This window comes from Bubalus kerabau, chromosome X (assembly GCF_029407905.1).
Source record: "Bubalus kerabau isolate K-KA32 ecotype Philippines breed swamp buffalo chromosome X, PCC_UOA_SB_1v2, whole genome shotgun sequence".
Classification (NCBI taxonomy): Eukaryota; Metazoa; Chordata; class Mammalia; order Artiodactyla; family Bovidae; genus Bubalus; species Bubalus kerabau.
In genome coordinates, this window is record NC_073647.1 from 140,631,285 (window position 1) to 140,837,726 (window position 206,442).

General features: G+C 41.1%; 1 protein-coding gene and 1 long non-coding RNA gene across 9 annotated transcripts; one reads left to right on the plus strand and one right to left on the minus strand.

Moving 5' to 3' along the window:
- Positions 1–4,907: 4,907 nt before the first annotated feature.
- LOC129638967 (uncharacterized) lies at positions 4,908–203,596 on the minus strand. 8 transcript variants are annotated; one of them, XR_008708118.1, is made up of 9 exons: positions 203,449–203,596; positions 202,098–202,165; positions 197,347–197,492; positions 196,859–197,010; positions 86,517–86,555; positions 85,724–85,891; positions 80,042–80,081; positions 78,408–78,527; positions 73,990–74,353 (listed from the first exon to the last, which is right to left on the minus strand). It is a non-coding gene; the product is annotated as an uncharacterized LOC129638967 (long non-coding RNA). The 8 variants fall into 8 exon arrangements; XR_008708120.1 differs by lacking the exon at positions 73,990–74,353 and adding an exon at positions 153,180–153,251 and having other exon boundaries at positions 74,916–78,527; XR_008708123.1 differs by lacking the exons at positions 73,990–74,353; positions 78,408–78,527; positions 80,042–80,081; positions 85,724–85,891 and adding exons at positions 4,908–5,685; positions 13,142–13,220; positions 153,180–153,251 and having other exon boundaries at positions 203,449–203,595.
- LOC129638966 (protein S100-A14-like) lies at positions 78,841–79,155 on the plus strand. The gene has a single exon (XM_055563747.1). The coding sequence runs from the start codon at positions 78,841–78,843 to the stop codon at positions 79,153–79,155; it is 315 nt and encodes a 104-aa protein (XP_055419722.1).
- Positions 203,597–206,442: the final 2,846 nt, after the last annotated feature.

Below are 206,442 nucleotides of genomic sequence, written 5' to 3' on the forward strand. Positions count from 1 at the left end.
GGGTTATAGACTTAAACATAAGGCACGACACCTTAGAACTCCTAGAAGAGGTCATGGGCCAAATATTCTGACAGAAATCATACCAGTGTTTTCCTAGGTCAGTTTCCTAAGGCAATCAAAATAAACAAATGAGACCTATTCAAATTTATAAGCTTCTGCACAACAAAGGAAAGCATAAAATGAAAAGACAACCTACAGAGTAGGAGAAAATATTTTCAAATGATGAGACCAACAAGGGCTTACTTTCCAAAATATGCAAATAGCTAATACAACCTCAGTAACAACAAAAAAATCCAAAAATGGGAAGAAGACTTAAATAGACATTTCTCCATAAAGGACATACAGATGGTCAAGAGGCAATCACTAATTATTAGAGAAATGCAAATCAAAACTACAATAAGGTAGCACTTCCCACCAGTCAGAATGGCCATCATTAAAAAGTCTACAAATAACAAACACTGAAGTAGGTGTGAAGAAAAAGGAACCCTCTTACACTGTTGCTGGGAATTTAAGTTGGTGCAGCCACTGTGGAAAACAGTTTGGAGTTTCCTCAGAAAACTAAGACTTACCATATATGGTCATGCAATCCCACTCCTGGGCATATATCCAGACAAAACTGTAATTCAAAAAGATAGATGCACCCCCATGTTCCTAGCAGTGCTATTCACAATCGCCAAGTCATGACAACAACCTAAATGTCCATCAAAATAAGAGTAGATAAAGAAGGCATGGTATATATGTGTGTACACACACACACACACACACACACACACACACACACAATAAAATACTACTCAGCCATAAACAAAATAAAATAATACCATTTTCAGCAACATGGATGGACTTAACACTTATCATACTAAGTGAAGTCAGAAAGACAAATACCATATGATATACTTATATGTGGAATCTAAAATATGACACAAATGAAGCTATCCATGAAATAGAATCACAGAGAGAGAGAATAGATTGGTGATTTCCAAGGGAGGAGGGGGTTGGGGGAGGGATAGAGTGGGAGGTTGGGGTTAGCTGATGTAAGCTTTTAGGCATAAAATGGATAAACATGTTCTACTGTATATAGCACAGAGAACAATACTCCATATCCTAAGATAACCATAATGGAAAAGAGTATTAAAAAAATGTGTGTATGTCTATATTATACATATATATATATATATATATATATTACTTTGCTATACTACAGAAATTAACACAACATTGTAAATTAACTACACATCAATTTTTTTTAAATAAAGTCTTCCATAGAACCCTCTTTATTAATTCTGCTCATAATACTGGTTATTTACTCCGGAAGTACACACACAATAGAAATACCAGTGGAGTACAAGGTGGTTTCCAGAATTTTCTTTTCTCTTTATGTAATTTTCACTCAGAATTCTATATAGAATTTAGGCAAGCAATCCTGTCTGCATTTTCTGTCTCAGTTTTAAGATTCAGATCATGGCCTCAGTCCCCTAAGACTTTTATGCCTTATCCCAGCACATATATATCACGGAAAAAACAGGGGCAAATCAGGGCATGAGTACAAAGTCTCACCTCTTCTTTCTCTGTTCCAACCAATGAAACAGGAGTTCCTGACAATAAAAAGTGATCCAGGCAGCTACATTTTTTCTGCATCCTCCTCCTCTAGTCCATCCAAGAGGCTCTGGCATTGTTTTATAACACAAGATCCATGATGCCACTGACCCACTTCACCCTTACCCCCAAGCTATGCATCCTCCAACTGGGAGATTGGGCTATGAAAACAACCTTTGCAGTAATAGACATTCAGTGACTACCAAATGGCTTCAAACAAGAAATAGAGAACAGAGTTGGTTTTGAGCACTCCTGGGTGCCATATAGAAAGGAAAAGCAGAAACTAAATAAAGAAGTGCATAGACTTGAAGTCATTTGGGCTAATGCCCAAAGTGGAGATCACATATTGGACTGATAAAGGACACCCTTGAGTAGTTCCTTGGAAAGGAGGATAAACTGAAAACACCCATTATTGTAGGAAGAAATGAAATAATTACATACCCATGCTCCATCAGGCCCAAACAGTTCTAGAAGTTACCAATGAATTCCCTCAATTTCTCTTCCCACTTCTGAATTAGATCATGACTCTTTTCTTCCACTCTGCTAACAAATTCCTTTGATCTTTCTTCCATGTTTTTGACCTTTTCCTTCATCTTGTCTACCTGGTTTTGGAAGCGGTACTTCTTCTCCTGGTCAAAAATTAAAGGAGAAAGAAAGAGATTTACCCAAAAGTGCTTGGGAGAGATTAGTCACTCACAGATGGTCAGATTTTATTTCAACTTGTGCATGTTCTTAACCTGAAGAGTCAGGATGCTAGTTTCCAAGGGCTGGATTGATGGGAAGGCCCATCTCTTGTAAGAAAAGTCACTTCTGATTAGTCTATTTGAATGGGTATAGTGAAGTACAAGTGGTTGTAATGTTCTCTTCCTTATAAATAAAGTTGAATTCACTTATACAAGAGAAGAACCAAAAGTATCCATTTGCTGTTTATTTTGGATAGATACTAGGTGAATGCATCCCCTCAGTTCTCCTGACACTTAGACAAAAATATGAACTGTACACAGAATGGCCACTCAGAAGCAGCCCGAGTTCTCTATTTTACTGAGACATTGTTAAAACCAATATTGGTTGAAATAAGTGAGCCACTGGCTGGGCCTTAGCACCCATGTATTACACTGAAATTGTCACTGTCATGATATTTCCCATTAAGCTAATGGAAGCACATCAGTTTCCTTGGTAATGAAGAAAATTTTGTTCTGAGCGCTTCTCTGGACTGGGACTTTGTTCATAGCCTTGATGCCGCACTGCTATACCTATGTGCCTAGAAGGCATCAGATGCTGGGCAACTCACCTGCCATCTCTAAACCTCAGTTTTCTCATCTGTAAAATAGGGATAATTACTGTCCCTACCCTACAGGGTTGCTGTAACAGTTAGATCAGATAATGCATGTAAGTACTTGGCACAATGCCTGGCATTTAGTAGAAGTTCAGTGTGTGTTGGCTGTTTGATTACTCATAAGCAACAGAAGCATTTAATCATGTTACCTGGTGAAAGTGGAATCAAAACCATGGAGATACCATGAAACAAAGGCTCTTTTCCTCCATGAAAGCATAATACATTTCCTCCTGAAGGGGTAATAAGATTTCTCACCTTTCTTCACTATATGGAATTGAAGTCCATTTCATATTTCAGGATTTTTGGAGCCACATACAGTATTGCAAACCTGGCCGGAGTCCCTGATGGAGACTTCACAAACGTCACTGCAGCCTCAGGGCGAGGTGTGCGCCATGTGCTGCAGCCAGCTGTATATAATACAGGCGACTCTCCACTGCTCTCAGGAGCTGCTCGGAACACCAGACTGGGCTCTGGACCAGGGCGCACAAGGCTGGGAGGCTGCTATTGCTTCTGCCTCTACTTTGCTTGAGGGACTTGAGCCAGGTCCCTCCGAACTCAACTTTCCTCATTTTTCTATTGACAAATTCAGGGACTCGGGCTGGTGACTGACCCTTGTCAGGTTCCTGCCACTCGAGGTTCTGTGATTCATCTACACACTCACCCAACACGTGATGCACTCTCTGTGCCACAGCGCAGCTTGTGGTCACAGAAAGGCAATGGGCACATCCACATGGACTACATGGTTCCCTGAGCTAAGTGGCTTATCACAGGCCGTTGAAAGAGCGCGAGCAATAACTTTCAGAAATGGCTCAGCATGCCTGGATGGGTGACTGAATTCAATTTAAAAGAACAGGCAGTTTAATTTATTGAAATAACCAGGGCTTTATGCTCTGTAAGATACCAACTAATCACTTTGACTGAATTCTTTTCAGCCACTTGTTCTGTTTGCCACTTGAACCTGACATTTTCCATTTTGTTGCCCAGTCTGTACAAAGCCACAGAGCCCGGACTCCCAACACTCCCTACATCCTGAGGACAACTGATAATCACTAACTTACGATCACTGAAAGAGCCCTGCCTCATTCGGAAGCCAATGACCAGTTTGTATAAACTTCTGGATAACTGTGGCTTCATATAATTAAAAACATCTAGTTTTGTAGAAAAATCACCGTATCTATTTGGGGGGGGGGTGTGGTTTAGTCACTACTCTGTGTACGTGTACAAGGTGCTGAAGCAAGTTCATCCGGACACCGGCATCTGGTCCAAGGCCATGGGAATCATAAACTCCTTCATCAACGACATTTTCAAGCGCATCACTGGCGAGGCATCGCGCCTGGCGCATTAAAGCACTCTACTATCACATCCAGGGAGATCCAGACCACCGTGCACTTGCTGCTACCTGGGGAGCTGGCCAAGCACGCCGTGTCCAACGGCACTAAGGCTGTCACCAAGTATACCAGCTCCAAGTAAATATAATATGCCTAGCCGCTGTTAACGGAGAAGGCAATGGCACCCCACTCCAGTACTCTTGCCTGGAAAATCCCATGGACGGAGGGCCTGGTGAGCTGTAGTCCATGGGGTCGCTAACAGTCAGACACGACTGAGCAACTTCACTTTCACTTTCACTTTAGTCGCTAAGTCGTGTCCAACTCTTGCGACCCCATGGACTGTAGCCTGCCAGGCTCCTCTGTCCACGGGATTCTCCAGACAAGAATACTGGGGTGGGTTGCCATTTCTTTCTCCAGAGGATCTTCCCACCCCAGGGATCAAACCCTGGTCTCCTACATTGCAGGCAGATTCTTTACTGACTTAGCTACGGGGGAAGCCGGGTGGTGGAAATTCTGTATGAGTGGAGAGCTCTTATTTTGTTCACCTCGATCAGTTCCTTGGAGTTCAGGCAAACATAGTCATCCAGACTCACCAACATCACCTCTAGCAACTGGGCTGCCCTCTTTGCTTTTTAACAGCTTGTTTTTAAAGATTGTTTTAATGGGTGCTCTATTATTAAACTAACAGCGGCTCTGTGGGAACAATACAGCAGAAATACAAAAGGAAGCCAAAGACTTTGGGCTTTTTTTAAGTGGCTGTAATTTCTCGGGACAAAAAAAAAAAAAGGAAAAAAAGCAATGTTAAAGTTTCTAATGAGCATCTGTAAGGCCTTAATAAAAGGAAAATTATAAACCGTTAAAATAAGAACACACTTTCTCTGAGTTTAGCTTTGTAGAGCCTCTGTGCTTCTTTCTTCCCTTGGAGCAGAAGACAACTCTTGCCTTTCATGAGAGCAGATCTCTCAGAAACCCTTCACCCAAGTCTGAGAACTCTAAATGGGGAGGTTGGGGTGTGCAAAGGGAGGTGAGGCAGCTCCCTTAAAAAATGTGATGTTCACTCACTACCTGTATGCCTTGGTCAAATTACGTTACCCATTTGGACATTGATTTCTCCATCTATAAAATGGGGATAATAATACATTGTTGGGCTGTTATGTGGACTAAATGAGACAATAAATGTAAAACATCAAGAATATCGATTGGTGTAAAGTAAGTGATTTGTAAACAGTGCCCGCAGTAGCGTGACGCGCTGGTCCTCAGAGGTGTGGGGTGGCGCTTTTACATTGATAAAGCTGACATTCAGTTCCTTGGCTGTGTACCCTCTCTGGAGGTTGCGACTGGCATAAACATCATAGTCACAGACAATCCTGGTGATGATGTCTGATGTTGAGATGCCTTCTGTTCTCTGTGTCGGAACAAACATCCCTGTTCGAATAGAAAAGACAGGATGAAGAAAAAACAACTAAGATGATCTCAGGTGACCCATTTTCTTGAATGACTCTCCTGTCCAGGACAAAGTGGCAGCTCCTAGGTCACGGTGGCTTTCACATCTGGCCCCAGCCGACTCTGCCAGGCTCAATTCCAGGCACTCCCTACCTGCCACAGACACTGCATGTTTGTCATACTGGACCTGTTCCCTGGATGCACCAGGCACTCACCTGGCTCTCGGCATTTGCTCATTTCAAGCCCTTCTTTCCTGCCCCAGAAACCCCTTCCCTGCCCACAGCAGCTGCAGAGTAGCTCCTCATCATACAGGGTCCAGTCTTAAGGCTATGCCTCTGGGAAGTCTTTCCTGATGTCACCAGGCAGAATCCACAGCCATTAAAATATAAACTTGACTGCTATTAACAAAAGCATTTTCAGTATCCATTTCCTTGTGGAAAGGGAGCACTCTGAAAGCACAGGCTGTGTCTTGATCATCTTTATGTGTCCAGCACCCAGTTCAGTGCCCCAGTGTCTAGCACATGGAACGTTCTCAATACATGCAAATTACATGAGTAAGTGAATGGAGCATAGCAGTCGAGTCAAAGAATTTGTGAGATCACAGCAACTCCCCTTCTTCCCCAGGGAGTTCTGCACCATGTTATAGCAAAGGAAAAGAAGAAGGATGCAGTATTTTTATTGTCTCTGATCTAAAGACATGCCCAGGGGGTGCTCGATGAGAGCACCTTCTAAGAGCAATCTACTCTCAATGGTGGTTTCACCACACGAAGGCCTTTTCATCTGTACTCTACTGGGACTGAGAAGAAACAAACAAGCACAGAGGGTGCCAAGTTCTCATAGAACTTCCTTAAAGTCCTCAAAGATATATTTGAGTGTACCAATACAAGGCTGTAAAGAAGTCACAAGTGTTATCAAAGACAAGAATCTGGTGAAATTGAAGATGACATAAACAGATGAAAGATATACCTGTTTTTTAATAGGAAGAACCAATACTGTCAAAATGCTTATACTACCCAATGCACTCTACAGATTCAATACAATCCCTATCAAAGTACAAATGGCATTTTTACTAGAACTACAACAGAAATTTTAAATTTGGATGGAGACACAAAAGACTCCAAATTCTCAAAGCAATCTTGAAAAAGAAAAATGGAGCTGGAGGAATCAAGCTTCCTGACTTCAGACTATACTAGAAAGCTACAGTCATCAAAGCAGGATAGTACTGTCACAAAAGCAGATATATAGATCAATGGAACAGGATAGAAAACTCAGAAATAAACCCACACACCTGTGGTCAATTACTCTATCACAAAGGGGGCAGACTGTACAATGGAGAAAAGACATCCTTGTCAATAAATGGTGCTGGGAAAACTGGACACCTACATGTAAAAAAAATGAAATTCAAACATTCTTTAACACCATGTAAAAATATAAACTCGAAATGGATTAAAATTCCACATCCTGCAGAGTAACTAAGCCCTCCAGGAAGAAAAAAAGTTCCTCCTGGGATTGAGGGAAATGCTGAGAGGGATCAGGAGGTAAGGAGCAGGAGCAAGAGACTATGAGCAGGGCCTGTGTCTCGCCCTGATGTGGGTTCAACCCCCAGGGGCAGAGGCAAGGAAGAGACCCCTGTAGAAAGCCCAGAGTAGAGGGGCTAGTGCCTTGTTCACCTCGAGGCACTCTGGGAGGAAATGGCCCTACAGAGACCCCATGCCAACATGCGGGGCCTGGGGAGAGCGTTCCTTAGGGCCTAATGCAACTCCCCCCAAGGCCCTCCAGTAAACGGCAGAGGGCAATTCTGATGTGGCCAGAGACCCTCTCAAGGAACACTGAAGGGAGCCGGGACCTAAGACCAGCCTGACTGCAGTATGGGGAAGTGAATCCCATGGCTGAGGCTGTGGCAAGGACAAGCCAAAGTGGGAGGTGGCTGCAAACAGATGGAGCGGGAGGCTGAGTGTCAGAGGGCAGTGCTGGGGATCTGCTAGCCAGGGATGATGGCTGAGCAGGTCTCAAAATACCATGACCAAAGGTCAGCAGAGCCAGACCCTCACCCCACTCAAGTCAACACTCAAATCACAGCAGGAGGAGAAGGCCAAAAGTTGAGTCCACGTAGTCTGAGTGCAAATCTTGAGGTGTCTGAATTACTTAAGAGTCAAGAGTGGCTTTTCTGTCATCTGTGGAGATAGGAGATCCTAAGTTTGGTTACCAACAAAGGTTCGTATAGTCAAAGCTATGGTTTTTCCAGTAGTCATGTATGGATGTGAGAGTTGGACCATAAAGAAAGCTAAGCTCTGAAGAATTGATGCTTTTGAACTGTGGTGTTGGAGAAGACTCTTGAGAGTCCCTTGGACTGCAAGTAGATCAAGCCAGTCAATCCTAAAGGAAATCAACCCTGACTATTCACTGGAAGGACTGATGCTGAAGCTCCAATACTGTGGCCACCTGATGCAAAAAGTTGACTCATTTGGAAAAGTTTCATCATTCCCTGATGCTGGGAAACATTTAAGGCAGGAGAAGGGGATGGCAAAGGACAAGGTGGTTGGATGGCATCACTGACTCAATGGACGTGAATTTGAGTAAACTCTGGGAGTTGGTGAAAGACAGGGAAGCCTGGTGTGCTGCAGTCCATGGGGTCACAAAGAGTCAGACACAACTAAGCAAATGAACAACAACAAAGTTTGGTTACAGAAATTACTCTCCCCCTCCCCAGCTGGTCCTTTGCCACACCTGCTCCTGGCACTCCCTGCCTCAGAGGGGCATCTGGCTCCACATGACACACAGAGTTAAGCCTAAGCCACCCGTCCCACCACCTGCCAGTCTCTCTCTGCTGTCACCTCCACACACCCTTCACCACATGAACATCGTTGATTTTCTCCAAATACACTACACTTCTTCATATACTCCCACCTTTGGACACGCCTCACCCACAGGCTTCTAATACTTTGGTGTAATTATTTATATCTGGCTGTGTTCTCTTTCGAAGGTGAGGGCCCTGTATTATTCATATTCATATCCCATTTCCCCACCAACAGTTCCAGCCTTGTGGATCCACTCAGCAGTTCATGCATTAACCCACAAGAATCAAAAGCTTCCAAAGATGGAATGGGCTGCCTCAGGAGAGAGGGCACTCCCCCTCATGGGAGATGTGCAAGCGTCAGTTGTACCCAGGGCTGACAGTGATGCCAGAGAGGGGGCAGAAGACTGGGCAACTGACCCTCAGGAGCCTGTGCTATGCTCAGAGTCTGAAGGTCCCTGAGTATTGGGAAAAGGCAGCAGCGGCCGCAGGCTGAGGGGGAGGATGCTGGACCAACATGGGTGGAGTTCCGGTGGCCCCCAGGGAGCAGGGAAGAGGGCTTTGGTGGCAGACACCAGCAACAGGGGCAGCTCAAACATAATGAAGTGTGTATTCGGCTTCCTGAAGTCCCTATGGAAAGCATGGTAACTCACTCTACTACAGTGTCTGTGCCATGCGCCATGCCAAATGATGCTTTAATGCATGGAGGGAGGCAGGCACGGGTTCAGTGCAGTCCCTATAGATGAGATGTATGGTACACAGTGTGTGTTGTGTTAGTCTGTGTGTTAGTCACTCAGTCGTGTCTGACTCTTTGCGACCCCATGGACTATAGCCTGCCAGGCTCCTCTGTCCATGGGATTCTTCAGGCAAGAATACTGCAGTGGGTTGCCATTTCCTTCTCCAATGGTAGACAGTAAAATAGCAGAAAATAAACTATGCCATTAAAAAATCTATTGGGTTGGTCAAAAAGTTCATTGGAGTTTCTCTGTTGCATTGTACGGAAAACCCTGAACAAACTTTTTGGCCAACCCACTACTTCTGCACCTACCTTTAGCTACAATACCAGTTCCAGCCCATGCCTTCCTCAAACACTTCTTCACTCCAAGATTCTCAGGCAGCAATAGGCTTACGGAAGTTTATGGAAGGCAGTCAGATGGAGGGAGATGGGTGGAAAAGCTAAGGAATCAAGGTAATGTACTGTACCACCCCCTCCACCATGGACAGCTCCACATTTAGAGTCAGGAAAACCACCTGACCCTCTAAGAGGATAGAAGTAATTACCTTTGCCCCAGTTGTCTTTTTTATGTAATCCAAATGGATATAATCTGGGCGGGCTGAGTATTTTAAAAATCCCAGCAATGACTATTTTGATTCCTGGTTTGATTTGAAATCCTGTGACACTGATGGAAAACCTCAGCTAGGGAAAATGACCAGCACTGGGGATAGCCAAGACTCCTTTCCATTATACATTCACCAAAAGAGCAGTTAAAAATTTTGAGTTCTTGCCTGTTATAAAGTACAGCGAGAAAAATGCAAATTTTAGATATAATTTCAAAGATCTTTCATTCAGATCATAGTCATTTGGGTTTTTGTTTTTGTTTTTTAGCCATGCCCCATGGCATGTGGAATCTTAGTTCGCTGACCAGGGATTGAACCCATGTCCCCTGCAGTGGAAGCACAGAGTCCCAACCCCTGGATCACCAGGGAAGTCCTTGGACCTTAGTCATTTTTGAAACAAGTCAAAGAGTGATTCCTTCCATCTTTCACTGAGATTTTGTTGGGCTGTAAGGCGAAGATGGTTTGGAGTAATTTAGCATATCATAAGCATCTCCTTGGAGAAGGCAATGGCACCCCACTCCAGTACTCTTGCTTGGAAAATCCCATGGATGGAGGAGCCTAGTAGGCTGCAGTCCACGGGGTCGCTCAGCGTCGGACACGACTGAGCGACTTCACTTTCACTTTTCACTTTCATGCATTGGAGAAGGAAATGCAACCCACTCCAGTGTTCTTGCCTGGAGTATCCCAGGGACGGGGGAGCCTGGTGGGCTGCCGTCTATGGGGTCGCACAGAGTTGGACACGACTGAAGCGACTTAGCAGCAGCAGCAGCAGCAGCAGCAAGCATCTCCTTCAATAAAGAAGTGTGTGAGGGACTCAGAGGTAAAAATACCAATAGAAAGCCAACAAACTGGATACGAACAACAGTATCATTCAGGCCAAAATATCACCCTTACATCTAAATGATACGAACAATTAATTCCACAAGACAGAAGTGTGTTGTGCAATTATCTAGGTAATGCTATCTAGGTAAATGGCTCCTTTCCCCGTGTGTTGGGAAGAGCCCCTGCAGACAAAGGCTTCCATCGTAGGCTCCCTCCCCATCGTACTCTATAAAAGCATTCTCTTGTTCCGCCAGCACTCAAGGAGCACCACAGATGTACCAGGGACTGTGCTGGGGATGCAGAGATGGATGAGACATGGCCATGGCCTGCGGCACTTCACTCTAGCTAGGGACACACACACAATCAGGCTGCCAAGAGAAGGCAGTTGAAAAGGAGGTCTCTGTGCAATGAGTATCTGCATCTGAGGAGGGCGCGGGGTGTGTTGAATCATGCCCCAGGGAGAGAGGGCATGTCCAGGCTGGCTCCTCAGGGGGCCCTGACCAAGAAACTCAGAGGAAGAGCGTTCCAAGCTCAGAGGACAACTGGAGCAAGGGACAAAGCGGACTCCATGTACAAAGTACAAAGGACAGACTCCGTGTGCCTGGAGTGTATGGTGTGTGGAAGGTAGAGCACAGAGCAAGGCTGGTGAGATAGGGAGAGAAACCCAGCAACAAAACCCGGCAGTGGTCAGAGAGCAACGGGAAATTGGAAGGTCCCAGAAGTGTCCCGGAAATGGAAGCAAAGACAAGAGAGTTTAGGAGAAGAACACGGTCAGCAGGGTCATTATGCCTGGAGGGACTGAGCTGAGACCACTGGACTGGGTGGCCCAAGGGCCATCTGAGAACTGAGCCAGGATGGGACAAAAGTCAGCGTATGTGGATGAGGAACGACAGTTGCCCCTGAGAGGAAAACTGAGCAAGGATGTGAGTGGAGGGAGAGGCAGGAGGAGGGCGGGAGGAAGGTCTGGGGTTAGTCTCTGCAGACTTCTGTGTGTTTGTAAGCTGATGAGAAACCACCGGAGAGTGAGCACCCTGGATCACAAAGGGAGGAAGAATGAAGGAAAACATGCTCCAGAGAAGGGAGGGTAAAGAGGCCAGCCTGGGACAGAAAACACAGCCCTCTCCTCAGGACGCAGGGGAAGAGGCAAGGGCACAAGGAGGTATGGGCAAATCAGGGCAGGAGGGGACAAAGAGGAGGCAGATGGTACCAGGGAGCACTGAGGCCCCACCGAGGGTCTAAACCACAGGTCTGCTCTGATGCCCCAGCAGCCATTTCCCTAGAGTCTGAGCAGCATGGGCGCATGGCGAGCACTGGACAAAGAAAGTAATTCTAGGGAGCCCACAGGGAAGGAAACTCCCCTCTTCCCAGCCCCCCAGTAAGTCCCTGGGACCAACCAGAGTCTCTGCCCCGAAGAGAAAGGCCTAGTGACAAATGGGACAACTGCCAAAGCTCAGGCACCTTGTCTGCCTTCCAGGACATGAGTTAACTGCTTCAGGAGGAAAGCAGTTTACCTGATTCCACAAATAAATGTATCCATTTTTTTTGCCTCTGTGTATGGTGCCTGAGGATATTATCATATGACAGAATGACATATGGTAGGACTGGACTAGGAAGACAGGGAGTCCACATCATTAATTAGCCAGTTATCTGTCCTCTTCTGGAAGGAACTTTCTTGGGAGCATAGAATAATTTCATTGTTAATGAGGAAAATGATTGCCTTTCAAACAACAGGGTTGGAGGAGGGGATAAATTAGGAGATTGGGATTAATAGATTCACAGTGTGTGTGTGCTCAGTTGCTCAGTCATGTCTGACTCTTTGTGACCCTGTGGACTTTAGCCCACCAGGCTCCTCTCTCTGTTCATGGGATTCTCCAGGCAAGAATACTGGAGTAGGTTGCCATGTCCTTCTCCAGGGGATCTTCCCAACCCAGGGATTAAACCCATGTCTCTTATGTCTTCTGCATTGGCAGGTGGATTCTTTAACACTTGTACCACCTGGGAAGCCCTAGCAGATACACACTAATATATATAAAATAGATAAACAGCAAGGTCCTACTGTAGAGCACAGGGAACTATATTCAATATCTTGTAATAATCTATCATGGAAAAGAATACACAAAAGAATACATATATATGTATAGCTGAATCACTTTGCTGTATACCAGAAACTAACACAACACTGTAAATCAAGTATTCTTCAATAAAGAAAAATAAGAGTCCTGTGATTTTACGTCCTCTAAAATTGAGCCTCAAACTGGAAGTCGAGTATTTTGGTGCTCAGGTTAATTTCCACATAAACACCTAACTGGTGTCTGTGCCACAGCTGAGCCTTAGCACATGTCAACAGAGGCTTGCAGAGGCTCTCTGGGAAACATCTGAAAGTCCATGCCTTGTAAGAATGTGCTGCAGATCCGGGGCTGACGTCTCTTACTAAACCTCAGTGTCATGCCGTAGGGGACAGGTGAACACAGGAGGACCCCTCACCTGCTTCCTTTATATGCTTGTAAACATCATCAGAGCCAGCGGAAGAGTATGGAATGTCACCGTGGGCCACAAAGTCAATCTGTTGGAGAGAGAGGAGAGGGACATCACCACTGGGATGGGAGTACATGTCCACGATTTGAAAATACATATTTTTTAAACAAAACAGCTATAGTAAAGCAGTTGAAATAAGCAGTTTATAAGGTAGACTTGAATCCTGGAGAGAAAGGTATTTCCACTGTCTTTGTTTGCATGAACTGATGGGAACTCGATTGGTTTCTCTCCTTTGCTGGTCCCTCTTTCTTCTCTTACCTCTGACAGTAGGTTTTAGGTTTGTTGGCCTTTTGTTGTTCTGCCTCTAAAATCTCTCCTTCAGACTTTTCGTTCATCCATCAGATTTTACTCACCTCCACTATGAGGATCCAAAATCCTCATTTCCTGTCCCACTGATGGCAATAGGCCCTCCCTCACACTTAAGTCGTATTTTATTTATTTTTTGCCTCCAAAATTGTATTTTTGCTTTCAGCAAGTAGCAGGAAACCCTTGAATCACTTGACCAAAGGTGGGCACTTAGTAAAGCCATGAAATGTTAACAGCAGAGAAGAAAAGTAAGACAATGACTGTGAAATGACTCAGAAGTAAGTGCTTCCACTAGCAGCTGTTTCAAAAGATTTTAAGACCAGAATCTCAGACCCATTTATCATCCATTTCACAAGTCCTATCAGCATTTACCACATAAAGAAGCCCAGGCCTACAAAGAACAATGCTTCCCTCATCTCCCCTCTAAAAGCCTACATTTGCTGTGAATGTGGGTTGGATGTGATGACTGCCAGTTTCCTGCTAGGGAACTATCAGCTACAAGTAAGCAACTCCTTTAAAAATAGAGTGCTCAAGCCCTTGGTTTGGGGACCTCTTTTGAAAGCTTGTCATAATTCAAGGACTGTGGAGTTTAAGAGCCCATTTAAGGAGACAGCCATAAAAGTTGAAAATTGTGCACTTCTCGGGATGTCATGGCATCTGGTGATGAATGCACAAAATGGTTGTGTGTGTTTGGGTCCTTGGCCAGAATCTCTCAAAGTTGGGAGATTAGGGTAGGGACAGGATGTGTAGATCTGTCTCCCAACCTGGGGTCCCTGTGGGAGTGGGCTAAGGGCTGGGCTAGGTCAGAGCCAGAAGTCTTAGTAGTTTTTTATGTAAATCCTGGAAATTCCAGAAGTCCTGCCTGCTAGTAGGTACATGATGCATCACACAGAATCATAAATCCTTGCTGAGTTGCAGGGTGCATGTCCTCTAAAAATGTTCCAGGCAAATCACCACCTGATCCTTTTCCAAGTCATTCTCCATGGTCACTCCATCCCAATGTATTTCCTGAGGTGTTGGGTTATAGTAAGATTTTGCGTCTTTTCATCAGCAGAGCAGCCTCCCCCAAAGTAGGAAGAACCTCAGATAGCAGTTATCATGCCTCTGTAAGTTCTATAACCTAAACAATTCCATATAAACTATGTATCTTGTAATTGTCTGGCAAACTCTCCAGCAGTGACATCTTTTCTTGTATACCTACACACACACACACACACACACACACACACCCCTGTAGTATAAATTCATCTGTTGGATTTTTGTGATCTCAATACTGCAAAATATGTAATAGGGGGCTTCTCCTCCCCAAATTCACCTCTCTTTGATAGACATCCTCTCTAAACAAAATTAAAAGCAATAAACACACGACCTGGAAGTCATGCCTCATCCTTCCCTTAACACTGTGGCTTTAATCCAAGACTATCTCATCCAGCCTGTCTCCCAACCTTATGTCCACCCACCACGAGGTCATGTCACTCTAGGAATGTTCCTTTTGCAGGCTTTTGGTTTTTGCTGGAAGTCCCACCCCCAAGGCTGTTGGCTTCTCACTTGTCTCTCCAATGCCTTCTCCACTAATATGAATATTGAGGTTAGACAGACAAATGACTCTTTGTGACCCCATCATCTGTAGCCTACCAGGCTCCTCTGTCCATGGAATTCTCCAGGCAAGAACACTGGAGTGGGTTGCCATTTCCTTCTCCAGGGGATCTTCCTGACCCAGGGATTGAAGCCAAGTCTCCCACATCACAGGCAGACTCTTTTCTGATGAGAGCCTGCTATAAAGAGATTTAATTGATAAGGCCCATGTCAATGAGGCCAAGTGGAGCTAGATAGCGAAATTTAATTTGTATACATCTACATAGCTGGGCTACCTGGCAAGGATATGAAATATCAATTCTGACACTTACAGGTCAGCAAGACTGCTCTGGGCAAACTGTACCAACTAAATTCTTATCATTGCTCTGTTAAAAGTTTTCCAAGTCCAGAAAAATGTAGTACATGCTGTTCAAGACACTGAATAGGACTGCTTTGCTTTTCTCCTCCTTATCATTTATCATAAATAAGCACAAAGAACTCTACTCAATATTCTGTAATGCCCTACAGTGGGAAAAGAATCTTAGAGTATATATACATATATGTATAACAGATTCATTTTGCTGTCCACCTGAAAGTAACACCACATTGTAAATCTACTCTGCAGGGGTCCAGCCCCGGTGGATCCAGGGAATTCGAAGCGGGGACGGCGTCAGCGAGGATCAGGAAACAATTGCTTAATTAAATGATAATTAAGGATATAAAGAGTGGTTAAATAAGGATAGCTCAGTGAGAAAATTTAGTGGAGACAAGAGGCTGAATAACTTGGTTTACGTTGAAAGCTAATAAAATTCCAAAATAAGGAATTTGTGTCACCTACATAGGCCACAGGCAACCTCCCATTCTCCCGAAGGAGAGGAGACACTAAGGCCTCCCCGGTCAGATCTTAGAAGCCCAGGCAAAATTAGTAGGCTTGACGAGCCTCCATGCCCCAGATGGAAATTCAGCCAGAAGGTGAGAGAAAGAACGACATGGGGAGACCAAGTTTTGGTGAACAAAGCCCGAACTTTATTTTCCAAAGTAGTTTTTATACCTTAAGTTGTGCATAGGGGATAATGGGGGAAGGGGTAGAGTCAGCAGTAAGCCAGGCTTTCTTCCTGCAAACTTATCATATGCAAAAGTTTAGGTGATTTACATCATCTTATGGCCTGGAGGCCTGTTAACATTTTAAGACCCTTTCTTCAGAAAACTTATTTTTCTCTAAAGGTGATTAGTCAGGTGCCACCCTCCAAAAGCATTAGATAAAGTTGCATTCCTATAGGGCAAAGGTGTGGTGGGCTATAACAAGAAAAAGAATTAACTCAAGGGTCCAAGGTTACAAACATTAAAGCTACTACTTACATTCCTATACACCAATTATATTAATCAATACACTGCCAGGGACACGGCAGGTAAGGGATATGGAAACTTAGCAGCAAACATTGGTGCAATAAGTGAAAAACTCTTCACCAATACAATTTCTAATCAATCTTTTAACTGCTCAAAGGAATCTGTATTTAGACAGTTTAGAACATCTCATGCCTCTCACAGTTGGGAGGCTGTGAACAATCACGTGTGGCTGGAAGAACCTATTCAGGCAGGCTAGAGGACTTCCAAAGGAGTTTGTAGGTTGAAACACTCTTGTCACACCCAGGAACTTTATTAACTGGAGCTGTAAGTTAACTCTTTTTCAGAGAGAGGTGGTGTGGGACAGCCCCCCGTAAAGTCAGAGGTGTAGGTGAGAGCACAAAGCAGTAAAGTAGGCAGACTCTGGTTTTGGGGGTAGATGCTCGAGAATTTCCAGGGGGACTCCAGAGGCTCGATCCCACCTTTGCGTATGCCGAGCCTCCTTCCTCATGACCTTTGCCACAGGCAGAGTTCCTCACTCTGGCTCCCAGCACTACTCCAAAATACTAATGTTTAAAAAAGAAAGGACAAATAAATAAGATTCACATAAAGACCTTTCTTTACACTGACTCACCTAGTACTGAGTGAAGTGGCTCAGTCGTGTCCGACTCTTTGCGACCCCATGGACTGTAGCCTACAAGGCTCCTCTGTCCATGGAATTTTCCAGGAAAGAGTACTGGAGTGGGCTGCCATTTCCTTCTCCAGGGGATCTTCCCAACCCAGGGATCGAACCCAAGTCTCCCGCATTGCAGGCAGACGCTTTACCATCTGAGCCACCAGGGAAGTCAGACTTACCTAGAGAAGTACTCAAGTCTGCCTTTCTTTCTTACCCAGTCTCCAAGCCCAGCCACAGCCCAGGTCTTCAGTAGCTGTGCTGAGAAATTTCATCAAGGCCTTTTCAAAAACCTAGGGGTCAAGGGCTTGGTTGTATGACTTGGGTAAACCACTTAACCTCTGAAGCTCAATTTTCCAATCTGTTAGGGAGAAACCTTTAGTAAATTATCATCCAGGTTCCTTCGAGTTCTGAAAAGACTCCAAGGATACTAGAATAAAGGTTGGGGGAGAGAATAAGAATGAGAAAGGTAATGAGCCCATCTGCCTTTGAAGCTATAAGCTGCCCCCATTTTCCAGTCTCCCTAAACTTGACTCTGTCATCAAAAGCCCAGAGCCTTCCTATTTCTCTAGCAAAACATACTATCAAGAAAGAATTTACTCTCAGTTATTGGCCTACATTATAAAGTCTGAGATCAGAGATGATCTTTGTACTCTCAATGTCTAGACCCTAGCTCTACTCCTCCTAGTTATTCTTAAAAGTGCTGAATGTGATGCCTCTCCCAGGTATCTTTTAAATTAAAACCTTATCTCTAAATAGAATGGAAGATTTCATCTCCTAATAAAGAAAAGTAGGGAATAGAGGTTCTTTTGTGCACAGCATCCTTTCAGTATCCCTGAAAATTAGTTCACTTTTTTTTTTTTGTCTAACCATGAAGCAGGTTAGATAGCTAAAAGTAGATCTAGGGAGAGAAATCCATGGGAGAATGAGAGGCCTATCCCAACTTGTCCCAGTCAGGTTCCTGGCAGGAAAGAGAAAGGTACACTCAAATGGTGGTGAGTTGCACAAAAGTCTATTTCAGGAAGTCCAACAATGGATAATCCAGTACTCCAGGGATGGCACTAGGCATCAGACAGAAGCTGTTGCCTTCAGCAATGGAAGCCAACCCACCATGAATGGGCAGAGTGGGAGCTGGGCAAATAAAAACCCAGGTTTATATTCTCCTGCCCACTTAGCTCTTACTGGCACCTCACATTGGCCAAAACCAACTTGAAGCCAAAGGGCAAGGGAGCCTATAAAGGCAATCCACAAACATCAGCCTGCTGGGACAGAGCAGGTTGGAAAAAGGCCAGAAAGTAGACCTGCAATGGTGAGTAGAAAAGATCCAAACCATAACTCAAACAGCTCCTTGACAAGAATGCCACCTTCCACTCAAGCTACGGCAGGAGCATCCCAGTTCTGACCAGTTTCACAAATCCTCGTGTTCAGCTCTGGTCGCTACATATCTGCCTCCATGAGAATAAGAGCAAGAGCTCCCATGCCCAGGACAAAAATCAGAGTTTAACATTCCTTGTGAAGTCATAAAAAAAAAAAAAAAAAAAAAAAAGGACCTCTACCACATCTGAGCTTGGCCTGACATGGAAGATATTGTACTTTAAAGCCTTGATATAAACTGGGAGAGTAGCACTGACATATATCCACTACCATATGCAAAACAGATAGCTAATGCGAAGCTGCTGTATAGCACTGAGCTCAGCTCAGTGCCCTGTGATGACCTGGAAGGGGGAGAGGAAGGCTCAAGAGGGAGAGAATCAGACTTACAGCTGATTCATATTGTAGTATAGCAGAAACCAACACAACATTGTAAAGCAACTATCCTCCAATTTAAAACATAAAAGTAAAGCCTTGGTATACGTCTAGCACTAAGGAAGTCTCTCTACTCCAAAACTGCCCCAAGTGGGTGTCTCATTCAGCTATCTTGCCCATAGCCCAATCATACCTCAGTCTACCTGAAAGTTCCCAAACTCCTTACCAAAACCAAATCTGCAGGAGTTGAGGGTCTACAGGCTTCCTTCTATGAAGACAAAAGAACTTGGGTGTCTTCTCTGTCTGGATTTGTCTTTGGAAGAGGAAGCATTCTGGTAGAGAATAAAAGCTTCCAGCAAACACCTCTTACTTCAAAGAAAGAGCATTTAGCCCCAAAGGGCTTTACAAAGGAACACAAACTAGAAAGATCTGTTGGAGCCACAAAAGCAGATTCTCACTCCCTCCTTCAAATGAAAATGCCTTATTTTACTTTGGCCATAAAACATGAATCAGACTGTAGAAATTAAAGTCCCATCTTGCCTTTAATGAAGCCCAATTTTAGTGCTGATGAAATACTTGACAGCAATGTGGGCTTGTTTACTCATCACTGAAATGAATGCTCCACCAGAATTTGAGGCAAAATAACCCTTTCCAAGAAGCTAATGGAATAAAAATTTAATCTTTTTGAAAAAAAAAAAAGCCAGAATAAGCCCAGATTTTATATTAGAGGAAGTAAAATAGTATCCTTTCCTATATAAACATAGTCCTTTTGCTTGGGAGCAAACTGTCAAAAGACTGCAGGTTTCAAAAGAAGGATGGGTTTTAGACAAGCCAGAATGGTGTCAACTTTCGTGTAGTCCCGTTGGTTCTGTCAGACTTGCCCTCGGCTGCTTGGTTTGTGGTGATTTTTTTTTCCGGAGAGCTAAATAGATGTGGGTGATGGAAACATAGTGAGCAAGCCCAGGAATTCATCTGAACTGCTGCTGCAGTAAATATATTTTATAAATGTGTGCCTACCCTGTGCTTCATTTCTTTAAGAATTACCTCCCACCCCACCACCCTGCCCAGAGCTGAGGTGCTGAAGCCATGTCAGTGCTATGCTCTAATCACCCATCGACCCCAACTGACTGGATCAAAAGTGGGTAAGAGATTCAGAGAAACCAATTCAGAGTGTATACTGGCATGGAAAAATGGCTTTCACCATTTGGTATTGGGACAAAGAAAGGTCAGGACGACTAACTGTTGGCAGTCATTGTGCAAGCTGATGTAAACTCAACCTGAAGGCCACCATTTAGAGGCAGCTAAGACGTGCCATATATAAAGAGAGCAGAAGAATCAGCCTGAAGAGTCAGAAAAATATGAAGCCAGTAACAGGGACTAGCAAAGACTGTGATCCCAAAGAGTGAAATAAGTACTGATAGGAGGGGTCTGCCTCCACTTACATGTTGACTTTCCAGGTTCTCTTTCCAGTCCCGAGTGAGGTGTGAATGCCTGCCTTGCCCTTAGCATCTCAGAAACATTCTGGATTCCTCCAGGGAAAGTCCCTTTTAGTTTAACCCACTTTGGATTTTCCCATCAACACTATCTGTGGACATAATTAACTCCGGACAGTCTGAATCAGGCACTCCAGAGCTGTAGCCTTCAGAAGCAATACCATGCAGGCACAGAGATTCATTCCTACACCACTGTTGAGCCTGACTCTTGAATACCAAATGGAATACATCAAAGAGGCTCTTTCTGCACAATCAGAGGAGATAAGAGAATTGGCAAGTGTCCAGCAGAAGATGGAGTTACATAAGGCAGCTATTAAAGCCCTAGTACCGGAGGTGGAGGCTTGGACTCGGTACCTATCAGGGGCAGGGCTTCTTGCTAGGACTTGCTTCATTACTCTGTTCTTTACACTTAGCAGAACTCCAAGAGTTGGGTTTACATTTTGCACTGCCTGCTTTATGTATCAGCTGGCTCTTTTTAACCAACCTTGACACACAAACCCTATCAAATCATGCTTGTTTTATTCAGCAAGGATAAAAATATTAGTTAATTTTTAAAGCAGTGCCTTATAAAATATGGAACATGTTCTACAAAATGACACAACATACTTCCATTTTCCAAACCCATGCTTGTTGACTCTTCATGTACTATTGATATCTCCAGGTAATGACTAAGTTTGGGTTATATGCTATAAAGGCTCTCACAAATATTTAACTTTAGTCAACCTTACAGTAGACCACAGCCTTTTCTAACTCAATGAAACTAAGTCATGCCGTGTGGGGCCACCCAGGACGGACTGGTCATGGTGGAGAGGTCTGACAGAATGTGGTCCACTGGAGAAGGGAATGGCAAACCACTTCAGTATTCTTGCCTTGAGAACCCCATGAACAGTATGAAAAGGCAAAATGATAGGATACTGAAAGAGGAACTCCCCAGGTCAGTAGGTTCTCAATATGCTACAGGATATCAGTGGAGAAATAACTCCAGGAAGAATGAAGGGATGGAGCCAAAGAAAAAACAATACCCAGTTGTGGATGTGACTGGTGATAGAAGCAAGGTCCGATGCTGTCAAGAGCAATATTGCATAGGAACCTGGAATGTTAGGTCCATGAATCAAGGCAAATTGGAAGTGGTCAAACACGAGATGGCAAGAGTGAACGTCAACATTCTAGGAATCAGCGAACTAAAATGGACAAGAATGGGTGAATTTAACTCAGATGACCATTATATCTACTACTGTGGGCAGGAATCTCTTAGAAGAAATGGAGTAGCCATCATGGTCAACAAAAGAGTCTGAAATACAGTACTTGGATGCAATCTCAAAAACTAAAGAATCAATTCTGTTCCTTTCCAAGGCAAACCATTCAATATCACAGTGACCCAAGCCTATGCCCCAACCAGTAATGCTGAAGAAGCTGAAGTTGAACAGTTCTATGAAACCTACAAGACCTTGCAGAACTAACACCCAAAAAAGATGTCCTTTTCATTATAGGGGACTGGAATGCAAAAGTAGGAAGTCAAGAAACACCTGGAATAACAGGCAAATTTGGCCTTGGATTATGGAATGAAGCAGGGCAAAGGCTAATAGAGTTTTGCCAAGAGAATGCACTGGTCATAGCAAATACCCTCTTCCAACAACACAAGAGAAGACTCTACACACATGGACATCACCAGATGGTCAACACCGAAATCAGACTGATTATATTCTTTGAAGCCAAAGGTGGAGAAGCTCTATACAGTCAGCAAAAACAAGACCAGGAGCTGACTGTGGCTCAGATCATGAACTCCTTATTGCCAAATTCAGACTTAAATTGAAGATAGTGGGGAAAACCACTATATCATTCAGGTATGACCTAAATCAAATCCCTTATGATTATACAGTGGAAGTGAGAAATAGATTTGAGGGACTAGATCTGATAGACAGACTGCCTGATGAACTATGGACTGAGGTTCATGACATTGTACAGGAGACAGGGATCAAGACCATCCCCATGGAAAAGAAATGCAAAAAAGCAAAATGGCTGTCTGAGGAGGTCTTACAAATAGCTGTGAAAAGAAAAGTGAAAAGCAAAGGAGAAAAGGAAAGATATACCCATTTGAATGCAGAGTTTCAAAGAATAGCAAGGAGAGAGAAGAAAGCCTTCCTCTGTGGTCATTGCAAAGAAATAGAGGAAAACAACAGAATGGGAAAGACTAGAGAACTCTTTAAAAAAATTAGAGACACCAAGGGAACATTTCATACAAAGATGGGCTTGATAAAGGACAGAAATGGTATGGACCTAACAGAAGCGGAAGGTATTAAGAAGATGTGGCAAGAATACACAGAAGAACTGTACAAAAAAGATCTTCATGACCCAGATAATCACGATGGTGTGATCACTGACCTAGAGCCAGATATCCTGGAATGTGAAGTCAAGTGGGCCTTAGGAAGCATAACTATGAACAAAGCTAGTGGAGGTGATGGAATTCCAGTGGAGCTATTTCAAATCTTGAAAGATGATGCTGTGAAAGTGCTACACTCAATATGCCAGCAAATTTGGAAAACTCAGCTGTGGCCACAGGACTGGAAAAGGTCAGTTTTCATTCCAATGCCAAAGAAAGGCAATGCCAAAGAATGGTCAAACTACCACACAGTTGCACTCATCTCACACACTAGTAAAGTAATGCTCAAAATTCTCCAAGCCAGGCTTCAGCAATACGTGAACCGTGAACCATGAACTTCCAGATGTTCAAGGTGGTTTTAGAAAAGGTAGAGGAACCAGTAATCAAATTGCCAACATCTGCTGGACCGTCAAAAAAGCACGAGAGTTCCAGAAAAATATCTATTTCTGCTTTATTGACTATGCCAAAGCCTTTGACTGTGTGGATCACAAGAAACTGTGGAAAATTTTTCAAGAGATGGGAATACCAGACCACCTGACCTGCCTCTTGAGAAACCTATATGCAGGTCAGGAAGCAACAGTTAGAACTGCACATGGAACAACAGACTGGTTCCAAATTGGAAAAGGAGTACGTCAAGGCTGTATATTGTCACCCTGCTTATTTAACTTATATGCAGAGTACATCATGAGAAACGCTGGACTGGAAGAAACACAAGCTGGAATCAAGATTGCCAGGAGAAATATCAATAACTTCAGATATGCAGATGACAGCACCCTTATGGCAGAAAGTGAAGAGGAACTAAAAAGCCTCTTGATGAAAGTGAAAGTGGAGAGTGAAAAAGTTGGCTTAAAGCTCAACATTCAGAAAACTAAGATCACGGCATCTGGTCCCATCACTTCATGGGAAATAATGGGGAAACAGTGGAAACAGTGTCAGACTTCAGTTTTTTGGGCTCCAAAATCACTGCAGATGGTGATTGCAGCCGTGAAATTAAAAGACGCTTACTCCTTGGAAGGAAAGTTATGACCAACCTAGATAGCATATTAAAAAGCAGAGATATTACTTTGCCAACAAAGGTCCATCTAGTCAAAGCTATGGTTTTTCCAGTGGTCATGTATGGATGTGAGAGTTGGATTGTGAAGAAAGCTGAGCGCCGAAGAATTGATGCTTTTGAACTGTGGTTCTGGAGAAGACTCTTGTGGGTCCCTTGAACTGCAAGGAGATCCAACCAGTCCATCCTAAAGGAGATAAGTCCTGGGTGTTCTTTGGAAGGACTGATGCTAAAGCTGAAACTCCAGTACTTTGGCCACCTCATGCGAAGAGTTGACTCATTGGAAAAGACCCTGATGCTGGGAGGGATTGGGGGCAGGAGGAGAAGGGGACGACAGAGGATGGGATGGCTGGATGGCATCACTGCCTCAATGCACATGAGTTTGGGTGAACTCTGGGAGTTGGTGATGGATGGGGAGGCTTGGTGTGCTGTGATTCATGGGGTCGCAAAGAGTTGGACAGGACTGAGCGACTGAACTGAACTGAACCTTACAGCAACCCCGTGAGTTTAGCAGGGCTGCTGCTGCTGCTGCTAAGTCACTTCAGTTGTGTCCGACTCTGTGTGACCCCATAGACGGCAGCCCACCAGACTCCCCCATCCCTGGGATTCTCCAGGCAAGAACACTGGACTGGGTTGCCATTTCCTTCTCTAATGCATGAAAGTGAAAACTGAAAGTGAAGTCACTCAGTCATGTCCAACTCTTTGCGACCCCATGGACTGCAGCCTACATGGCTCCTCTGTCCATGGGATTTTCCAGGCAAGAGTACTGGAGTGGGTTGCCATTGCCTTCTCCGGTTTAGCAGGGCAGGCATTAATAAATTCACTATAAATGGAAAAACCGAGCCTCAGTGAGTCAAATGCAGCTACCCAAGGTTTTACAGCTAATACATAAAGAACTCAGGACACAGATTCAGATTCTAACTCTAAAGCCTATATTCTTTCCCCCATAGAGGAAAATATAGAATTGTACAGAGTGTCTAAAATATAAACTTTATTGTGGGAACCTATTTGACATGGGTTCTCACTGCAGTGTCTCAGTTAGTGAAACATGAGTGAACTCCACCAGAATAAGACTATAACTGACTTGTTCATGGCGGCACCCCTAGCACTCAGAATAGGATGGGTACATAAAAGGTGTGTGACTTGGACTAGTTTCCCTAAAGCAAAGCCTGAGATAAGGTTTCACATGAAAATGGGTGATTAGGAAGTGTTCCCAGAAAACCCACAGGAGACTAGACAAATGGAACTAAGAAGGGAAGGACTTCTTTCCTCTTTATGACTGAGTCATATTCTATCACATCTTTGTACCACATCTTCTTTATCCATTCCTCCATTCGTGGACATTTAGCTTGTGTCCATGGGAATAACACGGAGCTATAGAAAGGAATGCAATTGTGCCATTTGCAGAGATGTGGATGGACCTAGAGACTGGCATACAGAGTAAAGTCGGACAGAGGAAAAAATATCATATAATATGTCTTATATGTGGTGACTGCAGCCATGAAATTAAAAGACACTTACTCCTTGGAAGGAAAGTTATGACCAACCTAGACAGCATATTAAAAAGCAGAGACATTACTTTGCCAACAAAGGTCTGTCTAGTCAAGGCTATGGTCTTACCAGTGGTCATGTATGGATGTGAGAGTTGGACTGTGAAGAAAGCTAAGCACCAAAGAATTGATGCTTTTGAACTGTGGTGTTGGAGCAGACTCTTGAGAGTCCCTTGGACTGCAAGGAGATCCAACCAGTCCATCCTAAAGGAGATCAGTCCTGGGTGTTCATTGGAAGCTGCTGCTGCTGCTGCTGCTAAGTCGCTTCAGTTGTGTCTGATTCTGTGAGACCCCATGGACGGCAGCCCACCAGGATCCCCCATCCCTGGGATTCTCCAGGCAAGAACACTGGAGTGGGTTGCCATTTCCTTCTCCAATGCATGAAAGTGAAAAGGGAAAGTGAAGTCGCTCAGTCGCGTCCAACTCTTTGTGACCCCATGGACTGCAGCCCTCCAGGCTCCTCCGTCCATGGGATTCTCCAGGCAAGAGCACTGGAGTGGGGTGCCACTGCCTTCATTAGAAGGACTGATGCTAAAGCTGAAACTCCAATACTTTGGCCACCTCATGCGAAGAGTTGACTCATTGGAAAAGACTCTGATGCTGGGAGGGATTGGGGGCAGGAGGAGAAGGGGACAACAGAGGATGAGATGGCTGGATGGCATCACCGACTCAATGCACATGAGTTGGGGTGAACTCTGGGAGTTGGTGATGGATGGGGAGGCCTGGTGTGCTGTGATTCATGGGGTCGCAAAGAGTCGGACACAACTGAGCAACTGAACTGAACTGAACTGACATGTGGAATTTAGAAACCCAGTACAGATGAACTTATTTGCAAAGCAGAAATAGAGACAGATGCAGAGAACAAATGTATGGATATCAAGGTCAGGGGTGGGGGGAGAGGGCAGGGATGAACTGGGAGTTTGGCACTGAATATACACTACTATGTATAAAGTAGACGACTGCTGAGATCCTACTGTATAGCACAGGGAACTCTACTCAATACTCTGTGCTGATCTAAATGAGAAGGAAATTGAAAAACGAGGGGATATATGTATCCATATAACTGATTCACTTTGCTGTACAGCAGAAACTAACACAACACTATGAAGCAACTATACTCCCATAAAAATTAATACTTAAAAATAAGAAAGGAAGGAAACCAAGCAAGGACAGGGCATTTAACTCCCAAGAATGGAAACTGGCTCAGTCCCACAAGAAGCTCTGGAGACAGTCTAACTTCAGACTTGTCCGTAGTAGGCGGCATGATGACTGGAACATTTATTCCTTCTCGCCTATTAATTTTTGGCTAAGGGATGCCCACAAGGGGCTATAAATTCCCAGGCCCTCTTGGTTCTTCAGGCAAAGTGGGTTCTGGCAGCTTGGGGGCAACCTTTCAACAAACAGGCACAAATGCTGACTTCTGGGAGTAAAAACACACCAGGAGTCATTATAAAGGGGTCCATGGGAACACAGACAGCATACTGACAGCATCTGGCACAGTGCTCAATAAGTACTTCTTGAATGAAAGAAAGAAAAGATGGAAGCAAGGAAGGGCAGAATACTATGTTCCATGTGCTTACTAATATTATCTAAGCCAAATATCCTGGCAGCATTTGCAGAGAAGTACGCTTTTCTCCATTTTACTGAAGGAAACTAAAATTCAGAATGGTTCAGTAGTTTGCCTGAGGTTATACAATTTCTAATAGTAGAGCCCAAATTCAGACAGGCCTTCTAGCTTTATGGCCTCTGCACTCTCCACGGCTCCATCCATCTCACTGAGCTGTCATTCCCATGCTGCCTGGCCTCCCTTCTCAACTCTCTGAGCGAGCTGAGCTCCCATAGGTCACGATTTGGATCAGTCTGCAGCATTCACCTTCCTGAGCCCCATGCAGATCTCTTATGTCCTTAGATCTTATCCATTTGAAACACAATCAGAAAAAAAGAGGTGGACATACAGACAGTCTGATAAAGTGTTAACCCATTCCCTGTGCAAAAACAATGCAAGTTGCCAAGGTTTCATGAAGAGTTTGGTCTCCTGAAATCTCCTGGCATTTTCAGCAGACTGCAGTTTTCTGAGAATGTCTGTGTTTTCCAGAGCATGTCTGCTCAGAATGTATGAGCCAAAACCTCCTAGGGATTTTCCATCACTTGTTTATATTGTGCCTGGATCTACTCGAATGGGTTTATTATAAATAAGACAGAGTGATGGGGGTTTTTTTCATGAATTGAGACTGAAAATTGGTCTTAAATATTGTTTTCTGCTTTAAACTAACTATAAATGGCATTTAGACTGATTGCACTATTAGTAGGTAAAGAGTGCTGAGTTTTTAAGGGATTACAACCTGATTTAATATAATTATGAAACCAAATTACAATCAGAAGGATTTGGTAGGAGGTTATAAGAAGCAGCCATTTCCTTTTTTCTTTCTTTTTTTTTTTTTTCTGTATAATACTCAAGCCTATCCCATTAAACATTCAATTCCCTTTCAAAAGAAGAGAAAAGAAAATAGAATTGCAAATGTTCCCAGAGCTTACTGCTCTTGTTTTGGCATCAGCTAGCCTCTGCTTTTCCTCCAGGATCCTTCTATCTAGGAGGTTTTCTCTACCAGTCTCCATCACATTCATCCAGTCTGTCTCAGGAGATATCCTAACCACCTTCTTAATTGTGCATCTAGAACAGGACTGATCTCTGTGGACCCAGTCTTTAAAGGATCTGCTCTAGGGCAAAACTATGGAAGCAGATTGCATTTCATTTTTAACCTTCCTTTCTTGTGGCCCCTTAATTTTCAGGGTTTTCCTCTTTCCGCACCAGGTTTCCTGGAGTGCTCACTCCCTACAGCACTGATGATTGAGAATCAATGAAGTTTTGAAACTCTCTCAAAGGCACTGCCTTTGGCAGGAGACCAAATAGCAGGAGCAACAAAATAGGCCAAACCCCCCCACAATGCTTAGCCTGAAAGGAAATCAGACAGCGTGGCAATCTCATGAGGTCATTTGTCAGGATGAAGCTTCTCAAAGTGATGCACACAGGCTGGGATGTAGTTCACTGATGGAGGTATGGAAACAAAAACAATGACTGCTCTCATATCAACTTTTCATAAGAAATTTAACTACACTCGCACATTGTCATATTTATGTAATGTGAAATTTGCTCCTTTCTCCAAATGAGAAAGATACAGCCCCAGCACATCCATCTCTTTTAATTGCCCATGTAGACATCAAAATAACCTCAACTTTTCCCTAGCTGGCACACAGCTGACCACAAAGAAGCATAAGTCCCACAGAGCCCAGAGCTCAGTTCAGAAAAATCATCCAGTCAACCTGTACATTCATGAGCAGTAATAAACAGATGTTGTTTTAAGCCACTAAGTTTGGAGTACTTTGTTATGCAGCAATAGCTAACTGATAGGGGGACTTGTTCTTCATCATAAATAAGCTAACATTATGCAAAGCTAATGCAAAAAAAAAAAAGTCCCCTGGAAGAAAGATACAAAGGCAGTCTCATACTATAAATTAAGTGAACTACATATATACATACACACACACACACACACACACACACACACACACACACAATCTGGTACAGTGTGTTCCTTTATTACTTGATTTATCAAACATGAAAAGCATAAGTTTGGACATGCCTGTGATTTATGAAAGTTTGCTTTTAAATTAATATTTTCTGTTTTATGGAGATTGCAAAACAACTCACTTCAGCTCCCACCATCTTTGCACTTTACCATTATTAAAACATTCTGTCATCTGTGATATCCTTCAGTCTTATCCAACTCTTGTGATCCCATGGACCATAGCCCACCAGGCTCCTCTGTCCATGGGATTCTCTAGGCAACAATACTGGACTGGGTTGCCATGCCATCCTTCAGGAGACTTTCCCGACCCACGGATTGAAACCACATCTCTTATGTCTCCTGCAGTGGCAGGTGGGTTCTTTACCACTAGCACCCCCTGGGAAGCCACTTGACTCACATGACCCAGGGACATTTTTCTGTTCCATTTTTTGTGTTTGTGTTTGTTTTTTGTTTTTACTAACCATCAATTATTCTGAATGATGAAAAGAAAATAAAAGTGACAGATCTTTGTTTACCCTGAAAATGTACATTCTATGAGTTAGGCCCAAAGCAAAGGCCTTCTCCTAAAGCTGATTGCCTAAAATTATTCACAAAGTGTGCCTTTAGTACAGATGTCCATTCCTGATTGCTAGGAAAATTTCCTAGAAATTAAGTGAGTATGGCTTAGATGCCTATCTCTATGTTATAGAAAATTGGTAATTACCCCTATAAGCTGTACTGGAGACTATGAATTTTCCAAACAAATAACATCAAAGCCTAGGGATTTTTCTAGAAATAGCTTATGCACCCTATTTGTTCAACGGATCAGGGCATGTCTCTTATACATGTGAGCCATAACTGTTGAAAATACTTCCTGGAATAGCATCTCAAAATTTTCAGAGTGCTTCCACATCTTATCTCAGCTTCATAATAATCATAAAGAGAGGGGAAACTAAGAATGAGAAATATAATCAGCTTGTTCAGGGTCACACTTCATTTCAGTTCAGTTCAGTTCAGTAGCTCAGTCGTGTCTGAATCTTTGTGAACCCAAACACTGCAGCACGTCAGGCCTCCCTGTCCATCACCAACTCCTGGAGGTTACTCAAACTAATGTCCGTTGAGCTGGTGATGCCATCCAACCATCTCATCCTCTGTCTCTCCTTCTCCTCCCACCTTCAATCTTTCCCAGAATCAGAGTCTTTTCAAATGAGTCAGTTCTTCACATCAGGTGGCCAAAGTATTGGAGTTTCAGCTTCAGCATCAGTCCTTCCAATGAATATTCAGGATTGATTTCCTTTAGGATGGACTGGTTGGATCTCCTTGCAGTCCAAGGAACTCTCAAGAGTCTGCTCCAACACCACAGTTCAAATGCATCAATTCTTTGGAGCTCAGCTTTTTGGTCCAACTCTCACATCCATATATGACTACTGGAAAAATGGTGGTGGAAAGAGACCACTTTCTCGAGTATCATTATGTGACAAGAGCTACAATAATTCAGAGATCCTCTAACTACATTTCTAACTTCAATCATCCAGGGTCTAACTTCCCAACTCCTACAATGTACAAAATGCTAGAATCCTGGCATGTAGTTGAATGAAAACACCATCACTCTGGTCTGCACAGAACACATCATTTATTTGAGGGGAAGAGGGAAGATACTCTTGAACAGCCTGTGGTTTGTTACCATTAGAAATTCAATGGAGAAAACAGCTTTTTTTTTTCCAGTACCAAGACCTGCACAAACCCAATTCATATTTTTCAACTTTGGTGGTAGTGGTGATTTTGAAAAATATACATTTCCCGTATCTGAGATACTTATATACCACCTAGGTCCCCATCCACCTAGCCTTCTACCACGTGCATATAGATCACTTGGTAACCACAGATCTAGACAGATTAATTTGGGCTCCAACCCAAGACAACTCAGACGGTCTTTCCCTTTCTTGTGTTCAGAAAAGATAGATGCTCTCCATGACCTAGGTAGAATAGGAACCTGTGCAAATAACCCACTCCTGTACAGCAAGCAAGATACTGAAAAGTTTCAATATGACTGTCATTTCCCCTACTGGCAGGGAGCGATAAATGAAACATACATTCCTATTATCTGCCCACCCTTCAGAGTGATGGATTACATGAATAGAAAGGGATATTGCTCCTGGGCCCTAGAGAATTATAGGTATCTCTTCATGAATGTTAATACCAGATGGTGAAGCAAAATTGCCACAGCAGAAGCAAGATCTAACCAGTAATTCACCCTTCCTTTATTTTGTGTTAAAATAAAATAAGCAATGCCTTTTGCCTTCTTCCATTTCCCGTATTTTTTTTTCCTTTAGAAAGTAAGTAATAACATCATCATTCCTGCACTAATGGCAGTAGTGGCTGTAATTTGAGGCTTAAAAGCAGAGCGATGTGTTTTGAACAGAGCTTCTCCGAGTCTAAAGAGCAACACTCTGCTACAAAGGAATATTGGTCATGTTTTGCCAACCAGAAGGTTGACCTCATCTGTCATGGTAGAAGACTTTAACACATAGGATAGTGCAAATAAAGCATATGGTTCCTAACACTAATAACAAGACTTTGACTAAAATGCTCTGGGAGTGAAGTGTTTGCAGAGAACAAGAGTTTACCTGAAAAGCCACTTTATTTTCACGTAGTTCAAGCTTTTCAAACTGGTTCTCTTCCCTTTTCACCTTAATAAGTCTGAGTGACTCTTTAGCAACTGAAGGCTGCAGCATGTCCTGAAGTCCTCATAACAAAGGTGACTGTGCTTTAGATGGGGATGGAGATGTGAACAAGCATGCGAACAATCAAGCTTAATGGATCTGACCCAGGACCATTCCCTGAAAGTTGTTTTATTAACTAAATCCTGATGTCAATTGGTTTGTTGGCCATTGACCTCTTCATCTTCTAAGTCTAGGCCAAAGCAATTCCCAGAATTAGGTTCACTAAGTCAAGAGTTTATGGGAGAAGGCGGCAATAGTGCTTCATGACAGAGATTGGCAGCGTTACTTTAGAGCTCAACCTTTTAAAAAAAATCTAAAAGAGACTTTTGAAGGGAGACATAGAGTGATTTTTAAGATAGGGACACATACTACATCTCAATGCCTGCCACCCACCTCGCCCCATCCCAATCATCTTTAAAGGACAGACAAATAGCTGTGAATTTTCAGTCATCCAAGCACTAAACACTGGCTGCTTTTCCACTGGGCAAAATACTGCTGTAAATGTCAGACTCTGCAGGGATCATTAAGACTACAGAGCACAAGTCCACAAAAACATATCTTCTCAAAAAAGAATCCTAAACCATTTTGCTCCAACGTGATTTATAAGAAAAATGAACATATTCTAAAAAGTGAATATGGGGATGCTTTTCTTGCATGTGTTTGCTATGAATGGAAATTCCCAAGGTTTGTTGCACACAATTCAGCCTCAGAACAATCTGTGTGGCGTCATTTAAAATCCCTGTTCAGGGAGTGTCAGGGATGCACACATCAGCTGAGCTGGAAGAATGCTCAGGAAGGGGAAAATAAAAACAACAGGAGTGCATTCCCAACTGTATTATCAACTTTAGACTCCTTCATGTGAAAGATCAAATCGTGCCTTTGTAAATGTTTCACTTTTCAGGTTTCACCTCTGAGACTACGAGCGAGAATATACTTTTGTTATTTGAAACAGTCAATGAGTTTTTCCACGTTCCAGATACAAAGGGCCAAACCAATGTGACACCATGGATACCTTATGGGTACCCCCGTGAGAAGCCAGAGATGGAAAATAGAAAGTTCTTCGGGTGTCAACTGTGTTAGCAGTGGAGTGATAAAAAGAAAAACACACACATGCAGACATACGCGTACACACACACACACACACACACACACCCTGAATGCAATGTATTCTGAGAGATGAACCACTGTTTAAATAATCATTCACTGGCTTTCTCCAAGAATTGGAAGCTACTGTTTCCGTGATGAAAGATCTAATTCATTATAATGGTTCACCACATTAAAAATGAAAAAATACCAGTCTACTGCATCAACCTAAATTAAGCTTTAGTAAATGTTCAGACTTAGATAAATCACCTCTCTTGGAACTGAGGAAAAAGTCTTTAATATCTGGTCAAGAGCAGATTTGAGTGGCTTACCTTACTGCATACACAAAGTAAGCTAGCACTCACTTCCTAAACAAGTTGTGGTCTTTGGATGCAATATATTAGAACTTAAAAATGCACGTTCTGCAGTGGTTATTAATGGTTATATCATACCATGCTTCTGTGCAGAGTCAGAATGTCTCAGCACCATTGCCACCTGGGTCCACCACTGCTCACTCTGCCTCAGCCACTTCTGTGGCCCATCAATTCCTCTCGGGCCTGCGTGGTTCTGTTTTCTTGGGTCCCTCAGTTTACTTGCCTCGGGGATGGTGGATGCCTCGCCTTAGCCTCTGCCACACAGCCCCGTGTCCAGCCATCTGCCTAGTGTTTCTGGCTCCTCCCACACTGGATTAGGATGGAATGCCACGCCACAGGGCATGGGATAGAGCATCCTCTCAGATGGCAATGGGTCAGGATAACCTAGAAGTGTGGGCGAGTTCATTTCTTTTGGGACAAACTCTAACCAGCATGAAACAGGAGATGGAGGGAGTCTAGCACACAAATTCTCTACCCTCCCTTCCATGAATGGTTTGAAGGTACAATTTATGCACACAGCTTGTGGAGAAACATGCACAGACATTCTGACTAAGTGGACACGTCTGCCAAATGTTCTCTTTGTGGCTCACTGCAAAGCACTGGCACACCTCACCTTGCACTGCTTTCCTTCCTCCCTGCCTTACCTCCTTCATGCTCACTCTCACTGCCTTGGCTTTGTACCTCACCAGTTAAGAATTGGCACTTAGGGCTTCCCTGGTGGCTCAGGGGTAAAGAATCCACCTCCAATGCAGGAGACACGAGTTCGATCCCTGATCAGGGAAGATCCCACATGCCATGGAGCAACTAAGCCCATGTGCCACAACTACTGAGACGGTGCTCTAGAGCCCAGGAGCCACAACAACTGAAACCCACGTGATCTAGAGCCCATGCTCTGCAAGAAGGGAAGCCACCACAATGAGACGCCTGCACACCCCAAGTAGAGAGTAGCTCTTGCTCGCCACAACAAAGACCCAACACAGCCGAAAAAAAAAGAATTGGCACTTAATCTTGGCTATAGGCTCTAGGAAATTTGGGCTAAGACAGCTGGCTAGAAATTATCCCTACATTTTCAAAGGCACGTATTTCTCAGCCAAATAATGGGGCACACTACATTTCATATCACTTTATGATGTTTTGAGTCCCTAAAGCAGTAACCGTCAAGTTATTGACATGTAGTTGGAATTTTTGTATTTCCATGAAATGAGAAAATAATGTCATTCCATTTAAACTGTAAACTATCAATGTAGAAATAGATACTAATTTGTTGTGCTATGTTCAGAGGGAACAGCATGATAAGGTTTTATTTTGTCGTATCACTGCAAATGCCATGACCACAGGAAAATTTATACAAAATGCGGGGTCACAAGCAATGTGGATGGTACCTTAGCTTTGCAACCTACTTAGTTGTGAGATCTTAAGCAAATTACTAAACTCTCAGTTTTTGTTCCCCCCTCTACCATGTGGCACTAATACCTGACCTCTGTAATGTAAAACAACCTGCCTGTGGGTAGAACTTTGAGAGTGCCCAGTAATTGGTAGCTATGTGCATGATCACTGCAGCTTCCCTAGTAATCAAGAAAGAGAAAGGTTTTTTATTGAACTTTTGGATGAGCTGTGACGTATTTGAATTACAAAGAGGTATTTTGCTTACAAGTGGTAGAACTGCAACTCAAATAAGCTTAAACAACAAAGGGAAATTGTTGACTCAGATAATACGGAGAAAGAAGAATGGATCTAGCCTCAGGCATCAGAGCGCAAGTGCTGTGGTCCCTGCCCTGCTACTCTAGATCTATCAGCCCCTTCACTGTGCACATCAGCTCCATTCTGTCTGGTTCCAGACGCTCTTGCACCATGTCCAGCAGCATGAGCAGGTTTATGCCGTCTCAGCTGAGCAACCCCAGTGAAAAGAGAGCTTACCCCATACATCTACACATCAGTTCCCTGAGACACCGAAGGCCCCTGCTGGTTTCCCATGCGCACTCCTTGAACCAGTCATAGTTGTTATGGTGACGGCATACTAGAACTGGCTAAGTCTGAACACTTGTCAAGGGGACTAAGTCTCTTATCTGAGGGACTTCCCTGGTGGTCCAGTGACTAAGACTCTGCACTCCCAATGCAGGGGCCCTGGGTTTGATCCCTGGTCAGGGAACTAGATCCCACATGCTCCAACTAAGACTTCACTTTCCACAGCTAAACATCCCACATGCCAAATATCGAAGATCCTGTGTGTCACAACTAAGACCTGGCACAGCCAAACAAATAAGTAAATATTAAAAAAAATTAAAGAAGTGGGCTGGAGAAATTTTCCAAGACATAGACATGTGTGTGCACATGTACACACACACACATGCACGCACGCACACATGCGCAAATTACTATGCAGGCTCAACACATGTTTTCTGAAAGGGGCCAGATAGTTATGCTGTGCAGTCCTCATCAGGTCCCAGTTGCACATTCCTCTTTGGTGTTTGTTTTTACAACCCTTTAAAAATATACAGAGTGTTCACAACTTGCTGACTGTACACTAATAGGCCACAAGCCGCAGTTAGCCTACCACTGCACTGTAGAGTATAACACAAGCAAAAAAGAATAAGAAGGACTTTTCATTATGGAATCAGTGATATGTTGGATATATTTGTACAGAGCTTGATGGTTAGACTTTCACTAGTGAAGAACTACATGACACAGTGGGTGAATAAGGAAACAATTTCTATCCAGAAGTCAATAAACAAATATTTTCTTGACAATATACCACTGAAATTCCAAAATTCACAGCACACTCATAAACTGGGCCTTGTATTTTAAAGACACCAAGTTATCTATATTTTGTATGCTGCTGCTGCTAAGTCGCTTCAGTCGTGTCCAACTCTGTGCAACCCCATAGACGGCAGCCCACCAGGCTCCCCCGTCTCTGGGATTCTCCAGGCAAGAATACTGGAGTGGGTTGCCATTTCCTTCTCCAATGCATGAAAGTGAAAAGTGAAAGTCGTGTCCGACTCTAGCGATCCCATGGACTGCAGCGCACCAGGCTCCTCCATCCATGGGATTTTCCAGGCAAGAGTGGGGTGCCATTGCCTTCTCCGATATTTTGTATATCAGTATGTAATTAGAGGTAGAGAGGAACATAATAGATATTCTAGAACTTTAAAGGAGGCAATAGAAAAAAGAACAAAAGGAACACCTTTATACAACTGCCTATCCTTCTTCTCTATAAAGTATTCTGAATATCAAATAATGGGAGTAGAGGCAAATTTAAATTTTCTGCCCTAGTGAATTCAATGCAAAACCTGTTTTTAAATTAGACATCTTTATGAATATTAATGTTCTTCAACTTAAGTAACGAGAAAAGAATATTCGGCATTCCTCTCCCCACCCCACCCACCTCCTGTGCCATTGCTCCTATGCCCTTTTAATGTTACTCTCTAACAGTGACTTTCTAATGTTACTTTCTTTCTCTTCTTTCTTTCTTCTAACAGTGAGCTAAAACATTGACAAGCTATGGGTACTGCTCAGAATTAAACAATGATGGCAAAATAAGTCACCGTTTATAAGAATCCACACCACCGTGTGCCATTTCTGAAGATTTACCTGTTAACATTAGATTGGTGATTTTTAAATTAGAGAATCTGGGAACTAGCCTGGAAAAAATATATACTTTCACTCATCACTAACTGAAATGCAACTTTAAGTTTTAAACATAATCAACAAACCACAATACTACTAGCTGTACTTGTGCCTTTATCACAAAATCATAGATATTTTCATATTGCATTTTCGAATGACATCTTACATATTAAAGATGCTTCAGACCTCAAAACACCATCTCTGCTCACCACTACCAAGAGATTACAATACTTATTAATTTACCACTATATATATTTATAGAATACGTTAATGAAACATATTGCCATCAAATTTGCTTTTTGATATAACTGTTATTGTTTAGTTGGTAATTTGCGTCCAACTCTTTGTGACCCCATGGATTGCAGCCTGCCAGGCTCCTCTGTCCATGAGATTTCCCAGGCAAGAATCCTGGAGTGATTCTTGGAGAAGCCATTCCCTTCTCCAGGGGATATTCCTGACCCAGGGATCGAACCTGCCTTTCCTGCATTGCCAGGAGGATTTTTAACCACTGAGTCATCTAGGAAGCTGAATATAAAGTTCAGTTCAGTGGAGTCACTCAGTCATGTCCAACTCTTTGTGACTCCATGGACTGCAGCAGTCCAGGCCTCCCTGTCCATCACCAACTCCCAGAGTTTACTCAAACTCATGTCCATTGAGTTGGTGATGACATCCAACCATCTCATTCTCTGTCAACTCCTTCTCTGGCATTCAATCTTTCCCAGCATCAAGGTCTTTTCAAATGGGTCAGTTCTTTGCATCAAGTGGCCAAAGTATTGGAGTTTCAGCTTCAGCATCAGTCCTTTCAATGAATATTCAGGACTGATTTCCTATAGGATGGAGTGGTTGGATCTCCTTGCAGTCCAAGGGACTCTCAAGAGTCTTCTCCAACACCACAGTTCAAAAGCATCAATTCTTTGGCACTCAGCTTTCTTTATGGTCCAACTCTCACATCCATATATGACTGCTGGAAAAACCCTAGGTTTGGCTAGATGGACATTTGTTGGCAAAGGAATGTCTCTGGTTTTTAATATGTTGTCTAGGTTGGTCATAACTTTTCTTCCAAGGAGCGAGTGTCTTTTAATTTCATGGCTGCAGTCATCATCTGCAGTGATTTTGGAGCCCCCAAAAATAAAGTCTGCCACTGTTTCCATTTTTCCCCCCAAATATTTGCCATGAAGTAATGGGACCAGATGCCTTGATCTTAGTTTTCTGACTGTTGAGTTTTAAGCCAACTTTTTCACTCTCCACTTTCACTTTCATAAAGAGTCTCTTTGGTTCTTCTTTCCTTTCTGCCATAAGGGTAGTGTCATCTTCATATCTGAGGTTAATGATATTTCTCCCAGCAATCTTGATTCAAGCTTGTGCTTCATCCAGTCCAGCATTTCTCATGATGTACTCTGCATATAAGTTAAATAAGCAGGGTGACAATATACAGTCTTGACGAACTCCTTTCCTGATTTGGAACCAGTCTGTTGTTCCATGTTCAGTTCTAACTGTTGCTTCTTGACCTGCATAAAGATTTCTCAGGAGGCAGGTCAGGTGGTCTGGAATTCCCATCTCTTTAAGAATTTCCCACAGTTTGCTGTGATCTACACAATCAAAGGCTTTGGCATAGTCAATAAAGCAGAAGTAGATGTTTTTCTACAACTCTCTTGCTTTTTCGATGATCCAACAGATGTTGGCAATTTGATCTCTGGTTCTTCTGCCTTTTCTAAATCCAGCTTGAACATCTGGAAGTTCACGGTTCATGTGCTGTTGAAGCCTGGCTTGAATTTTGAGCATTACTTTGCTAGCGTGTGAGATGAGTGCAATTGTGCAGTAGTTTGAGCATTCTTTGGCATTTTCATTCTTAGGGATTGGAATGAAAATGGACCTTTTTCAGTCCTGTGGCTACTGCTGGGTTTTCTAAATTTGCTGCCATATTGTATGTAGCACTTTCACAGCATCATCTTTCAGGATTTGAAATAGCTCCACTGGAATTCCATCACCTCCACTAGCTTTGTTCATAGTGATGCTTCTTAAGGCCCACTTGACTTCACATTCAAGGATGTCTGGCTCTAGGTGAGTGATCACACCATTGTGATTATCTGGGCCATGAAGATTTTTTCTGTACAGTTCTGTGTATTCTTGCTACCTCCTCTTAATATCTTCTGCTTCTGTTAGGTCCATAGCATTTCTGTCCTTTAGTGTGCCCAGCTTTGCATGAAATAGTCCCTTGGTATCTCTAATTTTATTGAAGAGGTCTCTAGTCTTTCCCATTCTGTTGTTTTCCTCTAATTCTTTGCACTGATCACTGAGGAAGGCTTTCTTCTCTCTCCTTGCTATTCTTTGGAACTCTGCATTCAAATGGGTATCTTTCCTTTTTTCCTTTGCCTTTCACTTTTCTTCTTTTCATAGCTATTTGTAAGGCCTCCTCAGACAACTTCCTCAGACAAAAATACCTTTTTGCATTTCTTTTTCTTAGAGACGATCTTGATCCCTTTCTCTTAAACAATGTCCCGAACCTCTGCCCCTAGTTTTTCTGGCACTCTATCCGATCTAATCCCTTGAATCTATTTCTCACTTTCACTGTATAACTGTAAGGAATTTGATTTAGGTCATACCTGAATGGTCTACTGGTTTTCCCTACTTTCTTCAATTTAAGTCTGAATTTGGCAATAAGGAGTTAATAATCTGAGCCACAGTCAGCCCCTGGTCATGTTTTTGCTGACTGTATAGAGCTTCTCCATCTTTGGCTTCAAAGAATATAATCAATCTGATTTCAGTATTGACTATCCGGTGATAGTGTAGATGTGTAGAGTCTTCTCTTGTGTTGTTGGAAGAGGGTGTTTGCTATGACCAGTGCATTCTCTTGGCAAAACTCTGTTAACCTTTGACCTGCTTTGTTTTGTACTCCAAGGTCAAATTTGCCTGTTACTCCAGGTGTTTCTTGACTTCCTGCTTTTGCATTCCAGTTTCCTATAACAAAAAGGACATCATTTGGGGTTGTTAGTTCTAGAAGGTCTTGTAGGTCTTCATAGAACTGTTCAGCTTCTTCACCATTACTGGTCAGAGCATAGACTTGGATTACTGTGATATTTAATGATTTGCCTTGGAAATGAACAGAGATCATTCTGTCGTTTTGAGATTGCATCCAAGTACTGCATTTCAGACTCTTTTGTTGATCATGATGGCTACTCCATTTCTTCTAAGTGATTCTTGCCCACAATAGTAGATATAATGGTCATCTGAGTTAAATTAACCCATTCCAGTCCATTTTAGTTCACTGATTCCTAAAAGTTCAATGTTCACTCTTGCCATCTCCTGTTTGACCACTTCCAATTTGCCTTGATTCATGGACCTAACATTCCAGGTTCCTATGCAATATTGCTCTTTACGGCATCAGACTTTACTCCCATCACCAGTCACATCCACAACTCGGTTTTGCTTTGGCTCCATCTCTTCATTCTTTTTGGAGTTATTTCTCCACTGGTCTCTACTTCAACATAATTGGTTTTCTTGGAACACATGTTTACTCAGTCGTGTCTGACTCTTTGTGACCCCATGGACTGTAGCCCACCAGGCTCCTCTGCCTATGGAATTTTCGAGGCAAGAATACCGAGTGGGTGGCCATTTCCTTCTCCAGGGGATCTTCCTGACCCAGAGACTGAGTCTGTGTTTCCTGTGTGGGCAAGCAGATTCTTTACCACTGAGCCACCTGGGAATCCAGTTTTCTTGGTAATTCTATGCATTTAAAAATGTTTCTCTGAGAGGTGTTCCACAGCCCTCACCATCCTACAAAATATATTATGGCCTAAAAATGTTTAAAACCTGATGGTTTAGACAAAATTCTCTCCAACTTGAAATATTTTCTTCCCGTGGTTTTCTCAGCTTCTCACTTTCCTGGTTGCCCCTCTATCTCACTGGTGATCTCCTTTTCCAGTTTCTCCTCCTCTCAGTAATGTGTACAGTGGCGTGTTCTATGGCTCACTCCTGGGTCCCTTCGTCTCCTCTATCTGAGAGATCTTACTCCATCCCGGGCCTTAAAGAGCACTGATAAGCTGATGATCCCTGATCTCCATTCTCAGCCTGTTATATCCACTCCTGACATCTCCACTTGAAGATCTGATGGGGATGTCATGCTTAAGATGGCCCTAAGAAAACCTCTAATCCCCTTACTGCTACCAAAACCTGTGCTTCCTGCAGTTTTCCCCATCTCAGTAAATGGAAGCCTTTTCTACACCAATGGCTCAAAGCAAAGCACATCTCTGATTCCTGTGTTTTCTCTCAAGCTCCACATTCAGTCCATCAGCAAGTTTTATCCACTCAAGCTTCTGAACACATCCTAAATCTGTCTAGGTCTCTCCCTCACACCTGCTACAACCCTCGTCCTAGCTACCTCTGTCACCTGCAAATGTACGATGGCCTCCTGCCTCATCACCCTACCTCCATCCTTTCCCTCAAATAGTTGTGCACACAGCAGTAAGAATTATCTTAAAATATGATCTATTTCAGGAGCACAAACAGAAATATATATATATTTATATCTAGCATCTAGGAACCTTTCCTATAATAATAAATCAGACCATTGTCATTTGTCTTCCTGACAACCTACTTGCTACCCACTGTGTTAATATTTAGAATTAATTAACAATCATGGCTTACAAGGTCCTATGACCTAGTCCTTGCTCATGTCTGTAATCCTGTCCACTTACCCTCTGCCCCTCCCCCAGTACAGTGAATCACAGTGACCTCACTGCTGTTTCTCAACCCACCAAGCTCACTTTCACCTCAGAAGCTTTGCATTAACCATCCCCTCTGCCTACAGTTCTCTTCCACCCGATCTGTGCATGACTGGTTCTTTCTGGTCCCAGTTTGTAACCTCATGAAAAGACCTTTACTGTTCATCCAGCCTAAGGAATTCACCCACTAATCCCAATCATATCACTCTATTTTCATCATAATATGTAAAATGGTTATTTTTTATTCTTTACTTGCCTATGTATTTTGGTAAACACACATACACTCTCTCTCTCTCTCTCAGAATGTAGGAAGTTGTCAGACTTGTATAACCTTTTAACTCTGGCACCTATCAGATGCTTAATAAATATTTGGGAAAGAAAGGAGGGAGGAAGAGAGGGAGGAGGAAAAAGGAGAAGAAGGAGGAATTTAACATTTTTAAGTACTCCGTCTAAAAATCTGTCATAAAATGATTTCACACAGCATCTCAATAGATATTTCCTGAGGATGAACTTATTTACAGCACCTAGTAACTTAAAAAACAAAGTGTCATGTCTAGATCTTAAGGAAAAGAGACAATCAAAAGAGATGATGAAGGCTGAACAATCACTTACAGCTCAAGAGCCCTAATTGCCAAGCATGCTCCCCACTCATCTTTCCACCACTCGTGTGAAAATCAAGGAATATCCCACATGCCACAGGGCCACAAAGCCTGCACGCCACAACTACTGAGCCTGTGCTCTAGAGCCTGGGAGCCACAACTACTGAAGCCTACACACACCCTACAGCCTGTGCTCCACAACAAGAGAAGCTACCACAACGAGAAGCAGGCAAGCATTGCCACAAAGATCCAGCACAGTCACAAATAAGCAAATAAAAATATTTTTTAGAAAAAAAAGACTGTCCACCACAGTTGGGGATAAAGACAAGTAAAGAGGCATTTCCAACAGAGTAAGAGAAATGCTATGCTCATCAATTCCAGAATGTTGTGCACATAACTTTTACTGGGTGAGTGGTGGTGGTGGTGGTTAAAGACTTCCTGGAGGAAGAACCATAAGCTGAGACAAAGAGAACACGTACACGTCTGTCATGCGTGCATTGAAGTGTGGTGATTGTTCTAGGTATTCTAGACAGAGAGCCTGATAGAATGAAACATGCTACATAAGTAAATAATTATGCACACAGCCAACCATGTTTCATGTTGTTCTGTATTCTATGAACTGCTAACATCTTGGGCTTCCCTGGTGGCTCAGACGGTAAAGCATCTGCCTACAATGCGGGAGTTCTGGGTTCAGTCCCTACCAGGAGAAAATTCATCACCGCACAAGGTCACATTCAACAAGTTTAAATACTCTCTTAAATGAATACCTAAAGGGGAAATCTTTTAAGATACACTCCTCACCTCTGAGAGGAAAATGCTTACCAGGTGTCTCAAAGAGAAAAGATTTCCAAGAGTTCCCATCACTATTTCAAATAGTGATCCCTAAGATTTTAGTACACCCTTGGTCTTGAATGAACCCAGCTCAGATCCCAGGTCTTCATCGATCTGAAATAATTATCTTCTGAAAAGAAAGGCCCCATGAGTGGGAGAACAGCAGCTGTTGGATGCTTAAACTACATGCTGAGTGAATGGCCAATTGCCAACATAAAATAGGTATCTCTGCCAGGTAGACCTGTTTATTCTAATTTGCTTATTCAAATTGGAAAGGAGCCAGTTTTGTAAACTGTGCTTGCAAAATAATCAACTGTGATTGACTGCTGGACAGTATCTTCCACTATGTTTATACCAAACCGCCACTTCAAGAAGACCCCTGAACTTTGACCTCTCCTAAATTTCTAATGGTGCTCAGATTTCTTAGGCATATTTAACATCAACTGCAGCTGCTGCTGCTGTCACTTCAGTCGTGTCCGACTCTGTGTGACCCCATAGACGGTAGCCCACCAGGATGCCCCGTCCCTGGGATTCTCCAGGCAAGAACACTGGAGTGGGGTGCCATTTCTTTCTCCAATCAATGGCACCCCACTCCAGTACTCTTGCCTGGAGAATCCCATGGATGGAGGAGCCTGGTAGGCTGCAGTCCATGGGGTCACTGAGGGTCAGACACGACTAAGTGACTTCACTTTCACTTTTCACTTTCATCAACTGCAGAAAAGTCCATAAAAATGGTGCTTGAGGGCAGAGCTTGTTATTGTGATACAGTTAAAGAAACAATTTTATTATTTTCAAAGAATAAGTTCCAGTAGTCACAGTCTTCTCATGCCTAAGTATGTCTGTGAGAAAGCCTTCTGGTATGAGAAACAGAAGTCCTCATAAAAATAGGCTAAAACATTAAAGAGCATTTAGAGGCTAAAGTAACTGAAAAGTACATAGATAGTGGTGATTTCAGGTACAGGTTTGATCATGCCTCTGGCTCTACTTTCCTCTTAAATTATGGGTGATTTTTTCAGCTCTGCCTATGCTCTTTCAAAGGCTGACTTCAGGAATTCTCTGGTGGTCAAATGGTTAAGAATTCGCCTGCAAATTCAGAGGACATGGGTTTGATCCCTGGTTCAGGAAGATCCCCCAGGCCGCGGGGCAATTTAGCCACCACTACTGAGCCTGTGCTCTGCAGCCCATGAGCCACAACTACTGAAGCCCGTGTGCAGTAAAGCCCATACTACAACAAGAGAAGCCACCATGATGAGAAGCACATGCACTGCAACCAGAGAGTTGCCTCTGTTTGTTGCAACTAGAGAAAGCCCATGCGCAGCAATGAAGATCCAGTGAAGCCAAAGATAAATAACCTAGAGGTAAATGACCTAGAGCCTATTATCTAGAGTGGAGTAAGTCAGAAAGATAAAGATCATATACTAATGCATATATATGGAATCTAGAAAGATGGTACTGATTAAATTATTTGCAGGGCAGCAGTGGAGACACAGACATAGAGAACAGACTTATGGACATGGGGAGGTGGGGTGGGGAGGAAGGAGAGGGTGGGATGTATGGAGAGAGTAACATGGAAACTTAACATTACCATATGTAAAATGATAGCCAATGGGAATTTGCTGTGTGACTCAGGGAACTTAAACAGGGGCTCTGTATCAACCTAGAGGGATGGGATGGGGAGGAAGATGGAAGGGAGGTTCAAGAGGGAGGGGACATATTCATACCTATGATTAATTCATGTTGATGTTTGGCAGAAACCAACAAAATTCTGTAAAGCAAATATCCTTTAATTAGAAAAATAAATAAATTTTTTAAAAAAGGTTGATTTCAAAGAGTGACTTCAAGTTTCAATTTACATCCAAGAGGAGAGGCTTCTGTCAACCATTAGCCAAAGAAGCCACATTCAAACCAATCCCCATGCCAGGGGAGTATCCTTTGCTAACTGATTTTGTCCTATGATTTTGCAAGGGAACATGGTTGTAAACCTCTGTATCTGTGATGCTGGTGTCAGGAACCAAGTTCCTTAGCCAGTGTATGGCTCTTACAGTCTACCCAGACCTGCATCTTTTCTTTATTGTCTTTACATTTCTCTGCACTGTAAATGGATTTATGAATATGGGGGGCGGGCAGCTAGAGTGAACAGCTCTACTGAGGTGCACAGGCAGTTATCTAGGGCCCACTCTTTGGACTTGATAATACATCATAAAGTAACAATTGAGGTTTTCCCAAGGTGGGGTTTAGTCACTAAATCACGTCCGACTCTTGCGACCCCATGGACTGTAGCTAGCCAGGCTCCTCTGCCCATGGGATTCTCCAGGCAAGAATACTGGAGTGGGTTGCCATTTCCTTCTCCAATTCCCAAGGGCCCCCAATCAAATCATCAAGACATCCAACACACCCAAGAATTCCAGTGTCTCCTGCTCACAGTTCTGGCCCCAAAACATCCCTGAAAATCCATCTCCTGTAGCAATTCCAGGACAGGGGAAATGACCCCACCAGTACCAGCAGCCTATAAGACTACCTTAGACAATTATCTTGGAATTTGATTTAAACCTGGCATTTCGAGATTCTCTTTCAAAATATTCTTTTTGTTCCTCAAATTTTCTAGGCCTTCACATCTCTCAAGATATCAAACATAATACTTTTAGGAGCCAACCAAGTTATACATAATGCATTTTTATGTTCCTAAATTAACAAAGTGACTTTAGATCTGTGAATGGTGCTAAAAATTATATAAGCTATGTAAGTATTTTTATTTGTTCAAACATTTCCAGTTTCCTTCAGGACTTCAAAGTTGCTGAGAAATTTATATTTCTAAGTAGGCCCAGCTTGTTATGGATGGGGAAAAGGTACTCTGAAAACATGGCTGTTTTTTCCTGAGGGGCCTCACAGCTAGGATTTTTTTTCCCCTGCATCTTCTAGAAAGCCAAATAGTCATTTGGGTTTATCTCTCTGGCTCAGATAGTAAAGAATCTGCCTGCAACTCAGGAAACCCAGGTTTGATCCCTCAGTTAAGATCCCTTGGAGAAGGAAATGGCTACCCACTCTGGTAGCCCTGCCTTGAGAATCCCATGGACAAAGGAGCCTGGCAGGCTACAGACCGTGTGGTCGGAAAGAGTTAGACACAACTGAGCTACTAACACTTTCATACTCACTTTGTCATCCCCAAAACATAGAGGAAATAGACTTTTTACTTCTTTCTAAGCATCATTCCTGAGGTCAAGCTGACCAAGAGACAAGGATTTGAGCAGAGTTCCAAAGAACAGCAAGTAGAGATAAGAAAGCTTTCTTAAGTGAACAAAGCAAAGAAATAGAGGAAAACAATAGAATGGGAAAGACTAGAGATCTCTTCAAGAAAATTAGATATACCAAGGGAACACTTCATGCAAAGATGGGCACAATAAAGGACAGAAATGGTATGAACCTAACAGAGCAGCAGAAACTAAGAAGAGGTGGCAAGAATAAATAGAAGAATGATACAAAAAGATCTTAATGACCCAGATAACCATAATGCTGTGATTACTCACCTAGAGCCAGACATCTTGTAGTGTGAAGTCAAGTGGGTCTTAGGAAGCATCATTACTAACAAAGCTAGTGGAGGTGATGGAATTCCAGCTGAGAAATTTCAAATCCTAAAAGATGATGCTGTTAAAGTGCTGCACTCAATATGCCAGCAAATCTGGAAAACTCAGCAGTGGCCAAAGGACTGGAATAGGAAGGACAGTTTTCATTCCAATCACAAAGAAGGGAAATGCCAAAGAATGTTCAAACTACCACACAATTTCACTCATCTCCCAGGCTAGCAAAGTAATGCTCAAAATTGTCTAAGCTAGGCTTCAGCAGTACATGAACTTAGAACTTCCAGCTGTTCAAGCTGAATCTAGAAAAGGTAGAGGAACCAGAGACCAAATTGCCAACACCTGTTGGATCATAGAAAAAATAAGAGAATTCCAGGAAGACATCTACTTCTGCTTCACTGACTATGCCAAAGTCTTTGACTGTGTGGATCACAATAAACTGTGGAAAATTCTTAAAGAGATGGGAATTCCAGACCACCTTACCTGCCTCCTGAGAAATCTGTATGCAGGTCAAGAAGCAACAGTTAGAACTGGACATGGAACAACAGACTGGTTCCAAATTGGGAAAGGAGTATGTGAAGGCTGTATATTGTCACCCTGCTTATTTAACATCTATGCAGAGTACATCATGAGAAATGCTGGGCTGGATGCATCACAAGCTGGAATCAAAATTGCCAGGAAAAATTTCAATAACCTCAGATATATACCACCCTTATGGAAGAAAGCAAAGAGGAACTAAAGAGTCTCGCGATGAAGGTGAAAGAGGAGAGTGAAAAAGCTGGCTTAACACTCAACATCCAAAAAATGAAGATCATGGCATCTGGTCCCATCACTTCATGGCAAACAGATGGGGAAACAATGGAGAAACAGTGACAGACTTTATTTCCTTGGGCTCCAAAATCACTGCAGATGGTGACTGCAGCCATGAAATTAAAAGAAGCTTGTTCCTTGGAAGGAAAGCTATGACAGACCTAAACAGCATATTAAAAAGCAGAGACATTACTTTGCTGACAAAGGTCCATCTAGTCAAGTTATAGTTTCTCCAGTAGTCATGTATGAATGTGAGAGTTGGACCATAAAGAAAGCTGAGCACTGAAGAATTGATGCTTTTGAGTTGTGGTTCTGGAGAAGACTCTTGAGAGTCCCTTGGACAGCAAGGAGATCAAACTTGTCAATCCTAAAGGAAATCAGTCCTGAATATTCATTGGAAGGACTGATGCTAAAGCTTAAGCTCCAATGTTTGGGCCACCTGATGCAAAGAGCTGATTCATTAGAAAAGACCCTGATGCTGGGAAAGACTGAAGGCAGGAGAAGAAGGGGATGGCAGAGGATGAGATGGTTGGATGGCATCACCAATTCAATGGACATGGATTTGAACAAGCTCTGGGAGTTGGTGAAGGACAGGGATGTCTGGTGTGCTATAGTGCATGGAGTCACAAAAAGTCAGACATGACTGAGCGACTGAACAACAACAAGTTTTGTTGGCCAAAAAGTTCATTTAGGTTTTTCTATACAATGTTATAAAAACTCGAATGAACTTATTGCCCAATGCAATAATTCATCTAACGGTGATTCCAGAAAATACCAGTAGAGAAGGGAAATGAGGTGGGAAAAGCTAGCAACCAATTATGGAAGTGCTGTCAGTTAGCAAGTGCATACCTTGTGCTTTTCAGGCTGAATCCTGCTCGGGGCTCCTGAAAGAGTGAAGAATAAGCTTCAGTGGTAGCTCATCTGAAGGGCAAGGAGTTGGGGTATTTATTCTTCAAACCCTTTCCATAATTGATAGGGAGGACTATTCCTGAGGGGGCATTCACTCTTGGATGTTTCTGGCCTTCCCTTGCAAAGGTCAGGGAGAAGCCTGTAAGCAGTGAGCCACAGATGCCTGAAGAAGGATGCTAACAGCATACACTGGTCCAGGGAGTGGATAAAAGAAGGGCGGAGCACCAACATATTTGCAACAACACCTAAGGCCAAAGGATTAATATGTATTAACACTTCTTGATACTATTCACAACTATCACTGACCGTTACCATAAAAAAAAAGAAACAAATGGTACGTTCAGGAAATTCCTACAGGGACTTTCCTGGTGGTCCAGTGGTTATGAATCCACCTTCCAATGCAGGGGCTGCAGGTTCAATCCTTGGTTGGGGAACTAAAATCCCACATGCCATGGGGTAACTAAGCCCACGCACTGCAACTGGAGAAGCCCACACATTGCAACAAACAGCGTGTGTGCCACAACAAAGACCCAGTGCAGCCAAAAAAAGAAAGAAATTCCTATGTCTTGGGGTTTGCTGATATCATTTCATTTACATAGCAAGGTGTCATGGCAGAGTAAAAAGAGCCCTGAACTGGGGCTGAGCAGAGCTAAGTTCTGGTTCTGGCCCAGGCTCTGTGGGCTCATATGCAGTAATTCATGATTCTGGACCTCTGTTTCTTCAGTGTAAATTGAGGTCTTAAGCTAATGATCACAGAAAACACATATCTGGCCTTATTACATGCCAGATACTGAGTGCTTTACAGATATTAACTCACATAACCCTCATGACATGTGATGAGATGAGGACTATTAGTATTATCTTCATTTTACAGAGCAGAAAACTGAGGCACAAGGTGGTTAAGTAACCTGAATGAGGTGACATCAGCAGTATGTTTTAGAATCAGGATTGGAACCCAACTTGTCTGGCTCCAAAATCAGGACCCTAAGCAACCACTTGACTTCCTCTTGATGTAATCGTCTCTGAGCCACCCTCATTACTAGTCATCTGTACACTTTGACCTCTGATAAAATCAGGCAGCAGAATGGTATATTTATCTGCCATACGTTTTGATTTCTATTGTTTGACACAAGCTGACTTGTGTCATTCCTCTTGTGGCCTAATTTACAAGACATATTTATAGAAACAAGCAATAAGCAGAAAACATCACGTATCTAGCAGACCTTAATATATCCCCTCTGGAAGTGGTAATCCATGTCTGCCCCAGGAAGAGATGTGATCTAAATCCTTTCCTTAAAAAAATGAACTGTCATATCTTTCCAATACCCTTGCAAATATTTCACCAACCATGGAAGCTTTAGACCATCAAAAACTGATCTTCTGCCAGTTTTTATTACTAGAATATATCCTTTCAAAATTTAACCTACATTTGTTCAACTAAGATGCCAATAAACCAGTCATCATCAGTATCCAGCCAGAATTTTTAGTTCCCATTGGAGAGGAGTAGTATCTATCAGTTCAAGGTCCGTTTCTATTATCTTTTAAAGTCTGATCCAAAAATCTCTTAGAATATTGCTTGCAGATGTCTAAAAGTTTCCTTTTGAAGTCATATTATTATGATGGAAGTTATTTAATTTATAAAACATGTGCTACTTTCCTACTACATACAGATCATTATGCTAGGAATTGAGATCTTGAGGATAGTGACATTTATTGACATCCCTGTCCTTTATGATGCTTAAAATATAAAAGGTGAGAGGGATACATGACAATAACGTGAATGTGGAATTGGCCATCCTCACGGATCTAAATTATTGTAATGGGATATAGTGGTTATGACTGAAGGTCTTCTTTCATTCATTCACCAAATAATTGTTGAGAACCTATTATGTGCCAGGAATTTTTCTATAAAGAAGAAAATGTTTGCAATGAAGAACACAAATGTGGATCCTGCCTTCATGGAGTTTCCAGTTTCATTGGTTAATTGACAGATGAATTAGCACTGTTCTGCCTCTGGCATGTTCTTTACCATTATAACCTTCCAGGAGCCAACTCTTACTCCTCAAACATCTGTTCTAAGTGGTTTTCTTTACTTCATGCCCTTACAGATTTCCTCCATCAGGTCAAGGAGGGTTTAAATGATGTGTTTTTATTTTTTTTTTAATGATGTGTTTTTAAGAGCAAGAGAAAAGGTCATCTCTTTTATGATGAAATTATCCAGCTAGAGCCATGGGACTCCCAGGCATCAAAAAAGGAAACACATTAAGAGGGAACAAATTCAGGCAGACAGTAGAATAAGTATGGAATATTCTAGATACTTTAGGGATGGGGTTAAGGAAAGAGGTTTCATGAGCAATCCTGCCAGTAAACACCAGAAGAAATTATAAGAATCCACCTAACCTGGCTTCTCTAGGGTCACCCCCAGATGACATCCTCTTTTGAGCCTTGGGAGGCAAATTTGCCATCAGACATGATTTTTTCTATCAAAACATGAGGAGGGATGGAGGTAACAGAGAAAAGAAATCATGGGACACTGCTATAAAATGCAAGTGACAGCTTTTATAAATAGCAAGAGAACCACGAAGTGAAATGTGCCTTTGACATTCTTTAAAGCTCCGGACACTCTGCCCATCCTTCTGAGCAAGTGTTCTTTTGGTTCCTTGCTAACTTTACACTTAGATTTCTCACGATGAACAGCAACTAAGGATACAACTCTGGCTATGATAACAAAGTGATTCAAGCACACCCCTTGGCACATACTCTGGTCTCTTATCAGATGACCTGCCTGACTTTGACATCCTTCTCTGCTTCAGGACAATTTGCAGGATAGAGTTTAAGTGTAACCAGCCCTAATTCCCTTTATCCCCAAAGGTCCCAAGCCAGCAATCTTGGAATGATCCATGCCTTGCAATTCTCACATTTCTCTTATCTCTGAGACAACTTTTCATGTTCCCTTTGATGCTACTCAAAAAATATTCTCACTTTGACCTCCAATAGAACTGAAATCCCCATATATATCTTGACGTCTTCTTGTGTCAACTCTTGCAGTGCTACCTCCTAATACCTTTCTAAATCCCTCTTGAACATGAGAATTCTATTTATTGTAGTTGCTCCAAACTCTCATTCATCTCAATTTTACTTATTCCATTCATTTTGTTCAACTCTAGTTTTTTTTTTTTTTTTGAAAAGCTAGTATGTGTTGCTTCTTATAGCTCAGTTTATAGCCAAGGACTTCACCCCACTTCTGTCAGGCTAAAAAAGAACCAAACTTTTCCTCTCCTCTTCCCCATCCCCCTATAAAGTGCCACTTTACACTGGACTTTTGCTTGGAAGGGACTAGGTGAACTTGGACTGTAATCACAGCTCTATCACTTACTTGCTGTATAACTTTGCACTAGTTACTTAACTTCTAGAAATTGTTTTTCCAAACGGGCAGAAGACCTAAATAGAAACTTATCCACAACATACAGATGGTCAGGAAACACATGAAAAGATGCTCAACATCACTAATTATTAGAGAAAAGCAAATCTAAACCACAATGAGGTATCACCTCACACCAGTCAGAATGGCCATCATCAAAAAATCTACAAACAAAAATTGCTGGAGAGAATGTGGAAAAAAGGGAACACTCTTGCACTATTGGTGGGAATGTAAATTGACACTGCCACTATGGAGAACAGTATGGAGATTTCTTGAAAAACAAAAATTGGGAATAAAACTACCATGCAACCCAGAAATCCCACTACTGGGCATATACCCTAAGAAAACCATATTAGAAAAAGACACATGTACTCCAGTGTTCATAGCAGCACTGTTTACAACAGCTAGGACATGGAAGCAACATAGATGCCCATCAACAGATGAATGGATAAAGAAGATGTGGTACATATATACAATGGAAGATTACTCAGCCATAAAAAGGAATGCATTTGAGTCAGTTCTAATGAAGTGGATGAACCTAGAGCCTAGTTACACAGAGTGAAGTAAGTCAGCAAGAGAAAAACAAATATAGTATATTAACACATACATGTAATCTAGAAAAATGATACTGATGTACCTTTTTGCAGGAAAGGAATGGAGACACAGACATCGAAAACAGACTTGTGGACGCAGTGGGAGAAGTAAAGAGTGGGACAAATGGAGAAGGTAGCATCGACCTATGCACACTACCATACGAAAAACAGATAGCTGGTGAGAAGCTGCTGTGTAGCACAGGGAGTCCAACTTGGTGCTCTGTGATGACTTAGAGGGGTTGGATGGGGGAGGGGAGGGGGATTCAAGAGGGAGGTGATATATGTACAATTATGGCCAATTTACACTGTTGTATGGCAGAAGCCAACAAAACATTGTAAAGAAATTTTCCTCCAATTAAAAAATTAAATAAAGTTTTTTAAAAAAAGAAAGTATTTTCCCATCTGTTGTTGTTGTTGTTGTTTACTCACTAAGTCATGTCCGACTCTTTGTAACCCCATGGACTGTAGCCCAGGCTCCTCTGTCCATGGGATTTCCCAGGCAAGAACACTGGAGAGGGTTGCCATTTCCTACTCTGGGAGATCTTCCCGACCCAGGGATCAAACCCGTGTCTCCTGCATTGCAGACAGATTCCTTTACCACTGAGCCACCAGTGAAGCCTTTTCCCATCTACAGAATGAGGATAATAGTCCTTCTGCATAGGATTGTTGTGAGATTTAAATGAGATAACCCATAGAAAGCATTTGTCACTGAAAGACACTTAATACATGGTAGGTCCCTTCCACTACCCTTAAGTGAACAATTCAACCTTCCATCAAAATGCCAAATTGCAAATCCATCAAGACAACAGCAGAAATGTTTAATAATTACACCAGATCTCCCATTTCTTAGACTACTTTTCCTCCACTGATCATGTATAAGACAAATAGGCTAGTTTTAAAAACTAGTTGTCATCAGCAAGTACTTACAGCTCACTATATACTCAACCCCAAACTGGTGCTACAGGGGAGCCAAGTAAATATAAAACGTGGCCTTAGGCCGCAAGGAGCTAGAAATCTAGGCACACAATACTTTGGCCACCTGATGTGAAGAGCTGACTCATTTGAAAAGACTCTGATGCTAGGAAAGATTGAAGGCAGGAGGAGAAGGGGATGACAGAAGATGAGATGGTTGGATGGCATCACCGATTCAATAGGCATGAGTTTGAGCAAACTCCAGGAGTTGGTGATGGACAGGGAGGCCTGGCATGCTGCAGTCCATGGGGTCACAAAGAGTCGGACATGACTGAGTGACTGAACTGAACTGAACTGAACTGAACTTAAACTTCGTTCTGGCAGGCTAACTAGTTTACATGCCTTTTATATAGCAATTCTCAAACCTGCAAGATCTTCAGACTGATCTGGTTTACATATTAAATATATATTACAGGAGGGTGGGTTCCTTATTTGTGACAAGCTTTGAGGTAATTCTGACATTCACCCAAGTTTGAGAACCTCAGTTTCTTTAAAAGCCTTTACCACACAAATTCATTTATACATCAAGTCACATCCTCCCAACTGTGTTGAATAAGTCCAGGGAGTTGTGCTTGTCTGAACATTAATAAATATATCATTTCTCAACATCATTCTTTTCTGGAGGTTCCACTCTATGTGAATTAACTTTCTGGATTCTTGTTTATGATTTCTAAAGTAACTTTACAGGTTATGGACACAAGTGGCCTGAAGGAAATGACTATAAAAGAGTAAAAATAAAATGGAGTAGAATCTTGGCAGAAGTCTGTCAATGACCGAACTAAATATAGAAATAAAAGTGCTCTGTAACAACCTTGGAGGGATGGGGTGGGGAGGGAGGTGGGAGGAGGGGTTCAGGATCGGGGGGACACATGTATTCCTATAGCCAATTCATGTTGATGTATGGCAAAAGCCATCACAATATTGTAAAGTAATTATCCTTCAATTAAAATAAATAAATTTTTTAAAAAATAATAAATTGCAAGTAACATGAACTGATGCCTCAGTACATGTATTACTGCAACTTGTGCCAAGACCTTTCACCGATCTCCCTCCAATGTAACCTGTCCAAATCCCTCAAGCCCCTTCCTCTAGACTGGAAGGATCCCATCTCAGATGTAATGCATTCCAAAGCAAGACACCAGCTACCGCTGTGTATTAATACTCTGATAATGTGGTGTGGGATATTTTAGCCTTTCAAGAAAGCTGAAAGTATTCCAGAGAGGGAAAATAAGAATACTGAGTACACTAGTGGACACTACAAGTTCTGATTTTCAAAGATGTGTCCTCAAACAAAATATATGTAAGAAAAGGTACTTTAATTCTTCTTGATTTGAGTCTCACCAAAACAACTCCTATGAGGTTCCCTTGCTCGTTCATGGATGTCATTCATCCTATGTTTCTTGATTACATGCAGTTTTTTCAGATTGGCTGTTACAGAAGCTCTAGATGTCCCATCCACCCCCTCCTTAGATCTCCCCATGCCCTTGCACACTCATGCCTTTTTTTTGGCAACCACCTGATTTTGCACCTGAGGGTATTCTTGGGCTAAGCTCAACTACAGTGCAAGTCTAAACACCAAGAGCTGAAAGCCTTCAACCAATGATGAATGGGAGTTGGTGGATAAACATACCAACATCCTCACCCTCGAGTGAGACAGGTCTAACAAGAGTTCTGTAAAGCATCCCACAAGTCCCCAGTGAGGTCAGCCCCAGGAGCCTGAAATAGTAACCTGCTCATTAATACATTCTCCATCGCCTGCCTTCTTCCCACTCACTCACTGAGCTTCTCGGAATCACCTTCCAAAGAACCTACTTGCATTCAAAGCCGTGTCTCAAGTCTGTTTCTGGAAGAATCCAGACTAAAATACTGGGTATCAGGAAAAAAGACAGAGCCGTGCCCTTGAGAGGCTCAAATACAATTTGAGAGACAGACTCCAACAAGCTGACAAATGCTGTAAGGTTAATATAAAATATATCCAGATAACACAATAGGAAGGACTCTCCATGTGAGTTAAGGAAGACCTCACAGACGAGGCAAACATTTTAGTTCTGGAGAAGTTTGGGGGCTTCGCAGATGGCGCCAATAGTAAAGAGCCTGCCTGCCAGTGCAGGAGACATAAGAGGCATGGGTTTGATCCCTGGGTTGGGAAGATCACCTGGAGGAGGAAACGGCATCCCACTCCAGTGTTCTTAACTGGAGAATCCCATGGACAGAAGAGCCTGGTGAGCTATGGTCCATGGGGTCAAAAAGAGTCAGACACGACTGAAACGATGTGGCATGCACGCACGAATGGAGAAGTTTTACATCTACGTAAGAAAAGGCATTTCAGACAATAGGAGTAGCATCTGCAAAGCAATTACCCTACCACCTACCTCTTACATGTATATACCCCAGCTACCTGAGACCCTTTGTACACTTGGAGTACAGAGTACACTGGCAAGAAATGTGGAAGATAAAAATTTAAAAGAATAAAAGGAATTTGTTGCTTGGTAACTGGCGCCTCAATGCACCTGGCCTCCCCATAACAGTCTCTTGTGTCATCTCCCACAGTAAATTTGGATTAGCCTTGGGGCTCCTGTGTATCCAGTAAAATGCAGTAGAAGTGACCTGTGTAGTTCCACATGTCAGCTCTAAGAAGACCTGAGTGCTTCTGTTTTATAATTTACAGAAACCTGGACTATCACATAAGAGGTCTGGTCACCATGCTGCAGACATCACAAAGAAAAGCCAGGTGGAGAGAGAGAGAGATCATAGAGTCCTGCTGAACAGAGCTGTCCAAGCCAAGGTGCCAGATAAATGATTTCAGTCATCATGGATACAGCAGCCTCAGTTGCTATCTGACTTTAGAGATCCCCAAAGAAACCAGCCGGAGAACTGTCCAACCCGCAGAATTGTGAGATATAAAATTAAAAGATTGTTTTAAGCAACTGCTTTAACCCCTACAGCTGCTAAATCATGAAAGGTTTCAAACGTCATGAGAGGTCTGTGCTTAATTACAGACAAAAGAAATTAACAAGGCAGCAATCCTGATTGGAGTTCAGTGGAATAGTTATGGAGAGAAAGGATGAGGATGTAAGAGGGGAGCCAACATTTATAATCAAGGATGGGGCCACTATGTTCCAGATACTTTGTAACTCCTAGCTCATTTAATTATCACAAAATACTACAAGGCAGACACTGCCATCTGCAACTTACAGATACAGACTTGAGAATCAGAGTTTGACAAGCTCACCTCAGGTCACGGTGTTAGAGCTGAGACTAAGCTCGGGACTCATTCTGTGGTTCCAAAAGCCTTGTTCTTCCCATGACTATGGGAAGAGATGCTGAGAGAGAGAGAAACAGAGACAGAGAAAGAAAGAGATAAAACACATGTGCACAGTAGGAAATAATGTATTTGAAAGAAATTTAGGAGGTAGAGGTCACAAATATGGTGAATGACTGGGGTGAATCTGGGTCATGGAGAGCATTCAGCAATGTTATTGGCTTCTACCTCAAGTGATGAGTTATTACAAAAGGTGCAGGGTTATACATTATAGAATTAAAAGTGCAGAGTCAGGTTAAAATTAACTACTTCTTCATATAAAGGAATAAGATGAATACCATGACATTCAGTCTTGCATTTTAACAGTGTTTTGCAGAAGTAATGATAATATATATAAAGACAACCGATGATGACAATAATAAATTCCAAAACATTGCACAATAAAAAGGATTCAAAATATTTCTAACTTAGCCCTCCATGTTCTAGGTCAGAGAGATCTGCCCTATTCCAAGTCCTCTGAGGTTCTATACTAGGGCTAGAAGAACTTATTTAACTCAAGAGCCATTGAAAGAAAATATTTCTTTCTTTCACTGTTCAAAGGGCAGGTTTTTTAGTTTATCAGAATTAGAAGGGAAGAGTTCCACAAAACATTTTGAAGAAATATAGCAACACCATAAGAATAGTATATTAATACCATTTTTCAAGAACTGAAAAATAAAAAAAGATATAAAAGTGAAAACTATATTCACCAGAATATCTACACATTCATCCATTTTGAAGCACCAGAGGTAAAATAGAGAATATTCCTGTGAGGACCATGGACACCCAGAAAGTTAAAAAAAAAAAAAAAAATCAATCAAAGCTCCCAAAGGAAACAGTAACTTTATTTTTATTGTGTTTTAGAGAGAAAGATTAAATGTTCACTGCTTCAAAAATTAACAAAAGGGAATGCAAAAATCTACCCAATATATATGTTATATGGCTTTTATTTATAATAAAATTATTTCTCTCTTAAATCTGTACAATGAATACAGAAAAAACGAAACTAAGTGAACCAGGCCTTGTTGATTCAATAGCCCATGGACTCTCCAATCTAACAGGCTGTCTATTAGAGAATCAAAAGAATGTCCTTCTGTAGAATACAGTTCCTAGAAAAGGAGAAAAATAAAGTTGTCCAGGGAATAGTATGCTCCAATCAGAGTGAACTTACTGTTTTCCCAAACACACCAGGCTCTGTTAGTATGGTATGATGAACTGAACTTTCCAAACATGGCCACCAAGGCATCTGTGTGACTTCCAAGGGCCAATTTATAAGAAGCATTGTAGCTTCTCCCTTTTTGGATGCTCTCTGTAAGAAGCCCAAACCATGTGCAGGTCCTGTGGTCAACAGTCCTTCTTAGCCCAGCTACTGAGTTACCCTAGACATGTGAGGGGAAAAGCCTCTAGGTGATTCCAGCCACCAGCTGGCAAGTCACCCAGCCCATGAGGTCTTCCCAGATGAAAAAACAGAAATTGAAAGGGATTCCATCATGCCCCACCCCAGCTGCTGACCCACTGGATCCATGACCATTAAAAAAAAGTTGTTGTAGCTTCCCTGGTGGCACAGTGGATAAGAATTTGCCTGCCAATGCAGGGGACGCAGGTTCTATCCCTGATCCCGGAAGATCCCACATGCCACGGAGCAGCTGGGCCCAGGCACCACACCTACTGAGCCTATGCTCTAGAGCCCAGGAAGCCCATGCACTGCACCTAGATAGTAGTGCTTACTCTTTGCAACTGGAGAAGGCCCATGCATAGCAACGAAGACTGTGCACAGTGACAAATAAATAAATCTTTTAAAAAAAGATTGACATTTTACACCCCTAAGTGTTGGGGTAGTGAGTTATATGGTATAGAAAACCAAACTGTATGAACAGGCAGGTAGTTATTAATTCCACTTTATAAATTAAAAAAAACTGATACATAAAGAGAATGAATGACTTGCCCAACATCATACTGGGAGATTTACTCTTTCAAGATGAAAAAATCAGCTTGGTTGCCAGCACCAGCACCAACCAAACTAGATGTATGGCAACTTGAAAAAAATCCAAAATCTATGATTATCCACTACCCTCCATCTTCCTCCCCCTTAACACAATACACACACACACACACACACACACACACACACACGACTACAAAGCCTTAAAAAAGAACATCTAAAATGTTTTGCAATACCATATTCAATCCTGCCACTTACAATGAACACAAGATCCCTTTGAACAGCAGACGGTTTTGAAGAAAAACAAACATCAAAATCAAGATGTATAGTTAATTTAAAAAAACACTAGCTATTCATAGTTCTAACATGGACTATAACTGTAAATAATATAAAAAATGGTATATGTGTTCACCAATTTTAAGAATAATGACTAACAAATGAAAAATTCACTCTTGAATCAAAATCACTAATCTGACATTGATCTTATCCCAGCCAACATTGGGATAAGATGAAACTTTTGCTTTATTCTGCAAATTATACCTGGGTCCTCCCTAGCTATACAATACATTTTGGTAACTTCTGGTTTCTAGTCTGGCATGTAAGGCATTTGGAAGTCATCATTCCCATCCACACAACAAGAAAAAATTTAATAAACTGAAAATGGCTTATCTTATATCCACCAAAGAACTGCAGTCAGAGGGCAAACTGCTTCCCCCTAAAACTGGAGAGGCAGATAGGCAAATATAGAAAATAACAATGCACCAGAGCATAAACTCATGAGCAGAATCTCCAAGGGAACCCCTGTGGAGTAGGAAAACCTGAACTGTAAATGATGAACTGCTGGAGGTTCAGTGTGGACAAGTTTGAGAATTAAGAACTCCCAGGGGCCAAGCCTTATGGAGTTCCCACATTTTCTGGGTTTTACCTCCAGGAGCCCTAGCAGGTTCTCATGGTGAAAACAAGAAAATCTCCTGGTGCTTCCAACAAGAGGAGGAGAAAAGCAGGCATTTTGAAATACACCAGAGCACTCTGCTCTTAAGGCTTGTCTTAAAAGAAATTATTTTATCAGAAATCATTTTACCAGGGTTTAACTGGCCTGAGGGGAGAGGGCCAAGCAAATTTAGGCCTCTCTGGCCTTCCTATATCACCTAAAGAGATAGGGGTGGGCGTGAGTAACTAAGATGGACTGGTGAATTTCACAGTCCAGGGCACCAGGCTTACTTAGAGAATGAGACCGAATTATAAAACTACAAAACATTTCCTCTCCCCTCACACCATACCACTGTGTCAAGCTCTGTTTACCTCCTCCATTACTTTTACGTAATACATCATATTCAGCATTCAAAAAAACAAGGCATAGTAAAAGGCAAAAAAAACAATTTGAAGAAACAGAGAAAGCATCAGATATAGACTCAGATATGAGAATGATGTTAGAATTGTCAGACCGGGAGTTTAAAATTACTGTGATTAATGCACTAGGCATTCTAACGGGAAAAGGAGGCAACATTCAAGAACAGACAGGTAATGTAAGCACAGAGATGGAAATTCTAAGAAAGAATCAAAAAGTGCTAGAAATAAAAAACACTGTAACAAAAATTAAAAATACCTTTAGTGGGTGGATGAGTAGGGCTCATGACACAGCCAAGGAAAGAATCATTGGGCATGAAGACATTTCAAAAGAAACTTTACAAAACTGAATTGTGAAAAAAAGAACTGAAAAAGTGGAGACCATCCAAGAAATGGAGGACAATTACTTTATACTGTGGATATAACAGCATTCTCATCCATAATCTGTGTTTGTCAAGAAGCTAATCACAGATGGTTACTCTAATACTTTACATGCATATTCATTCATGTAGGAGGAGGCCTATGTTATGAATCACACATATATACAGAAATCCTAAATGCTGACAAAATCTCAAAATGTTGAGTAACAAACAGCTTTGCTAGAGTATATACTTTTCTGAGGAAAAACACCTCTCTGAGGATGGTCTTGTAATTTATCATTACAAATTTTCTTTCAGCTCCCCCATACTGGTGCTACCATAGCAGAATGAACTGGAGGTGGACACTCAGTGGATAACTGTGTTTAAGAACACTAGGGGAGTCTTCTAGAGCAGCACTCTCCAGTAGAAATATGAGTTGCATATGTACTTTCAGGTTTTCTAGTAGCTTCATTAAAAAGATAAAAAAGAGGGCTTCCCTGGTGGTCCAGTTGTTAAGATTCTGTGCTCTCAAAGCAAGGGGCCTGGGTTCAATCCCTAGTCAGGGAACTAGATCCCACATGCTGCAACTAAGACAAGGCACAGCCAAATAAAAAGCATATTAAATTTTTTTAATGTAAAAAAGAGATAAGTTAAATGTGACACATTTTATTCAACCTAACATATCTAAGATATCATCATTGCAACATATAATCAATATTTTTAAATTAGTAATGAGATATTTTCTACTCTTCCTTCCACATTAAGCTTCAAAATCCCATGTATCCAGGGCTCCACAGCTCCATGAGGCTGGGGCTAACATATTGGACAGTACAGTTCTAGGGCCTTCAACCTGAATGTGTGGGTCCCAGACCAGAGGCGCCTGAGAACTTGTTAAAATCAGAATCTTGGGTCTCACTGAGAACTACTGAGTCAGAATCTGCATTTCAACAAGATCCTCCCACCCATCAGGTGGTTCACACACATTAAAATTTGAGAAACACTGGAAAAATGAGAGAAGCGTGCAAGGGTGAAAGAACAATGCAGATTGGTTTGTGCTCTTGAAGCTCCCAGGTGATGCTGATGCTGCGGGTCTTTTGACCACACCTTAAATAGTAAAGAGGGTTTAGTCCAGAAATTTCCATGGGATACTCCCTATTTTTCCAGAACTATGTCAGAAAAAAAGGTACTAGATTCAGTCTAGCTCCAGAACAACCTATGTCTACTTGGAAAGACAAGACCATTGCAGATGAAAACACCAGAAAGCAATAAAGGGCAGTGTTACTAAAACAGTCAAATACTGTATCAGACAGGGAATGTTATCAGTTATCAGGGATATGAACAATTTAAGTCTCGGTCAAAGTTATCAGAGAATAAAGCTTCCCTGCTTACTTAGAGAGCAGTTTAACCTGGGCTGTGAAAGACCAACAGCTGCCTTAAAAGAAAAGGTGAAAAGAAAGTCTGGGCTCTGCTTATTCTGCACAATGATTCCTGGTCATTTGTTGTTTTCTTTACGTGATCTCCAAACATTTTGATTGTACACACCTATCCATAAAAATGCTGCTAACACATATCCTCAGATGATGTAAATTTATTTATAAGCTGTATATCTACTTCCCCATCTTGGATCACAGCCTTGTCATGGCAAAGGGGCTTGTGTAACTCAATGAAACTATGAGCTATGCTGTGCAGGGCCACCCAGATGGACAGGTCATAGTGGAAAGTTCGGACAAAATGTGGTCCACTGGAGGAGGAAATGGCAACTCACTCCAGTAGTCTTCAATGAGAAGCCCACGGACAGTATGAAAAAGCAAAAAGATATGACACTGGAAGACGAGCCCCCCAGGTCAGCAGGTGTCCAATATGCTACTGGGGAAGAGCGGAGGACAATTACTAATAGCTCCAGAAAAAATGAAGAGGTTGGACCAAAGGAGAAATGACACTCAGTTGTGCATGTGTGTGGTGGTGAAAGTAAAGTCCGATGCAGTAAAGAACAATATTTCATAGAAACCTGGAATGCTAGGTCCTGTGAATCAAGGTAAATTGGATGGGGTCAAGCAGCAGACAGCCAAAGTGAACACCATCGTCTTTAGGAATCAGTAAACTAAAATGGATAGGAATGGGCAAACTTAATTCAGATGGCCATTATACCTACTACTGTGGGCAAGAATTCCTTAGAAGAAATGGAAGAGACTAATAGCAATGCAGTCTGAAATGCAGTACTTGGGTGCATCTCAAAATGACAGAATGATATTGGTTTGTTCCAAGCAAATCATTCAACATCACAGTAATCCAAGTCTATGCCCCAACTATGATGCCAAAGAAGTTGAAGTTGACCAGTCCTATGAAGACCTACAAGACCTTCTAGAATTACCAAAAAAAAAAAATGTCCTTGGGAATGCAAAAGTAGAAAATCAAGAGATACCTGGACAACAGGCAAGTTTGGCCTTTAAGTACAAAATAAAGCAGAACAAAGGCTAACACTTTTGTCAAGAGAAAACACTGTTCATACAAACAGCCTTTTCCAACAATCCAAGAGATGACTCTACACATGGACATTACCAGACAGCCAACACCGAAATCAGATTGATTGTGTTCTTTGAAGCCAAAGATGGAGAAGCTCTATACAATCAGCAAACACAAGACCTGGAGCTCATTGTGGCTCAGATTATAAGCTCCTTACTGCAAAACTCAGGCTTAAGTTGAAGAATGTAGGGAAAAGGACTAGGTCATTCAGGTATTGTTTGCTATTTAGTCAGTCACTTGGTCATGTGCAATTCTTTGTGACCCCAGGGACTGCAGCACGCTAGGCTTCCCAGTCCTTTACTATTTCCTGGAGTTTGCTCAAACTCATGTCCACTGAGTTGATGATGCCAATCATCTCATCCTCTGTTGCCCCTTTTCCTCCTGCCCTCAATCTTTCCAGCATCAGGGTCTTTTCTGATGAATAAGCTCTCTGCATCAAGTGGCCAGAATTAGAACTTAAAATTTTCTACAGTGTGATGATATGCTGCATGAACTCTTCTTTCAGTGAATGACTCAGAGATAAGTAAGTGGTCTGATCCACTAGAGCTCAGATGGGGACTGATTTCCCAGCCCATTGCATGGACTGGAAGGACAACAAGACACAGAACGTGAAAGCTCTTCAAATTTTTATCTGTTGTTTTCATCCGTTCTTAATCACTACTCTTTTCATAACGCTTTTTTGCTATGCCATGAAGATATTTACTGTTTGGGCCTGTGATGCACAGGATTAATGGGGAAATGTAAGCAACTGTGCAGAATTTGAGGGAATCCAATCAAGCAACACAGAGTGCAAGAGGACCTGCACTCCACCTTCTCTGGGTTCTTATATTCTGTTACCTATAAAAGTGATGCAGTTAGTCAAAGGTGGTTTGATTCAGTTAAAGCAGTCCATATGAGCTGAGATTTCAATTTCATTTACTATGTAACAACAAAACATGTCCCCAACTTTGAACACTGATTGTGTCTGACACACAAAGGATGCCAACGACCAAAATCTCCAGTCAACCATTAGACTTAACATTTGATTCGATTCTGATTAGATTCTTTTCCATCTATATCTTTCAACATTGTATAGACTTGCCTTTGGTGACATTATAAACCACTTTTCTACAATATTAGAGTCAGGCTGGTTTGCTGGACTGATCTTGGGAAGTTTTATCTAACTTTAGCAAACTGAGCCCAAGTCTGCCCCTGCTGTTGTAGGAGTGTGTTTTAACAAATGCACTTAGTGTGGCCCCATTTTGATGGGTAAGTTTCATAAATATGCAATCATCGACCCTTAAACAGCTGCCTTTAATCAATTTTAGTATTTTCTTCAATAGATTCTATGCATGTATCATTCTGTCATTTCTCAATCGAGGGAGAGCTCAGAAGTTGCCAGAAGCAGCAAAAATTCACATACATGGAATACCTTTTCACTGTATTGATATTTTTCATCTTTCATAATCTTTCTGGAAGATGTTTCTGAGGGATTTCTCAGAAGATGAATGCACTGGTTTCTGTGACTGATGACAGTCTGACTTCACAAGTGGCCTTTCTGAGAGGTTACTAAGACTTGACACATTAACATCCCATAAATCTCCCATGTTCCATTCTAGGACATACATTTCCTTTCCACAAGTCAGAGCACAGAGCAATGCCTGTGCTCCTTTGACAGTCATGCCTAAGAAAGGAGAAGGGGGAGCCACCTCAGTGCAGACATAAACCTGCCCAACATCTCTGCTATTTTATGTGCATACCCCACTTCTCTCTTACAGCCTCTAAGAAATATGTGTGACCTTTGATAGCGCAGAAAAATCTTGTAAACCTCTCTGATGTTTAATAATTTCATTATTCTGACTGGAATGATGTACCAGCCGGTACAGACAGCTTGTGGAACTCGGCTCGTGGGTAAGTGTTCAGCTTCACGCTGTTTTAACAACATTGGCTCCATCATCAGTGCAAATAGAAACAGTGGAAAGAATCTGAGGCGTGAGATATTTATGTGGCGTCCCGGCTGTGATTCTGTTTTCCCAGGCACTATGATGAAGGTGTACTTTCGGGGAGAGGAGGCACCAGCAGGGCCGCTGTGTCCCCTGTGAGGGTTGCTCTGCAGTTGTTAGGAATGATTATGAGGTAATTCCATGAGGCAGCCGTCAGTGAACAGACCCCGTGAGTCTCAATCAGCCATTATTTAATTTGCCCTTCAGTAAAGGTTAAAACATGAAGAAACTCAAAGTATACATTTCGTAGAAGTGTACTACAGCTTTCAAATGAATGTACTTGAATAAAAAGCCATTCTAACATTTTTATAGTCAATATTTTATAAAAAGTATAAGTGGAGTATAACCTTTAAAAATTATGAATCACTACATTGTACACCATCAATCCAGCTGTCGCTCAGTTGTGTCCAACTCCCTGCAACCCCATGGACTGCAGAACACCAGGCCTCCCTGTCCATCACCAACTCCCGGAGCCTGCTCAAACTCACGTCCATTAAGTCGGCGATGCTATCCAACCATCCCATCCCCTATCGTCGCCTCCTCCTCCTCCCTTCAATCTTTCCCAGCATCAGGGTCCTTTCCAATGAGTCAACTCCTCACATGAGGCGGCCAAAGCACTGGAGCCCCAGTTTCAACACCAGTCCCTCCAATGAACATCCAGGATTGGTCTCCTTCAGGATGGACTGGATGGATCTCCCCACAGTCCAAGGGACTCTCAAGAGTCCTCTCCAGCACCACAGTTCAAGGAAGATGTTCAATTTTTTGACTGTTTCTCTCCAATTCTGAGTGTCTCCTCTCCCCCAGGACAAAAAAAAAAAATGTATACACACACATATGTGCTGGTGCTCAGTCACTCAGGGAAGCCTACACACACACACACATATATCAGCATAATTGTACCAAAAAAAAGATGAATGTAATGTACCTGTCCTCATCATAACAAAATAGTGTACAGAATATTTCTTGCCATTGGGGGTCACCAACAGGACTTACTAGAGAAGACCTTATATTATGACCACAGTCTTTTAGGGCTGGACTTACAAGTATCTATTCTTGTGATTCTTAACCTTGGTTGCATATTAGAATCACATGGGGGCAGTTCTAAAAGTCCCCATGCCCAGGCTGTATGTTGGACCAATTACAATAGAACTTGGGAGCTATGGGACATGTTGTCAGTACTTTCAGAACTCCTGAAGTGACTCCACAGTGGAGTCACAAGGGTGAGAACCAGTAATCCAGACCAACAAATGGCTTGATCAGTCAGTAGACAGTAGTGAGTTAAAAATCTAACTTCTATGAAGCCATTAGACAACTGACAGTTATATAACCTGGAAAGATTTCACAAAGCAAAACCTTGTGAGGATGGAAAGTAATAGGACATGATAATGTGACAGGCTCAGCCATTACCACATTCTCCAAGTAACTTTCCAGGGCAGTATATGGTTGACAACCTGAGCTATAATTCTGCCTCTCCCCCTCTTATTAGCTCTAAGACGTTGGCACATTACATTATCATCTCAGAGCCTCAGGTTCCTCTTACATGAAATGGTATTGCTATTAGGAAAATCTACTTCAGGGAATTCCCTAGCAGTCCACTGGTTAGGACTCTGCACTTTCACTGCCGAGGGCCCAGATTCAATACCTGGTCAGGGAACTAAGATCCTACAAACCACACAGCATGGCCAGAAAGAAAGGAAAAAAAATGAATAAAAAAAAAAGAAAGTCTACTTCATATTGTAAAGATTAAGTAGACTAAGGATTGGCAAACAGTTTCTAAAAAGGCCTTATCATTTTGGTTTTATAGGCCACACTGTCTCTGTGTGACAGCTCTGCCACCGCAGCATGAAAAGCAGCCATTAGTGCTGGGTAAATGAATGGGCAGCTGCGTTCCGCTTTAACTTAATTCACAACCACAGGTACTCACCCAAATTTAGCCCTCAGGCTGGAGTTTGCCGATGCCTGGACTAACACCTGCTACTCGACTGGTATAGTAGGCTGCTATTTTTGATACAAGTATGGAAAGTAAGCCATCTCTCTAAGATACAGACAGTGACTCCTTTCTATGTCTCAGCTCCACTGAGGCCTCCTTTTAAGCTGACTGGATTTCAGCTCCCAGAACTGCAGTGCCTGCAGCTCCTAGGAAAGGAGAAGGTGGCAGGCCTCCCAGGTTTCCAAGTTCTCGTCACCACAGTCACACAGCTGGGCGAAGAGAAGGAAGGCCAGAGCCCAGGGCCAGGAGTGAGCCACTCCCAAGGGCACCTCATTTCATAGGAGCTCTTCGAGCAAACACCAGACACTAAAGCCATTAGGGAAACTGTGAATTAAACCACGAGTTGTAAGGAGCTGCTGAAATCCCAGAGAGGCAATAAATCATTACTGTCAACTGCCCAGCATGAGTAATAAAAAAAAAATCAATCCACTTAGCTAGAAATGCATTTGAAGATCGTGCTTTAAACAATAGTAATATGTGAGCAAAATAAACAAAGAAGCAGTTCTGCTATTTCATCTTGCAAAAAAGGACAGAGGAGGGTGATACCAGAGGTTTCTTTTGCACCAAGGGAGCAGAAGTTGGTGAAGAATGGCTATGTGAGTCAGCAGTTAGAAACAGAACTCAATGTGGTGCTTCACTTCTTCCTGCGGATATTAAACCCATTATTTTTTCCCACAGGTCGTATTTCAAAGGCCAGATCTTTCCCAAGGCCTGAGCTGTTCCTTGGCTACTTTCAACAAGCTATTTATTCACTAATAATTTAATAATCAACTCCAACCTACCATGCATTATGCTCAGGACTGGAAATGCAGAGGCCAGGAATCCTCTGTCCTTACCCCAAAGACCTCTCTCTGGCCACTTTCTAAATTTGCTAATTCAGATGTACACATTCTTAACTTTTCTCCCAGGAACAACCCCAAGGACAAAATCATATCTATTTTCTCAAATGGCTGCAAAGACCTGTGTCATCACTTGGTGTCATGTAATTCTTGGCTGAATTCATCTTTGAGCTCTGCTTCCTTCATGTAGTGGTCAGTGACAGACTCAAGAGTGTGGGGGTGTCTTTCTCATTAAATCTCTTCCCACTAAATTTCAGGGTGTTTTCATCATTTAAGGGAAAAAAAAGTAAAAGCTATCTGACTCGTTTGCTGCTGCTACTGCTAAGTCGCTTCAGTCGTGTCCGACTCTGTGCAACCCCATAGACGGCAGCCCACCAGGCTTCCCTGTCCCTGGGATTCTCCAGGCAAGAACACTGGAGTGGGGTGCCATTTCCTTCTCCAATGCATGAAAGTGAAAAGTGAAAGTGAAGTTGCTCAGTCACGTCCAACTCTTAATGACCCCGTTGACTGCAGCCTACCAGGCTCCTCCGTCCATGGGATTTTCTAGGCAAAAGTACTGGAGTGGGGTGCCATTGCCTTCTCCGATCTGACTTGTTTAAATATATGTAAATACTTTTGGTCAAAGAGCCAGGCGGAGGAAGTGAGGAGAATAACTGTTAGGAATTGATCACACTGATAATCTGTAAACTCTTAAGTAGTGAAATGAAGTGAAAGTTGCTCAGTCGTGTCCGACTCTTTGTGGCCCCATGCAGTCCATGGAATTCTCCAGGCCAGAATACTGGAGTGGGTAGCCTTTCCCTTCTCCAGGGGATCTTCCCAAGCCAGGGATCAAACCCAAGTCTCCCGAATAGCAGGCGGATTCTTTACCAGCTGAGCCACAAACTCTTAAGTAGAGCCAAAGGCACGGATGACACTAAAGGTCTTATTCGGGAGAACACCTATGGTAAAGTACAAGGCACAAGAACATCCCTCCAAAGATATCCACATCCTGCAAACGCGTTACATCACCATGTCATGATTACATGGCAACAGGGACTTTGCAGGTGTGGTTAATGTAAGGATCTTGAGATAGGGAGAGGATCATGGATTATCAGGGTGGGCCAATGTGATCACAAGGGAAAGAGGCAGGGGGGAAGCATGGGGGGAAGGGATAGTTAGGGAATTCAGGGTGGACATGTACACATTGCTGTATTCAAAATGGATAACCAACAAGGACCTACAGTACAGCACAGGGAACTCTGCTCAATGTTATGTGGCAGCCTGGAGGGGAGCAGGGTTTAGGGGAGAATGGATACATGCACATGTATGGCTGAGTCCCTTTGCTCTCCACCTGGAACTATCACAACATTGTTAATCAGCTATACCCCAATGCCAAATAAAGTTTAAAAAAAATAAGGAGAGGCAAGAGAGTCAGAGTGAGAGAAGACTGAAGATGCTGTACTGCAAATGGAAGCCAAAGCCATAAGGTGGTGAATGCAGGCAGCCTCTAGATGCAGAAAAAGGCAAGGAACACATTCTCTTTGAGAGCCTTCTACACAGAACACAGCCCTGAGGACCTATTTTAGGCTTCTGACCTTCAGAACTGTAAAATAATACATTTGTGCTGTGGAAAGCCACTGAGTCTGTGCTAATTCGATACAGCAGTGATAGGAAACCAATACAGCACATCTGTACAGGTAGGTGGGTAACAGATGCAGAAAACGAGGAGGCACCCTTTAATTCAAGGGTACAAATTTGCCAGCCCAGTTGATTTGTTTATAGTCATGATATAAGCAAAGCAGTTTATGTTTCACCCTCTGTTTCTCTTTTCTAAATATGATCATAATCATTTGTAGGGAATGTGAGGATATTTTATTGGCACAGCATGTTTCTTACATCAGATTATTTGTTGTACTAATGATTAAAAACACAGGAAAACACAAAAGAGCACATGGAGAGCTAGATAAAATGTTCTCTAAGAGGCAGGAACAATTATGTGTGTGTGTGGGTAGGTGTGGGCATGAATGAAACCACTTTCTAGCCCATGGGGGCATAAAGGCTCATAGAAATATACTGATCAATAATATATAAATAATTTTATCTTAAAAATCAAATGGCCCCAGGTTAAAAAAACAAAATCTACTGTATTTACATATTCTTAATCTTAATATACAGTCCCTTTTAAATGACCATTTAAAAGGCCTTCATTTATGATCAAATTAGTATTCCAAAATGGTTATTTTAGAGTAATATTTATAATTGCTCAAGTAATCAGGGTCACAGTGGGTTGTGAACCACAGAGGACTCCAGCTTTGATCATTCTGAGCTCTCAGAAGTTTGCTGGTATTACAAATCCCTTCATATGTCCCTTCCTAGGGCTAAGACACTGCTCCAAGTGCTTTGCAAACATTAACTTGTTTTTTATTTATTATTGTCCTCACAACAACCTTTTAATGTGAACATTTATCATCCCTATTTTACAAATTAGGAAACTGAGGCACAGAGTGCCCAAGTTCCTGAAGTACTTTAGCCCCTGGAAAATAGCACAAAGGGGATTTGGTGAATGTTGGCCAAATCCCAGGATAACCTAGGAATTCTCCAGCAGGGAAGCAAGGGACTGGCCCTGCCATAGGGAGAGCAGAGGTCATGTGTCTGGCCACATGGCTGAAGATATGACAGGGCTGTGACACACCCATAGTCACGGCTGCCAAGTCCTAGAGGAAGGCGGTATAAGGCTCTCCATAGAGGAAAACCACTGAACTGAAAGCAAGGCCACTGTTGGCCGATGAAAAGAATAATGATCATTAGGAGTCAGATTATGCACCTCTGGGTGAACAAGCTTCCCATTGGAAGGGAAAATCTCCTTCCCATTGGGGCTAAACTGGCTCAAGTTACCTCTGAGCTGAACAAATACAGACCATGGTGGGAACAGCAGAGCTCCACAGGCCAGATCACAATGAGGATGGAAAAATATGTTGCTAGAAGAGACATTAAGACTTCTAGTCATAAGAAAAAAGATAACTTTAACTACATTAAGATGATGCATATTAACTAAACTAATTGCAGTAACCATTTTGCAATAAATAGATATATCAGACCATTCTGTTGTACATCTACAACTTATCCAATGTTATAAGTCAGTTATATCTCATTAAAACGGGTCCAGTAAGTACGATCCAAATAGTAACATCACAAACGTAATTTTGACAGAGACCCAGGAGAAAAATAAACCATTAAATAGCAAAATCAGCAGTTTTCCAACTGTTAGTTTGTTTACTCTGGAATAGTAAAAACATTGAAGTATTTCATTAAATATTTCTAAAAATAAAGCTTAATTATTTCCATGTAGTACAGTAAGTTAAACTGCCATAACAAAATGCTTTTTTCACTAGCATCTTAGTTAGAGGTAATTAAGTGTTTTAAAATAGCTTGTGATGCTAAAATCAGTTTGTCTTGAAGTACTTTACTATCCCATGCTTACCTCCACTATGACAAAAAAGAAAGTGTTTTCCTTTTCCTATTGTACAAAAATGTTTTTCCCCATCCACCCAAAAAAGCAAAGTTGTACCCAGAAAGTTTGATTTATCAGAACTCTGAATTAGAGTTCCATAAACTATCAAGAAACAAACATGTTAAAAATTGAAACAAGGAAACATTTGGTTTATTTACGAATAAGTATCCAAACATATGTGTTGAAATTCCTTGAGTTTTCAAATCTTGGCCCAAAATATCTCAGAAAAGCAGATAAACCAAAGAGGTTTCTTGGCATACATCTCTCTGAGTTGTAAATACTAGGAGAGTACCATTCCTTAAATAATTTTGGCACATTTAGAGTCAAGAACAACATTCAGAACAGAATCTGATTCTATTCCAATCAAGGTTACTGGTGAACACTAATTTTAATCAAATTATGCAAACTATTAATTTCTGAGAGCTTATTTATTAGTATTTATTCTGTTACAAAGTAAAAGAGATGGGAAGTGGGTGTTTTTGTCTAGTCAGCCCCAGGATACAAGAAAGCCAGGTCAGCTCGCAGGGTCCCCGGAAGACCCTGGAGCAGAGCTGTAACTAGGGAGATAGCCCACAACAGAAGCCAGTGGCTCAACACGATTTACACGTGTACATAAACCTTTATCCATAGTACTGCTTACTGGAGCAGGGCTGATAAAATGGCCTCCTTTCTTTTGTGACTTCTTCCCCTACTGCCAACATTCATAAACTCACATAATTCAGTAGCTGAGGTCACTTTAGCTCCTATGTTTTTGGGCCACATAAAGCAGTAGACAAGGCATGAACTTCATGAGCAGAGTGAAACCTGGACCAACCCACTCAGAGGACAGAAAATATTTACTTTTGAAGAGATTATTGTGCAAGGGGGAAAAGTGGTCTGCAGAAAGCTGTTTACTGAGGTGCTGTTTATAATACTAGATAAAAAGAAATGAAAGCAAAATATGCATAAATGAGGGAACAGTTTATGTACATACAACCATACAATGCAGTACTGTGTGGTTATTAAAAGCTGAGCCATAGGTCTATATTTGTTGCATGAGATGATGTTCATGCAATAGAGATGCATGAAAGAAGCCAGCAATCAAATAGCACATGCAAGGTGGTCCCATATAAGTCAAACGAATACACAGAATGCATTTCTAGTATTGCAAAGAGCTATCTTACAGGAAGCAAAATGGTAATTCTGGTTATCCTGGGATACAATTTCTTGTGATCAGTATTCCCTTATTTTCACTTTCTGGTATTAAGCTTTTCTATAATGGGTATGTAAGATTTTTATAAAAATAATAAAGCTAGAGCACTACAGTGTAGTTTGAACCAACCCACCAAGTATACCCAGAGCAACATAGACGTATCTTAAGACACAGCACTGAGAATAAAAGAAATAAGCTGAATAAAATATATAAGAAAATAGCAATTATGTAAATTAAAATGCATGCACATTTTACTAGAGCCTACTTGAATACAAAAAATACAGATTAACCATTTTTAAATGATTACTCCTGGTGGAGGCTGGGAGAAGGGGAATGAGAGCATGAACTGGGGGAAAAAATATACTGATAAGTTAAGTGCCTGAATTATTTGTACTACTACCCAACTGCTACACCTGAGGTGCCCAAAATGTAGAGCGAAATTTAAGAACAAGAAACATTTCAATATATAAGCATATAGGACTTCTCTGGTGATACAGTGGATAAGAATCCGCCTGCCAATGCATGAAACACGGGTTCGATCTCCGGTCTGGGAAGATTTCACATGCCATGGAGCTAAACCCCTGCACCACAACTACTGAGCCCACGCTCTAGAGCCCACAAGCCACAACTACTGAAGCCCATGTGCCCTAATGCCCATGCTCTGCAACAAGAGAAGCCACCACAATGAGAAGCTCGAGCAACAAAGCATAGCCCTGCTCGCCACAACTAGAGAAAGCCCATGCAAAGCAACAAACACCCAGTGCAGCCAAAAATAAAAATGAATAAAATCCTTGTAAAAATGTTTATAAATATATAAGCATATACATATGGTTTACTAGCTATTTTCAAAGAAACTAAAGTATATAGAGATTTTAGAACCATTTACATCTGCAGACATAGCATCCTGGACATATAACTCAACCTCACTAAAGCCCCATTTGTTTATCTGCTAAATAAGGAAAATATCTTTCTGACATGTTAAGACTTGTGATACTGTCATTCTCAAAAATAATCATTTTATGAGTCCCAGTTTCAGATCTGGCATGTAAAGAGCTTAGAACTCTTATCCTTACAAGAAAAAGCTGGACAAACTAAAAATCAATGACTTGCCTGGAACCTGTCAGAGAATGGGATTTTCAAGGTAAACCATCAGGATAAAATCTGGAGAGACAGGCAAATCAAGACAGTCACAGCCACAACCTGCTTACCTGAAATAGATGCCCCTAGAGCCATAAGCTGGTTAGAACAGTCACAAGTAATTTGGGTGGACTGTCGGAATCAGTGTGCACTAGCCTGAGACAGAGCAACTCCTGGGGGCTATAGTCAAGAGGGGCTCCACACTTTCATGGGCTTTATCTCCAGGATTCCCACTAGGTTCTCAAGATGAAGAGCCAAGAAATATCCCCTCACGCCTCAGGAAGGGAGAGCATTAATCTTAGTGCAACGTGTCCAGAGCCTTCGGCATAACAAGGGCCTAGTTTTTAGGGAAAAAGACTTTACCAATGCCTTGTCCCAGATCGTCTCATTAGCCTCTCTCTAGCATTCCTACCTCACATAATTGGGAAGGGGGAAAGCTAGACAAGAAGGAACATTTGTGATGATCATAGGTGTCACAGGTTCACTAAAAGATGGAGATTTCATTAGAAGATTATAAAAATGCTTCGCTGCCTCCACACCTTATCATCATACCAACAGAGCTGTGGTATAATATAGTAGATTGACACTGCAAGAGCTGAAATATATCTTCTCTGAGACTTGGGGAAGTCCAAAGTCAACAGGGAAGACAAAAGCAAAGACACTAAAGGAATTTTGAAGCTTCTAGCACCTAAAGCCATTGCAAACAGGAAACAAAACCCAGCTTCTATCCAGATTAACTTAAATCCCCACACCAGAGACCTTTCTACCTCAATGCTATTACTCAATACAACATATCCAATTTTTAATTTAAAAAGTACAAGTCATGTTAAAAAGCAAGAAAACCTGTCTGAAGAGACAAAGGCAGCATCAGAACCAGATTCAAATGTGATACAGAAGGACCTACCTGACAGGGTATTTAAAATATAACAATAACTAGTAGGATAAGCATGCTCATGGAAAGAATAGACAACAAGTAGGAACAGATGAGTAATGTAACAAAAGATATATAAAGAATCATTAAGAAATGCTGGAAACCAAAACCACTGCAAGGGACACAGGTAATGCCTTCAGTGGACTCATCACTTGACTCAAAACAGTGCAGGAATCAGTGAGCTTGAAGGTCAATAGAAACTTCCCAAACTGAAATACAAACAGAAAAAATATTTCCATTTTTTTAAAGACTTTTTTTTTTCTCTATTTTTTGGCCATGCCACATGGCATGTGGGATCTTAACTTCCCTGACCAGGGATCATACCCACATACATGACTTGCCTTGGAAGCACCAAGTCTTAACCATTGGACCACCAGGGAAGGCCACCCAAAAAAATAAAGTAAAAAAAAAAAATCCAAGAACTGGGGAAGATTTCAAAAGATACAACTTGTGTAATTGGAATACCAAAAGGAGAAGAAAGAGAACAGAGCAGAATAAATTTTTCAAGTAATAATGCCTAAGAAATTTCTGAAATTAATGACAGCAAGCTTGATCTAAGAAGCTCAGAGAACACCAAGCAGGGAAATAAATACACACACACACACACACACACACACACACACACCCCTAGGCATAACCTATTCAAACTGTAGAAAACCAAAGACAAATTTTAACAATAAGAGAAACTTAACAATAAAAACACCTCTAGAGGAACAAAAAACATAAATGACATTTGACTTCTCATAGGAACCCATGAAAACAAGAAAAGAGTAAAGTGAAATATTTTAATTGTTAAAAGAAAAAATCACCAATATATATCCAGCAAAATTATCCTTCAAAAATGAACTAGCAATTACTCTACCCAGTAAAGCTCTCATTCAGATTTGACAGAGAAATCAAGTTTTACAGAAAGCAAAAGTTAAGAAAACTCAGCACTATAAGACCAGTTTTGCAACAAATGCTAAAAGAATTTCTCTAGGCAGGAAACACAGAGGAGAAAAAGACCCAACAACAAAAAAAAACCCAAAAAATTAAGAAAACAGTACACATGGAGAATTAAACATAAATACTTTAAATGCTCCAACTGAAAGACACAGACTGGCTAAATGGAAACAAAAACAAGACCCATATACATGTTGTCTACAACAGACCCACTTCAGACCTAGGGACACAGGTTGAAACTGAAGGGATGGAAAATTATATTCCATGTATATGGAAATCAAAAGAAAGCAGGAGTAGTAACTCATATCAGATAAAACAGACTTTAAAATAAAAACTGTTACAAGAGACCAGGAAGGACACAACATAATGATTAAGGGATCAATCCAAGAAGAAGATATAACAATTATAAATATGCACTCAACATAGGAGCACCTCGATACATAAAGCAAATGCTAACAGCCATAAAAGGGCAAATCTACAGCAAAACCATAATACTGGGAGACTTTAACACTCCACTTACACTAATGGATAGATCATCCAAACAGAAAATTAATATGGAAACATAGGCCTTAAATGACACATTAGACCAAAATAGACCTGATTTATAGGGCATTCCATCCAAAAGCAGAAGAATACACTTTATTCTCAAGTGCACACAGAACATTCTCCAGGATAGACCACATCTTGGGCCACAAGTCAAGCCTTGGTAATTTTAAAAAAATTGACATTGCATCAAGCATCCTTTCTGACCACAATGCTATGAGATTAGAAATGCATTACAGGGAAAAAAAAAAACTGTAAAAAAGCACAAACACATGGAAGCTAAAAATTATGCTACTAAATAACCGAGAGATCATTTAAGAAATCAAAGAGGAAATTTAAAAAATACCTAGAAACAAATGACAAAGAAAACATGACAACCTGGGACTTCCCTAGTGCTCCAGGGAAGTATCTGCCTTCCAATGCTGGGGGTGCAGGTTCAATCCTCGGTTGGAGAACTAAGATCCAGTAAGCTGTAGGGCAATTGCAACTAAGTCTGCATGCCGCAACTAAGACCTGATGCAGCCAAACGAATAAAGAAATGTTTTTTTAAAAGACAACCCAAAACCTATGGGATGCAGCAAAAGCAGTTCTTAAGTGAAATTTCTAGCGATACAATCCTACTTCAATAAACAAGAAAAATCTCAAACAGTCTAACCTTACACCTAAAGAAACTCAAGAAAGAACAAACAAAACTCAAAGTTAATAGAAGGAGAGAAATCATAAAGATCAGAGCAGAAATAAATGAAATAGAAATGAAAAAAAAAAAAAACAACAGGAAAGATCAATAAAACTAAAAGCTGGTTCTTTCAGAAGATAAACAAAACCAATAAAACTTTAGCCAGACTCATCAAGAAAAAAAAAAGGGGGGGGGAGAGGACTCAAATCAATAAAGCTAGAAATGAAAAAGAAGAAGTTACAACTGGCACCGCAGAAATACAAAAGGTCATAAGAGACTATTACAAGTGACTATATGCTAATAAAATGGACAAAATGAACAAATTCTTAGAAAAGCACAACCTTTTAACACTGAACCAGGAAGAAATAGAAAATACTAACAGATCAATCACAAGTACTGAAATTGAAACTGTGACTAAAAACCTTTAAATAATAAAATGCCCAGAGCCAGATGACTTAACAGACAAATTCCATCAAATGTTTACAGAAGAGCTAACAATATTTATTCTTCTCAAACTCTTCCAAAAAAACTACAGAGGGAGGAACACTCCCAAACTCAATCTACGAGGCCACCATCACCTGATACCAAAACCAAAGATGCCACAAAAAAAAATTACAATCCAATATCGCTGATGAACATAGAATGCAAAATCTTCAACATAATACTAGCAAACCAATAGCAACAACACATTAAAAAGATCATATACCATGATCAAGTGGTATTTACTCCAGGGATACAAGGAAGTGTCAATATATGCAAATCAATCAGTGTGATACACCATATTAACAAATTGAAGAATAAAAACCATATGATCATTTCAAAAGATGCAGGAAAACTTTTTGACAAAATTCAATACCCATTTATGATTAAAAAATAAATCCTCCAGAAAGTGGGCCTAGAGGGAACCTACCTCAACATAATAGGTAGGTTGTCCTACCTCATGTAGGACAAACCCACAGCAAACATTCTCAATGGTGAAAAGCTGAAAGCATTTCCTCTAAGATCAGGAATAAGACGAGGGTGCCCACTCTCACCACTATTATTCAACATAGTTTTGGAACATCTAGCCATGGCAATCAGAGAAAAAAAAAAGAAATAAAAGGAATCCAGATTGTCAAAGAAGCAGTAAAACTGTCACTGTTTTCAGATGACATGATACTATACATAAAAAATCCTAAAAGATGCCACCAGAAAACTACTAGAGCAAATCAATGAATTTAGTAAAGTTGCAAATTTAGTAAAGATACAAAATTAATACACAGAAATATTTTGCATTCTTAAAGCTAACAACAAAAGATCAGAAAGAGAAACTAAGGAAATGATCCCATTTACAATTGCAACAAAAAAATAAAATACTTAGGAGTAACCTACCCAAGGAGGCAAAAGACCTATATGTAGAAAACGATAAGATAGTGATGAAAGAAATAAAAGACAACATCAAGAGATCCAGAGATATGCCATGTTTTTGAATTGGAAGAATAAATATTGTGAAAATGGCTATACTAATCAAAGCAATCTACAGATGCAATACAACCCCTATAAAATTACCAATGGTACTTTTCACAAAACCAGCACAAATGATTTTACAATTTCTATGGAAACAAAAAATGACCTAGAGTAGCAAAAGCAATCTTGAGGGAAAAAAATGAAAAAATGAAGCTGGGGTAATCAAATTAGCCTCTCTGACTTCAGACTAATACTACAGGGCTACAGTGATCAAGACAGTATAGTAATGGCACAAAAATAGAAATAAAGATAAATGGAATAGGATATGAGCCCAGATATAAACCCTCACACCTCAACATAATAAAGGCCATATATAGTCATATAATCTATGACAAAGGAGGCAAGAATATATAATGGAGGAAAGATGGTCTCTTCAATAAGTGTTGCTGGGGAAAAAAATGAACAGCTACATGTAAAAGAATGAAATTAGAACACTCCCTAACACCATATACAAAAATAAACTCAAAATGGATTAAAGATCTGAATGTAAGGCCAGATACTATAAAACTCTTCGAGGAAAACATAGGCAGAATAGTGACATATAATGCAGCAAGGTCTTTTTTGAGGATTCCCTGGAGAAGGAAATGGCAACCCACTCCAGTACTCTTGCCTGGAGAATCCCATGGATGGAGAATCCTGGTGCAGGCTACAGTCCATGGGGTCGCCAAGAGTCGGACACGACTGAGCGACTTCACTTTCTTTTCTTCCTTTCTTTTCTAAAGTAATGAGAATAAAAGCAAATATAAACAAATGGGATCTAATTAAACTTAAAAGCTTTTGCACAGCAAAGGAAATCATAAAGAAGATGAAAAGACAGTCTTCAGAATTGAGAAAATATCTGCAAATGAAGCAAATGACAAAAGATTAATCTCCAAAATATACACACATCTCATGCAGTTCACTATCAAAAAACAACCCAATCACCTCCAGTCCTGTCTCAGTGACTGTTAGCAGATTATGAGCCATCAGCTCCTCTGGGGCTGGCTGTAGGATAAAACTCTCACCACAGGACAGAGTGCATTGAGCACCATGGGACAGTGTTGGTCAGCCAACTCTGAGGATGCCCAGGAATTCAGGGACGTGGAGAGGACCAGTGAGACCCTGACCAAGGACTTCCACCAGCATTTGGTGGAGGGTGGGAAGGAGTCGTTGAACCCCTCCAAGCTAAGGGGCCTGATCACCCAGCAGCTTCCCCACCTCATGCTGAGCAACTGTGGGCTGGAAGAGAAAATTGCCAACTTGGGCAACTGTAACAACTCTAAACTGGAGTTTGGGAGTTTCTGGGAGCTGTTTGGAGAAGCAGCCAAGAGTGTGAAGCTGGAAAACACTGTCCTGGGGAGTTGAAAACCATCCCCTGGAATTCTGGGTGGGTTGGGTGGGATGCTGGAGAAAAGGGACCTTAGACTTTTGTCCTGTGGGTTTGGAAATAGGACTCCTCTTTCCACCTCACCCCCCAAAATAACCCCGTCAGTAAATGAATGGAAGACCTAAATAAACATATCTCCAAAGAAGACATACAGATGGCCAATAAACACATGAAAATATGCTCAACATCATTAATTTTTAAGGATGCAAATCAAAACTACAAAGAGGTGTCACCTCACACTGGTCAGAATGGCCATTATCACAAAATCTACTAACAATAAATGCTGGACAGGGTGTGGAGAAAAGGGAACCCCTCTTACACTATTGGTGGGAATGTGGAGAACAGTGTAGAGGTTCCTTAAAAAACTAAAAATAGAACTACCATGTAACCCAACAATCCTACTGCTGGGCATACATCCAGAGAAAATTGTAATTCAAAAAGACACATGCACCCCAATGTTCATTGCAGCACTATTTACAATAGCCAGGACGTGGAAACAACCTAGATGCCCATCAACAGAGGAATGGATAAAGAAAAGGTGATACATATATACAATGGAATATTACTCGTTATAAAAAGGAACAAAATCACATCATTGGTAGAGATATGGATAGAACTAGAGACTGTCATACAGAGTGAAGTAAGTCAGAAAGAGACAAACAAATGCCTTATATTAAAGTACATATGTGCAATTTGAAAAAATTGGTGTAGACGATCTTACAAAGCAGAAATACATACATAGACATACAGAACAAACATACAGAAACCAAGGGGAAAGGAGGGGTGGGATGGATTGGGAGATTGGGATTGACACATATACACTTTCGATACTATGCTGAAAATAGATAACTAGTGAGAACCTACCTTATAGCACAGGGAACTCTATTTAGTATTCTGTGGTGACCTAAATGGGATAGAAATTCAAAAGAGAGGATATATGTATATGTACAGCGGACTCACTTTGCTGTACAGTAGAAACTAGCACAACATTGTAAAGCAACTATACTCCAAAAAAAAATTTTTTTTAATGAAGAAAAATAAAGGCTGTCTCAGACAAGCAACAAGTAAGAGAATTCTGTCCTGCAAGAAATGGTAATTTTCCTTCTGCCTAAAGAAAATTTTTAAAATCAGAAACTTACCTCTACACAAAGAAGGGAAGAGCATCATAAAAGGAATAAATGAAGCTAAAATAATTTTTTTTTCTCAACTGATCTAATATATATCTTTCTGCTTAAAGTTATAATAGTAACAATGAATTGTGTGGTTACAGCATATGGATAAAAAAATATCCCAGGGAATGAAGGGAGGAATTATGAGTACATTGTCATAAGGTGTCTGCACTACACAAGAAATACAATATTGTTATCTGAAGGCATACTTATATCAGTTAAAAATGAATATTTTAAACTGTAAGGAAACCACTAAAAATTTATTAAAGACATATAATTGCTACACTAATAGAGGAGATAAAAACTGAATTCTAAAAAAAAAACAAAAAAACTGAATTTTATAAAATGCTCAATTAAAATCAAATAAGGAAGAAAAAGAAACCTCTGGTAATAAGCAAAAGTTACAAATGTAGGTAATATTAGCTCACATATATTAATACTTATTTTAATGTGAATGTTCTAAATGCAACAATTAAAAGACAGTGATTGCCATACTAGATACAAAACAAGACCCAATCATATACTGCCTACAAAAAAAAAAGATACTTTTTAAACAAAAATGATAGGATAAAAACAAAGGGATAAAAAAGATGCACCTTTAATCAAAAGAAAGTAAGTTGGAGTAGCTTTATGAATTTTAAACCAAGCAGATTTCAGAACAAGGAAAAATATCAGGGATAAAAACAGGCACTGCATAATAATAAAGGAATCAATGTTCTAAGAAGATATAACATTCCTAAACATGTGCGCACCTAACAATAAAACATCAAAATATATGAGGCAAAACTCAATAAAATTGAAAGGATAATAAAAGAAAACCCTACTATAGTTGGAGACTTCAGCTCCTACCTCCCCCTTCAGTAATTGCTAGATTGAGTAGGCAGAATCAACAATCTAATTGACATCTGTAAAAAACTCTAACAATGGCAAAATACACATTTTTCTCAAGCTTACAAAAAAATTCACCATGAAAGACCACATTCTGGGTCATAATACACACCTTAACAAATTTAAAAGAATAAAAGTCATATATATGTGTTAGTATACTGTATTGGTGTTTTTCTTTCTGGCTTACTTCACTCTGTATAATAGGCTCCAGTTTCATCCACCTCACCAGAACTGATTCAAATGTATTCTTTTTAATGGCTGAGTAATACTCCATTGTGTATATGTACCACTGCTTTCTTATCCATTCATCTGCTGATGGACATCTAGGTTGCTTCCATGTCCTGGCTATTATAAACAGTGCTGCGATGAACATTGGGGTACACGTGTCTCTTTCCCTTCTGGTTTCCTCAGTGTGTATGCCCAGCAGTGGGATTGCTGGGTCATAAGGCAGTTCTATTTCCAGTTTTTTAAGGAATCTCCACACTGTTCTCCATAGTGGCTGTACTAGTTTGCATTCCCACCAACAGTGTAAGAGGGTTCCCTTTTCTCCACACCCTCTCCAGTATTTATTACTTGTAGACTTTTGGATCGCAGCCATTCTGACTGGTGTGAAATGGTACCTCATAGTGGTTTTGATTTGCATTTCTCTGATAATGAGTGATGTTGAGCATCTTCTTATGTGTTTGTTAGCCATCTGTATGTCTTCTTTGGAGAAATGTCTATTTAGTTCTTTGGCCCATTTTTTGATTGGGTCATTTATTTTTCTGGAGTTGAGCTGTAGGAGTTGCTTGTATATTTTTGAGATTAGTTGTTTGTCAGTTGCTTCATTTGCTATTATTTTTCTCCCACTGGAAAAACCATAGCCATGACTAGATGGACCTTTGTTGGCAAAGTAATGTCTCTGCTTTTCAATATGCTTTCTCCTTAGGAAACTGTAGATATAAGAGCAATTTATGCCTACAGAAAGCAGAATTAAATAATAAAAATGAGAGCAGAAATCAATGAAATTGAAAACTGGAAAATAGATTTTAAAAATCAACAAAACCAAAACCTGGTTCTTAGGGGAAAAAATGTTTAATTCTTAAACCTCTAGCCAAGTTAACCAAGAAAAAAAAAATACACAGGTTACCAATACTAGGAATGAAAGAGGGGTCATCCCTACTGTTCTCTGGACATAAAAGGATAATATAGGAAAATTATGAGCAATTCTGTGTCCACAAATTTTATGATTTAGATGAAATGGACCAATTCTTTGAAACACATAAACTACCAAAACTCACACAAGTAGAAACAGATACAAACCTCTTCAGATGAGTCATTAAAGCAAGTGAATGAATAAAATAGTCTTCAAAAAAAAAGAAGGCACCAGGTCCAGATGGTTTACTGATAAATTCTACCAAGCATTTAAGGAAAAAATTATACCAATATTTCCCAGAGGGAGGGAACACTTCCTACCTGATTCTATGAGGCCATCATTTCCCTAATACCAAGATGACCAGATGACATTCAGTTCAGTTCAGTCACTCAGTCGGGTCCGACTCTTCGCAACCCCATGGACTGCAGCACACCAGACTTTCCTGTCCATCAGCAACTCCCAGAGCTTGCTCAAACTCATGTCCATTGAATCAGTGATGCCATCCAACCATCTCATCCTCTGTCATCCCCTTTTCTTCCCACCTTCAATCTTCCCCAGCATCAGGGTCTTTTCAAATGAGTCAGTTCTTCACATCAGGTGGCCAAAGTATTGGAGTTTAAGCATCAGTCCTTCCAATGAATATTCAGGACTGATTTCCTTTAGGATGGATTGGTTGGATCGCCTTGCAGTTCAAGGGACTCTCAAGAGTCTTCTCTAACACCATAGTTCAAAAGCATCAATTCTTTGGTGCTCAGCTTTTTTTTTATAGTCCAACTCTCACATCCATACATGAGTACTGGAAAAACCATAGCTTTGACTAGACAGACCTTTGTTGGCAGAGTAATGTCTCAGCTTTTTAATATGCTGTCTAGGTTGGTCATAGCTTTTCTTCCAAGGAGCACACATCTTTTAATTTCACAGAAATTAACAGGAAAGCAAAACAAACCAAATCTCATTAACATGTATGCAAAAATCCTCAACAAAATATTAGCAAATCAAAAAATAACTACATACACTACAGCCAAGTAGGATTTATTACAGGTGTGCAAGGTTGGATTCAATATTTTTTAAAAATCAGTCAACCCACCACATGAGCCTAGAGAATCTCATAGTGCCAGCATACTTACAAATTCTCAAAAAAAAAAAAAATACCCCACAGTCACAACAATGAACTGAAACAATCTGAACAACAAAATAAAGTAGTACTGGTTTGTCATCCCAATTATAATATAAATATTTATGAATCTACACTGATATAAATAAAGGATTTAATAAAGGGGAGATAGTTCATCTACCAAGAAGAAGAATTCCAAAGAGTTTATGTAGATACACAGCCCTTAAGGAAGCAGAGCACTCAAGTATGTGTTACTCATAGTGACGTTCATCCAAAGAGGACAATGTGCAAAAAGAGGGAAAAGAGACTAACTTTACAATGGAAAAAACTGACAAATACTCCTTCAGCCAGGTGATCAAGGTCAACATAAACAGTGAGAAACCATGTTCACAGCATGTACTTATGATATAATGTGATGAGAAAGACACTTTACCTCCATCATCTTCCTTCCAAAACACACTACCCCAGTATCACCATGAAAAACAAAACATCAAACACACCCAATCTGATGGACATGCTACAAAATACCTCACCAGGAACCCTAAAAACTGGCAAGGTCATCAAAAATAAGCAAAGTCTGAAAAATCATGAAAACCTACAGGAGTCTAAGGAGACGTGGCATCTAAATGTAATGTGGTATCCTGGAAGGGATCTTGGAACAGATGATGGACACTAGAGAAAAACTGAGGAAATCTGAATAAAGTATGGAATTTAGTTAATGATCATATATGCATACTAGCTTATTAATGGGCAAATGTACCATCTTAATATAAGATGCTAACAGGTGAGACTGGGCATGAGGTATATGAAAACTTTCTGCACTATCTTTTCAGTAATTCTGTAAATTTATAACTGCTCAAAAATTACACACTTACCTTAAAAATGATCATTACTGTTTTAAAATTACCATAGCATATCCAAAGATTTTTCAGGGTGAGTGACAACGCAGAATGATTAATGCTGGTCCCCATTCTAATGTCCATACATACAAATACATCTGTCCAATTGGGTAATTTATCTATCAACCCCACCTTGATAGATTCTGCTTCAATGGCTGTCCTTATTTCTAAGAAAATAGGTCAATTCAACTTGCAGACATCCCAGCCAGGCTTCAAACCCACACTTGCACACACAAGTGCTACACTTATACTCAACCGATTGACAGATGATTAAGTGATCATTATCTGGTTATGAAAATTTGAACTAGAAAGATAAACAGCAAAATTTGACTATTTTGTTCTACCTTTGAATTGCACTGCTTTGGGCCAACCACTGTTACAATATAGGCTTGGTTAGTATATTCCTTTCTTTCTTCTCTTTGCCATTTAATGGCAAGAAGGCAGCCAGAGCAAGGAAGAGAGGAGAGAAGCTTCAGGAGAAGGAAAATCCAGAAGTAGAGTCCAAGCCCCTAATTAACTTGGCTATAGGAGCTTCATTGTCTCTTTCTTATCTTCTGACTTTTAAGTAACAATCCTATTTTTCATCACATTTCCTTGTCTCGGCTTCAGGCTTTACAGATGACTGGCACTTTTAAATTGTGAGAATGGTTTACCTTGCTGGCTGAGCAGCCTCTCAAAAATCATTTTATTAGGGGGAAAAAATCAGGGCCAGCAGCTCAGTGAGTTCTCTCTTGGCAGCATATCTTTTTATTTCTTGAATTTCATTGTGACTTGTTTGCCTTGTCCCTCTGCCATCGTCTAGTCTAACATCCTAATAACAGCCTGTAATTTGTAATTTGGATTTTCAAAGCTGTATTTTTCAGTCATGTTCTTTCTGTCCAAATCAAAGACACCATTTCAGTGTCAGGCGGCGGGACAATGAGAGAAAACCTGGGCAGGCACAAGTGTTTTTTCATACACGAATGTGCACATGCATTCATACACACGTACAGGCATGTTTTCAGGTCGAAGCCTTGCCTAATTCTAGCTCAAATATTTTGCTTTTCTCTTTCCTCTGCTTCTGAGCACCTAACTTCCAGGCTGAAAGGGAAGTTTGGGGTTTGGGGTTTTTTTAATATTATTATTATTCAGTATAGAGTTTGAACCATTATATTTTCAAATCAGTATTGAACAGTCTCCTACCAAAGACACAGAGATCTTTGTAAATAAAGCATTCTGACATTCAGGAACATTTAATTTAAGTATCCTACATCTTGTGTTATTGCTTGAATATTTATATTTTCAATTTTATTCATCTGTTCTATGGTGCATGCCAATAGTGATTAACTTAGTAAAACTTACCATGCTCAGAGTGTGTTCCAACAGGAGGAAGAGCTTCCCTAGTGGCTCAGAGGGTAAAGCGTCTGCTTGCAATGCGGGAGACCTGGGTTCAATCCCTTGGAGAAGGAAATGGCAACCCACTCCAGTAATCTTGCCTGGAAAATCCCATGGACGGAGAAGCCTGACAGGCTACAGTCCATGGGGTCACAAAGAGTCGGACACGTCTGAGAGACTTCACTTTAACCCTTTAACCACCCAGTTGCTGCTTTCCACAAATGTCCCCACCTCTTAAACAGAAATACTGTTTACAAACACCTCCAAGGGAAAGGTAGTGTATCATTCCAGCTGTTGAAATTCTAGAGCTATAAGTGACTAAAAATAATGAGGCCAACATTTCATTTTAAATATAAATAATTTGTGAAAATAATAAATTAACATTATTAGCAAACACATGCCACAGTATAAATTATCTTATCCCTTAGGTTTGTGACTCTGCTCAAATTTAGATAATTACAGGAGAAAATAGAATCGACAAGATTCCTACTAAGCATGGAGTTACACTATTTTTAATGTATGAGGATTATGTACCAGGAAAAGACAATTAGCAAATTAAACAAACAACTGTGCTGTTATAAGAATTAAATTCCCTAATTTAGCTCTTCTATTAAGTTTTATCTTAATTTCCAACAGTTGCTAGTAATTAGAAAGTACAATTATTTGGCTATCACAAATATGCTTAAATTTATATCCCACAAGTGTTACACAACATAAACTTTATTATATAGGTGAATGTATGTACATATTGTTAGCTTACCCTGATCCAAAAAGAACTTCAAGACATTTATACATGTTCCTGTAAAGTAGCAAAATAAAATCCCATTAAAAGTAGAAAATATATGAGCCAAAGGTAACTAATCACAAGAAACTAACAAGAAGCCATTAATAAGATTGGAACACAATGGTGTTCATACCAGAGGTAGACCAGTACTTTTGGCTCTGAGCTTGCCAACTGCCAATAGGAATATGGATGCAATTTCAAGTTTCACAGAATGTACAAGGGAAAAAGAAACCATTTGCTCACAAAACCCAACTGCTGCTGAGACCAGAAGACAATACTGTCTCAGAAAGATCAGAGATTAATTCTATTAATAAAAATATTCCTATGGGCAGATGCAAACTATTAAATATAGGATGGCTAAACAATGAATTCCTGCTATAAAGCACAGAGAACTATTAATATATTCAGTACTCTATGATAAACCATAATGGAAAAGAATACATATATATGTGTGTGTGTGTAACTGAATCACTTTGCTGTACAGCAGAAATTAACACAACATTGTAAATCAACTATACTTTAATAAAATTTTTAAAATATATATCCTTTTGGTAAACACTGAAAAGTTTCACAGAGCTATGATTTTTGTTAAAAAAATTAATACTAACTAGGATTCTATTGATTGCCTATATAATTGATTTGGGTACTCAGTTCTCTAGGTTGTCAATTAGAATATTTTAGATTTTCTAGCAGTGGTACCGGAGGAGGCAATGGCACCCCACTCCAGTACTCTTGCCTGGAAAATCCCATGGACAGAGGAGCCTGGTAGGCTGCAGTCCATGGGGTCGTGAAGAGTCAGACACAACTGAGTGACTTCACTTTCATGCATTGGAGAAGGAAATGGCAACCCACTCCAGTGTTCTTGCCTGGAGAATCCCAGGGATGGGGGAGCCTGGTGGGCTGCCGTCTATGGGGTTGCAGAGTCGGACACAACTGAAGTGACTTAGCAGCAGCAGCAGCAGCAGCAGCAGTGGTACCTAGCCAGGGGTGGGGTATGGCTTTGGAACCAAGGGAGGGCAACTGCTGTTATAATGATGGGAGGTGGGCACAATTTGTTGAGCAAGGTCTGGGGATTTTAACATACTACAATGCATAGGAAAGTCACACACAATATAGAATTCTAATATCCCAAGTGAAAACTGCAGCCTCACTGAGAATTATGTCCATGTCTTTCAAATAATCCTCCTATAGATATTGCTGCTCTTGGATAAGCTATTAAAAGGCACTGTATGCTACTGAACTCAAAATTATACTCCCTGGCAAGTACTCAAAACATTTTTTAAGCTAATTCTTCTGATCATGGCATACAGCATTACTTAAATAACAATTTTCCTATGGATGGAAATTTATCCATAAAGAGACAATACAAGAGATTCACCTATCTTTCCTCCTACTATACCCACAAGTCAGTGACTGACAATAGCCAGCCACCTTGCTGCCATCTGTAGTATGTACATATCATATATATTACTGCATATACATACATGGTTCACACATAAGTAACAGTTCTGATTCTTGGATAAACCTGGAACTGATTTTCCATACATGGCCTTCTACATTAGTCTAACATCAGGACCTGGTATAATGACTCTGGCCTTATCCTTTAACTCATCCAGTTTCATTCATAAAGTGTCTCTTCATTTCAAAATCCTCAACATTAGGGGACTCTCATTTCTTCTCTATTATTATTACTATTCTGGGCTTTAAAAAAATATTACTACATTATCAAAATATTCCTCTGTTTTCAATCTGCAGTCCATATCACAATAGGGTAATATTTTGATGAATAAACCAAATCAACAGGCTGATCATTCTAAGAAATTGCTTTTTTTTTTTTTTTGTAACTTAATCATCACTCCCTACCCCTCCATCCAATAAAAATATACCATGGCCACCGAGACTTTGGGGAGATCTAACAGTCAAATGCAGGGAATTTCAATCAAAATTTTGGTTTTGAAATTCATCATAGAGACACTGTCTTGAAATTCAAAATGTTTGATAAGCAAAAGATAGGAATTCTGAAATTAAGAAGGCAAATTTTGTGCCAAGGGGGTGGAGGGAAGGACTGGAAGTGTGGGATTAGCAGGTGTAAACTATTATATACAGGATGGATAAACAGCAAGGTCCCACTGTATATGTACAGCACAGGCAACGATATTCAATATCCTGTAATAAACCATAATTCTACATGTGATAACTGAGTCACTGTGCTGTACAGCATAGATTGGTACAACACCATACATCGATTATATTCAATTAAAAAATAATAATTCAAAAGGCAAACTCTGAAGAAACAAGACATAAAGTTTATACCTTAGTCAGAGTGGAGAAAAGGCCAGACTACTTCATTCTGAGGACAAGACAAAGGGTTGCCCAGGCAAAGGAGAAAAAGAGGGAAACATTACCCAGGAGCCAGGCTGGTTGGGAAAGGGGTTAGAGGACTAGACTCTTCAAGTTACTGCAAAGAACTCAAGAAATATCACAGACTTTGGTCAAGTGGGGGTCACTCATTGCAAGAACCAGGGAGCCATAAGGAAGCTAATCCAGTAACCAAAACTATCCAACAAAGTATGGGAGCACCGCACCCCCACCCTCAACTTCACTCCTGCACCAAGGAGCTCTAATAATTATCCTACTAGTCACCAAGCAGCAGAGACCTCCCATGAGCAGCAGAGACCTCCCATGAGCAGCATCCTGTACATCATTCATTGATGACTCAGCAAGAACTGTGTTGTCTTACCTGGATCCCAATTTTTTTTTTTTTTTAACCTACTCATGTGGACAATTGCCCTGTCACGAGCTTGGTTTAATTACAAGCAAAGACCAGGATTTGGGACAACCAGAGGGAAAATGGTGATGTGAAAATGAGAAACCACAACACTTCTGTTTGCTAGGAATTCAATCCAGCCTGAAATCTCTTTACACTACTATCCCACAGCTCTTCTGCTCTTACACACAACTTGGCTGAGTGCATATTACCTTAGTACTACTAAGTACAAGATCAGAGTATTTCAACATTTTTTTTAATTTTTTTTTATTTAATTTAATTTTATTTTTAAACTTTACATAATTGTATTAGTTTTGCCAAATATCAAAATGAATCCGCCACAGGTATACATGTGTTCCCCATCCTGAACCCTCCTCCCTCCTCCCTCCCCATTCCATCCCTCTGGGTCGTCCCAGTGCACCAGCCCCAAGCATCCAGTATCGTGCATCGAACCTGGACTGGCAACTCGTTTCATACATGATATTTTACATGTTTCAATGCCATTCTCCCAAATCTTCCCACTCTACATTTTTTAAAATACAGCTTAAGACATAAAAACAGAGTGGTTCCACTGAAGCAACACCTGGGGCTTCAGATCCCTTGCTGTTTTGGCCTCTTACCATGTGCACACCCACTGCCAGCTCAGGTGCCACCTGTTATCTTTCTCTGAAAAGACACTCTGCTATTCTAGAATTCTCTGCCAAGGACTTGCTTTTGCCTCTTAATGTGCAATGACGATTTCTAAATAGAAGGCTGTATTCCCACTGTACCAGAATCACCTAGAAAGTATTGTTTATGTCTTTATTGTCCCTACTCAGGAGACTGTGACCCACAGATCTGAGATAGGGCCCAGATATTTGTTTTTATTTTTTTATTTATTTATTTTTTTTTTAATTTTTTTTTTTTAATTTTATTTTATTTTTAAACTTTACATAACTGTATTAGATTTGCCAAATATCAAAATGAATCTGCCACAGGTTTACATGTGTTCCCCATCCTGAACCCTCCTCCCTCCTCCCTCCCCATTCCATCCCTCTGGGTCGTCCCAGTGCACCAGCCCCAAGCATCCAGTATCGTGCATCGAACCTGGACTGGCAACTCATTTCATACATGATATTTTACATGTTGGTGACACAGACACTCATACAGGTTTCCAATCCCCCTGAGATAAAGCTTACAGGTGGTGCTATTAAAATTTCTCAGAGACCCTCAAATGGCACCAAAGTTTCACTGACCTTCTCTGGAGACGATGACTTGATGCTTCATCTGATCACCTCCCAGAGGACTCCAGCCTTCTTGTTGTGATTTATTTGGAAGCCAAGTTTTACAGTTGAGAGCAGACATGATTCCATGTCATCCCCCATCGATGTTTTCAAAAGTTACTCTAATGGTATGTTTCTTCTATCTCACTGTGCATTTTATCCTGTAGGCAGTATATGTGTATTTTACACTAAAATAAAGGCTTTTTCCTATTTAAGGCCCCATATCATCAGTCACCACTGAAGTTTTCGTTAGAGTGAAGATTAGTACGAGAAAGCTTTGTAAACGGAATAATGCTGACGAGCTGCTCTGAAGCTTCTCTTTAATATGTTTTCTTTTTTCAAAGAGGTTATGGTTTGAAGCAGCCTTTGAAGCAAATGAACCCATTAATCAGGCACTAAAATGCTGCTACAGCAGTTTAAAACTATATCAATGAAAGTGTACTCTGGAAACCTTTTGCCAAAACTGTCCAGCTTGATTGATTGTTTTGCATATACGTGTATCTTTTGTTCCCCCAGTGCTGCTGTGTTCCTGACTACAGGCAATATTTATAGGGCAGAAGAGCATTAAACAACACATCCACAAATATCCAATCTTTATGTGAATGGCTGTATGGTAAACCAAGCATTCCACAATGAAAGGAGATGCATTTAGGCTGCACACGCCTCAACCACAATAGCAAAGCAACCCAATATTGTCTCTGGCCACTGCTGTGGATTCTCCTATTCCCCCATCAATCTCTTCCTGCCCCATGGTTCAGAACTCCCCCTCCTTACAAAGGCCATCTTCTGAGCTCAGCATCCTCACCTTCTGGAAGCTTGCTCCAACCACCTAACCTAAGAGAGCAACCTCCAGTCCCAGCATGGTAGCACTGTCTATTCTGACAACCTGTTCTATTTTCTTCATAGCAGTTATCACCTTTTGTTTTTATTACTGCTCTCCTCCACCAGGATGGAAAATTTAAGAGCAAGACCCTGCCCGTCTTGCCTTCACAGGATAACCAGAGTCAAGTTCAGCACATCATAGGCAATTAATAAATATCTATGGAACTTGATAGAAGCAGTCCAATGCACTGAAAATTAATTGGCCAAATATCTACTCTCCAAAAGTCCAAATACAACTTGATTTATTACTTGAAATTAAGGTGGAAAAAATGGTTTAAAAAAAAAGGCAATAAAAGAAGAAGTTAGAAGAGGGGTGGAAGAGAAAATGGCACACCAGGAGATCCAAAGGAATTCAAGAGAAACAGAAAAAAAATCCCCTTTGGACTTTTGAAATGCTATATAATGAAAACACACTTTTTTGAATATTAAATATATTTGTAAAAATATCAAACCACTCTATCAGCCTTAGTTTGCAACAAATTGACTACTCTGTTAGGACCATCCACTCAGAATTAAGCACAGTGAGCTTTATAAAGATTTAATATGAGGATGTACATTTTAGGGTAAATTGATGAATTTGGTAGGTTAGGCTAATGGGTCACTTGAAAAACATTGTTATTTAACAAATCAATTACTCAGCCTATTGATTTTAGCTTATTTAGCAAGAAACTTCTGGACCTTGAGCTTTATTATTCCCATCTTACAGTGGGTAAATCTGAGGTTCACTAGCTTGCCCACGGATACACAAGCAGTAGGTGGAAGACCTGGCCTTCAGCTTGGAGTCTTTCAACATCTGGAGTCTGAGCCTTCAACACCAAGTGGTACTGCCTACCCAGCAGACCCTCAGCAGTCTAGGATTTAGTATCAACAGTTCTGACACTTCTAGAATGCTTCTGCCAGATCGAGGTATGTAGTAACTTACAATTTGGATAATATAAGACAGGAATTTGAATCAAGGCGGCTTAGAGAGCAAGTAGGGTAGGCTGTGGAAGAATCTGAATGCTTATGAGACTTTATTTTCTGCTCGAGATTGCTCTAGAAGTCACGCTCATGAGGTATCTGAATTTTACTTGGAAAAAGTGTGTGCTATAGATGAGAGATTTTTATAAACCTGGGATGTATGAACATCATACCAGGCATGTTCAGTATCTCATGCAAGTCAACTTGAAGGTCCTCACAGATAAGAAGAGAATATACTGTACAATAGAAGCCTTGGGTATTTACAAATTTTCCACATTGGCCTCTTATTTTTCTGAGCAATATGGTAAGCAGGACCACTGGATAAGATAAAGCATACTGCAGAGCTGCAGGAGATGAATCTGAGACTAAGATTATTCCTCCACATTTGTCACATACTAGACATTTCTTTGCACCAACTTTTTAAATTTTTATTATTATTATGTTTCAGTCCCTTGGCTGAGAAGCATGTGGGATCTTAGTTCCCTGACCAGGGATCAAACCTGCACCCCCTGAACTGAAAGGCGAAGTCCCAACCACTGGACCACCAGGGAAATTCCCTGCACCAACCTTTTTAAGCATCCAAGTATCTCTGGGGGTTCTTAATCCTCACATTGGTTATTTTTGTTTGTTTTCTTGTTCTTTCAAAAGGACAGAATTCAATTCTCTCATTTCATTTCATAGGTTTAAACTAAAGCCCCCAAATTTTAAATGATTTTCTCAAGGTCACTGAGCCCATCACTGGTGGAGTATGAATGTGAAACAGAGTCTTAACTTTCCCAGTCCAGAGTTCTCGTCTCTATATTATCAACAGTTCTCAAACATTTTTAAACAATGGAGCCATTTTTTCCCTCTGAGGCAAATCTTATTTAACCTCAATATATGTAACTGATAAATGCTGCATTTTATTAGTAGAAAATTATTTATGGGTATTTTGTGCAGCATTTACTTCTAACATCAAAGAGGAAAAATGAGATTTTTGGAAATTTTTGAAATCAGGAATTATGGATGCCAACAAATCAGTCTCAGCATGCAATTTTTCTTTATTTTATTTCATGGTACTGAGAAAATCCTGACTCAGAAAACTAATTGCAAGTGATAACAGTTTTTAATAACTCCCCTTGCAACCTCAGAATGCTCTTGAATCAAACTTTGCTCTTGAACAAAACTCTTGAAAAGGCTTTGGAAAACTCTGTCTGGAACATACTCTGGAAGTCACTGCAATTAAACTATGTTCCTTTTCCATCTTAGACACATCCCTGCCAATTACTTTATTCAGTTCAATACCAGAAGTCAGCAACAGACTAAATGTTAACTGAGGACAATTTTTTTAAAAGGAGCCTGTCGGAAGATGGAAAAAGGGGAAAAACAAAAAGAAGAGTTCAGTTTTCATTCTAGCACAAATTCATTGAAAATTAAATCAGCAGATGAGCAGTGCGCCAAATGACTGATTAATCAAATGTATTGATTTACACAAAATGTGTTTCTTACGACTATATAGTTCAGAGCGTTTTTGTATTGAATATGATGCTTTTAACAGCTTTTTGAAGTCTTCTGCTAAATATCAGTGAAGTGGTTTTCATTTTGGTTTCAGAGAAGTGTTTTAAGGAAAGTACAATTGACTCTACTCCATCAACCTACAACTCAACAGCAGGGAGGGAGACCTCCAGCCTGCAAAACTCACTCCTGGGCTGCCCACACTGGAGAGGGGGTTACTAATGGGCAGAGAATGAGGAGACTAAGGAGCAGAATGAGAAAAGAGGAGGGGTAGAGAACCTGAGCAGGTTTCCCTGGTGGCTCAGAAGTTAAAGCATCTGCCTGCAATGTGGGAGACCTGGGTTCGATCCCTGGGTGGGGAAGATCCCCTGGAGAAGGAAATGGCAACCCACTCCAGTATTCTTGCGTGGAGAATCCCATGGAGAATCCCATAACTTTCAGCTTTCACTTTGCAGAGAACCTGAAGAGCAGGAGGCCTATGTGACAGAGTGAGGGAAGAGCTACTGGGAGAGATGGGAGAACTGAAGAGAGAGGGTTCAGTGGGCAGAATCCAAGGCCTCAGAATTCAGGAAAGTTCTAGCTCTTCACAGCACTCCTTGCTAGTTCCTCAAATATGAATGGATGTAAATTTCAAAAGAAATCAGACTTCGGAAATGGGTAAAATTGCTGACTATAAGACATGCATTCCTGGGACTTCCCTGGCAGTCCAGTGGTTAAGAGTTTGCCTGCCAAAGCAGGGGGTGCAGGTTCGGTTCCTGGTCAGGTAATTAAGATCCCACATGCCTCAGGGCCAAAAAATCCAAAGCATAAAACAGAAGCAATATTGTAATAAATTTTTTAAGGCATTCATTCCTAAAACACTTGGAGAAAAATTAAGGTATTATCAAATCCTTCTCTCCACCCCCCAAGTCCAACTAGAGGCAAACCTTGGAGTAAAACCAGATATGATTCTTAGACTAATGCCATTTTTATTGCTTTTCACGGTGAATATGCCTGTCTGGACATCTGCCTTCATTGGCTCTTAAGAGATTTCTCCCCAAAATAATACCAAAGTAAAACAAAATTAAATCATCCAAGTTAATTGTCATTTTAAAATGACTGAAGAAATGGACTCAAGCTTAAATCAGTCCAAAAGACATAACCCTCCTAAAAATGAAGTCCTTCTTAAAACCTAAATGTAGTCATCAGGTTTTTGGACACTTTTGTTTAAACATGCCTAATTTTGAGAGCTTTAGAGGTAGTTATGCTTTTTCCCATTCTTTGACGACTTCCTGCAAATGAGACATGCAGCCATTTTATAAAAATGATAAATTGGCCTGTTACAAGTGGCCCAGGATCCTATTCCTCATGTCTCTCTCTCCTCTCATGCTGTATCACTTCCTGGAAGTATTAATAGTTGCATTTCATTTTCCTGTATAAATATTTAAGGACTGTAATTCTGCCCAGTTGACACTGGCAGTGCCTATGCACGGTGATGTTTCATTATCCGCTCCTCATATCAACATAATCTTGTCAAACTTTGTTTCCAATAAATAGGGCAGGCTGTATTTGGAATATTTTAATAACCGAGCCCAGTCATATTCCTTTCAATCATGGCCTGCTTACAAATCCCCAGCTAAGAGGTGCAGTTACATGGAACAATAACCCGTGAGCAGCGTGCCAATATATTTTCATTAGTCAATGACACCCAGCTGCAGAGAGAAATTAGGCTGTGTCCTTTAAAACTCATCGTTCCCTTGTGGCAGAACCACAGCCGGCTGGATTGGCTCCACCAAACCTTCCTGCCATTGTTCAGTCAATGCTCCAGCTGGGTTGTGTTCATCATAAACCCTAAGTCTGCAATTTTTCAATTCCATATTGGGCTCAGATTCAAAGCCTATTGTTCTGACATTACTGGCGCAGTAGACACGGAGAATGTCATTGAGTAGCTATTCTTGCAAGGACTTCTCACCCTATCATCCTAAGTCATTTGGAAAAATAATTTCTCTTTGGGAACTTTGGGAACAGTGGTCTGGCATTACTTTGGACTTTCCCCCTAGTCTTCTATTTGTTTAACAGTACTAGGTAAAGGAAGTCATTTTTCAGACTTTCCAGATCAAAGTAGCCCTAATGGGGACACTAGAAAGGAAACACTTCAAATGGAAGCACTTTCTTTTCGGGTGGCGGGGGGCGGGTAGGAGGGGCATGAGGCTTGCAGGATCTTATTTCCATGACCAAGGATCCAACCAGAGTCCCCAGCACTGGAAGCTCAAAATCCTAACCAATGGACCAGCAGCAGTTCTCAGAAGCACATTCTTATGTTTTCATCTTTGTTTTACCACTGGGTTGTTTGTGCTCTTTCATCAATCATCTTAAAAGCTAAGCTATTGAAACCACAGTTTTCCATAATAGGCAGATTGCAATTTAGATCAGTAAAACACCAACATCTCTCCTCTCTCCCTTCTTTTGTTTAGCTCACCACTCCATTTAGGACTCTTCCTACCCTGCACACTCACCTAAGCAGAGGCAGAGAGAGCCATGGCCCAGGGACCCATGCCAGAAGCATCTTGTGAATGCCACCAGGAGTGATGGAAACCCCTGACAGATGGGCAGCCCAGCTTCTGAGGAGAGAGGCTGTTCTTAGGCATGGTTTTAGTGACTCCACACGGGCTGAAAACCAGCCACAGAGAATTCTCAGACTTTCTGCGGATTTCCCTAGGCTCATGATGTCAGTCCTTACTGCTGGGTTCAGTTTCTATGGCAGTGTTTCTTGATCCTGGCTGCACATCAGCACATCTGATTAAAAAAAAAAAAATACTGATGCTTGGGCCTCTCCTCTAGAGATTCAGATCCAATTGCTCTGGGGTGAAACTTGGATGTAGATATTTTTTAAATGCTCCCCAGATAACTCTAACGAGTGGCTAGGGTGAAGAAACACTGCTCAGAGGCATTTGTGACAACTGTGACTAAGCAGCCAAGTTCTGCTCCCTGAATTGGCGTGTCTATTTTTAGGCTCTACTTTGATCAAAGGTACCCAACTCTCAGAAGTCTCAGCAAAAATAAACGAGAAACTGAGCTGCACACCTGTACAGGGTTCACCTCATACTGAAGTTTCATCACTGAGATGTTTTCTAGCTTGGGTCATCCCAGGTCGATCATGTTCAAATAGCTACATGGACTGGGAAAAATCAGGGGGCAAGTGCACAGGGTAGGAGAAGCCCAGAATGGTGCGGGTCATGAACTAGAACGTGAAATGCCTGTCTAACAGGAGGCATGTGCTTTTCAGATCCAGCGGAGGGCTACCTTGTAAGAACATCAGCCCCATGGAGCCAAAGATCTTGATTTTTAAAAAAAAAGAGACTAGAAAGGTGAATTTTTATGTGAGATCTTGCAATCTGAGAAAACTGGCTCACATTAAAAAATATTGGGGGGTGAGTGTAAATAATCAAAGGGTGTCAACATTGCCTTCAGGTACTGGCCTGTGACAAAACATATATTAAAAAAAAATAAATAAAACCGCAACTGTTATAGTCTGTCTGAAGTATTACATCATTATTAGGCGCATCGACTGTTAAAGCTAGAAGAAAAGTAAAAGAAGTTATTCAATCTAGTTATTTAAAAATAATGAAAATAGGGGAAAAAATAAAGAAACCTAAGCCCTCAGGGGTCACGTGAACTAGCTCATGATGCTGCAATAGATGCCGGGATTCCAGACACCTAGTCCAGGGTCTGTGCTGACATCAAAGGGAACCAGCCTTGATTCTGTAACTCTGGACATTTCTACACTGAAATGGCAAATGCCACCATTTGGATGATAAAAGCCATGACAGGTAAACCAAAGAGGTCACATCATTTGTATGGTAGGACTTCAACACCCATAATATTTTAAAGTATTAGGGCAAATACCTTCAGACTAGGATTTGTGCTGCATTTTCAGGACAGAAACTCTCTGGGGTATAAAAAGGAAACCCCTGCTCTCAACCACTTGCTGGGCAAAGAGTTGTGTGTGAAAACATACATACGTCCCTTAGTTTACAGTCCAAAGAAACAAAATATCATCAGATCTGTCACTCCCTGCTTCACATCATTCAGTGGCTTCCCAAAGCTCTAGAATAAAAGCCAAGTGAGTACAAATTTACTGAGAGAAGTTAGGTAAACAGAAAGACAAAGCGAAGTTGGTGGGGAGGATGGGTTACAGATGGGTTATAGACATCTATTATTTCTCACCCTAATAGATGTTACCCTAAAATATATACTTTCAAGCCAAGTATGTATTACATTAAAGCCAGAAAATGATCACTATTGACCATTCTTTAACTACAAAAATAGCAATTTCGCATGATTCAATACAGAAGACTCAACATATAGATTCCAGCTTAACACTATTATCATTTAGTCCTCTTTGGAGAATTCTAAACTGTTAAGGCAATGACACCCCACTCCAGTACTCTTGCCTGGAAAATCCCATGGACAGAGGAGCCTGTAGGCTGCAGTCCATGGGGTCGCTGAGGGTCAGACACGACTGAGAGACTTCACTTTCACTTTTCACTTTCATGCATTGGAGAAGGAAATGGCAACCCACTCCAGTGTTTTTGCCTGGAGAATCCCAGGGACAGGGGATCCTGGTGGGCTGCCGTCTATGGGGTCGCACAGAGTCGGACATGACTGAAGCAACTTAGCAGCAGTAGCAGCAGCAACCCCTTCTCCTCCTTTCTGAAACACTCTTGTCTGCTTCCATGATGCCCTGCTTTTCTGGTTTGCCTCCTCATTCACTGGAAACTGCTCTTCTAGCTCCTTTCCTGGCCCTTCCTTTCTATCAGAACTCTAAAGATCAAATCCCTAGACTTGGGAAAAGTTTGGCTTCTTTTCTAAACATTGGCCTGTAGTTTATTTAAAATATCTACTTGCAGATAATGTCCAAAGTTATGTCTCCTGAAAAAATCTTTGTAACCACCAGTCTGATACATGCAATTGGTAACCTGGATATCTTCTCCCATCTCATCCTCTTTTGACTCCTTCTCCTCCTGCCCTCAATCTTTCCCAGCATCATGGTCTTTTCCAACAAGTCGCCTCTTCAATGGTTGGATGGCATCACCAACTATATAGACATGAGTTTGGGCAAACTATGGGAGATAGTGGAGAACAGAGGAGCCTGACATGAAGCAGTCCATGGGGTCGCAAAGAGTCAGAGGTGACTTAGTGACTAAACAACATCTCTCAGGCGTATCATGTTCAAGATCAAGCCCTTGGTCCTTTCTAAAATCTTCCCCACCTTTCTTCCCATTTCAGTAAATGCTACTTCCAGCCACCATGCTGCTTAAGCAAGAAAATGTGAACCCTTCTCAACACCTCTCACACGGTGACCAAATCCTGATAAGTTCTAAATACAGGATAGCAAACATATATGCTTCTTTTCATCTCTAATGCATCTACCATAGACCAACACACCTCTGCTTGGAATACTGGATTGGCCAAATACTTGGTTCAGGCTTTTCATACCATCTTTCAGAAAAGCCTGAATGAACTGTTTGGCCAACCCAATACTACAGTATCTCCCTAACTGACCTGTTTCCATGCTTCCGGTCTCTGATACAAACTAACCACCATGACCAAATGGTCATATATGACATGGCTTCTGGACACTTCTCCAGCCTCATCTCTCTGTCTATCCCCCTCACTCTCCATACTCATCACATTGGTTTTTTTTAGTTCTTCAAATAAACCAATGTCTTTCCTATTTTAGGCCTTTCCTTATGACAATTTCTCTGCCTGGAAAGTTCTTCCCAGGCTTCCCTGGTGGCTCAGTGGTAAAGAAACCACCTGCCAATGCAAAAGACACAGTTTCAATCCCTGATTGAATGTATGCTCCCACATGCTGTGCAGCAACTAAGCCTGTGCACAACTACTGAGCCTGTGCTCTAGAGTCTGAGAGCCACAATTACTGAGCCCAAGTACCACAAGTACTTAAGCCTGCAAGCCCTGGAACCTGTGCACTGCAACTAGGGAGGAGCTCTTGCTCTCTGCAACTAGAGAAAAGCCCAGGTAACAATAAAGGCCCAACACAGCCCAAAATAAATAAGATTATATTTTAAAAAACATTCTTCCCCCCTTGATCACTTCATTACTCTATCACCTTCATTTAAATGAAATGGGTTAAAGTCACTCAGTTTCTGTTCGAGTGAAATATTAGACCTAAGCCCTGAAACCCTGGACTCTCAAGTCGAGAAACTTGCGTGTATGTCCTCGGTCTGTGGAAGGTTTGTCATCAGTCGTCTCAATGGTAAAGAAAGAGGTGAACTGAATGCCCTACCAGGGCTCAACATTAGACTGTTGCAAACTTCTATCTTACAGATGAAGAAACCAAGGCCCACAAGAGTCAATTTACCACAGTACAATAAACAGTTCTTTCATTGGGCAAACTTATTGCTAACATTATGTGGACATTATTGGCCTTTACAGCTGAACAGATTATTTTGTACTAAGGGAAGAAAAAAGACAGGCATATTTAACTAGGATAGTAATTCAAAATGTATGCATTAGTATGGAGATAGGAAGTAACAGTAGATGAAGAAATGGGGATGATTAGTTAAATGTCATAGGGAATTGGAATGCAAAAGTAGGAAGTCAAGATATACCTGAGGTAACAGGCAAGTTAGGCCTTAAAGTACAAAATGAAGCAGGGCAAAGGCTAAGAAAGTTTCTCCAAGAGAACACACTGGTCATAGCAAACACCTTCTTCCAACAACACAAGAGACATCTCTACACATCAACATCACCAGATGGTCAATACCGAAATCAGACTGATTACATTCTTTGCAGCCGAAGATGGAGAAGCTCTATACAGTCAGCATAAACAAGACCTGGAGCTGACTGGCTCAGATCATGAACTCCTTATTGTCAAATTCAGACTTAAGTTGAAGAAAGTTTGGAAAACCACTAGGTCATTCAGGTATGACCTAAATCAAATCCCTTATGATTATACAGTGGACGTGACAAATAGATTCAAGGGATTCGATCTAATAGAATGCCTGAAGATTTATGGACAGAGGTTCATAACACTGCAGGAGGCAGTAATCAAAACCATCCCTAAGAAAAAGAAATGCAAAAAGGCAAAATGATTGTCTGAGGAGGGCTTACAAATAGCTGAAAAAAGAAGAGAAGTGAAAGGCAAAGGAGAAAAGGAAACATATATCCATCTGAATGAAGAGTTCTAAAGAATAGCAAGGAGAGATAAAAAAGCTTTCCTAAATAATCATGCAAAGAAAGAGAGGAAAACAATGGAATGGGAAAGACCAGAGATCTCTTCAAGAAAACTAGAGATACCAAGGGAACAATTCATGCAAACATGGGCTCGATAAAGGACAGAAATGGCATGGACCTAACAGAAGCAGAAGATATTAAGAAGATGTGGCTAGAATATATAGAAGAACTATACAAAAAAGATCTTCATGATACAGATAACCACAATGCTGTGATCACTGAAAAAGAGCCAGACATCCTGGAGTGCAAAGTCAAGTGGATCTTAGGAAGCATCACTATGAACAAAGCTAGTGGAGGTGATGGAATTCCAGTTGAGCTATTTCAAATCCTAAAAGATGATGCTGTGAAAGTGCTGCATTCAATATGCCAGCAAATTTGGAAAACTCAGCAGTGGCCACAGGACTGGAAAAGGTCAGTTTTCATTCCACTCTCAAAGAAAGGCAATGCCAAAGAATATTCAAACTACTGCACAATTGAACTCATCTCACAGGCCAGCAAAGTAATGTTCAAAATTCTCCAAGCTAGACTTCAACAGTATGTGAAACAAGAACTTCCAGATGTTCAAGCTAGATTTAGAAAAGGCAGAGAAACTAGAGATCAAATTGCCCACATCCGTTGGATCATCAAAAATGCAAGAGAGTTCCAGAAAAACATCTACTTCTGATTCACGGACTACACTTTGACTGTGTGCTGCTGCTGCTGCTAAGTCGCTTCAGTCGTGTCCGACTCTGTGCGACCCCATAGATGGCAGTCCACCAGGCCCTGCCATCCCTGGAATTCTCCAGGTAAGAACACTGGAGTGGGTTGCCATTTCCTCCAATGCATGAAAGTGAAAAGTGAAAGTGAAGTCGCTCAGTTGTGTCAGACTCTTAGCAACCCCATGGACTGCAGCCCACCAGGCTCCTCCATCCCTGGGATTTTCCAGGCAAGAGTACTGGAGTGTGGATCACCACAAACTGTGGAAAATTCTTCAAGAGATGGGAATACCAGACCACCTTACCTGCCTGCTGAGAAAACTGAATGCAGGTCAAGAAGCAACAGTTAGAATCGGACATGGAACAATGGACTGGATCCAAACTGGGAAAGGAATATGTCAAGGCTGTATATATTGTCACCCTGCTTATTTAACTTATATGCAGAGCACATCATGCGGAGAAGGCAATGGCACCCCACTCCAGTACTCTTGCCTGGAAAATCCCATGGACGGAGGAGCCTCGTGGGCTGCAGTCCATGGGGTCGCTAAGAGTAGAAAACCACTGAATGACTTCACTTTCACTTTTCACTTTCATGCATTGGAGAAGGAAATGGCAACCCACTCCAGTGTTCTTGCCTGGAGAATCCCAGGGACAGGGGAGCCTGGTAGGCTGCCATCTATGGGGTCACACAGAGTCGGACACGACTGAAGCGACTTAGCAGCAGCAGCATCAGCAGAGTACATCATGAGAAATGCTGGGCTGGAAGAAGCACAAGCTGGAATCAAGATTGCTGGGAGAAATATCAATAACCTCAGATATGCAGATGACACCACCCTTATGGTAGAAAGTGAAGAGGAACTAAAGAGGTTCTTGATGAAAGTGAAAGAGAAGACTGAAAAGGCTGGCTTAAAGCTCAACATTCAAAAAACTAAGATCATGGCATCTGGTCCCATCACTTCATGGCAAATAGATGGGGAAAAAATGGAAACAGTGACAGACTTTGTTTTCTTGGGCTCCAAAATCACTGCAGACGGTGACTGCATCCATGAAAATAAAAGATGTTTGTTCCTTGGAAGAAAAGCTATGACAAACCTAGACAGCATATTAAAAAGCAGATACATTACTTTGCCACCAAAGTCTGTATAGTCAAAGCTATGGTTTTTCTTGTAGCCATGTATGGATGTGAGAGTTGGATCATAAAGAAGGCCTAGTGTCAAAGAATTGATGCTTTTGAACTGTGGTGTTGGAGTAGACTCTTGAGAGTCCCTTGGACTGCAAGGAGATCAAACCAGTCCATCCTAAAGGAAATCAATCCTGAATATTCATTGGAAGGACTAATGCTGATGCTGAAGCTCCAATACTTTGGCCACCTGATGCGAAGAGCTGACTCATTAGAAAAGACCCTGTTCCTGGGAAAGACTGAAGGCAGGAGGAGAAGGGGACGACACAGGATGAGATGATGGATGGCATCACCGACTCAACAGACATAAGTTTGAGCAAGCTCTGGGAGATGGTGAAGGACAGGGAAGCCTGGCATGCTGCATTCCTTAGGATTGCAAAGAATTGGACGTGAATAGCAACTAAACAACAACCACACAAAAAAGATAGTTTATAACAATATGAACATTAAGTACAGATGTATACATTGTTCATAAAATTATTTCCCTGATCGATAAGTTCTAATTCTTCCAATGTCACAGTACTCTCACCAGTAAACTGGTTCAACGACTAACAGAAGTTGGAACACAAATGTTTACCTTCCTAGGAGACAGGGAAGCAGATGCTGCATGTAGGTCCCAGGCAATCTCCTGACACAAATACCTCTGATCAAAGAATGTGTTTTCTAATTTAAATCAAGGTTATTAAACTTAAATAAGAGAGGAAAACACCTTGGGGGGGGTGGGGGGTGGAAAAACTGTTGGCTGAGATTGGCGGCTAAGATATAGACTAAATGAATCACTTCCCCAGAGATCCTAGAAATTCAAGATGGCAAGTCTGGGGACAGAGGGATAATATGGCAAGTGGCTCAGCTGATGTCTTCATTTAATTTCTAGGACAAGAGTATATTTCCTAGACATCTCAAAAGGTAGTACGGAAGAAAGCCAAATGTTTATTTTATCAACATACCCTGTGTGACACCTTCACGGTAAGTATACACAGAGCTAGTTAGCAAAAAAAATTTTAAGATATGAAGTCTACAACAGAAACCACAGGAAACATTCATTTACATAGTTTAATTGGCACCAACTTATGAAAATTTAAATTTCATCCTCTTTCATAATTAAGCTATGTAGAACCCATCAGATGCCGTAAATGTGGGCCACCTTATTCAGAACACAAGGGATAAAATTGAACAGAAATATTTTAAATAGAAATCTGAAGGAGGATGAAAAAGATTTAACTGTTATAAAGTCTTATTTATGAAAGTGTATTTGAAATCTACAGAACGTAGCACAATTCTTCCACCTTTGAAACAATCATGGAGAATAGAAAGTTTATTTTTGAAGAAAATAATTAACCTGGATACAACATAGTCACTTTTAAGAGTTTTTTGAAATGCAATTCTTCTCATATGTAAGGTTCAATTATCTCTTCTAACCCCACCTCTTTGCTTTCAAACTCCAATCTATCCTCCACCCATAAAAATATGGAAAACACTCAACTATCTTGAGTTATAAACTAAAGCAAGATTTTTTTAAATTTTCAAATTACCAAAACTTAAAAAAAAAATGTCAAAGCTTGTGAGGGTCCAAGGAAGCCAAACTCTCATCCAGTCCTGGGAAGAATGGTGGGGATTTGTAAATATATCAAAAGAAAGTGTGTTAGCGATTCATTTATGTCTTACTCTTTGCAACCCCATGGACTGCAGCCAACCAGGCTCCTCTTTCCATGGAATTCTCTAGGCAAGAATACTGGAGTGGGTTCCCATTCCCTTCTCTACAGGATCTTCCCGACTCAGGGATAGAACCTGGGTCTCCTGAACTGTAGGCAGATTCTTTACTGTCTGAGCCACCAGGGAAGTCCAATATATCAAAAAACTTACAATAACTCATATTCCTGGACTTAATAGCTACATTTCTGGAAATCTACATAAAAAGAATCTGATTAAGAGAAAACAACTTTTTAGGAATAAAGATGCTTGTTTCCATGTTATTGATATAGGAAAACTGGAATTACTGGTATGTCCAACAATCAGTTCAGTTCAGTCACTCAGTCATTTCCAACTCTTTGCTACCCCATGAATTGCACCATGCCAGGCCTCCCTGTCCATCACCTACTCCTAGAGTTTACCCAAACTCATGTCCATCGAGTCAGTGATGCCATCCAGCCATCTCATCCTCTGTCATCCCCTTCTCCTCCTGCCCCCAATCCCTCCCAGCATCAGAGTCTTTTCCAATCAGTCAACTCTTCACATAAGGTGGCCAAAGTATTGGAGTTTCAACTTCAGCATCAGTCCTTCCAATGAACACCCAGGACTGATCTCCTTTAGGATGGACAGGTTGGATTTCCTTGCAGTCCAAGGGACTCTCAAGAGTCTGCTCCAACACCACAGTTCAAAAGCATCAATACTTCAGTGCTCAGCTTTCTTCACCATCCAATTCTCACATTCATACATGACTACTGGAAAATCCATAGCCTTGACTAGACAGACCTTTGTTGGCAAAGTAAAGTCTCTGCTTTTGAATATGCTATCTAGGTTGGTCATAACTTTCCTTCCAAGGAGTAAGTGTCTTATAATTTCATGGCTGCAATCACCGTCTGCAGTGATTTTGGAGCTCCCAAAAATAAAGTCTGACACTGTTTCCCCTGTTTCCTCATCTATATGCCATGAAGTGATGGGACCAGATGCCATGATCTTCGTTTTCTGAATGTTGAGCTTTAAGCCAACCTTTTTACTCTCCTCTTTCACTTTCATCAAGAGGCTTTTTAGTTCCTCTTCACTTTCTGCCATAAAGGTGGTGTCATCTGCATATCTGAGGTTATTGATATTTCTCCCGGCAACCTTGATTCCAGCTTGTGTTTCTTCCAGCCCAGCATTTCTTGTGATGTATTCTGCATATAAGTTAAATAAGCAGGGTGACAATATACAGCCTTGATGTACTCTTTTTCCTATTTGGAACCAGTCTGTTGTTCCGTGTCCAGTTCTAACCGTTGCTTCCTAACCTGCATACAGGTTTCTCAAGAGGCAGGTCAGGTGGTCTGGTATTCCCATCTCTTTCAGCATTTTCCACAGTTTATTGTGATCCACACAGTCAAAGGCTTTGGCAGAGTCAATAAAGCAGAAATAGATGTTTTCCTGGAACTCTCTTGCATTTTCCACGATCCAGCAGATGCTGGCAATTTGATCTCTGGTTCCTCTACCTTTCCTAAATCCAGCTTGAACATCTGGAAGTTCACGGTTCACGTATTGCTGAAGCCTGACTTGGAGAATTTTGAGCATTACTTGACTAGCATGTGAGATGAGTGCAATTGTGAGGTAGTTTGAGCATTCTTTGGCATTGCCTTTCTTTGGGATGGGAATGAAAACTGACCTTTTCCAGTCCTGTGGCCACTGCTGAATTTTCCAAATTTGCTGGCATGTTGAGTGCAGCACTTTCACAGCATCATCTTTCAGGATTTGAAAGAGCTCCACTGGAATTCCATCACCTCCACTAGCTTTGTTCGTAGTGATGCTTCCTAAGTCCCCCTTGACTTCACATTCCAGGATGTCTGGCTCTAGGTAAGTGATCACACCATCATGATTATCTGGGTCATAAAGATCTTTTTTGTACAGTTCTGTGTAATCGTGCCACCTCTTCTTAATATCTTCTGCTTCTGTTAGGTCCATACCATATCTGTCCTTTATCGAGCCCATCTCTGCATGAAATGTTCCCTTGGTATCTCTAATTTTCTTGAAAAGATCTCTAGTCTTTCCCATTCTATTGTTTTCCTCTATTTCTTTGCACTGGTCGCTGAGGAAGGCTTTCTTATTTCTCCTTGCTATTCTTTGGAACTCTGCATTCAGATGCTTATATCTTTCCTTTTCTCCTTTGCTTTTCACTTCTCTTCTTTTCACAGCTATTTGTAAGGCCTCCCCTGACAGCCATTTTGCTTTTTTGCACTTCTTTTTCTTGGGGATGGTCTTGATCCCTGTCTCCTGTACAATGTCATGAACCTCCATCCATAGTTCTTCAGGCACTCTATCAGATCTATTCCCATAAATCTATTTCTCACTTCCACTGTACAATCGTTAGGGATTTGATTTAGGTCATACCTGAATGGTCTAGTGGTTTTCCCTACTTTCTTCAATTTAAGTCTGAATTTGGCAATAAAGAGTTCATGATCTGAGCCACAGTCAGCTCCTGGTCTTGTTTTTGCTGACTGTATAGAGCTTCTCCATCTTTGGCTGCAAAAAATATAATCAATCTGATTTCGATGTTGACCATCTGGTGATGTCCATGTGTAGAGTCTTCTCTTGTGTTGTTGGAAGAAGGTGTTTGCTATGACCAGTGCGTTCTCTTGGCAAAACTCTATTAGCCTTTGCCCTGCTTCATTCCGTATTCCAAGGCCAAATTTGCCTGTTACTCCTGTTACAATAATAGGGAAGTTGAAGTTATGGTATATCAAAATTGCCATTTTAATAATTTTCTTCTCCCAAGTTCTTATGCTTTAAAATTTTTATATGCTGCATCACATATGTAATGCTGTTTATATTTTTGACTGCTGCTTTTCTTTTATATTGCTGAATTATTTTTAAGTTATCTATCTACAGGGAAGTCTTGATTTTGGTAGATATTTAAGAAAATTCTGTAAGGCTATAGTCTCACAGTTGGAAGCACAAATGGGATTATGACTGTGGATCCTGTCACCAAAGGAAAGTGAGGTGAGACAACTCTTGAGAAGAAATGCCCAATCCTCTGAAGATCAGGGGTTCTCAGAGATTCCTGAGCTCTTCACCGGAGCTGACAAGGCTGTTTCTCATGCCAGAAGGGAAAGGTGCATGTATTGATTACACCCTCCCCCAAGGAAACAGTATGGAATTAGAGCAGATTTGAACTTAGAGGGTTTCAAAAGTAAAGCAATTCCGGTCTAGCCAGCAGATTGAACAAATGGGTGCTACGGACTCAGGAACATGGATACATTTGTGATTGCACCTTAAGAATGCTTGAGACTGCCAAGTAGGTCAGAGATGGACATTTTAGCGAGGGGCAATCAACACAGTCAAGGCACAGAGATGTGAAAAAGGCAATGTGTTTAGTTTTGTTAGAGTGCAAAGGGAAACTGCAAAATGAGAGATGAGGCATAGAAAAAGGTAAGGAGCCAATCGTGGAAGGTTTTCTGTGCCATATTGAGGAACTAGAGATAAAGAGCTACAGTGATCTTTCAATCGTGAGAGAAACATGACCAGATGTGTTGCTCAGAAGTGTATCAGAAGAGGAGGGTAACACTAGAGGCAGAAAAACCTGATCAAAGACATGATAAGAATTACTGCAGGTTGGACGCCTCTTCAGGGCTTGAAAGACATAAAGCAGGTTCAGAAGAAGATTTAGTGAGTAAAACCCAGTGAGTTATATAAAATCAAAGGAAAATGCACATTTGTATTTCCACCAAAAGGATCAGGGATTGAAGAGTTATGAGCATGGCAGTAAAAAAAAACTTGTTAGCATTTGAAAACAAGAAATCTTCCTACATTTATCTACTTAAATCCGCGGTGGCTGTAACGCATGTCCATAAGTTTTATGATCCTCCTTCAAAAAGATGGAAGTTATTTCTGCACCGTATGAATTTGGGCAGTCTTGGCAACTCTCTTGGAACAAATAAAATGCATCAGACCTACAACATCCAAGACTAGAACATAAAAGGTAGCATGACTTGTAGCACTCTTTCCCTTGAGATTCAGCCACTAAGCTGTGAGGAAGCCCAGGCAACTTGGACAGACCATTTGTTCAAGCCCTGTTCTCTAACAATAGCTCAGCTGACATCCTGGTAGACAGTCAGCCTCCACCTGAAAGCCCATGAGTGAAGAAAAGCTTTGAGCTGACTCTAACCCCACCCACTAAAACTGCATGAGAAACCTCAAGTGAGAACTTCCCAGCTGAGCTCAGTCAGCTCCTCCAACACTCCTTGAACTGTTGAAAGTAATATCAAACAAAAAATGATAAAATATTAAAAAATATAAAATAATTTGGAGGTTGATTTGTTATGCACTGAAAGATAACAAGGACATACGCCATATCTGTTTCTTTTAAACTGACAAGAGTCTGTGGACTTGTTTTCAGGGACAGGACAGAATGTAGGGAATTGAGCAGTACTGAACCACATTTCATGCAAAGATGGGCTCGATAAAGGACAGAAATGGTATGGACCTAACAGAAGCAGAAGATATTAAGAAGAGATGGCAAGAATACACAGAAGAACTGTACAAAAAAGATCTTCATGACCCAGATAATCACAATGGTGTGATCACTGACCTAGAGCCTGACATCCTGGAATGTGAAGTCAAGTGGGCCTTAGAAAGCATCACTACGAACAAAGCTAGTGCAGGTGATGGAATTCCAGTTGAGCTATTTCAAATCCTGAAAGATGATGCTGTGAAAGTGCTGCACTCAATATGCCAGCAAATTTGGAAAACTCAGCAGTGGCCACAGGACTGGAAAAGGTCAGTTTTCATTCCCATCCCAAAGAAAGGCAATGCCAAAGAATGCTCAAACTACCACACAATTGCACTCATCTCACAAGCTAGTCAAGTAATGCTCAAAATTCTCCAAGCCAGGCTTCAGCAATATGTGAACTGTGAACTTCCTGATGTTCAAGCTGGTTTTAGAAAAGGCAGAGGAACCAGAGATCAAATTGCCAACATCTGCTGGATCATGAAAAAAGCAAGAGAGTTCCAGGAAAACATCTATTTCTGCTTTATTGACTCTGCCAAAGCCTTTGACTGTGTGCATCACAATAAACTGTGGAAAATTCTGAAAGAGATGGGAATACCAGACCACATGACCTGCCTCTTGAGAAACATGTATGCAGGTCAGGAAGCAACAGTTAGAACTGGACATACAACAACAGACTGGTTCCAAATAGGAAAAGGAGTTCATCAAGGCTGTATATTGTCACCCTGCTTATTTAACTTATATTCAGAATACATCATGAGAAACGCTGAGCTGGATGAAGCACAAGCTGGAATCAAGATTGCTAGGAGAAATATCAGTAACCTCAGATATGCAGATGACACCATCTTTATGGCAGAAAGTGAAGAATAACTAAAGAGCCTCTTGATGAAAGTGAAAGAAGAGAGTGAAAAACTTGGCTTAAAACTCAACATTCAGAAAATTAAGATCATGGCATCCAGTCCCACCACTTCATGGCAAATAGATGGGGAAACCATGGTAACAGTGACAGACTTTATTTTGGGGGGCTCCAAAATCACTGTAAAGCATCTGCCTGCAATGCGGGAGACCCAGGTTCAATTCCTGGGTCGGGAAGATCCCCTGGAGAAGGAAATGGCAATCCACTCCAGCACTCTTGCCTGGAAAATACCATGGACAGAGGAGCCTGATAGGCTACAGTCCATGGTGTCACAAAGAGTCGGACACGACTGAGCGACTTCACTTTCACTTTCACTTTCACTTTCACTTTCAAAATCACTGTAGATGGTGACTGCAGCCATGAAATTAAAAGACACTTGCTTCTTGGAAGAAAATTTATGACCAACCTAGACAACATATTATAAAGCAGAGATATTACTTTGCCAACAAAGTTCCATCTAGTCAAAACCATAGTTTTTCCACTTGTCATATATGGATATGAGAGTTGGACTATAAAGAAACCTGAGCACCAAAGAATTGATGCTTTTGAACTGTGGTGTTGGAGAAGACTCTTGGGAGTCCCTTGGACTGCAAGGAGATCCAACTAGTCCATCCTAAAGGAAATCAGTCCTGAATATTCATTGGAAGGACTGATGCTGAAGCTGAAACTCCAATACTTTGGCCACCTGATGCGAAGAACTGATTGATTTGAAAAGACCCTGATGGTGGGAAATATTGAAGGTGAGAAGAGAAGGGGACAACAGAGGATGAGATGGTTGGATGGCATCACTGACTTGATCGACATGAGCTGGAGTAAGCTCCAGGAGTTGGTGACAGACAAGGGAGGGGAGCCTGGTGTACTGCAGTGCATGTGGTTGCAAAGAGTCGGACATGACTGAGCGACTGAACTGAACTGAACGTCAAGCTTAGTGACAGAAGAACTGTAAGGAAAACAATGGCAACTGGACTTCTGAGAAATCTTAATGCTAGAAATTTGATGCCCTTAACAAAAGAAACACACAAAGAACACGTTTATCAGACTTTGAATGTGAAAGTATTAATTGCTCAATTGTGTCTGACTCTGCAATCCAGTGGACTGTATCGCCTGCCAGGCTCCTCTGTCCATGGAATTCTCCAGGGAAGAATACTGGAATGGGTTGCCATTCCCTTCTCCAGGAGATCTTCCTGACCCAGGGATCAAACCCAGGACTCCTGTATTGCAGGCAGATTCTTTACTGTCTGAGCCACCGGGAAACCAAACTTTAGGTAATGCAAAGGAGGTATAACTAACTTTTTAATGGTTAACTTTAAATTCAGTAGCAATTTGATCTTGGCTTAACAGATCAACTTGTGGAAAATGCTCCTGCTACAGAATACTTTAAAAGGTTGGCATATAAACTTATGTGTAAATAGGTCACTCAGATGGTAAAGAATCTTCCTGCAGTGCAAGAGACCTGGATTCAATCCCTTGGTGAGGAAGATCCCTTGAGAAGGGGATGGCTCTCCACTCCAGTATTCTTGCCTGGGAAATCCCATGAACAGAGGAGCCTGGAGAGCTATAGTCCATGGGTTCAAAAAGAGTTGGACACGAATGAGCAACTAACACATACACATATATATATACACACACATATACACCTACACAAACACACCTCCCTGATAGAAGGTAGCTAGATACAAGGAGTCACTGGATGAGTGGATGAGCTAGTAAGAAAATGAAGTCTTCAGTGGCCAAAAAGAAGCAAAGCAAGAATGCAGAGAGGTAGCAAAATGCTAAGGCCAACAGCAGCCCTGAGCTTATCTGCAGAGCCTTGGCTGCCTACAGCTTTGGGTTTTAAAGGAACAATGACTGGGCCCTAGCAAAGAGAAAAGTTGAATGGTTTCCTCTTTAATGCCTGGTCCCTCAGGAGCTGTACTTATTGTGAAAGGTGGAAACATGTCAGCTGACAGAATAAAGTCACTTGCCTTTTTTAGTCATTTCTTTGGTGGTGGAGGTGGCAGTCTCCCCTGATAATCTATTGATACAACTGTAAGCTGGTGCTCATGCAAAATTGATTCTAGAAATCACCCAACTTCCAAGAACTGAAAAAACAAAGGCCGAGATTTACTTAAAGAGATTCAGAAACCTCACAGAAGTAAACACCACTGCTTTCTGGAAGAAAGCACACAGAACCCAGGTTTGAAAGAATTCTCATAGGTAACAGTTTCTACAAGGATCACTCGCCACAAAAGAAAGGGAGCAAAGGAGGAAGAGAGGAAGGAAGAATATAAATTACAAAGCACACAATGAAATCACCCACTTATTAATATTTCATACCATTTCATATCCTCCTTTTCATTTCATATGGGATACAAAATTTTAAGTATATTTGTATAGGATATGATTAATATTAACTATAGATCTATTATATATAAATTAAATGACATCATTCAAGATGCACCTATTCTTATTTTTTCTGTACTTGATAAAATATTCTCAGAGAAATGCTAATATATCTCACTATGATTATATAATTTTTTCTTTTAATTCTTCTGATTTTTACTTTATGTATCTTTGTTTCTTTGTTGTTAAGGTGTCTAATGGTTTATAATGTCTTTCTTCTTTATGAATTGCACCTTTTATGATTAAAAATGTTCATCTTTGCTTCATTTAAAATAAGTTTTTTAAAAAGTTAAATGGAAAAATGCATTCATGGATATGAAGAATATGGTTTCATAAAGCTCTCTTCTCTCAAATGCATTCTTGATTCAATACTATTTTAATAAAAATCCTAACAAATTTTTTAGAGATATTTAACAAGCTGACTTTAAGATTTATAATGAAGAACAACAGACCAAGACACATCTGAAGAAAAACAAGGTGTGGGAACTCAGTCATGAAAACTTTTTATAAATTATAGCAATTAAAACATTGTGCTTTTGGCGTATGAATAGGCCAACTGATCCTAATAACAAAACAGATAATCTAGAAACAGACTCATGCCTAAATGGAAACCTGGTACATGACCAAAGGGTCATGAGAAATTGGGGAAAAGATTGCACTCTTGAACAAATGTGTTGAAATGGTTACACATGAGGAGGAAAATAAAATTGAATTTCTTTGTTGAAAAAAAAGAAATCAACTCTCCATAATACATGAACTTAAATGTGAAAGACAATAACCTTAAAATACTTCAAAGAAAGTATTAGAGACTATCCTTATGCCACAGGGGTAAAAAAAAAAAAAAAAGAAGATTTACTAAGCAAGATCACAAAATATAATACCAACCACTCAAACCTAAAACAATCAAATCAAAGCAAATTAAAAACACCTTCCCACTTTTGACTATCACATGTTAAGAAGAACATCAGAGGGACTCATGTCCACATATGGATAATCAGCATGATTCATTGTGAGAGGCCTGGAGATCTCACATATACATATATAGTGGTTGGGATTTTTTTTTTTTTTTTGGCCCCACCATGCCACTTGTGAGATCTGTTTCTTGACGAGGCACTGAACCCAGGCCATGGAAGTGAAAGCACTGAATCCAAACAACCAGACCACCAGGGAACTCCCAGGGGATTATAAATTTTTTTTAAGTGAGAGAAAGCACAAATACACATGGCAAATAATAACTACCTTCAACTATATGAAGTACTGAAACATTCAGAAGGGCTTCCCAGGTGGCTCAGTGGTAAAGAATCTGCCTGCAGATGCAAGAGATACAGAAGATGTGGGTTCGATCCCCAGGTTGGAAAGCTCCCCTGAAGGAGGAAATGGCAACCCACTCCAGTATTCTTTCCTGGGAAATCCCATGGACAGAGGAGCCTCGTGGGCTACTGTCCATGGGGTTGCAGAGAGTTGGACAGGACTTAGCAACTGAGCATACACCAGCAACATTCAGAAGGCTTGATGTACACTGGGGGATAGGAACTTATGACCACACATCTCCAGTTTCCTCTCTTCTCCTGGGAGGGACCAGTATGGAAGGAACTCTTTGGTTTTCTCTCTCCAAACCACCCCTCTGCAGTAGAGGAGATGAGGAAGAAGGGGCTCAGGCATGTGTGGGCCCTGAACTTGTTGGCTTTTTGTTTTAGAGCTCATAGGGAGCTCTGCCCTTATAGGATGCAGTAGATATGCTCAGAGATGGCTTCTCTGCCCTGCAACAAAGTCAGCCCAATTCAAAAGGAAGAGGTAGAAGCCAAATGTTTTCAGGTCAAAGCCCCAATTTTATCCACAATAATGCGGACCTCACAGTGATATCTGATCTCTGTGTCTATTTCCGGTTGGCTCAAAACCAATGGGGAAAATGTTATCAGTAGTTAACCACATGATCACAACCTTCAAAACACTACCAGGCTTTTGAGTTATGTTTATACATCCTTTCTTGACCTGGAGAGGATTTTAAATAACCTGCCTCTCAAGAGTAGTTCTCCAAAGCAGAACTGAAAGGAATGGGTATAACTTATAAGAGGATATATTTCAGTTTCAACTTGCTAATGTCAAAGAACTTCCTAATAATTGGTTGGTTTAAGTTTCCCAGCAAATTTGCATTGGAAGCAACCAACCCACAGAAACAAGAAGGGGTATTCTTGTAGCATCTGTGGCCTTTACTGTCCAACTGTAAGATTTCATGAAATAAAATAAATGCAGGCTTAGAATGGAGCTTGGTCATTTAAGGTCACAAAGAACAAGAGCAATACAGATGGTTTTGGACCAATATTCTTGAGTTGCAAAGTAACTTCTTCAAAATTGTTATGCTATTTCCCTATATTTTTGCCATCAGAACCCCATAGGAATCTCTCTCACACATAAATTTTGAAGTGTGTCAACCACAAAGCAAGACTATTTCTCAGACAGAGAAGAATGTTATTACCTGGAGAATTAATCATCACTTAAAAAGGTTCTGGAGACTGACTCAGATGCCTTTAGACAGAGAAGAAAGCATTCTGGACGTATAACTCACTTTATCTGCCTCTCCCCAAACTCCTATTTTGCTTTGTTTTCTGTCAATGCTGTGCCTTGCTTTTCTTTTTTTGAAAATTCCCCCTTATAAGAGAGCATGCTGATAGCACAGTGGGTGGATCATCTGCTTGTCTGAATACTAGAATCATCCAGCGAGGTTTTCAAACATTCAACAAACAGGCCAAACCCCAAACAAATTAGAATGCCCAGTGGTGGGGACCAGGCACTGGTATTTCTTTATAAAGTTCTCCAGGTGATTCCACTGTTTGGACCATGTTGAGACCCACTCTGTTAGCAAACAGCAGTGGTTCCCAAACGTAAGCCTGCATCAGAATACCCTGGTGCATGAGCATGCGTACTCAGTCATGTCCGACTCTTTGTGACCCTGTAGACTGTAGCCCACCAGGCTCCTCTGTCCATGGGATTTCCCAGACAAGAATACTGGAGTGGGTTGCCATTTCCTCCTCCAGAATATTTGGAGGGCTTGTTAAAACAGACAGCTGGGCTGCACCTTCCTGGGTTTCCAACTCAGCAGGTCTAGAGTAGGGTTGGGAATCTACATCTCAAACAAGTTTCCAGGTCATTCTGATGGCCACACTATGAGAAACACAAGAAAACACCAGTTTGTGAACTTTAATCCATTTGGTTCTCAAATATGGAAGTTTTTAAGATAAAAACTTGGTGAGGTTTCCATGGTGAGGTGGATCCCCCACACACATGTCAATCAGAAATGGTGCCTTCCTTGTAGTTTTTACCCCCTTACTTTTAAATCAGGTTTGAGCTCACTACCCCTGGCAGTCTCAGTCTAGAACACTCTAAGGGCTTTAACACAGTACTGTTCTAAACCAAAGGAGGTCCAGAAAGGCTTCCTGAAGTTCCAACAACCCTGACAGTAACAGGTTGCAAAACAACAAACTCAAGTCAAAGCCCACACTGCCACCTCTTTAAGGGGGAGGAAAAAAATACATATGCATATGCATACATATATGCATATATATTCACTTTCTTTTTATAATATTTATAACAAAAAATCATGAAACCAGGTTTCTTAAGTGCAACACTTAATCTGGCCATTGCCAGGCCAGCCAGGTCCCCTAGGAGGGAGATGGAGGGACCCACAAGCTCCTAGGAGCACGTGTTCCTTTGCCCATCTCCCAGGCTATTAGGGAACTCTGTCTGAAGGAAAATGCAAGGTGCATCTGCTTTTCCCATCTGTTTCAAGCCTTGATAGTCTTTTAGTGTTTTGAAGGTTTCATTATTGAAGAACAGTGGGAACAAAAAAAATATTAAGTTGCTCCTGATAAATTTGTCCAATCAGTCTCAGCAACCTGGCCACATCCCTGAATCTACCTATCTTTTCCAGCAGTTCAGGCTTCCAGTTTCAGATTCATACAATTCCCCTGGTTTGGACAATCCACACGGTGTTTCAATATCAAACCCAATGATTAGAGTGCCAAGACCATTGTTTTCTTTAAATTCAAAGGGAAGACTTCCATTATTTTTTTCTACTTTATATTCAGCATTTGCTGCCACATTCTCATGTTTTCATTGCCTTTCACAGTCATCTTTCAAGTTGGGAGTGAGAAGCTAATGAAATTCAGGAAGAACAACATAAATGCAATTTCATCCTGGAGGGAAAAGGCAGTCCTTCATTTTGCCTAAGACTGAAAACCTCAACTCGTGTTCCTTGAAAATGTGCTTCCAGACCACTGTGATCATCACCCTCATTCTATTCTGGGTAAAATGAGAAAATACGTGTGAAATACTTGAAAGAGCTCAGAGCACTGCACAAATAAACGGGTTAGTTGTTTTTATTCCCAGACACAAGCTGCTACTCAGGCATGTGATCATCTTCCCTGATGACTCAGTGGTTGAGAACTCTTCTTGCACCTGGTCCAAGAGTAGTAATCAGTCATTTATGTGCTCCTTGCTCTGGTCCTGTATGGAATTTGGTGGGATGGGAAGCGGGGGGAGGTGAGAATGTGAGTCACCTAGACGCAAAACAAGGTACTGTTCCATGATCTTTAGAGTGTCAAACCAGGATTGGGTCTTTTTATGTTAACCTTGTATTTACCTGGGCAGAGTTATAGGAATTTTTTAAGGCCTGAATCTAGCTGGGCTCACAGTCAAATTTTAAAGTGGGGAGAGGGGGGTTAATTTACACATGGGGCTTCCCAGGTGGCGCAGTGGTAAAGAATCCACCTGCCAATGCAAGAGATGCAGGTTCAATCCCTGGGTCGGGAAGATCCCCTGGAGGAAGGCATGGCAACTAGCTCCAGTATCCTTGCCTGGGAAATCCCATGAACAGAGAAGCCTGGCAGGCTACAGTCCATGGGGTCGTAAAAGTCGGAAACTACTGAACACAGCACAGTGCAGCACAATTTACACATCCATCAAGGAAATTCAGAGAACTGACCAGCCTAGTGTTTCACAATGACTCAGGACCAAGCAGAAACTTGATCACAGCCCTGATGCAGCTTCAAATGCAGACTCATCCTGTCTGTAGCTAAACCACAATGATCATAGGCCTGATGATTAGCAGAAAGGTACAGAAAGACTCTTTTAACATAGTATTTATGGATGCACAGAGTCTGAACACTGAGGACTATGCTGACATGCATTTTGAAAAACAGCCTACAAAGTATTGCCATCTGTGGTAAAGTAGCACTCATACCCATTAATAATTCACAGCTCATCAAATGGAGTAGAGAACAAACCTGATCATTAGTGCAAACTACTGTCAGCACTAATGAAGGTAATTAACATCAATGTTTAAGTTTTTTGCTTATGGAGTAATTGGCAAAGGATTTAAAAAATAACTTTATGAGGAAATTAACCAGCCATCCTATAACTCTGTACTTTCATTCCATTGCTTTAAACATCTTAATTGCCAGGAAAGCTTAACCATACAAAGTGGGGAAAAAAAGAGGTTAGGAACTCAGGGAGGGTGGTTCATCATTTTCCACAGCTTACTTTTTTCATTATAATACATTTTCCATTTTTAATTAAATGAATAAAATAGCTGTATTGCCTTTGAGATTATATACAATTGCCAAATAAAGCTGCAGACATCGCTCTCCTTAATGTTTTTAGAGAGGACTGCTCTGCTGTCTTTTAAATAGGCACATTTTCTTCACTTAGCTTGTTTGGAATTTGTACAGGCTTATAAAATCACAACAGATGTTTCCTGCAGGTATCGGGTACTGAATAAATTATACATCAGTTTCCCATAGGTTTTCTTTCTTTGCAGTCATCAGATTCTTTTGAACTCAAAATTGGATAAGGCAAAAATCAACTCTATTTTCAATCTTCTCTACTCCTGCATGGAGAATGAAGGCCAAGACAATGACAGTAACCTGGGCATTCAGAATTTAAAAAAAAAAAAAAACTGTTTAAAGGGAAAACTTGACTACCTGTCCATTTCCCATTGCATCAAAGCTTAAATATTAATACAATAATACCAAAAGGTATTTATTGTGTCCTGAGCACTATGAAGGATCGTAATGATGAGACATAGTCCCTAAATTCACGGGGCTATCATCAAAAGCAACCAAGTAAAGCATAAGAGTTATACATTGATGGGAATAGTAGAGTTGTTCTCACTGGAGTTTGGAAAGCATTTTCAGTAGGTAGGTGTCAGGGGACATTTAACTTTAAGGAATCCAATATGTTGCACTTTTCTTCCTTTGTGTGCCATTTCTCAAGGATTCTCTGTTCTTTATCAGTTCCTATTCTGGGAACAAGTAGAGCTGCACGCAGTTCTCAAGACTGAGATCATGGGAAAGGGTACCTGCTTGGATTCCTTTCAGTAACTCCCTTCAGCGACTCTTTTCAGTGTCAGTGACCTTGTATGTATTAGACTATCCATTTTGTTGGAATTGATGGAATTTCATCCTGTGTAATGGCTGAGTAATCATTTTACTAAAGATACATAAGCCTGCATTTCTCCTAATAAAATACCCTTGTTCCACTAGAGACTTGGGTCCCCCACATCCTTCTTTCTGTCTTCATTCTCTTCGGAACGTGGAAATCTGCCAAGCTCACCTTCTCACCCAGGCTTTCAAGACCTTCTTGAGAGGACGCCCTGTGCCTTCGTGAGCGGTACAAGTCCTGTGTATGGGCTTTATTGGTTTTCCACATAACCCGAGAGATACTGCTCTCTCTCTCTCTCTCTCTTTTTCCCTCTTTCTTTTCATTGACTCAGGTCCACCAGGCCCTGGTCTGTAAAGAAGACCACAAGTGGCACCCGAACAGGGACCTGGAATTCACGGTATTCAGGGCAGAGTGACTGGGACCTACTGAGGTCAGGTAAGTGCGGGGTTATGGGACAAACAGCTGGAAAGCCCCACCATTTTTCTACTTTACTTCATCATTTATTTAAAGTTCAAACTCTTTGGGTTTCACATCAGTAAATAGAGGCTTATCTCCAAATAGTGGAAAACTATCTTGACTGTAATAGTTGTAGTCATCTTATTCTTGCTGTTTGCTTTTTATATCTGTAACTATATAATGAATTTTATATCTAAGAGGTTTGAGACATTTGTTACAAATGATTATTCAAGCTCCTATGATTGCCACAGGCTCTTCCAACTATTACTTGGGGCCCCTAGATCAAAGATCCTCATTATGAGAATAAAGAAAATATATTACCTCAACAAGTTAGGGTCTACACCCCTTTCCAACAGGAAAAAGTTACAGAATGATTTCTCCACCCCTTTCCCTAACAACTATATTCTCCTAAAAATAGGAAAAAATGAAAGAGCTAAAGCTTAAGCAGAGTTGAGCTGTAGGAGTTGCTTGTATATTCTCGAGATAAGTTGTTTGTCAGTTGCTTCATTTGCTATTATCTGCTGGGCATACACACTGAGGAAACCAGAAGGGAAAGAGACACGTGTACCCCAATGTTCATCGCAGCGCTGTTTATAATAGCCAGGACATGGAAGCAACCTAGATGTCCATCAGCAGATGAATGGATAAGAAAGCTGTGGTACATATACACAATGGAGTATTACTCAGCCATTAAAAAGAATACATTTGAACCAGTTCTAATGAGGTGGATGAAACTGGAGCCTATTATACAGAGTGAAGTAAGCCAGAAAGAAAAACACCAATACAGTATACTAACACATATATATGGAATTTAGAAAGATGGTAACAATAACCCTGTGTACGAGACAGCAAAAGAGACACTGATGTATAGAACAGTCTTATGGACTCTGTGAGAGAGGGAGAGGGTGGGAAGATATGGGAGAATGGCATTTAAACATGTAAAATATCATGTATGAAACGAGTTGCCAGTCCAGGTTCAATGCACGATACTGGATGCTTGGGGCTGGTGCACTGGGATGACCCAGAGGGATGGAATGGGGAGGGAGGAGGGAGGAGGGTTCAGGATGGGGAACACATGTATACCTGTGGTGGATTCATTTTGATATTTGGCAAAACTAATACAATTATGTAAAGTTTAAAAATAAAATTAAAAAAAAAAGCTTAAGCAGAGAGTCCAAGGCCCTATAAAGAGGAAGCAAACATTCTCACTCATGCTTTCCTTAAGTCTTGTGCAACAATGTATCTTGCTGGAAAACTGACCTTTGTTTAGGTCCAGAACTAATGATTACACAGCACAATGTCTCACTCATGGAAATGCTTTTCTTACGCTCTATGTTAATGATTATAATTATAATAATCTTGCCTGGAAACTTGTATCTCAAGATTTGTACCCCTGATTACACAACAACAGTATATCTTGCCCACAGATATTGTCTGAAACCTGTTCTCCCTAGCTAATCTTGTGCCCAAGTTATCTCAAAATATATGTCTTGGGAAAGGGCCTAATAAAGCCTATGCTAATTTTTTAGCTAGACTAGAAACTGCTATTTCCCATAATGTTACCAAAAAAGAGGCCAAAATGCAAAAAAATGCTTACTTATAAAAATTCAAATAAAAAATGTCAAAGAGCTATCACTTCAATTCATAAGACTGGGACTATTATTGATTATTTGAAGGCTTATCACCATTTAAGATCACACACACACAAAAAAAAAAACTCAAAAAATACAAACAGGTAGGGAATGTTATTAACAATATGGCCACCCAAGTTTCCTTAAGTCTTATGGGTCAGACTTTATCCAGTTTTAAGTTGTGGGGATTTGAAATATTGGGCAGAAAATATCAGATTTCAGCAGTGATACAAGAGCTACAAGAGATGAGTATAAAACAGGCTCTGCCATGCCCAGTTTAGTTCAGTTCAGTCGCTCAGTAGTGTCCAACTCTTTGCGACCCCATGAATTGCAGCACACCAGGCCTCCCTGTCCATCATCATCTCCCGGAGTTCACTCAAACTCACGTCCATCAAGTCGGTGATGCCATCCAGCCATCTCATCCTCTGTCGTCCCCTTCTCCTCCTGTCCCCAATCCCTCCCAGAATCAGAGTCTTTTCCAATGAGTCAACTCTTTGCATGAAGTGGCCAAAGGACTGGAGTTTCAGCTTTAGCATCATTCCTTCCAATGAACACCCAGGGCTGATCTCCTTTAAAATGGATTGGTTGGATCTCCTTGCAGTCCAAGGGACTCTCAAGAGTCTTCTCCAATACCACAGTTCAAAAGCATCAATTCTTCGGCGCTCAGCTTTCTTCACAGTCCAACTCTCACATCCATACATGACCACAGGAAAAACCATAGCCTTGACTAGACAGACCTTTGTAGGCAATATAACGTCTCTGCTTTTCAATATGCTATCTAGGTTGGTCATAACTTTTCTTCCAAGGAGTAAGCATCTTTTAATTTCATGGCTGCAATCACCATCTGCAGTGATTTTGGAGACCCAAAAAATGAAGTCTGTCACTGTTTCCCCTGTTTCCCCATCTATTTCCCATGAAGTGATGGGACCAGATGCCATGATCTTCGTTTTCTGAATGTTGAGCTTTAAGTCAACTTTTTCACTCTCCTCTTTCACCTTCATCAAGAGGCTTTTTAGTTCCTCTTCACTTTCTGCCATAAGGGTGGTGTCATCTGCATATCTGAGGTTATTGATATTTCTCCCGGCAATCTTGATTCCAGCTTGTGCTTCTTCCAGCCCAGCATTTCTCATGATGTACTCTGCATGTAAGTTAAATAAGCAGGGTGACAATATACAGCCTTGATGTACTCCTTTTCCTACCAGGCATCATTAAAATCATCACTCATAAGGACCACACTTAGAGATGAAGAAAGTGAAAAGGAGCCAAGGTTGAAGTCCTCAATGACTCTCCAAGCGGTATGCAAATGACAGTGCAAAGACTGGGTTATCAGCAACAACTGATTGGGATAAGCCTTATAGAAAGAGTGGTTTCTAATAAATCCTGGAGAGGATGTGGAGAAAAGGGAAACCTCCTACACTGTTGGTGGAAATGAAAGTTGGTGCAGCCACTATGGAGAACAATGTAGAGGTTCCTCAAAAAGCTAAAAGTAGAACTAACATACGATCCAGCAGTCTCACTCACGGGCATACACCTGGACAAATCTATAATTCAAAAAGATACATGTGGAGGCCTACACCAAGGCCATGGGTGCAAGGCCTTGTACCAAGGATACAGATGTGGAGCCCTACACCAAGGTCATCTCTGGAACTGAGTCCCATTGCCACGAGCCATGAGCTCTTTGCCATGAGTCCCCTTGAACTAAACCAGCCAGCTCCCTGACCCCATATTAGGTAAATATACCCACCTTATTACCCACCAAATAGCACCCTAACCAATCACATAATATCATCCTTCCAGCAGGAATTCTGTCTTGAGGCTACTAGCCCACCAAAGGGTCAGCTCTCCCTTCAGCTGTCCTGCTGTTCTAATAGCATCTCCCACTCTAACAAACTCTATTATGAAATACTCATGTCTGGAAATCCTTTTTCCAACCCCTCATGGATCACAATACATGCATCACCATGTTCACAGCAGCACCATTCACAATAGCCAAGTCATGGAAACAACCTAAATGTTTATTGATGGATGAATGGATAAAGAAGATATGGTACATACAGACAATGGAATACTACTCAGTCATTAAAAAGAATGAAATAATATCATTTGCAGCAAACATTGATGCAACTAGAGATTATCAGATTAAGTGAAGTAAATCAGAAATAGAAAGACACATACTATATGATACCACTTATACATGGAATCTAAAATACAGCACAAATGAACCTATCTACAAAACAGAAATACACTCACAGACATAGAGATCAGATTTATGGCTGCCAAAGAGGAGAGGGAGAGGGATAGACTGGGAGTCTGGGGTTGGCACATGCAAACTATTACATTTAAAACAGATAACAAGGTCCTACAGTATAGCACAGGAACTATACCCAATCTCTTCAGATAAATCATAATGGAAAAGAATATACAAAAGAATGCCTATATGTGTATGGCTTCCCTGGTGACTCAGATGGTAAAGAATCTGCCTGCAATGCAGGAGACCTGGGTTTGAACCCCGGGTCAGGAAGATGCCCTGGAGAAGGAAAATAGCAACCCACTCCAGTATTCTTGCCTGGGAAATCCCATGGACAGTGGAGCCTGGTGGGCTACAGTCCATGGGGTCGCAAAGAGTTGGACACAACTGAAAACACACACACACATATGTGTGTATAACTGAGTCACTTTGCCATACAGCAGAGATCGGCCCAACATTGTAATTCAACTACACTTTAATGGAAAAAATAAATTAATTTAAAAAACAATGAGTGGTTTCCCAGTAAGAACAAAAATGCACTGGCCAAATCATCTCCAGGTCCTGGGTCCCGAAGGAGTAGTTATAATTCAGAGAGGCTGCATGACTTCAGTTTCAAGAAGGAGTGATTGTATAACTAGATTAAGGGCATCCATTTACAATGAAACAGAGGACAAGAGAGAAGACAGAACTATCAAACAGTGAACTAGCAGGGCAATGGTAAACTGAAGTCCAGTACAGTCCAAGCCTGGATAAAAAGGATGGAGAAATAGGGTTGTACCTTCGGTGAGTGAGAGGCAGTCTCTGGAGCTGTAACCAAGAAGCTCCCTTATGGCCCCCTCCTCTGCTGTCATTAACTACCCAAGCCTTGAATGTCTTGGTTCCTGATTTAGAAAGAGAAGAGGATATTCCACGAAGACTGACAAGCTAAGAACTGAAAGCTTGTCTCCAATATGTCTTTATTATCCTAGAGGCTTCACAGTGTTTTACAGTGCAGACAGTCTCTTCAACTGTTCACATCTTAGCCCCAGGAACACACACCCTTATTACTTCACTGTCTGGTCAACTCCCCTCCCCAAATCTAAAGAGCCACTCTTGTTATCATTTATTACTAAAATGAAGGTGATGATGTAATAGTTTAGGAATTCACCCTATTGGTCTGACCCAGCTTTTGCAAAGCTGGATATGGCCTGTCCCTGTCACTTCTAAAACTGCTTATCACTACTCAATGCAACATTAAAACTCAACATTCAAAAAACTAAGATCATGGCATCTGGTCCCATCACTTCATGGAAAACAGATGGGTAAACACTGAAAACAGTGACAGACCTTATTTTCTTGGGCTCCAAAATCACTGCAGACGGTGACTACAGCCATGAAATTCAAAGACGCTTGCTCCTTGGAAGAAAAAGCTATGACAAACCCAGACAGTATATTAAAAAGCAGAGACATTACATTACCAACAAAGGTCCATCTAGTCAAAGCTATGGTTTTCCAGTAGTCATGTATGGATGTAAGAGTTGGACCATAAAGAAAGCTGAGCACCAAAGAACTGATGCTTTTGAACTGTGGTGTTGGAGAAGACTCTTGAGAGTCCCTTGGACTGCAAGGAGATCAAACCAGTCCATCCTAAAGGAAATCAACCCTGCATATTCATTGGAAGGACTGATGCTGAAGCTGAAATTTCAATACTTTGGCTACCTGATGCGAAGAGCTGACTCATTAGAAAAGACCCTGATGTTCTGAAAGATTGAAGGCAGGAGGGAAAGGGGACGACAGAGGACAAGATGGTTGGATGGCATCACCAACTCAACGGTCATGAGTTTGAGCAAGCTCCAAGAGATGGTGAAGGACAGGAAGCCTGGCATGCTGTAGTGCATGGGGTTGCAAAGAGTTGGACACAACTGGGTGACTGAACAACAACTCAATGCAATGTGTAAATTGCAGCAGTTGCAACTGGAGCAAAGAATCTTACTGCTTATCATGAAAATCATTTGTTCTGAAGTGTGTTCTGCAAGGTGGTGCTTTTCTAAAAGTGGCCCATTATTTCTTGAATTTTAGCCATTATGTTCTACCAAGTCAAAGGAGCAAGAGGCCAAGGAGTGTGCACACAGCTGATGACAGCCTGGCCTCCTCGCCAAGTCCTTTCTCGAGTTTCATGGCTTAGGAACTAAGCTCACAGCCCAGACCACAGCCTCTCCTCATTTCTGACACACACCCAGGTTTGGGATCTACTGGCCCAGACACAGAGATGGGCTTCTGTGATGAAACTGGGATCTCCTTGACCACCAACCATACCTGGTAACATCTATGTTCCTCAGCAACACAAAGCCAAGAAGAGCTCTGAGCCTGTGTGTATCCTGACCCACCACTTCCCTGCCATCACTCTTGTTTTCCCAGTGATTCAGTCTGTGTTAATGGCCTTCCTTAGCTCTCACTCTCAACACTTCCCACTCATGAACAGAAGACCCAGCCTAGGAAAAATACAGGGCCTGCACCTAAGAGTGAATGCTGCCTTAAATTTTGCACCTAAGCACTTCCCTTGCTTAACCTTAGTCCTGGTCCTGAGAAAACCCATCCTGATCTACAGTCCATTCAGCAGAACCTCTACGCCCTGTGTATTATTAGTTGTTGCTGTGTAATAAACCATCTCCAAATTCAGTGGCTTAAAGTAACAATCACTTATTTATAACAAGATTCTGGAGACTGATGACTTTTGCTAGGCTCAGTTGGATAAGTCCTCTGGTCTCCACTGCACTCCCTCATGGAGCCTTGCTCAGCTGTGGGTGGGCTAGGGGGTTGATTAGTTATTGACTAGGTTGCCTCCCACTGCCTCCATGAGGTCTCTCATCCTCCCATCAGGGCTCATTCTCATGGAAAGTAGGGTAAGGCTCCCAGACAGAGAGAAGTGCACAAGACATACTGATGCCTCGGCTCAGAGATGACACATAGTCATGTCTGTTATCGGAGAAGGCAATGGCATCCCACTCCAGTACTCTTGCCTGGAAAATCCCATGGATGGAGGAGCCTGGTAGGCTGCAGTCCATGGGGTCACTAAGAGTCAGACACAACTGAGCGACTTCACTTTCCCTTTTCACTTCCATGCATTGGAGAAGGAAATGGCAACCCACTCCAGTGTTCTTGCCTGGAGAATCCCAGGTATGGGGGAGCCTGATGGGCTGCCGTCTATGGGGTCGCACAGAGTCGGACACAACTGATGCAATTTAGCAGCAGCAGTAGCAGCAGCATGTCTGTTATATGCTATTGGCCAAAAAGAATCATGAGGCCAGCCCAGATTAAAGTGGGGGCAAATTACCTCTACCTGTTGATGAAATGAGCCATGGAGTCACAATGCAACAAGACTAGACACAAGGAGGGGTTTAAAAACTGCAGCAATTTTAATCATCAGTCTACCACATCTTGCTTAGTTTCACCCTATGTGGGCCTCTTCTCCAGTATTGGCCCCCATTTTCAAAACCTTGGCCCACAGAGTACAGTCCCACTGCATACCTATAGACATCTAATAAATAGGGTAATACGTAACTGTTTGCCAAGTTTTCAACAGCCATCCAGATTCCAAACTACTACGTATATGCCTGTCTATAAATTCATTAATATCAAAACCTTCTAAAAGTTGAGTTGAGATTATAGCATTCCTTTGGCTGTGTTCCAAGACTGATACACCATCTCCAAAAGGCCAGCCTCCATGTCAGTTTCAGTTGTACCCTCCCCACCACAACTCTGACCATGCCTTCTCCTCACCATGGTACCAAGCAAACCACAAAGCCTTACACCCGAGTCTGCCTGAATGACAACACCTATGAACATTTCTATCTGGATCTGTGGTTCTCAAAGAATACTCTCTTCAACAAACAATGCTGGCATTACTGGGTATCCACATACAAAAGAATGAAGTTGGGCCCAAATTTCACACCATACATAAAGGCCAACTCAAAATGGACCAAAGACCTCAATGTAAAAGCCAAAACTACAAAACTCTTAGAAAAAAACTTAGGGATGAATCTTCATGACCTTGGACTTAACAAAGGATTCTTAGATATAACACAAAATGCACAAGCAACAGAAGAAAAAGTAGATAAATTGGACTTCAACATCTTAAACGTTAGTGCAAAAGAAACCATGGAGAAAGTGAAAAGACAACCCAGAAAATGGTACAAAATATTTGCACACCATGTTTCTGTTAACTGTACTCTTCAGAATAGAATATATAAAGAAGTTTTACAGATCAAAAGCAAAAAGACAAACAACCCAAGATGAAGCAGCAATGGATTTAAGTGAATGGCTAACAGCCCCTGCCGCAGAAGAAGAGTCAAGACCTTGTGCCTTGTGTGGGCTGAGCACCACCCCCCCAACCCCTTCCCCCCACCACCCCCAGCTAGAGTTTTCCTGGGAAACCTAGATTAAACAAAAGATCGAGGTAGGGCTAGTTGCTCCCTGTGGTATGTTGCCTATTTGGGGCCCATTTCATCACAATTTTCTGCATCCACATGCCTACCATGGTCTCATGATGGGCAGATTCTTCTTCTCTGTGCCTTTCCCGTGATTGTGGCCATGTGACTTGCTTTGGCCAATAAAATGAGGCAGAAGAGATCATGTGCCAGTTCCAAGCCCAAGCCTTAATATAACTTGTATGTTTATACTTTTGCATTTTTAACATCACAATGAGAACAATGGGCTTAGACTGGCTCACTGAACCCAGGAGGAAGATGAGAGACACAGAGCAAAATCAAATTGCCCCAGCACAACCCAATCTGGACTGCCAATCTCCAATCAATCCCTAGACGTATGAACTAAATACCCACTTTTGGTTTGCTCCGATTTTGTGGCTGGTTGTTGTGCAGCATTACTATGGCCATAATCAACTGAAACACCACCCTCAGCCCCATATCATCGAAGTTCATTGTCACACGGCCAATAGTACCCTCAGGTACAGCTTCCCAGGTGGCTCAGTGGTAAAGAATTCGCCTGCCAATGCAAGAGATGCAGGTGTGGTCCCTCAGTTGGGTAGATCCCCTGGAGGAGGAAATGGCTCCCCACTCTAGTACTTTTGCCTGGAAAATCCCTTGGACAGAGGAGCCTGGTGGGCTACAGTCCACGGGGCCACAAAGAGTCGGACACAACAGAGCAACTAAACAACAATAACCCTCAGATACGCTTGGATTGGGGACAGCAATTTCAGTCTGCATCTTCAAACTCAGTGTCCTGCTGATTTTCAGGTAAAGCCAAATGTGAGCTGCATTCTAGAATCCACAGATGCCCGAAAAAGAAAACAAACAGTCCTCCTTGCCAGCTGATTAAGTACACGATGCTGCTAACTGCATCATATTCAAAACCTCGTAACTCCTAACACGTTCCACGGAAGAAGCAGATGTCATCTTGACAGGATTCCTTTGTTTTCTCAATAGACACTACAGAGCTGCCCATGCTCTCCAGAGCAGACAATTTATCAAGAAATCAAGATTATGCACTGTGTTTTATTAATACATTTCATCATGCTGATTTCAGACAAAGGTATCTTCTAATTGTTTTTGCCTCTGATCTGACAGGAGCATTATTTTAGAATAATTGTATCAATACAAAAGTTATCTGGGTTATAACATGTAACGAGACTACACAAAGTGCTTCTACCTATAATGAAGTGTCAAGAACTTCCTGAGTCTGACAGCTTTACCCAGAAATTGAAATCAACATTTTACCTCTTCCCCCCTCTGTAGTATCATTTTTCTTTTTCAGCACGAAGGCATTAGATGCTGTGGAATTTGCAGAAGGATAGAGTATATGGTAAAACCAGCTGCAAACCCTTCCATCTTTTACAGCAGGCAGGTGGCATGTTCAGATGTAACCAACCTGACCATCTCTGACCTGCCATTATCTTCCCATTTCTATCAACAACAGGCCCTCCCTGCGCCCCCATACACACTTTTTGTGAAGATTTGGAGAATTCCAAGGAGAAATTTGAATCATGTACATTACTGCAGCCAACAGAATGTACCGACCCCCCAGACTTCCTGAGGGCCTGGGCCCCGCTGCTGTGCTCTGAAAGCCACTGGTGCATTTGGGTGGGGTTACATCTTGCACAGGCTACTCCAAGCCAATGACTGAGAGCCACAGGGGTACTAAGGAAGGGAGGCCCACTGATAGGGGACAGGGAAAACCTCTGATGGCCAATGTTGGCTGGAGGACACCTTGACTGCCTTGCCAAAGCTGTCTGTGACCGCACCACACTCTAGGACGCTTCCACCCACCCTCCCTCCTCCCCACTCCCTCCAGGTCACCCAAGCCTTGTGGTCTGATGGCTCTCTGAGCCTGGCTTAGCTCCCTCTCGTAGGCATTACTTTTAATAAAAGCCTTGAAGCTTTTTGTTGTTGCCGCTTCTGTTGTTTCTGGTTTTTGGCCATGCCATGCAGCTAGCGGTATCTTAGTTTCCCAGCCAGGGACTGAACCTGGGCCCCAGCAGTGAGAGTGCAGAGCTCCTACCATCAGACCACCAGGGAATTCCCAGCCAGATGTTCAGAGAAGAATGGTGCCTGCTCTTAAGAAAATCTACTCACATAAACCCAGTGAACTTTTCTGGATGGCCTACTATGAAATTCTCTGCATTTGTTTATTATAATTATTCTTTATAGTTGATTACAAGAATAAAAACCTATCTCTTGGTTGCTATTTTCATAATAATCAAAGAAGATGCACATTGCTGTTGTTTAGTCGCTCAGTCCTGTTTGACTCTCTGTGACCCCATGGACTGTAGCCCACCAGGCTTCTCTGTCCATGTGATTCTCCAGGGCAAGAACACTGGAGTAGGTTGGTATTTCTTTCCCCAGGGGATCTTCCTGACCCAGGGATCGAACCTGCATCTTCTGCGTTGGCAGGTGGATTCTTTACCACTGAGTCACCTGGGAAGTCCTGAGACACATACAGTCATCCCATTTACTTACCATGTGTAAACATGACCTAAGATGCACTAAACATGATTACATATGTCCTTGACTTCAATGTCTCTGTAGTGGAGACTGTTTCCCAGAAGAGACAGTCCTTCAATGGGTGACAATGAGAGGGTGGGGGCAATACAGGGGCTGGTCAACACCTGAGCAGGTGGGTAACATTCAATCACGCCACAAGCCAACTTCAAAACTCTGCATTATCTGCATTTCCAGACAACAGGGTTCAAACTCCTTCACTTGATGAATGAGTCATGACATTTTGACTTATGACAGCCAAAGTCCTTTATAACTGGTCCCAGTTTACCTTCCTAGGTCCCCCTAACTCCTGTCACATTTCAATGCTGTCCTCCAGGAACCACATTCTAATTAAAATGGCATTTGAGGAGATGGGGAAACAATGGAAACAGTGACAGACTTTATTTTCTTGGACATCAAAATCACTGCAGATGGTGACTGCAGCCATGAAATTAAAAGACGCTTGCTCCTTGGAAGAAAAGTTATGACCAACCTAGACAGCATATTAAAAAGCAGAGACATTACTTTGCCAACAAAGGTCCACCTAGTCAAAACCATGGTTTTTCCATTAGTTATGTATGGATTTGAGAGTTGGACTATAAAGAAATCTGAGTGCCGAAGAATTGACACTTTTGAACTGTGGTGTTGGGACTCTTGAGAGTACCTTGGACTGAAAAGAGATCCAACCAGTCCATCCTAAAGGAAATCAGTCCTGAATATTCATTGGAAGAACTGATGCTGAAGCCGAAACTCCCATACTATGGCCACTTGATGCGAAGAACTGACTCATTTGAAGAGACCCTGATGCTGAGAAAGATTGAAGGCAGGAGAAGGAGACGACAGAGGATGAGATGGTTGGATGGCAAAACTGACTCAATGGACGTGAGTTTGAGCTAGGTCCGGGAGTTGGTGATGGACAGGGAAGCATGGCATGCTGCAGTCCATGGGGTCATGAAGAGTTGGACACAAGTGAGCGACTGAAATGAACTGAATTGAACTTGAGTGAGAGCTCCTGCCCTGTTTGATCACAATAGTGACAACATGTCTGTGGGGGCAGGGAGGACAGCACTGGTTGGAAGAATAAGAAAAAGAGAATTAACAACCCAATATGCTCCTAAAACTAGGCATTCTCACCGGATTTTTCTTTTTTTAAGGCAACTAATCATCTTGACATAGTTTTTGTTTTTGTTGTTTCTGCCTTACCAAAATACCATATCCACAGGCTGTCAATCTCCATATTGACAAATACCCATTTTCCAAATGAATGCTAGTTGACAGGGCAACACGGTTATCACATCCTGTAGGAGAGTAGCTAACATGCTAATACTGGGGCTTCCCTGGTAGTCCAGTGGCTAAGATTCCACCCTCCCAATGCAGGGGCCCAGGTTCGATCCCTGGTCAGAGAACTAGATCTCACATGCCACAACTAAAGATCCTGTGTGCTTCAACTAACACCTAGTGCAGTCAAATAAAGAAAGAAAAATACTTTTTAAAAAAAGAAAAAAATTAATTAAAAATATAAAATATGCTAATTCAGATTTGCCTAAGCAATGTACAAGAGCTACTGGAAAGACAACTCTTGGCTGCACCTCATCTTGGACCCTGCCCTAGCCCAGAAACCCTTTCTGGGATGCCACGTGCCTAACTTGTCAAGATGCTAGAACATGAGATTCCATGTCTCCCCATTTCCTGCCATCACCCCTATCTCTACTACATCCACTCTGAGAAGCCACGTTCTTTTCTGTGCCCCAATGATACACTCCTCCTAGTTCGTGTCCAATTGGTTCTTGATTCCTCCTTGGTCAGCACTATATTTGCTACTTGATCTGTGACTGTTCATCCCCTCAGTGCCCAGCACACAGGGCACTCTAGCACTTTAACTGAGCAAGACCCTATGGGCCTTCCCAGGACAGCCCCTTCCTCCACATCCTCTGTTTCAGCTCCTCTCTGAAGTACCTAGATGACAGTATTTGGTGCAAATTTTCTGAGTTGTTTTGCAGATGTAGAAGATGTTACCTACTTGATGACCATCAGCACATAGCCCCAGGCCTCCTGGAGTCTAAGAACTGATAAAGTTAACCCCTGTGACACAAACCTCGTCCCTCATCATCAGCCAGAGAACTGTGCATGACCCAATCACGTACCCTAAAACCCTTCCCTCACCTGGCTTTTAAAAATGTTTTGTGGAAACCATTTGGGGAGCTTGAGGCTTTTTAGGGTATGGGCCACCTCATCTCCTCACATAGCCTTGCAATAAACCTTTCTCTGCTCCAAACTCTGTTTCAATTTGTTTGGCTTCACCATGCATTGGGCACAAGAACTTGTGCTAACAGCACCATTCCAGGCAAAGGCTCCAGATCAGGGTGTGGAATAGATAGAACAAGGCAGGAACTGGAAGGAGATTGGTGCAAAAGCTATGGTATAGTTCTTGGATTTTTCAGCACCATCTCATTCCTTCCATAGACCCTCATCTAGCAACACTGAAAAATACCTCCTGCATCTCTAAGGCTCCAACACTACCCAGGTCATCTGTGAATGAGGCCTCCACATAGAGTGTGGGCCTGGAAAGATGAGAGAATAAAAACAGATTTTTGAGAAGCATCTGTTCACCAGAGCCTTTATATAAGAAACGTCCTTCCTCAAAATGCAGTCCATTAAGTCTTTAAGACGTGCTCTTATAAAAGAAACTTTATGTCCGTGGTCAAATAAATCTGGAAAACTGTGACTTAAAGTTAGTAATTTCTTCACTACAGGACTTCTCAGAGCTTTTACTGCACTAATACGAATCATGAATCAGCAAAACAAAAATACAAAAGAAGCAGTTCTCAAACTTATTTGGCCATGGAAGCCATGTTTTATTTTTTTCAATGAAGACCTCCTGATGTCTTGCATAGTCTAGTGTTCAGAGGACCACGGTTTGGGAAACATTAACCATTATAGAGATACTATCCCTCAGTCACAGATTACATAGGGGAGTAAGAATGATAAAAGATAGTTTCTGAAAAGCCATGTTCCTCCCATATCCCAAGTGACCATACAGCCATTCCCCCACATGGGAAATTGATATTACTCTGCATTTCCAAACTTCTGGCAATTCAGTTTGGCTAGAGTGACCTTGAAAAAGTTACAAACCTATCTCTGGCGTGGTTCTTTCATTTATGACAACTGGCCAAAAACATATATCTTCCCACTCTAGTTCCCAAAGCTTTAAGAATTAATGGAGCCATTCCTAAGGAGTGATGTGAATTCCTTAGAGAAAGTCTCTATGTAAATACAAGGTCTTGTCATTTTAAATGGTATGGATTTATGCCCTGGACTACACAGTGACAGCCATGCAGAGGGAGCGCTCCATTATTTTTCAAAGCCATAGAAGTCTGATCAACACATTAGCCTTCCAGCCCCTGTCATTTATAAATACCATCCTCCCAAATACTGCCTTTTCACATGAAATTCATAGTTCTTCCTCTGAATTGATAAAATGTGGCAGCAATGTACCCATGAAAGCCAAGCCTCTTTAGTATTTCAGTATTAATATTTCTAAGGGATAGAAATGGCAAATGGCTTGCAATGTGGGATGCATGTATATTACAGCATTTACTTCCACAATAGAAGGAGGGGCCAACATAGATAGGGTGACTCGGGTTCCTCATTATTTATGTAAATTGACCTTTGAGACTTAATGCTTAAGTATTTAATCACATGAAAGGAAAACTGAAGCAAGATTTCAAATGAACTTGGCATAAAGAAATGCTAATTACATCAATGGCTAGAATATGCTTTGGTAGTGTGGGTGTGTGGTATTTGAAACACTGGTTCACATTGACTCAGGTAATTTTTACTGCATATCAGTGATTTTTTAAAATATGTATTTATTGATTTGGCTGTGCCAGGACTTAGTTGTGACACTTGGGATCTTTAGCTGCAGCATGTGGGATCTAGTTCCCTGACCAGGGATTGAACCCAGGCTCCCAGCACTGGGAGCACAAAGTCTTAGCCACTGGACCACCAGGGAAGTCTCAGACCAGTGTTTTTATATGTTAAAAAGTGAGCCACACAAAAGAAGTACAGATAGCAGGGTAATGATAAACATGAACAAGATGCCGTTTTTACTTAAGTAACAGCAACAGAGATGGAAAACACATGATGCTGAAACTTGGCCAGTGTTGTATTGGTTGTAGGTAACCGTGAGCTAAGTGAATATAGGATGTCTGACTCAGAGGAAAACGACTGGTTACATTTATATTACAATTTTTCAGGGATTCTTCTGCTTTGTACCTAATTTATTCTCGTGTCTTACCTACCCCAGGGAATTTTTGTTAGAGCTGAGTTCTTTCTTCTGTATAAATGTATGTATCCTTCCCACCCTGAGATCTGCCATCTCCATTACCACAATCTTTCCTCTGCCCAAAAGGCATTTTATCTCCTAACCTATAATTTTCCTTGTGTACCTACTCTACCCCAAGAAAAAGTTCTTCAATCCTTTGGAGACAAAATGACAACTGAGAAGTACAAACAAAACAAAACAAAAAAAAGTTTCTCTGTCTCTTCAGTTTTTCTTAAAAACACTCAATTTAGACTCCAGGGCAATTCTTAGTCTCTGCCTTGTCAATTTCACATTTACCTCAAAGTACTGATCTTAATCTAAAATCCCACATTGCCCCACTGGAATGAATGGAAGATAAAAACATTTATTTTATTGCTTTTGATTCTCTGAAATATCCCCATTAAATAGTTGTACAGCCTGAAACAGTTGTGAGATGATACTGGTGGAGATGAGTGGTGCTTACAGAATTTTTTTTTTTTTTGGAATTTTTAATCTTAAATTTCTTGCTGCCATTCACTAACCCAAATTAGCTATTTTACATGGCAAAAAGCAATAAATCGATCCTTCAATGTTATCACTTAATTCAGTAACTGATATAGAAATATTCCATGTGTTGCTATAGAAAACTAGTCCTTTCATTATTTTAATTTTAGTTCCTTATGACATATAGAGATCTTGACAAAAGCTGTGATGGGGCAAGAAGTTCCATAAGATCTATAAAAAAACTATTGTGTTCTCAAAACACAAGGAAAGAAATATCTATTTCAAAATGTAATCAATAATGCCTTGGATTTCTTGCCATCTTTTGTGACCAGTCATTCATTCATTCAATATCTGTTGAACACTTACTAACTAGTGCTACTGGCACCACGCTGACCACTCCCTGCAGAACTGACAGCTAAACCATACAGAATGAACCAGGGAACAAAAGCCGGTGCCTTGAACACTTTTACTTGTTAGGAGATAAAGACACACACATACACACACAGGCACATATAAATTTTCACTTGAATTACCTTAAAGCAGAGTATACATTTCCAAACTAGTTTAGCCCCTGACCTACTCTTACTACTGTATCATATCCAGCAAGATTTATGCAATCCTGTCTATTTATGTAATCTCTCTGATTCCATAAGCATTTCAATATACAATCTGTGATTAATTAATATTGGCAAAGTCATGTGACACCAGCAGAGATGGCTTGGCACAAAAGATGTAAAGGAGGCAGCTAAAAAAAAAAAACTATGTTTATCCCCATTACCTCCCAGTACATCATATTTCTATTCAGTGAAGCTCTAGTCATTTCAAAATAATAAAAGTCTATTATTTTGACCTTAATTTCCCAGTTAAACTTATGTTATCTCTTTAAACTTTAAAATCAAAGCTTTTCTAATTCTGATTCCCACTTGTGATGTAGAAAGTGAAAAGGAGCATTGCTCTTATGCTGATGATGAAAAAAATAACCAAAATAATTCTAAATATCTAAATTCCAAACCTATCAGAGAGCTGAAGTCACAGAACCACCAAAGGGCAGTGGCAGGAATGCAGAGCATTCCTTTTTTTATAGCTGAGTAATATTCCATTGTGTATAATAAGTACCACATCTAGGTTACTTCTATGCCCTAGCTATTGTAAATAGTGCTGCAATGAACATTGGGGTACATGTGTCTTTTTCAATTCTGGTTTCCTCAGGATATATGCCCAGTAGTGGGACTGCTGGGGTGTATGGTAGTTTATATTACTCAGCTGTAAAAAGTAGCATATTTAAGTCAGTTCTAATGAGGTGGATGAACCGACAGCCTATTATACACAGTGCAGTAAGTCAGAAAGAGAAGGACAAATATCGTATATTAATGCATATATATGGAATCTAGAAAGGTGGTACCAACGAACTTACATGCAGGGCAGCAAAGGAGACACAGATGTAAAGAACAGTCTTTTGGACTCAGTGGGAGAAGGAGAGGGTGGGATAACTTGAGAGAATAGCATTGAAACATATACATTACCATATGTAAAATAGATAGCCAGTGAGAGTTTGCCATATGACGCAAGAAAACCAAAGGCAGTGCTCTATATAAGCTTGATGGATGGGATGGGGAGGGAGGTGGGAAGGGGGTTCAGGAGGGAGGGGACACATGTATGCCTACGGCCAATTCATGTTGATGTATGGCAAAAAACCATCATAATATTATAAAGTAATTATCCTCCAATCAAAATTTTTTAAAAAGAAAATGGCTTTAAAAAAATTTTAATGACATTTTGAAGTGAAAATGTCCCCTAAATATCTCTGTATTTGTACTTAAGTTCATAAGAAAAATATATGCATTGAATACATTCATTAAAAATAATAGACTCAAAAGAACAATAACTCTCATGTGATCAGCACAATGAACAGTCTTAAAGTGGTAATAAAAAGTATATTCTTATGACTATCTTCAATAAAAATATTTGCATTCTTAAAAAAAATATAAGAGCAACCAGAACTCTCATACGTTGCTGTTAGGAATGCAAAACTATAGAGCCAGTTTGGGAGATACTGTGACAGTTTCTGATAAAGTTAAACATATACCAAGCCTATGTATCTGCACTCACAGTCCTAGATATCTACCTGAAAGAAATGAAAACTTTTGTTCACACAAAAACCTATACATGTGAATGTTTATAGCAGCTTTATGCGAAATCACCAAACCCTAAAAAGCCAGATGTCCTTCAACTGCTAAATGGATAAACAAACTGTGGTACATTCATACAATGGAATACTACCCAGCAATGAAAAGGAAAGAACTACTGATCTACACAAGTACATGGATTAACCTTAAATGCATTCTGCTCAATGAAAGAAGCCAGAAATGAATGGCTACATATTTCATGATTCCATTTATGTGAAAGCCTAGAAAAAAACTATAGGAATGGAAAACAGAGCCACGGTTGCCAAGGGTAGATGTGTTAGGCAGAGGTGACTGACTATGATGGGACAGCAAAAGAAATTTTTGGAGTAATGGAATGGTTTTATAAGGGACTTTAGTGGTGGTCACATGACTGAGTTTGTCACAGTCCATGGAACTTTATGCTACAGAGTGAATTTTACTGTAGGTAAATTAAAACAAAAACTAAGATGTGAGGGAGAAGACATAATGCAGACTATGACAAATTGAACTGTATTACAAGTGAATCACCTAACCACCTGGAAGATAGTGAGGGGAAAAAAAGATATGACTGACATCACTATGAAAAACAGCAAATACTCCAAGTCTAAAGGCAAAAAGGAGCAGTGTACAAGCACTATACTCTAGTTGCTAAATTTGTTTCTCACAGGGTTAAGGGTTAACAACTGAAATAATTCGTATTCTAGGAGTGAAATAAGTAAATATATTGCAGATAATGAGAGTCAGGTTACCACTTTCAGAGTAAGAAATTACAAATAAAGAAAGGGGGAAGGTTAGAATAAATTCTATAGTGTTGAACTTGAGACAGAAATATCAACATGGACAAATGTGATAATGTTAGGGTCGGGTTTATAACCCTAAAAGACAGAAATAGATATAGAAATAAATATGGATGTGGGTATACATATGACAACTCAGTTTCAATGTTTACATCTAAGCCCTGTGATCTTGGTTTCTAAATACCATTCCCAATAAAAGGAACTAGAGTTCTTTGTTATTCCAGGGCTTTGGCAAGGAAAATACAAGATAAACCTAGAGCATGTTTTGGTATCAGAAAGTAAAGAAGTGCTTCAAAAAATTAGGGAAAAAAAGGATGAAGTCATGTTGAAATGGCATAGGCACCAACCTGAAAGAGCTCCCAATGGCCAAAGCTGGAACAATTTAAACAAGAAAACAAACATAGTATTGGAATGCTATGCTATGCTATGCTAAGTCAGTCGTGTTCAACTCTGTGCGACCCCAGAGACGGCAGCCCACCAGGCTCCCCCGTCCCTGGGATTCTCTAGGCAAAAACACTGGAGTGGGTTGCCATTTCCTTCTCCAATGCAGGAAAGTGAAAGTGAAGTCGCTCAGTGGTGTCTGACTCTTAGCGACCCCATGGATTGCAGCCTAACAGGCTCCTCCATCCATGGGATTTTCCAAGCAAAAGTACTGGAGTGCTATAAACCTAAAAATAAATATCCATGATTCCATGCTGATATAAATATACAACTGAATAAAAAATAAATAGGGGAGAAAGGACAGCTCTCCCATAGAGAAAAATTCTAATTAAATAATACAGAAGGAATGAAGAAAATAGAAAAATAAATATTAGAACACCACATCAGCAATTGCTGAGGGCTAGATCCATGAATGGATGCTAAAATTACTCTGCAAAAGTTTTAAGTAAAAACAAGATGTTTGTTTAGTTTCAAAGTATCTCTCCAAAATATTTAGTAATTACAAAGAGAAAAATAGTAAGTTCATAGTAAAGAATACTGACAGATGCCACTTGGCAGATCAAGATTAACATCACCAGTAACACATGTGAACATCATGACTGATGGACTGACTCCATCATGTCTCCAACATGACTGAGGACACATCATCTTTGTGTCATCCTTCCCAAGAATGCCTAAGTTCAATCTAAACATGAGAAAACATCAAACAAACCCAAATTGAGGGACCTTCTGCAAAATGACTTCAAAAGTGTGACATCATAAAAGACAAAAAAACACTGTACAAGTGTCAGACTGAAGGAGACCAAGGAGACACAACTATTAATAAATGCAATATGGAACCATCTATCATATCCCAGAACAGAAAAAGGATGTTAGGAGAAAACACTGAAATCCAAATACATTATTAAGTTTAGCTAATAGTATTGTAACAAGTTTAATTTCTCAGTTTTCACTGTTGTTTTTTCTACAGTTTGGTAAGACGTATGTAACATGAGGGGATATTGGATGAAGGGTATATGGGAATTCGGCACTATTTTTGCAACCTGTCTGCAAACTTGAAATTATTTCAAAATAAAAAGTTAAAAAATAACAATGAAAAAAATCAGAGGTGTAATTCTTAACCTCTTGAAATTGTCTTTTCCAACAGTGGCCCCACTTGCTCTTCCAGAACCTTACCGTTCCCTTATCAAGAGGTGCCATCTACTTACCCTTCCCTTCAACCTGGGCAGGACTCTATTACAACTATGATGACTAGAACAGACACTGCATAACTTCTGAATCTAGGTCACAAAAGGTGTTGCCAATTCTAAATGACCCTTTTTCTAGATATTCACCCCAGGAACCCTGTCACTATTTGGTGAGGAAGCCCAGGCCACACAAAGAAGTCACAAGAATACATTTTAGCAGAAAGCCCCTGCTAACAGCTAAGCCAAGAGCCAGACCTGTGAGAACGCCTTCAGATTATTCTAGCCCAGTGCCTTCAAGCCGTCCCATCAGTCACTGAGTGGAATAGGGAGGTGTTGTCCCCACTAAGCCCTGTCCAAATTGCAGATTTGTGAGCATAATTATTGTTGTTATTGTGTTTAAGCTACTAAGGCTTGGGGTGATTTGTTATGCAGCAAGAGATAACTGGAACAGCTGCCCTAAATTGATATGATTAATTGCTAGTGGAAGATACCAGATTATACTCATTTCATCCCATAAAAGAAAACTTTACTCACAATGGTAAAAAGAGAACTCATAAGTGGTGTGATTTTGGTAGCATTTTTTGCCATTTTGTTTTTGCAGTGGTTTAGTTTGCCATACAGTACCCATTTCTGAAGGAAATCGATATGACATTGAGTTATTAAAACAGTCCTAAGGGTGTATTAGTCTTGTGTTTTGCCAGGTCTCAGTCTAAGCACAGCCATATTAATGTCCATCTCTTCACTTTCAGAAGTAAGTCATCCCATTTATCAGTGAATAAGGTGAAAAGTGATCAGTGTCCTCAATTTCTCCCTTTCCTCTGTACCGTAAACCTGCCCTTTAAGTTCAAATCTATTGCCTTCTAAGTTGAGCTGGGACCACACAAATAACCATCATTTACTTGCAAAGGGGATGTTTTAATAGTTTCCAACTGGACTTTTTCTTAAGTGTGTCAACTTGCACACTAAGAAATATGTTGAAAGTAGAAAAGCAAGATGCATCATCTTACCAGTAAAACTTGCTTACATCAAAGATACCAAATAATTGGTCAATAACCATCTTAAGAACATTTGAGAATGTCTTTTATTAACAAAGTTCTTAACTCTTAATTTTCACAAATTACTACCTTGATCTTAAAGAAATTGCAAAATATACCATCTTCGAGATATTACCATGGAGAAAATAAAACAGGGAATTATCAATGCTTATTTTTCTTCTTGATAAAATTAAAGAACAGACTAATATTCTACAGAAGTACATTACGAAATTATTTTGCTTTTATCTATTAGATTAAAGCAAAGCATGTTTCAACGTAACTTCTTTGAAGTCATTGTTACTATATGAGCTCTCAACCATCTCTTGCTTCTTTCTACCTTGAGAGCAGGAAACTAGTATCTAAAAAAAAAGCGGGGGGGGGGGGTGTCTTAAATTAGAAACACCTGAGTTTGAATTCAGGTTCTCTGTCATGAACGTGCTACATCAGCAGCTCTCAGAATTTTAACATGCATCAGAATTAGCTGGAGGCCTTGTCTAAACACAAATTACCTGTGGCCCAACCCTAAGGTTTTTGATTCAGTGGGTGGAGGATGGGCTGTGAAATCTGTATCTCTTCCAAGTTTCCAGATGATGCTGAGTTGTACACACCTTTGAACAAATTACACCTTGGTTGAACCTCAGATTCTATAGCTGAAAAATATCAGAGTTTCTACCAATATCATAAATATTCATTTCTTCTCCCTATATTAGGAGAAGGCAATGGCAACCCACTCCAGTACTCTTGCCTGGAAAATCCCATGGACGGAGGAGCCTGGTAGGCTGCAGTCCATGGGGTCGTGCAGAGTCGGACACGGCTGAAGCGACTTAGCAGTAGCAGCTCCCTATATTAGTCAATACCCAGGACACAGAACTTCTCTAATGGCTCAGTGGGTAAAAAAAATCCACCTGTCAATGCAGGAGACACAAGAGATGCAGGTTCGATCCCTGGGTGGGAAAGATCCCCTGGAGGGGGAAATGGCAACCCACTCCAGTATTCTTGCCTAGAGAATCCCATGGACAGAGGAGCCTAGTGGGCTATAGGCCATAGGGTCACGAAAGTGTCCGACATGACTAGAAGACTAAATAGCAAGGTTCAGGGTCCCCTCCCACAATTCTGAAACCCAAACACTTCAGAAAGCAGAACTTTTCTTTTTCTTTTAGGTTTGGTTTAAATTCATTTGGCAACAAAGCTGGCCTACTAACAGTCTTCCTTTATTACATATTGTTTTTAATTTTATATCTATTTACTATATGTTTAGTTTAGTTATTGGGTGCTATGGCCCTACCCCTACTAAAACTGTTATGTATTATACAGGCTACAAACCATACTATCTTTCTAGAATGAGAGAAAATGTATGAATCCTGAAGTCCTGGCTCTAAATGTTTTAGATAAGGAGCTGACGACCTGTCTTTAGCACTTCAACATATTTATATATTTCCTTTGACTTATTTAGCTATTTTCAGCTTTCTCAACTTAGTTACAAATCCCTCAAGAGCACAATCATGCTTTGTGTGCCAACCCCCGCATCACCTCCTACCTACTGACCATGAAGTATATGTTAAGTAAATAACCACGGCTTTGAATTTATTGACCCTAATGAGATGTGAGTAAAAAACTGACATGATTCAATAGTATGAGATTCAAAAAGGAAAGATGAATCAAAAAGCTTGCAGGGTTCTCAAAATTGCAACTGACTATAATCCCAAATGATTTTGACAAGAAGAAAATGTGACATGACACTGCAGCTCTTCTTTGCACTTGTCACACATCGTACCTAAAGTACTGAAACTGGGCCGTGCTCATCTTCTTAAGGATCTGTGCCCTATTCACTCCCATACTTCTACGTGACCTCATTTCTGATGCCTCCATTCCACGAGCTTTTGCATTTGCTTAAAACTGTTGCATCTTTAAAAATGAAAGAAAAAGAAGGCATATTAGGTGCAGAGGAACAAAGGTGTCGTGACTTGCAGTGCCTTAGCCACGAGAAGGTGACAGATTCCATTTGTGATCCAGGAAACAAAACTGAGGTTGGCAAGTGGGGTAAGGACAGTCAACAGGATCCACTTAGAAGAAGCTTGCAAAGATGCTGCAAGGGCCAGAGTGCTCATCCAGAAAACCAACTTGGATGGGAAACTAGATACCAAACACCTGGACCATCAGTGAGATGGTTTGACAAAGCCTGTCCAGCCAGATTTGCTTTATTGGTCAGTACGTATTTAGAGATTTTTTATCTGAAGGTCAAGATTCATTAAGTGAGTATAATCCCCCTAATACTACATCCCCACATTCAGAAAAGTCCCCTTGAATGTAAGAGCACAAATAAAGAATAAGAAACCCTGTTAATATGCCAGAATGGTGACACAAAAGAATTCACATTCTCACCAGAAGTGGTCCATTCTGCAGGATCAAGAATTTCACATGCCATTGCCTCAGCTGGACAACAGGACCTCCCTTCCAGATATACGAAGTGCATCAGTGGGTTTTCAAATTAACACTTACTGAAATTTGAAACCTGTTCTTTTTCTTAATTTTTTCCCGTTAATGTCTACTGACCTTCACAGCTGGTATTCTGCATAATACATATGTGCTTGTAAAGGCAAGAAAATAGAGAATGGAGCCCTGAAAAGAGACTGAGCCAGATAGACAGAGAAGGGGGAGGGGGAGGAGAAGATATAGAGATTAGGGTTAGCTACAGGAAATCACCCATACGTTATCATTTTTTTAATATATGAAAATGTCAATTTCATAGTTTGACTTCCACATAAATAACTACCATCTCATGTTTTTATAAGAAAAGAAAAAAGACAGTGAAAGAAATGAGAAGCCTTATATATAAGGATGAGCCAGATCTCCATGGGTCCTACATCTCCATTCTGATGACTCTCTGATCATGATTCCAGAGATGAAAACCCAGTGGCCTCTATGTGCTGGGTCATGCTTCAGAGACTCACAAGAAAAGAAAGGAGGCTGAAAAAGACCCACATCACAATGTATGGCTAAAGGGTCACAAGTGAGATCCACGTGTTCAGAGTTGTCACTGTCCTTTTAGATTCTTAACTCAGGCTGATTATTACCCACTTCCTCGGAGACCTCACTAAAATCCATCACCGTGACCTAGAGCATTTGTCCTCAGAGCCACCGTACTTGCAAAAGGCCTGGGCTTCCCCAGAGTGGCCAGGTGCCCATGGACTGATAAATGCACACACTACTCTTTCTTATTTCTTCCTTCATTTCCTGAATGAGGCTACATGGCTTTCAACTTTGCCCCTCGAAAATGTGGCTTTTGTTGGAGTCAGTGTCTCTCACCTCAGGGAGAGGGAAACCAGGAAAGGAAAGGGCAGTAACTTCTTTTCTTCTATTTTCCCTCCCAAAGTATCTTTTGCTGACCGCCAACATTCAGTTAGTTGGAAACTGGATACTTGCCAGAGCCCAGAATGAGAAATGTGTTGTCAACAGCCAGGAGAATAAATCGGGCAGGACTTCTCAGTTCTGGCAGATTGAGTCACTCACCTGGGGTGGCTGCTTTCATGCACACACTCTCAGGCCCCTGCTCAATCGCAATCCCCCAGCACCTGAACTGTGGCTTTATCTCAGTGGTTCTCAGCTGGGGGATGGTTCTGGCCCCAGGGGACATGTGGCCACATCTGGAGACAGATGGGTCCTCAGAACTAGGAGAGGGAGGCTATTACTATTAACAACTAGTAGGTAGAGGCCAGGGAGGCTGCTCAACCTCCTGCAGTGCACAGGACAGTCCTCCGACAGAGAACTTCAGTTATTAGGAGTGCTGAGACGGAGAGATAAGAAAGCCTTCTTCGTGATCAGTGCAAAGAAAGAGAGGACAACAATAGACTGGAAAAGACTAGAGATCTCTTCAATAAAATGAGCGATACCAAAGGAACATTTCATGCCAACATGGGCACAATAAAGGACAGAAATGGTATGGACCTAACAGAAGCAGAAGATATTAAGAAGAGGTGGCAAAAATATACAGAAGAACTACGCAAAAAAGATCTTCATGACCCAGATAATCACGATGGTGTGATCACTCACCTAGAGCCAGATATCCTGGAATGCAAACTCAAGGGGACCTTAGGAAGAATCACTACGAACAAAGCTAGTGGAGGTGATGGAATTCCAGTTGAGCTATTCCAAATCCTGAAAGATGATGCTGTGAAAGTGCTGCTCTCAGTATGCCAGCAAATTTGGAAAACTCAGCAGTGGTCAAAGGACTGAAAAAGGTCAGTTTTCATTCCAATCCCAAAGAAAGGCAATGCCAAAGAATGCTCACACTACCACACAGTTCCACTCATCTCACATGCTAGCAAAGTAATGCTCAAAATTCTCCAAGCCAGGCTTCAACAGTACATGAACCGTGAACTTCCAGATGTTCAAGCTGGATTTACGAAAGGCAGAGGAGCCAGAGATCAAACTGCCAACATCCGTTGGATCATTGAAAAATCAAGAGAATTCCAGAAAAACATCTATTTCTGCTTTATTGATTATGCCAAAGTCTTTACTGAGTAGATCACCACAAACTGTGGAAAATTCTTAAAGAGGTGGGAATACCAGACCACCTGACCTACCTCCTGAGAAATCTGTATGCAGGTCAAAAAGCAACAGTTAGAACTAGACATGGAACAACAGACTGGTTCCAAACTGGGGAAGGGATACATCAAGGCTGTATATTGTCATTTTGCATATTAACTTATATGCAGAGTACATCATGAGAAATGCTGGGCTGGATGAAGCACAAGCTGGAATCAAGATTGCCAGGAGAAATATCAATAACCTTAAATATGCAGTCCATGGGGTCACTAGGAGTTGGACACAACTGAGCGACTTCACTTTCACTTTTCACTTTCATGCATGGGAGAAGGAAATGGCAACCCACTCCAGTATTCTTGCCTGGAGAATCCCAGGGATGGGGGAGCCTGGTGGGCTGCTGTCTATGGGGTCGCACAGAGTGGGACATGACTGAAGCGACTTAGCAGCAGTAGCAGCAGCAGCAGCAGATATGCAGATGACACCACCCTTATGGTAGAAAGTGAAGAAGAAATAAAGAGGTTCTTGATGAAAGTGAAAGAGGAGAGTGAAAAAGTTGGCTTAAAACTCAACATTCAAAAAACTAAGATCATGGCATCCAGTCCCATCACTTCACGGCAAATAGGTGGGGAAACAATGGAAATGATGACAGACTTTATTTTCTTGGGCTCCAAAATCACTGCAGATGGTGACTGCAGCCATGAAATTAAAAAATGTTTGCCCCTTAGAAGAAAAGCTATGACCAAACTAGATAGCATATTAAAAAGCAGAGACATTACTTTGCCAACAAAGGTCCATCTAGTCAAAGCTATGGTTTGTCTAGTAGTCATGTATGGATGTGAGAGTTTGACTATAAAGAAAGCTGAGTGCCGAAGAACTGATGCTTTTGAATTGTGGTGTTGGAGAAGACTCTTGAGAGTCCTTTGGACTGCAAGGAGATCAAACCGGTCAATCCTAGAGGAAATCAGTCCTGAATATTCATTGGAAGGACTGATGTTGAAGCTGAGGCTCCAATAATTTTGGCTACCTGATGTGAAGAACTGACTCACTGGAAAAGACCCTGATGCTGGAAAAGATTGAAGACAGGAGGAGAAGGGGAAGACAGAGGATGAAATGGTTGGATGGCATCAACGACTCGATGGACATGCATTTGAGCAAGCTCAGGGAGTTGGTGATGGACAGAGAAGCCTCTCATGCTGCAGTCTATGGGGTCACAAAGAGTCGGACACAACTGAGCAACTAAACTGAACTGAAGTGAACTAAGGTGGAGAAATTCAGGCTTAATTCCTCAGGAAGCTCTGATGACTTGCAGGTTTCAGAACGACTAGCTTTGGACAGTCCAAGAAGATGGTAAATCTTTAAACAATTATACATGGGTGATCACAACCTATTGGCAAGAATAGTTACTAATTACTGAAACTAGCTTACGTTTCAATTATCCAAAGTCTTGAGAAAGAGAATGGATTGACCATACCAAAAAATATATACAAATGTTGTCCCTCCTGTTTCTTACATGAATGTGAGCTAGGGATGGTGGGAATATAGATATAGATGGGGCTTCTCTGGTGGCCAAGTGGTAAAGAATCTGCCTCCAATGCAGGAGACACAAGTTCAATCCCTGGGTCAAGAAGATCCCCTGGAGTAGGAAATAGCAATCCACTCCAGTATTCTTGTCTGGAGAATCCCATAGATGGAGGAGCCTGATGGGCTACAGTTCATGGGATCACAAAGAGTCAGAGATGACTGAGAACACAGTCATGCATAGAAATAAACATAGACATAAAAAGCATATATATATATATATATATATATTCATCCTTTAGTTTATAAATGTGAAAAATGGTATTACTGAAAACAAGACATATACATGTATCAATACAACATTGCAAATCAACTATAATTGAATTTAAAAAAAGAAGTGTACATGTGGCTCACACCATACTGAGGAGGAAGCAACATGAATAATGGAGTCAAAGAATGCTTGGAATTAGTTCCGTGCCTTGTCCAACCTTCTCTGCAAAAGTCTGGATTTTCCCAGAAAATACTGACATTCAAATATTGATTTAGTAGGCAGAAACAGAGAGCTCTGGCTCTCCCTACTTTATACAAAGGTTTCCATTAATGAAAGTGAAAAGATTCTAATTAGCTTTCTTATTTTTCCCCCAAACATTTCCTATGGTTTCTAGGAATGGCAGTTGTCAGTGAAGAGAAACCATCCCACAGGCTTGGAGCTAGGTCAGAAGTCCATTTTTTTTTCAGACTCCTATAACTCATGACTTCTCTCCTTACATGCCTGTCCATTCTGGAGAAAATTTATATAAAGAGAAGATAGTATTTGAGGCCTTGTTTCTATACCCATTCACTTATTCACACATCTAGTGTTGCTTGACATTCTACTATGCCAGGCACTGTTGTAGGTGCTGAGATGACAGCAGTGAACAGAAAAACAAGACCCCACCCTCATGGAATTTCCTTTTTGCTGTGGCAGATGTACATACAAAAACCAAAACAGCTACTGTGTACAGAATTTGTCAGGCCTCCATGAAGAGGAGACATTTTGGGCAGCGAGCAGAAAGAAGCAAGGGCACTGGGCTAGCCGGGTGGTTTTCCGGATGAAGAGCACACAAAGCAGTGGGAACAGTAAATGCAAAGGTCCTGGGGTATATGAGAAGCAGAGAGCAAGTGAGTATCTGATGGGTCAGACTGATTTCAAGACTTTGTTGTTTCAGGGGCTGCTGGGGAGTATGTAAAACTAACTTGGGTACTGTTACTCCTTTTCGTCCCACTTAAAATAAAAAATAAAGTAACACTCAACTAAGGTCAGATAATCATGCAGGTTTTTTTTGTTTTTTTTTTTTAAGCACAAAACAGGGATTTGTGCTCTTCATCTCTTTCCAAAAAGAAGAGTAGGGTATAACCTCAGGGAACCACTGGGCTTTGAGGACAGTGAAGCAGCCAGAGAGCACAGCAGTAGCCCCTTTGCAAAAGACTAAGGGTTTTGGAGAGAAAGGAGTTCAAAGTTTGGTCCTACAAAATGAAGAGAGACATGAAGCCAGGACCTGTGCTGATGGCAGAGTCAGAGTTGTCACCACCCCTGAAAAATCATTCATGCTTGGGCAGGAGCCAAAAACCAAAAATGACAGTGAGCATCACTATGAAAATGAGGACCGTACCCACAGCCTGTGCACTCTCTCAATTAAAACATATCGGTACCCGTTCAAGGTGGATCAATAAGCAGGTACCTTGAGTGCCCTTGGAGAGCTGGGTAAACAACAGCCCTCAAAGAAAGAGCTCTTGAACAGGCCTCCTAAGAGGGGACCCAAGAGGCACCAGGAGAGCAGAAGCAGGCACTGCCAGCCCTTTCAAAACTAGAAACAGGAGCGAAGCCTGACTCCTCCTGGGCAGGTCATGTGTATTCCCAGATGTGGCCCTTACATCTTCAAAGCCCCACACAAACCTTATGGTCATGAGATGTCACCAAGAAGGGACGTGGCTTTGTTTTTGTCTTTTTTAGCAACATATTTTCTCTCTGGCATTCAGACACTGTCTACAAGCTTCTGACTTTCTGAGATTCTTTGTGGGGGGTGGGGGGAGTCTAATCATGTAAATGCCTAGGTCGGTGGTTCTTAACTTCTGACTGCAGGATACCCTGTGCACCAGCTAAACATTAAGAGTAAGGCCTCATCTCCCAGAGATGGAAAATGTGGGTCTAGGAATACACATTTTTACATCCCCTAAAGCCATCCTGAGGCTGGTAGGTCAAAGGACCTTATGTGGAAAAACATTGGTCCATCCCCTCTCCCTCCCACAAAAAAGCCCTCTTCCTCACTGATAAAATGTGGTTGTTTGGGGAGAGGTGAGAGAGAAAAGATACAGAAGTTGCCCAAATTGCCCTGTACACGCCTCAAACTGTGGCTCCTGATTATAGAAAGTTTGTGTTTACGTGCCTCTCTGTTCCTGATTCAGGGACTCCTTGACTTAGTACACAGTTGGCTACATCAGTGCAGCATGAACACAGCCTACCCAAGGCTGTTGTCCCTGATGTCCTGCCCAGCATGGCCCTGCACATCAGGGCATCCTCCCTAGGAGGACAGGGAGGTGCCTAAGCCATGCCCTGTGGCTGGCAGGGACCTGTGACAGAGCACTAGAGCACGCAACCCCGAAAAACAAACTGCGAGGCGCCTTAGTGAATCCCTATTTCAATAAGCCCCATCCAGCTGACTCTCGTCCTGTAGAAGAAATACAAGCAGGCAGCTTGGATTTCTTCTATTTGACCCAAAGAAGTGAGTAAGTATGCAGAGTATACCATGAGAAACACTGGGCTGGAAGAAGCACAAGCTGGAATCAAGATTGCCAGGAGAAATATCAACAACCTCAGATATGCAGATGACACCACCCTTATGGTAGAAAGTGAAGAAGAACTAAAGAGCCTCTTGATGAAAGTGAAAGAAGAGAGTGAAAAACTTGGCTTAAAGCTCAACATTCAAAAAACAAAGATCATGGCATCCAGTTCCCATCACTTCATGGCAAATAGATGGGGAAACAGTGTCAGACTTTATGTTTTTGGGCTCCAAAATCACTGCAGATGGTGATTGCAGCCATGAGATTAAAAGACGCTTACCCTTGGAAGGAAAGTTATGACCAACCTAGACAGCATATTCAAAAGCAAAGACATTACTTTGCCAACAAAGATCCGTCTAGTCAAGGCTATGGTTTGTTCAGTGGTCCTGTATGGATGTGAGAGTTGGAGTATAAAGAAAGCTGAGTGCCGAAGAATTGATGATTTTGAACTGTGGTGTTGGAGAAGACTCTTGAGAGTCTCTTGGACTGCAAGGAGATCCAACCTGTCCATTCTAAAGGAGATCAGTCCTGGGTGTTCATTGGAAGGACTGATGTTGAGGCTGAAACTCCAATACTTTGGCCACCTTATGCGAAGAGCTGACTCATTTGAAAAGACCCTGATGCTGGGAGGGATTGGGGGCAGCAGGAGAAGGGGATGACAGAGGATGAGATGGCTGGATGGCATCATTGACTCGATGGACATGGGTTTGTGTGGACTCCGGGAGTTGGTGATGGACAGGGAGGCCTGGCGTGCTGCGATTCATGGGGTCACAAAGAGTCGGACATGACTGAGCAACTGAACTGAACTGAACTGAGTGAGTGAGTAAGAAGGAAAAGGCGCTGGGACTGGGGACTCTTTGCTGCAACCTCCAGAGTAGACCATGAGTAGCTATGTGACCTCAGCAAAGTCAACTTTGGAAGGCCCTTCCTGCTCCCAACAGCCAAGATTCCATGAGCAAAGGTGTCTTCACAGGGAGCTTACACAGTGAAGATTCAAACCAAGCATGGAATGCTCTCTAGGCAGTGGGAAAACCCAGAGATTGGGGCCATGGGACACAAGTGACAAGATTAGGTTGTGAGAACCCTAATTAGGGTATCAGGAGACGGGGCAGAGGAGGGTCTGGGGAAGAAGAGAGAAGAAGGTAAGCTGGGGTTTCTCAACCTCGGCACTCAGGGTATTCTGGCCCCAGTGATGCTTTGTCGTGGGCACTGTCCTGTGCATGGCAGGTTATTTGGCAGCATCCCAATCTGTACCCACTAGATACCAGGAGCATCCCCCCTCCCCCACCTCCAGTTGTGACAGCTAAAAACATCTCCAAACATTGCCAAATGGCCCCTTGGCAGCAAAATTGCCTCTGGTTGAGAATCACTGGTTTAAATGAGACAAAACATTATGGCTTTATCCAGCTTTATCCTCTTAATAATATCCCTCCACGCTCAAAAGGAACATACATAATTTCTACTACCATACCCTAAAACTATCACTGCTTGACTATTTTACTTGTCCACAATGTCAGTCTGAAAGGTAAAGACCACCCCTTCCCAATTCCAACCTCCAGCAAATTAAGATATATGGGAGGTTAAATTAAATTAAGATTAAATAATGGGGAGTGCCAGGGGATGAAGGGGTGAAACCCACTAAAGGAGCAGAAATGGAGAATGAGAAAAGTCAGGCATCAGAGTAGAAGCTGGGATAACAGAGGGTCAGTCTGGGTTAAAAGAATGACGAGATCCTTGAGGGTGAAGGGAGATATGTGAACGTACAGGAGACTGAGGAATTATGGAGAGTGGGAGACTGGGCCAGAAGGCTGTGTCTGTGTGTGTGCATCTGTATGTGTTTGTGTGTCTGTGTGTTTCTATGTGTAAGTCTGTGTTTATGTCTGTGTGTCTTGTGTGTGTCTGTGTGTGCCTATGTGTTTGTCTCTGTGTGTCTATGGGTACATGTGTATGTCTGTGTGTGTCTGTGTCTATGGGTAAGTGTGTATGTCCATGTATGTGTCTGTGTGTATGGGTGTCTTCTGTGTGTCTGTGTGTGTCTTCAGCAAGTTTCTCAGGGTAGAGGTAGAGAAGTCTCTACAGCCGGAGGATCACCATATTCTGAGGAGAAAGAAACAGGATGCAAAGGAGGACAAACAGCTGAACATAGGAGACAAGACCTGCAGGCCAGAGCCAGCAGGAATGGCTGCCCCTGTGGCATCACTGGGACTCAGGCACCTCCGCGAGGGGACAGCAGCCATGATGGCTCAGGGAATGGAAGTGTGGGTCTACCGTGAGCCTGGCCACTGGTCACTAAACACCCACCAAGTAGACAGGGCCACCAAGTACCAGGCGCCATGTTAGCTCCTAAAGGTCTAAAGAGAAAATGCCTGGGTCCTGCCACCAGGGAAGCAAGTCTAGGCGGCTGAGCTCAGGAGGAGGGGAGCCATGCATGACTGCATCCCTGGAGGATGTGCTCTGAGCCTCTGGGTTCCTGTGGCTCAGAGGATGAACCAGCATCACCAGGAAACAAAAGCTGCTTCCAGCACGCTCCCTACCCTCCTCATTGCAGGCCTGAAAACCACAATGGGGATTAAAAAAAGACTTAGATAAGGTTCCAGAAAACCTCTGGCCACCCCTCCCCTTGAAGAACAAAGCTTTGATTTACAGCTCTGATTTTTCAGGGAGACCCTCGAACTGTCATGTCAGCCAAATTTCTCTGAATTTTAGACGCCCCCGGGTTGGGTTGCTGTTTTGAATTAGTTCCTCTTGCCAAGGGATATAAGAAAAGGCTCCCAAAGGAAGCCTGCAAAAACAGCTCATTACTGTGCGATCCACTCCCCCACCACCTTGCAGAAGATGCAGGCAAGAGCTCTGTTGCCACCGTCTGATAACAGAGGTGGTGGCCTGAATACTAACCAGAAAGCCGAAGAGAAGGAAATGTTTTCTGAGAAAATATGTCTTTTCTGGAGGTAGAAAAACAACAAGACGCACACACACACAAACCCACTGCTCTTGGTTCACAAATTCCAAGTGGGGAATGCTGCCAGTATCTTGTGAAGGACTAGGAAGGTGAGGTCTGGGGGCCTGGTTTCTAGAAGCTGTTTTCAATGCCTTCCTTCTGCTGCTCACATACAGGGCATTCAGTTTGTTCAAATGAGTGCAAACAAAGGAATACATTTGTTTGGGCAGGCTTCATTATACGCTAATTAATGTAAATCTCACCCACAGAGAGGAACCTAAATAAATAGCTAGAGTAATTAAAGTTAAGGGGGGTTGTTCTGTTTTGTTTGAAAGGGGGTTAGTTAGGGGTGTGTCTGAAAAAGATTCAGATTTGAGGGAGTTTTAGGAATGGATTTTTGTATAATAATCTTTCAGAAGAACGGACTACCTATATTAGCCGGGCGGCGGTCCCTAATCCAGGTCAGTAGCATCCATTGCAAACAAAAACACTATGTTCCCACAAGGAGTTCTGGGAAACAAAGAGACCAACGTTAAGTACCAGAGCTGCAAAAATGTTAGAGAAGAAAGGCCTAAAACAGTGCAGGGGAAGATAATTAAATCATTAAAGCACTGTCACATTGAAATAACCAGACCAGCAGAGCTGAAAGATCAAAGCTGAGTTTATTACTCACCAAGCGAGCTCAGTCAGTCTCTCCACATCTCCCCAAGCAGAAAGAGGAATTTTTCTCAAATAACGCAGGATTCTGAAAGGCATTATTTGATTGGCTAAGACTGCGATTATCAATTCTCTTTAGGGACCGATCATTGCTTCGTTTAGGTCACAAAAGCACAGGCAAAATTCTCAAAGTGGTCCAAGATCTGTCACATTTGGGTTTGATCTGATTCAGGAATAGGCAGCAGCCACCTGAATAATAAAATTCCCCCCTAAATAAAAATCAAATCCTGAGCAATGGCTAGCCATTTCCAAGTTGTATTTTTCAAGTTGCCCTAATGATACAGGAAGGCAAATCTAATGAACATAAACATTTCTTTGACTTGTATGGCAATTAATGCCATGCTCGCCTCCATCTGTGACATATCCAAGCTTCCTGGTGAGGGAATCAAACATACAAAGATCTCAGATGAAGAGGGATTAGCAAGTGCAAAGGCCTAGGAGCGGAAATGAGCCTGGTGTTTTTGATAAACAGCAAGAAGGCCAGTGTGGCCAGATCAAAGTCAGGGAGAGAGGAGAGTGATAAGAAATAGGTAGGATCCAGATCTGCCCAGGACATGGTAGGACATGGACGTTCATTCCAAATGCGATGGAAATCCACTGAAGAATTGTGAGCAGGAAAGTATCATCATTTGATTTACAACTTGTAACAGGTTACCATGTCTGATGTGTGAAGAAGATTCTCTAGGCAAGTAAAAAGTAGAAGTGGAGCTGTTCAGAGGCCAACTGTGCTAGTCCAGGACTTGATGGCAGCCTGGGTGGGGGATAATGGGAAATGATGGATAAAAAGTCAGATTTGTGATCTATTTGGAAAGTAGAGCTGACAACAATGGAATGAGGAAGTGAGAGTAGGAGGAAAGCAGGGAATTAACATGATTTCTGGATTTTCAGCCAGAGCACCTTTAAGAACGGTGAACACTGGAAAAGTAAAGGCTTTACAGGACCACTGGAAGTTCAGATGTGAACACAGTAAGTTGGAGATGCGGGTGACACATCCAAGTAAAGGCGTATCAGCAGCTGGATGTGTCGATTTGAAGCTCAAATGAAAGGTAAGATATAAATTGGAATCCTTAGTATATGGGACTGGTTGAGGCCATTTAGAGAGCAAATATTGATAAAGAAAACAAAGAGAGGAAGCAAGGGGGGAGGAGGAGGAGAGAGAAGAGGGGGAAAGGAGAAGAGGAAACAGCAGAGGACTGAGCCATGACAAGATGAAGAGGTCATGTTGTGGTCGTCTGTTTAGATGGCAAATATCACAGCATGTTCCTGTATTGGTGGAGAGAGGAGAGAATTTATGGTGCACAAGAAAGGAAAATAAGTAAAGGAATCAAGTCTTCAGGTAGTTGAAAAGGGATGGTGGCAGATGCAGAGGGGACAGGTTGACCCAGACAGGGGCAGTAACAGACTAGTTGTGAAAGGAGGGAAGGAAAATATAAGCATATAGATGCCTACAAGCAACCAAGCCCACTTGTGATGGCAGGATGAGGCGGTTCTTTTCTGAGTACTTCCATTCGATCAGCAAATTAAAAAATAAGTGAAGGGGTCTCTGGGCCTAGAAAAGAAAACAACGGTCTCAAAGGCCCTTGCTGAATCATCTAACTTTGGGGAAAACAAAACCAAAATTTAAGTTCCGCCCTGATGCTCTGGGCCGATTTCATCTACCTGGGACTTATCACTCCCTGCCCAGAAACCTCCCACCCCCTACACCTGCCCAGGACTTATCAACCCTCCCCAGGGGACTTATCACCCCCTGCCTAAAACCTCCCACCCCCTGTTCAACTACAAATGCCATCTCAACTAAAGATTACCCAAAACTTCTCGCCTGACTAACGTTTTCCTTATCGCTTCCACAAACCTCCCTTTAAATATGAAGCCTCCCTGATCTCTCTCACTCTCCTCCTTGCCTAAATAAAGGTAACCTACCTCTGTTGAGGTCATCTCTCCTCCTTTTCTGCCTCGGCCCGAACTATACCTTACAATAAGATCATTAAGAAGAGGGCGATTTGACAACAGGCAGTGGAAGGAGTTTTTGAGAAGAGGTCTGATGTGGTTGTCTCTGAGGATGGGAGAGAGGATGGAGCAGGGAAATACTCCACAATGCTCAAAAAGCTGAAATTTAGAGTCATGGATCTGAAGTGAGGCCAGGAGCAGGGCTGGGTGTTTTTCTCCAATGACATTTGGCTCCTCAGAAGTAAGATGGGCTGAGATTTGGGTTGAACTTGGGTCTGGGGGATCAAGTAACTTAGAGGCCAGAGGTCTGAAGAGGAGATCTCCTGGGATGGCAAAGCTGCAGGAGAGTCAGCCCCGGACCAGTAGTGGAGGGGGTGGGGAGAAAAGAGCCATGGGCTGAAATTGCCATCAAAATGAGGAGGCAACTGGGATGTCAGCAGATGCAACACAAGGTCAGTTATAGAAGGCGAGCCTAGTAATATGGTGGTATGTGTGTCAAAGGAGCTCAGTGTTTGAGGAGAGAGGCAGGAAGAGCAGGGTCTAGAAAGGAGATCAGTTAGACCAGTGGTTCTCAGCCAGGGCCAATGCCCACCCCACCACCACAGGGATTTGGGCAATGTCTGGAGACATTTTTGGTTGTCACAGCTGCAGAAGAGAGACAGTACCCATGGCCTTTAGTGGGGAAAAGGCAGGGAGGCTGCTAAACTTTCCGGAGGGCACAGGAAAGAATGATCCTGCCCAAAGTATTGATGGTGCTAAGGTTGAGAAACCCCAGTTAGATCCAGAAGGTAAAGGGCATGTTCCTTGCAGGGGTTTCCCAGCATGGAGTGGAAGGGCTTGATGAGGGAAGAGGCTGTGGGAAGCTGAGCTGGTGGAGGAGACCAAGTCCTATGGGGAAAAGGTGTGGGCAGTCCCAGGGACTTGGAAGATCGGCTACTGGTGGTGACTGAAAGATGTAAGACATCTTCTGTAAGAAAGATGAGAGATGTAAGACATCATGGGCTTGGTCCTGAGGAGGAGAGAGAAGAGTGATTCCAGTCACGGCTTTCTTTGCAAAGTTGTGAATGGACGTGAGGAGGATGCACCCCTGGGTCCTGCCATTGGCCCTTTGGCAGCCAGAGGGGGAGTCTTAACCAGGGCTTCACCGAACTTTCAAATCTAGCCCATGAAAAGAACACAGAGTTATATTGTGGAGTATCAAGACAGATGCCTATAAATGGGCAAAAAACTCAAAGTCATAAAATTCTATATTAAAATGTCACATTTTGAAAATGATGGAAACCGAATATGTGTGATGTGATAAAAAAAGAAATTTGTAAAGTATTACTGTGCCAGATGAATGTACCTTAAACGTGTCATTTACATTTTGACAGTTTCAAATGTTCCCTTTCTATTCCCTCCTTTGTGCTAGAACACTGCAAATTCAGGGGAATTTGTGGCTCTTGGTGTCGAAAGACATTCTGTTCTATTTTCATAGAATTATCAAATTGAAGAAAAAGCTACAGATTTCTTAGAAATATTTTTCCAGAAGTACATGAATAATTTCACTGAGTTTTTTTAAGTGAAAATAATGTTAATGGATACCCACTTTGTGTCAAAAACTGTGACCCAAGGAATACTGTATTGATAGTTTAATTATAGCATTTCTAGTTATTTCATTGATACCTATCTTAATTCTCTCATGCCAAACTGAAAGGCTCAAAAGTTTAAAATGATTGTTCAATTCAACTGCAATGTTTTAAAATTTAAGAGAATTTAAAAATTTTCCCATGAAGTAAATGCTACTTCAAATTAAAAATATATCTGTGGTCTAATTAAAAACTGGTTACATTTTTTACACTAACAATGAAATATCAGAAAGAGAATGTTTAAAAAAATACCTTTTAAAATAGCACCAAAAAAAAAAAACCCCAGGAATAAATCTGACCAAGTAGGTGAAAGATGTATAACCTAAAAACTATAAAACATTAATAAAGAAAATTAAAGAGGATTCAAAGACATGGAAAGATATCCTGTCCAAAGTGAGGTTGAGAAACCCAAGATAGATCTGGAAGGTAAAAGGAATGTTCCTTGCAGGGGTTTCCCAGCGTGGTGTGGAAGGGCTCAATGAGGGAAGAGGCTAGAACAAATAATTCTAAAATATATATGGAACCATAAAAGACACAGAATTGCCAAAACAATCCTTGGGGTGGGGGAGAGGGATCAAAGCAGGAGGTATAACTCTCCCAGACTTCAGAAAATACTATGAAGCTACAGTAATCAAAACAGTGTAGTGCTGGTATAAAAACAGATATACAGATCAATGGAACAGAATAGAGAGCCCAGAAATAAGCCCACACACCTATGGTCAATTAATCTTCAATAAAGAAGGGAAGAACATACAATGGAGAAAAAGACAGTATCTTCAACAAGTGCTATCGGTAAAGTTGGACAGCTGCATGTAAATCAACGAAGGTAGAACACACCCTCATACCATGCACAAAAATGAACTCGTTTGAGGCGTAAAGACTCAAACATAAGATGACACCATAAAACTCCTAGAAGAGAGCACAGACAAAACATTCTCTGACGTAATTGTATCAATGTTTTCTTAGGTCAGCCACCCAAGGCAATAGAAATAAAAACAAAAATAAACAAAAGGGGCTTAATTAAACTTACGAGCTTTTGCACAGCAAAGGAAAACATAAGAAAAGACAACCTACAGAATGGGAGAAAATATTTGCAAATGATGCAACAGATAAGGGCTTAATTTCTAAAATATACAAACAGCTTGTACAACTCAACAACAACAACAAAAAAACCCAATTGAAAAATGGGCAGAAGGCCTTAACAGACATTTCTTCAGAGAAGACATACAGATGGCCTTTGGCACACAAAAACATGTTCAACATCACTAATTATTAGAGAAATGTAAATCAAAACTACAATGATATATCACCTCACACCAGTCTGAATGGCCATCATCAAAAATTCTACAAATAACAAATGCTGGAAAGGATGTGGAAAAAAGGGAACAGAGGTGGGGGGAATGTAAGTTGGTACAGCCACTATTAAAAACAGTATGGAGGTTCCTCAGAAAACTAAAAACAGAATTACCATATGGTCCAACAACCCCACTCCTAGGCACATACATAGACAAAACTGTAATTCAAAAAGATATATATACCCCTAGTTCATAACAGCACTATTTGCAATAGCCAAGACATGGAAACAACCTAACTGTCCACTGACAGATGAATGGATAAAGAAGATGTGCTTCACATATACAATGGAATACTACTCGGCCATAAACAAGAAGAAATAATGCCATTGGCAGCAACATGGATGCAACTAGAGACTATCAAACTAAGTGAAATAAGTCAGAAAGAGAAGGATAAATACCATATAATACCACTTATATGTGGAATCTAAAATATGGCACAAATGAACCTATCTACAATTCAGAAACAGACTCATGGACACAAAGATCTGATCTATGGTTGCCAAAGGGGAGGGGGTGAGGGATGGAAGGACTGGGACTGTAGGATTATCAGATGTAAACTACTTTATATACAGGATAGATAAACAACAAAGTCCTACTATATAGCACAGGAAAACTATATTCAATATTGTAGTGGAAAAGAATATACAAAAAAAGAATGTCTGTGTATAACGAGTCACTTTGCTGTACAGTAGAGATCTGCAGATCTATTATGAGTCAGACTTCAATAAAAAAATAAAATTTTTTTAAAAAAGGAAAAAACATACCTGTGCTTTAAACCAGTGAATAAGATTGCAATACCAAGTATATTAACATTTAGTCAATAGTCAAAATACTATTTAGAAACATGGTTTATTTTATTGAAAGTACCAATTTGTTAAATCATACATTGTAAATGCAGATTATTCACTAATCTTTTCATGATGAGTAAATGACCAAATGCTATTGATGGAGCTGTTTGAGTGACTGAGTTAAAATTCCACACTAGTGATTTTTAAGCTGTCCTCTTAGCTTACTTCTTCAACACCTTGTCAGGAGGTATCCTTGGTCTCAAGGGGACCTGAGTTGCACAGTGTGGACAGATCAACACAAATTCAGCAATACTACTGGGAAAACATCCTAACATTGATAATAAGTGTAAGGAAAGCAGGTGACATCTCACTTTAAAAGAGTGTTTAAATGCCAGTAAGGTGTTTTGCTCTATGTGAATGACAGTGTACCTGCAAAAAAACAAAAAATCTGTTTCTGAGTAACTCTGTTATTGAGGATGTTCATAAATATTGGTGTAGGGAACCTCTCACTGAGACTATCAAGCAAAGTACTTTCTGTAAGTGAAGCTGTATGCAGCTCCATTGCTTCTACCTCACAAGTGAAAATCAGGATGGAAAGGGATTGGGGTGGCTGAGTAAATATGAAAAAAGTCATTTATTCCCTTAGAGAGGGAAAAAGGAAAGGGTGTGGGAGGCAAAAGAGAAAATTACTCCATCCATCTAAAACACCTTGTGTAAGGCTTTTTGCCTCTTCTTTGTATTTTTCTGTCTAATGGAAAAGTAAACAAGAAAGAAGAGAGACAGGAAAGAGCGGACGGAGGAAGGGGGTAGAAAGAGAAAGGAGGAGGGGAAGTGGGAGGGGAGAGAGAGGGAGGCAGGAGAAAGATGCTGGCAAAGGAGAGGAGAAGAGAGAAGATGCTGTGTCATCCCACCCCACCCCAGCCCCCACCGACTCGTCCCCTGGCAGCTGATGGAGACCCAGGCTGAGAGGAAAGCTGCGGTCCTGTTGTGAATGAAGACGCTCTGAGGACTTTAAATCAAAGCCAAGTCACAGAGCAGTAAAGCCAGGAGGAACTCAGGGAGTTCAGCACCACAGCAAGCAGATGAGAAAAAGGAGCCAAAGGTTTCCCTTTCTAAAGATGTACAAGTCAAGAGAGAGGATACCCAGATATTATCCCAGTGATCAAACGGTACACAAAGGAACTGTTTTAACTTAGGCTAGCTAACTATGGTCTTCTCTGGTAGCTCAGTTGGTAAAGATTCTGCCTGCAATGCGGGAGACCTGGGTTCAATCCCTGGGTCAGGAAGATCCCCTTGAGAAGGAAATGGCAACCCACTCCAGTATCTTTGTCTGGAGAATCCCATGGACAGAGGAGCCTGGTGGGCTACAGTCCATGGGGTCACAAAGAGTCAGACATGACAGACTGACTCACACACTTAGAATAACTTTACAATTTGCAATTAAATAGCCTTTTCAGGAGAAGGCAATGGCACCCTACTCCAGTACTCTTGCCTGGAAAAACCCATGGACGGAGGAGCCTGGTAGGCTGCAGTCCATGGGGTCACTAAGAGTCGGCTATGACTGAGCAACTTCACTTTCACTTTTCACTTTCATGCATCAGAGAAGGAAATGGCAACCCACTCCAGTGTTCTTGCCTAGAGAATCCCAGGGACGGCGGAGCCTGGTGGGCTGCCGTCTATGGGGTCGCACAGAGTCAGACATGACTGAAGAGACTTAGCAGCAGCAGCCTTTTTCAATGTTGTGTCTTTTATAATACAAGTTGACTAAAGAGATGCACGTTTGATAATTAGACTATAGAAAATGCACAGTTATTCATTTTGGGGAGAGAATTTAAGCAGAAAATACTATCCAAGCTTCAGGAGAATTGTCATCCCAGCTGCTCTGGGACTCAGTCACATTCAATAGATGTTTGTTAAAAGGATCGATAAAAGAATTGTTAAAAGATAAACTCAGGTGTATTAAAATTTTTAAGAGCTTATCTGAGCAAAAATCAATTCAAATCAGGTAGCATCCAATCTAGTGAAACCAAGCAGAAGCCTGTGGGGCCCTCCCTGGTACACATACTTTCTTTGTCCCCTTTTCTTATTTGAAGGAAAAAAAGGCTGCAGCCTCCTAGACCTTCCCTGAGTTCCAAAAGGCAGATTCAAAGGTTGCTAATCAGTAAGTGAGACAAAGGCGGAGCCCTCAAGAAATTATATTATAGCAATGAAAGCTGGGTCCTTGGTTCCTGCTCAGCAGATATACACAGCATCTATCTCTGAGTTCTGCAGGAACTAAAGCCCCACCCAGGTGGAGGATGGAAACTTCAGGCTGAGCACAGGATTTCTGGAGCACTGCCCTATTACCTCATCACCAACCATTCAGGAGAAAGTTACACATCCTGAAGCCCTCACCCCAAATTTGCTTTAAAAACTCTTCCCCTAAAACCATTGTAAGCAGTTAGGGTAGGGGTCCCCAGAGAAAGAGAACCAGACGTGGCTTTCTTGACATAAGAGAAGCCATTTTTGGCCTAAGTCATTTTGTGATCTAAGCCTGGCCACAATGCTTGCCCTTGAAAAGGCCTCGTAATTCATGATTGTAAGGGAAGTGAGGGAATGCAGGAACAAAGGAAAATCAGTCAAGAAACAATATTTCAGCAATAAAACAGAGTCCTAGTTCCTCTTTAAGGGATATACACAACAATCTGATACATTATCTTTGAGTTCTGTGGGAACTAAGGCCCCCAGCCAGATGGAGGATGGAATGAGGATGTTGACCTTTTCTGATCCCTAAGACTTCAGTCACCTAAAGCTTGAACTCTGTCAACCCTTGCCCCAATGCTATGCTGAATTCTCCTCTGCCCAAAACCCTTCACAAATATGCATTGACCCTTAGCTTAAAATCTCCCCAGTTTTGGTGTCCAGGGAAGCAGCTTTGGAAACAATCCCTGGCGTTCTTCTTACTTGCTGCAAGTAATAAATCCTTCCTTCTCCTTCTCTTTGGCTTGGTTGTGTCTTTTGGCTCAATACCCACCAAGAGGTAAACCCAGTTTTTCAGGTAACACCACCAGGGAGTTCACATTTTTTTAAAGATATATTTATTTAATTTTTGGCTGCACTGGGTCTTCATCACTGTGTGGACTATTCTCTAGTTGCAGAGAGCACAGGCTTCTCAATGTGGTGGCTTCTCTTGTTGCAAGCTATGGGCTCTAGACTCATGGGCCTCAGGAGTTATGGCTCAAGGGCTCCAGAGTGTGGGCTCAGCAGTTGTGGTGCATGAGCTTAGTTGCTCTGCAGCACATGGGACCTTCCCTGACCAGGGACTGAACTGATACCCCCTGCACTGAAAGGTGGATTCTTAACCACTAGCCCACCAGGGATGGAGAAGGAAATGGCAACCCACTCCAGTATTCTTGCCTGGAGAATTCCATGGACAGAGAAGCCTGGCAGGCTATAGTCCACAGGGTAACACAGAATCAGACACGACTTAGTGAATAAACAACAGACCACCAGGGAAGCCCCAGAGTTTTTAAAACATGAGCTTCCCGTTCTCTTGGCCTTGCAATAAATGTTTCTCTGCTTCAAACTCCAACATTTTGGTTTGACCTCATTTTGCATAGGGTACACAAAGTTGCACTCGGCAACAGTTTCATTTCTGGGAGAGAGGAAGCTGTAAATTAAGTCTCAAATTAGGGATGGGTGTTTTATCATAAGCCACTCCATTTTGTGCCTGTTGTCTTGTTTTGGGAACAATCCCCGGTGTTCTCCTTACTTGCTGCAAGTAACAAATCCTTGATGCATGGGTAAATGAATGAACCGATATGAGCAGGCTGGTCTCAGATACCTGAAAGTTTCAGAAAATGTGTGTTAAGATTGAAAAAGTAAACTCTGAAAAGAGAAAAACCAAGGTTACAAACTAAGAGAAAATGTGTCTTCCTGCGGCTGAGAGTCATTCAGCTTTTAATGGAAGATTATATGCATATTTACATAGAACTAAACTCATGGACTTGACAGCTTAATTTACAGAGTTTTCTTCTCACCACTATGTTTCTTTGGAAATTTGCTAAACAAGAACTAAATGCCCAAATGTATGCACTGTGGCATTTCTGATGTTGAATGACAATGAGTAACCTCTGTGGCATAGTGTGATAGGCATTTCCTCCTAGGAAATCTTTCTAGGATGTAAAACTTGCATCCCATTTGTGGTGCTTGAGACAGAGTGATTTGCCCTCCATTAAACATGCTTTACAGTTAATCCTCTCAAAAGTGCATTCATAAGCCAACTGAAGAGCTCTGTGCATTAAGAGATTTGGTCAACAACCATGTTTTAATGACCATCAGCTCACCAAGTAGTGGAGTTTTTACCTGCAAATTTCCCCTGATAGATCTTGCTTTAAATATGCAGGCACAGGGAGATGAGCTGGGGAGCCAAGCCAAGAGGAAAGAGTGTGAATTATCAGCACATCAGAACCTTGGAAATTGGCAAGCCCGCTTCATAAGTAGAAATATCCCTTAGCAGAGGCCATCTGTCTCATACTCCATGTTGAGTTTTTTACCTGTCCTTTTTAAGTAACAAAATATGGCACAGCAGGAACTTAGCCCCCAAAGGACAAGTCTTCTAGAATAAATTAATGACTCCATCTAAAAGGACTCCAAGTACTGGGTATTAGTTGGGAACAAGAAAGACTGTCCCTACCATACCCTTCAAACCTGATTCAGCATTTTCTCACCACACATGCCCCCACCAGTACGAAATACCCAAGCTCAACTTGGTCTTCTCTGGCATTATTTTTGTAATCTTTCTTTGCTGTTGTTTAGTCACTAAGTCATGTCCGACTCTGGGCTTCCCTGTCCTTCACTACCTCCCAGAGTTTGCTCAAACTCGTGTCCATCGAGTCAGTGATGCTATCTAAACATCTCATCTTCTGCCACTCCCTTCTTTTTATATTTCTTTAGTGTTGGTCAAATAGTTCCATATCTTGTGGAAAAACCTGAATGAATATTTCAGCCAACCCAGTACACACTCAATTATGCCAATAATAACAACAGCTATCTATTACTATAATTATATAATTATAGTTATCCTATGGGATTGTCAAACCTCAAAGACAGAGGTTTTAAGAGCATGAAAAAGAATGACTCCCCATTAAAATGCCACTGTTATTATTGTTTTATTGTGTTTTTAGCACTGATGCTCCAGATCCCATTCCTAGAAATTGTGACTGAACTGATCTAGGTGGAATCTGGGTACTGGGATGTTTTTAATCTCTCCCAGTGATCCCAGTGTATAACCAGAGTTGAAAACTACTGACATACCACAACCTCCCTCATTTTACAGATGAGGAGCCTGAATCCAGAAAAGCTTAACTGAGCTCCTCGGGGTCACATGGCTATTTGGTACTGTCAAAGAAGAAACACAGCTGGACGGTAGTTAAATCAGTAAAAGCAGAATTTGTTCAGGACTGTTGCAAGAGGGGGAAAAGAGACCTCAATATAGAACTAGGCTTGATTCTGAATACAGCATGGGCAAAGGGAATTTGTAGCCAAGGAACAGGGAGGGAGTCAGTGGATGGAAAATTACTAAGAGAAACATCAGGGTAAGGAGAGGAAGGGCTAGTTCTAGCTAAACCCACCTAACAGGATACTTGCTGAAGACAGGGCAGAGTGGTCATACATCACGGGGAGGATGATTAAGGATGATGAACCTGATCATATATGGAGCGTGATCTCTGATCAGGAACTGAAGGTGGGAAGGGATGGCTCTGGTTAAAATGAGTTGGCAGGGTTCTTCCCCAAAACTGGTTTTGATAAGTAAGTATAAGGTGGGTCTATAAGAAGGGAGAGGAGACTGACTACAGTTTGGTCAAGCAAAGACTCTTCATCAGCATGCCACAGCTTCAAGTCCAGTACTGGTATCCTACATTGCTTACGACCCTAACTTGTCTTCTCAGTAAGGTTCTATCTGACAACACATTACTTATCTTCTAAACTAGGTATTTTTCACCTACAGGAAGGCCTTGGAAAGTAAGAAAGGTGGCCAGTCCTTGGGTGGTAGGTAACCCCTGAAGGGCAACAGAGTCCTCGGTCTAGGGAACCTAAGAAGGGTCTAGGACCCAAAGATGATTTCTTGGTCATGGCCAGTAAAGCACTAGTGGCTTGAATGTTAACATCAGAAGCACGTGTGTCCCAGGGCTGCCCTGGTGCAGGCTTCCCTGCCTGGCAAACAACACAATGGCAGTTAGGAAATGGACAAGAAAAGGGATGCTTGCTAGAGCCTGTTCAGTATCTAGGCCTTGTCTTTGTTAATTTCTATTTCTCTTCATTCTGGATTATGGATGTTAAAGTATGAAAGGTGAAATCTTAAACACAAATCCGGTGATGTGGCAGCCTCACCCCAGTGCAGGCCTATTCCCGCCTCCAGGCTTTGATCATACTCCCTCCCTTTCCAATAGTGCACGCCCACCTCCTCCTGCTTCCTCCCTATGCAAAATTCTAACCATTCATCAAGGTCCTCTTTTGTCTTAACAAGCTCTACCTTGAAAATTTTCTCTTGCCTGTGAACTATCACACTGAGTCAATATCACACAGTTCAATATTTAATCCAGTTTAGAAACTCAATTATGAGCTCCTAAGGGTAGGGAACTGCAGGAACATTTTTCTGTTTCTAATACAACACTAGAATAGGCTGAGCACATATCAGAGTCTTGAAAACAGCTCTGGTTTAGTTTATTTGGGGATTACTACTTCTCAAGGGGGATGTAAAGGGTGGGATAGCGAAGGACAGAGGATTATGGTGAAGCTAGGAATAAAAAACTTAATAGGTAGATAAGCATTATAAGAATAGATTGAGGAGGAACCAATATAATGAGGAGGAAATAAGCATGTTAAGAGACAAAACCTCTACTCCAGGGAGCAAAAGTGGGCCTCCTGGAGATGAGCATGGAATGGAAAAAGAGTCCTTAAAACCCTCATTCTCAATTCACACAGAAATTATACAAGGAAAGCAGAGAAAGTGCTTTCTTCCCTTTGAATTCCAGAGGGAAAATTCATTTACTGTCTGTAATAGTTACTTCCCTGGTGGCTCAGACGGTAAAGCATCTGTCTACAATGTGGGAGACCCGGGTTCGATCCCTGGGTGGGGAAGATCCCCAGGAGAATGAAATGGCAATCCACTCCAGTACTATTGCCTGGAAAATCCCATGGACAGAGGAGCCTGATAGGCTACAGTCCATGGGGTCGCAAAGAGTCGGACACGAATAGTTTGGATTATTGCTCAACAAATAATCCTTTCCCTCCTTGTCTCCCAGCCAACTGTGGATTCCCTATACTTCCTTGCCTCCTTGATGTTAGACTTCACCATGTGACTTGCCTTGAACAATGGCATGTCAGAAGACGTGATGCAACCAAGGCCTTGCGTGTTCGGCAAATGTGCCTGTGTCATTGGGCTTGGCTTTTTCATTCCAATATTCATCAATGGAAAGACCATGCCACAACAGCCACCACAACTTTAGCCTGGGCCCCATAAAGACATACCTGGAGCACACCTAAACCCAACCCTCAACTTGGAGCCCAGTCCAGCCAACTCACAGCTTGAAGAACAGCCACCTGGCCTTAATCAGCCAAACCATAATGAACCTACAGACCTCTGCTGCTGCTGCTGCTGCTGCTGCTGCTGCTGCTGAGGCTAAGTCGCCTCAGTCGTGTCTGACTGTGCAACCCCATAGATGGCAGCCCACGTCCCTGGGATTCTCCAAGCAAGAACACTGGAGTGGGGTACCATTTCCTTCTCCAGTGTATGAAAGTGAAAGGTGAAAGAAAGTGAAGTCGCTCAGTTGTGTCTGACTCTCAGCAACCCCGTGGACTGCAGCCCACCAGGCTCCTCCATCCATGGGATTTTCCAAGCAAGAGGACTGGAGTGGGGTGCCATTGCCTTCTCCGTACAGACCTCTGAACAGGAGAATAGGTGCTTGTTGTTATAAGGCACTGAGTTTAGGGGGTTTCTGTTGTACAACATTGTTGTGATAGCAGTTGGGTAATACACCTTACATAGTCTGAAGGGGAACACTGGGTTCAATGCACTGAAAAGGAATAACACAGATAAATTCATTATCTGAGTCTCACACACCTGGTTTTATAGCTTACATGACTCATGGTCCTCTAAGTTAGAGCCAGCTACAAACAAAGGTCTATGAGGGAGAAAATATCTTCCTGTTCTTATGAGCATTTTCTTCAGTATTAGCTCCAAAACTTCTACAGAAAGGAGCTTTAGAGAGATAATAAGTGGGGGCAGGAGTGGGCTGCAGAGAGCATAAATCTCTATTTGCAAAACATTTTAACTGAAAAACACAACTCTCCTCCACATCAAAGATGGGAGGTGGACAACGGCAATGAGGAGGGAGGTTGGGAAAAGTCCAGATGCTACCCTTTGGGTCATGTGTTTCTTCCTCCATAAGCACACACAGGTTTCAACAAGATTCGTCTGATCCTAGAACAAAGTACCACACTCACAATGTTCTATTTTAGGGTTTGAAGAAGCTAAAAGTCATAGGGAAAACAAGAAGGGAGGAAAAATTGAAGGTAAAGATTAAAAAAACTAAAGCATTTAGAACTTTGACTCATTGGAAAAGACCCTGATGCTGGGAAAGATTGAGGGCAGGAGGAGAAGGGGATGACAGAGGATGAGATGATTGGATGGCATCACCGACTCAATGGACATGGGTTTGAGCAAGCTCTGGGAGTTGGTGATGGACAGGGAAGCCTGGAATGCTGCAGTCCATGAGGTCACAGAGAGTTGAACATGACTGAGCGACTGAATTGAACTGAACTGAACTGAACTGAATTGAATTGATTCTGAATTGATTCAGAACCTTAATATCCCTGCTCAGTAATATACCAAAGCACCTTTAAATATATATATGTATACACACACACAAAGACATACATAAATGCATATATAATGTTTCAAAATATAATGTTCATGATTGAACATCTCTATATGTATATATGCATTTATATGTTTATGCATTTACATGTATATATAAAGAGAAAACTCTTCCTCCCACCCTGTCCCATATTAGTCTAGTTGCCCATCTCCTAAAGCCCACAGGTAATCATTTTTATTAATTTCTCAAATATATTTCCAGAATTTCTTTAGGCAAATAGAAATATTATACTCTAATTTTCTCATTTTTAACATAGAAGATAGCATAGTATACCCACTATTCTGTACCTTTTTTTTTTTCACTTCATAATATGTCCTAGAGATCTATCCATTTCAGGACACAGAGAACTTTCTCATCATTTTTAACAGCCACATAATATTCCATTCCTTGATTGTTACTGTGGACTTCTGAACTTCCAATAACACTGTGTTATTGCTTGAGTGATTACAAGTTTTATATTTCTTAGAGATAAATGGTTTATCACTACATTTATTATAAATGGGATAATAATGATTCAAACTGAAAATGTGGTAATTACAGGATGAGTTTTATGGTGTCTGAAAACAATTATGAGATGCTGGGAACCTCAATAAAAAAAATTCAAGAATCCCAAAGACTTCTTGGCAGAAAATGTGAATTTAGGAGTAAGAAACTCCTCTGGGAGGACCAGCATTACAAAACAGAAGAAGAGTGGACCCATAGTAATGAAATGCCCACAAGATGTGAGCTAAAACATCTTGTTCTTAGGTTTTAAATCTTTGCCTAGGGAGCAAAGTACATTGGGCAAAGCAAAGTCCTGCCTTTTGTTTCTATTAGAGTTCTGTGGATTTGACTGTTTTCACAAGTCTTTGGGGGCCATGTTTTCTCTTTTTCTATCGTCTCCAGGGCTGGGATCCAGGTCTGGATTTGTCTGTTTAAACTTGAACTTTCATGATACAAGTGAATTTATTTACAGAACAGAAACAGATTTAGAGAACGAACTTATGGTTACCAGAGGGGAAGGATGAGGTGGAGGGATAATTAGGGAGTTTGGGATGGACATGTACACACTGTTATATTTAAAATAGATAACCAACAAGGACCTACTGTATAGCACAGAGAATTCCATTCAATACTCTGTAACAACCTAATTGGGAAAAGAACTTGAAAAAGAACAGATACATGTATATGTGTAACTCAATTGTTCTGCTGTACACCTGAAATAAAACAACACTGTTAATCAACTACACTCCAATATAAAATAATTTTTTTAAAAAAACTCTTTTATAAGATCAGATTCCTTGCTTTTCAGAAATTGTGAGGCTTTTAAAATTTTATATAATTTTATTTATTTATTGACTGTGGTGTGTCTTTGCTGCTGCACGTGGGCTTTTTCTAGTTGGGGGGGCTACCCTTCATTGTGGTGCATGGACTTCTCATTACAGTGGCTTCTCCTGTTGCAGAACACGGGCTCTAGGGCATTGGGCTCAGCAGTTGCCGCTCAGGGGCTCAGTAGTTGCAGTACCTGGGCTCTAGAGCACAGGCTCAATAGTTGTGGTGCCTGGGCATGGCTGCTTGGCAGCACATGGGATATTCTCAGACCAGGGATCAAACCCATGCCTTCTGCATTGGCAGGCAGATTCTTCACCACTGAGCCACCGCAGAAACCCTGTGAGGTTTTTGAACTCTTTTATAAAGTTGTTCTTCATTTTGGTGATTCATTTGAGCAAGTGAAACAGACTATTTCTGTGATCCAAATTTGTTGTTCATCACGTCTTTCTAGGACTTGTGGATCCTAGAGTGTCCACGGATGGTCTATTCCCTAAGCTAATATGCAAATGTGTATATGTGTATATATGCATGTATATACACACACCTCCCTTCATGGTCATCACCTTTCATACAAGTTACTTAAACCACTTTCTGAACCACTGTCAGTCATGGGCTAGAGTTCAGCATGAATTCCACCATGTCACATGGGATGAGTTGAGGAATAGGCTTTACTGTGGTAGATAAAGGGAAATTTACAAACCAGGGTCAGGAAAAAGGAATCCACAAGCCCCCTATCCTCCTATTATTCCATAGAGAGACATGCAGAGTCTTGGACAGTCTGCCAAATCTGCAGCATGGGTTTATATTTCATTAGAGCAGGGGTTCTAAACCAGGAATGAATTGTGCCTTGGGGTCATTTGGTAGTGTCTGGAGACAGTTTTGATTATTACAACTGTAAGGGGTGCTTTTAGCACCTAGTGGCTAAATGCCAGAGTTACTGTTAATCATCCTACAATAGACAGGTATGTCCTGTTGGTGTCAATAGTACTGATGCTAACAAACCCTACACTAAAGGGACTTTCCCAATATGGAGGTCTTTCTCCAAGTAGATTCAGAATTCCAAGAGATCTGCTCTGCTAATCTTGCATCCTATAGTAAGACAAGCACATTCCTACCTTCTGATATTGCTGCTGTTGTTGTTTAGTCACTAAGTCATGTCCAACTCTTTGCAACCCCATGGACTGTAGCCCCTCAGGCTCCTCTGTCCATGGGATTTCCCAGGCAAGAATACCAGAGTGGGTTGCCATTTCCTCCTCCAAGGGATCCTCCCAACCCAGGGATCTAACCTGCATCTCCTGCATCGCAGCTGGATTCTTTACCACTGAACCACCAGGGAAGCTCCCCTCTGATTTTATTTTTATTTTTTTTTATTTTTTTTTAATTTAATTTTATTTTTAAACTTTACATAACTGTATTAGATTTGCCAAATATCAAAATTAATCCGCCACAGGTATACATGTGTTCCCCATCCTGAACCCTCCTCCCTCCTCCCTCCCCATTCCATCCCTCTGGGTCGTCCCAGTGCACCAGCCCCAAGCATCCAGTATCGTGCATCGAACCTGGACTGGCAACTCATTTCATACATGATATTTTACATGTTTCAATGCCATTCTCCCCAATCTTCCCACCCTCTCCCTCTCCCACAGAGTCCATAAGACTGTTCTATACATCAGTGTCTCTTTTGCTGTCTCGTACACAGGGTTATTGTTACCATCTTTCTAAATTCCATATATATGCGTTAGTATACTGTATTGGTGTTTTTCTTTCTGGCTTACTTCACTCTGTATAATAGGCTCCAGTTTCATCCACCTCATTAGAACTGATTCAAATGTATTCTTTTTAATGGCTGAATAATACTCCATTGTGTATATGTACCATAGCTTTCTTATCCATTCATCTGCTGATGGACATCTAGGTTGCTTCCATGTCCTGGCTATTATAAACAGTGCTGCGATGAACATTGGGGTACACGTGTCTCTTTCCCTTCTGGTTTCCTCAGTGTGTATGCCCAGCAGTGGGATTGCTGGGTCATAAGGCAGGTCTATTTCCAGTTTTTTAAGGAATCTCCACACTGTTCTCCAGAGTGGCTGTACTAGTTTGCATTCCCACCAACAGTGTAAGAGGGTTCCCTTTTCTCCACACCCTCTCCAGCATTTATTACTTGTAGACTTTTGGATCGCAGCCATTCTGACTGGTGTGAAATGGTACCTCATAGTGGTTTTGATTTGCATTTCTCTGATAATGAGTGATGTTGAGCATCTTTTCATGTGTTTGTTAGCCATCTGGATGTCTTCTTTGGAGAAATGTCTATTTAGTTCTTTGGCCCATTTTTTGATTGGGTCATTTATTTTTCTGGAGTTGAGCTGTAGGAGTTGCTTGTATATTCTCGAGATTAGTTGTTTGTCAGTTGCTTCATTTGCTATTATCTTCTCCCATTCTGAAGGCTGTCTTTTCACCTTGCTAATAGTTTCCTTTGATGTGCAGAAGCTTTTAAGGTTAATTAGGTCCCATTTGTTTATTTTTGCTTTTATTTCCAATATTCTGGGAGGTGGGTCATAGAGGATCCTGCTGTGATGTATGTCAGAGAGTGTTTTGCCTATGTTCTCCTCTAGGAGTTTTATAGTTTCTGATCTTATGTTTAGATCTTTAATCCATTTTGAGTTTATTTTTGTGTATGGTGTTAGAAAGTGTTCTAGTTTCATTCTTTTACAAGTGGTTGACCAGAGTTCCCAGCACCACTTGTTAAAGAGATTGTCTTTAATCCATTGTATATTCTTGCCTCCTTTGTCGAAGATAAGGTGTCCATAAGTGCGTGGATTTATCTCTGGGCTTTCTATTTTGTTCCATTGATCTATATTTCTGTCTTTGTGCCAGTATCCCCTCTGATTTTAGTTCTCCCAAAAGCAGAACCTGAGACAAGGCTCTCAAGACATGGCTTGCATATAAATAGTTTACTTTAGAAAGTGATCCCAAGGAAGAGAAAGAAATGAGGACATTGGGAAGACTGAACCAGGGAGGATAGAAAGCCAGTCTAAGGGCACATTATTAAGGCACCATCCCTGTGAGCAACTGGAGCTCAGTCTTCCTGGAGATTCCGAGGGGCCATGTAGAATGCACCTCAGGATCATCGGCCCTAGGGACTAACATTTATCTACTGACTGCCATTCCATCCAGCGGCCAAGGATTGTCCTATGGGAGCTAATGTCCTTAAGGTCTGTGCATACTGTCAGAACACAGGCTGCAGGGAAGCCTTGGGTCAGCTCACTGAGGTAAAATGTTGTTAGGTTCCATCTGCATAGAGCAGCTTGCCACTACAGGCAGATATGTGAGCCAAGAGAATACAGGGCTGGGCACAAGACACATCAATACCCTCAGTGTAGCAATTTATTTTGCAGTAGGGGCCCTGCGTTAAGCTCTCCCTACTGCCCACCATTCAACCTTACAGATAGAAACAAGCAATCAAGCTGTTAGCAATTTTTCTAGCCAAGGGTAAGGTGCTAGCCTGGAGAGAGCCGAATTCTCTTTCCTGGTAATGTTCCATTTCTATCTATACTAGATTTTTTTCCCCAACGCCTCCTCAGGGGCAAGTTCAGGATGCCCCAGGTGCCCAGAGAGCATCCTGGTGGGGCTCTCTTCTCCATCCTTCATCCCTAGGGCTCCTCTTAAGGGAAGAGGGGTGGCTGTTTCAGCCACCGATGTCATCCTGCAGCACCCAGGCTTCCACTCTCACAGTGAGTCCACCACTCCAGGATTTCCAAGTGTCCAACTTCTCCAAGTCCTTGTTGACTTAAGACGGACAGGGAAGCTACTGAAGCCCAAGCTGTTCCTGGGCTGAGCCCATGGGCTTGTGCTGTCAGGGCCTGTGGCGACTCAGGATGAGGCTGGTCAGCCAGTGGCCTTCCCTCATCCCAAAGGACCCTGCTCTCCAGCCCTCCAGATACCTGGTCTGCACCCTCAGGAGGGTTATCTACTATTTCCAGGGTGGTCCAATGGATCTTTCTCTGCTGGACAAGAGAAATTCTCTTCACCTGCTGTGCTATGTGGATCTCTTTCTGGTTATCACCCATCATGCTAAAAGTCTCAGAACAAACTCCACACTGTCACACCTGAGAGAGAAAGTGGAGACTCACTAGGCCAGGATCATTAAGAAAAGGCGAGGCAGAAGTGCCCTCCCTCCCATAACCTGCCTGGAGAGGCAGCCCAGGGACAGGGCAGGGGTGTCCATTCCAGGAAAAAGACTCTCACCCCTTCACTCTCAATCTTAGAACAAATATGAGAGCAAGTGGTCCTGACAGAGAGTACAAACGCACTCCTGGGCACCAAGTTGTCTAGACTTGGGTCCCAGTTATTTGCAGGAGTTGCCTGGAGCCACCAGCTGGCAGGTATATGGAGCCTCAGGGGGCCCATGGGAAGCTAAGGTCGCCTTTGTCCAGGTTTGGGAACCTCTAGTTCCATGGGAAGCTGAGCTTGGGAGCAGCAATCCCACTGGGAGAAATGGCACTGACTAAGGCTAAATCGACTATTATATATAGAAATGTAATATTGTCAGAATGTTCCCTCGCTCTCTCTCCATTTCTGAGAAATATAATGACTCATTTCACAAATTATACAGCATGTTTTCATATTTATGTAACTTCTATTAAGAAGAAACTGGTAAGTTGCTTTTTATTTAGTTGCGCTTAGTTGTCTTTATTTAGGGACTATTATAGCCATTTGCTTTTTAACAAATGAGATGACAGGATCAGACTTATCTTTTAGAAAATAATTTTATGAACAAGGCTAGAAAAAGTATTATCGGTAAATATTAGGTACCCAGACACTCCTGCTGGGAGAAAGAGGACCCCAGTCCAGTTAGCTCACTGCCTAGGACACCCAGAGTCAGCCACCTGGGTCACTGTTGTACCATCCAGCTTCTAGTAAAATACTTTGCAGAAACCACTGCAAAATACTCATGCCTTAGCAATGTCTTGGTGAACTACCTCAGCTAGCAGTTCTAATTTCATTGCTAGAAACGCCCTCACATTCATGTGCACCATTCACTTCCTTTTCTTACAACATTTTCCTTACTCTGCACATAGACACCAGCTAAAAACCTCAGCTACCTACACAGATTACAGAAAAGAATGTGACTCTTAAGTAGACAGATTTCCTAGGAAACTAGTCATATGAGCATCCAATCCCTTCAGAAACAACAAACACAAATAAATAAATAAGAGAAATTAACTATCCTTGCACAAAAATTCCACAGTAGAGGTACTGCATTGTGAAAACACAACCTAGGAGAATCAGAATGGGCTAATGCTGACTTTCAATATCAGCTGGGAAACAATGGGGATAAACTGACAAGCAAAACGCTGCCTCTGTCCACAGCCTCTCTCCAGCCACTACTGCATCCATTCATTTTCTGCCACGATGGCAGCATGCCTCCTAATGTTTGCTTTGCCACCTTTATTTTTCCCAATCAGCTGGAGCAATCCTCTTGCAAAGTAAGAACAAATGCCTGATTAGGAAAACACAAAGAATGCTTCCTTGGTCTAGATAGACATGTGCCGTCATCAGCTCTGACAGCAGCCTAAGAAAAGGAGGCGCTAGAATGATTTCTTTCCATTCTCAGAGAGAGAGAAAGAACGAGGGTGTGGAGGAGAGGGGGAAGGTACAATTATAATTATAATGCATATTGGGGAGGCTTCCTCAAATAAATGAGGTAGCAAAAAAGATCACCATTGTGTTTGAACACAGTGGATTTCCAGTGTGTTTATAGCACAGAAGAAATAAACACGAGGAACCGCAAGTAAACAAAACTGCAAATGTCATTCGGTCCTGAGGGGTGCCGCACCCCGCCTGCACGTGGAGAGAATCGGTAATCACGTTTTCCCGCAGCCTGTGGTTAACAAATCAGATGGCAGCCCAGGGCTCCCTAGGTATCACGGTGGGCTAAAAATAACCGCCTCGCCTCCTTATGTAACCCGGAGGCAATCTCATTCCGTTTCTAAATTTAGAGCCCTCGGCAAAGGCCAGTCTGGTGGGGAAGTGGTTGGTGGTGCCAGTTAGCAGAATGCCTCATAGAGCTCAGCTAATAAAAATTAAATTTATCTCTCTCCGGAATAATATATGAAGTGATACAGGTATGTGAAGCATTTCTAAGAGCCCCAAATAAGATAAAATAAGCTCCCTTATTGCAATCAGGGAGGGAGAGGATGGCTGAAATTATCTTGTATTAGAACCAAAAATCATATTATGTTTATCTGGTAATCTTATGAAGAGGAATTCTGAAAGCATCAGCTTGCAGCCACTGCTGCAGACTGTTTATACATCTGGGTCAGCAACTTGGTTCGCGTGACAATTTCTGAAGCAAAAACAAGATTTACAGACTTTGAAGTTTTCCATTAAACAGACACCCACTCTCCTTCTCTGACCCTTTCCTGCTGTTCATCTCCTGTATCAGTTCTAAAAGCAAGTTCACAACAGAACCACACACAGGGACAGCACATTACAAAAACATTTCTCCCTCATAATATACTAGGATGGTTAGGTAATAAAATCAGCTTTGTTTCTAGTCTCTCACCACAAATTATTATTTAGCCTGGTCAAGCTTCCATTTATTCAGCCTGCACATCACCAGGAAATTCTAGTGGCCAGAACTGTTCTGCAGTAATGTTCCACAATAACAAAAGCTCACAGTGGTGGCTGAAGTGTTACATATTCCCAAGCAGTTTCAGAATTATGACAGGACAGTTTTCTGGTTGCAAAGAAATATATTAAGGAACTTTGAAAACTGCTTGTCTGTAGATGAATGAGAGGGATTTTCCATGGGCATCAGGGTTTGAAAACCTGGGTTCAAGACCAGACTCACTCGCAGTTCACTTTGGGATAATTTATTTAAACTTTCTGAGCTTCAAAAGCCCTCACCAGTAAAATGGAGCTAGTAATACTAGCAAAGTATCATAAATCAAATGAGATAATATATGCAAGAGTACTTTGGAAATTCTAAACTCTATAAAATTGTTCAGTTTTGGTTTTTTATGCACTAAAGCCTACATAGAATATAAAATTTTATCAGCATAACCCTTTCAATAACCATTCCAGAGAAATACAAATTCATTGTACTTTATACACTTGTTCATAACAAACTTGGAGATGTGTCCAGAATAGAAGAAGACATTTGTCAAATTCATAACTTGTACCTTTACTTAAACATCTATTCCCAAAGCTGATTTATTTAAATATAAGCATCTTCCCCAAGTACAGCCTATAGGGAAATGAGAAAAGAAGAAAACACGATAGTAACAACTAACACTTAATATTGTCCTTACATTATTCCAAGTTCCTGCTCTGCACTGTTCTAAGTACTTTATGAAGAGCAATGCACTTAATCCTCCTAACAACCCTCTGAATTGTTGTTGTTTAGTTGCTCAGTCATGTCTGACTCTTTGTGACCCCATGGACTGTAGCACACCAGGATTCCCTGTCCTTCACCATCTCCCTGAGCTTGCTCAAACTCATGTCCATTGAGTCAGTGATGCCATACAAACATCTTGTCCTCTGTCATCCCCTTCTCCTCCTGCCTTCAATCTTTCCCAGCATCAGGGTCTTTTCTAATGAGCCAGCTCTTCACATCAGGTGGCCAAAGTATTGGAGCTTCAGCTTCAGCATCAGTCCTTCCAATGAACACCCAGGACTGATCTCCTTTAGGATGAACTGGTTGGATCTCCTTGCAGTCCAAGGGACTCTCAAGAGTCTTCAACACCACAGTTCAAAAGCATCAATTCTTTGACACTCAGCCTTCTTTATGGTCCAACTCTCACATCCATACATGACTACTGGAAAAACCATAGCTTTGACTAGATTTGGCAAAGCAATGTCTCTGCTTTTTAATATGCTTTCTAGGTTTGTCAAAGTTTTTCTTCCAAGGAGTAAGTGTCTTTTAATTTCATGGCTGCAGTCACCATCTGCAGTGATTTTGGAGTCCAAAAATAAAGTCTGTCACTGTTTCCATTGTTCCTACCGTCTAAGTAGGTACTATTATTGGTTTAATTTTATAGGTGGGGAAACTGAGGTGCTGAGAGGTTAAAAATAACTTTTAACTTTTATGAGGTTGTTCAGCATCTGAATGACAACTAAGAGTCCAAAAATCAGAGTTAAGACCTTGAGTGTGGGTGTTTAACCACTTGGCACATTGCCTGGACCTGGAATCCTCTTTTTCTCACAGTGAGGATGCAGCTTGCTGACCCTGAGTTTGATTCAAGATTCAGGAGGGTCCCAGATACTTGTCAGTATTTCCTGTTAATGGTATAGAGACACTGCCTGTGGAACTTCTTCCTCAAGGTTCACTTTAGCCAATGATAATATATGTAGTCATAACACAAAATGAAGCTCTCCCAGGCCAGCAAGACCAAACCTTTTCTTAGGATCAAAACTAGGATGCTCTGCTGGAGTCTCCTTTCTACACATCCAGTCCTCTCTCTTCTGTGAAGTTTCCCATCCTTGATGAAATAAATCAGGAATTTATAGTGTAGTGAGTGCAAGGCTTTCCACCATTCCAGAGCTGAGAAGGAACTCATCACAATAAAGCCATCCTGCACTTTCCAAGTGTGTTTCTGACTCCACAACATCTAAAGTTCACAATGAAGAGCCAGTGTGACTAAAGTACTAAAAACACTAGATAACAAAACTAACCTGGGGACTGAGTTCTGTCACATCTCCATCACTAGCAAGGAGGGGTGAGAACTTTGTTGGATCATTAATCTCAGAGCTCCTCTGTCACCATGTGTAAAATGCCCATTGGAGAATTCTGAAGCTTTTTATATAAAATTCCACTGCTCTAAAGACACAGACTTAAGCCAACAAAGAAGCTGAAAAATAGAAATGTACACATAAGAACAAATGTGAGTGACTATAATGGACTCTCTGGTTGGGTTTTAGAGCTATGTTTGCCTGCAGGGCTCAAACTTTTTCAGGGAGTTTCTTTCCCAAGCGAAATCCCTCAAATTACTTGGACCCTGAAGACAAATAGGACTCTAAAATCCAACCAGAAAGCCCATTACATTCATCTCCTACTCTCAGGGGAGTCTGCCAATGTGATAATGAACATTTGCAAAATGTTAGCCTAACTATTTCCAATAGCCAAGATGTGGAAGCAACCTAACTGTCCATTGACAGATGAATGCATAAAGAAGATGTGATGTATACAAACAATGGAATATTACTCAGCCATAAAAAAGAATGAAATAATGGCATTTGCATTGACATAAATGGACCCAGGGATGATGATAATAAGTGGAGTCCGACTCAGAAAGACAAATATCATATGACATCACTTATATGTGGAATCTAATATATGACACAAATGAACTTATTTACAAAACAGAAATAGACTCACAGACAGAGAAAACAGACTTATGGTTACCAAAGAGGAAAGGAGGTGGGGGGCATAAATTAGGAGTTTGGGGTTAACAGATACAAACTATTACATACAAAATAGATAAATGACTAGATTCTATTATATAGCATAGAAGCTATATTCAATATCCTTTAATAAGCAATAAAGGAAAAGAATATGAAAAAGACCATGTATATATGTGCATAACTGAATCACTTTGCTTTATACCAGAAGCTAACACAACATTGCAAATCAACTATACATCAATTTTTAAAAATGTGAGCCAATCCTAGCATACAATACTCTATCAGCTACATCCTTTAAAATTTCAGTCAAGCCAAAGCAATCTTGAGAAAGAAAAACAGAGCTGAATAAATCAGGCTCCCTGACTTCAGATTATACTACAAAACTACAGTAATCAAGACAGTATGGTATTGGAACAAAACAAAAATATAAACCAACAGAACAGGACAGAAAGCCCAGAGGTAAAGCCACCTGCCTATGGTCACCTAATCTATGACAAAGGAAGCAAGAATATACAGTGAATAAAAGATAGTCACTTCAATAAGTGGTGCTGGGAAAACTGGACAGTTACATATAAAAGAATGAAATTAAAACATTACTTAATACCATACACAAAATAAAATCCAAATAGACTAAAGACCTAAATGCAATGCCAGATACTATAAACTTCTTAGAGGAAAACATAGGCAGAACACTCTGACATAAATCACAGCAGGATCTTTTTTGACCCACCTCATAAGGTAATGAAAATAAAAATAAGCAAATGGGACTTAATTAACCCTAAAAGCTTTTACACAGCAAAGGATATCATGAACAAGATGAAAAGACAACCCTCAGAATGGGAGAATATATTTGCAAACAAACCAGCTGACAAAGGATTAATCTCCAAAATAAACAGCTCATGCAGCTTAATATAAAAAAAAATCCAATCAAAAAATGGGCAGAAGACTTAAATAGACATTTCTTCAAAGACATACAGATGACCAACAAACAGGCAAAAGTTCTCAACATCACTAATTATTAGAGAAATGCAAATCAAAACTACAGTGAGGTATCATCTCACACTGGTCAGAATAGCCATCATCAAAAAATCTACAAATAATAAATGCTGGAGTGGGTGTAGAGAAAAGGGAACCCTCTTACACTGGTGGTGGCTAAATTGATGCAGTCACTAGGGAGAACAGTACAGAGATTCCTTAAAAAAAAATCAGAATTACAATATGACCCTGCAATCCCACTCCTAGGCATATTCCCTGAGAAAACCATAATTCAAAAAGATACATGCACCCCAATGTTGACTGCAGCACTATTTACAATAGCCAGGACAAGGAAGTAACCTAAATGTCCATCAACTGAGGAATGGATAAAGAAGACGTGGGACACATATACAATGGAATATTACTTATCCATAAAAAGGAAAGAAATTATGTCACTTGCAGACACGTGGATGGACTGAGAGATTGTCATACAGAGTGAAGCAAATCAGAAAGAGAAAAACAAATATTGTATATTAATGTAGATATGTGGAATACAAAAAAAAAGGTATAGATGGTCTCATTTGCAAAACAGAAATAGAGGTACAGATGTAGAGAACAAACACATGGACACCAAGTGAGGATAAGGAGGATGGGATGAATTGGAAGATTGGCATTAATATATATACACCACTATGTTTAAAACAAGTAACTATTGAGAACCTACTGTATAACACCGGCACCTCTATTCAGTACTCTGTGGTGACCTGAATGGGAAAGAAATCCCAAAAAGAAGAGAGATATATCTATTCATATATAAATATATATGGTTGATTCACTTTGCTGTATAGCAACAACACTGTAAAGCAACTATACTCCAATAAAAAAATTAAAAAATAAAATTTCAGCCAGAAGCATAGAAGCTACCCACCTAGTGAGCTAGACATGGAGGGCTTGGCAAGCATTAACGCTTGAGAGAAAGGGAAATGTAATGGAGAGCCAATGACTGAAGCACCAGAAAGAAATAGTGCTGTGGTCACTAAATTCAGAGTAAATAATTTTAAAGGAGGTACACATATACACACACACACACACACACACACACACACACACAGAATATTCTCTTATCTCTTATAATTAGCATGTAGCTAATTCAACTACACCAAAAACAGGAAATTACAAAGAAAAAAAAAAAAAAAGACCCTGAGCAACCAAAATAGATTCTGCCAAATACATGCATAAAGCTCATACATTTTACTCATAGAAAAGAGCCTCATTCAGGTCCTCATTCAGAAACTATGTATTCTAACTTGACACTGCTGTTCCAACAAACTTAGTTACCTGGTTGTCACATTAAAAAAAGAGAGAGAGAGAAGAACAGCTGTAAGTTTGAAGGGGAAACTGATCAAAAGAGACATACTGACTGGGATAATAAGGAGAGAAAAGACATAGCAACTTAAAAAGGGAAATCCAAGGTAGTAATCAAAAGATACAGTAATGGCAGGCCATTTAAGGGATGGAAGCTCCTTGATTCCAGCAGTAGGGCCTGAAGACTCAGCACTACCATGGCTAGTCATGATGATCCTAACTCATCCAAAACATTTGAACCATGTTCAGAATTCTTGAGTAAAGAAATAAAAAAGGATAGAAATGCTTTATTAAAAATTTCCATTGAACCATTAACATAAAATGTTGACATGCATACAATCTTCCTCTAAATGGAAAATTTCTTTCACTGGACCATATCACTTCCTTAAAATGTCAGCACATTTTTTGCAATGCACCACAGGAAGAACTTGCAGCAACAGCATGCAAATTAAGACAGCCGGAAAAGATACAGAAATAGGTTTTAGGGTATGCTCTCTAGGCAAGGTTAATGGAGAGGCTGAATGTGATTAGGAAGGTCATAAATGATGAGACAGGAGAAGGGAGAACATTTGCAGTTGGAAAGACATTATCATTTTAGATACAAAAGCCCTGAAGTGATGAGAACATTATCAAAGCTCTGAGATCATAATCAAAATCCTTATCAAATCTAAAGAGATGCTATCTGTGAAATTTAAATCCCTGCACCTATTTGCTTGTGAATTCTTGAGACTGCAGCACCAACACCTAGGTTCTCAAAGGATGCTTAAGTCTCTGGAAGATAGCAATCTTCTACAAAATTCCCAGTTCCATGCTGTTTCTGTGTGAAGAATTCCCACGTGGGATGCTTGCTGTTATACCAGCACCTTTAAAGGTAGGTGAGCAAATGAAACAGCCAGCAGAGTTTTGGGGTGTGGAACTTGGCTGAACAAATCTCCTTACTTCACACTTCAAGCTGGCTGAGAAGCACTAGGCAATATGGTGCTTGTTTTGTGCCACCAGGGCTGGGAAACTCAACAAATCCTAATATATACAAACATTTAGCTGAGTCCACAGTATAAATGCTCTTTATTTCCTCCTAGAGGTGCAGAATATTGATTCAACTGCTATCCTTGGGCAGAGTGACAGAATTAAGATTTCATCTATTTGCCTTTGTACAGAAATCCTTTCCATCCAATGGGGCATGAAGGAATGACCTACACAAGAGGGACCTGGTATATTTATCTTTCTTTCTCAGATATTTGTATTTTCCCTATAAATGTGTATACATACACTATAGCTTCCCTCATGACTACACTGAACTGAAAGAAGTTGGAAAGGTGATGGAAAATCCCCTTACAGAAATCCCTACTGTCACACAGCATCTCTTACTGAGTCGTTCACTCCTCTCACTGCCTAGAAAATGGCCTCTTCCAGTGAACAAAATGGCATCTCAAGTTGCTTGAGATGTCTAATGCACCTCCTTCTATCAGGCAATCTGTTCTCTTTTCATATGTAGCATTGGCCTATTATCCTTAATTCCATGCTCACATGGTTTGTTACCTAGGCAACAATATTCCTGGATCACAGATTGGTCAAGTCAAAATTTCCATCCATCTCTGTGAATCAAATGGAGGGGTTAATATGATCAAATACACCAAAAGTGACTTTCAAATAGTTATAAAAGGAAATTGGTAAAAATAGCTAGAATCTCAGTGCTCAAAAGGAAGGTTGACATGTGCGATGAGGTGCTTATGCAGTTGTAAAGGCTTACTGAGAAGATTTCCACAGGCCAGCTGACTCTCTCCAATTCAAGTGCAACCAAGAAGGTGCTAGTAGTTGTCTGGGGACTTTGTTCGGTTTCTTATAGGAAAATGTATGATGTTCTACCCATTTGGGATCTCCCCAAAACAGATCCTGAGTCAAGGATTTGGGTATGAGTAGTTTATTTGGGAGAGGATCCCAGGCAGGCAGAAAAGGGAAAGAAGCCAGCAAGAGACAAATGGACTAGTCAATGCTATGGGAAATTGGGGCACAATCCCACTGGAAACCTTCTAGAAATAGTATGGAACACAATTCAGAATCTTGTGAATGACAGCAAGGTTATCCCCCTAACCCTATGGTTGAGGGTCACTCCCATGCATGAACTCCTAGGCACTTTCAGCCATTTTCCTAACTTTTCCATGCTTCAGTTTCCTCTTCTATAAAATAATTCCTACACTGGGATGGCTGTGAGAGTTAAATGAGATGATCTTTATAACATGCTTATAATGCCTAGCACACCCTAAGCCATCACTGAATGGGGAGTTGGGGGAAGAGGAGGGCTTGAGTGGGTTTGTAGACTAAAGGTATGGAGACGATGGAAAGTGAGATATTTTAAAAAGTTGGAAAATGACAACAAGAGGGAGAGAAAGGGGATGAAGTCAGAAATCAATAGCATTACACTCACCAGGGAGTTCTGTTTAAAACTCTCTAATAACGATTATTCTATTGTTTTATAATTAGCTGTTTATGGGAATTCCCTAGTGGTTCAGTAATTTGGTCTCGGCACTTTCACTGCTGGGGTCCAGGTTCAATTCCTGGTTGGGGAACTAAGATCCAACATGCTGTGCCATACAGAAAAAAAAAAAATGTTTATGGGTCTATATTCCTTCATCAGACTCAAGTCCTCCATGAACCTATACTTGTTGAGTTCAACCTATGTGTTAGACACTGTTCTAAGTGCTGAAGCAGTGAACCAAGTGTCCTCACAGAGCTTACGATGGAGTAGGAGGAAGACAGGCATAAGTAAAGACATACGTAAGAGGAAAGGCAGCCATGAGAGCAGGAAAAAAGAGGCTTATGGCAGCAGAGTGGAGGGGAAGGATGATCAGGGAAGGCTTTGCTGATAATCTGACATTTGAGCAGAAACCTGATGAAAATGGAGGAAGGGGTGATGTAGATATCCTGGAAGGAGCATTTTAGATAGAGGGAAAAGCAAAAATAAAAGCCAGGAAGCAGCATTGAAGAGTCTGAGGACAAGAGTGGAGGCCACTGGGGTGGCCAGGGGGCTGGACTGCAGAGAGCAAGGGGGAGCTGTCTGAGCTGAGGTCCAAGAGGGAGCAGGAGGGTAAGGTCACTTAATGTGGGGCTGGGGGTTGGGGAGGAAGTAGGGTGGGAGGGGATCTTAAAGTCCAGCGCACAAAACAACTGCAAGGGGTGCTTTGAAAACTCATGGATTCCAGGCTGCATTGCAAACAAGTTTAATCTGAACCTGAGGGCAGAACCCAGACACCAGATCCCCAGGTGACTGATGTATAGCAAAAGAAAACCAGGGACCTAGGTCTTTGAAGGCCATTTTACAAACCGTGGATTTTACTCTGAGAAGGAAAGCCACTGGAGGGTTTTGAGCAGACAAAGAACATGATTTATATTTTCAAAGGCTCAGTCTGGCTGCCTTATGGAGAATAGACCAGAGGGGAACAAGAAGTGACACAGCTAGACTGGTCCAGAGGCAAAACACTGTCTTAATGATTTTTTTATATTTCCAGCACCCAAGACAATAACAGACATCAAATTAATATCCCAAAGACATTCTCTCTGCCTGAAACCTCTTCCTCCAGATATGTGCATGGTTTATCACCATAGTTCCTTCATAGGGTTGCCACAAAAAAGTTCAGGCTGACCAGTAACATTTTTAATTATGGATAAACAATGAATAATTTGCAGTACTGCATAAGACACACTATACTAAAAAATTATTCATTGTTTATCTGGAATTCAAATTTAACTGGACACTCTGTTATTTTGTTAAATCTGGCAACCCTACCTTTAGCACTTATTTAGCCAAGGCTCTCCCTGAGTATCAAATATAAAAACTGAAGCACTCTCCCTCTGTAGTATGGATGACACTACAGGTAAGTTTTCTGGAGGAGGAGAAGAAGTTTAGAAAGCTCAGTTCTGATTTTTTTCCCCCTCAGGGCATAGAAGCTGAGGTTATCTGCTAACAATGTGAGTGGCAGAGTTGGGCAGAAGATTCAAGGAGAGAAACAAATGTTTAGAAACACAGCAGTGAGATGGGAAAGTGAGTGCACAGTAGAAAGCAAAGAACGCTTAGAGTAAGAAGGACATAGCTGAGACTGACAAGCATAATGTGTCATAATGTTACAACTAGGTAGAATTGCAGTTATCTCCAATGGGGCTTAGAGGCCTAGGATTATGAAAAAAAATACACATAAAGGAGTGTGAGCAAAGGACTGAGCTTTGAGAGAGCAAGGATTTTGTTTTTCATCTTTGTCTCTGCTGTGTATTGTACTAATGTCTCATCAAATATTTGTTGGAAAAATGAATACATAAGTTTTTTTTAAGAGAAAGAAATGAAAGGAAGGAAGGAAAGAGAGAGGAATGGAGGGAGGAAGGAAGGGGAAGTTCTGTTTGAAAGCATCAGAGATGCTAAGGTAAACAAAATTCTAAAAAGGGGAAGCTGCAGAGAACTGAGTTGGTATTCTGCATCTGCTGATTTGAGGGCAACTGGCAATTCTAGCCAAGGGACAATAGTCTGAGAATATAGGCTTTTCCCAGAGAAACGACTTCTACTAAAAGGCAGAGAAACAATCAGAGTTTTGATGGCCTAGGATCCCAACGAGAAGGAAGGGACAGAGATCTAAGTCACACACTTCCCCAATTTTCCCCTCAAAATATCTGCTGAATTTTGAAGAAGTACAAGACAGGAGTCAAGAAGCCAAGCAAAAACCCTCTAAAAAGCAACTGTACTTCACAGTTTGTTTTTTTTTCTGTCTCCTCAGGGTCTCAACACAGTTTTTTTTTTATGAGGAGAAAACTAAGAGCCTGGTATCAAAGACAGAAGAGGCGCCGTAAAGAATACTTCGGGTTCTCAGTTAGAACCCTTGGGGGGACTATACTGGAGGGGCACGAAGCAAACAACTGGTAGACACTTGAGAAAAGGCAACCCAATCTGGGATCTTTTTATCCGATTAAATTAAGATAATCAGTTCCCACTCCAGCCCACTCCCATCTGCCTAGAAGAGAAAAAGATAAAACCTCTCTGGGGGAAAATGACATCATCTAATCCCTTTACAACTTGTCATAAAATATCTGACATTTAATCAAACACTATCAGAAGACACCCCAAATCAAGAGGGAAATGGATAATATTCATTGACACCCACAGATTATCCAGATTTTAGAATTCTCAAGCAAGAACTCTGACACATCTAAGATTAGTATCTTTCAGAAAAAAAGCAGAAAAGAGACAGAACAGATGAAAAGATGCAAAATATCCTCAGAGAAATGGCACCTCTAAAAAGGAATCAAATGGAAATCCTAAAGCTTAAAAATACAGTATTTGAAATTAAGAACTAAATAATTGCATTTAGCAAGAGTTAAGACATAGCAAAAAAGAGGATTCATAAATTGGAGGACAAGTCAATAGAAAATATATAAACTGAAACACAGAAAGAAGAAAAGAACAGAAAACACTAAAAGGAATATAAGACACGTATGGAAAAAGTAAAATAGCTAACACACAGTTGCAGAGAAAAGGAAAGACAGAATGGGGCAGAAACAATATTTGAAAAGGTAATGTCTCAGAATTTTCCCAATTGCTGAAAAGCACCAACCCACAGATTCAAGAAACTTCATATACCCCAGAGAAGAGAAACACTAAGAAAAAAACAAAGCTAGGCACATAATAGAAAAACTTGTAAAAATCAAAGATAAAGAGAAAACCTTAAAATCAGAGGTTAAGGTAAAACATTAAGATCTATAGCTAGCTTCTTTAAAGAAGTGATGGAACCCAGAAGGCAATGGAAGTGACATTTTTAAAGTAGTGAAAGGAAATAACTGCCAACCCAGAACTCTATATGCAGTAAAATATTCCTCAAAAAATGTAAGTGAAATAAAGATGTCTTAGAGCAAACACTGAGAGAATTCATCACCAGCAGGCCTGCAGTATGAGAATACTAAAAATACTTTTTCTGAAAGGAAGAAAATAACCTCAGAGAGAAACATGGAAACACAGAAAGGAATGAAGAACAACAAAGAGGTAAATATGAAGGCAAATAAATGATTACTAAATATATAAAATGACAGAAAGATTTTCTTGTGGAGTTTAAAATGTATAATTAAATTACATGACAGTGATATCTCAAAAGGCAGAAAAGGGAGAGATAAAGTTCAATTCCTCTAAGATCTAGCATTGTCAGAGAAGTAGAAGTAAAAACTTATGTTAAACTAATAAATCAAAGCATGCCATAGTCTCTAGAGAAACCATTACAAGAATAGCAAAAAGATATGTAACTAACAAGATAATCAAGGGGAGAAACTGAGTGACAGAAAAATACTGATTGCCTGAAGGAAATTAAGAAAGAGAAAAAGGATCATAGAACAGGTAGATCAATTAGAAACCATATAATAATATGGGAGAATATAAATTCAAACATTTCAGCAATTGTATTCAATGTAATTGGTCTTAGAGGAAAAAAAAATCAAATATCAAGTATATGCCTATAAGAGGAACATACTGAATATAAGGACATATAAAGTTTGAAATTAGAATTATTTTAAAAAGATATACTATGCATACAATAACCAGAAGAAAGTTTATTAAAAAAAAAGAAAGTTAGTTCTGCCATACTAATAACAGAAAGATAGATTTTAAAGCAAAAAGCAATATTTGAGATTAAGAAAAATATTTTTTACAATAAAGGAAGAAAGGGTTTAAAGAACCAGGAACATATTAAAAGTCTATAGCCATATGAACCCAAAACACAGCTTCAAAATATGTCAACTAAAAATTGACAGAACTAAAAGCAGAAGTAGATAGATCTATTATCATATTATGAGAATTAAATGTATTAGGCCATTTAAGTAATATTTTACTTTAAAGCATTTTCCCAAACTATTCTTTTTATTTCACTCTAATATACATATGCTACTGGAGATCAGTGGAGAATAACTCCAGAAAGAATGAAGGGATGGAGCCAAAGCAAAAGTAATACCCAGTTGTGGATGTGACTGGTGATAGAAGCAAGGTCTGATGCTGTAAAGAGCAATATTGCAATGTTAGGTCCATGAATCAAGGCAAATTGGAAGTGGTCAAACACGAGATGGCAAGAGTGAACGTTGACATTCTAGGAATCAGCGAACTAAAATGGACTGGAATGGGTGAATTTAACTCAGATGACCATTATATCTACTACTGCAGGCAAGAATCCCTTAGAAGAAATGGAGTAGCCATCAGAGTCAACAAAAGAATCCGAAATGCAGTACTTGGATGCAATCTCAAAAATGACAGAATGATCTCTATTCATTTCCAAGGCAAACCATTCAATATCATCGTAATCCAAGCTTATGCCCCAACCAGTAATGCTGAAAAAGCTGAAGTTGAACGGTCCTATGAAGACCTACAAGACCTTTTAGAACTAACACCCAAAAAAGATGTCCTTTTCCTTATAGGGGACTGGAATGCAAAAGTAGAAAGTCAAGAAATACCTGGAGTAACAGGCAAATTTGGCCTTGGAGTACGGAATGAAGCAGGGCAAAGGCTAACAGAGTTTTGCCAAGAGAACACACTGGTCATAGCAAACACCCTCTTCCAACAACACAAGAGAAGACTCTACACATGGACATCACCAGATGGTCAACACCGAAATCAGACTGATTATATTCTTTGCAGCCAAAGATGGAGAAGCTCTATACAGTCAGCAAAAACAAGACCGGGAGCTGTCTGTGGCTCAGATCATGAGCTCCTTATTGCCAAATTCAGACTTAAATTGAAGAAAGTGGGGAAAACCACTAGACCATTCAGGTATGACCTAAATCAAATCCCTTATGATTATACAGCGGAAGTGAGAAATAGATTTAAGGGACTAGATCTGATAGAAAGAGTGCCTGATGAACTATGGACAGAGGTTCATGAAAATTGTACAGGAGACAGGGATCAAGACTTTCCCCGTGGAAAAGAAATGCAAAAAAAGCAAAAGGGGTGTCTGAGGAGGCCTTACAAATAGCTGTGAAAAGAAGAGAAGCGAAAAGCAAAGGAGAAAAGGGAAGATATAAGCATCTGGATGCAGAGTTCCAAAGAATAGCAAGGAGAGATAAAAAGCCTTTCTCAGCGATCAATGCAAAGAAATAGAGGAAAACAACAGAATGGGAAAGACTAGAGATCTCTTCAAGAAAATTAGAGATATCAAGGGAACATTTCATGCAAAGATGAGCTCGATAAAGGACAGAAATGGTATGGACCTAACAGAAGCAGAAGATATTAAGAAAAGGTGGCAAGAATACACAGAAGAACTGTACAAAAAAGAGTTTCACGACACAGATAATCACGATGGTGTGATCACTGACCTAGAGCCAGACATCCTGGAATCTGAAGTCAAGTGGGCCTTAGGAAGCATCACTACGAACAAAGCTAGTGGAGGTGATGGAATTCCAGCTGAGCTATTTCAAATCCTGAAAGATGATGCTGTGAAAGTGCTGCACTCAATATGCCAGCAAATTTGGAAAACTCAGCAGTGGCCACAGGACTGGAAAATGTCAGTTTTCATTCCAATCCCAAAGAAAGGCAATGCAAAAGAATGCTCAAACTACTGCACAATTGCACTCATCTCACACGCTAGTAAAGTAATGTTCAAAATTCTCCAAGCCAGACTTCAGCAATATGTGAGCCATGAACTTCCAGATGTACAAGCTAGTTTTAGAAAAGGCAGAGGAGCCAGAGCTCAAATTGCCAACATCCACTGGATCATCGAAAAACCAAGAAAGTTCCAGAAAAACCTCTATTTCTGCTTTACTGACTATGCCAAAGCCTTTGACTGTGTGGATCACAATAAACTGTGGAAAATGCTGAAAGAGATGGGAATACCAGACCACCTGACCTGCCTCTTGAGAAACCTGTATGCAGGTCAGGAAGCAACAGTTAGAACTGGACATGGAACAACAGACTGGTTCCAAATAGGAAAAGGAGTATGTCAAGGCTGTATACTGTCACCCTGCTTATTTAACTTATATGCAGAGTACATCATGAGAAATGCTGGGCGGGAAGAAGCACAAGCTGGAATCAAGATTGCTGGGAGAAATATCAATAACCTCAGATATGCAGATGACACCACCCTTATGGCAGACAGTGAAGAGGAACTAAAAAGCCTCTTGATGAAAGTGAAAGTGGAGAGTGAAAAAGTTGGCTTAAAGCTCAACATTCAGAAAACTAAGATCATGGCATCTGGTCCCATCACTTCATGTGAAACAGATGGGGAAACAGTGGAAACAGTGTCAGACTTTATTTTTTGGGGGGCTCCAAAATCACTGCAGATGGTGATTGTAGCCATGAAATTAAAAGGCGCTTACTCCTTGGAAGGAAAGTTATGACCAAGCTAGATAGCATATTGAAAAGCAGAGATATTACCTTGCCAACAAAGATCCGTCTAGTCAAGGCTATGGTTTTTCCAGTGGTCATGTATGGATGTAGAGAAGGCAATGGCACCCTACTCCAGTACTCTTGCCTGGAAAATCCCATGGACGGAGGACCCTGGTGGGCTGCAGTCCATGGGGTCGCTAAGAGTCGGACATGACTGAGCGACTTCAATTTCACTTTTCACTTTCATGCATTGGAGAAGGAAATGGCAACCCACTCCAGTGTTCTTGCCTGGAGAATCCCAGGGACGGGGGAGCCTGGTGGGCTGCCATCTATGGGGTTGCACAGAGTCAGGCAGGACTGAAGCAACTTAGCAGCAGCAGCAGCAGCAGCATGTATGGATGTGAGAGTTGGACTGTGAGGAAAGCTGAGTCCCGAAGAATTGATGCGTTTGAACTGTGGTGTTGGAGAAGACTCTTGAGAGTCCCTTGGACTGCAAGGAGATCCAACCAGTCCATCCTAAAGGAGATCAGTCCTGGGTGTTCATTGGAAGGATGGATGCTGAAGCTGAAACTCCAATACTTTGGCCACCTCATGTGAAAAGTTGACTCATTGGAAAAGACCCTGATGCTGGGAGGGATTGGGGGCAGGAGGAGGAGGGGATGACAGAGGATGAGATGGCTGGATGGCATCACCGACTGGATGGACATGAGTTTGAGTGACCTCTGGGATTTGGTAATGGACAGGGAGGCCTGGCGTGCTGCGATTCATATGGTCGCAAAGAGTCAGACACAACTGAGCAACTGAACTGAACTGAACTGATATACACATTACTTATATTCTGCCATCTCCTTTTTTTTTTTTGGCTGTGCTGTGCTGTGCTGCATTTGAGATCTTAGTTTCCCAATCAGGGATCAAACCTGCATCCCTGCAGTGGAGGCACAGAGCCCTAACCACTGGGTCACCAGAGATTTCCCTATTTTGACCTTTTTAATAGCTTTATACCAAATGCTACTGTTTTAAACTGAAAATTTAAATAACAGAAATACATTTAACAGTATGATGATAAATACTAGTAAGTATGATACAATCAACTCAAATCAAGTCATAGAGTGAGGTGAAAAGAAAGTATACTAATTGTATCATTTCTTAAAGATTAATAGATAGTTTAATAGATTATTATCTATTATTATTATCTATTATTAATAGATAGTTTAAAAGATTAATAGATAGTTTCTAGAAAAAGAGAGGAATAAAAGCATTAATGACATTATAAAGCTAACCACCAGGGATTCCCTGTTTGTCCAGTGGTACAGAATCCACTTGCCAATGCAGGAGATACGAGTTGGATCCTTGGTCTGGGAAGACCCCATCTTCCCTACTTGCTGCAGGGCAACTAAGCCGTATGCCACAAGTATTGAGCCTGTGCTCTAGAGCCTGGGAGTCATGACTACTGAGCCCTTGTCCTACAACTACTGAAGTCCACATGTTCTAGAGCCCATGCTCCACAACAAAAGAAGCCACTGCAATGAGAAGCCTATGCACCATAACTAGAGAGTAGCTCCTGCTTGCTGCAACTGGAGAAAGCCTGTGCACAGCAACAAAGACCCAGCATAGCCAAAAATAAATAAATAAATAATTTTTTTTAAAAAGCTAGACACTGAAACAAATATATAAACATTTCATTTCTAATTATCAGAACAGTCACAAAAATAAAATAAAATAAAATTACCAAAAAGTAAAGGATTTTTTAAAGATATAAAAATAAGCAAAAATAAGATGGATGGACTTCTGCTTCTGATAATAACAGATCAGGTAATCTGGATACACTCTCCCACTAAGAACCACTAGAAAAATATAACAAAAGATTTTTTCAATCTGCCCAAAGGCCTCATAATGTTAACAAAGTAGAGAAGTGTTACCTGGACAGGATCCAGGGGAGAATGGATACCCTGAGAAATGAAACCTGTGGGCAGAGTCTCTCTTCCTGGGACTGTTTGATGGTCCTAGAGGGAACGAGTTGGGGCTGAGAGCTAAGTAAGAATTCAGTCAACCTAGTGGAAATAAAGGAACAGACATTGGTATCTGGCAGCCACCAAGAAAGTCAGGGCAGGCAGGGGGGAATCAGTTATTGGTCCTTACTTAGGGTTGGGTCTTCAAAGGTCTGCACCCTAAAATTCGTGTGACCTGAAAGTACATGGGCTATGTTGGGAACTGCAGGTTATCTTTTAATCCCCTCAAGCCCTGAAATTGGACAGAGGTGATCAAAACTGCTAGTACCTCTGGGCATCTGGCAGAAACAAGTGGGAATCTTCTCTAGAAGAAAAGAGCATCATCTTGGGCATCAAATTATTTCTACAAACAATTTTTCAAATACAATGTCTAAAATGCAAACAAAAGTAGATAGGCCAGAGACAAGGCAACAGGAATTAAAAGCAGCAGGAAAAAATAAATAGAAAGAGAATAACAAGGGAGGATGTTAGAGTTCCCAGACAAACACTTTAAATAAATATGCTCAGAGAATTCAACGACATAAAAAGCAATTGCAGCAGAGAAAAAGAAACTATACAAAAGAACCAAGGTCCTTCTCCCAGCATGAAACATCTACATGTTAAGTCCAAAAACAAGTTGACATTTTTTGTAGCACTGGTATATAAAAATTTTGATTCACTTATTTATTTATTTTTTTTTAAACTTTACATAATTGTATTAGTTTTGCCAAATATCAAAATGAATCCGCCACAGGTATACATGTGTTCCCCATCCTGAACCCTCCTCCCTCCTCCCTCCCCATTCCATCCCTCTGGGTCATCCCAGTGCACCAGCCCCAAGCATCCAGTATCGTGATTCACTTATTTAACAGACATATATTGAGCTAGTTTTCTGTATAAGCCACCACTAGATGCTGAGGGAGATAGGAAGATTAAAAAAAAAAAAAAAACCGTGGTACCCTGCTATCAAGGACTTAATAGCTTATGGCTAGATTTATTTATCATACATGTTATTCTATTCAAAACAGCACTGATTGGCAATGTCCTGAGGCTCTATTTTGTTTTTTTCCTAAGGAAAAGAAAAAGGAATATGTCTTAATGTTTAAATGGTCTCATCCTAAATATATCCTGTAAGGAAGTTTCTAAAGATGGTTGGATGGGAGGCCATCAACATCGTGGTGTGTATGAGGGTTGATCACCTGAGTCTGGAATGGCGAGACATGTGCCACAATCATTCATACTCCACAGCACAGTGGCTTCCGTCTAAGTATTATGATCACTCAGGGCTTTGGGTCAGCACCATCCTTCAGCCCTCCTAAGAAGCACAAGAAACTTGGGGCCATCTATATTTGAAACTCTATTGATTTTGGGGCTGCTGAAAGCAATATATTTCTTTTCAATTTCTTTAAAACAGGAAACTGCCCAGGCCTCCTAGAGAAAATAACCTATTCTCAATGCCGAGAGGACACTTGAATTAAAGTGTAAGTTACTTAACTTCCATGATAAATATCCTCATAGCAAATATGGCCTTGAAAAGTTTCCATTTGGAGCCTGGGAGGGAACAAAGTCATTTCTTAAAAGTGTGAACTTCTCTAAGGCAGAGTCATGAAAAAAAGGGGATGAAAGCCAGTCTGTTGAAAGACACAACACATCCTACCAATCCCCTTGATAAAAGGACAACAGGAATGTGGAGTATCCGTGTCCTCCTCTACCACTCCCCTGGTCCATGTTCCTGAATAATCAGGTGTCCCAAGGGTATAACTCCAGGCAACACCTCTTAGGTGGTCAGGTAGTTGTTGGGTACATTACTATAGATGCATTCCACTTCTGGAGTCAATCCGTAACTATGGCTCCTAAATGTTTGCAATTCTAATGGTCTGGCTGATTGCGTGTGGTCCTAACAATACATGAAAGCAAAGCCAAAATATTATCCAAGATCAGAACAAAACAACATACTGTCCTAAAATAAAAGACATATGAGCAAAAAAATGGTGGCTTCATATTTAGATTGCCCAGTAATTTTCTTACAACTTCTCTTCTGTTGATTAAAGAACCACAACCCTTGGTATGTCCACCATACTTAAACTGAAGGAAATTTTGTTCTGGATGATTTCAATGGCTTACGGTGCTGTTTCCCAGGCCTTTCCATTTTCATGTAGGGTGGTAACTAGAAACATCAGGTGGGTCCTACCTAGTACACATTGTTCTTGTAACAGTATTGGGGAGGAGGTTTCAATTCGGGATTTGCTAAGATGTTAAAAATTAAGTATTGAATTCACAGTACAGGATAAACTTAGCTTGGTTAATAGTTAATCATATTATATAAGTAAGCAACTATAACTATTGGATGTGAATAGTCACACAGAGGTTCAAAGGGATTCTGGTTTAACTGCCAATCCTTTCTCACTAGGATGGGCTTTCCTGGTGGCTCAGAGGGTAAAGCATCTGCCTGCAATGCGGGAGACCTGAGTTTGATCCCTGGGTGGGGAAGATCCCCTGGAGAAGGAAATGGCAACCCATTCCAGTATTCTTGCCTGGAGAATCCCATGGACAGAGGAGCCTGGTAGGCTACAGTCCACAGAGTCTCAAAGAGTTGGACACGACTGAGCAACTTCACTACTTCCTTCCTTCCCATTTGCTTCTGCAATACAGTCCTCTCTCACCATGTTACTGGAGCACTGTCCACAAATATATTTCTGTACTGCCCAATGCTGGTCCAAACTGGCCCATGCCGAACTGGTGCTGCCCTTATGTCAGAGGTGATATATTTGAAAAGTAGTCTCAGTTTCCAAATAGTAACTTATCAAAGTTCAATATTGAAAATTCACACCCTCCATCACATGCATTTCTAGGGCCCCATTTCTATCACTATTTGCTAGTGCACAGATCTGTCCAAGTGAAAGACATGAAGGTTATAACTATTCTGCAGTATAAATGAGTCCTATAATACCTTCTGCCAAGTCCCTGGAAGACAGAGCCGCCTACACTGTGTCTGCAGGGGTTCTGTAGACCTATCTATCTTCAGATGGGAAAAGAAAAAGATTTGGCAAATTTGACCTAAAAGCAGGCTCTTGAGAAAAATGTTAAAAAGCATTTGCCTGCCCCTTCTTCAAAGATAGATTATTTTGTAACCCATTACTCTTCTTTTTAAAATATTTGAATCTGATTTATTTTTTAACATATTGATACACTGACATTCATAGATCACATGGTCTCTAGTTGCCATCTGGGGCATGTTTTTCTAGTTAATCTTGAGTGGAGTTCATATTTTACAACTATAAACCATGGTGGGGAGGGGGTTCTCTTCAAAAAATGTTCTAAAACATCACAGAATGTTCAAAACCACTTTCTTTACAAGAAATGACAGTGAAAAAAGGACATCCTAGATTTCTCCAAAGAGCCCACATTAATGTAGAAGGCAATATTGATTTTACTTAAATCTCGAAAAATCAAGCACAAATATCACGGTAGGCAGAATAATGCCTCCACCCCCAAAATGTCCATTTCCTGACCTCTAGAATCTCTGAATATGTTATGTTACATAGCAAGATGGAATTAAGGTTGTTAATCAGCTGACCTGACAACAAGGAGATCGGCTTGAATTATGCAGCTGAGCCCAACATAATCACACAGGTCCTTAAATAGAAAAGTGGAAGGCAGAAAATCCGAAGCAGAGAGATGGCATCATCAGGAAGATTCAGTCAGCCATTTCTAGCTTTGAAGATGGAGGAAGAGGTTACAAGCCAAGGGATGCATGTAGCTTTGAAATCTAGAAAAACTGAGGAAATGGATTCTTCCCTGTTGCCTCCAGCAGGAATTCAGACTTTTTAGTTTAAAGCCAAAAAATTTGTGGTAGTTTGTTATAGCCACAAATTAAAACAAGTGTTGAGATGCTTTGTGGCACTCTGGACTTCCTTGAGGCTGCCAGTCACTTTAAGAAAAGCTGGCATGGAAGACAGTATTTGTCAGTAGTCATGCATCTTCTAAATAATTCCCATGTTTCTCAGCATACTACCATGGCCAGCCAGTCTTCCCCTATCATAAGATATTAAATGATTTGCCCCCAACACAGATTGCTGGGCTCACCCCTGGAGTTTCTGATCTGGGGTGATGACTGAAAATTTGCATTTCTAACAAACTCCAAAGCAAAGCTGATGCTACTGATCAGAGGATCACACTTTGAGACCCACTAGTCTAGTGGACTAGAAAAGCATGTAAACAAACAAAATACAGTGTGATAAGATGATGTAATCGTACAAAAGGTACAGTAATCACAGTGTAGAAATATCAAAATCATGCACTTGGTTGGAGAAAGGTTTTAGAAAGAAGTGATGTTTCTGTTGAAGCTTGAAGAACGTAATTTAAAACAGAAATGACAAGGAAAAGTGGATGGGGAGAAAATAAGTAAAGAAATATCTGGCAGAGAGAAATGTGTATGAGAAGACATGCAGGAGGGAACTTTTCTTTTTTTACAACTGGAGAAACCATGGATAAGTGGTGGGAAATGAGGCCAGAAAGGGAGACAAGTCAGATACAAAGGCCTTTCTGTGCTACACAAAGGAATTTGACTTTATCCCAAATTTTAGAGCTGTATGTTAGTGTCCATAAACAGACTTACATGTTAAAGGGCTTCCTTGGCAGCTGTTCTGGATGAGCAAGGCTGATGGTGAGACCAGAAGCAGGGGAAGCGTTAAGAAGGAACTTCCAGCAGTCCTCAGAGAAGCGATGAATGTGTGCACTATGGTACAGGTGATGGATGTGATGGCATAGCTGCAAGAGAAGCATAAAAGTAGCATCTACAGACCATGGTTACCAATGGAATACGAGCAAGTGAGAGAGGAGCCGTGGAGGACTAGAGGATGATCATTAGCGTTCCGGGCTATATGCTGAGTTGGCTAAGGGAACCATTCACCAAGAGAGGAAACACTCCACAAGGAGTCTGCTGGGTGGAGGTGACCATGCAGGGATGAATGCCTGGGGGGCTGAGGTGCCTGGATTATACCCAAGGGGGGAGTAAGCCAGATAACAGTTGTGAACAGCTATGAGTTGCTAATATTTCAAAGCACAAAGTGAAACTTAATGGGCAAAGTAAATCAAAATGCTTACTTATATGAAATTATAGACTCACAGACTTTTTAAAAGTAGCAAAAGTAGCTTTATTTTCTTCAGCTACTTTTCTTAGAACAGCGTGTGGCACCCTGTCTCTCCTCCTTGGCCTAGTGCATGGTCAGCCCATCTCAGAGTCAACAGTGCTGGGAAAGAAAAAAAGAGAATAGGAATTGACACCAAGTTAAAATCATTTACTTGTGATAAAATACACCTAATCAAAGGTCCGTCTAGTCAAGGCTATGGTTTTTCCAGTGGTCATGTATGGATGTGAGAGACTGTGAAGAAAGCTGAGCGCCGAAGAATTGATGCTTTTGAACTGTGGTGTTGGAGAAGACTCTTGAGAGTCCCTTGGACTGCAAGGAGATCCAACCAGTCCATTCTGAAGATTAGCCCTGGGATTTCTTTGGAGGGAATGATGCTGAAGCTGAAACTCCAGTACTTTGGCCACCTCATGCGAAGAGTTGACTCATTGGAAAAGACTCTGATGCTGGGAGGGATTGAGGGCAGGAGGAGAAGGGGACGACAGAGGATGAGATGGCTGGATGGCATCACTGACTCGATGGACGTGAGTCTGAGTGAACTCCAGGAGTTGGTGATGGACAGGGAGGCCTGGCGTGCTGGAATTCATGGGGTCGCAAAGAGTCGGACACGACTGAGTGACTGAACTGAACTGAAGGATGATTATATTGTCTGAAGTAGGTGCTCTTTCTCAAAGCACCTGTTCTGGAGTAGACTGCTACTCTGCTCCTTCCCCTCTACAGATACATATGGACTGATGTATACATTCTGTCTTTACCCTCAAGAGAGAACCAGATTTGGTGACGTCAGTAAAACATAGGCAGTGTGGAGTAAATGAGAGTTAATGTTTTCAGTTTTAAGCAACCATAGATATATATTACATTAAGAACCTAAGTAATGTATGTATATTAAGCACTAAAACATATCAAATTATGATATGTTAAAATGCAAATAACTCATGTGGTTTTAAAAGATAAAACAAAGTTGATGCTAACAAATTTAATGTGAATGATTAATAGAAGAGAGAAAAAGTGGAAACATTTTTAACAAAATGCCACATAAATACATATGGAATACATACAAAAAATCACCTATAGAACTACAGATAATTCTTATTTTTATTTATCATTTCCTATGTTGTATAACTATTAAATAATGAGTATGTATCGCTTTTTAAATTAAAACATTAAAAAAAAAATAAGGCTAGTTTCCCTAATAAACTATCCTTCCCTCATGGCTCAGATGGTAAAGAATCTGCCTGCAATGTGGGAGACTGGGTTTGATCCCTGGGTTGGGAAGATCCCCTGGAGAAGGAAATGGCAACCCACTCCAGTACTCTTGCCTGGAGAATCCCATGGACAGAGGAGCCTGATGGGCTACAGTCCATACGGTTGCAAAGAGGTGGATACAACTGAGTGACTAATGCTTTCTTTTTCCCTAATAAAAAAAATAAATGTATTTTTAAAATACATTTTTAAGTATATTCGAAACTGAAAACCCAAGATTATGCAGACACCTGTCCCTAAAACAGATGTTTGTTCAAGAGCCTCTCACTGTCTAAAATGCAGCCAAGTGGTATCCAAAGTGATGTCAGTCTTGGTGACAGACATCTGGGCTTATGCAGAGCTGAGGGCTAATAGCTTGCTCTCATGTGACTGCAACTTACGGCAGTGGTCGGGGGGTAGTCTGGACTGAACAGAGAAAAGAAAGTTTTAGGACATCAATTTTAAAAGCCACTTCGGAGACTTCCCCGGAGGTTCAGTGGTAAAGACTTCACCTTCCATTGCAGGAGTTGTGGGTTCGATCCCTGATCAGGGAACTAAGATTCCACATGCCTCATGGCCAAAACGCCAAAACATAAAACAGTAGCAATATTGTAATAAAATTTGATAAAGACTACAAAAACAAATGGTCCACGTGAAAATAAAAATCTAAAAACATAATATAGTAAAATTTAAAAATAGAAATAAAAAGCCAGGCTTCCCTGGTGGCTCTACGGTAAAGAATCCATCTGTCAATACAGGAGACATGAGTTTGATCCCTGATCCGAGAGGATCCCACATGCTGCAGAGCAACTAACCCTGGGAGCCACAAATATTAAGCTCACACTCTAGAGCCCATACTCTGTAACAGGAGAAGCTACCACAATGAGAAGTCTGAGCACCGCAACTGGAGAGCAGCTCCTGCTTGTCGCAACTAAAGAAAAGCCCTCACGTACCAACAAAGACCCAGAACAGCCAAAAAACTTTTTTAAACAGTAAAATTAGAGAAATAAATAAAAAACCACTTCAGATTGTTGAGAATCATGAAAGGATGGGGTTAAAAGGAAGAGTTTTCTCCAAGGAAGCCCATGCTAACTTGAGCCTCCTGAGATGCAAAGATAAAGGATATGGACCCTGGTGACTAGGACTCTCTATATTCCCTGAATACAGAGCTGTTGGCCATAAAGCAGAGCAAAATCATCAAGGTAAGAGCAGCCACCATGGCTCAGCTGTTGACACATAGTTCCCACGACAGAAGATCCCAAGACACCAATTCAGGAGAGAAAATCTGGAATCAAGATTCATGCTGACAAGCACAAGACTTGGCATACAGTCCTTAGTCACACCAGCAGTATATGTAATATCTGCTTAAGCTAAATCCTCCACAATTTGTTCAATGTTATCACACAGCTTATTGAAGGTTAATCATCCTTATAACTTGGATATTAATGAGAAAACTAGGAGATGAATTGTGAAGATGACAAAACCTGAAGAAAGAATTTAGCATATTAAACCCTTCCAAAAGTGAACTCTCCCTATGTCTTAACATCAGATATTTGTAATTCATGTTTTAAAAAATACCTCTGCTATTGTTTAGTCACTAAGTCATGTCTGACTCTTTTGTGACCCCATGGAATGTAGCCGCCAGGCTCCCCTGTCCATGGGATTTCCCAGGCAAGAATACTGGAGTGGGTTGCCATTTCCTCCCCCAGGGGATCTTCCTGACCCAGGGATCGAACCCACATCTCCTGTGTCTACTGCATTGGCAGGCAGACTCTACCACTGAGACACCAGGGAAGCAAAAATACCTTACATGAGAGCAAATTTTACTTGTCAAACTGGATGGTAATTCTCTGACCACAGTGGGAAAGTGAGGGCAAAAATGGCCAGTTAGCTATCACTGTGCAACAAAGTATCCCAAAACTGAGACTTAAAACAATAGCCATTTATATTATTGCTGGCAAAACTGCAGGTAATCTGGATGGTTCCTCTGCTCTTAGATGAGCTCCTGAATGGGTCTGCAGTCAAATGTGGGCTAGGTTGGTAGCTCTGCTAATCTGGGTGACTCACTCATGTTTTGAGCCTGGCTGACTTTAGGGTGGTCTACCATGGCTCTGAATGGGAAAAATCAGCTCTCCTTAACGTGTTCTCTCCTCTTCCAGCAGTAAGCCAAGTTTGTTCTCATGGTGACAGAGCTCTGAGAGACAGTAGAAGGATACAAGGTCTCTAGGATCAGAACTGCCACTTCTACCATATTCTGCTGGCCAGAGTAAACACAAGGCCATCCCATAATCAAGGAGACGAGAAAATTGACTCAATCTCTTGATGAGATGAACTGTGAGGAAACATGGAAAGGATGTATGTATAGAAAGCAGTGTAGAAGTGAAACCAGTTTTGCAATCAATCTACAGCATGCATAAACCAAACATAAAATCCAAGTTGAATATTAGAGAAAAAAGTTAAAACACAGCAAGTGATGGTCAATGAATTAAGCAATCCATCTCTTTCCATGCTGACATGCTGGAAAAAAAAATAAGTTTCACTCACCAGAGTTTGAAAAAGGGTTCTTTATCTCCACTTTTCCTAGCCAAATAGGAAGTCCATTTATATCACATTTTTACTGGGTCTGACCTTGAAAGATGCTTAAAACATAATTGAGTTCTTCCTCTTGGAAATGAAATATATCCATTGACTATGTTTTAAAGAAAAAATGTATTATTTTATTCAACATAATGCTGTTGGAATTATGAGATGTGCCAAAACCTGGCACTTTTCAGAATGACTCAGAAAAAAACTATGCCAGGAAAATTCCAATTCCTAAGGCATCTTTTCCTAAATTGTCTAATTAATTACCTACTTCTTCACCTTCCTTGGTTTTGCAGACACAATACAACATGCTGCCTTTTCCAAACTGTGGTTCCTGAGCCATTTGAAAATCAAGAATATCTGGATCCAGAGTAATAATAAAATATTTAACAAACACTAATGGCCCGGGCACTGACCAATCAGAACATAGTTTGGTGCAGGCTTTTGCTCTGCTCTAAGTGCCACCCCCTCCTCTCCGCTTGCAAGGAGGGATGAAAGATGCCTCCTACATCACCTCCCAGGAGAGAGACACTTTAATGACACCCTTGGGATAGCAACATATGTGTTCTCTGAAGCATTAAGGACACTCTAGACTGTTGTCTGGAAAATCTAAGCTGCAGGAGACAGGCTGACTAACTTCTCTGACAGCTGAGGAAGAGGGAGCTGGCAAGACTGGGACGAGCCAGCACTGCCCACGTTTCCTAGGAAAGAGAAAGCACCTCTCATGGGCCAGACATTGCCCCTGCCTAGGGGGAGCTAGTGCTGAGGTGCACTTCTGTCCTGTCCTGGGGGACTACCTGGAGGGATGAACACAGGAGAGAAGCTGTAGCAATTCTCAGGGGCTGAAGAAATAAGAATTAACTGGAAAAGAGATGCACTCACCTTCATCAAGGGAACTACAGGGAGAGATCCGGAGCAACGTGAGCCATTCTTATCAACTACGAAAGTGCCTGTGAAAGAAAGAATCAATTCTTAAAACCTGTAGTCACGCCCATAAAGCACTAACTCAGGTTCATCTAGTACCAATCAAGTAAGAGTTTTTTCTACTTCCCTCACCTCTCCTTCGGAGAAGGCAATGGCACCCCACTCCAGTACTCTTGCCTGGAAAATCCCATGGATGGAGGAGCCTTGTAGGCTGCAGTCCATGGGGTCGCTAAGAGTCGGACACGACTGAGCGGCTTCGCTTTCACTTTTCACTTTCATGCATTGGAGAAGGAAATGGCAACCCACTCCAGTATTCTTGCCTGGAGAATCCCAGGGATGGGGGAGCCCGTTCGCACAGAGTCGGACACGACTGAAGCGACTTAGCAGCAGCAGCAGCACCTCTCCTTTGCCAATCCCTTTGCACTTCAACCAGGGAGGACTAAGACCTCTACTTAGTGAAATAGGGGAGAAGAAGTGAAAGCAGACGTGGATAAGGCAAGAAGTTGACCACAACTTTCTCCCCCAACTGTTAGTTTCCCACCAGCCACAGTGGGGAAAGACCCGGCTCTCAAATCAGTTCCAAAGTCTGATCATCACATTAGACTGGACATTTTAATTATTGACCATAGGGCTTTCTATCAACTAAGAGTACAGAGAAAAGTCATGAGATGGCCCCAATTTTCACCTGGGACAAAATAAAATGTAAAAAACCAGGAAACAAAGATCAAATTGTTTTACAATTATATATCACTCTTTGTCTGTCTCTGATGGACCAGGACAAAGACCCACCTCTCTGGAAGATGATATTCTCATGGAGGAAACAAAAATAAGAAAATAGTTAATTAGATAATAATTAGTGATAGTGCCATGAAGAAAAACAAAGTGGGGTGAGGAGGTATGGAGAGACAGCTGGGGGAGGAGGGGTGCTGTTTTCCGTGGAGTAGCAACAAAGGAATTTCAACAGGAACATGAGTGAGAAAGTCAGCCATCTGAAGATGGTCTTGGCAGAAGAAAACCGTGAGTGCAAACTGCAGAGGCAGAATCAGCTTGGGGGTCTGAAGATCAACGAAAAGCCTGTGTGGCTACAATAGAGGGAATGAAGCAAGAAGGGTAGGCCATGAGTTTGGGGGATCCACTAGGAGTCCAGTCGTATGCTGTCATGAGAAAGGAATTGGCCTGGAGTGCAGTGCAAAGGCCTCTGAGGGCTGAGCTTGTCCTCCAATGGTTGCCCTGGCGGCCGAGAGAACAGACTAGTGACCAGTGACTACATCTGTCGGGCAGCAGCTTCCAAATCACCTAGGATACTTACTGAAAGAACATATTACTAAGCCCCATCCATGCCGGGAACTACTGAACCAGAATCCTGTGGGAGTAAGGTAAAGGCCGCTATTTTTAGCTGATCCTCCAGGAGATTCTCTCCAGCTGTCAGAATCAGGAATTACTACCCTACATTAGGGGGTGGCCATTTTATGAGAACTCACAGAATTTTTGCTCGGCATTCAACTTAGGTTCTCTGAAATGTCCATGTTTTTATCTTGTCTCTTTGCTTTAAATACGTTTCATCCATCATTAACCATTGTTCAGGATTTTCCAGTTCAATTTTGGAGGGGTCCAACTTTAACTAGGGCTTTATTTTACTATTTATTCGACCTTAAGTTTCCCTTTTACTAATATTTATTTTTCTTTTTTATAGATACAATTGTTTAGTATTTATGCATCCATTTTATTGTTTTTAAGAATTAAACTGCCATTTCAGCATCTTCAGAGTAATAGAATGCATTGTACATACATATAATTTAGACATATGCCTATTCCAGCTTCAAAGTCTGATATCAGTCTTCTCTGATATAAAGTGGGATTCACATTATTTTTTTCCATAGAGAAAGACACATTAATTTTAGCTTTCTACCCACTTCAAACAACTGGGTGAGTTCACACCTGATGCCATTTGAAATTTTTGTCTCCTGTAACACATTCACCTGATCTGCTTTGCTGTATAACATATACTTCTAACCCTAACAAAAAACAATTTTTAAGTCTACATCTTTTAACATGTGGGAATTTTATCATGAAACTGATTTTTTCTTTTTTTGTCCAATACATTAAGTGGTTTCATACCATATTCAACCATTGTGAATTTCAATAAAAGCAGGAGAGCTCCTCATAGATAGTTGAGAAGACTTTAGTGAATTTGACTGTTTTCTTATTACAGGAAACAAAGAATGGTATTTTATCTTAAGAGAAATATTTTAACACTTTCTAAACTTGGGCAAAAAAGGGAATCAAGTTTGTACCAGTCCAAGTACCTACAATACTATGACAGAAGCATTTACCATCACTATTTCACACTACCTCAGTCTCCTAATAGCAAAGTTTTCTCACTAGAAATATTGTATTAACACTGGACTCTTAAATTGCCAGGTATGAAAAATCACTTACTTTAAAAAGAAAATGATAGTTATTTCAGGCTAGTCAAGGTTAAAATGGCCATTTATATTATTTCTAATTTCAGCTTTAAGCTCAGAGATGTGTTGGCATCTGATCAGCCAAAATGAGAATTTGTTTTGCCTGTATCCAACAGAATAAAAAGATAAATTAGCAATAAGTCCATCCTTTGCCAAAAAGAAATATGTTTCAAATTTATATAAACTATATAATAAATCTGGAGAAGGAAATGGCTACCCACTGCAGTATTCTTGCCTGGGAAATCCCATGGACAGAGGAGCCTGGCGGGCTACAGTCCACAGGATCACAAACAGTGAGACACGACTGAGCAACTAACACACACACACCATTAATGGGGGGAAAACTTCATGAGAGTTTATTCAAATGACACATAATAATACCCCAAGAACATCAATTTATATATATGAACTCTGTACAAAGTGTAAGTGGTCACCTTAACAGAAACATAACAAGTCTCTATAATGCAAAAATTAATTCTAAAGGCACCTTTATAAAGTGATGAAATTAATGTAACTTAGTCATATTCATTCATATAATTTACCTTTCTCCTCTCTAATACAAACTCATCTGGCAGTTTTCAGTTAACTTCATGCTAAAATGTTCCAAATTTAGAATCTTTACTAATGAAAGAAATAAACAAGAAATAAGTTGTTTTTTTTTTTTTAATTTCAGAGGAAAAGCACATTACACAATTATAAAACCCAGGCAAATGAGAGTTGGTGAGTATATGAATGCTTATCATTAATATATCATTCAAATTCCTCCATGGCACTTAGAATGCAGTTTAAAACCCAATAAACAAGAGACCGTAAGAACAGGAGCAAACTACCATGAAACAAGGAATTATAACAAAGTCTCTTCAACCCTAAATATTTAGTTTAAGACAATGAGCAGAGTAGCACACACTTCATCTAAATGACACCATTTAAACTGTGTTATAATATAATATTACTTAAGACAAACCAGTGTGGAGCATTATGACTCCAACCATTCTCAAAAAAAGGATTAACAAGTAACAGCATCCCCAGCAGCTTGGAGCCTACAGAATCAATTACTTCAGTCATATCTTTGCAAATGATTCAGTAATGCCTTTCAACATTATAAACAGAAATCTATCATAGTACTAGAATTTTGATGTATTTGGTGCTTCTAGGGCTGCCTAAGAATAAGAAGGCATCCAAGCGAAATTCATTATATACTTATTATTCCACAACATTTCAGTACCTAAAATGTGAAATCACTCTCTACCATTTACCTGTCTGCCTTACGCTATATTCTAGGTTTTTCCTTCCAAGATTTTTATTGCACTTTGGGAAATTAGAGGTAAAACATAGTTTTAAAAAACAGGATGTCAAATCATTATACTGTACACCTTAAATGTATACAGTGCTGTACATCAATTATATCTTAATAAAACTAGAAGGAAAAAAACTGTAATTGTGCTTAAATTCACAGAAAAATAGCATTTTTACAACCATATTGAAATTTAATCCTTTTTACACAGGTTAACAAAATATGTCACAGAGAAAACCTAAACAAACACAAAACTTCTGAAAGCGGAACAATGCAAGTTTATTTGGGGACCTCAAATGATAGAAGGTTACCTCCAGGTCAATTCACCACGCTAAAGGAAAAGAGTTGTAAAAATACAGCTATGCTACACTGAGCCATTTATCCACACTATAGTATAAAACTGGAAATAAATCCTAAAGCCAAGGTTTAAGATCACTTTAAGAGACAAGATCCTAAGTGTTTTATTGCTGTCTCTGTAAGAGGTGCTTTTCCTTCCCCAAACAAAGGTTAATTGAAAAGTTGATTCGATTTAAGGTTTTGTTTT

What these genes read in the sequence shown, in the direction of transcription:
- LOC129638966 (XM_055563747.1), top strand. Translation starts at nt 78,841, where the DNA reads ATGGGACAGTGTTGGTCAGCCAACTCTGAGGATGCCCAGGAATTCAGG.